The sequence below is a fragment of the Bos grunniens genome, chromosome 4 (genome assembly GCF_055505025.1).
Source record: "Bos grunniens cultivar Pamir isolate PY7600 chromosome 4, Bosgru_T2T1.0, whole genome shotgun sequence".
Taxonomy (NCBI): Eukaryota; Metazoa; Chordata; class Mammalia; order Artiodactyla; family Bovidae; genus Bos; species Bos grunniens.
Window position 1 is genome coordinate 101,052,435 of NC_141168.1, and position 288,358 is coordinate 101,340,792.

The 288,358-nt window shown below is 36.5% G+C and overlaps 2 protein-coding genes, 1 long non-coding RNA gene and 2 pseudogenes across 20 annotated transcripts; 2 read left to right on the forward strand and 3 right to left on the reverse strand.

Moving 5' to 3' along the window:
• Positions 1 to 22,583: 22,583 nt before the first annotated feature.
• PHF14 (PHD finger protein 14) lies at positions 22,584 to 211,119 on the reverse strand. Of its 18 annotated transcripts, XR_015162941.1 has the most exons (21): positions 210,452 to 210,995; positions 209,844 to 209,954; positions 199,949 to 200,724; positions 194,504 to 194,648; positions 182,673 to 182,832; positions 176,190 to 176,301; positions 173,140 to 173,277; positions 153,519 to 153,665; positions 152,461 to 152,731; positions 152,057 to 152,163; positions 150,865 to 150,960; positions 148,941 to 149,044; positions 146,871 to 147,002; positions 142,386 to 142,554; positions 115,404 to 115,454; positions 115,164 to 115,285; positions 69,302 to 69,419; positions 32,843 to 32,996; positions 30,533 to 30,566; positions 23,304 to 23,355; positions 22,584 to 22,785 (listed from the first exon to the last, which is right to left on the reverse strand). XR_015162941.1 is itself a non-coding variant. In XM_086397615.1 (20 exons), coding segments are annotated over exons 1-19 (2,814 nt in total). In that variant the 5' UTR covers positions 210,453 to 210,995; the 3' UTR covers positions 22,584 to 22,785; positions 23,304 to 23,335. The 18 variants fall into 18 exon arrangements, 11 of the variants coding, with proteins under 11 accessions (XP_086253741.1, XP_086253740.1, XP_086253742.1 ...); XR_015162942.1 differs by lacking the exon at positions 23,304 to 23,355; XR_015162945.1 differs by lacking the exons at positions 23,304 to 23,355; positions 32,843 to 32,996 and adding an exon at positions 77,655 to 78,806.
• A 14,449-nt stretch (positions 211,120 to 225,568) lies between these two features.
• On the reverse strand, positions 225,569 to 227,492 carry LOC147374595 (uncharacterized). The gene is made up of 2 exons (XR_015162948.1): positions 227,070 to 227,492; positions 225,569 to 226,864 (listed from the first exon to the last, which is right to left on the reverse strand). It is a non-coding gene; the product is annotated as an uncharacterized LOC147374595 (long non-coding RNA).
• Positions 227,493 to 227,789: 297 nt separating this feature from the next.
• On the forward strand, positions 227,790 to 235,154 carry COXFA4 (cytochrome c oxidase associated subunit FA4). Its single transcript, XM_086397626.1, has 4 exons — positions 227,790 to 227,932; positions 229,325 to 229,413; positions 230,043 to 230,103; positions 234,937 to 235,154. Exons 1-4 carry the CDS (start codon positions 227,891 to 227,893, stop codon positions 234,991 to 234,993), a joined length of 249 nt encoding a protein of 82 aa, XP_086253752.1. The 5' UTR covers positions 227,790 to 227,890; the 3' UTR covers positions 234,994 to 235,154.
• Positions 235,155 to 258,233: 23,079 nt separating this feature from the next.
• LOC147374597 (ribosomal biogenesis factor pseudogene) lies at positions 258,234 to 258,667 on the forward strand (annotated as a pseudogene).
• Positions 258,668 to 267,140: 8,473 nt separating this feature from the next.
• LOC147374598 (small ribosomal subunit protein eS24 pseudogene) lies at positions 267,141 to 267,586 on the reverse strand (annotated as a pseudogene).
• Between the last annotated feature and the right edge of the window lie 20,772 nt (positions 267,587 to 288,358).

Genomic DNA, 288,358 nt, shown 5'->3' on the forward strand with positions numbered 1-288,358 from the left:
TGTTCCTGATTTTACTTATTTATGCTTATTTTCTTCTATTTTACTGCATGCATTTTATAAACCGTGTCTCCTTGTTTAGGGAATAGGCCAGACATAGGATAAGAAATTTATACACATAAATTATACATGTCTCTGTGTACAATCCTGTACAAGAAATTCTTGTGCAGTTCAGTTCAGTTCAGTCACTCAGTCATGTCTGACTTTTTGCAACGCCATGGACTGCAGCACGCCAGGCCTCCCTGTCCATCACCAATCATGGAGCTTACTCAAACTCTTGTCCATTGAGTCAGTGATGCCATCCAACCACCTCATCCTCTGTCATCCTCTTCTCCTCCTGCCCTCAATCTTTCCCAACATCAGGGTCTTTTCAAATGAGTTAGTTCTTTGTATCAGGTGGCCAAAGTATTAGAGTTTCAGCTTCAGCATCAGTCCTTCCAATGAATACTCAGGATTGATCGCTTTCTGGATGGACTGGTTGGATCTCCTTGAGGTCCAAGGGACTCTCAAGAGTCTTCTCCAACACCACAGTTTAAAAGCATCAATTCTTTGGGGCTCCGCTTTCTTTATAGTCCAACTCTCATATCCATATATGACTACTGGGAAAATCATAGCTTTGACTAGATAGACCTTTGTTGGCAAAGTAATGTCTCTGCTTTTTAATATGCTTTCTAGGCTGGTCATAACTTTTCTTCCAAGGAGTAAGCATCTTTTAATTTCATGGGTGCAGTCACCATGTGCAGTGATTTTGGAATCAAAAAAACTGAAGTCTGTCACTGTTTTTATTGTTTCCCCATCTATTTGCCATGAAGTGATGGGACCAGATGCCATGATCTTTGTTTTGAATGTTGAGTTTTAAGCCAGATTTTTCACTCTCCTCTTTCACTTTCATCAAGAGGCTCTTTAGTTCTTCTTCGCTTTCTGCCATAAGTATGGTGTCATCTGCATATTTGAGGTTGTTGATATTTCTCCCACAATCTTGATTCCAACTTGTGCTTCATCCAGCCCGGCATTTCACATGATGTACTCTGCATATAAGTTAAATAAGCAGGGTGACAATATACAGCTTTGATGTACTCCTTTCCAGATTTGAAACCAGTCAGTTGTTCCATGTCCAGTTCTAACTGTCGCTTCCTGACCTGCATACAGATTTCTCAAAAGGCAGGTCAGGTGGTGTGATATTCCCATCTCTTGAATAATTTTCCACAGTTTGTTGTGATCCACACAGTCAAAGTCTTTGGCATAGTCAATAAAGCAGAAGTAGATGTTTTTCTGGGACTCTCTCGCTTTTTCAATGACCAAACAGATGTTGACAATTTGATCTCTGGTTCCTCTGCCTTTTCTAAATCCAACTTGAACATCTGGAAGTTTACTGCTCACATACTGTTGAAGGCTGGCTTGGAGAATTTTGAGCATTACTTTGCTAGTGTGTGAGATGAGTGCAACTTTGAGGACATACCCCACTTCAAAGGGCAAAGGAGAAGCCCCAAAATGGCATTAGAATCAAACCCTATACCTGCCAGAGATGCTCAGAGAGCTCAAACAAACCTTGTGTGCACCAGGACCCAGAGACCCCATAGATTCTGAGCCAGCCTGTGTTTGAGTGTCTCCTGCAGAGGTACAGGTCAGCAGTAGACTGTTGCAGAGACAGGGGCTCTGAGTATAGCAGACCTGGGTATGGCATAAGCCCTCTTGGAGGAAGTCGACTTTAATCCCACCATAGAGCCACTAGAACTTTTACAGGATTGGGGATATAGACTCTTGGAGGGCACAAACAAAACCTTGTGTGCACCAGGCCCCAGGAGAAAGGAGCAGTGACCCCACAAGAGACTGACCCAGACTTGCCCGTGAATGTCCAGGAGTCTCTAGAGGTGTGGATTGGCAGTGGCCTGCTACAGGGTTGGAGGCACTGAGTGTAGCAGTGCCTGCATGGAACCCTTTGAAGGAGGTTGCCATTACCTCCACTATAGTTTGGCCTCAGGGCAAATAGGGAGAGAACACAGCCCCGCCCATCAGAACAAGACCCAGTTTCCCCCTCTGTCAGTCTCTCCCATCAGGAAGCTTCCATAAGCCTCTTATCCTTCTCCATCAGAGGGCAAACAGACTGAAAACCACAATCACAGAAAACTAACCAATCTGATAACATGCACCACAGCCTTGTCTAACTCAATGAAACTGTGAGCCATGTCGTGTAGGGCCACCCAAGGTGGACGAGTAATGGTGGAGAGTTCCGACAAAATGTGGTCCACTGGAGAAGGGACATGACGGAAGAGACTTAGCAGCAGCAGCAGAGAAGGGAATGGCAAACCACTTCAGTATTCTTGCCTTGAGAACCCCATGGACAGTATGAAAAGAAATTTGGGGAAAGTTACAATTTGCCTAGTCATTGTTCTTTCCTGGTGTGTTTCATTCAAAGACGATGAAGCACTTAGCACTTTCTTAACCTGTTCTGAAATGTAATCAGTTGCTCAGTGGTAGTTGACTTTGAGAACCCGATGACTGTAGCTTTCCAGGCTCCTCTGTCTATGGAATTTTCCAGGCAAGGATACTGGAGTGGGTTCCCATTTCCTACTCCAGGAGATCTTCCTGACCCAGGGAGGGCACTCGCTTCTCTTGCAACTCCTACATTGGCAGGTGGATTCTTTACCATTTTGGCACCTGGGAAGCCAACTGTTCATGTGATCTATAACCACAGAAACGGAGAATACAGGATCCCTTAAGTGATGCAAATCATTGTTAGAACTGATGCATACTAATTTGACCTTGTTTGACTTTGTGCATCTATTGCTAAAGTTACATTTAATATGAAAACATACTTTAGTAATAGATACACAAAGTCAAACAGGGTCAAATTCAGTTCAGCTCAGTTGAGTCACTCAGTCGTGTCAGACTCTTTGCGACCCCATGAATCGCAGCACGCCAGGCCTCTCTGTCCATCACCAACTCCCGGAGTTCACTCAGACTCATGTCCATCGAGTCAGTGATGCCATCCAACCATCTCATCTTCTGTCGTCCCCTTCTCCTCCTGCCCCCAATCCCTCCCAGCATCAGAGTCTTTCCCAATGAGTCAACTCTTCACATGAGGTGGCCAAAATACTGGAATTTCAGCTTTAGCATCATTCCTTCCAAAGAAATCCCGGGACTGATCTCCTTCAGAATGGACTAGTTGGATCTCCTTGCAGTCCAAGGGACTCTCCAGAGTCTTCTCCAACACCACAGTTCAAAAGCGTCAATTCTTCAGTGCTCAGCTTTCTTCACAGTCCAACTCTCACATCCATGACCACTGGAAAAACCATAGCCTTGACTAGACGGACCTTTGTTGGCAAAGTAATGTCTCTGCATTTTAATATGCTATCTAGGTTGGTCATAACTTTCCTTCCAAGGAGTAAGCATCTTTAATTTCATGGCTGCAATCACCATCTGCAGTGATTGTGGAGCCCCAAAAATAAAGTCTGACACTGTTTCCACTGTTTCCCCATCTATTTCCCATGAAGTGATGGGACCGGATGCCATGATCTTCATTTTCTGAATGTTGAGCTTTAAGGTAACTTTTTTCACTCTCCTCTTTCACTTTCATCAAGAGGCTTTTCAGTTCCTCTTCACTTTCTGCCATAAGGGTGGTGTCATCTGCATATCTGAGGTTATTGATATTTCTCCTGGCAGTCTTGATTCCAGCTTGTGCTTCTTCCAGCCCAGTGTTTCTCATGATGTACTCTGCATATAAGTTAAATAAGCAGGGTGAAAATATACAGCCTTGACATACTCCTTTTCCTATTTAGAACCAGTCTGTTGTTCCATGGCCAGTTCTAACTGTTGCTTCCTGACCTGCATATAGGTTTCTCAAGAGGCAGGTCAGGTGGTCTGGCATTCCCATCTCTTTCAGAATTTTCCACAGTTTATTGTGATCCACACAGTCAAAAGCTTTGGCATAGTCAATAAAGCAGAAATAGATGTTTTTCTGGAACTCTCTTGCTTTTTTGATGATCCAGCGGATGTTGGAAATTTGATCTCTGGTTCCTCTGCCTTTTCTAAAACCGAGATCAGGGGCGGCAGCCGAGAGAAGCTACCCCACATCCGAGGTCAGGGACGGCGGCTGAGAGGAGCTACCACACACCCGAGGTCAAGGTTAAATTAGTATGCCTCAATCACATCATTTAAATGATAGTGTATTTTCAGTTTCTATAAATATTTGTCAGTCACATCGTTACTTATTAGATAAGTACTATCTGATCACCAGCAACTCACCATTTTCTCTACAGACATTTCAGGAGATAAAAAGTGGCCTGCCATCATGCTTAAGAGTTCAGAATGTATGTTGAATAGCTTGTCTATATCTCTGGGATTTGAGCTTGTCTAAATCATCCTGAAAACTAAGATCATGGCATCTGGTCCCATCACTTCATGGGAAATAGATGGGGAAACAGTGGCAGACTTTAGTTTTGGGGGCTCCAAAATCACTGTAGATGGTGATTGCAGCCATGAAATTAAAAGACGCTTACTCCTTGGAAGGAAAGTTATGACCAACCTAGATAACATAGTCAAAAGCAGAGACATTACTTTGCCAACAAAGATCCATTTAGTCAAGGCTATGGTTTTTCCAGTGGTCATGTATGGATGTGAGAATTGGACTATAAAGAAAGCGGATCCCTGAAGAATTGATGCTTTTGAACTTGTGGTGTTGGAGAAGACTCTTGAGAGTCCCTTGGACTGCAAGGGGATCCAAACAGTCCATTCTAAAGGAGATCAGTCCTGGCTGTTCATTGGAAGGACTGATGCTCAAGCTGAAACTCCAGTACTTTGGCCACCTCATGCGAAGAGCTGACTCATTGGAAAAGACTGATGCTCGGAGGGATTAGGGGCAGGAGGAGAAGGTGACGACAGAGGATGAGATGGCTGGATGGCATCACTGACTCGATGGACATGAGTTTGAGAGAACTCTGGGAGTTGGTGATGGACAGGGAGGCCTGGCGTGCTGCAATTTATGGGGTCGCAGAGTTAGACACGACTGAGCGACTGAATTGAACTGAACTGAACTGAACTGAAATCATCTTGAGATCCAAGTGTTTCCCAGTTCCCATAACAGTGGTGACATCTCCTTAAAGGAACTAAAGAATTGCCTTCAAGGTGGAAACAAAAGTGTCAGTTAGCTACCTTCTCTCTGTAGTGAGGAACATTCACTTGATGGCATGGTAGTAAAAGCACACTGAACTTTGGGCCCCAAATCTGGTTTCAAGTCCTCATTTTACAACTCACTAAAGTGTGGTTTCCTGCACCTGTACAATGTGGGTAATAATTCCCCTTACCTTCAAGTGGTTGTGAGGACTTAATGTGAACACGTTTGGCATTGAACAGGGCTTCCTCATTATCCACTCCCTCTCCGCCTTATGCTAAGAATTGACAGTGCAAATCAATCCCAGGGCTTTTTAAGCCTCTTTCTTTCCTCACTGCCTGCCGTGCTCAGAGAGGCTCAGCTGCAGCTTCTCCTCTGTTGGGTTTTTTTTTTGTCTCAGGGCTGTCCTAGTCTTATCCTTGGGCATTTTTCACTTTGCTTTAATAACCTGAGAGAAGACTTTCATTCATGAATGTATCTGCCCCTTTGTGTCACGTGAAATTTTCCAAAGATGGTCACATCAATGTCTCCCACCCCATTAGCTCTTCTGCAGTGTGATACCCAATCTTACCTGGAGGACGGCTGTGGTTTTTCCATAATCATGTATGGATGTGAGAGTTGGAGTATAAAGAAAGCTGAGCACCAAAGAATTGATGCTTTTGAACTGTGGTGTTAGAGAAGACTCTTGACAGTCCCTTGGACTGCAAGGAGAGTCAACCAGTCCATCCTAAAGGAAATCAGTCCTGAATATTCATTGGAAGGACTGATGCTGAAACTGAAACTCCAATACTTTGGCCACCTGATGCAAAGAACTGACTCATTTTAAGAGACCCTGATGCTGGGAAAGATTGAGAGCAGGAGGAGAAGGGGATGACAGAGGATGAGATGGCTGGATGGCATCACTGACTCTATGGACATGAGTTTGAGTAAGCCCCAGGAGTTTGTGATGCACAGGGAGGCCTGGTATGCTGCAGTCCATGGGGTCACAAAGAGTTGGACACGACTGAGGGACTGAACTGAACTATGAGAATAATGTCCAACTAAACAACACTTTTGAAAGCACTGATGTATTCATACGAACTATCTATTGCTATGTAACAAATTACCTCAAATTTAGCTTAGAATAACACGTTTATTATTCCACAGTTTCTGTGGGTCAGGAGTCTGGGTACAATTTGCTTTGTACCTGAGGTTAAGGGGTTATCCAGGAATGAGTCTCATCTCAATGTTTGACTGTGAAAGGGTTCATTCCAAACAAGTTGTTGGCTGAATTCATTGGCTTGTTACTCCCAAGCTTGAACCTCCTTCCCAGCTCACCAAAGGTTAAATGTAATTCATGGATCAGGACTCACAAACCAGAAGGAAAAAACATTAAACAGGTGTTGAATGAGTACAGAGGAAGAGGGCTTTGTAGGTACTGTGTTCTGTTTTGTTTTTTAAGGGAAGCTCACAGCTTCTTTCACATTTTATAACATAAACTGTGGACACTAAGAGCTGAGATCTCCTTTGACATTCGCCTGTTCAGTGAACTGCAGAAAATGCAAATCTTTACAAGCCAGAGAATGGTACCTTCCCTGTGTGTGCTTGGAATATTTAAAGATCAATCTAACTTTATTGTTCTCAAAGTTTTTGAAATGATGTTCCACTTGATTTTACCCTTTTAAAAAAGAGGGGAGAGTGGCAGTGTTGCAAAGGTCTTTATAGCACCTGCCAAGCTCCTCTGTCTGTGGAATTCTCTAGGCAAGAATTCTGGAGTGAGTTGCCATTTCCTACTCCAGGTAATCTTCCTATCCCAGGGATCAAACCCAATTCTCCCGCACTGGAGGCAGATTCTTTACCAACTGAGCCACCAGGAAAGCCCTTTTAAGAAATGAATTGGTTCCAATTATGTAAGAGTGTTTTAAATCAACAATTATTTCCCTAGTTTTGTATTATCTTTAGTATTCCAAACTATGTCGTTTTCAAACTATGTCATCTTCTGTCATCACAATACCTTTATATAAGTGTCCTTGAAAATGTGATTTTTGGAAAAAGTAGTATTATTCCTAAGCGACAATAGCTGTAAAATGAAATTAAATTCTATATGGATTTTTGCTTCCTCTTTTATATTTCATTTCCATTCCCCTGATATTTAGACCTACTTTTCAATAAAATTTTCTTCTCCTATGAACAGCTTCATTTATACTTTTAATCCATTAATGATTTGGTTCAGAAATCTTCACTTTCATTTTTCTGTGGCCATGTGAAGTAATTTCAGGTCTTGATCTGAGTGTGTGTCATTGAGTTGTAGATTCTGGCCTGGGACCTTGCACCTCAGCTACCTTCTCATTCAAAACTTCTGTAGACAGTTGTATTCTTCCTGATTTGCATTTTCATCACTAAGTGTAGCATCTCTGAGTCACTGGAATACTGTTACTAGCACTCATTTTCTTTTCTTACTAGATTACAATACCTTTTAAGCTTATTTGGAAGTAAAACGGACCTAGAAGGATATTTGATGATAGGGAAAATAAAATTGGTTATTGTAATGGAGGAACAGCTAAATGTCTTAGTCATAGCTAGAGAAAGGCAATCAGGGACATTAAAAATAATTGTGGAAACAAATAACCCAGTAGAAAAATGGGCAAAGTATTTGAACAGACACTTCTGCAGAACTTATATACAGATGGCAAATAAGCACATAAAAAATGTTCAACATAATCAGTCATTAGAGAATTGCTGATTAAAACCCTGAATATTCATTGGAAGGTCTGTTTTTGAAGCTGAAGCACAAATACTTTGGCCACCTGATCTGAAGAGCCAACTCATTGGAAAAGTCCCTGATGATGACAAAGATTGAAGGCAAAAGGAGAAGGGGGTGGCAGAGGATGAGATGGTTATGTAGTATCACTGACTGAACAGACATGAATTTGAGCAAATTCGGGGAGATAGTGGAGGACAGAGGGAGCCTGGCAGGCTGCAGTTCATGGGATTGCAAAGAGTCAGACACGATTAAGCAATTGAACAACAACAAAAATTAAACCACAATGAGATCCCCACTTGTATGGCTAATGCCAAAGCAAAACAAAGCCAAAAACAACAAATACTGATGAGAATGTGATGTGGAACAACTGTGGCTATCATACATTGGTTATGGGAATGTAAAATGTTAAAGTTACTTTGATAAATACTCTGATAGCATCTTATAAAGTTTAGTATATACTTACCACACAACCCAGCAATCCCACTCTTATGCATTTACCCAAGAAAAATGAAAATTATGTCCTCACAAAGATCTGTACCCAGATCTTTATAGTAACTTTATTCATAATTGTCAAAGCCAAAGAAAGTGAAGTTGCTCAGTCGTGTCTGACTTTTTGCAACCCCATGGACTGTAACCCTCCAGGCTCCTCTGTCCATGGGATTTTCCAGGCAAGAATACTGGAGTGGGTTGCCATTTCCTTCTCCAGGAGATCATCCCGACCCAGGGGTTGAACTTGGGTCTCCCGCCTTGTAGACAGATGCTTTACCATCTGAGCCACTCAAATATCTCCTAAGTAGTGAGTAGATAAGCACACTGGGGTCCACCTATTCAAAGAACACTACTCAGCAGTAAAAAGAAATGAAAACTCCGGATATGGGAAATCACATGAATGAACTATGTTAAGTGAGAGAAGCTCCAGTGAATGATATTGTGAAAAAGGCAAAACTGTAGAAACAGAAAGCAGAAGAGTGGCTGCCAGAGCTTGGGTGTGGGGAGGAGACATCGACAGTTGACTACGAATGGGCACACAGGAATTTGGGGATGTGACAGAACTGTTTGTTCTCTGTCTTAATTGTGGTGGTGGTTACAAGGCTGTATGGTTTGTCAAAACACACAGGACTGTACATTAAAAGTGTGAATTTTATAACTCTTAAAAATGAAGGAAAAACCTAAGAGGTCTCTGACTTGAGTGACAATTAGAGAGTGACGTTGCTGAAATTAATAGGAAAGCTGGGCTGGGCAGCAGACAAGCCCGAAAGGAAATAAGGGCAGGTTCTGCCTTGGCAAACAGAGTTGGAGGCAGGCAGCAGAAATACAGAGTTAATATGGACAAGATGGGGGGTTTTTTGTTTTGCTAACTGGTATTCTATTATACTCTGTTGGGTCAGGAAGATCAGCTGAGAAGGAATAGGCTACCCGCTCCAGTATTCTTGGGCTTTCCTTGTGGCTCAGCTGGTAAAGAATCCGCCTGCAATGTGGGAGACCTGGGTTCGATCCCTGGATCAAGAAGATCCCCTGGAGAAGGGAAAGGCTACCCACTCCACTATTCTGACCTAGAGAATTCCATGGACTGTACAGTCCATGGGGTCACAAAGAGTCGGACATGACTGAGCAACTTTCGACTGAATAAAATTAACAGTGTTATATGAATATGCCATAGTTTATCCATTTGCCCGTTGAGGGACATTTGAGTTTTTTCCATGTTTGGGCTTTTATGAATGAAGTCTCTATACACATTTATGTGGCTACTGAAAGATCTGAGCAGAAAAATTAGGGATCTGTGTTCCCTAAATGCAAATCTGATCGTGTTATTCTCCTGATCAAAATTCTTCACTAATCTCTTACTGCCTACAAAATGAAATTTTTGTGATTGTGTATAGTGACTGCACAGTAGAGTCACCTGGACCACTTTTCCAGCTGCTGCTTGCCGGGCCTATCCTGAGAGGTTCTGAATTAATTGATCATCGGATGGGGCTCAAGTGTCAATTTTCTTAAAAGCTCCTCATATGATTTTATTATTTTTTAGGTTTAACGTTTTTAAAACAAAACAGTATTACTGAGATGTAATGTACCTACCATACAGTTCATCCATTTAAACTGTATAAATCAATGGGTTTTGGTACATTCCATTATTAACTTTCTAAGTTGAAGCAAAAAAAATATGTATATATCATAAAATTTACCATTAAATGTATAAGCCAGTGACATCAGTTAACACTCACAGCCATTAGTTACATTACAGCCATCGCCATTAGTGTCTCCTCACCATTTGATATTAATATATGTCCAGTTCTATAAAGCTAAATCTAAGTGCTTTAGCAAAGACCCAGAAAACAAGTATTTTTTTTTAATTTCACTAAAATTATGGCCTGATGTACATGAAGCAGAGTATGCTTTTATCCAATCTTCCATTATCATATTAACCTATTGTCTCACATCATTAAAAAAGCAAAATGTGTATCTGTCATACAAAAATATGTAGACATTAAATACCTCAATCAGAAATGAATTGTTTACAGGAGAGAAATATATGTTAAAAAGTATTGCAGTCTTGGATCAGCTTTAAGACAATTTGATGAGAGAGAGGAAAAAGTATATACATAAAGCAGACATGGCAAAATATTAAGAATTGTTGAATCTCAGTTATGAATATAGGGGGATTCATCTTACTCTGTTCTCCACTCTTGTGTACATCTGAAGTTGTTGATGATAATAAATGATATAGGGATCATAAACTTACAGATAAAATACCTTCTAACATTTGTACAAATTTAAGGATACAACTTAAATAATTAGGTTCTTTAGTCATTGATTTTACTGGGTAATATCAAATAATAACGATATTTTGGAATTAACATGTTAGATTCTTTCTTGAGAGCTCTTTCATATGTGATATTTCATCATGGAACATTGAATGCCAGATTTCTACAGTGGCATTACCTTTTTCTGATATTGTTTAATAAGTGCATTTCTCATTGCCCTTAAATCCAAACATCCTGAAAGAGTTCATTTATCTTGAAAAGCAACAATAATCTTGCATCATCTTTAAAATTACTCAATGTTAAAAATGATAATGTTGAAACTGAACACATCAGGACAATCCACATTTCTTGATCCTTATACGTCAATAAGAAAGGGTATCGTATTCAGACTTACACACACAACATCGGATTCAATCAACTATGTATTGTTTTCTGGAAACCATATCTATTGATTGTGGCTTGAAACATGGATATTAAAATAGCAATATCTTTTACTCCTTTGACAGTTAATAAAAGTAGCGTGTATCTTATATTCTAGAGTGAGATGTTTAGCATGCCAAAGGTATAAATAAAAGACATAAAGTAAGAGACAAAAGTGAACCTTTTAACATTAACGTGATGTTGGCCATTATTATGAGCCTAATGATATCAAATGCACATAAGAACACATAGGTATCATGCTGGGAAACCAATGATCTAGCTCTCATCTTGACTGCAGGCAAAGAATATCTCATTAAAGCCATAAATTTCATGAGTTTGTTCCTAAATTTAAAACCCTTAAGGAAAATGGCTTTCATGGTTCAATAGTTTTAAAGGGTTGTACTTAGTTGGCTTTGTAACGAGGAAATTAATCGTTTTTTTTTTTTAAACAAATCAGAATTATGCCATAGTTGCATGTGTTTTCATGCTGTTGCTGTTAGCACTTAACTTCCTCCCTAGACAACAAAACCCCAGACTCCACATTGAATTCACCATGGGGAGACATTTATTACCTGCTATGGTTGCTCAGGATAGTCTGGGAAAGATGAAATTTGCTCATTCATGGCTACATAAAAATTGTTTTCTTGAGGTAATGTGAAATGGAGAGGGTTTTAATCAACCCTCACCATTCAGAGTAAATATTATTCAGGCTACACTCAGGAGATATAAGTTTCTCCAGTTCCATATGGTGCTAGCACCCAACCAACAGAAATATCTGCAGGTTTCAGGGATCCAAGGCACTGGAAAATGTCAAAGCAAATAATCGAACTTATTTCTTTTTTTCTCAGTGGATTTTGGAATAAATCTTCCATAGCCATGGGAGAGATGCATTTATAGGAAACATTCGCCTTTGTTTCCTGCATGTTCGACTTAAGGAGCAACAATTTGCTGCATCTGGGAGAAACAAGACATTGTAATGGTGTAAGAGAGTATTTCAAACGCCTCCAAATGTTTAAGTTTAGAGGAGAGTCTTAGTGATTGTTTTACAGAAAGAATATATACACATGCAAAAAGAATATAATTATTGATTTCTAAAAATTATCAGGGAAGCAAAAACTACCTAGACTCATCTCATTTCATCTGGATGATTAGAAAGTTACAAATGGGAAATACTATACCTTGGAAAGACCACGTCCTATTTGATGTGTGTGGAAATAAAATTCAAAGAAGTTCATAGACACTTGAAACTCCAAGTAGCTCAGACATTTTCTAAATTAATTTATTTTTAATTGAAGGATAATTGCTAGTTCGCAGGCATTTAAAGTTGGAGCAACTAGGAATACATCTTGCTTCTTCCTCACACAAGCTTTCTTTTTTTAAAATTAATTAATTTATTTTAATTGGAGGCTAATTATTTACAATATTGTAGTGGTTTTTGCCATTCACTGACATGAATCAGCCATGGGTGTACATGTGCCCCCATCCTGAACCCCCCTCCTTCCTCCCTCCCCATCCCATCCCTCAGGGTCTTCCCAGTGCACTGGCCCTGAGAGCCCTGTCTCATGCATCGAAGCAACTGACAAGGAATTAATCTCAAAAACATACAAGCAGCTCATGCAGCTCAATACCAGAAAAATAAATGACCCAATCAAAAAATGGGCCAGAGAACTAAACAGACATTTCTAACTCAAGCTTTCTAATCTCAGGGGAAATGGATAGACTTTATTGAGAAGATAAAGTTAAAATTTAAAATTGTAAATTATGTTTTTAATGTATTTTCTACTGCAGAGGTCATTCAAAAAATCATTTATTAAAACAGAGCTTGAAATCTATTAAAAGGCTTTAACTACATTAAATGTTTTCAAATAAGGCATCACACTTTTTTGAATGCTGAATTAAAAAAAATTATTATTATTTATTTTTAAACTTTCATTAGCGTCTTTTGTAGACAGTGATTACTTTTAACTTTCAAAGTGTTATAAACATTATTGCAGAATACATCCAATTTCCCTGAAGGAAAATTCAAGTATTAGACCCCAATTTAGCCATGCTACACAGCTTAGTGTGGCAGTTTCTGAAAAGAATAACCATTATGAAGTACAATTTCTACTTAAAAGAAAAAAAGTTGCCTCCAGTTTTTGCTTATTACAAAATTATGAATAAAGTTACTTAAAATATTCATATATAATCTTTCTGTAGGCATATCTTTTCATTTCTCTTATGTAAAAGCCTATAGTGGAGTACCTGGTTCATGTATTAAGGGTATGCTTAATTTCATGTGAAATGTCCAAACTCTTTTCCAAAGGGGTGTACCATTTTACATTTGGACCAGTAATTAGGTGGCTGCTGCCAAGTCGCTTCAGTCATGTCCGACTCTGCGCGACCCCATAGATGGCAGCCCCCGTCCCCGGGATTCTCCAGGCAAGAACACTGGAGTGGGGTGCCATTTCCTTCTCCAATGATGAAAGTGAAAAGTGAAAGTGAAGTCACTCAGTCATGTCCAACTCTTAGTGACCTCATGGACTGCAGCCCATCAGGCTCCTCCATCCATGGGATTTTCCAGGCAAGAGTACTGGAGTGGGATGCCATTGTGGACAAGATGACAATTCCCATAGCTGTTAGTCTGCCTCTTTCTATCATTGCTTTTTTTAATAGGCTCTAGATAAAATCGACATTCAGCAGAAAGGAAGGCTGTGTATAGAAAATAACATTAGTGTTTACTCCTGAAGGCTGATTTGGTTACCACTGCTAAATGCCTAACTTTTCTGATAGTAGCGACCCTTCTTTAATCTTTTATAGAATATCTCCATTAGACTTCTAATGCATTCTTGGTGCATAAAAATTACCATTAAATTAGCAGCTCATAACAATACAATTATTATTTCAGAGTTTCTATGGGCCATGAGGCTGGACGTAGCTTTGTTGAATTCTTTGTGAGTTCTGATTGCTTTATAACCTCGCCAACATTTCATTACCAAGAGTTTAAATTATCACTTACACTTGGCCAGTAGAAATACAATAGAATTTATCCACACATATTTCAAGTTGCCTAGGAACCACATTAAAAAAGTGAAACTAGTTGAAGTTTCTTTTAGTAATATATTTTATTTAACCAATCTATCCAAATATTACCATTTCAGCGGATTCATTTTGATATTTGGCAAAACTAATACAATTATGTAAAGTTTAAAAAAAAAAAAGTTAAGAAATTTTATATTTTTTCTCATGCTAAGTCAACAAAATTGTATTTTTATATATTTTGTTCTTTGCTGCTGCTGCTAAGTTGCTTCAGTCATGTCCGACTCTGTGCGACCCCATAGACGGCAGCCCACCAGGCTCCTCCGTCCCTGGGATTCTCCAGGCAAGAACACTGGAGTGGGTTGCCATTTCCTTCTCCAGTGCGTGAAAGTGAAAAGTGAAAGTGAAGTCGCTCAGTCATGTCCGACTCTTAGCGACCCCATGGACTGCAGCCTACCAGGCTCCTCCGTCCATGGGATTTTCCAGGCAAGAGTACTGGAGTGGGGTGCCATTGCCTTCTCCGATTTTGTTCTTTAGCACATCTCAATTCAGACAGGTTGTATTTCAAGGGCTTAGTAGCCAACATGTGGCTAGTGGCTGCTGTATTGGACAGTTAGATGCTTCCATGGGTATAGTCACTCACTGTGGTTTTAACTTGCATTTTTACCAATAACTAAATGATGTTAAACATGTTTTTGTATACTTATTGACCATATGTAGATCTTTTGTATAGTTTTTGTTCAAATGCCTAGCAACATGTGGTATATTCACACAGCAATGATTCATAAATTATGGTATATTGATACATGAAGAAGTACTCAGTAATAAAAAGGAATAAATTACAGAGTCATGAAATAACCTGGATGAATCTTTTTTTTTTTTTGGATGAATCTTAAAATATTATATTGAGTGAAAAAAGCCAGACACAAAAAAATACATGTGAAATGATTCCATTTGCATGAAACTTTAGAACAGGCAAACTAACCAAGAAAAAGAAGCAAGTCCATGGCTATAGCAGGAATGTGTTAAAGACTGCAAAACTGCACAAGAGAACTTTCTGTAGTGATGGAAATGTATCTTGATTGGAGTGATGATTATATAGAAATGTACATTTACCAAAACTTATTAAATTTGCCATTTTAAATTAGGTGCATGCAAATTTAAAATAGGTGCATGCATATATAATTATACTTCAATTTAATTGATTTAGAGAAAAAGCAATATATGTTACACCTGCTATGTAATTTGCAGGCCCAGTGCAAAGTAAAACTGTAGGACCCTATATTCAAAAAGTATTAAGAATTTTAAGATGGTGACAGCAAAGGGATTTTATCTGTTATAAATCCCCAGTGAAAGTGAACAGGCTGTAGTATGTTCTAATAAAGTTCTGTTGGATGAATTTATGACCAACCTAGATAGCATATTCAAAAGCAGAGACATTACTTTGCCAACAAAGTTCCGTCTAGTCAAGGCTATGGTTTTTCCAGTGGTCATGTATGGATGTGAGAGTTGGACTGTGAAGAAAGCTGAGCACCGAAGAATTGATGCTTTTGAACTGTGGTATTGGAGAAGACTCTTGAGAGTCCCTTGGACTGCAAGGAGACCCAACCAGTCCATTCTAAAGGAGATCAGCCCTGGTTGTTCTTTGGAAGGAATGATGCTAAAGCTGAAACTCCAGTACTTTGGCCACCTCATGCGAAGAGTTGATTCATTGGAAAAGACTCTGATGCTGGGAGGGATTGGGGGCAGGAGGAGAAGGGGCCGACAGAGGATGAGATGGCTGGATGGCATCACTGACTCGATGGACGTGAGTCTGAGTGAACTCCAAGAGTTGGTGATGGACAGGGAGGCCTGGCGTGCGGCAATTCATGGGGTCACAAGGAGTTGGACACAACTGAGCAACTGATCTGATCTGATCTGATGTTGCCATAGACATAACATTGGGACTTCACTCTAGTGTTCCCTAATATAACTAGAATTGTTATAACAGAGGTGTTTGAACTTATTTAAATACTGTGTTATGGACTGAATGTGCCCTTCCACCCATCCCCCTCCAAGCTAATAGTCACATGTTGAAGCTCTGGCCCTCATTATGGCTATAATAGCTGTATTTGGAGTAAGGAAATACTTAAGGTTAATGAGGTCATAAAGTTAGGAGTCCTGACCTGATAGGATTAGTATCCTGTTAAGAAGAGATTAGAGAGCTCACCTGCTCCCTTTCTGTGTGTACTCACCTAGGAAAAGACGATGTGAGGATGAAGCAAGGACACCATTTACAAGCCAGGAAGACAGTCCTCACCAGAACCCCAAACCTGAAGAAGCCTAATCTGGGACTTCCAGCCTCCAGAACTGTGGAAAAATACATTTCTGGTTTTGAAGCCAATAAACATGAGGTATGGTTGGCTAAACCAACCTGCCTCCTGTGCAACACTCTATCAGATCTAATCCCTTGAATCTACTGTTACTTCCACAGTATAATCAAAAGGTATTTGATTTAGGTCATACCTGTATGGTCTAGTGGTTTTCCCTACTTTCTTCAATTGAAGTCTGAATTCGGCAATAAGGAGTTCATGATCTGAGCCACAGTCAGCTCCCGCTCTTGTTTTTGCTGACTGTATAGAGCTTCTCCATCTTTGGCTGCAATGAATATAATAATCTGATTTTGGTATTGACCGTCTGGTGATGTCCATGTGTTGAGTCTTCTCTTGAGTTGTTGGAAGAGAGTGTTTGCTATGACCAGTGCGTTCTCTTGGCAAAACTGTTAGCCTTTGACCTGCTTCATTCTGTACTCCAAGGCCAAATTTTCCCATTACTGCAGGTATTTCTTGACTTCCTACTTTTGTATTCCAGTCCCCTATAATGAAAAGGACATCTCTTTTGGGTGTTAGTTCTAGAAGGTCTTGTAGGTCTTCATAGAACTGTTCATCTTCTTCAGCATTACTGGTTGGGGCACAGACTTGGATTGCTGTGATATTGAATGGTTTGCCTTGGAAATGAACAGCGACTATTCTGTTGTTTTTGAGATTGCATTCAAGTACTGCATTTCAGACTCTTTTGTTGAGTATGATGGCTACTCCATTTCTCCTAAGGGATTCTCGCCCACAGTAGTAGATATAATGGTCACATGAGTTAAATTCACCCATTCCAGTACATTTTAGTTTGCTGGTCCCTAAAATGTCAATGTTCAATCTTGCCATCTCCTGTTTGACCATTTCCAATTTGCCTTGATTCATGGACCTAACATTCCAGGTTCCTTTGCAATATTGCTCTTTACATCATCAGACTTTATTTCTATCACCAGTCACATCCACAACTGGGTGTTGTTTTTGCTTTGGCTCCATCTCTTCATTCTTTCTGGAGTTATGTCTCCACTGATCTTCACTAGCATGTGGGGCACCTACTGACCTGGGCAGTTCATCTTTCAGTGTCCTATCCTTTTGCCTTTTCATACTGTTATGGGGTTCTGAAGGCAAGAATACTGAAGTGGTTTGCCATTCCCTTCTCCAGTGGACCACGTTTTGTCAGAACTCTCCACCATGACCCATCCACCTTGGGTAGCCCTACATGGCATGGCTCATAGTTTCATTGAGTTAGAGAAGGCTGTGGTGCATGTGATCAGATTAATTAGTTTTCTGTGATTGTGGTTTTCATTGTTTGCCCTCTGATGGAGAAGGATAAGAGGCTTAGGGAAGCTTCCTGATGGGAGAGACTGACTGAGGGGGAAACTGGGTCTTGTTCTGATTGGTGGGGCCATGCTCAGTAAGCCTTTAATCAATTTTCTGTTGATGGGTGGGGCTGTTATTTGGCTAAACTATGGTGGAGGTAATGAAGATAATGGCAAGCTCCTTCAAAGGGTTCCATGCATGCACTGCTACACTCAGTGCCCCCAACCCTGTGGCAGGCCACTGCCAACCCACACCTCTAGAGACTCCTGGACACTCATGGGCAAGTCTGGGTCAGTCTCTTGTGGGGTCACTGCTCCTTTCTCCTGGGGCCTGGTGCACACAAGTTTCTGTTTGTGCCCTGTCCTGTTTCCCCAGTCCTGTGTAAGTTCTGGCAGCTCTATGGTGGATTAATGGTGAAACCTCCTGTAAGAGGGCTTATGCCATACCCAAGTTTACTACACCCAGAGCCACTGCCCCTGCAGCAGTCCACTGCTGACCCATACCTCCTCAGGAAATACCCAAACACAGTTCTGTCTCAGTCTCTGTGGGGTCTCTGGGTCCTGGTGCACACAATGCATGTTTGAGCCCTCTGAGCATCTCTAGTGGGTATGGGGTTTGATTCTAAACATGATTTTGCCCCTCCTACCATTTTGCTTGGGCTTCTTTCGTGCTGGGGCAGTAATCAAGACCATCCTCAAGAAAAAGAAATGCAAAAAGGCAAAATGGTTGTCTGAGGAGGCCTTACAAACAGCTATGAAGAGAAGAGAAGCAGAAGGCAAAGGAGAAAAGCAAAGATATACCCATTTGAATCCAGAGTTCCAAAGAACAGCAAGGAAAGAAAAGAAAGCCTTCCTCAGTGATCAGTGCAAAGACATAGAGGAAAACAATAGAATGGGAAAGACTAGAGGTCTCTTCAAGAAAACTAGAGATACCAAGGGAACGTTTCATGCTAAGATGGGCACAATAAAGGACAGAAATGGTATTGACCTAACAGAAGCAGAAGATATAAAGAAGAGGTTGTAAGAATACGTAGAAGAACTACACAAAAAAGATCTTCATGGCCCAGATAATCATGATGGTGTGGTCACTCACCATGAGCCAGACATCCTGGAATGTGAAGTGAAGGGGGCCTCAGGAAACATCACTACAAACAAACTTCATGGAGGTAATGAAATTCCAGTTGAGCTATTTCAAATCCTGAAAGATGATGCTGTGAAAGCATTGCACTCAATATACCAGCAAATTTGGAAAACTCAGCAGTGGCCACAGGACTGGAAAAGGTCAGTTTTCATTCCAACCCCAAAGAAAGGCAATGCCAAAGAATGCTCAAACTACTGCACAGTTGCGCTCATCTCACACGGTAGTAAAGTAATGCTCAAAATTCTCCAAGCCAGGCTTCAACAGTACGGGAACTGTGAACTTCCAGATGTTCAAGCTGGATTTAGAAAAGGCAGAGGAACCAGAGATCAAATTGCCAATATCTGCTGGATCACTGAAAAAGCAAGAGAGTTCCAGAAAAACATCTATTTCTGCTTTATTGACTATGCCAAACCTTTGACTGTGTGGATCACAACAAGCTGTGGAAAATTCTTTAAGAGATGGGAATACTAGACCACCTAACCTGCCTCCTAAAAAATCTGTAAGCAGGTCAAGAAGCAACAGTTAGAACTGGACATGGAACAACAGACTGGTTCCAAATTGGGAAAGGAGTACGTCAAGGCTGTATATTGTCACCCTGATTATTTAACTTCTATGCAGAGTACATCATGAGAAACGCTGGGCTGGAGGAAGCACAAGTTGGAATCAAGATTGCCAGGAGAAATATCAATAACCTCAGATATGCAGATGACACTACCCTTATGGCAGAAAACGAAGAAGAACTAAAGAGCCTCCTGATAAAAGTGAAAGAGGAGAGTGAAAATGTTGGCTTAAAACTCAACATTCAGAAAACTAAAGATCATGGCATCTGGTCCCATCACTTCATGGGAAATAGATGGGTAAACAGTGGAAACAGTGACAGACTTTATTTTGGGGGGACTCCAAAATCACTGCAGATTGTGACTGCAGCCCTGAAATTAAAAGACGGTTGCTCCTTAGGAGAAAACTACGATCAACCTGGACAGCATATTAAAAAGCAGAGACATTACTTTGCCAACAAAGATCCATCTTGTCAAAGTTATGGTTTTTCCAGTAGTCATGTATGGATGTGAGAGTTGGATTATAAAGAAAGCTGAGCTCCAAAGAGTTGATGCTTTTGAACTGTGGTGTTGGAGAAGACTTTTGAGAGTCCCTTGGACTGCAAGGAGATCCAACCAGTCCATCCTAAAGGAAATCAGTCTTGAATATTCCTCAAGAATATTCTTGATGCTGAAGCTGAAGCTCCAATCCTTTGGCCACCTGATGGGAAGAACAGACTCATTGGAAAAGACCCTGATTCTGGGAAAGACTGAAGGCAGGAGGAGAAGGGGACGACAGAGGATGAGATGGTAGGATGGCATCACTGACTCTATGGACATGAGTTTGAGTAAGCTCTAGGAATTGGTGATGGACAGGGAAGCCTGGCATGCAGCAGTCAGTCCATGGGGTAGCAAAGAGTCAGACACAACTGAGCGACTGAACTGAATTAAAATGAGCCTGAGGTATGTTATAGCAACCTGAGCTAGTACAAGTTATATGCTCTATAAAACAATACATAATATATAAAATTTGATTTAAATACAATGACCAGCTTAATCAGTCATATAATGTGGGCAGTCTTTTAGCATTATAACAAGATATATGTGTATATATTTATGGCATAAATGTATAAACCCTAAAAATTTTGATAAATTCATGTGGAAAATTTTCCCTTAAGAAATTTATAGTGATTTACTTTATTACACATTGTCCATAAGCCAAGGGGTATACAAATGTTTTAGAATATTTCTATAATGGAAAATTGGAGTTTTAAATGCATAAAGGTTTTACTTAGATATATTTAAAATGTCTGTTGAATAGCTGAGTGTCCCTGAGATTCTCACACTCAACAACTTATTTTAGAAATTTAAGTATTGTGAGATGAGATGACAGTACACTAGTAACTAGTTTACTGAAAAAATATGGCCAAAAAGTTACTGAAAAATTGGTGAGAAGCAGTAAGATGCTTTCATAGTTGTTGTTCCATCATAATTCAGTGTAGAAAATATAAAGCAGGTTTTTCATGTTTTAGGGGAAGTGGGCTGGTAATTATTCCACTTATTTTACTGAAGTCAAAGTTTGCAAATTGAATTAAGCATGGTTAAGAAGAAAAATAATTAAACGGGACATAGCAGGTGGTAAATAAGATTCTAAAAAGAAAGATTGTGTTTTGGGGGAATGATAGTGAATTGAAAGAGATGATGCTAGTAGGTATTTCACAATGATTAAATGTGGTATTCTGGGGTGAGACTGCTTGGGTTTGAAGTTTTGCTCTGCCAATTACAAGTTATATAACCTTGGTTAATTTATTCCCCCTAAGCCTCAAACTTATCATTGGTAAAGCGAAAAAGTAATAATTATCTTTTATGTCAATAGCGTTTATTAGTGGTATAAAAAATACTGTTTAGCAGAGTATCTACAACACAATCAATGTAATAAATGATCATGATGATAAGAATCATGTATTATTGTTTCTTTTCAAAAATGACACCACTAATGTAACTCCAATCTAAGTGAATATGGGTTATTTTGAAATAAACTAATATATATTCCAAAAATAGAGAAAAAAAGGGAGGAGTCAAATTGTATTTGCTTATTCCAAGGGCCCTCTTCAGACTCTGACATGCCTTCTCAGGCTTTTCTTTGGCTCAACGTCTGCTTCAGAATTCACCACCCAGGGAGTCCAGTGTATGGGATAGAGCTGTTTTCCTGATACCCATTATTTGAGGTTATACACATCAGTGAATGTTCTATCTTGCCTACTTGCAGTTTTCCCCACTTTGGTGTGCTATGATCATAGCTGCCAGCCTGTCCCACTGCCACACCTTTATAGGGCTCCTCAGATGCTTGTGATAAAACCATCGCTCCAGGGTAAGTACAATACACAGACCCCATTCTCACAGGGAAGCAGTGTGTGCTGGCATGTTCTTATAAGCTTTCCAAAGTTTTGCTTCTCATTTTAAGAAACTCTGCTTTAAATAATCAAACAAAGGCATCTGCCAAAAAACACTTGGCTCTGCAAATAGCAAGTAGATTTGTTCCTCCTGCTGAGGTTTGCAGATGATAGCTTAGGAATTAGAATCAGGAAAAGTAATATGTCTGGTTACTGAGAACTCTGAGAAAGATAGGAATCAAAGGAATTTTAGAAAACTCCTAAGCCAAAGAAACACAAGTAGGGAACAAATGTCCAGAAAAAATGTGTAAGGCCTAAGCACATACTAGGTCCTTAGTAAATATCATGTGAATTCAAAATCATGGTACTACTTCTGTCACAGAGAATGTTAAGTTACCATTTCTTTTCAGCCTTTACCTGCAATCCCAGAGTATTATGTGATGTATAAGTTGATGAAATCAGAAAATGATATTTCATCCTGTGGCACTTGCTGGTTTTCAATTGCAAACATTTCCTGTTCATTTTTGAACTATGTTGGATTTCTTTATATTAATAATTGGAATTCTATTAAGGTTCCTGAAAAAGACAACACAGACTTGCAAGCAAAAAAAAAAAAAACTTTCAGAGTTTGTTTTTTTTAGGTCATTCACATGTGATAACACTTGGATTACAGATAAGAGGAAATTCTGTCTCTATTCTCAAATTCACTAGAGAATTAAAAAAATATATTTTAAAGGTCTTTTATACAAATGTTTAAATTGCTCTAAAAAAGCATACAAATTCCAAATGCAAAGTCCCATTTCATTTTCAATGACTTTATTGAGAACATTTTGCAAATTAGATTTTACAGTTTAACATTTTACAATTAGAAATTTCATCTGCTACTACATAAGTTGCAAACTTCTCAAAACACTACAGAAAATCCTTTATTTCTTTGAATTTTTCTGTTCCACGCTGAGCTCCTGAGATATATTTTTTCTTTCAGCTTCATTTTCATCTTCCTGTGAAATAAATTTGGGAAAACATTAAAATACAAACCTTAGAGCATTTAATCACTTATACTTCATACACTTTAACTTTATTTCTCTGAAGAATTAACTATCATGATTCCAGTAATACTAGGGAAAAGGCTATAAACAAAATGGCACAATTATGTAACATTTAAATATTTACAGTGCATGCTGTTTTATACTACATGTTAGCTAAATTTTTCTATGTATTTTTAAAAGCAACTTATTTTATCAATGACCTAAAAATTACTTTTGAAAACACTTGCCACTAAAAAAATATCCTTTTTAGGGGTCAATCAGATATTTTTACTTCACTATTTGATAAAAAAAATAGTAAATGTAACTTCTGAGACACTTGATGTACATTGGCATTTTTGTCTCATCCAGCAGACTTTCTTGACAGGTCTGCCAATTTCCCAATTACTTGGACCACCATATGTTATCTGAAAATCAGTCAGCTCTAAAATAGGAAACTCTAAAATGGGCATGTCAGGCAATAGAATGCTTACATCTTCTACAGTTTCGATTCTGAGTGGTGGCTTCATAATTCATAGCAGGGTCCTGTGGAACATGGTGAATAAATAAAGTGACATCATAATGTCTGCTTCCATAGGAATGAAATACATCTTATGTTCAATATTAAATGGTGACCTCCAAAGTATAAATGAATGAGAATCTGGAAAAATATGTCACCTTACACTTTATAATCCAATCTCATCATCTATGTTCTTTCAGTAACACCCAAGTACGAAGCAGTCTTGCTTTCCTAGTATTCCTGAAAGGCCTTTTGTTCTTATTAACTGAAGTAAAACGCATTGTCTAACTCTTCACAAGTTAAAGTATGAGTATCTTAATTTCTTAAGCATCTGTGGACAACAGTAATTATATCAGTATCACCAAACATATAACCCTGTATCTCTTTATCTTCTTATAAAACCAAATTCAATTAAATTAAATAATTACTGAGCTTTGGTTACTAAACTGACTTTATTAAGTAAATGCAAATCAAGATGTGTGTATATATATCTATGTTTTCCATGAAAGACCACATCCTTGCCCATAAATATTAAGGTAGAGAAAGCTTCCTTTATAGACACTGTCTCTAAACTTCAATAGCAACTGTCATTTAGCCTTTGTCAATACCAGAAAAGTAGAAAAGTTATCAATATTATCAGTCAGACTGAATAATTATAGATATGTTGGATAGAGAGGATGGGGTTCTGAATATCAATTTAGGTGATGTAATTTTAATGTATTTTTCTACGTATAACAACCACTGAGTGTTTTTTTTTGTTTTTTCAAATTTTCTCTACTGAATAGAGATAGAATGTTGAATTGACTATTGAAAATCTGTTAATGAACAGGTAGTTTTTGGGTTTCCCTGGTGGCTGGCTTCCCAGTAGTAAAGAATCTGCCTGCAATGCAGGAGCTGCAGGAACTGCAGATTTGATCCCTGGTTGGGAAGATCCCCTGGAGGAGGGCATGGTAACCCACTCCAGTATTCTTGCCTGGAGAATCCCATCGATTGAAGAGCCTGGCAGGCTACAGTCCATAGGGTCACAAAGTCCAAACACGATTGAAGCAACTTAGCACACACGCACGCAGTTTCCACTTTAACACTTTAACTCAAACAGAGATTACATTTTTTTTTTTTTTTTTTTAGACAGTATGGTACTGGCACAAAGACAGAAATATAGATCAATGGAACAAAATAGAAAGCCCAGAGATAAATCCACGCACCTATGGACACCTTATCTTTGACAAAGGAGGCAAGAACATAAAATAGAGAAAAGACAATCTCTTTAACAAGTGGTGCTGGGAAAACTGGTCAGCCACTTGTAAAAGAATGAAACTAGAACATTTTCTAACACCATACACAAAAATAAACTCAAAACGGATTAAAGATTAAATGTAAGACCAGAAACTATAAAACTCCTAGAGGAGAACATAGGGCAAAACACTCTCCGACATACATCACAGCAGGATCCTCTACGACCCACCTCCCAGAATACTGGAAATAAAAGCAAAAATAAACAAATGGGACCTAATTAAAATTAAAAGCTTCTGCACAACAAAGGAAACTCTAAGCAAGGTGAAAAGACAGCCTTCAGAATGGGAGAAAATAATAGCAAATGAAGCAACTGACAAATACTTAGTCTCAAAAATATACAAGCACCTCCTGCAGCTCAATTCCAGAAAAATAAATGACCCAATCAAAAAATGGGCCAAAGAACTAAATAAATATTTCTCCAAAGAAGACATACAGATGGCTAATAAACACATGAAAAGATGCTCAACATCACTCATTATCAGAGAAATGCAAATCAAAACCACAATGAGGTACCATTTCACACCAGTCAGAATGGCTGCTATCCAAGTCTACAAGCAATAAATGCTGGAGAGGGTGTGGAGAAAAGGGAACCCTCTTACACTGTTGGTGGGAATGCAAACTAGTACAGCCACTATGGAGAACAGTGTGGAGATTCCTTAAAAAACTGGAAATAGAATGGCCTTATAACCCAGCAATCCCACTGCTGGGCATACACACCAAGGAAACCAGAACGGAAAGAGACACATATATCCCAGTGTTCATCGCAGCACTGTTTATAATAGCCAGGACGTGGAAGCAACCTAGATGTCCATCAGCAGATGAATGGATAAGAAAGCTGTGGTATATATACATGATGAAGTATTATTCAGCCATTAAAAAGAATACATTTGAATCAGTTCTAATGAGGTGGATGAAACTGGAGCCTATTAAACAGAGTGAAGTAAGCCAGAAAGAAAAACACCAATACAGTATACTAACGCATATATATGGAATTTAGGAAGATGGTAATGATAACCCTGTTATACAAGACAGTAAAAGAGACAGATGTATAGAACAGTCTTTTGGACTCTGTGGGAGAGGGAGAGGGTGGGATGATTTGGGAGAATGGCATTGAAACATGTATAATATCATATAAGAAATGAATCACCAGTCCAGGTTCGATGCAGGATACAGGATGCTTGGGGCTGGTGCACTGGGATGACTCAGAGGTATGGTACAGCGAGGCAGATGGGAGGGGGGTTCAGGATGGGGAACATGTGTACACCCATGGTGGATTCATGTTGATATATGGCAAAACCAGTACAATATTATAAAATAATTAGCCTCAAATTAAAATAAATAAATTTGAAAAAAATCCAAGTTAAAAGTTTTAGAAGTAAAAAAAAAAATTATACTTCAATTAAAAAAAGTTTTTTGCTTAGTCAAGCCCTATAGTTACTATTTACCTAGACTATGTATCAAATCACTGTCAAAGAAGTAGAATTTATATAAATGGAAATATCACAATCTTAAAGTGCTATTTTAGAGAAGAGATAGAAGACATTCAAAAAGTGAAAGGTAACACAAACTCCCATAATGAAAATGATGTTATTTATATAACTTGATGTTTAGACTTGATAACTGTCCTATTATATAAGAAGTTATCAAAAGAAGCTGGGTGCTTCATACTCACCGTACATGTTTTTGCAATGCTTTTAAAATCAAATTTGTCTCAACACAAAAAGAACAGATAAGCAAACAGATAAATGATATTTGTTAGATGATTTAGAAATAAGTATACTTATGTTGTAAATACTGTAAAGTTTCTCACCAAAATAATATATAGAGGTTATCAGTTATGAGTAACAGTTTCAGCATTTCTGTGATATGGACAGCTCATTACAGACTCCATACTGTAAACTAGTAAACTGTATTTACTGCTTGCTAGTAAAATCATAAAATCATTCAGAGATACTGAGTTATGTTTCACACATGAAATTCATTGTAGTGTTTTGAGGATTCATGAAGTTTAATAAGAACCATGAGAATCAAACTCAACTCTTAATGGTAAAATAATCTTCTCATTTTACAAGACTCTTCATCCCTTGACTCATATTAAACATTTTTATCTTTTAAAGATAATATTAAGTATTGAAGTAAGTTCTATTCCTAGAAATCCTTCCTTTCTTTGTCTTGCAAAAATGTATTGAACAATGACTGTGTGTCAGACACTGGGAAAGGTACTGGAAATAACAAGATGAATGAAATGTCTTCTGCCTAGAGGAGCCAGTGTTCCAATGTGTTAGAAAAGTGAAAGTGAAAGTTGCCCAGTTGGGTCTGACTCTTTACAACCATATAGTTCATGGAATTCTCCAGGCCAGAATACTGGAGTGGGTAGCCTTTCCCTTCTCCAAGAGATCTTCCCAACCCAAGGACTGAACCCAAGTCTCCTGCACTGCAGGCGGATTCTTTGCCAACTGAGCTATCAGGGAAGCCCAATGTGGTAGATAGGCAGTCATATAATTACAGTGCAATGCAGAAAGTATAATTTAAAGTCTATCAGGCATAAAATGTAAAGAGAAAAAACTGAACTATGACAATACATAAGGAGAGTTTTTTTTTTTTAAAAAGAATGAGTTATAGTCTAGAGTTGGGGTATGGCATCAGAATAATATATCCTCCTTCATTCTCTATGATTGGTATTCTGCATCTTTGAAACAAACGCTTCTCAATGTAACTTACACTGACTACTCTTTTATTAAGTCAACATTAAAGGACTACCTCTTTGAGAAATAAACTTATGCTTAAAAGTGATTTTTTAAAACTTTACTCCCAAGGGAACAGATTAAGTTGCTGCAAATGTCTCTATTTCAAGTTGAATGCTATTTTCCCTAGAGTGAATCCATTAATCTTCTCAGTTTTATTGGAAATTAATAGCTCATTAGACATCCAAGTAACACATTTCCTATGGCACATTAATTTTTCATGAGTGAAAAAAAGTTTAATTTTGCTTCAAAAAAAATAACATTTTAGAAAATTCCACATAGAAATTTTCTCTAGTTGTGGTACTTCATATCAGACAGAATCAAATATAACAGCCACATTTTCTACATTCTGAATTCAAAATAATTGTATAAACACTATTTTGCTCTTAAAAGAAAAGTGTTCAATGTTTTAAACTCTTTGCTTTAAACTGTTACCATAATGAAAACCAAGTACTGATACCCTTGTAAATGATTGCCAAAAGTAGGCCTTGTGGCAAGTACCAAATCAGTTACAAAGCTTACCTGAAAATGTATTTACTTAACTGATGTTTTCTATGACCAATTAGTTATTCTATAAGTATAAACTATTTCTCAATATTCCATGATCAACACTATAAAACATTAGAAAAAATATTTGATAAAATGACATTTGAAAAGATCATTCAGAGAGCTACAAAAGCCATTCATACACTTTCCCCTGATTATCAACTGTGTGTCCATTATTGTGATAGGTGCTAATAAGAAAAAAATCCCCCAAAACTGATATATAAGGCAGATTCTGAGCCTTGTGAATCTTTTAATCTCTGTCCAAAACAATGATTACTAACTATAATAGCAATTAAGACATGTTCAATGAAAGTACAAGGCTATGAGCATTTCACTAAAACAGCCTAAAAGTTTCAGAGAAGCTTGTCCCCGTCCTAAAAATGACAAATACATTCAGACCTGGAGGATAAGATGGAGAGGTAAACCTAAAGTCCACACACAGATAACATCAGAAGACAAAGAAACATCTTAGATTAATTAACCCTACAACCATCTAATAGTCTTAATTCTGAATATATCAACACAAAGCATGAAATATTAAAATGTTACATTTTCTATTACTTGCAGTTAAAGCATCCTTACCAATACAACACTGGAATGTTTGCTAATTTTCTTCTCTTAGTTCTCTGAATTTTCCCCATATCTTATTTCTTTTAACTTCCTTTTATCAATGTTTTTAGAACTCTGTTACTCTTAACTGGAGATGGCTCTAAAGGGCCTCAAATGCCATCTATTTTATGTTGACTCTCCAATTTATACCTTCAGCCTGGCATATATTCCACGTTGTAAGGTCATATGTCCACTGCTACTTGATATCTTCACTGAACTTTTAAATAAGGACTTCAAACAGACCAGGTACAAAGCCAAACTTGATTGCCTTTCCCCAAGCACTGCCAACCTCCCTCAAAAGCCTTATACCTCTCTTGGTCTGTAATTTACTCAGTTGCTCAAATACAAACTCTAGGAGTCATTCTTTGATTCTTTTCTTTCTCTCATACTCCAGAGCCAACTCCTGTTGTCTCTATTACCACAAATAATACAATTTCAGTATTTCCATTCCATATTTCCTGCCAGGATTACTCTAATACCTTCCTAATCAACTGCTTCCATTTTACTGTTGTACAACCGATTCTCCATATAACAGGCAGCAATTTTTGTAAGGCATGGAGGTTATCACATCCCACCTTTGCTTGAAACCCTCCAGGAGTGCTGTATTTAGACTAGAATCCAAACTCCTGCCATGGCCTATAAAATCCTATAAAATCTGGCCCCTCCCACCTTTCTGGCTTCGTCTTCAACAGTTCTCCAACTTGGTTATGTTAGCTCCAAACATGCTGGTCTTCCTTTTGATCCCTGGACAGATGGCACTAGCTGTTCTCTCTGCCTTTAACTTTATATGCCTAAGTTGTTCTGTTTTTGTTATACAGTCTTAGTGAGTTCTCTGACATCATGCACATGGAACCAGCCTTTCCTCCACCAACCAGACTGTTCTTCATAACTCTTATCACAATGAAATAACCATTTACTTGCTTATTTTATATATTATCTGTCTTCCCTCACTACAGTGTAATCTCCATGACAGCAGATTTTCTCTGTCTTGCTAACCACAGAATCCTCAGAAGCTAGTGTCATTTCTATTATATCACAGTCTCAATATCTCTTTACTGTATGAATAACTACCCTACTATATAACTGCACAGGAAACAAATAGTAGTTTTGACTTTTTCAGTATTTATTAAATACAGAGTTTTCACATATGCTGTATCTAATACTCACAAGTGCCAGGCAATGTAAGTATTATCATTCCTATTTCCCATCCAGAAAATTGAGAATTAAAGACATTAAAGAACTACCATGGGTAACACACCAAAAAGTATAAGAGGACCTGGATTTAAACTCAGCTCTGTCTGACTCCCGGAGAAGGCAATGGCACCCCACTCCAGTACTCTTGCCTGGAAAATCCCATGGATGGAGGAGCCTGGTGGGCTGCAGTCCATGGGGTCGCTAACAGTCGGACACGACTGAGCGACTTCACTTTCACTTTTCACTTTCATGCCTTGGAGAAGGAAATGGCAACCCACTCCAGTGTTCTTGCCTGGAGAATCCCAGGGACGGGGGAGCCTGGTGGGCTGCCGTCTATGGGGTTGCGCAGAGTCTGACACGACTGAAGTGACATAGCAGCAGCAGCAGCAGCTGTCTGACTCCAAAGAATTCTCCTTCCAGTATTCCAGACAAGTAGAATTGCTCATGATCAGTAAATTTAAACCTCACTTATATTTCCAAAATACCAATAATTCATCTTTTGTCCAACAGATACTGATCACATTAATTGCTCAGTCATACAAAAAGATCTTAAATCTGTCTTGCAGAAATGACTGAAAAGCAATCTTTAAATCCAAAACAGTTTAGCCATTGTGCACCTTGAAGATTATTTATAGAAATCCTGATAAACATACCACTTGCCTTTTCATTTTTTCAAGCAATCTGACAATATTAGGATTTATTGTGTTATATTTCCTAAATCTCATGAAGATATAGAAATGGTTGAGAACAAAAAGGGGTACTGGGAAAATGTTGCAAGAAACAGTTTCTGAGAAACATAAAATTCTGCCATTACCTTGGGATGGCTGCTCTTTTGTCTTCAAATAAGCCTGTGTAAAGAAGATTTATTATCAAGGTCCATGGCCTTCTCAATTCTTTGACAGATATCAACACAAAGGCGTACTTTCTCACAAAGAAAAAATAGTCTCTATTTTTAAGAAAAAGGATCACAAGCCTTTACAGAGGTAGGTCTGTGAAGGACTCTTGGAAGTTTTTGGAAATGTTGAGAGTTCAAATTGAAGGGTATCAAAAGAAAATGCTGGTATAATATTAAATTGAATATAAAGCTGACAAAATACAACATTTAAGGAAAATTAAATTATAAAGTTAAATATAAAATAACTTTTTAACATAAAAGTTAATGATCTCATAGCCACATTATGTGGCAACCATATTGTTCAATCAAATTCATTAAACATTTGGAAAGTGCTAATTTTCACAATACAGGTGTTCAACAGTTACCCAGGAAACAAATCTCTAATTCGCCATTGAAATATGAAAGCATTTTTAAAAGACAATTTTACTTTTGTTAACTTTTAAAGATACTATCATGCATTTTATCATAGACAGAAAATACATAAACAGTGTGACCTTTTAATTCCAATTTTCTTTTAAAATTAAAAAATAAGCTGTATATTCTGAATTTCACCACAGTTTGAAGTGTCTTGTTGATATATGATATATCTAATTTCAAAAGAATGATAAAGCAGAATATAACTGAGCAACAGCAGGCATTGGAAACTGTGATACCATTTTGCCTCCTCTGAATGTAGCCTAGCATGAATCATTGTTAGGACTCAGCACACAAGTAGTATACCCCATAATTAATTTGATTATGTATTTTATACATCACAAGCAGCTCAATAAATATGAAGTAATAGGTTGTTTTCTGTAAAGTTATATGGAAAGCTTGATCACATTTTCTACATTCAGAACAAAAAGTGGGCTTCTAATATACAAAATAAATCTACATCGTTATTTAAACTAAGATTTGCTTAAAAAAAATTAACGATGTGTAGGCGCCAGTGGCAAAGAACCTGTCTGCCAATGCAGGAGATATAACAGACACTGGTTCAATCTCCTGGGTCAGGAAGATCCCGTGGAGGAGGGCATGGTAGGCTACAGTCCATAGGGTCATAAATGAGTTGGATGTGACCAAAGTGACTTAGCATGCACGCACAATAAAAGAATAAGAAGAAAGAAGGAACAGGGAAAACTAATGAAAAACGTCCTCCTCTCTTTCTTTCTTCTATTCTTTCAATCAAAAATTATTAAGTGAATACCTACTACATGCTGTGCATATGTTCAGGGTAGAGAGGAGAACAAACAGCTGATCCTTTTTCAGAAAACTTATGGACGTGAATTGTAAAACTGAGTTCAACTTATGCCTCCTACCTTCTCTATTCCTTGTCAACAGACACCTCTATGTTTCTTCAGAAAGTCAAATTATTTTGTTTATAAAATATTGCAAACATAGCAATAATCATAGCTATAACTTTTAGCTATAACTATTGAAACCCCCTGGATATTTCTTCCCCAATACATTCCTCTTCCTTCCTTTTTACCAGACGTGACCAATATGCTGAACTAGACATCACTCATTGGTATGCTTTCATACCATATTTTAACATTTTATATGAGTGGCATCATATTAAACTTCTACAACTTCCAGGTTATTTTCAACACTTATATTTTACTTATTTATTTGTTATACTTTCTTAAAATAACATACATGTTTTCAGCTCAAAAACTAGCACTACAAACTAGAAACAATCCAACCAAGTTAAGGTGGTGACAAATATACCACTATTATTTAATCTTGTTTGCAGATACTGGTCAACACAATTAGAAGAGAATGCCATGAAGTATAAAATTGTAAGATATGATAAAACCACCTCTATTTGTTTATACCTGGAAATATCAAGAGAATCAACTGAAACACATAAACAGAATTCAATGAGCACCTCTGTTTATGAGGAAGATCAACGGTAGGTAACAGACTACAACAATTTAAATAGACAACTATTATGTTCTGTATCCATATTCCTCTAATTACCTCTGTAAATTTTAAGACTGATTAAAGAAAGAATACTGCTTGCTATGTGTATTTCTAAGAAGAGCAAATCAATATATTAAAATAAACAATTCACATTAAATAAGTCAGATGCTAAGTTAAGTAGATTTCATTGGTTTTCCAGACCACTTTTCTCTATAAAGAGCCATAAAATTTTAGAGACAGAAGGGAAGGTATTCTAGAGGATGGATCGTTTGATCCATTCTATTTATTCTACTGATAGAGAAGCCATTCTTAGAGCACATAACTGACCTCCCCAGGATCCCACAGCTACTAAATAGTAGAGCTGGAATCAGAATTCAAGTCTTCTAAGCTGCTGTCTGGAACTGTTTGTCATGATGAGCCAGTATTGACCATAATGAATCAGTATGATTTTAAATTAAATGCTGGTAAAAATATAGCATGCCTAAAAGCAAGACAAAAAATGTTAGTGAGGTTGTGTGTACCTAGGTATTCTAAGAATCAACGTGATCTTACATTGTAAAATAATTGTGTGTTCTTATCCAAAGCATCTACAAGAGCACAGTGGACAATGTATATACCTCTGGCCTCAGACAAAACTATCCCAGTCCTGCTTTGACACCTACTATTGGTGTGACCTTGGGAAAAGCACATGACCTCTCAGTCTCAGCTTCCTTATATGTAAAATATAAAAAAAACTAAAAACTAACCTGAAAAAAACACACTTTGGGGATCAGAAATATGATTATGCATAAAAATTATACTAATAAAATATTTAATTTACTAATAAAATGTGTTAACATAGTAGGTGCTCAAAACAAAGCCAGCAATTATTACTAAAGAAGTTAAAATACATTTCCAAAAACCAGGCTTGAAAGTTGAGAAAGTTGGTTGGAGAAAGTGCTTTTCCTTTTTACCAGAATAAAAATGAACAGTTTTGCTTCCTTTTCTAACTAGAATTTTAGTATTTCAATGCTGGTAGTAACTGCAATGTTAAGAATTACTTAAACCTGTAATATAGAAGTGTTTTCTATTTGTTTATTAACCTGCAAATATGTAAATGTCTATTCACTATCTGCCAGGTTCCTTTCCAGAAGGTGGAGAAACAAGTGGTAAATAACAGTATGTCTTTGTCCTCATAGGTCTTATATTTCAACAGGAAACAGAATAAACTGTTAGCAGATAATTTCACATTTTGATGTAGTAGAAAAAACAAAGGAAAAGAATACAATGTGTGTGAGCACAGGTTTCCTTAGATAATGCAGTCAGGGAATGTTACTATAGACGTAATATTCAGGCTGAGATGCCAGCCAGGTACTAGCCTGTGAAAAGAGAATGTACAGGCATAGGGAACAAGGGCGAGGGCCTAACAGTACAGAAGAGCTCAGCAGGTAGGACACCAGTATTTGTGGCAGGAGATGCAACGTTAGGCTGATTCCCTTTACAGTGAGAAGCCACTGAAGGATTTAATACTAGTAACATAATTTGATTTTGAGCTTTAAGGTTATTTTGGTTGCTATATAGAGAAAGAAGGATAGGGTTATAGCTAAGAATGAAAATAGAAAAATAAGGCAGAAGACAACTGCAACAATACAAATCAGAAATGATGGTGGCTTGGAGCACTGTAGTAGTGGTGGGAATGACTCAGACATGGTTCTGAGTCAGGACAGGCTATGAGGGAGAAATTGAGGAATAAACAAAAGACAATAATTAGAACTGATTGCTGTTTGTGGCACACATAAATGGTAGTAGTGAGTTGGGAAAGAGTAAGAGACAAGTAAGCTATTATGGGAGTGAAGAATGATCTGGAAACAAAAATTGTATTTCAGCAACATTAAACTTGAGACAATCTTTAGCTGTCCAATGGGAATGTCAGGCAAACATCAGGATACATGAATTTAGATTGTGAGGGAAGAGTTCAGGGCTAGTATTCGATATCTGGAAGTCTCCAACTTACAGAGACTATATGCACTCATCAAGGGAATGGCATACAGACAGAAAAGGGTCCTATGGACTAAGCCATGGAAATAAAACTGGGCACAGGTGGAGTACTCAGCTAAGAAGATTGAGAAGGAGTTGCCATTTATGTAGCATGAAAATTAGGGGACTTTGCGGGTCATCAGTTCAGTTCAGTTGCTCAGTTGTATCCAACCGTTGCGACCCCATGGACTGCAGCATGCCAGGCTTCCCTGTCCATCACCAACTCCCTGAGCTTGTTTAAACTCATGTCCATTGAGTTGCTGATACCATTCAACCATCTCATCCTTTGCCATCCTCTTTTCCTCCTGCCTTCAATCTTTCCAGCATCAGAGTCTTTTCAAATGAGTCAGTTCTTCACATCAGGTGGCCAAAGTATTGGAGTTTCAGCTTCAGCATCAGTCCTTCCAATGAATATTCAGGACTGATTTCCTTTAGGATGGACTGGTTGAATCTACCTGCAGTCCAAGGGACTCTCAAGAGTCTTCTCCAACACCATAGTTTGAAAGCATCAATTTTTCAGTGCTCAGCTTTCTTATATATATATATAGTCCAACTCTCACATCCATACATGACTATTGGAAAAACCATAGCCTTGACTAGACGGACCTTTGTTGGCAAAGTAATGTCTCTGCTTTTTAAAATGCTGTCTAGGTTAGTCATAACTTTTCTTCCAAGGAGCAAGCGTCTTTAATTTCATGGGTGCAGTCACCAACTGCAGTGATTTTGGAGCCCCCCAAAATAATGTCTGTCACTGTTTCTATTGTTCCCCCATCTATTTGCCACAAAATGATGAGACCAGATGCCATGATCTTAGTTTTCTGAATGTTGAGTTTTAAGCCAACTTTTACACTTTCCTCACTTTCATCATTTCTTCTTCACTTTCTGCCATAAGGGTGGTGTCATCTGCATATCTGAGGTTATTGGTCTGGAAATCTTGATTGGGAAGTGTTAAAACATTTCAAAGGAAATGAAGAGATTCTTTTTGAAAGAGTTAAGATATTTTCTATTTCATATTCCTCTGGTATTAGTTTCAAAGTCTTCTATCACACAAAAATTATTTGCTTTCAAAATACAATTCTGTAACATATAAATATTCTATTATAGGAATTCTCATATTTAAAAAAATTTATTTTGTGTTGGAGTATAGCTGATTAGCAATATTATGATAGTTTCAGGTGGACAGCAAAGAAACTCAGCCATACATATACATGTATCCATCCACTCTCCCCCAAACTTCCCTCCCATCCAGGCTGCCACATTACACTGAGCAGAGTTCCCAGTGCTAAACAGTAGGACCTTGTTGGTTATCTATTTTAAATATTGCAGTGTATACAAGTTGATCCCAAACTTCCTAACTATCCCTTCTTCCCATCTTTTCCCCTGGCAACCATAAATTTGTTCTCAAAGTCTGTGAGTTTATTTCTGTTTTGTAAATAAGTTCATTTGTAACAATTCTTCTTAGAGGAATACTCATTTTGACTGTAAAGCCCTAGAAACTATGTCATAAACATACTGTCTTAAGCCTAGATTTTCCAGTGAAATATGCTAAAATAATACTAGAAAGCAGGAGACCCAGGTTTGATCCCTGGATCAGGAAGATCGCCTGAAGGGGATGGCTACCCACTCCAGTATTCCTGCCTGGAGAATTCCATGGAGAGAGGAGCCTGGTGAGTTACAGTCCATGTGGTTGCAAAGAGTCAGACACGACTGACGTGACTAACACACTGAGTTCTTTCAAAACTTCTTCTAAAGTTTTCATTTCATTTGTCTATATTCTCTTTTAAACTACAAGTATCAAGAGGACAGGGGTTATATCCTTTCAAGGATGCTCCTAGTAACTATTACTGGGCCCTACACTTTACAACAGGTTCAGTAAATATTTGTAAAAGGAAGGAAAGAAAAACTCTAGAAAGAAATACACCAATATGCCAACAATGATAATCCCTCGGAAATATGGTATGACTTTTGTTTTCTTTATCCATTTCTCTGAATTTTTCAAATTATCTATAATGAACATATATTACCTGCATAATGGGAACAAAATAATTAATATACTTAAAACACAGCTCCTAAAGTAACTGGTCACTTAATTCCTTACACAACAGGTATGTAACAATATGAAAAATGTAGTAGTCAAAATAAATTGATGTTACATAGTTACTTATAGAATGCATTTATGCTAAATGAAATTTATATATTTAATTTATAAATTACTATAGCACATCATCTTCAAAACATTATCTAAGGACGTATTTTAGTATATAGGCCATAGTTCAATAAAACTGTGTTTTTCATTAGGAAAAGGCAATATCAAGTCAAAATCAAGAAATTGCTGAACTCACAAAGGATGTCAAATATTTCTAACATAACACCTTTTAATTTCTAATTTTTAGAATGCAGATCAAGAGTTATATAGCTTGTTCCTCTCCTAGAAAAATATTTAATTACAAAAATATGTAAAGAGTACTAAATTACAGGGCTACATCATGTGCATGAGCAGAAAAGAAAATTATAGATTTTTCAAGCTGATAACTTTTTTGATAGTCAACTAGCCATTAAGTTATTAATACTGTTTTATCACTGTATATTTATGTAGGATAATAATTTGGCTTTGAGATGTCCAAATAGAAAAATATGAACTATTAACATAAGAACTATTTTTTTCACTTTTATTTTATTTCACTTTTTTGTTGTTGCTGTTTTTGAATTTTAGGAGTTTTTTGATGATCTTGTATAGTGAGCATGTGACTAAAACAAAATCTTACTATTATTTTTTCCCCTATCATAACAGGATCTTCTTTAAGGTTTGTGATGATAGGTTGAGCTTCTGATACTATTTTTAATAAAATATTGCTTCCTTACTTTAATATATAGAAGCTACATTTTCAAGAAGGAAAATGCTGATGTTATCTTGGTTATAAGCTTGCTGCTGAAATGATTGAGATGGTTTTCTCTCCCATACAATATCAGTTTAAGGCCTTTCTTTTCAAAAATGAATTATAGCTGATACTTCAAACCTATTTTATCTGTATCTCTTAGCTGAGAAAAATGAGAAAACATAAATATTTATTCTATATAAATGGAACAGACAGAAGATGTAGATAAAAATGATTCATTATGGAGCAGTGAATAATTGCTATTTGTATCATTATTTGAACAGAAAGGGGCATTAAGTATTTGTACCAGCTTTAAATCTGAGGATACCTAAAGTTACTGAGAAAATAAAAAATCTACAGTTTTGTGTGTTTGGGATAGTGTGTTTGTGGTTCATGATTTTGTATTGATAATAAATTTAACACTGTTCTCTGTAGCATACTTTGGAGAAAATTCAATAAAACCTTGCCTTACTTGAGATTCTGTGTATGTAAGACAATCCCTATCCACATCAAAATAAAAAAAGTTTAAGAAACCCTAATGTAAAAATAAACAGTGAAGCTATAAGTAAATTATTCATTTACTTTGCCATTTCTGATATCTCGATATTCAAAAGATAACCACCAAAAATTGTACAGACAAGTAATTCTCATCGTCTGATAACTTGAAGAAAATATGTTGAGTATTTTTTTTCTTTCATGAAGCAGTAGTTTTAACTTTGAGGAGACTACATTGAGAGGAGAAGGAAGTATTACATAGAAACAGCAATATCATTGATAAAGTGATATAAGCATAAAAACTTATGCTTATGTTTGGGTGCTCAGCCGTGTTTGAGTCTTTGCAAACTCAGACTAACCCATCAGGCTCCTCTGTCCATGGGATTCTCCAGGCAAGAATACTGAAGTGGGTTGCTATTCCTCCCCCAGGGCATCGTGGCAACCCAGCAATTGAAACCAAGCCTTTTGCGTCTCCTGCACTGGCAGGCGGGTTCTTTACCACTAGTGCCACCCGGGAGTGCTAGAAATAATTTCAAACTAACCTTTAAAAAAAAGTAACAAAAAATAACCACAATCAGAGGTTCCCTTACTACACTGATACAAAATGAAGCTGATTAATTTTGAAGAATAAAATCTGTACCTAGATTAAATTTACTGAAAGAAACATGCATCAGATTACACTCTTCATAAAATTCAGACTATTATATAACACAGTGCATAGGAAATTTTTACATAACTTAATTTTAAAATGGTAAGAAAATATTTTTATTTTATGTACATACTCCAAACAATAAGCCCAATTAGATAATCATGGAAATTATATAATACTTGGGAATTACATAAGCACCGTAAGACATTTACCATGAATGTATGTAAACAAACACTGGACACTTGGCACTATATATGAGAAAACCGAAGGATCTGAAGACAGAAGGTCAAAGTCCTAACTGATACTTATCATTAAGTCTTCCACAATTCATTCACAAACCTCTTGGAACTCCAGATTTCTTAACTAGTGATAGCCTTAAGGGAAAAGAGATCTAAGAGAATTTACCAGTTTACCTATAACTTTATAAGTCACTTCTAGATTTAAATTCTAAGATTCCATTATTTTACATGAATGAGAAGCAAACTATTATGAATAACACTCAAGGGAAAACTGGTGTTTTCCTCAAGTATCTTGGGAAATCAATTCTTTCCCTGGGTAAATAATTTATAATTCTAACAAACTAAATTTTAAAGGCAGTTTTTACTTGTTTAGGTAAGTCTGAACACATTTCAGTATTTACTGACCTCTTTTATTAGCAATAATTCTATATCAAATGAAATTCAACACTAAGAGCCTGAGTTAAAAATTGAGACACTAAAAAATACAGTATTCATAAAAACCTCTGTTGAAAAACTGTGAAATACTATTTCCATATATGATTCCATATAAATCTAGAAACCATAGGCTGCAAACCTATAACCAAATTAATACGATTCTATTTTTCTCAGTCTTTTTTGACAACTATCATATAAGACCTACTCAAAGTTGTTTGATATCTCTTATCTCTGGGTTATGAAAAATCAAACATGTATGCAACAGGATAATTTTGTTTTACTCACAGAACTGTAAAAAAAAATGAGATTAACAATGGTGTTAATAGCTATAATAATAATTATGAAGGTATGTGTTACCATTTATATGTAATGGGCCAGTAATTATGTTAGGCAGGCTTCATTGGTGGCTCTGTGGTAAAAAAAATCCACCTCCCAATGCAGGAGATGTGGGTTTGATCCCTGGGTCAGTAAGATCCCCTTGAGAGGAAATGGAAACCCATTCCAGTATTCTTGCCTGGGAAATTCCACAGAGGAGCCTGGCAGGCTACAGTCCAGGGGGCTGCAAAGAGTCAGACACAACTTAGCGACTAAACAACAACAACAATTATGCTAGGCATTCTACACACCTATATTAATACTATTCTCTGATCTTCAGAACTTGCCTACACAGTATTACCTTTACTGAAGAGGAAATACAAACTCAGAAGGCTTAAGGAATTTTCCCCGGAGTACCAAAGCTACTAAATGAAGAAGTAGGTATTCAAATCCAGGTCTGACTATAAACCGATGCTTCAGAGGCATATTTTACTCAATTTCAATTTTACAGAAATTGACATATAAAAAAAGAGGCTGACTCCCAGATAATAAACATAAGAGAAAACAGTTATTGGCTTCTTGACATTTATATCACAAGACTGACTGTATACCAGAAATGTTTCCCAGGAATTAGACATTTCTCAGGGTCAGTAAGTAGTTGGAACAACTTCAGATAATGACAAAATTAGTAACCAATTGCTATTCTACTAGCACAAAGTCCTTCATTTTATCATAAAGTAGAGAAATATTGTATGAACCTCTTTCAAATCCTATCATTTAAACTTCTTTGCTTAAACTTCTAGTTTCCTTAAAAACTTCTACATAGAATATTCTTGTAGTTTGTCCATTGCATGGTAAAGAATAAAAGGAAATGTATTAATATATATAGCTCTTCATTGCTGAACAATAAAAGATCACAATACAAAAGTTTGAAAAATATCTACACAAAATTATGAATGTTAGCCAATGTTACTTCCTTTTAGGTTAAATATATTTTCTTTTGAATCTGTATTTATATACATAGACACCTAGCAAAAACATAGGCTGATAAGAGAACTCAGGATCTACTCTAAAAGCAAGCATGCACTAGTCTAGATGACATGTGACTTTAGTGAGTTATTTTAAAGGTGAAATTTAATAGAAAAAAATAAAATAGGGTACATCACACATAGTAAGGATAAGAAAATAAGTTTTGTTTTAGTGTGGAGTGTATATGCATACATACAGGGAGCATGAGTGACACAGTCTTATAAAGGGCTATGCAGGCAGTGTGTGCAGGGCTATGTGTAGAGCTGTGTATGGGAACGTCTGTAGGAATGTATGTGGGGGTTTGAGAAGGTGATGTATATTTAGAATCAAGTATCCCTTACAATTATACAGTGGAAGTGAGAAATAGATTTAAGGGACTAGATCTGATAGAGTGCCTGATGAACTATGGATGGAGGTTCATGATATTGTACAGGGCACAGGGATCAAGACGATCCCCATGGAAAAGAAATGCAAAAAGGCAAAATGGCTCTCTGAGGAGGCCTTACAAATAGCTGTGAAAAGAAGAGAAGCAAAGGAGAAAAGGAAAGATATATCCATTTGAATGCAGAGATCCAAAGATTACCAAGGAGAGATAAGAAAGCCTTCTTCAGCTCTCAGTGCAAAGAAATAGAGGAAAACAATAGAATGCAAAAGACTAGAGAGCTCTTCAAGGAAATTAGAGATACCGAGGGCATATTTCATGCCAAGATGGGCTCGATAAAGGACAGAAATGGCATGGACTTGACAGCAGCAGAAGATATTAAGAAGAGGTGGCAAGAATACACAGAAGAACTGCACAAAAAAGATCTTCATGACCAAGATAATCATGATGGTGTAATCACTCACCTAGAGCCAGACATCCTGGAATGTGAAGTCAAGTGGACCTTAGAAAGCATCACAATGAACAAAGCTAGTGGAGGTGATGGAATCCCAGTTGAGCTATTTCAAATCCTGAAAGATGATGCTGTGAAAGTGCTGCACTCAATATGCCAGCAGATTTGGAAAACTCAGCAGTGGCCACAGGACTGGAAAACATCAGTTTTCATTCCAATCCCAAAGAAAAGCAATGCCAAAGAATGCTCAAACCACCGCACAATTGCACTCAACTCACATGCTAGTAAAGTAATGCTCAAAAGTCTCCAAGGCAGACTTCAGCAATACGTGAACCGTGAACTTCCAGATGTTCAAGCTGGTTTTAGAAAAGGCAGAGCAACTAGAGATCAAATTGCCAACATCCGCTGGATCATTGAAAAAGCAAGAGAGTTCCAGAAAAACATCTACTTCTGCTTTATTGACTATGCCAAAGCCTTTGACTGTGTGGATCACAATAAACTGTGGAAAATTCTGAAAGAGATGGGAATACCAGACCACCTGACCTGCCTCTTGAGAAATATGCAGGTCAGGAAGCAACAGTTAGAAGTGGACATGGAACAACAGACTGGTTCCAAACAGGAAAAGGAGTACATCAAGGCTGTATATTGTCACCCTGCTTATTTAACTTATATGCAGAGTATATAATGAGAAACGCTGGGCTGGAGGAAGCACAAGCTGGAATCAAGATTGCTGGGAGAAATATCAATAACCTCAGATATGCAGATGACACCACCCTTATGGTAGAAAGTGAAGAGGAACTAAAATGCCTCTTCCATGAAAGTTAAAGAGGAGAGTGAAAAAGTAGGCTTAAAACTCAACATTCAGAAAACTAAAGATCATGGCATCTGGTCCCATCACTTCATGGGAAATAGATGGGGAAACAGTGGAAATAGTGGCTGACTTTATTTTTCTGGACTCCAAAATAACTGCAGATTGTGACCGCAGCCATGAAATTAAAAGACGCTTACTCCTTGGAAGGAAAGTTATGACCAACCTAGACAGCATATTCAAAAGCAGGGACATTACTTTGCCAACAAAGGTCCATCTAGTCAAGGCTAGGGTTTTCCCAGTGGTCATGTACGGATGTGAGAGTTGGACTGTGAAGAAAGCGCCAAAGAATTGATGCTTTTGAACTGTGGGGGCTGAGAAGACTCTTGAGAGTCCCTTGGACTGCAAGGAGATCCAACCAGTCCATCCTAAAAGAGATCAGTCCTGTGTGTTCATTGGAAGGACTGATGCTGAAGCTGAAACTCCAATACTTTGGCCACCTCATGCAAAGAGTTGACTCATTGGAAAAGACGCTGATGCTGGGAGGGATTGGGGGCAGGAGGAGAAGGGGATGAGAGGATGATGGCTGGATGGTATCACCGACTCAATGGACATGAGTTTGGGTGAACTCTGGGAGTTGGTGATGGACAGGGAGGCCTGGCGTGCTGTGATTCATGGGGTCACAAAGAGTCGGACATAGCTGAGTGACTGGACTGAACTGAACTGAAAAGATTTAAACATTAAAAAGGAAAACGTAATTCATTTTTCACTTGTGAATGCTAACATGAAATTTCTGAAAACATGGCTTCATTTGTAGTACAGGATAGTGAATAAATATGCTAGAATACAGGGACAAAAACAGCCCATAAAGGCAAAGGCCTAATCCGGAATTTTCAGCTCAAATAAAAATGAAGAGCTCTAACTCTTTTCAGTTTGTCCTTTTAAAAGATGATCTGTAATTAAAATGCTGACAGACAGAACTATTTAGCCGCAGCACTGCCATGTGGCATACAGTAGATCTGACACTGGAAGCTGCAATAGCTGCTACCTGCACTTAGTCTCACACTGACCTTAACATGGGATGAACAATGAAGGACTTTAAGAAATGCAGACAGAACTGATTCTACAAAAAAAAGGACAAGAAGCTAGGTTTGAAATAAGATGATGGGAAATTTAAACTGTTGTCAACAATGTTACTTACGTAAAGCAAAAGATTACCAATAATTTTTTCCCACCATCCTCCCCTGCCCCCCGCTACCTGTGTTTTTTTAATACCGGTTGACTTTAACAAGACAGCTCTGAATGTATTTTAAGTTAATTCTTTATCAGTTTTCATATATCATCCTTTACCTTGGTCGGCCAGCTGAAAATTATGCAAGCTATAAATTAGCTTTAAACAAGCTCTGAATCAGGCTAGAACTGGTTTTCGAATTAAAGAGCCTTCAGTATATTACAATGTGCTGTCATTTTATTACCTCAATCAATTCTGTGTGGCCTGAGGGGGAAGGAAATGAATGCTGCTTTCATTTGCAATGGGTTTATCTCTTACAGCAGGCTCTGGAAACATAACTGCAGCAATGAATTGAAAACTAAAGTTACACTTAACATTACCAATGCAGGAAATTGTTGCTCCTTAACAAAGCTGGAGATTCAAAGGGGGGAAAAAAAAGATGTGTCTATACTGTGAAAAATATACAAAATTTAACATCTGATTAAAATTAAATTTTATAGAATACTAAAGAAATACAGTTAAAGCTTGCATTCTATTAAAATAACTTTAAATGGTCCTCAGATTAAGAGAAAGAAAAAAAACCTACACTGGATGTTCTATTCTCAGTGTTTCAGAAGTACTGGACATAAATGTATATATTTCATCTTTATCTTAGTGAAAAACCATTTCATTTCTTTTTCCTGTGCAACTAAACAGACAAGTGAATTAGGTATTTGATTAGGCTCACTGTCATTGTTACCTGATTCTAAACCACCAACAAAATAGCTTAAAAAAAAAAAAAAAAAACCTCAATGAGTAGGTATTATTTTTTGCCGTCTCCATTTTAAAGTGAGGAAATGAGGTACAGAGACATTAAGTCACACGCCCAAGTTTACACAGTTATCTGGACAATTCGATTTCAAGTCTATTCTTAAGGGAGCCTTTGACTAAGAGTACAGGGACATCCAGTACATGTAAGAGACTAATTTTTCAGAAACTGTTTGTTTCAGAAGAAATAATGAGCAACTACCAGCATGGGAAGGAATAAAATCAAGTTCAAAGGCTTACAAGAGTATGTCAAGTGAAGATGGGGAAGATTCCTGTGACAATACACAAACCAGCTCGCTCACATGCAAGTACTCATATAACACGAGAATGTGTTCAGTCCCTGACAAAGTTTACTCTGAGGACTATGTGTTGCTCTATCTAATCAATCACTGTGGACCCTTCCATAGTTTGAGTTTACTCATGATTCTGCAAAATGAGTTTAGACATCTATTTTTAGCACTAAACTTGTTTTTAATCACTAAGCAGATTTAATGACAATATAAAATTATTTCTGAAGTGCTCAGTGATAGATAAATAAACGACTGGAGAAAAAGTACTAACTGGCACTAACCTGGTCATAGCTCGGCCATTAACTAGCTGAATAACCCTGAGACTCACATGAGATTACTTTTCTGAGTCTCACTTCCCTTAACTGTAAAATAAAGCATTTTAACCAGATCAACATTTTCCAAATTATTTAATAATATAAGTGCTAGTAAAATCAATTTAGTGGAAACTGATCAGCATTTTTAATGTAAAAAGAAAAGAACAAAAATTATCAGCAAGCTTTTTGTAAAATCTTTAGGTTATATGTAACAACCTATATACAATAAATCTCTGAAAAAAAAGCTGGTGAATCACTGGTCTAAATGATATCTCCTCTTCTGATCCTTAACATCCCCTAAAGGACACCAAAGAGAACTTCAGTGGTTACAAATTCATAAGATATTTATAACCTTTTATGTTATGGATCCATCTAAACTCCCAACCACTTGCTTTGTATTAAAAATATATTAGCTGAAAAGACTACATTTTCTCCATTAAACTGCTTTTACTCCTTTGCCAAAGACTGGTTGATTATATATGTGGTGGTGGTGGTCCAGTCACTTAGTTGTGTCCAGCTCTTGCAATCCCATGGACTATAGCCTGCCAGGCTCCTCTGTCCATGGGACTTCCCAGGCATGAATACTGGAATGGGTTGCTATTTCCTTCTTCGTGGAATGAAATCCTGCCACTTGCGAAAATATGGACATATCTTGAAGGTATTATGCTAAGTGAAACAAATCGTATTGAGAAAAACAAATACTCGTATCATTTCATTCATATATGTAATCTGAAAAAAATGAACAAACAAAATAAACTCAGAGACACTGAGATTTGTATCAAATCTGATAAAGGACAAGAATCTAGAATATACAAAGAACTCTAAAACTCAGCAATAAAAACAAAACAAAATTAAGATTCAGGCAAAAGATCTGAAGAGACAGCTCACCAAAAGATATATAGATAGAAAATAAGCACATGAAAGACACTCAACATCTATGTCACAAGGGAACTGCAAATCAAAACAATAATGAGATATCACTACATATTTATTAGGATTGCTAAAAGGTGAAACACTGACAATACTAAATGCTAACAAACATGTGGATCAATAAGAATTCTTATTTATTATTGGTGGGAATGCAGGATGGTACAGTTGCTTTGTAAGACAGTTTGGCAAAGCTTCTTACAAAACTAAAATACTTTTACCACATGATCCAATAACCATGCTCCTTGGTTCTTCCCAAATGAGTTTATGTCCACAGAGAAACCCATACATGTATGTGTATAGCAGCTTTACTCATAAATTGCAACACCTGGAAGCAACCAAGACTGCTGTATATACAACAAACTAATTGTACTCATACACTTTCTCACCTTCAATAGGTGAGTGCATAAATCAACTGTGGTACATCCAAACATATTATATGATTCTGACTATATCACATTCTGGAAAAGGCAAATCTATGGAAATAGTAAAAAGATTTGTGGTTGCCTGAGATTTGGAAAAGGGAGGGAGGAGTAAATAGGTGGAGCATAATGGGTAATAAAACTATTCTGCATGATACTGTGATGATGGATATAATTCATTATACGTATGTCAAAATGTACAGAATGTATAAAATCAAGAGTGAACACTAATGTAAACTATGGACTTGGGGTAGTACTGATGTATCAATGGAGGTTCATCGATGGTAACAAATGTACCACTAGATGCAGGATGTCACAGGCGGGGGAGGATGGTTGCACATCTGTGGAAACAGGGAGTATACAGAAACTCTGTACTCCACTCAATTTTGCTGTGAACCTAAAATGTAAAGGATAAAAAAAGAAGAAAGAAAGAAAGAAGCTATCAAGCCATGAGAAAACATGGAGAAAACTTAAATATATATTACTAAGTGAAAGAAGCCAATGTGAAAAGCTATGTGCTATGTAATTCCAACTATATGACATTCTGGAAAAGGCAAAAGTATGGTGACAGTATGAAGATCTGTGGTTACCAGGATTTTAGGGGGAGGGCAGGAAGGGCAGACAGGTGGAACACAGGGGATTTGCAGGAAGCGGAACTATCCTCTATGATACTGTAATGGTAGATATACCCTATCATACATTTTCCAAAACCCATAGAATATACAACATAAAGAGTGAACCCTAATGTAAACTATGGACTTTAGTTAGTAATAATGTATCAATATTGGCTCATTAATTGTAACAAGTGTACCACCCTAATACCAAATGTTAATAACAGGGGAAACTATTACTACAGTTTTACATATTACAGGTGTAGGGGCAGGAATGAGGGGCATAAAGGGAACTCTGTACTTTTCACTCCATTTTTCTGTAAACCGAAAACAGCTCCAAAAAAGTCTATTTAAAAAAAAAAGCAAAAAGAAAAAAAATTAAACATATTAGCATTTATTAGTAGTACAATTACTGCTTCTCAAATTATTACGCAGTTTCCCTGTACGAACTGTATATATATTCTTTCTTTCCCTGGATTCTCCCTATGCTGCTTCAAATACCAAAAAGGCCTTTGAAGTATGTTAGCACATGGTAGCATCTGGCCTCTTAACATTACGTTTAACTTGAGGAATTTGTGTACCATAAGATGGAGTTCAAGGTGTCAATTTCCAGACAAGATTTGAAAGGTCATTCTATAATCTGCTCTATTTCCTTCTACAGTGCCGTGAAGCACATATGTTGAAATAAACTGCCATCAGCTTGGGTCCTCAAGTAACTATGATATACAGAGTTGCTCTGTCAAACTGTATTGACATGTTATTTCCATGAGAAATCAATTTGTGTTAGGTCAATAAAAATTTTGTATTTTTTCTGTGTGTGCTGCATAACCTTGTCTATCCTGATTTACATTCCTACCTTGGTTTGGTTTAGTCGCTAAGTCGTGTCTGACTCTTGCGGACCCCAAGGACTATAACCTGCCAGGCTCCTTTGTCCATGGGATTCTCCAGGCAAGAATACTGGAGTGGGTTGCCATTTCCTTCTCTAGGGGATCTTCCCAACCCAGGAATCAAACCCAGGTCTCCTGCATTGCAGGCAGATTCTTTACTGACTGAGCTATAACGGAAGCCCATATCCAACCTAATTTTTGTAATTCCATTCATATGACACATTATTCATAATCTTTTTTATTGTGAATCTTAAAAAATTTGTTTTTGAAAGCAATGTTTCTAGTCTTCTAATTCCCAGTAGTTTATCTGTAACTTCTAAAGACATTTAACACTTTAAATCTTATAATTATATTTATACGCGTGTTATCTATCCTACCAGAACATAACTTTTTAAGGGCCACATTTATGTCTGACTATTTTAGTATGTCTCAGGTACCTGGGAGAGCATGTGGCATACCTTCTGAATATTACACAGATTTTTATTCAACAAAATGAGGTTCTTATTGCAGACTTATTGGTAGGTCCATCAAGACAAAGAGCATATCTATATAAATAAAAGAGTTACTGTTTCTTATCAAATGTTACACTTCTTATCAAATATTTATACAAAATACTGAAATGGACATTTTCTTTCAGATTGTCTTTAAAATCTCAGAGAACTCTGGTGTTCTTCATTCTGGAGGAGACAGTTTCTTTTTAACTAAAAACTGTTATCTCTATTTCAAGTCAATTTACCATTATCAATAGGCACTTTAAAATGTTAACAGAAATGTTGACTGACCTAGACAGAAACAATTCTAAGAAAGGACAGTATTTTAAACATGCTGAAGAGACATTCTCTTATGTCTCTTATTCTAGGTCTTTTCTGCATATTTGGGTCATCACTGGAAGAAATTTATGTTTCAGACATCCATTTATTGCTCAAAAAAATAGCCTTGGGCATCTAAGGCAAAACTTAGAATCTGTACCACTTCTGTTGCCATTCAGTAAAATGAAAGTTTAAAAAATAATTTCAATGACAACAAATAGGAAACAAGCTAGCAGTTAAGCACTACCAGGAGTGCTTTTAAATCTATCTTTGGAAAAATCATGTGTAACATTCAGGTTCCGGTCTTAAAAAAATTATGAAAAAAATAGTCTCTAAGAGTTTGCAATGTAGCTGGTAAGGAGAGCCAAGACATAAAAAGATGAATAACAATACAAAGAAACATCTACCAAATGTCAAATCAACAGTTTAGCAAAATGCAAAAGAATTTTAGTTTAGTCCTAAAGACTACTTGGAAAATTAGGATTTAGCTGAATATATCACTAAACAAACAAACAAACATGACACTCTGATGATCTCTGTAAAAGGGAGAGGGAAGGGAGTGGGGAGAGGGGAGAGAGACAGTGAGAGAGGAACAGATGTATCTGGAATATTAGCATGAGGCCAGATTATAGACAGCCTTGAAAGTCCAGGATAAAACTCTGACGTCTGTCAGTTTTCACCGTCCACCACAGAGCAGTGGGCAATGAAGAGCTTCTTTGAGTTTTGCAACTTGGAAGGACAGGTGACAAGTGATCTTTCAAAGGACTGATTGGAAAAACCTTGTAGGGGGCCTTGATGAAAACAGAAACTTAGATTTTGAAGAGAAAGATTTTTGGAATAAAGAACAAAAGTAAGTGACATATGTATTTTTCTTCTGAAAAGAAAAGAAATAAGAGATTGAGGTATTTTGAAAGTAACAAAAGACTTTCTAAGGTTGGGATGTGATAAGATAAGGTTATGGCCCCTTTTTTCCTCAGTAAAGTAAGAGACAGAGTTATCTAGAAAAAAATGAGGGTGCTGTAAATAAAACTGAGACTTAACAAATGTGGCAAATATCGGAAATAACTGCTAAAAGAAATCTGATAAGGAACTCATAAAAAACAGCAATGAGGCTTGGTTTAACTTAGGAACCATAAAATTTGTAGTGAGTCTAAGTCTACAAATTCCTCCAGTTATTTTTAGGCAGAAGAGAGAAGAAAAAAAAACAACACATTTAAGATGAAACAATATAGTGAATGCAGAGAAAGTTAATGAATTATAACAGAGGACTCTGTTTTTTAAAAGTATCCATTAAAATGCCAAATCATAGCTTCAAAAAGGAGAGGTAGATAAAATCAGAAAGAAGATGATGTTCTGGGGGTCTTGAGAAGAAGAAACTGGCAGAAAGTGAAGAAGTGGACAAATTAAGAAAAAAGAATGATGGTTTTGAGTCATGATGATTTGAGAATGATTTGACCTTCTCACACAAAATGACTAAATAAAGGGTAGGTGAAATTTTCTCTCTCAGTCTCTCATAAAAAGTCTAAAATTTCATGTTTTCAAAATATTCACTGATAATATACTTTAGAAAGTATTGTCTTCAAAGACTCATACATACAAAGATTCATCAAAGGAGCAGCTTGAAGAATGAGGAAAAGTGAGATTGGAGAGTAAGGATTTCTTTAAAAGATATACTCCATAGGAAGTCAATATATGAGACAGTCTTTCTGAAAAGTATTCAGAGTGTTTGTTCTTAGGAGTCCCAAGGACACTGAGATTGGTGGGAGATGCTTTTGAAGCGTATTCAGAGACCCTGTCCCTTCGGAGTTTTGAGGGACACTCAGATGAGCATCTATCTAGTTGTAAAGGCAGAGCAGCAAAGATGCAGTGCTGCAGGAGGAATGACTGCTCTTCTTAGCTTACAGGACAAATGAGAAAGACCCACGAAAGAGAGCAAGACTCTGTTGTTTAGAAAGGGATCCAGCCAAACAGGGACAGTCTAGTGGGAGTGTGCCTGTGCCAATCAGGGAGAAGCCAAAAGACTAAAGACTTAAAAACTTCAGAAAATGAGTTCTATGTAGCCCACTGAAGAACACCTCTCTCACTTCAAGGAAACAGCAGTAGGGAAGCCCTAAGCAGTGAGGAACCACTAAAACCTCACAAAAGGAAGCAGGCACAGGAGTCAAAGTCCAGGATGTGCCCTTTTCAAACTGTAGACTTCCCAGCTTAAAGCAGGACGCTGGTGAGAGGAGAAACTCTGAACTGCTTGAGAGTCTGAAACCTTCACATTAAATTGGAGTGGATTTTCTATATTAAAAAAGAAAACTATTATTAATAATACCTCAGAATACTGGAAAAGCTGCAAGTCACCCAAAAGAAGAAAATTCATCAGAGCTTGTTTAAAGGTACTGGAATGAAAAAAAATAAGTTGCTTTCTATGGGGATCTTGTTGAACTCAGGGACAAAATTTACTTGGACTGGACTAAAAAGGAAAATCAGCCTTTTAAAAATAGTAGTCTGGATAGTCCACACATTTAAGATAGAGAACAGATATGACCATTTCTGTTGTCTCCTTTTATATTCTTTATTTAATGTTGTTTAACGGTGTCTGTTTCAGACTGCAGGATTTCCATGCCACAACCCCTCAAATTGCCATGGTGCGTTATTAAAAAAAAAAAAGCAACGAACTCTATTTGGTCTTATTAGGGAGGTTCGCGCTGAGTTTTCCAAGTTTGCTGGCATGTTGAGTGCAGCACTTTCACAGCAAAATCTTTCAGGTTTTGAAATAAATCAACTGGAATTCTACCACTTCCACTAGTTTTGTCCATGGTGATGCTTTCTAAGGCCCACTTGATTTTGCATTCCAGGGTGTCTGGCTCTGGGTGAATGATCACACCATTGTGGTTACCTGGGTCATGAAGATCTTTTCTGTATAGTTCTTCTGTGTATTCTTGCAACCTCTTCTTAATATCTTCTGCTTCTGTTAGGTCCATACCATTTCTGTTCTTTATTGTGTCCATCTTTGCATGAAAAGTTCCCTTGGTATCTCTATTTTTCTTGAAGAGATCTCTAGTCTTTCCCATTCTATTGTTTTCCTCTATTTCCTTGCATTGATCACTGAAGAAGGCTTTCTTATCTCTCCTTGCTATTCTTTGGAACTTGGCATTCAAATGGGTCTATCTTTCCATTTCTCTCTTCTTTTCTCAGCTATTTTTAAGGCTTCCTCAGACAGCCACTTTGCCTTTTTGCATTTCTTTTTCTTGGGGATGGTCTTGATCACTGCCTCTTGTACAATGTCAGGAACCTCCGTCCATAGTCTATCAGATCTAATCCCTTGAATCTATTTGTCACTTGAACTGTATAATCATAAGGGATTTGATTTATGTCATACCTGAATGGTCTAGTGGTTTTCCCTACTTTCTTCAACTTCAGTCTGAATTTGGCAATAAGGAGTTCATGATCTGAGCCACAGTCAGCTCCTGGTCTTCTTTCTGTTGATTATATAGAGCTTCTCTATCTTTGGCTGCAAAGAATATAATCAATCTGATTTTGGTGTTGACCATTTGGTGATGTCCATGTGTAGAGTTTTCTCTTGTGTTGTTGGAAGAGGGTGTTTTTTATGACCAGTGCGTTCTCTTGGCAAAACTCTGTTAGCCTTTGCCCTGCTTCATTAAGTACTCCAAGGTCTAATTTGCCTGTTACTCCAGTTATCTCTTGACTTCCTACTTTTGCATTCCAGTCCCCTATAATGAAAAGGACATCTTTTTTGGGTGTTTGTTCTAGAAGGTCTTCTAGGACTTCATAGAACCATTCAACTTCAGCTTCTTCAGCATTACTGGTTGGAGCATTAACTTGGATTACTGTGCTATTGAAAGGTTTGCCTTGGAAACGAACAAGAGGAAAACTCAGCAGTGGCCACAGGACCAGAAAAGGTCAGTTTTCATTCCAATCCCAAAGAAAGGCAATGCCAAAGAATGTTCAAACTACCGCACAATAGCACTCATATCACATACTAGCAAGGTAATGCTCAAAATTCATCAACTCAGGCCTCAACAGTACGTGAATAGTGAACTTCCAGATGTTCAAGTTGGCTTTAGGAAAGGCAGAGCAACCAGAGAATAAGTTGCCAAAATCTGCTGGATCATCAAAAAAGCAAGAGAGTTCCAGAAAAACATCTACTTCTGCTTTATTGACTATGCCAAAGCCTTTGACTGTGTGGATCAAAACAAACTGTGGAAAATTCTTCAAGAGATGGGAATACCAGACCACCTGACTTGTCTCCTGAGACACTTGTATACAGGTCAAGAAGCGACAGTTAGAACTGGACATGGAACAATAGACTGGTTCAAAATTGGGAAAGGAGTAGGTCAAGACTGTATATTGTCACCCTGCTTATTTAATTATATGCAGAGTACATCATGAGAAATACTGGGCTGGGTGAACCACAAGCTGGAATCAAGATTGTTGGGAGAAATATCAATAACCTCAGATATGCAGATGACACCACCCTTATGGCAGAAAGCGAAGAACTAAAGAGCCTCTTGATGAAAGTGAAAGAGGAGAGTGAAAAAGTTGGTTTAAAACTCAACATTCAGAAAACTAAGATCACAGCATCTGGCCCCTTACTTCATGGCAAATAGATGGGGAAACAATGGAAACAGTGAGAGACTTTATTTTTGGGGAGCTCCAAAATCATTGCAGATGTTGACTGCAGCCATGAAATTAAATGACGCTAGCTGCTTAGGAGAAAAGCTATGATCAACCTGGACAGCATATTAAAAAGCAGAGAGGTTACTTTGCTGACAAAGGTCCATCTAGTCAAAGCTATTGTTTTTCCAGTAGTCATGTACAAATGTGAGAGTTGGACTATAAAGAAAGCTGAGCACTGAGGAATTGATGCTTTTGAACTGTGGTGTTGGAGATGATTCTTGAGAGTCCTTTGGATTACAAGGAGATCAAACCAGTCAATCCTAAAGGAAATCCTGAATATTCTTGGAAGGACTGATGCTGAAGCTGAAGCTGAAGCACCAATACTTTGGCTACCTGATGTGAATGAGAACAGGCTCATTGGAAAAGACCCTGATGCTGGGAAAGAATGAAGGCAGGAGGAGAAGGGGATGACAGAGGATTAGATGGTGGGATGGCATCACTGATTCTATGGACATGAGCTTGAGCAGGCTCCGGGAGTTGGTGATGGACAGTGAAGCCTGGAGTGCTGCAGTCCACAGGGTTGCAAAGAGTTAAGACACAACTGAGTGACTGAACTGACTGAGGGAGGTTTCTATCTTAGGGGAGCTTTTTACTGATGAAGGAACATAATACAGTTGATAAATATATAGAATGTCATGTTTCCAAATGCTGTTCTCACTAAGTCTGGGAAAAACAAGAAGAGGTGAAAGACTACGAAAAAAGAGAAAACTGGAGGATTTGGGAACCGCAGTCATGAATAAACAAAAGTTTATCTCACAGCAAAAATTAGACCATGAGTAGCAGAACTCAAAAGCAGCAGTCAAAGAGAAAAGGAGAATAAGATTATACTTTATATAGTATTTATGGTGTAAACAGGGTAAAGCTTCCACATCTTCACTAAATGTCACAGGGAAAGGGTTGGGAGATGTCTAAATTATATATCACTTTGTCTTCTTCAATAGAGAAAATAAAACTTTCTAAAAATATCTACTTCACTCATAATCCTAAAATGGCATCAAGTGGAGATAAATTGACTTTAATGGTAAGTAAACTAATGACTGGATCCTGGAATAAACTTTGAATTGAGTTATTTAAGTAACAATTTTTTTCTTGAAACAGTTGCATTAAAATAAGAAAATAATGCTGAAACATCTCATGTTCATGATTTGCTTTAGACTATATTATATTATATATATTACTATATATCCTCTTATTATCTATATATCTTATTGACTTCCCTGGTGGCTCATATGGTAAAGTATCTGCCTGCAATGCAGGAAACTCAGGTTCGATCCCTGGATTGGGAAAATCCTTTGGAGAAGGAAATGGCAACCCACTCCAGTATTCCATGGAGAATTCCATGGACAGAGGAGCCTGGCAGGCTAGACAGTCCGTAGGGTCACAAAGAGTCAGATACCACTGAGTGACTAATGTACACACACACACCTTATATATCTATGCTTCAGAAACTGGATCACAGATATCTGCTAATCTATATTTTAAAAACAGAATTTTAGAATACTATTTTTGTCTTTAGAAGTTGAAAAAATAGTCGAGTCCCTCAGGAACACAAAAGTGAACTGAAAAAAATGCTCTGATGCATTTTGAACTTTTCAAAGTGATTCTTAAAAAATTTTAACCTCTATAGGCATACCTTAAAGAGTTTTCAAACCAGCGAAGCAGATAATCATTTGTAGCCATTATCAAAGGTACATTTAACAAAAAACCAACTTAACTTCAATGACAATATAACACTGCAACATAAACCTTTAAGAAACCTTCAGAGAAAACATTAAAATAGATTGCATCTTAGGTGACCAGAGTTTAAATTTAGCATATGAATATGGTCCAAAGGAAAAAAGAGAAAATTTTATTAAAGCTAGCTAAAATAACCTATAGAAGTCTGAAATCACAAAAGAATGTAGATGGCTGAGCTAGATCACAGGTCAAGATACAGTGGAACAAAAAGCTACATAGATGGATCTTTATCTGTCAAGACGAAATGAAACATTTTTAAACATTTTATAGATGAGGTAACAATTTCATACTTTTTGGTTAAAGAACAACAAAAAAATTAACAAAAGAACTAACCCATATGAGTCTAAACTGCATAATAAATAGTTTTGATCTACCGACAAACAAGGTATTTGTTTTTGAATAAGATTTTTTACTGTAAAATTACGTTACCATTGAAAAAATATACAAAACCTTCCAGTTTATGCATAAAGTGGCTTACATGGTACAAATCCAAATATTCGTAAACTATCTTTGCAAAACGATTGCACGTGGTTGGTTTTAGTTTCTCTTTACAGTACAGACTTTCAGACTTTTACAACTCATGACATACATTAGGCAGTAATATTTGACTCAGCTAAAACACAGTGCTTAATGCCTAATAAAACTTTTTTTTCACTTTTAGATCCCTTCCCTCACTTCCCTCCAACTACAGTAGATTAGATTCTGCCAGGACCACATAAATCATCTATGTTGTCAAGCGGCAGCTCCCTAAACATAGACACTTATTTCACTGAATTTTATAAAGAAAGGGCCTTGAGGAATTATAGTCCATCTTTTAATACTTTATAGGGGAAACATCTTTAATTTATTTATTTAAGAATTACCTTAAGTCTCCTATTCATTAAAAAGATCGGAACAGATCCCATTTAACAAACACTTTTCCTTTTCCTATTACTACCAGTGTTTATTTGTAAAAAAAAAAAAAATTAACTGAGTTTCTATATGATGAAAATCTAAAGTGGCTTCAGGACAAAATCTAATTTGAGAACCTCTTGCAACAAGGAATAGAGAATCAAATTTCTAAAACAAGGCTTTGAATCAGGCAGATCTGGGTTTGAATCACTGTTATACCACATATTTGCTGTGTAAAACCCAACTTCTTTGAACCTCATCTTTTTTAATCTACAAAAAGGGGCTGAAAAATAGTAACTACCATAAAACCAGTAATATATCATATAGTGAGGATTAAATGAGATTATACATTTTAAGTGCTTACATAATGCTAGGCACATAGAGGTACTCAATGAATATTAATTACTAATATTACTAGTAGGGTGTTCTTTTTTATTTTTAAAATGTTCATTTTTTTGACTCATAAACTACACTGAGTCTATCTGAGCAAAAAAATACTGTACAGTACTTTAAAAATCTCATTAGAAAAGAGTATTTAACACTATGGGAAATTGTCACATAATGCAGTTACATGCAGGTAATTTTTAGTATTTTTCTTTCTGTTTTTAAAATTTTCCAAATACTCTACAAAAACCATGCATTACATCTGTAAAAAAATTTTTAAAACACACAAAAGATATGTAATTCTTTTTTCTGACTTCAAATTTCTTCAGAAAAGTAGAGCCAGAGAATAAAAAAGGAGAAAAAAAAGAGTAAGAAACATGAATTTTTTAAAGCAAGACTTATATAAAGGATATTAGTTTTATTACACTAAAAATTTGCTATTTTGAATTACTACTCTCTAGCTTTAAAGTTAAACAAAACTCAAATACAGTCTGACACCTCAATTATATTTAATCATATCTTCACACTAATATTTCACCTGGAGATCAAGCTGTTGTGTATTCTTCCAGTTAAGCATATTCTATTCAAGCTTTATAGTAAAGGGAGACTATGCTGCTGCGAAGTCGCTTCAGTCGTGTCCGACTCTGTGCGACCCCATGGACGGCAGCCCACCAGGCTCCCCCGTCCCTGGGATTCTCCAGGCAAGAACACTGGAGTGGGTTGCCATGTCCTTCTCCAATGCATGAAAGTGAAAAGTGAAAGTGAAGTCGCTCAGTCGTATCCGACTCTTAGTGACCCCATGGAGGGCCCACCAGGCTTCTCCATCCATGGGATATTCCAGGCAAGAGTACTGGAGTGGGGTGCCATTGCCTTCTCTGAAATGGAGACTATAAGATAATGGAAATGGCCAAATAACACTTATTTTTTGTAAATGTAATATAAATTTATCATTACATTATGTCCTAATTATTAGATTGAAAGATAATATTTTAAAAGATAGAAACTTTCTCTCTCTTGATTAACATTAACCCAGAGAAAGTAAGTAGATGGATCATTAATCTTAAGTCCCAGGTATTCCTGTAGCAAAACTGGTACTGTAGTGACCCTTAGGTTTGGATGCTATCACCTGCAGAGTGAGAAAAGACAGTGAGAACAGGCAAAAGAAGCTTATCAAAAGGCAAAAAAAAAAGTCTGATAAAAGGGAGAGAAAACCAGAAGAAAACAGGTGCACTGAAGGCAAAGATGTATGTGTTTAGCCGCTCAGTCATGTCCGACTTTGCGACCCCACAGACTGTAGCCCACCAAGTTCTTCTGTCCATGGTGATTCTCTAAGGCAAGAATACCTTGCCTTAGAGAACCCAAAATGGAGTGGGTTTGCCATTGCTTCCTCCCGGGGATCTTCCCAACCCAGGGATCAAACTCAGGGCTCCCACATTGCAGGTGGATTCTTTACTGTCTGAGCTACCAGGGAAACCTAAAGGCAAGGAAGGAGTTTGTAAAAAAGAAGTACAACAGTATCAACAGCTATATAAAAGTAGAAAAAAATATGAAGCTGAGTAACAGGAAGATTGATAGGGACAAAGAGAATCGATAGCTCAGAGAAGATCCTTGAGATACTGCTGGACAATTCCAGAATGAGCAAAGAAGAAAGGGAATATTACAGATACTACAGTACTGAACCTAACTCAGTCTATCTTGAACCTGCTTGTCAGGTTGAAAGAAAGTCCCATTAGAGAAGAATAAAGTCTGAGAATGAATGATATTCTGTAGGTACAATAAGTGAATACTTCAGAGACAAAACTGTGTGTAAGGAATTTAAAAGAAATTAGGGTCAAAGAAGGTTCTTTGACCCGAGGTTCTTAAACGTTAGTAAGTAAGTATAATTATCACCTGTGGTGCTTATAATAATGCTGATTGCTGGGCGTCATTCCAGGAATATTGATTTAGCACATCTGCATGGGCCCTCCACACTGCCTATTTAACAGTACTTTGAAAGTGAAAGTGAAAGTCACTCAGTCATGTCTGACTCTTTGTGACCCCATGCAGTCCACAGAATTCTTCAGGCCAGAATACTGGAGTGGGTAGCCTGTTCCCTTCTTCAGGGGATCTTCCCAACCCAGGGATCCAACCCAGGTCTCCCACATTGCAGGCAGATTCTTTACCAGCTGAGTCACAAGAGAAGCCCAAGAATACTAGAGTAGGTAGCCTATCTCTTCTCCAGCAGATATTCCCAACCCAGGAATCAAACCAGGGTCTCCTGCATTGCAGGAAGATTCTTTACCAACTGAGCTATCAGGGAAGCCCTAACAGTACTTTAGATGACCCTAATGCAGATGTTTGTAGGCTATACTTTGAAGGGAAATCACTGAAATTTGGGCTAGGCAGATTGACAAGTGATGAAAATCTCAAATTATAATATCAAAATCAGAAGTTCAAGAATTTTTTTTTAAGACTAGCATATTTGATATTCCCAGAAGAGATATTCTACTTTTAAAGTTACATGAAGGTAAACAAATACAGACATTTATAAACTATTATTAAGAATGTATATTATTAATGGTTTCTTCCACTGAGAATCAGGGGAGCAGGTGGCAGAGAGAGAGAGAAAGGTATGAGGTGTCAAGTCAGGGTTCTTAGGAATTTACATGTATAAATCACTGCCCTTTAACTTAAACAAATAAAGCATGTATTAAATTCTACCTTTTTGAGAGAAAGGCATTAGTAGCATCTGAGAATGAGTACTAATTTACTTATTTACTTCATGGGAAGCTTTCTTTTGGCACAAATGTTTGTGAGACATATTGAAGGCACATAATCATTTTACGGAATTCTAAATGTATTTACACAGTTGCCCTAAAAGTTAATAACTTTAATTTCCAGGTGCCACAAGGAATGTAAAAATGGTGGCCCAGAACTCCCCACATTTCCATCCTTAAAGGTATGGCAACATTTATGTGAAAAAAGGGTATGTTGCCTGTCCTTGATGCTTCAGATGGTAAAGAATTTCCCTGCAATTTGAGAGATCCAGGTTTGATCCCTGGGTCAGGAAGAGCCAGTGGAGAAGGAAATGGCAACCCACTCCAGTATTCTTGACTGGATAATCCCATGGACAGAGGAGCCTGGTAAGCCACAGTCCATAGGATTGCAAAGAGTCAGACATGACTGAGTGACTAACATTTTTACTTTATTTCTCTAAAAGCTATTTGTTAGGCTTGATGAGTCTTTTGTTACCAAACCACATACACCTTGATAAAGTAAATTCATAAGTTATCTTACAACTATCTTCAGTAGTTTGCTACTTTTAAATTTTATTTACTTTTTACTTTCATCTCAGTTTCAAGTTTATAGCTTTCATGACCTTGACATGGAAATAATATTCCTCCAGTCTATGGGAAATTTCTTTGATATTTCTTCACCTATTAACAAAACATGATTTTGGTTAAAAACACTTTTCCCTAAAAAAGAACTCTTGCCTGTATCAGTTATGTCTTAGACATGACCTTACTCTATTTAGTGTAGAACTCTGAGAAAAGAAAAAATTTTTACTTGGAATGTGTAAAGATAAAATATAAAACACAGCAAACTGCTCTTCAGATTACTTAAAAAAAAATTTACAGTTGAAAAATCAGAACATTATCGCTGATTTTGAACCCTTCTCTCCACAGCTAAAATGACTGCTTATTTTTAAGAAGTCATTAAGAAGACATGTTATTTACTGACCACATACACCTTGATAAAGTAAATTCTAAATATTGCCACTAAACTTTTCACAAATGAGCAACCTGAAACTCACATTAAGTGAAGCAACTTGCTGAAGGTCACAAACATTGTAAATAGTTATTAATAATATCTGAACTCAGTTTGCTTCTTTTCAAAGCGTATAAAGCTCTTACCTCTACATCACACTGCATACTTCAACTTTCTGTACATTTTAAATTACTCTACTTTCTTACTCAACAATGACTCAGTTTATAACTCTGAACCTCATGGCAAATTTTTATGGAAAAAAGAAATATTATCACTTAAAGAAACAAGCTACTTGTAGATACACATTCTAATTTCAGAATGTCAAAAATGAGTGTGTTAACTTTGGTTTCCTCAGGGTATGTGCCTAGTGCATACATAGAGAATCTAGAAAGACGGTACTGATACTTGCAGGGCAGCAACAGAGACACAGACGTAAGACAACAGACTTATGGACATGGGGTAGTGGGGAGGAAGGAGACAGTGGGACACAGGGAGAGAGCAACATGGAACCTTATATACTACCATATGGAAAACAGACAGCCAATGGGAATTTGCTGTATGACTCAAGGAACTCAAACCAGGTATCTGTAACAACCTAGATGTGTGGGATGGGGAGGAAGGTGGGAGGGAAGCTCAAGAGGGAGGAGACATAGGTATGCCTACGGCTGATTCATGCTGATGGTCCACAGAAACCATACAATTATTGTAAAGCAATTATCCTTCAATTAAAAATAAATAAATTTAATTTTTAAAAATGAGTGTTATAATGTAACATAGCCAATGTAACACAGGACACTAACCCTTAATTTTTAGTTTCTTTTTAATCTTGATAGGATTCTAGCAGAAAATCAAGGTTAGAATGCTTAAATATATTTGATATCAGAACTCAATTTCATTAGCTATCAGAGTTCATACATTTAATTCTCTTCAGTCAATTCAGTAGCTCAGTCATGTACGACTCTTTGCGACCCCATGGACTTCAGCATGCCAGGCTTCCCTTAATTCTCTTAGCTTAGATTTAAAGAAGTCTAAGTTTTAGATAGCATATTAAAAAGCAGAGACATTGCTTTGCCAACAAAGGGCCATCTAGTCAAGGCTATGGTTTTTCCAGTGGTCATGTATGGATATGAGAGTTGGACTGTGAAGAAAGCTGAGCACCGAAGAATTGATGCTTTTGAACTGTGGTGTTGGAGAAGACTCTGGAGAGTCCCTTGGACTGCAAGGAGATCCAACCAGTCCATTCTGAAGGAGATCAGCCCTGGGATTTCTTTGGATGGAATGATGCTAAAGCTGAAACTCCACTACTTTGGCCACCTCATGCGAAGAGTTGACTCATTGGAAAAGACTCTGATGCTGGGAGGGATTGGGGGCAGGAGGAGAAGGGGACGACAGAGGATGAGATGGCTGGATGGCACCACTGACTCGATGGACGTGAGTTTGAGTGAACTCCGGGAGATGCTGATGGACAGGGAGGCCTGGCGTGCTGTGACTCATGGGGTCGCAAAGAGTCAGACACAACTTAGCGACTGAACTGAACTGAACTGAAGTTTTATGCAAAAGGTTACTTCTGAAACCACAATACATAGGTTAGAAAGACAATTCTTCAAGAAATAAGTAACTCTATAAAATGATGAAATGGTAAAACTAAATGTTTAAATTAGAAGAAAGTAACTATATAAATATAACTGTATGTACATCTAGAATACATGATCTCTCTGTTTTTTGAAGCTAGAATTTAAGCCTTTCCTATTATTCAGGTGTTCCTTTCACAACTCTGAGAATGGGCTTGCTTAATTCAATTAAGACCATCAGTTTGCAATGAACAATGTCTTTCACACTCACATTATACATGAATACTAGAATAGTAAGTTTACATAATTAATATATTCTTCATTCCTCCTTGGTATATTACATAACCCCAAATTAATGTTTCAAATGCTGGGCTAGTAAGGTAAAAATATTCTTACTAACTTGTTAAAAGTTGTAATGAAATATCCTTCAGCTTAGCCACCAGATTTTTAGTAGGTAACTTTTCCTCCAAAATAAAAACAAAATTTTTTGAAACCAAAGGATAGAATGAAGTTAGTGATCTCTAAATGATATTCCTATATATGGCACCCTACTGCACTTTATTTATCTTGGTTGATTCAGTTTCTCATCATACAGTATTCCATTAGAGGGTTCACAGCATGTTATTTAAACATATCAAACCCACATACCATCTGAATTAGAAAATGGCTTGGTTTTCCAAGTTTGTAGAACGTGTAACTTAAAAGGTGATTTAGTTTTTCCAATTTTTCAAAATATTGAGAGAAAACATTTGTGTATTTTAGAGGTCCTAATCATTTTCTTTTTCTGTAAATATGATGCTGAGATATATAAAAATGTATGTCATAAAAACTAACAAACTTTACCAGAGGAAAGAAATCCTATTTTTGAAAAGGTTCTTAAGGATTACCCGACCATACTTATTGGGATATGCCAGTGTGATTCATGTGTACTGCAGAGTTCACATGAAAATTATCCTAGATTACAGAATTAACAGATCAGTGTAGATTCCAATTCTGTTACAAAGAATAACCATAAACAATCTGTTTTGGTGCAAATTGTTACTTGATAAAAATATTATCTGGAGATAGGGTTCAGAAACATGTCTAAGACAGTCAAGTAAACAATTTTTTTGAGCAGGCAATAATGACCAATAAAATGTTCAGTTCAGTACATAAATGTTCAATTTAAACAAATAAAGCACACTACTATAGTTGGTATTGCGCTTAAAAAAAATTACTGTGTTTTATTTGTTTAAATTGAATGTTGATATAATAAACTGAACTTTTTATTGATCATTACTGCAGGCTCAAAAAGCAGTTTACTTGATTGTCCTAGACATGCTTATGAACCCTATCTTCAAGTAATATTTTTACCAAGTAACAATTTTCAGCAAAACAAAGATTGTTAATGCCCTGGTGGCTCAGATAGTAAAGAATTTGCCTGTAATACAGGAGACCCGGGTTTGATCCCTGCATCTGGAAGATCCCCTGGAGAAGGGATTGGCTACCCATTCCCAGTATTCTTGCCTGGAAAATTCCATGGACAGAGGAATCTGGCAGGCTACAGTTCAGGGGGTAGTAAATAGTCGGAGATGACTGACTGAACAACTTTCACTTTCACTTTTTACCAACTATAGTTAGAATTATTAATGGTTATTACTTTTTATCGAAATCACAAAACACTGCTACGAGTCTCAAAGTACTTGATAAAAATATTATCTGAAGCACTCTATTACAAATTAAGACTTAAAAGACATTTATACAATTATGCCTGCCAGGGAAAATTCTAGAGTAACCAGCAACTGCCTGAATTTAGCCTAGGTTAAGGTATAAGATCTACTGGAAGTGTGTGGAAATCTAGCAAAGAGGAAATCTGAAGTTTAAATATTTAACTCTAGCTATCATGAAGGATAACCAGTTTTAATTCTCAGACTTTTAGTAAGTCTACAAACTACCAGAATTGTTCTATGGGATTCTAATTTAGGATACTATGTAAACAACTTTTCTCTAGACTTTACATAACTGTATCAGTAAAAAGGAAAATAAAAACTCAGGAAAGTTTGAAAAAACATATTGTTATAACCACTAACATCATACAAGTTCTAGAAGAATACTGAATTAAGATGGTTAAGCGGTATAAGTTTTACCTGAAAATGACTTCTCTGTCAACCATGCTAAATTTAGAAACTTAAAATCTAACCTAATGCCAGATAAAATCCCAGAGGTCAAATGAATAGCAAAAATATTAAAAAGTCCTCTTTTATGGGTCAGTTATACAATTCAAATTTAGAAGAACTTTAAAGGATAACTCATTTTAATTTTATATTTTTCATAAATCTTCATAATACATAAAGCTCAGACATTCAATTTTCAATATCACCAGGTTCAATTAAATGTGCTTGTTTAATGTATTGTGGCAAGATACTCCTTGGAGAGATTGTTCTGTGCAGTTCTTAAAGAATCAAAATTCTCAATGACTATTTTATTTGCTAATAAATATTCAACATGTCATTTTGACACAAGAATTTCAGTTATAGAATTCTAGCTGCTCAATGCAAAAAAAAAAGTGAAAAATGAAACAAAAATTGAAAAAAAAAAAAAGCATACTTCCCTACTCAGGGATTTCTAACACAAATGATTATCAAAAAGTACCGCATTTGCCTGAGCTAGTGTGTCATAAGTTTGCAGTTCCAGAAAATCTTACATATGGATTTAGATGAGATTTTCATGCATATGAATTCAACTTATTACCACTAAAAAGAGTACTAGAAAGATGAAATAAGAGTGAACCAAATGGAAGTCTCAAGCTAAGGCAGCTCATTTTGTAGTACTCAGGTAATGATCTGTCATGTATACCCTTTGGCTTTTCACAAAACACAGCATGAACAGGGATGAAAAGCTAGAATCATAACTGGCACAGTCACTGTAAAATATAAGATGTGTATTTAAATCCTCAGTGGCACTGGTGAATATATATATTCTTTCAAAAGGATTTTATTCATGTTCATTTAACCCTATCAAAATATCCTCATTTGGGGTGTTTTAGTACAAAGCAGTTGTTGAGATCTATATCAAGTATACCCTAAAAAAGAGAGACTAGTGAATTGTGCCCTATATTAACGTGGAATAAGAGGGAGAGGGCTCAAATAAATACAATTAGAAATGAAAAAGGAGAAGTTACAATGGACACCACTGAAATACAAAGGATTGTAAGAGACTACAATAAGCAACTATATGCTAATAAAATGGACAACCTAGCAGAAATAGACAAATCCTCATAAAGGTACAATCTCTTAAGACTAAACCAGAAAGAAATAGAAAAGAAAATATGAACAGGCCCATCATAAATACTGATACTGAAGTTGCCATTAAAAAACTCCCAACAGACAAAGTCTTAGACCTGATGGCTTCACGGATGAATTCTATCAAACATTTAAAGAAGAATTAACCTATCCTTCTGAAACTCTTTTGGAAAATTGCAGAGGAAGGAACACTCCCAAACTCATTCTAGGAGGCCAACATTACCCTGATATCAAAATTGGACAGAGATATCACAAAAAAATAAAATTACAGACCAATATCACTGATGAACATAGATGCAAAACTCCTCAACAAAATACTAGCAAACCAAATCCAACAATACATTAAAAGGATCATACACCATAATCAAGTGGGATTTATCCCTGGGATGCAAGGATTTTTCAATATCTGCAAATCAATCCGTGTGAATACCACATCAACAAATCTAAGAATAAAAGCAATAACAGTAGAGAAAAGGAGCAAAGAAAAACTGGAGATATATTTAAGGAAACACCTGTACAAGATTCTGTGACTAGCAAATGTACAAGCTAGTCCTTGTACAAGCAAGTGACTGACTGTCTATTTGGGACAGGATGAAGAAAACCTGAAGATGAATTCAGGTATTTGGCTAGGGAGAATGGATGAAAGTAAGGATGGAAGAAAAAATAAAAGATGGGTGAGGCAGAGGAGTAAGAACAAAATGCACTGATTTTCCAGGTATACAGCATTCAATGGCAACAGTATTTTCACAACATAGCAAAGCACAAGGGGAAAAACCTAATGCAGGTAACTGGTAGGAATGAACTAGCCCCACTGAATACAAACACGTCACATTGTCCTGGGTAGCTACTGCCTTAGTTAAGTATCTTTGAAGCATAATCTGTAGAAGAAAATGTTTTGTGCATGTGTTTGTATGTATGTGTATAGATTTGTCTCTCCATGTGTGTTACATGTAACGTTTATATCTGAGCCCGTGTAGATGGTCATTTTTAATGAAACCTAGTGATTACCTATGGGCTTCCCTGGTGGCACAGACAGTAAGGAATCTGCCTGCATGGAGGGAAACCTGGGTTGGATCCCTGGGTCGGGAAGACCCCCTGGAGAAGGAAAGGCACCCTATTCCAGTATTCTTGCCTGGAGAATCCCATGGACAGAGGAGCCTGGCAGGTTATAGTCCATGGGGTCGCAAAGAGTTGGACATGACTGAAGCGACTATCAGCAGCAGTGACCTAGATATGAAGGACTGATAAGGCAGAGACAGTCTTATATCATACTTTGTGGGTTTGGATAGAATAAAAGTAATTTTATATACAAATATTGAATCATTATGTTGTATATCTGAAACTAACATAATGTAAGTCAATTATATCTCAGTTAAAAAATCATTCTGTTAGGTAAATTGTTATTAAATCAATATCATTAATTATATATTATTATTAATTTAATATACTTGGGTATATTTTATCTTTCATGAGCTAGAACTTTATATCATGGATTGAGATATGATGAATCTTGTTAGACTTTTGTGTTTACATAATTTCATTTCTGTGAAAGTGAAATTAAAAGCAATAGGCAGGACTAGTGACAGAAGATTTTTGCTCTCATAAAGCTTACGGAAAAAGAAAACCCATTACTTCAAAGACAAAGTCATATATAAATACATTATGTTGCTCAGAGTATGCATGGCAGTATTTTAGAACTTCCACTAGTAGGCAAAAATTTAGAGACAATGTTTTAACAGTTAAATAATGTATAAGTGCAATGCATTTTCAAGCACATTTTCAACTACACACCCATACCTTATACAATAATTTACTACACTGGAGTCAAATGTTTATAATAAAGTTAAGACTTCTTGGATTAATAATCCTATCATATATACGTATTTATGGCTATTAACAATTTTATACTCACTTGCCCCCACCTAAATTTATTGGCAACTGATTCCTTTCTCCTGGCAATAACTATTTCTACCTTAGCTTTTCATATCATTATAATATATGAACATGGCAAATATACCTAGTATTAACTAAAAAATATCATTCCACCAAAGCCAGAGGAGAATAAAGGACAAGCAAAACATATTAACTTTTATTCTGGATTTCTTTTAGGCCCCCAAATGATACTAATTTTTTGACAGATGTTAATATACTGCTTTCTTAGTTTGAGAGTTTCTGCAGCAATTTACTGAATTGTAAACCCGACATTATCAATGTTTTCTTCTTGGAACCCAATACTAGTCAACACCTCACAAGAGAAAATGTAAACAGAAATTTACTACCTGCTGGTCAGGAATGAAAGTTTTCAAAGTGAGCAAAACAGAGTTGATTTAACACAAGTATCCAAAGGAATGAATTCGGCTTCCCTGGAGGTGCTAGTGGTAAAGAACCCTCCTGTCAGTGCAGGAGACATAAGAGATGCAGGTTCAATCCCTGGGTTGGGTAGATCCCCTGGAGAAGGGTAATGCAACCCACTCCAGTATTCTTGGCAGGTGAATTCCATGGACAGAGGCTAAAGTCCATGAGATTCCCATAGAGTTGGATACGACTGAGCAACTAACGCTAACACAACTTTCAGCTTAACTATTATATTGCTTAATTTTTCATAGGAAAAAAGTAGAAGTATATAATATTCATCTTGATATGATAAAAATATAAATCCATTTCACTGCTGTAAATCTTACAATAAACTGCTGTGACATTCAGCAGTGAGATACCATATTTAGATGAAAGTTTGGAAATGCTGGCTGTTTACATCTGGTGTTCATTCAATCACAGGTCAAAGTACAGCAAGTGCAATGCAACTTTTCAACAACGTATCTTACTAAGAGATTTCCATTCAGAGTTCAAAGATCTTATTCTCTCAAAGAGAGGGAAAAACAAGATACGGGAACAACTCAATGGCTACTGGCATGCGCCTATTGCATTTACAAAATATTCATTTTATATATTCCTAACATATGAGAAATACATCCCCTTGCATTTTCAATGTTCATTAATGAAGTTACTACATAACTTAACAAAGGCACTCTGGATTTAATACAATGCTACATAATTAGAGTAGTATAAAACATTTTTAAAAGAATGTACACAAAAAGACTTATTTATAAAATGCAATAAATGTTTTTTCTTTTCTTTTTTTTTTAATGTTTTTTCAAAAATTGCTTTCCTAATTACTTTTTGAGGGTAGAAGAAAATCCCAAACAAAAAACACACTTAGAAAAATTAAATCACAAAGAGTCCCATAAGATGATTATTTAAAATCTATAGTACACTATTATTTTTTCACTTAAATATAATTTCTAGAAAGCATTTTAAAATTATGTAATAAACTACTGATATTAAATATGCTCCATCTTAAATATGGGTCTTAATAGCTGGAAAATTATTTTTGATATCATATAGTTGAAAAACCTTGAGTAAAAAAGCTTGATTATTAAATAAAATGCATAATATTCTATTTTAATAACCATTATATAAAATATGTAAAATTTTAATAAATTTCATTATTTGAGAAAACAATAAAGAGTTTTTTTTCCCTATAGCTAAGTGCTTTTCTGTAATTTTTAATACAAAAGCTTTTACAGATGGCATCTGTGGTAAGCTTGAGTAAATCATTTTAACTGATAAAATGAGTATTTTTGATTCCATAATCAGACAGTAATTCAGTGTCAATTTTAATTCGCCCTAAGAAAAACAAATGCACTGAAGTGGCATTTAGGAAAGATGGCTTGAAGTTCATATTACAACAGACAGTCAGCTTTTGTTGTCTATTTAAAGAAGAATAATTTGTTTAACCTAATTGTATTGTCTTAGTTCAAATATATTCAATATATCTGTCAAGTGAGTCAAAGCATCAGGAGTCCAGCTATTCACTCACACATTTTAAATAAAACACATAGTAATCTTAAAATGCTGATCACCACAATTAAAGGTTTGAGCTACCAGAGAAGTCTAAGATTATAATATTGATATTCAAAAGATATAATTTCAATAATTTATTTTCGGAGATAAACTATGAAACAAATTTTTAGGTATTTCATCCTTTCTACTTATCTAAAATAATTATCATACAAAATTTTAGTATATAAAAACAGTTTTCTCAAAGAACACTCATTATAAAAATTCATAATATATTGATTATATATTAAGATGAGTCATGTATAAAATTAAATTGGGTTTTATTGGTTATTCCCTAGGGGTGATAAATAAGAAGAAGATGACAAGTTTTGGTTACTAGATGACTATTTAACATGCTACACAACACAGCTAAAATATTTCATAGAGAAAATTTATATACTTCAGTAGAGTTCTTTACTCTTTAATTTAAGGGCAATAAAATCACCAAAGCAATATTTTCTTCAAGTGCATCAGATTAAAATGTTGGTCCTTCATATTCCAATTATTTTTAAACTGAGGAAGCTGATGGTGAGATGTAGAAAAGCTATCAAAATAAACAGAAACAAGACTTTTTCTTACAGGTTTTCCCCTCTTACCTTAGAAGATGAAGAATCACACTCCTGACATATCCATCCATAGCCTGTTTGTTTAGGAGATTTTTTCAAAGGAGGATCCAAACAACCAAAATGGTAGCACAGTCTGCATTCATCACACCTGCAGGGTAAACAGATTTATGGTGTATCTAAATAATATTAAAAAACATCTTTTCAGAAAACAAAAAACCAGTAAACTACTATATATTTCAATTGTAACACTGTTAATTCTATCCTTAGCTAATAAGATTATTGAATTAATGTTTATGAAAAAGACAATCCAAACCTGAAATAAATGTTTTAGGAAAAACAAAATACCAAAACAACAAAATTAACAAACAAAACAAATATCATTTAGAACACATTGATGGTAGAAATGTTAAGACCATAGGAATAAATTGATGTGTATAGCCATGTGTTCAAAACTAATATTAACATTTTCAATTTTGAACTTAATAATCACTTGCCTGTTAGTTTTAAAATATTTAATAATACAAGATACATATAATTAAAGACTGAATTCAATCTAATACATTATGAGTATTTTTAAAAAATTTTAAATGTAATGAATTCTACTATGCCACACTAAGCTTAATTCTATACGATTTGTGTATCTTATCACTCACTCTCTAAGTTAAGGTCGATTCTAAAAACAATTTCTAATGTTTGCAGCATGCTAACATAATCTATAGCAAATAAAAACCATACTCGGAATTTTATGTTATTTTCTAAAATACAAATTTTCTCAAAAATTTACCTGCTACTTTCAGTGCATGTGGGTTTTCAAAGTACCTCCTAAGTACATTTTAAAGCTTATTAACAAATGTTTTGATAGTGTCTTTGCCACCTATGAGGTACAAAATCTAAGAAAACTACCATACCTATTCTTCGTTTCAGACAATCTCATCCTGCTGACAATGAAGAAAGATCTGTATTATTTCAGTGTTTTTCAAAATGAATTTTGCATCAGTTGGAATAACAAGATGAAAATTTAACAACAAATAACAAAGTTGTATATATTTTATAGAAAGGATTATATTCCTCATTTTGTGTTCCTTTAAGTTAAAAAAATAATATTTTCTCCAAACCAATCTGTCATATTCTCAATGACTTATACATTATAAACTTATAAATCAATAAGTTACCCTTATTGATTTAAAACATAAAAAGTTGAGGAATTTATAACTAGGAAAGCAAAGAGGATATTTTACAGACAACATATTTAAGTAATTATGTTACTTAAATAAAGTACAAAATAACTATTCAATAACTTTTGTTAGAAAAAAAAGGGGAAGGAGTTACTGTGATAACAACATGCAAAGAAAAGCAATTTATTTTCACAATAAAGGGAACTATAAATTTATATTTATAGTAAAAATTTCATATCATTCTACAAAACCCTATCTCCCATTTCAGGAATCAAGAGTTTCAAAAAATTTAGCAAATTAGCTAAGCTATTCAGGTATAAAGAAGTCTAAAACAAAATTCTATGTCTGAAGTTTATGTATGCATTCCTCTACAACTTTCTTCTTATAAACCTAACAAACTTCAGTACTTTTCCAAAAACTTTTGCTTAGACTCAAGAGATGGACTTGAATAAAAATGTTTATTATAATAATTCTAGCTATACAAAAAAATCAAATCAAATGGAATAATAAATGGTACTTTATTTGTTGTGCCAGTATTATACAACTATCCAAAATATATTTAAAAGTAGTTAAAATGTTTAAGTACCTATTTTTCTATTATTAAGAAAATATAATAGATAATAAATAGCTAACATCAAACATTACATAAAACTAAATAGCAAGCCTGTACACTTTTATGTTCTTCTCAATTGAGCTTATTTACCTTTCAGTAGTTAAGGTTCCAGTTACATTAAACACATACAGGACCCTTCAGAGTATAAGCATTTCTGAGTTATGAGAAGCTAGAGATTTCTAGATGGCTAAGAGTGCAACTCCTTCAAGCACGGAAACTAGTATTTCAGTCATCTTCAATGCGAAATTCAAGGAGAATCACATTCTTTGCTTCATCAAGAAAAATCTGTTAGATATGGTTTACTCTATCTTTGTCATCCCCGGGTCACAAACACGAGTAACAGATACTGCTACATGTCTAACAGTTGTGCCAGACTTGTGTGTCTGGAAATGAGTATCATCAGTCTGCCATACTGTCTAAATTGTTGTATTCAACTATTTTAGGTCCTCACTTGCTTGAAAAATATCAGTCACTACTTTCTGATATTGTCAGTGTTATTTAAGTAGCATCTCCCCAACAATAATTCATTGTGGATTCAGAAAACAGATCACTCAAATCTGTGCAAATTGACAGTTAAAAGAACATGGAAATGAGAGCTGCTAAGTACATGGGCTCAATTTTGGTTAACTATAGTCTTTTTTGCTTAATTTAGGTTTTTTTAAAGCAAGTTTAGATTGCCAATAATCTAGGCTTTTGATAGTGAAGAGTTATAGTATTGTTTTCCTAGTTCATATTAAATTACAACCTAACTACTGTATCTTTACAAGTCCATGCCACAGTAAACTTGCAAATTATGACTTCTAGTGTACAACTAGAATCAAACACTATATGAATATAGAGGTAAATCATAATTCATTACCTTTTACCTTCATGGTATATGAATATAAAGATGTGTATATACACAGATATTTCAATCTAATAATTGCTTCCCGGGTGGCTCAGACGGTAAAGCGTCCACCTGCAATGTGGGAGACATGGGCTTGATCCCTGGGTCGGGAAGATCCCTGGGAGAAGGAAATGGCAACCCATTCCAGTACTCTTGCCTGGAAAATTCTATGGACTGAGGAGCCTGGTAGGCTACAGTCCATGGGGTAGCAAAGAGTCGGACACGACTGAGCAACTTCACTTTCAGTTTCTTTCTTTCAATCTAATAAATTAAGAACAAGTTTGTGACACTGAAGTAGTTCAGATTTGTAGCTGATTTCAATTAACTGTAAACTCAAGCTATCTTTCAGCTCAATAAAAAATGCAAAAGGAAAAGATTTTATATGTTAGATTTGTTAGAAGATAATATTGAGTAGATGCTATTTGGAAATTACCCAATCCTTATTGACTCCTTCATTAATTATACTTTTTAGAATGACTTAGTTTACATATAGAACACATGTATTAGTGTTGGGTTCAAGAGGAAAGGAGGAACTTACTTGTTAGAATCAGGGAGTGATATAGGAATTCTCTGAAGTTATAGCTCACTCACTAGTAAATAAAAACTGCAATTCCAAGACTAAGTATTAATAGCAAAAAGAAGCAGTTAATACACTTAGGAACTGCCAAAATCCAGGAGAGGCAAACAGAAAAAGAAATAACCCAAATCTTGAAATCGTAACTATTACTAAATAAGTATAAGTGCTTTCTAAAAATGACTAAAATTATTTCCATGTAGAAAAAAATATATTTGTTCTATACTAAACTATTTAATTGAAAATATCTATAGCTTCATGTGGTGGTAACAAAAATATCCTGAGTGATACAAGTGAACTCCAGTAGAATTTGCAAGAATTACTTCACTATAAACTAATGTAAGAGATACCATTAAGAATCCTAGAAATCAAAGAACAGTTTAGATGGTAAAAATAGTGAATTACTTATTTCACGCACACACATACCACTTTTTTAACTTTGGCAAATTTTGTCAGCCAACAAATTATGGCTTAGGTTACAAATTTAGATCATTTTAAAAACTCAAAAATCAGAAACTCGTAAGGATCTGTGATCATTCCGCTACCAAAAAACTGAAACAGTTGAAGTAATTACTGATTCAATTATTATGACTGCTACATCTAATTCTGACATATACTTGGAAATATATAACTGCAACACATAATATGGAACATATTTATCAAAATAATAAATACTGTGAAAAAAGCAGTCATTGACCCACAAAAGCATACTGATATAACACAATATACTTTATTAAATAACACAAATGTCTATGCTAAAAAAACAGACTATTATACCAATGGCACATATATTAAATGCAAAGACAATGTCTTAAAATAGCAAAAGATAATATAAAACTAATGTATAAAGAAACACAAAGTTTTTTTTAATAAAATGCAAACTGGATACCTAAAGAATATCCTCGAAACATCTAATAAACTTGTACACATTAACATATTATAGGACATTCTAAAATTACAATTTTAAGTGAGATAAAATAAATCCCATTTATAATAAAAGGAAACCTGATTAATTAGATTCTTACTAAATACAACTTTCTACTCATCAGATTTATAATTGATACAGATTTAAACAGTAAAGCAGCTATATGTATATAGTCTTTTACACATTCATCTAACAAAATACAGTGACCAAATAAACATAGTTCTATATGTATTTAAAATACTTACTTAGCATACGGTTAAGTATAGCACCCTAGACAAAGAAGAGGAAGAAAATGATTTATGTTCATATGTCCTGTGATCCATAGAAGCAATCAATCATGTGTTTGTCTGATTACTGAGAATATGCATATAAGTAAAAAGAAACATTTCCATCTACACCTAAGAGACAGGCTAGTGTTCCAAAGGGTTTCTTAAACTCCCTTAATTTCCAATTGATAATTTTATTGGGAAAGTACACTAAGTAACTACTTTCAAAAACTAACCAAAATAAGTTAAGTGTACCTCCTATATATATATATATATATATATAATTTATAGCTAGATGATCAGCTAAATTTCAGGAAGAACAGAAATCTACAACATGGGACTTGAAAAGTGATGTACATGTATTATAACTAGGATGATCCATAATCATAGCTATTTTTTATGTCAATGAACATTTGATTTAGATCCCTTTCAAGTCTATATGGAGTAAAACAAAACTGACTCTGAAAATGTACACTATTACATTGGTTCACTTAAAAAAAGGAACACACACAATTAAGTATCAAGAGAACTGTGGGTTGGATTTTCTTCCTTTTTCATCACTTCTATGTAAAAATTCTATATAAGAATGATCAAAAGAATTGTATTTGAATATAAGATTACTTACATAAAATCTTACTAGCAGTTAGAACACCTACACAAAGATATTAACCAGTAGTGATAGACTCTTTTATTGAACGGTGGCCAATTATTTCTTTTATTCATTTTAACAGATGGAGAAAATGCAGGTTTGTGTCCCATGAGTTAAATCACCTCTAAAATAATACAAGCTTGCACAAAATGATGCATTCTACCAATATTAGAATAACACTTAATATCAATAAAGGCAAAGGCAAACTTTATTCCTTTTTACAACCCTTTTAGTGCAAATAACCTATATGAGCATTTTCTAAATAATTAGAAAATGCCTATTATAACATATTACACATATAATGACTAATATGGAGTTCTTGAACATATTTTTATTAATGCTACTATAGATTTCCATCACATGCAATAATGAATGAATGAGTGGTAGGAAACACAAAAATATCCTTTACACATTAAGTATATTAATTGGAAAAAACATTTGGATAATTATTGAAATCCAAATTCATTTTTAATTTCTCTTAAATAATGGAGTTAATTCAGCTTGCTACATCTGCAGCAGCCAAGTTATAAGATTAAAAGTGAAAGGAAAAAAATAAAACATGAAACAAAAGAATTCACATGAAAATGCACAATAAGGTCAAGTTCCTCTTCACAGCACAAGAGAACGATGAGACATTTTCATACCTGAAACACGTCTGCTTCGTTCTTTAATAAACTGATCTCCATCTGCTCATGCCCTTGGAAATCTTTCAGCAGTACAACCTGCTATGCTCAAGTCCCATATAACTTTGTATTTCTCTGCTCATAATTAACTAATTATTCTCTAATCAATAGTGTAGATCTTGATTTTACAACATAAATTAGGTAAATGACATAATGGCTGGGGGTCAATCTCATTTTATTTACAAAGCCCAGCATGAGCATCCAACTTCATTGTATCTTATGTACCTGAACAGCAATGAATCTTACTAGCAGACCTACAGAAAGTCTTAAGACTGAGTACTGGGAGAAAGATGCCTACATGTTTATTAAATTAAAAAAAAAAAAAAAGTAGTATTTGCAAAGCATGTCCAGATCAGAAATATTTTAAATCACAATCCTTAGTGTTATGTAAACTGACAAAGTGCTGACTCAGACAAGTAGGAAAAAATTTCTGCCTTCATATATCATGCAACTCTAAAGCTGAGTCTCTTAAACAAGTTTTAATTGTTGAAATGATTTCAGAAAACTTAAAGAAAAATTAATGACGTCAATATATCATTCTGCTGCAGAGTCCTTCTGAATTTCTTGAAAAGATTTTGGTGAAATATTAATAAAAATATTCCCATACTGAGAAACAAGTGAAACAGTGGTAAGTTTTGTCAAATAAAGAATATTAAGTATTTAAAAATAATGATCTCTTTAAGTGTATGGGAGAAGGCGATGGCACCCCACTCCAGTACTCTTGCCTGGAAAATCCCATGGACGGAGGAGCCTGGTGGGCTGCAGTCCATGGGGTCGCTAAGAGTCGGACACGATTGAGCGACTTCACTTTCACTTTTCACTTTCATGCACTGGAGAAGGAAATGGCAACCCACTCCAGTGTTCTTCCTGGAGAATCCCAGGGATGGGGGAGCCTGGTGGGCTGCAGTCCATGGGGTCGCTAAGAGTCGGACACAACTGAGTGACTTCACTTTCACTTTTAAGTGTATGATGTAAAAACAGGGAAATAGGATAGTGAGTGTGAATATTCTTATTATTTATCATCAATATATTTTTACTATTAAAAACGCAAAATCAGATAAACAAACACATGAATAACGATATATAAATGATAAAAAAATTTCATTTACAAACTTAAAATGGATTAAGGTTAAGGCTAATCTCTGCTTTCATGTTAAACATAATCCTAATTTCAAATTTTAACAAAGTTACTATGGACAAAGGCTATGCGCCTTGATTCATTTCTGTGCCTAAAATACGGCTATCTCTGTAACAGGTATAAAATAAACACCTATTTAATTGAACTTACGTATAATAAAGAAGTTATACTGCATGTGTTGTAAATAGAATTACCACAATCCCTTTTACCTAGAAATAAATATTTTTGCAAATTTAAGGGCCTTTTAATGAGATTAAAGCCACATTCAATCAATCGATGTCAAGCACAACACCATGATTCTTTTAAAAAATATTATATACAAATGGTTGTCAAAGGATGTCCCTGGCCAGCAGCAGCAGCATCACTTGGGAACTTGTTAGAAAAGCAAAATTTCTGGCCTCATCCCAGAGCCACTTATTCAGGAACTGCAGGGAGGAGGAGGAGGGAGTAAAATGTAGAGGACTAAAAGAAGACTGGTGGTATGTGAGCAGTCTGCTTTTAAACAAATTCTTCCTGTGATTCTGATACACTACAAAGTTTCAGAACCACTGCTATATACTGTCATGTTATTCTTCTTGTATCTCCGAGTTATTTATTTTACCCCTTGATATTTCAGTGTTTTCTTTCCTTTCCCTATTATGTGACAATGAACCATCATTCACTTGTTTGGCTGTTTTCTCTTATATATGTCTGTAAAATATGAACAGTTTAGTGTATATCCCCTTAAGTATACACTAATATCTCCTTTGAATAACAACTGGACCAATTTCAGAAAAGGGTTAATTCTGTTCCCTGGAAATATAAGAGTGTCTAGGAGATTATTAGGAAAAAGTGTTTTATTTGTGATCTATGACCAAGATTCTTAGGGCTAGCACCAAATATGGAACAGGATATCTACCACAGAAGTATTAAAGTAAGACAGAGAATGAAGACAGTATGTTATTACAAACAGAAAAAGGTGGAAAGGATTTTGATTGACAGTGACATCAAAAGCATAAGACTTAATTATTTTTTCAAAATGAAAAGTCTAAAATAAAATGACCACTGGTAATTTCTCATCATGTATCAAAGGAGGATCAGGTCCCAATGAATTAGCCATTTCTTTTTTAAGGAAATGGAAATCTGCCATTTTTCTTAAATTCAGCAACAGTAATCATTACCAACTTTTTCTTAAGATTATACAGCAATAAACAGTGAGTCCTTCTCCTAAGGAAAAAAAAAGCCTACTGGTTTTGCTACAGGTTATTAATATTTTTCCTCCAATGTTACAAGGTCTTTCAATAAGTTGATGATCTCAGTTTATACATATTTTATATACATTCTACTTTTACTACAGATCCAATAAATTATGGTTCCTTAGTATAACTATAGATTACTAGCATATAGCAACTTTATATTGACACTTGCTTTTGATTATCTGTAACATTTCCTACTCTATTTCTAATGTTTAAACTATTTTCAATTGCCACTATACCTGAAAAGATGTCCCAAACCACATCTATAAATCAGGTAATTCCATGAGACGTGTTGACAATTTACATGTAAATATGCATTTCAATTTCAGCAAAGAGTCTCTTCTAAATCAGTTCAAGATGAAGTGATGAAATATTCAACATATTTCTGTCGTTGACTTAAAACAGGATCATTAAAGCTTGAAGATCAAATTTTAATTCTGCAAACCTTTGGAAAGATACAGATGTTGATGAAGATCTTTCATTTGGCAGGTTGTATAGTCAATAAGCTTTGTATCTCTCTCCTTATTTTGTAACCTCATATTTATGGTTGAGAAAAGTAAAATTAAACCAAACAGAGAAAGTTTGTATTAAGTCAATGAAGACTCGGTAAGTTTGGTTACTAAAAATATCTAGAGATCAACACAGATATATCTTATTTATTTAAAATCTGAAGTTGTAAAAACTGCATGCTAATAATACTAGTGCTTTCACACTAGAACTAATGAGTCAAAACTAGAATGGCATATTCTTTCACAAGTTTTCATTTTTGCTGAATTATTATAAGTAAAAGTAACATTTAATATAGTCTACAGTTGTTTCCCAATGTAGCGTTTCATATATGAATATGTGTATTAGCTGGATGAAACAGAACAGCAGACTAGTGGAATGCATTGTCTTTCTTATTTGTTACTTGATTTGTTCAACAACAATGAGTAGCACATTGCATGTAAGTCCGGCTTCCACAACTCTTTAGTAAGTCCAAACACTATATCATTTGCCAAAGAAGCAAGAGGGGAAGACATTACTTAATGGACAATTCTGACAAGACATTATCTAGTATTTTTCAACAATGTACATATCAAATGTTTCTGATTAAAAAAAAAGTTAAAGAAGGGAAAAAAAAAAGAGAAAAAAAAAAATCCATAGAGGCAAATTAACTGCCTTGTCAGTCCAAGTAACAAACCAATCAATTACATTCTATTCAAACCTGACAAGCAAAGGCAACTTTTTGCAGTGATAAGCTTATGGGAAGGACAAGAGAGCTGTTCTCCTTTACTTTATGTACTCTATTGAGAGGGTTATCCACATTTAAAAAATCACACTTATAAAAGAGGTTTCCAGGATTGCCTCCGAGGATGAGCTGTGGCAGAGTTGGGTCTCATGAAGGGTATCTACACAGTAAAGTGATAAGAAAAGAACATTAACATTTAAAGATCACAGCAGATCTGCACTATGTCTTATGAAACACACTAAAAATAACCATGGTAGATTCAAATAACATATGATCTGGTTCAAACAGACAGATGCCCTGAATCTAAATGCCATGATCTTGCAAAGGTTTTTACTAGTTAAACTGGAACTATTCTATCATTAGAAACACTGAGTAGCCTCTTGTATTACTCTTATTGCTTTTAGTTGTCAAAATAAACCTTACTAAACAAAAAGAGAAAGCATAAAAATGATGAGGGGCTTGCATTTATACAAGCAAATATGTAGTTCAATCAACAAATGTTTTAAAAATAGCAGTTTGCTATCTTCTCATCAAATATAGCAATTTAATAATGTTTGAGAAAGCATGCAACTATGCTAAAACCAAGTACACGTAATCAGTACAGTACAGGACTGGTTCTACTCAAGTAGAGAGTCTCAGGGAGGAAATTTTCAGATTCTTACTCCCTGGGCCTCCACTGCCTTCTTTTATTAAAGACTATATTGGAAATGCTTTGTTACAATTATGAAAAGTATATCCCTAACTAGCTATTTGAGTAGATCTGTGCAACAAGTGACACAATACATGTCATTGTAAAGACCTGGTCATTGATTATAAATACACTAATTTTGACCAAATTTTCAAAAGTCATTCATTTGTATTTATTTTCAAAACTTTCATCAATGTTTCTTGTATTTATTTCCCTATCAATAAACTTTCTGAGTGATTTTAGATGCCTAGCAATTTGAGGTAACTTTTTTGATTGTGGTAAACAAAATTTTATCATTCTCTTCAGATATTTACATCTGTGTATATGAGGTGAAATTGCCAACTAGTCACAAATCACAGAAAAAGTTCATTTCAATATTTATTAGAGAGATGTGTTTAATGCTTCTAAGTTCTACTGAGAAAAAGAAAGTGAAAAGTGGCACAATCACAGACAAAGTGCTACTGAAGAACTCCCATGCCAAACTGAATACTTCCAAAGCAAGGAAAAACAAAATTGTACAAGAAAAAAAGAATATAACATGAAACATAGTTTTCAGAGAAATATACTTATCAACATATGAGAAGTAAACAGAATGAACAGAAGTCCCTCACTGAATAACAAGGAAACAGACAGGAAGAGCTGAATTCCCTTGTTGAATAGTCACATGTGCTAACTTTTCTCAGCATTTCAGTCTGCAAGTGATGAGCTTTAAGCACATTCTAAACCTGTTATTCTGAGAAACGCTTTGTCAGCAGGTTAAGCACTACTAGATAAGCATAATGCAAGAGGAAGCAACCACATCATTTATCACAGAAGCACATTTAACTTGAACCTACATGTAAATACAATGGAGACTAGCAGACAACCCAAAGATGTATTTGTATTCGACACTGATAGGAATTTGAGTATAGAAACACTAGATACCATAAACATCTGCTTTAAATTCTAATTAAACTAGATTTAACTTTGAAAACACTAAAAAGCTATCACTAATATTCTTCCATTCTAAGACTTCACTTAATTTCCAGAATAAGTAATATGACTTATCCTGTGTGCTACCTTCCTAGGACAGAAGACTACTATATGGTCTTTTATATCAGAGGTTAAGCCTTGACTTTGTATTTATTCCATGTGCTTCTAATAAGCTTACTTACAAATTAATGTAGGAAAAAAGGGAATTAAATATTTTCAAAGGGCTTCCCTGAAGCAAGCTTCTTGTATAGTTGGAATTGCTGACCAAGAAGAAACATCTACTTTTGCCCCAATGAAGGCAAATACGCTAAAGAAGCATTTGTCTGGTCTGCAGGATGCCTAACGATTAGAGCATTCACAACACATTCAAGACTGCCTAAACTCCAAACTGAATTCTACTACTTCCTGTTCTACCTATTTTGTGGTCTTGAACAAGTTAAAACTTCTCAGTTTCCTCAGTCATAAACTAGGGGGTAAAATGAATATCTGTCTAATTTGGAGTTGCCTTGAGGATTACATGAGATCAACTATGGAAAACACTAGCACATTGGCCCTTAATAAATACTCTATAAACTAATATAAAACTAAACACTCAGCAATTAACATGAACAATATTAGATTTATCAAACACTACAGTAGTATGTGTATTGGAAAGGAAGAAACTATATTCTAATAACAATTTATATAACACAGTTTCAATATATCTTTGGAATAGTTATCTAATCTCCAAAATGGAGATGTCCACACCTCATACGACTGCTGTTAAAAACTGAATGAGATAATACATTCAGAGAGCAGAGAAGAGGATCTGGGATATAGGAAGCATTATTTTAACACTAGCATTATTTTGATCTCTAGTTCATAAAGACTTTAAGGGTTCAATTATTAATAAAATGTTAAAATATGATTTTCTTATATTTTATTATCTAGACTTCAAAATCCATCAACTCCAACATTCATATCCTATCTACAAATTCTAATTCCAATTACTATGTCTATTCCATATGTCCAAAACTATACAAATCTATACAAACACCACAAATCAAAACCTTGTTACAGGAGAACAGATAAAACGGGATGTTTGATTTAAAAAAAGAAAAAGAAAAATCAGAAAACAATATTGTTGGTTTCTAACACTAGAAGTTAGATAATGTTTGTTTTATATGATTCTAATGATTGAAACTGTCTAGAAGAGATACCTTAGCTGACTTGGAGAAGGAAACTGCCAGTGATCAGAGCAGCCTCTAGAGGGAATGGGTGACTCACACACTTCTTTCCTGGCAGGGGCTCTTTGCCTGTTACTTAAGTAGTGATACTGAGCAGATGACTCAAGTGCCAAATTGACAGTGAGATCCTTTTCAGAACTGTATAGGATTTGTTTTGAAATTACTATGAGTTACAAAATCTGAGAAAACATGAGGCTGAGACCTTCATTTTATAGATGAGAAAATGACTATAATGGTAACGTAATTCAAGGTCATTCATCTAACCAGTAGCAGAGCTGTGGGTGTAATACCAGTCTTTCTAAATAACTGAGTAACCCCTTTGATGTATAAGTTAACAATATTAACACATTGCAATAAATAATGAGTATAAAATTACAAAAAATAAATTTTACTGAAAAATAAATGTGTGAAGTGAGAAATATTTCACTGCTATATATGATAAAAATTATAACATTTACTACTCTAAAATTGCATACTCCAGAAATACCACACTTCACTATGTAATTAATGGTTACCATGTTCAGGCTTCTGTTTTTTTTACAATTTACTAGTCTATAATGCATTTATTTTAGAAAGAAAATTTAAAAATTCAAACACAGATAACAAAAATATTTATAAATCATACTAAGTTATTTGAAGGTTTAATATAGATTTGAAAAATCAATAAATGTCATCATTGAATACTAAATGTGTGAGGCAAGTTAGCCACTCCACATGTCTAATCAAATCATCACATCAGCTTAGTTATAAAGGAAAAAATATATACTGAATAAACATTTTCTTTTCAACCCAAATTTTATCAGAATACTATTCTAATAAGAAAGATTCAGTGGCAGCTGGTCTACCTGCATTATCCAATTACATATATTTTGAACATTAAACATCCCTTTCCCAATTTTTACTAACAGAAGACCATTCTTAAAAAAAAAATTTCAAGTATAGCTTCCTTCACAAGACTCAGTTTATTTTTGAATTTCCTCCTTAAAATCCAATCTCTTCGTGATGTATTATACAGCATCAGTTTGGTTCTAAAGACATTAACTTAAACCACTGACATTAACTTAAACCACTGTTTTTTATAAAGCTAGGTCTAAGGCACAAAGGCAATATCCTTAGTGTTAGGGATGACTAAGTAACTCCCAAGAACAGTAGTATAAAGCATTCAATTTTAAATTTTAGACCCTTTTACCCTAAATGATTCAGCAAATATTCAAGACAACCTTGGAGTGGTGCTATTCGGAAAACAAAGAACAGCTGGGTTCAGGAGAAAATGAAGAAGCAGGAGAACATGTGGCCTGCTCAGACAGGGAGGATTCTGGTGGACTTCCTTTAGTGACTGGAGTTCAGGTTTAGGTCATTTAATCAGGCAAGGAATAAACCAGAAAGTTGGAGGAATCAACATATATTAGAGCTAAAGAATGCAGTTATACCAGTTTTACTAGCAATAAAAAAAAGTGGACAGCCAAGGCAAACAGATTGGAATCCAAGGAGGCCTCATTGGAACTGAGAAACACGGCCAGGGAAAAAGAGGAAACAATGAAGAAGCTCAAGTGTACAGAATAACATAGTAGAGAACAGTGTAGACATCGTAAGTCAGCCAAAAAAATGGGAAAGGAAAGAAAAGGAGAGTTTGGTTTAATACACCCCTTTCTTCCTTGCCTCCTCATTTTTGGCTAATTATCTGCTGTAAACACTGGTGTGGAGTTACGTCCCCTGCATGTACTGAATCCTTTCCATTTATTTGTCCATCAGTCTAAGTTCGAGGCCCCCAAACTGGTCATTCATCACACAGGTCACCACAATATCAACCTCATAAAAGTACTATTCTCCCTGTTATCTCTGACCTTCAGTGAATCCCCACTGTGTGTACTTAAGTGCTTAGTCGCCTCAGTAGTGTCTGACTCTTTTGGACCCCATGGGGTGCTCCCCACCAGGCTCCTCTGTCCATGGGATTCTCCAGCAAGAATACTGGAGTGAGTTGCCATGCCCTCCTCCAGGGGATCTTCCCAACCCAGGGATCAAACCCACATCTCTTACGTCTCTTGCATGGGCAGGCAGCTTCTTTACCCTACTCTCCAAGTCTTTAGCATGAATCCAGGCCCCAATCTACCTTCAATCTACATCACAAATGACTCACAGGATCCCACTCTATGTCTTTCAGTTCAGTTCAGTTGCATCTGACTCTTTGCGACCCATGGACTGTGGCATGCCAGGCCTCGCTGTCCATCACCAACTCCCTGAGTTTACTCAAACTCATGTCCATCGAGTAGGTGATGCCATCCAACCATCTCATCCTCTGTCATCCCCTTCTCCTCCCACTTCCAATCTTTACCAGCATCACAGTCTTTTCAAATGAGTCTGTTCTTCATATCAGGTGGCCAAAGTATTGGAGTTTCAGCTTCAACATGAGTCCTTCCAATGAACACTCAGGACTGATTTCCTTTAGGATGGACTAGTTGGATCTCTTTGGACTCTCAAGAGTCTTCTCCAACACCACAGTTCAAAATCATCAATCCTTCGGTGCTCAGCTTTCATGCATTAGAGAAGGAAATGGCAACCCACTCCAGTGTTCTTGCCTGGAGAATCCCAGGGATGAGGGAGTCTGGTGGGCTGCCATCTATGGGGTCACACAGCGTCTGACATGACTGCAGCGACTTAGCAGCAGCTTTCTTTAGAGTCCAACTCTCACATCCATACATGACTACTGGAAAAAACCACAGCTTTGACTAGATGGACCTTTGTTGGCAAAGTAATCTCTCTGCTTTTTAATATGCCGTCTAGGTTGGTCATGGCAACCCACTCCAGTACTCATGCCTGGAAAATTCCATGGATGGAGAAGCCTGGTGGGCTACAGTCCATGGGGTCGCAAAGAGTCAGACATGACTGAGTGACTTCACTTTCACTAGGTTGGTCATAACTTTCTTCCAAGGAGTAAGAGTCTTTTAATTTCATGGCTGCAATCACCATCTGCAGTGATTTTGGAGCCCCTCAAAATAAAGTCTGCCACTGTTTCTACTGTTTCCCCATCTATTTGCCATGAAGTGCTAGGACCAGATGCCATGATCTTAGTTTTCTGAACGTTGAGTTTTATGCCAACTTTTTCACTCTCCTCTTTCACTTTCATCAAGAGGCTCTTTGGTTCTTCTTTGCTTTCTGCCATAAGTGTGGTGTCATCTGTATATCTGCAGTTATTGATATTTCTCCTGCCAATCTTGATTCCAACTTGTGCTTCATCCAGTCCAGCATTTCTCATGATGTGCTCTATGTCTTTAATCATATTCATTCTCTTCAAGGATCTGGTACCTCTTATCACAATCTTCTGAAACCTACTCATACTTCAAGATCCAAGTCAAATGTCACCTTCGTTTATATGGAAATTTCTCCCTCATCCTTTTACAAACATCCCCATTCCCATATAAAGTCTTATGCCTTTATATATCTTCCAAATGACAATTTGATGAATAAATAAATGGATTTTAATTTCCTTAATATTAAATAGTTTAGAAAATGAATTTGATGAGACTAAACATAAGAATCTTATTATTAAAAGAACTGGAGGGAAATAGATCCCATAATTTCTTTACAAATGAAAGCTTCAAAAGCACAATCAAAAAATTTTTTTGGTCAGAGTGCTTAATATACTCACTATAAGAAACTCAACTTTCCTTTTTAAATGATCTACATTTAAAGGCCACGTCACAACAAGGCAATTTTTAAAATTCTTTAATTATTGACTCAAATGAGTAACTGACAAACGAAATGGGTCTGGAAGATTTCAGTCACTTAAAAAGCAAGTTACTGACATGTAATTTCTCTTGGATGTGACTGAATCCCATTGATTTAGTCTTTCCTAGGCCTATTTTCCTTGTGTAGCAGGGCCTGTGTCCATCTGATTTACTAAGCATCTACAGAGACGACCTAACAAGTTTTATTCAAGCAGAATTCTTCCTCCACTTGCTATTATCTGGAGAGAATACACTTAAAAAGTTACTTTCATGTAGTTCAGTCTATCAATTCTCACAGTATTCAACTGGCTAGATCACACTTAGGACACTTAAGATCATGGGCTTCATTTATTATCTATGTACTGAAAAATGACACACACACACACACATACACACACAGAATGCATGAACAATTTTATACTAAAGTTAAGTCATAATCACTTTTTTAATAGTATAGTTAGAAGGTAATAATTACCTTCACTTTTCTCAAACTTGCCAAAGTATTTTAGGAAAACAGACAAACATTAAGTACCTCATTAAAAATTGTTTGTGGAGTTCTTATATTCAACTTTTAAAGAAACCATGGAATATTCAGATAAGGGTCAAAGGAAAGTCATAAGGAATTATATAACTGATACAGTATATCTGAGAGAAAGGCTGAGGAAACGAGTTATTCACTTCTTTTTTTTCCTAAAATTTTCACTTTAATTCACCAAAGAATTAAAATAACAGTATAATAAAACAAACTTTGATTAAATAACAACATGCCCTTGCCTAACATAAATTAAATATCAAAACAAGCAATTTGGGCAAATGCAAGTAGGTACTGAACCCAGTGGTTCAATCTTAGGTAAAGAATTCCCCTGACAAGCAGGAGATGCAGGTTTGATTCCTGAGTTGGGAAGAGACCCTGGAGAAGGAAATGGCAACCCACTCCAATATTCTTGCTAAGAAATCCCACTGTTTTAGAAACAGGTAATAAACTCTGGAATTGACAGTTTAATTTTCAGATAATTATAATACATGTAAGGGAACAAAGAGCACAAGAAATTTTTCTCTGTCTCTTTAATATGCAGGGCTTTAAAGGAAAAAAATCCAATTTAACAGTAAACGAATCTTTTGAACACTTATTGTGTTCTAGTTTCTAACTCTGCTGCTGCTGCTGCTAAGTCACTTCAGTCGTGTCAGACTCTGTGCAACCCCATAGACAGCAGCCTACCAGGCTTCCCCGTCCCTGGGATTCTCCAGGCAAGAACACTGGAGTGGGTTGCCATTTCCTTCTCCAATGCATGAAAGTGAAAAGTGAAAGTGAAGTCGCTCAGTCGTGTCCGACTGTAGAGACCCCATGGACTGCAGCCCACTAGGCTCCTCCGCCCATGGGGTTTTCCAGGCAAGAGTACTGGAGTGGGGTCCCACTGCCTTCTCCGTTCTAACTCTAGATCTACTAACTAATAAAGTTAATGTATACCGAAATTGTAATTGATAAAAATAAAAACTCAAGAAGAAAACAATCTAATTGCAAATCAAACTCTCTGGTTTTTTGTTTGTTTTTTTTTTGGCCAAGCTGCATGGCTTGCAGGATTTTAGTTTCCTGGCCAAGGATTAAACCTGGGCCAAAGCCAGGAAAGCACCAAGTGCTAATCACTGGACTGCCAGGGAATTTCCCAAACTTTAATTCTAAGAGTACTACAGGGTAAGCAATGAGGTGTAAAGGAAGCAATGTTATGCATATTTCATGCACATATGTGCTTATATTTATTTATATAGAAAGTTATTACTTACCAGTTAAAAAAAAAAAAAGAGGTTTAATTAGACTTAAAAGTTTGCCCACTGATAACATGTCTATCTGATATTAATAAATCACACATAGTTACCAAAAATTGTTTTCAGGGATTTCTACGATGGCTAAACAAACATCAGAACAAGAAGATCTAAGAAGTTTTCAAAGTGAGCAATTTTATATATGGGACATAACACTTCTTTTATAATGGGTGCCGAATTTAAAAAGATGTGACTGCGAAGATTAAAGCTCAAGAAATGTATGAAGAATTAAACTTTTTGTACCATTTACATTCAAGTGACCAGACTAAATCAATAAAATGTCATAAAATAAAGTAGCTATTGTCACAAAAGGGAAATATGGAAACTCAACGATGTACAGTGACACAACACTGCAAAAGATTTATTTCCAGTAAGTACTTAAACAATGAAAAGATTTGTGCAGTTAATCCAGATGGAGTTATATTCTCCAAAATTAAAATGAACCTAAAATGATCAACAGTCCAGATACTAGAATAAAAGTGTTAAAAAGTATAAACATTTTATTAAAACTAATAATATTGTTTGTAGGGCATGTAAAAACACAACTGTGCACTATCATAGTGTCTTTATAAAGAGTAGGATTATTATAAGAAGTTAATAATAGAACCTGTAGAAACAGTGTGATAATGAACACTGAAGTCAAGAAGTCTGGGTCCTAAGCCTAACTCACACTAACCAAATGATCTTTTAAAAGCTGTCTGTCCAAATAATCACAAAAAGATTACAGCATGCCAAGTTTTATTCTGGCACTTGAGATAAAAGTATAACTCTTTCATTAAATTCACAGTCTGATGGAGGGTCAAGACTCTATACAGGAGAGATTTAATACAAAGTAACAAGCATTATTAGCATGTAGGCCTGCAATAAACGGTCAATAAAACATATAGGCAGACAGACTATCTTTGCTTGATTAGTAGGAGAGAGCAGGCTAAGGAAAGGATTAACAAGAGTAAACACTAACAAGATTAAAGCAAGTGTTACAAGGTAGTAGGAATTTATCAGGGAGAGAATACGTGGAATAAAATTTGAAGAAGTACAGAGGAGATTTTTAAAAGAGTATATCAGAAAAATGTTTTGCTGGCATTTGGCTATACCAATCAGAAATTAAGTGGAGAGTCTGGCTAGAATTAAAAATTTGGGAGTATTCTGAATTAAAAGAAAGAAGACATCAAAGATGAGATCACCAAGGACTGTGTAGAATGGAAAAAAAAAAAAAAAAGAAACTTGGACAGAGGTTTAGGAAGAGCAACAAGTGCAAAGGTAGAGATGTCCACAAAAGGACTCTCTAGAGAGATGGACATGAACTTGGGCAAACTGCAGAAGATGGTGAGTGACAGGGAGGCCTGGCGTGCTGCTGTCCATGGGGCTGCAAAGAGTCAGACATAACTCAGCGACTGAACAACAGCAACAATCCAGAGAGATAGAATATCTAAGAGAATGCCATGAATTGAAAGCTAAAGGAAAGGAATCAACTGAGAAATTGAAGATAATTACAGAAGAGTAGGAAATAATCAGAGTCATGATGATTGGGATCCAGGGGGCACTGATGGTAGTCATGATAGTTTCAGAAGGAAAAGGGAACACCTCTTCTACTAAACTGTTATGAAAAGAGAGCAAAGGGTGGTGGAAGACAGAAGCCTACGGATGTAAGTAAGTTATAGCTTCCGTGTCAGAAAGTTTAGGGATTTCTGTCTGATGGTTTCTGTTTTGTATGTGAAGCAGGAGACAAGGTCATTTGATAAATATGAAGGAAGAGAAAAGATGATGAGATAAGGAGCATGAGAAGAATGGACACAGGCACTCTCAGAAATGAAAGTTCAAGCTGACTAGGAAAATATGGAAGGACTGCCAGATAACACTGAGGACCTGATTTATAATAATCAGGTACGTTAAAAAAAATATACATATGAACCAATTAGTGAATTATTTATATCCTAGTAGACATATACTTTCACTCTGTTTATAATTTTGTTTCTTAACTAACTAAAGTTAAAATGTGCACAAAAAACTTACTTGAGCCACTTTTAGTATCTTCTTTGAGGAAGAATTATTATATTTATTATATTTCACTTAAATATGTTTTCCCTAGAATTAGCAGTTTCTCAGTAAAAGTTTGCACAAGATTTTTATTGGCTTAGGCCAACTAATCATAGTCATGTTTTTTTTTAATATTTAATTAGCCTTTTTGTGTGTGTAGTCAATTAGGACTGTATTTTAAAGTGTAAGTAACTTAAAACTTTGTAAAAATTTTTTAATGTTTTACTCACAATCCTACCATACTAAAAAAAAATAGCATGCTTATTTCTTGCTCCCTTCCAATCTCTAGGTATCTGTTATGTAACAACTGAGGAGCATACACTTATATTCTAAAATACTTTTCTTCATTCCCATGTAATTATCTTGTAATCTACAAAAGATACATATTTTTTGTTCTACTAATTTGCTATACTTATCATTCCCCTCCCATACCATGTTTAAGCTGCTTTTATTCTGGGATTTGTGTATTTTGAGTATGGATAATTTTACTACTATTAATATGGCTATAAATATTCTTTAAATACTTTTCTTTGAATATTTCCTTGTGATAAAATCCAAAGAGGAAGGTTATCATAAAAATAAGAGCACATGTAAAGCCAGCACAACTGAAATAGGACAAAATTAAATTTTTCCTCACCTCAAAACAAAAAACGTAGAATTACATATAAAATATACAATATTTACAAATCAGACACTTTCAAATGTCTGAAAATAACAAATATTGTTATTCTTATTAATTGTCAGTGTTTGAATCACTTGACAATTTGTAAAACAGTCAAGTTAGAAAATAGACTATTGTGTGTATTCATCTGTGTGTTTGTGTAACCAATACAAATTTCTTTCTCAAGTTAATAACAATGATAATTTTACAAAGTTAAGTGTTATACTGAAGGAAACAAGCAGTATTCTACCAGAAGTTAAAACTTAAAGAATTATGTTCTACAAACAGTAATTACCCTGAATGACTTTAAAGATGTATATTTTATTTTTTTACTTTTGCTTTTGTTTCCATTCAACTTTCAGAAATCATAATTTTCCTAAATTATTCATAGTTGCTTTTTAAATTACATATTTAAAATTCTTACCCAACACAGAAAAGAGTGCTAGAGCTAGTCTTATAAACGTAACTATGCACATCACACAGGCACACACAGACAAATGAAGATATTAACAGGAATGAAATAATCTAGAGATTAATTACCAAGTGAGGAGAGTAAAAAGGGCCAGAGAGGTAGCTCATAGGCATAATCCAAGTCAGCAAGAGCCACTGAAAGGATTAACTGCACGGGGAAAGACGCCTGGGACGCCAGTCACTGGCGCAAAACAAAGAACTATGTACTATACCCAAGTACCGATACAGAAACAGCAAACAAAACCAAAAAAAAATAAAAAGGAAAGAAAGAACCAGTGTCTTTTATTGCCATGGAATTACCCCAGGAAGCCAAATTAGAAATTCTCAAACTGTTACTAATTTTCTTCCAGATTAAAATGGAAAGAAAATCCAGACTGTTACAAATTACAAAATAAAGTACAGTTTTATTTCCTCTACTCTGACTAAAATTGTATTATGACCTAATCTGATTTAACTTAACTGACTCTGTATTGCCCAAGCAGTTAAAATTAGCAAAAATTAACAATACACATATTTTCAGATTAAAGAAAATTCAGATGTCAATGAAGTAGGAACTATCCTTAGAAACACCAGAGGAATGTGAGGGTAATAAAACTCATTTAAGAATTTAAAAGTATCTTAACTCATAGAACAATACAGCCATGAAGGAAAAAATGAATGGAATTACTATAAGTTACATTAAAGTATGATGAAAACTACCATCCCAATCTAAATAAGGTTTGAACATTTTGTATATAAAAATGACATTAACTAAGCCAAGTTCCCAGTAATATATGATGAATATTACTCTTAAAATATTAAATATGAATGACTTTAATTAAAATCTATAGATTCTCTATTCTCTTCATCTATGTAAAGGGCATACTATGTGATAAGCATGGAGAGAGCCTGGGACTGGAATAATTAAAATTAACTTAAATATCAATATATGGTACTGGGAGATGGGAGGGAGGTTCAAGAGGGGTGGATATAAGTACACTTACAGCTGATTCATGTTGATGTATAGCAGAAACAAACACAATAATATAAAATAATTATCTTCCAATTAAAATTAAATGAATTTTAAAATGATACAATTATTGAGGTTTTTTAATGTGCATAAGCCTTTTTCTGGAATTTTTATTCCTTTCTGTTGGTTGTTTTGTCTAGCCCTACACTAATAAAATAAAACCAACACAACATTGTAAAGCAATTATCTCCCAATTAAAAATTTAAAAATATTTTTTAAAGATATGGTACTTACACACTAAGAATCATGAATTGACCAAGACATACAGACTAAATATAAATGATTGAGAAGTCCTCATTCCAGAGAAAAACAGGAGATCATTTTAGATAAGAGCAAGTTAAAGTTGGGGCTTCCCTGGTGGCTCAGATGGTAAAGAATCTGCCTGCAATGTGGAAGACCTAGGTTCGATCCCTAGGTTGGGAAGATCCCTTGGAGAACGAAATGGCAATCCACTCCAATATTCTTGCCTGGAGAATCCCATGGACAGAGGAGCCCGGAAGGCTACAATCCATGAGGTCACAAAGAGTTGGACACGACTGAATGACTAATGTAACATAAATTAAAGGTGAAGCAAGATGGCATGAAACTAAGTGAAAGTTTTAGGAAGGAGAACTAGGTTATTCCAAACTGTGAATAACTGAAATGAAGACTAAAAAGACCGAGGTCAGGTGTGGAAGACCTTAGACCATGTTTTAGACTCTGGATTTACCTTGTAACAAACAAGAAGCTTCTGGACAAATTTAAGTACAATGTGAACAAATTCTTTAGACAACTAGATGGAGACTGGAGACATTCAAACTATTGATGGTGCTGGTTACTATAACAGACTAAGAGGGAGTTAATGAAGGCATATAACCTCCTTCTATTCATTTAATCCTCACAGCAATTCTATGAGGTAGAAACAATTACTATTCTCAGTTTATAAATGAAGAAACTAAGGCACAGAGATCGCTGCAGATGGTGACTGCAGCCATGAAATTAAAAGATGTCTGTGCCTTGGAAGAAAAGCTATGACCAACCTAGATAGCATATTAAAAAGCAGAGACATTACTTTGCCAACAAAGGTCCATCTTGTCAAAGCTATGGTTTTTCCAGTAGTCATGTATGGATGTGACAGTTGAACTATAAAGAAAGCTGAGTGCCAAAGAATTGATGCTTTTGAACTGTGGTGTTGGAGAAGACTCTTGAGAGTCCCTTGGACAGAAAGGAGATCCAACCAGTCCATCCTGAAGGAAATCAGTCCTGAATATTCATTGGAAGGATTGAAGCTCCAAAACTTTGGCCACCTGATGCAAAAAACTGACTCATTAGAAAAGATTGATGCTGGGAAAGATTGAAGGCAGGAGGAGAAGGGGATGACAGAGGACGAGATGGTTGGATGGCATCACTGACTCGATGGACATAAGTTTGAGCAAACTCTCGGAGATGGTGGAGGACACGGAAGTCTGGTGTGCTGCAGTCCATGGGGTTGCAAAGAGTTGGACACAACTGAGGGACTGAAATGAACTGAAGGCACAGAGATTATATAACTTACTCAGAGTCAAAACTAATAACTGTTGGCGGAGAATTTGAACCCAAATAATTTGGGCCCCAGACATAAGCATTTTAACCACTGTTCTGCCACTGATAGGAACTAGAGTAAAACACTGAAATAGGAAAAACAAAAGCTTTAAGAAGGAATGTTCGTCACCAATGTTATTAAATGCTGAAACAAGAACAAAAATGAAGAGTACTTAGAAAATTAAAATGTCTTTGAATTTAGCAATTCAGAATTTATCAGTGACTTCTTCAATTAAAACTATAATTTTGCCTTTGTAATCAACCACCAAACACAAATTCAATTTCCTCAAGGTCCAATCACCAAACACTATTAATAAGGTCCAAAACATTATATAAAAAGTTACAAAATTGAAAAGAAGCTTTAAGGAGCTTGAAAATATGCATTCTCAATATTTAAAAAGTTACAAAATAGTCTCTGAAAACAAATTGTTTTTAAATCAAAAGAATTTGACATATACTAGTAAAGCAAACTAACATTTTATATTATGCTATACAAAAATATAAAATAAAACTATTTTTAAATGACATAGTATCTCTGCAGGTCTTTAAAAATATTTCAAGCAAAACTGCACATAGATCATCCAAAGGGCAAAGACAAATATATGCACTGTCTGACTAGGTAATGTATGAGATATTAGTTGGTTATGTCATAATAACACATATTGGTTTCTTCAGACATAAATATCATAACATATAAAAAGTAAAACTTGTTTTGCCAAAAGTATCATTAGCAAGCGAAACACACACACACAAAATACCTGAAAGAAAAGGCCTGTAATCTACACTAAAAATATGTGATAAACTCATCTTTAAAAAAAGAGAAAATATCTCAATAAGGAGGCACAGGATATGGAAAGACAACACATGGATGAGAAAATCCAGATGGCTAATCAATATATGAATAAATAACTCAACAACACAGTCACAAAATAAAATAAAACTGTCAATTTCTATCAACCAAATTGTAAAAAACTTACACAATAACATCCTCGAACAATTACGTATATTGGGAAAGATACAATAATATATATTAAAATGTAATACATACATACAGTTTGGTCTAGCAAACTCAATTTGAGATAGAAATCAAAAAAAACATGAATTTCCATTTATAGATAAGTATTAATAAATTATGGTTTATTTTATTATTTTATTGCTATTTAAAAGACTGGTTTAGTTCTATATTTACTGAAAAAGTCCACTATGTGTTTTCAAGTTTAAAAAAAAAAAGGGACATTTCAGAGTAAAGCCTACAATAGCTTTAAAAGGGAGAGAGGGAGGAAGCCAGCCAATACGCCCTGAATATTGGGGCATATTTCGTTTGCACTTAGAAGAAAGAAGTATGGCTGATTATACACCAATTGACTATGTCTGTTACCTCAAATGGAAAGGGTTTTGAGGAAACAAAGTGAAAATAACGTTTCTTTGTACACTTATTAAGCAATTAAAAACAACATATATTGCATTAATACTTAAAAAACAATCTGTTAACAAATATGCTCTAATCCAGTATGCCAGTATCTCCAAAATAAAAGGCTATCTGTATATGCCAAACATTTATTATACTGATGTTTTTTGTTTTTCCCAGAATTGTATGTATATGTATGTATAATGTATGTATACAGTTTCTTCATGAACATGTTTAAATTTTGTAACTATTTTTAACTACAATGTTAGAAAATATTATGGTAATAGTTATGCAAAATAGCACATTATAAAGTATCTTTTTTTTTTTAATCTTACTTTTATGTAATGTTACAATCCCCCAATCATAAATTGTGGTATTTTAGGTCAAATAATTCTGCCCAGAACTCTGTCACAAAAGGACTTCCCATCTTCTTGAGAATGCTCACAAAGCATCTCTTCTCTTCTGGAAAGCCTTGCTCTATTTTTCCCTACTTGCTTAAACCTACCCATTCTTTTACAAATCCATTGACTTTACTGGCTACCACTGTTTCTTTTTTTTACAATTATCTTATTGGGTAATCCTATACTACCAGTTCCTATTATCTGAGAATTTTCAGAAAACTGATTATTTCTACATAAGAAATTTCTGTGGCTTTCCAGTCATAATGATGGAGAGTTGGCAGGAAGAAAGGAGGAAGGAAGAGGGGAAAGTGAAGGAGGGTAAGAGGGAGGGAAAAAAGAAAAAAAGGAAGGAAGAAAGTGAAAAAAAAAAAGGAAAGCAAAAGAAAGGTACTTGTTCAGTAAGGCATACTTTAATTATATCACTAACAAAATGCCAAATCATTTTTAGTTGAAAACATAGGGATTTATATCCACACTGCATATTATTCTAATTAGTTCTTTTGATCTATATAATCATCTGAAGACAAAGAACTGTTGAACTCAATGTAAATCCTCCCATTCTGAGACATTTGCAAGAAAGAGCAGCAGAATTAAAGTCCGTCAGGCAACTAAATACAATCGACAATAGAGTTCATAAAGAGTGATGGTCTCATACTAAAGCCAGCTAGGAAAACGGGCAGATTGAGAAATTTCAAGTTAAATTTCCATTTCTTTAGTTGAAATTGCACCTTTTATGAATATTCCTATTATCCCGGGGATTCAGGGGAACCAAAGTAGTGTTTAGTCAAATACTATCTGATGTATCTTTTTTCAAAAGTGAGCTATTAAGAGATATGTATGTGCAAAATACACTTCCAAGGTTTTCGGTTTTGTTTTTTAAATTATTGTGTGATGGGGCCCATATCCAGGCACTCCATATCAACTCTAAAACAGAGTCCAATGCTGTACAAGTGTTACAAACTATATTTTAGTAAATTACTTTCCTTTTCTCAGCATGTTTCCACAGGGCAAAAAAGTTTTACGTGGGACAACTTTATGACTTCATTCCCAACAGAAATGTGCCCTCTCAAAGTTAACAGGCATTGATCTTTAGACCAGTGAGCCTATAAAATCAGCTCTAATAATACACATTTAAGTGACAATAAAAAGTAGGATACTTTCTGGTTACACGTAATAGGTAAGGTCTATGTAATTACTAAACAAAGCTGCCCTGATTTACTGACGTGTCATTTCTGACCAAGAGTTACTAGGAAGAAAAAAGGAGAGGGGAGGACAAATGGACAAAAAAAATTAACTTGAAAGAATAAAAACACTGCTTTAAAGATATAATAGAACTAAATGATTTGTGTATCACAGTTAACATAAAATGTAAAGGGGTAATAGTCATGTTACTAAAAAAAATTTAACTTATTTATTTTGAAAACAGATTCCTATAATAGAATTCAGTGCTTGGTCACTCTTCCCCTACATTCCCATCCTAAACTTTGGTTTCTTTTTAATGAAAAAAAGGAGTCAGCAAAACAAAATGCCACCATTAAATCATTCTGCAACATTTTGTGTCAAAAATGTAATGGGAAATGCACACATCAAGGGAAAGGTTACTGTTCTTCCAGAACATCTTTTCACTTGGTTCACGGCTCATCCTTCTACATAACCGTGCAGGCACTGCTGACGGTTTTCTCTCTCGGTTTAATGTGGCATTTGAAGGATTATGGCATTTTCAGAAACCACAGTGCAGTGATTTTAGTGGTTATCTGACTGAAAGTGATACTGCGACTCAGAATAACTGCGCTGTTTATGTGCAGTGGTAAAAGTCAGCTACCAACTCTTTTCACATTATCAACCTAGTTCCTGATTGCGTATTTTCTTAATAATACACGAGTTCAGTCTAGAAACTAACGCCAGAATTAGAGAAAACTCCATTTAAATGGGAGCCTGCTGTACACAGGCATACTATATTTAATTTTAAATATTATTAACTGCATTGTTATAGAAAGAGTTAACTCAGCAGTTGGTTAATCTTAACTCATTTCAGTTTAGGATAAATGTAACTGAAACTGTTTCACAAAAAGGGTTAAAATAAACAATTAAAAGGAATATTCTTAGAAATTAAAATGAAAAGAAATCATATATCATACATGTAAATCAATTAAGAACTATAAAGATACAGTAAATGAGATATGCTATAAATACCCAGGTAATATTTTAATCTACTAATATTTGAATAGATTACTTATATTAATATATTTAAAGTATATTTTAAAAGCTCAATCTATAAAATTTTATTTTATAGAATTAAGAAAATAAAAAACTTTCCAAAGTGAAAGAAAACAGTTTCTACTATAAACTATTTCTCACAAACCTACATCTCAATTAGTAAAAAATGAAAAGTGGCTGCCTTAAAATTAATTCATATGCTCTGGTAAGCTATGAGCTATAAAATATATAATTGACAACAAAATTAGAAAAATAATATGGATTAATACGATAAAAAAATAGCATTGTTGGTAGGAGGTTTGTGCTGTAAATTGTTCAAAATCGCAGACTGCGGGGTATTTTTCATTTCTGAATTTCCTTCTCTTATCCTTTAGTCTATGATATAATGAAATCACAGAACGTGAAAATTAAAAGCTATCTTCAAATATATCTAACACATTGCTTAATTTATAAATGAGATAGATGGTTTCCAGAAAAGCTGTCTGCATCCTCAAGGTGACACAGTCTTCAAACTCTCAGTTTTAGTCCTATACCCTCCACCATCATTTTGCCTGGTTAGTTATCTAATGAAGTTTTCAAGTGAGGTTCATTTTTTGAGCCTATTAAGATAAACATTCAATGTACTATCACTGCCAGAGAGAGACTGTCCTTAATAAGCAAGAAAATTATATTCCTGGCTTTCCTAATCAATAATTTCTTCATATATGTTAACAGTATTATGTGGAAAATTAGAGCTGTAATAATGACATATACCACATCTAAATAATAAGTGAATAGGGTGAAATAAGGGAAAAATGAGGTTTGATAACTTACTTTTATCCTTATTCAAAAAACAGAGATATAAATATGAAAACATTTGTTCAAATACAACAATGTTATAGCTAATACACACACATTCACATATGTACATTTTAAAACCTGAACAAGATCACCCTAAGGTTAAAGAATTCTGAGGTTATGTATTTCTGAGATTTAAGTCTCAGTTTTATGTATGCTAAAGAATCAACTAAATGATGCAAAACTTCCCAAGTGGGGAACAAATTAACATTTATTTTACAAAGATTCTGAAATGACAACGTTCTTATTTGCTCACTGAATTTCAAGGGACCACAATTCTTCATCTACTAACTTGTATTGTTCTATTCATTTAAATAATCTCTCTTCTCAAAAACAAAACCCTCAGATCACAGGTAATTAAAAGGCTGACTACAACAGAGGTAAATCTGTTTTTCAAATTTAATCTACCAAATGCAAATATACTGCACTTGTGATCTTTTTTTTTTTTTTCCACAACTGGTGGTTAATACAAATACTCACCTCTCTAAAATTTCACATCATTGTGCCTATAAACTCAAGATTTCTTCAGTCTATTGTTAGAATGATGCTGTTGTATTCTTCAAGACAACACAGAGGGACTACAAAAGCATTTAGTAAACAGATGACCACAATTAAAATGACGAGTGACCAAAATGGTAAAGATAAGATGCATCACACATTTTCACAAACAGCAGCTTCAATTAATATATGCAACATTATGTATGCGATTTAAGTATGTACACATATACCATTTTAATGTGTATACATATAACATAAATACAATGTAAATACATTCATATACCCTTCAACCTGAAAGTTATTTGTAAAAGATGTAACTTGCCCCTGAAAAAAGGATAGAGCATATTTCCTTAAAAACAAAAGTCCCAGAGATAAACATCTACAAAGGTCACATTTATTGAGTCCTATGCCTCTCATTTAATATAAAGTACAAATGAAGAATATGACATCTAAAGTTAAAAACAAAAAGTAGTAATTTTAATAAATCCTTTTAATATCAAAGAAAATCAAATAGTATAGTTGGAAGAATAAAGATTGCAGCACTAGTCTCAAAGAACATCAAATTTAATTAAAAAAAAAAAACCAAAATTTGAAACATCAGATATGATCCCAAAAGGGATGTCATCATTTAGCCTGAAACAAATACATTTATCAAAGACAAGTTTTATTCTACCAGGGAGCTGAAATGTAAATTTATGTTGAGTCTGTATGAGCTAAGAGCACAGGCTGTTTGAATCTGAGTGTCAGTTTCACTACTTTCTTTTGGGAAGTTATTTATGCCTTAGTTGCCCCAACAATTCAATGGAAGCAATAGTACTGCTCACCTTATAGGGTAGCTTTAAGGATTGAATGATTCAACATGTACATATATATATATGGTATCTGGTCCATATAAGCATTATATAAATGGTTTATTACAGTTGTTTGCATATATAGGGTATTTACAATTCCCTAATTATTGTGCCAAGCCATTTACTTCTATTTATCTCAATTAATCCTCCAACAACCTCTGGGTTAGGTACTATTGACTATGGTTATTTTACAGATAAAGAAACCAAACCACAGAGAACATAAAGGCAGAATTCCCAAATAACAGAAACAAGTTTTAAATCAGGTGGCTGGCTATAAATACCCATTTTTAATTGGTCATTATACTGAAGTGGGTTGCCATTGCCTTCTCCAATATAAAACTGTTTCCCAAAATGTAGAAAGACTCTGAAATTTAATAACATTTAGGCTTTTCACATAAATTTATCAGGTTTGCTTTAAAAATATCCAATGTAAAATATCATGCTGAAGAAGGAATAAAATGGGATAAGTTTTTCACATACAAGATTCACTTTAATTAGAAGTATCTATTTCATTAAATTCTTTTGTTAAAGAAGAAACATATTCAATGACAGGTGTTCAAGATGGTATGGCAGGCTTTATTTAGGACCATCATGACAGATTTAGGAACCACTGAATTGGGATTTTATACTGGGGCAGAAAGACTGGGCCAAACTCTGAATACAGTATGGCCAAGATGGAATTTATAGAAAAAGTACATGGTGGGGATCAATAGATAGAAAATTAATAAGTGGAAATATCAGTGCTAAGGGGGTTTTGGCTAAACTGACCTGAAAGAATTTTTTCTTAAGATATGCCTGGGTGATCAGAATGGTAGAGACTGAGGAACCGGATCAGATACCTAGGGTGATTAGACATCAAGGGTGAGAGGTTCTGCTTAAACTGACTGAGCAGGGTTCCTGCTAAAACTGGACATTATAAGGAAACATACAGATGAACTTCGGAGAAAGTACAGTAACCTGACTAAAGTTTGTTCCAGCAAAGAATCTTTATTGCCTTTAGCACATTAAAAAAATTTTTTTGCAGAAAAAACAACAAAAACTAATCTTATCTAATCAAACACATGTAAAAATAATATTAAGATTAAAAAATGGATTAGGAAAGGAATAGGCTATGCAGAACAAGTGACAAGAGAATATTTGCAGTGGTTTTCTGAGGGTGAGGGTGAGCGTGGGATATGGGATACATGGCATATGGAATCTTCTTCCAACCAGGGATCAAACCCATGACACCTGCATTTGGAGTACAGAGTCTTAACCACTGGACCACTGGGGAAGCCCGTAAGAGTAATATGAAGATGAAAAAAATGGATCAGGAAAGTAACAGGCTATGAAGAACCAGTGACAAGAGAATATTTGCAGGAGTTGTCTGAGGGCAGGGTGGGAGCTAGGATTGACAGTAAATAAGCAGAGCACTTTTTGAGGTAATGGAAAATTTTCTAAAATGGCACTCTATTGATAGCTGAACAGTTCTATACATTTATTAAAAATTGTAACAGTCTACATATAAAATGGCTGAATTTGTACAGTATGAAAATTAAATCTCAATATAGTTATTTTTAAAAAGAAAAAATATTTGCTCTTTATCAAAGGAAGTAGGCTGTACCAAGGGAACTGACTTATTTTCCAGTCTCTTTAGCTAAATGAGAGAAAAGTCAACAAGAATGACTTCCACTCTAAGAGACTTACTCAAAAAATATATATATATTCTACATAGTTACAGGATAGTCTAGAAAGAGATTCTGAAAGTATGTGTTTACAGGACAGCCTGTGAGGGAATGTAATTTAGTATAGGTTTGGGAACTTGTAACATCACATATGATTATCAGAGGTAGTCTGTTAGAGCTCAGAGATGATATAGCCTGACATCTTTTCTATTCAAATAAAAAAACAGAGACCCTCTGAGATTCAGCAACTTGCTAGAATTGGTAAGAGACAAGCTTGGACTAACTGAGGTCTAATTCTCAGTGAAGTAATCATAGTCAATCAGAAATCCTTATTTACCTATGCTTTTTGTTGTTTGCTACAAGTATATACTATTTTAAAGTTTGTTTTTAATAAGTAAAAATGAAAAAACAAATCAATTAAGACCTAAAGAAAAGTCTTTGTTCTCAAAGAGATGACAGTATTTCAGTGTATAAGGCTGAAATGCATACAGACTTAGCAGTGTATCAGTAAATAATTTAACAAAAATTTACTCTGATTAATTTTCTGTGCCATATTGTAGAAGACTATGAGAATCATCATGAATAAATGGAAGGCCTCACTTAATCTAGTGAAAAAGTAATTCATAGATAATTTCCAAGGAATTGGATAATAGCATGATGTGGGATTTTATGTGGATCCCAAGGTCAATCAAAGTAAGAAAAACATCATTATGGGATCATATACGTCTGGAAGGATACACGAAAGAAGTAAATACCGAGACCTAGTCTTAGAAGAAAGAGAATATGATCTGAAATTGTATAGGAAGCAGGGAAGTCTCAAGCAAACAGTTGTAGTGCCCATCCAAAAGATCAGCATACTCAAGAAAAGAAGCACTGACAATGGAAATAAAATCAATAAATTGCTTGAAAAACACAGCTTACCATAACTAAGGTAAGACAAAAGAAAAAGTTTTCAATAGCTCTATTATCTAAATATTTTAAAAATCGAGGGACTTCCCTGGTGGTCTAGTGGTTAAGACTCTGTCCTTCCAATGGAGTGGGTGTGGGTTCAATCTCTAGTTGGGTTACTAAGACCCCCACAAGCTGCATGGGGCAGTCAAGAAATAAAAAGTAATGATAAATAAGTAAAGATTTTTTAATATGAAATTAATTACCAAAAACATCCCAACAAAGAAAATTCTAGTCCAGAATGGGAGAAAATAATAGCAAATGAAACAACTGACAAAGGATTAATCTCCAAAATACACAAGCAGCTCATTCAACTCAATACCAGAAAAACAAACAACCCAATTAAAAAGTGGGCAGAAGACCTAAACAGACATTTCTCCAAGGAAGATATACAGATGGCCAATAAACACATGAAAAGATACTTAACGCTGCTCATTATAGAAATGCAAATCAATATACAATGAGGTATATCACCTCCTACCAATCAGAATGGCCACCATCAAAAAAATCTACAAACAATAAATGCTAGGGAGGGTGTATAGAAAACGGAACCTTCTTGTACTGTTGGTGGGAATGTAAATTGATACAGCCATATCAATGTAAATTGATATGAATACAGTATAGAGATTCCCTAAAAAACTAGGAATAAACTACCATATGACCCAACAATCACACTACTGGGCATATACCCTGAGGAAACCATAACTGGAAAAGGCACACACACTCCAATGTTCACTGCAGCACTATTTACAATAACTAGGACATGGAAGCAAACTAGATGTCCATCAACAGATGAATGGATAAATAAGCTGTAGTACATATATACAATAGAGTATTAGTCATAAAAAGGAACACATCAGTTCTAAAGCAAAGGATGAACCTAGAGCCTATTATAAAGAGTGAAATAAGTCAGAAAAACAAATATTGTGTATTAGCATATATATATGGAATCTAGACAGAGAGTACTGATGAACCTATCTGCAACTCAGCAATGGAGACACAGACCTAGACAACGGACGTGTGGCCACAGCTGAGGAAGGAGAGGGGGGATGAACGGAGAGAGTAGCCTGGAAAATCCCATGGACAGAGGAGCCTGGTGGGCTGCCGTCTATGGGGTCGCACAGAGTCGGATACGACTGAAGTGACTTGGCAGCAGCGGCACCAAAACATGTACCTTACCATATGCAAAACAGATAGCCAGTGGGAATTTGCTGCATGACACAGGGCACTCAAACCCAGTGTTCTGTGACAATGAAGCTGGTAAGATGGGATGGAAGGTGGCAGGGAGGCTCAAGAAGGAGGGGACGTGGGACATATGTACACCTATCGTTGATTCATGTTGATGTATGGCAGAAACCAACACAATACTGTAAAAGCAATTATTCTCCAATTAAAATTAAATTTAAAAAGAAAGAAAGAAAGAAAACTCTGGTCCAGATGGTTACATTTGAGGAATTCAATGAAAATTCAATGAAGAAATAAAAATCAATCAATAAATACTTAAAAAAAAAATAGAAAACTTTCTAACATCTTCTAGAAGGCCAGTATAACCTGAAAAACAAAATCTGATAAAGACTTAGGAAAAGAAATTGTAAGAATAATATTTACATGAATGAATAGAGACACAAAACCCTTATCAAAATACTAGCAAATGAAATCCAAATATATAGCCCAGGAGGGCCTTATCCCAGGATTGTAAAGTTGATACAACTTTTGAGGTCTCCATCTGTGAAGGATGGAAAAGCTAGACGGAAACACTGCTTGTACACCTACTTGTGCCAAGATCTCCTTATTGAGAGGTCTTAACACTTCTCGCCACTGACTCTCTATTTTCCAATTTCCTAGCCCTTTCCCTTCTTCTTCACTCCAGTCCCTGGGTCCATTAAACAGCAAAAGCCTTCTGTTTTTAACCATAATGATCAGCTTGGCTTCTGATCCTGACTGACTACCTCAACACCAGGCAACTCTCAACACCTGCATAAACAGGTTTTTTTTTTTTAATCTTATTTAATAATTTCTTATACAATAGCATCAAAAACATTAAATACTTAGGAATACATTTAATAATAAACATGTAAGACTTCTACAATGCAAATTATAAAAACATTGATGAAAAAATAATGGATATCTGAAAATCTGAACAAATGTAAAGACATACCTAGTTCATGCATCAGGAAACAATTCTGTTAATGCTTCCCAATATCAATGCTCCCCAAATTCATCCACATATTCAACACAAAACTAATCAAAATCCCAGCAGGCTTCTTTTGAAACACTGTGGTTAAATATATGTAAGATTTACCATTTTAACCGTTTTTAAGTGTACATTTCAGACACACTAAGTACATTCACACTGTTGTGCAAGCATCACTACCATTTATCACTTTACACAACTTAAACTCAGTACCTATTCAAACACTAACTCCCCAGTCACCCTGCTCCTGGCAACCATGACCCCACTTTCTGTCTCTATGAATTGGACTACTCTTAAGCATCCCGTATTAAGTAGAATCATACATTTGTCCTTTTTTGACTGGCTTATTTCAGTCAGCATGAAAGTCTTCAGTGTTCATTCATGTTATAGCATGTATCAGAATTTCCTTCCTTTTTATAGTTGAAATATATCCTGAGGGCTTCCCTGGTGGCTCAGTGGTAAAGAATCCACCAGCCAATGCAGGAGACGTAGGTTCGATCCCTGGATCAGGAAGATCCCCTGGAGAAGGAAATGGCAACCCACTTCAGTATTCTTGCCTGGGAAACACCATGAACAGAGAAGCCTGGTGGGCTAGAGTCTGTGGCATCGCAAATAGTGACTTGACTTAGTGACTAAACAATAACAACATGTATATATCATATTTTGTTTATCCATTCATCTATTAATAGACACTTGGTTTGTTTCCACCATTTGACTACTACTACTAATGCTGCCAGGCTTCCGTGGTAGCTCAGCTGGTGAAGAAGCTGCCTGCAATGCAGGAGACTCTCGTTCAATTTCTGGGTCAGGAAGATACCCTAGAGAAGGCATAGACTGCCCACTCTGGTATTCTTGGGCTTTGCTGGTGGCTCAGTCGGTAAAGAATCTACCTGCAACGCAGACCTGGGTTGGGAAGATCCCCTGGAGGAAGGCACTGCAACACACTCCAGTATTCTTGCCTGGAGAATCCCCACGGACAGAGGAGCCTGTTGGGCTGCAGTCCATGGGGTCACAAAGAGTCAGACACGACTGAGCGACTAAGCACACAGCAATAATGCTGCCATGAATATGAATGTATAATATCTCTTTAAGCTCCTGCTTTCAATTCTTTGGGGTATACACTCTCTAGAAGTGAAATTTCTTTTTCTCCACATCCTCCTCCAAACTTGTTATCTTCTATTTTTGTTTGTTTGATAATAGTCATTCTAATGGGTTTGAAGCAGTATCTCATTGTGGTTTTGCTTTGAATTTCACTAATGATTAATGTATAGCATCTTTTCATATGCTTAATAACTGGAGAATTTCTTTGGAGAAATGTCTGTTCAAGTCTTTTGCTCATTTTTAATCAGTTTTTTTCATTGTTGTAAATGATTTGTTGTTCTTTTTACACTCTTGATATCAATCTCTCATTGGATGCATGATTTGCAAATATTTTCTCACGCTTTGTTGGTTGCCTTTTTATTCTGTTGGTAATTTCCTTTGACACAGACATTTCTAATTTTCAATGAAGTCTAAAATGTATATTTTTTTTGTTGTTGCTGGCCTGTGCTTTTTTTGGTATCATATCCAGGCTTTCTTCCTTTTAATAAAAATGGAAAGCTCTTTCTGACACTCATATGAAAATGCAAAGGATCCCAAATAACAAATAAGCTTACGATAAGACCTCAATAATCCAGACATTAGTACTGGCCTAGAAATATGTACATAGCTTGATGGAACAGAATACAAAGTCTAGAAACTGACCCTCATTTAAAAAGTCAATTAATATTTAACAATGAAACCAAAGCAACTTAATGCAGAAAGGAAATGCTTGCTAGAAATTTCTTAGAAAATTGGTGCTAGAAAACTAGAAATCCACATGGGATAATAAACAAACCTTCCTTAACTATACCTGAAGTTAAACAAAAATTAACTTCAGATGAACCACACAATCTCAGTATAAAAGATAAATCATAAAGCTTTTAGAAGAACACAAAGATAATTTTTGTGACCTGGACCTAAGCAAAGACTTCTGAGATAGGACACAAAGGCATTAATCATAAAATAAAAAGTTGCTAAACTGAACTTAGTAAAATTAGTAATTTCTGTTCTCTAATACCATTAAAAAATGAATAAGCAGGCCATAGATAAAGATTGTATGTCTGAAAAACATGTATTTGCAAAATAGAGTATATTAAAAACTCATATAAACTCAATACTAAACATACAACCCAATTTTTTTTTTAATGAGCAAAATAATTAGCTCACAAAGGAAGATATACAAACAGCCAGTGAGCATATAAAAATGTGCTCAACATTATTATACATCAGAGTAATGCAAACTAAAACCACAGTGCCATTCCCTCACACATTCATTAAAAAGGCTGAAATCAAATAAAACTAAACATGCCATTTATATGTTCTACAAGAGGTAACTTCTAGGGGAAAGAAATGCAATGGTTGCCTTTGAGAAGAGGGAATGACTAGGAAAGGGCACAGCTCTTGAGAGTGAAAAAAACTGTTCTACATCTTAATAGAAATGGGGGTTACATAAGCGCATCATAAAAATTTTTATTACATGCTTTTCTTAAAATTCACCAATTTATTCATTTAACATTTATGCATTTCACTGTTTGTAACTTTAACCACACACACACACACATACACAAGCAACTACTGAACTTAATAGATTTATTTTTGCAGTGGTTGGGGCTGGCAATTCTGAAACTACTTCCTATATATTCTAAGCTTGAGCAAATAGGAAAATATATTGTCCTGAAACCTAAACTAGATAAGACAATTTATGAATACATTTTTATATTTCTATGAAATATTTCTGTGAAATATTTCAATTTTTATAGAAATGTTCCTATGAAACTGTTTCATCTCGTTTCATCATTAATTCAGAATTTACAACCTTTGGGCAGCTTAATTATTGTTTCTCTAAGTAGTTTACAGAGTCTGGATTTAAAAACACTGAACAAATCACATGTAACTAGACTTCTATAAGATACAGCCATTTTTCCTACTTGAATTTTAATGTCTGTTGTTTACATCAAAATTATTAAGATCATATTTTGTCAAAATATCTATTTTTAAAAATATATCAGATAGGGTGACACATAATGAAACTTTAAATAGTTGCAATGTTTGCATTTTTCCTACTTATCTTTGATTAAAGTGAAAGTTGCCCAGTCGTGTCCGACTCTTTGCGACCCCATGGACTATAGCCTGCTAGGCTCCTCTGTCCATGGAATTTTCCAGGCAAGAATACTGGGGGGGTTGCCATTTCCTTCTCCAATCTTTGATTACAAATAGAAAGAAAAATATCTTTGTTAATCAGTGCTCAGGCTAATTTCTTTATACATTCTAGCATTATTCATATATTAAATGCTGGCATTCTTATAGAGTTTTAATTCTGGTATTAAGCTGATTGCATTTTTTTAAGTTAAAAATAAGTAACCAATCTTCAAAAATTATAATAAACTTTCAAAACTAAAGTAGACCTCACTAGGTTTTTTTTTAATACAAAAAGCTTAAAAATCAATTGTTAAACAAAATGAAAATTTAGAAATATTTTCTCAAAATATGGATATAATGATGTTAAACTCTCCAGAATATGACAGAAGTTTCTGAATTCTATTCAATTTTAATTTTACTTATGCATTAGGTGATGTTGTTTGGTATTCATATCAGAATTCCTTGAAAATCTGTTTCTATAAACTATTTCTTATTATGGTTATTCAAAAAGTAAAAGTTTTTTAAGCAGTTAAAAAACCTAAGAAAAGGAAATTTCAAGTCATAATTGTACTCCTCTGTTTAAATTTTCAAATAATTGCAAGTGCTTCATTAGTTTGTATTTAGAATGCTACACTTACCTTCCCTTTTGATGAGAATCTTGTTAAAGAATTAGCACATTTCCTCAGGCTATGAGTTATAGGAAGTCTATATGTCTTTCAACATCTTGATATGCTACTTTATCCTTGCCTTTTATGTAAAATTAGATTTTTATATCAGATTTTTGATAATATTTTAAGCCTATTTTATATTAAAAATAAAAATTAGAAAGATTTAATATCTGGCCAATGATTCTGTAACGCAACCTCCTATAAAGTGTGTAAGCCATCAACTACCACAGGGAGGCGCTCTTTGCTCAGTGACTTGGAGTAAGAAGAGGGGAGCTATAAGGATATGTAAAACAGAGACTCTGCCTTCTAGATGGCCATACTTGCAAGAGAGCAAAGTCAAGTAATATTACAGCACTAACAGCAGTGAACTTCAAGAAGAGATATATCACACAGGACATCAGGGTGACATGAGGGAATACATTTTACTACATATAATTGAAAGAAATATTAGATCTCCAAGCTTTGGAAACAATCCTTTAGAACACAGCAATTTGTACTACACCAATCACTGACTCAGGGTTATAAAACAAAACAAAACATTAAAACCTATCCTTGAAACTGTTGGTAAAAATAAGGAATAGAAACAGAAGATTAACCAGAAATGTCTTTGTGCAGGAAATGTTTTTAATAATTTGAAATTTATTAGAAGAAAAATCATTTTACAATTTGTTTCTAATTTATAAATATCCAAATAATATACATTTGCACCATCACTTGACATTCCTACATAAATATGCAAATTTTATCATTAAGACTGATCACTGTGTGATAAACTACATAAGAAATAATAAATTAGAAAGTGTATAATCAAAATAAATCATGCTGAATATTTTAGTCAGTCAGTTTAGTCGCTCAGTAGTGTCCGACTCTTTGTGACCCCAAGGACTGCAGCACGCCAGGCTTCCCCCATCAACAACTCCTGGAGTTTCCTCAAACTCATGTCCATTGAGTCAGTGATGCCATCCAACCATCTCATCCTCTGTCGTCCCCTTCACCTCCCACCTTCAATCTTTCCCAGCATGAAGGTCTTTTCAAATGAGTCAGCTATTCACATCAGGTGGCCAAAGTACTGGAGTTTCAGCTTCAGCATCAGTCCTTCCAAAGAATACTCAGGACTGATTTCCAATAGGATGGACTGGTTGGATCTCCTTGCAGTCCAAGGGACTCTCAAGAGTCTTCTCCAACACCACAGTTCAAAAGTATCAATTCTTCGGCGCTCAGCCTTCTTCACAGTCCAACTCTCACATCCATACATGACTACTGGAAAAACCATAGCCTTGACTAGACGACCTTTGTTGGCAAAGTAATGTTTCTGCTTTTTAATATGCTGTCTAGGCTGCTCATAACTTTTCTCCCAAGGAGTAAGCATCTTTTAATTTCATGGCTGCAGTCACCATCTGCAGTGATTTTGGAGCCCAAGAAAGTAAAGTCTGTCACTGTTTCCACTATTTCTCCATCTATTTGCCGTGAAGTGATGGGACCAGATGCCATGATCTTCATTTTCTGAATGTTGAGTTTTAAGCCAACTTTTTCACTATCCTCTTTCACTTTCATCAAGAGGCTCTTTAGTTCTTCTTCACTTTCTGTCATAAGGGTGGTGTCACCTGCATATCTGAGGTTATTCATATTTCTCCCAGCAATCTTGATCCCAGCTTGTGCTTCTTCCAGCCCAGAGTTTCTCATGATGTACTCTGCATATAACTTAAATAAGCAAGGTGACAATATACAGCCTTTACATACTCCTTTTCCTATTTGGAACCAGTCTGTTATTCCATGTCCAGTTCTAACTGTTGCTTCCTGTCTTGCATACAGATTTCTCAAGAGGCAGGTCAGGTGGTCTGATATTCCCATCTCTTTCAGAATTTTCCACAGTTTACTGTGATCCACACAGTCAACGGCTTGGCACAGTCAATAAAGCAGAAATAGATAGGAGATACCCCACGCCCAAGGTCAGGAGGGGCGGCTGCACTTGCTGGACCAGCAGTGAGGAGATACCCCACATCCAAGGGCAAAGCAGAAGCCCCAGCAAGATGGTAGGAGGGGTGAATATGCATTTAGAATCAAACCCCATTCCCACCAGTGACACTCAGAGGGCTCAAACAAACCATATGTGCACTAGGACCCAGGGACCCCACAGAGACTGAGACAGAACTGTGTTTGAGCGTCTGCTGTGGAGGTACCGGTCAGTGGTGGTCTGCTGCAGGGACAGGGGCTCTGGGTGCAGCAGACTTGGGTATGGCATAAGCCCTCTTGGAGGAGGTTGTCATTAACCCCACCATAGAGCTGCCAGGACTGGGAAATAGACTCTCGGAGGGCACAACAGAAACCTGTGCACCAGGACTCAGAAGAAAGGAGCAGTGACCCCACAGGAGACTGCCCCGGACTTGCCCGTGGGTGTCTGGGTATCTCTGGCAGAGGCGTGGGTCAGGTGGCCTGCTGCGGGGTTGGGGGCACTGAGTGTCGCTGTACATGCAATGGACCTGTTGAGGGAGGTCAACTCTACCTTCACTGCCTCCATCACAGTTTGGCCCCAGGTAAACAGCAGGGAGGGAACAGAGTTCCACCCATCAACAGAAAATTGGTTTAAAGATTTACTGAGCCCTGCCAATCAGAACAAGACCCAGTTTCCCCCTCAGTCAGTCTCTCCCATCAGGAAGCTTCCCTAAGCCTCTTATCCTTATTGAGGGCAGACAGACTGAAAACCACAATCACAGAAAACTAACCAATCTAATCACATGGACCACAGCCTTGTCTAACTCAATGAAACTATGAGCCAGGCCATGTAGGGCCACCCAAGACAGACAGGTCGTGGGGGGGAGTTCTAACAAAATGTGGTCCACTGCAGAAGGGAATGGCAAACCACTTCAGCATTCTTGCCTTGAGAACCCCATGAACAGTATGAAATATTTTAGGCAATCTATCAAATGTAATCAATTATTCTTAAGAGAAATGAAACTTAGTTTTATTTTTTTTAAGTACTTTAAAACAATCTATTAGTATTTAAAGTGATCTTACATTCTGTGAACATAAGAGTTATAAATAAGATCTGCTCTTAGTCTAACCGAATCTCTGGGGAATAAAACACCCCTTACTATGACCCAGGCAATCTATAAACCTCCAACAAGCTAAAACAGGAAAGGTAATTATAAATTGAAAAATCTGAATTATCACAGAGACCAATATTTGAAATAATTGATAAATATGAATTTGTGTTTGTGTTCCTAGTAACTTATGATGACATCAAATTGTTTTGAGGATGGCACTCAGAAGCTAGATGTTTAAAATGCCAAATAAATAAAAGTACTAATAACAGTGTTAACAGACCAAATAAACATCCTAACCTTGTAACCAAAATGGTTCAATACCTATATAATTTGCCATATACTCAAATAAGGAAGAGCATATAGTAAACAGTTAATGGTATAGACTTAGCTATAAAAATAAAACACCTGCACAGTTCACTTCCTACCCTCAATGCTTCTAAGTAATGGCCACAATACAAGATAAAACTAAAGATGTTATTTAAGAGGACTAATGGATTTTAAGGATCTTAGTTTTAGGAGACCTTTTTCCTCTCTCCTATCTCCCATTAAGCAATAAAATGTGTCCCACTGAGTTTAAAATTTGAAGCCTAAAATTTTGGTCTTATTCCTAACTTGATAGTTTGATAAAGATGTGTAGAGAACAAAAGCCAACCTACCTCTAAAATCTATCTTTTGAAAATAAAATATGTTCAAGAAGAATAATCACTTTATTTCTACTTTTACATTAATATATCAACTAACATTTCAAATTTGTGATTCCTAGTCCTTTACCTAAAGCACAGAAAAAAACCACTGCTCTTTAGCGACATGAAAGTAATCCTCCTTTATTAAGTCTTTTAAACATTTTATCATATACTGAGTGAACAATTTGTTCTAGGAACAAATTAGAATACTAAATGTTTTTAAATTAATTCAGCAAAGAATAATCAGTCACTACTCATATGGCAAAGTCACTCATTTGCCACGCATTTACTGAGAATTAAATGTCCCAGGAACTGAGGAAGCAAAACCAAGTAAGATATCACTAAGAGCTCAAAAGTACCTCCAACAAGGAACATTCAGAGCAAAAAGATAAATATCCCCAAAGACCTCATAATTTGAAGACAGTTTCAATTTGCCCTTTAGCATTTAACTGCACTAAATAACACAGAGAAATATATTTTCAATAGGAAACTTTTCAGTTAAATTTTAATTAAGTTTAAAAAGCAGATGGCAAAAAAGGAAGAACTATTTTTTTTAATCAATATAATAATGTAAACCCATTTTTCATCCTTAAGACACTGATAACTTTCATATTTCCCATGTTTAGAAGAAACAGTTGGTCAAATCATTTTAGGGACCATGTTTCAACAAATTCAAATTTTTTGTCTCCCTTATTGCAAGAATAATCATACACAAAAACAGGACAAGCACACTCTCTAAAAGGTAAAAAAATATGCATTAGTATTATTAATGTAATATATTTACCAACTAGAACCCTTATTTCAGAGCACACATACATGTATTCTTTGAATTACTAAGTATTAATAATACCACTTCCCTACTATCTTATACAGAATAACTCATAAAGCTTATAAAGCATGATTGTGATCATGTACAAGAGAGGAAAAAACCAAGACAAAGAAATTCTAAATTACTTGTCAAAGACCTGAGAAAACTTAAAAGGCAAAACAGAAAATCACATTTGGAACCTACTATTACAGGTAACTGACAAATTGAATGCAACTTCCTCATGATATTAAAAAAAAATACATGTAAATTAACATATACATATTTACAAATAATTGAAAAAGCCAGGAACATCATAAGAATTTTTTATATAGCCTGAATTACATAGAGAAGTGTGGTTTCAAAATCAAAGCTGCTAAACAGCCGATTCCAGTGAGTCATGTACATTAGTTCAGAGGAACCTGAGAAAATACAGTATATTCAATATAATATTAATAATTAAATTATGACCCAAGAAGTTTGATTTTATAAGAAGACTTAATAAACATATATAATAAGTATTATGATCAAGCACTGAAATATATCTTCAGGGAAAAAAAGGTTAATTAAAATGTCTTAAAAGTAAAGTTAAAAAAATAGCATGTGTACATAATATTTAAGATGCAACTTAATCATAAAAGTGTGGGTTTTGGGGAGAGGGGTTTGCAAACAATAATGGTACCATTACAAAATAAAAGAGATCTTAGGGGAAATGGTAGATATTGGCTTATAAGCATACCTCTTGAAACACATGAAATTCTACATAAAATTCTTCTTTAACCCAAGAGCAATGTGTTTAAACTAAATGTGTGTGTGTGTGTGTGTGTGTGTGTATAAAATGTAGATAAAATATATATGTATTTTTAAAGAACAATCACATCATAACTATAAAACATTTTATGGTGAGGCTTTATATCCAGCTTATTTTGTTCTCAGAACATTATTAATATATAATGTTTATAAAACATTTAATTCCCTCTTCATTACCTCTAAAATCTTTGCAGAAAATCTGATATTATCTTGTTAACAAGGCAAAACTAGGGAGGAAGATTTGTATATCCATCATTTCTCGAGTAACAAAAATATCTTTACCTTCCAGAAGACTTTCACAAAAATCCGACACTGGAATGTTATAATAATGCAAGTGAGGATGAAAATTTTATAATAGGAACTGATTAAATAAATGAGAGGAAAGGCTAATAATAGATAAAAATGTTTATCAAGAACCAAAGAAAGGTGATACCTATTTTTTCTTTTTTAAGACAACTATAAAACAATGTCCTGGAGACACTCTTGTTATAAAGTGGTTTTTAAGATGAAAATTGTATTTACTTCTTAGGTTCTTTTTTTTCAAATGTATCACCAAATAATTTAAAATAAAAACCTGACAAAAACATGTAGAGTCTATACAAGAAGTCCTGCATCAGCCTACTATTTTAAGAAAATAAATAGGAGGTAGATATTTACATAGATTTTAATAGTTATAAAAAGAATAACCAGCTCTCTTTAACTATTGCTTCAAAATGATCATGCCCCACAATGCCACTCTCAATTCTAGACTGAATTTTTGTTCATTATGTAAGAGTGCTTTTATGTTTTTTCTTTTATTTATTTGTTGTTTTATGCATTCCAGTATGTTATGCTTATGCTTGGGATTTCTTTTTTTATATAAAACAGAAGATCATGTTGTGATGAGAATTACTCATGGGTCTCTTCTGATACTAGAACTAATTTACCCCAAACTTAAATAAGCTTAATCTCCAGGAAAGCTCTCATGATATTCTACATAAACTATTTCAAAAAACAGTTGTTTAATATTACAGACTTTTTCAAGTTTGCTGAAGCACTCTGTATTTCTTCACTGGAATTTATACTTTTTCTTTTTCTACCTCAATGACGGCATAAAGTCGTGAAATTTAAAACCACATGCCTCTAATTTAAGAAATTAAAACAAGCAAATTATACTTCTAATGACAAACAAATGACATCATTTTGGAAGCAAATATTTAAAATCTTATAAAGGTATTAATACACATTAATAATTTTTGAATCATTTAATTTCTATGCCATGAGTTAGTCAGGGGTTTATCAAAAGACAATTTTTGAAGGAAACCAGAAAGTGTTCCCATAACATACTAAAAAATTCTTTGTGTCACTGTCCTTTGAAAGAGGATACCTCTTTTTAGATAAGGTCTCCTTTTTCTCACCCACCCACTGCTTCATCTCACTGAAAGCTTTGCGCATTTCATCATCTCAGCAAGAGAGGCAGCAAATGGCTAAAATTAGCAGTCTCTGGACCCTCAGGAATAGCCACTATGCCATATCACCTGAGATTCCTGATTAGAATCATGTCTGATTTAAAAAAAAAAAAAAGTAACAAAACAAAACAAAGAAACAAGAAAACAAAACAGAAAACAAAAAATGTCTAACTAGGCCATCTTTTCACCTTTCTTTATTTCATAAGAGAGAAGCATTTAACACATTTTTTTTGAAAAATGATAAAGTACTAACAAAGCTCGTGTCAACATTACTGCTAAAAAACTTATCAACTTTTATATGCTAACAAAACTCAGTAATTTTATTGCTTTATGAGATAAAACATAATAACCTTAGCGCAAAGAGTTTAGATCAAATTATTTTTGTGGCCTCTATCTATAGGACACAGTCAACTTCTCATGTCAAGGGAAAATTAATTCTCTTGTTCAAAATCCAGATTATCACTCTTAACTAAATCTAAATCCAGAGAATAACCATGTGTAGCACATTGGATGAAATTTGTTTCTGAAGTACTTTTTTCACTCAAGATTTTAAGAAAGGTCCTATACTGTGATTTTCCCCCCCATTTTATCTGCGATGAGAAAATGATTAGGATGGAACCTTAATCCCCTAAAGTCTCAGCATCCAGCTTACCTGACAAGATTTTCATTGTCTCCAGTTCCCTTGCAAGTTGCACATTCAGTTCGTAAATCTTCAGCCTTGGGCTTCTTTTGTAACACAGACTGCCTCTGTCTTCTCTCTCTAGGAACTCTTTCCTGTCATACAAGGAAGAAACAAAATATAAAATCAAGATACAAGGAAAACAGAAATAATTTTAAGCAAGGAAGTTTCTCAAAGTTTAGACTATGCAAAATATGCTTAACTTATTCCAACCTCATGTTTTTCTTCCTCAGGAATGAAGCTTCGTTTTCGTCCTCTGGTTCTCTAAAAAAAGAAAGAAAGAAAGAAAGAAAAATCCACAAAAATATCCAATATTTAATTAACAGTAAAAATAAATTTTTACTGCTTAGGTTAAGCACTTGGAAAGTTAGCAGCATTTCTAATTAATGCCGTACTGCTCTATTACACTTTGTTACAATTTATATAAGAAAATAAAAATATGACAAATTAAGTACAGCCTATAGTAACAGTGCTTTACTTTTAAATAACAGATATCTGATAAGAAAAATAAGCTACAAAATTAGCTTGAAGATTTATGAACACCATAGATGTCATACTATGATGATTTATGAAGAACATTTAAACTTTCATAACTTATCAAGTATGACTGCTAGAGCTAACCCTGGACTTACAATACATCTATTGCATGCCTCTGTGTGTGTGTGTGTGTGCGTGTGTGCTGCACAAACACGTCAGAGTAACAAGAATCAACTTTTAACAGCTATGCAACAAGGGAGGCAAAGGGTTCAGATGTCTCCCAATCCTGGTTAAAATAAAATGAACTAAAACATGGTACAGGTGGCTTGAGCTTATTTACTTAAAACTCTTGAAACTTATATCCTGTATTTCAGAACACATTTACCATGTGAAAGACAACATTTGTATGTTTTAAAGTAATACAAGTACAACAGTATTTGCAGTCCATATGTTAAAAATCTCGACCCATGTAGCACAGACTCTGGAGATCTATAATTCTCACGTGAAGATCACTGTTCTTAAGAGAGAATGAAGAGAAAGGAGGCACCACTTTCAAAACTTGCTTCGTCTGACTACTGAGATCAAGGAACATTATTCTCAAGTTACAGTAGGGACCAAACAATTCTAAATTACTGTCATTTCAATTTGCCACAGTACTAAGTCACTTGTTATTTAGAACCCACATCCTGTTTAATCTGCTTCTCGAGGAGAAGGGGGCAACAGAGGATGAAATGGTTGAATGGTATCATCAACTCAATGGGTATAAGTTTGAGCAAACTCAGGGACACAGTAAATGACAGGGAAGCCTGGCCAGCTGCAGTCCATGGGGTCACAAAGTCATCAGACACACCTGAGCAACTGAACAACAACAGATGACCAAGAGTTAAATAATCAGTCATTCAAAATAAGCAAATTTAAAGACAACATATTCATTTACACTTACACTCTCAATCAGTCTATTTTGATTATATTATAGAAGAAATTAGGAAGAAAAAGGAAACTGTACCCAGGGAAAGGTTTCAAATGCAATCCACACTGGACATGACTGAGTGACTGAGCACACATACATCTATTTTTAATTCCAAAGAATTAGTACTATGCCTTGCTTCTCAAAATACGAATCATGGTTCATAAGCACTGGCATCCACTGGGAGTTAGAAATGAAGAATCTCATGCCCACAACAACATACTGAATTAGAACTTGTCTTTTCACAAGATCCTCAAGTAAGTCATATACACATTAAAGTTTGAAAACAGCCTTTAATACTGACAACACTTACCCAAGTCCTAATTAAAACCTTATGGCTAGCTCTTTGTATAGTCATCTTTCCCCTCTATGACATTCCTTCCTTTTATGCTTCAAATTCTGCCCCCCTACACAATTTTTTCCAAAACTGGTAAGGACCATGTCATATTCATCTTTTCAGACCCAATTAAACTTAATATAATGCATATTATATAGAAATTCAATAAATTTGTTTAAATAAAATAAGTATTTGGATTGAAACTACAAATGAATATACCAGATAATACAAATGATAACACTGACAAAAAGGGTAAGTTATTGTTCCTTCTCTAATAATCTATTTTCAATTTGCAAAAATTATGCATAGAGCCATTTCAATAAGGTGATCAAAATTAATAACCACTATTAAAGGAAAAATATTCAAATTACTTATTTTAGTTCTGCTGCTACTGCTAAGTCGCTTCAGTCGTGTCTGACTCTGTACGACCCCATAGACGGCAGCCCACCAGGCTCGGCCGTCCCTGGGATTCCCCAGGCAAAAACACTGGAGTGGGTTGCCATTTCCTTCTCCAATGCATGAAAGTGAAAAGTGAAAGTGAAGTCGCTCAATCGTGTCTGACTCTTCACGACCCCATGGACTGCAGCCTACCAGGCTCCTCCGTCCATGGGATTTTCCAGGAAAGAGTACTGAAGTGGGTTGCCATTGCCTTCTCTGAACATCTAAAGAATGTTCAAACGGCCTTCACACATCTCTATATTTCTCTTCATTCAACCCATCTTTTGTTGAGTCATCTAGTTTTTGAATCATCTACTCACTGAATTAATTTTTAAAGTATATATGTCAATGCTCCAAGTTCATATTCTCAGTTCTTTTAAAAATATATAATTTTTACCATTTCTGATTAATACTTCAAATTTTCAAACATCTGGTTTGATTCCATCAATTGGAAGCTTTACATACCCATGGAAGAGCTAATCTTTAGGTAGGTTGGTAAGGAGTCCAGGGCCCTCAAGGAGGAAGGGGTCCAGAGCCCTCAAAGAGAAAGGGGTCCAGGGCTCTCAAGGAGGAGAAAAGGACAAAGGTTTTTTTCCTACATAGCTTTGTCTTAGTCAATATAACAATCTATCTTGCTGAAGGCCAAGTTTCTCCTTAACAAGAACATCCTGACTAATCTTGTTATCTTAAGACATATATTGTGGGAGTGGGTCTGTTAAGACCTTTCTAGTGTTAGTTCTAATCTTGTTAATTTAAGATGTATGTTGTGGGAGCAGGTCTAGTAAAAGTATATAAGGCCTTGATAAGACTAGTGAGTTTCTGGCACTATCCTTCCCCCTTCTGATGTCTATGTCAGAAACTTTCTCTCACTTTTTATACTTTAATAAAACTCTGCTACACAAAAGCTATTGAGTGATCAAGCCTGGTCCCTGGTCCTGAAGCTAAATCTTCTTTGGAGATAACAAGTCTGACCTCATTCACTGTAAGCTATCACCCATACTGCAATTACCATCATAAAGTATAAATAATGTCACACTGATCCTATCTCATAACTACAGTTACGTATCTCTACGTTTATAAATTGTTTTATATTTTATGAAAGCAGTATTTTTAAATGACTAAACATTTGTAATTATCTAAGTGATTTTAACTTAAGTGCACATATTACAAGAAGGTAATCATTTACGTATTCCTGCAGTAATTTTAAATAACTAAATACAAGAAACCAACATAAACAATTTCTAGCCAGAAAAACAAGGTTGTTACTAGCAACATGAAATTATAGCATCTTAGAGTTTTGAGAAAACAGGTCACGGAAGTAACTTGATCAGCTGTGATCACACAGCTGATAACTGACCGAAGGTGAACTTCAAACCCAGGTCTCACAACTCTCAATTCAGTGATTTTTCTTGCATGATAAATCCAAGATTAATAATTTAATTCCACATAGAGTTGAGTAAAACTATCAAAAGAAAGCAAATGTCTTATTCTCCCTTGATAGTTAAATAAACTGTAACACTCTTATGTCTAAATGAAAAGTTCTTACATTTTGAAAAAAGTGAATGAGACAAAGGAGACAAGTCTACCCAAAGGAGTGGAGACCTCAATACCTCAAGCTGACTCTATATTCTACTCAATTTGGTACCCTATACATACAATGACTAACATGATCCATTACCAAAGTGATTTATAGCAAGCTTCTTTAGCAAATATGATATAAACTAGCATTTCCAAAAATTAAGAATAAGAGGATTTAATCCAAACAGAATGCATCACAATATCAAGTCCCTAAACCAAGAAAATACTGAGAGTAGTGGGTTTTTGCCCCCTAGTTTTAATGAAGTGTCAGCAACTGTTGCAATTCACACCAGTCTACAAACAAAACAGACAAAATATGTTAAACATGGTATCTCTAGTGAATCAAAAACATAAGGGGAGTTAAAAAGAAGGAGAAATGACAGGAAAAGAAAAAAGGTTGCCTCATCCAACAAGTTTCAATAATCAAAGATCTTGCCCCATCTTAGATGTACATAAGTATTCATAACCAGGTGGTCATTTCATGGTATACATTGAGCCTGACACTACTTTAGAAACAAGATAAAGCAGAAGGGAGAACATAGTGCACGGAAAAAGGAAAAAAAAATATTTAAGAAGGTGCTTTAGAACTTAGAACAAATATATTATCTAGACATTCCAAACGATTCAAACTTTATTTCCAAATTGAGGTTCCTTTTCAATTATTACACTCTTAAAAGTAAATGGAAGTCTGAAAATCATTCCACATCTTAACACATTCCTATTTTTTTCTTTGTTATTTTTTTAAGAACTTTACTTGCTCAGGGAAAACTGACAATCTGAGCTGCTTAGATCACCTGGCTCTACCTGTCTTTGACACATTTACTTGAAAACAGGAGGTGATAAAAACACCCACAAAGAGTGGCATAATATTAGAGACAATGTATCTAAGTTAGGAAAGAATAAAACACTTGTAACTATAGGCATCATTTTAAAAGCACATCATCTGAAATAAATAAATATTTCAATAACTTCACTTGTTTAGACCAATAAACTTAACAAATTTTAATTCTGGGTTATTTTAATTTATAATTAAGTCAGATGTATGATTATTTTCCCAAGGTTAGAATGATTCATTTCACAAATGAACTAAATTTAAAACTAAAAGACAGTGTCTCAACATCTTTGATATCATTAAGATGGATTTCACATAGTCATTTGCACACTGATTTCTCTAAGTCTGACACACCTTTTTGATGACAAATGACAATAAAGAAGCCACAAGTGTTTAGACAAAACGAAGAATGCCTTCCTATGTAATTTATATATAAAAAGATAAAATGCTATTTATTAACAAAATTCAAAATTCAATGTTAATTAGGACAATTAAACCTTGAAAACCTCTGTCAGGCTAAAATAGCTTCAGATTTATGCTGAGGAATAAATGTCAGGGCTGTCTTGCAGCTGTTCAAAATGCTTCAATGAAATATATATACAGCATATATTTTTTTTTCCTTAAAAATAAGTATTTGTTTTCCAATTAAAAAATACATTAAAAACAATCATATATTAAAACTCATAAAATATTCAAAAGAAAAACGTTATATACATAAACAATGTGTGAACAAAGCACCATCTGTTTCTGTTGGCTACAGGCATACAACAGATGGAATGGTGATCACCAAAAATGAGTGTTTTCCCTTCTTGTCAACTGACTACAGTTTATTTTTACCTAATTTATATTAACTGGGTTTGGAAAACAGGTGAAAAATAATAAGAATATCGTGACCTGTTTCACTTAACACTATAAATTAAAATAACCACAAGCCTAAAAAGGTAAAATAAAAGCTACATTTTACATGACAAATGTTTCTGTAACACCCTTCTCATAGGTAATGGCAGATTCAAAATAAGGAAAATCCTGAAGCTCTGCCTAGACCTTGTTCTCTTTATTTCATACACCTGGAAATAAACAAAAATGATGCCTTTCCAAAAGGCAAAAGCACAGAAGCAGCCCGTGGCTTCTGAATAAGATTAGCTGACTGAAGGACACCCACCGTGGCTCTCTTCCAAGTGAGTCAAGGTGAGTTAAGCATGGTTTAGTTCGCCAAAAAATTTTTTGCCTAGGTTTCTTCTAAGGATCTATGATAGACACACAGGTTATTATTATCTCTTTAGTACTTCAGAGGTCCCCTTGGGTCTGATAATAAACTCAAAAATAACTCTGATATCTAAAGCCCCCCATACAAAATCCTTTCTTCCCAGAACTATATTAATTAATCAAAATGAAAAACATCTATTTCTGCTTTATTGACTATGCCAAAGCCTTTGACTATGTGGATCACAATAAACTGTGGAAAATTCTGAAAGAGATGGGAATACCAGACCACCTGATCTGCCTCTTTAGAAATCTGTATGCAGGTCAGGAAGCAACGGTTAGAACTGGACATGGAACAACAGACTGGTTCCAAATAGGAAAAGGAGTACGTCAAGGCTGTATATTGTCACCCTGTTTATTTAACTTATATGCAGAGTACATCATGAGAAAAACTGGACTGGAAGAAACACAAGCTGGAATCAAGATTGCCGGGAGAAATATCAATAACCTCAGATATGCAGATGACACCACCCTTATGGCAGAAAGTGAAGAGGAACTCAAAAGCCTCTTGATGAAAGTGAAAGTGGAGAGTGAAAAAGTTGGCTTAAAGCTCAACATTCACAAAACGAAGATCGTGGCATCTGGTCCCATCACTTCATGGGAAATAGATGGGGAAACAGTGGGAAAAACAGTGGGAAAAAATAAACAGACTTTATTTTTTGGGGCTCCAAAATCACTGCAGATGGTGATGCAGCCATGAAATAAAAAGACGCTTACTCCTTGGAAGGAAAGTTATGACCAACCTAGATAGCATAGTAAAAAGCAGAGACATTACTTTGCCAACAAAGGTTCATCTAGTCAAGGCTATGGTTTTTCCTGTGGTCATGTATGGATGTGAGATTTGGACTGTGAAGAAGGCTGAGCGCTGAAGAATTGATGCTTTTGAACTGTGGTGTTGGAGAAGACTCTTGAGAGTCCCTTGGACTGCAAGGAGATCCAACCAGTCCATTCTGAAAGAGATCAGCCCTGGGATTTCTTTGGAAGGAATGATGCTAAAGCTGAAACTCCAGTACTTTGGCCACCTCATGCGAAGAGTTGACTCATTGGAAAAGACTCTGATGCTGGGAGGGACTGGGGGCAAGAGGAGAAGGGGACGCCAGAGGATGAGATGGCTGGATGGCATCACTGACTCGATGGACGTGAGTCTGAGTGAACTCCGGGAGTTGGTGATGGACAGGGAGGCCTAGAGTGCTGCGATTCATGGGATCGCAAAGAGACACGACTGAGCGACTGATCTGATCTGATCTGATTAGCATAAAGATAACAAATAAATTAAGACCTGGGCAATGAATGCCTAGTTGCCTTTAGTCATTTCAATAGGGCTGAATCCAACGCTTCTATTATTTCTACTAAACTAGCATCTAAAAATTGTATGTATGAAAAACACATTCCAGATTTTAAAAGTTTCTCTGTTAAATAGACTATACCACAGATGTAAAACATATGTGTATGTGTAAAACTATTTTAAAATCAAACGAAAGCAAACTCTCAGATATTTGATTATCTTTCAAATGAAGCTCACCACTTAGACTACTGATTTGTGAAGTAAAATGGAAAACAGATTAATAACGTGTTTAAGTCTATTTCTAGAATAATGATCTATAAGAAAAGGTGAATTCTGAAAAAAATATGGCTTCAGTCAAAGCTGCTAAAAAGTACTTTGACATTTTACTGCATTTATCTTTCCAAAAAAGGAGATACATAAAACAATATAAAAATGTATGAGACAGAAAAAAAGATCTGACAACTTCAAAGAGAGTAGAAGATGATACATTGTGTATAAGAGTATGGAAAGATAGTCCCTACAAGTCCCTTTGGCACTTGTATAAAAGATGAAAAGTCACTAGATGACACAGAGTGTAAAGAAAACGAAAAGAAAATATGAAAGCTTTCAAGTTACATTAAAGCTATTAGAAAATATGCCAAAAAGTACAAACATCAATTTTAAAGTAACTTCAAAAGGAACACGGGTAAGCTAATTTATATTTTCTTCAAAAGTAATTTCCTTGCCTAAAAGCAAGTGAAAAGTTTCTACATTAAAAAAAAAAATGCAGAGAAAATGTCTAAATAACAAGATACTTAAAGGGAAGGCTGTCTTTCGAGTAATTCTATAGTTTCACCAATGAAATATGATTAATACATACAAGCAGAAACAAACTAATTTCCTTCTTAACCATAAAAGGCTAGGGAAAAGACTCTTTCAAAGTATACTAAGCTTCTGATACATAGCAACAGTGGAAAAGAACTCATTGGTGAAATATCCACCAAGTACCTACCGTAGTAGGTAACCAGCACATAGTGGTGAACGGGACAGCCTCTGTCCATTTGGGTTCAGAACAAATAATTAAATGTATAACTATTTATAAATTTGGAAAGGGCAACTAAGGTGAAGCATAAAAATAAAGTCACATACTGCTCAAAACTTTAATCAAAACTAGTGTTCTAAAACTCAAAGTATGCCTATGTATCAGTCATAATTTATACTCTTAATAATGATCAAAGTTGATGTAAAACTACATTCACCTTAAAGATGGGTATGGAGAAAATGCCTAACAAAACTGGAAAACACAATTCTCAAAGGAACACACTTACATGTGACACTGGTGACCCTCAGGAAGGAATGGAAAAAGAAAGAGTTCAGATGGGCGAGAAGATAAAAGAATCAAGGACAGTAGCAAACACATTACTAAAATAACAAAGGAGGTAGGAAAGATACTGGAATTGTAATGAAAGCATGATACCTAGATATCCAGGCTGCTAAGTAACTGTGAGGATAAAGACGGCAATTGGATTTGAAATGTAGAAAAGAAACCCCACAACATACTGAGGGCACATGAATCTACTTTTAATCATGATTATTTCACACACATGAATCTTAAAATTAAAATCAAATATTATCTCATATAATCTCTACTCAATGCAGAAAAGCCATAATTATTCCAGATAACAAGGCAGAATGTTCCATATAAGACAGTTCTAATTATCAGTTCCAGTTTTACTCTCCAAACATCCTAGCATTCAGGTAATAGAAGTTTAAATATTTAAAGATAAATGAACAGGTCTTTACTATGTTAAGAGTCTCTGTTCATTCATCTGTTAAGCTAATAAACATACCAAAAAAATAATCATAAAGTAACAAGGGCAGCAAAATCAAGTAACTATGTGAATATTCTTTCAATTAATTACTCCTCAGAGTACTTTTCCAGAACTTCATCATACTATCACATTAGGTTTTACTTTCTTAGATCATAAGAGCTAAAATTGAGGGATGATGGCAATAATGACACAGATTAATAATTACAACAGATCTATAATCTGTCACTTTTCCTTTGTTTAAGAGTCCAACTACAACATCATTTTTGCACTATGTAATACAGGACAGATAACAGAAAGGTAGAAGGGGCTGCATCATTTCTTTTTGTTTTAAAATATCAACAGTGTCATTGGCCAACAAAGAAATGTGTATCAAAACCACAATGATATACCCTAAGTGTTCCTGGGCTAAAATCAAGGTGTTGGCAGGCTGCATTCCTTTCTGGAGGTTCTAGGAAGAGAATCACTTTGCTTGCTTTTCCATCTCCTAGAGACTGCCAGCATTCCTTGGATCCCTTCCTCCATCTACAAAGGGCTCATATCTCTGACTCATAATCCATAGTCACATCTCCCTCTTACTTTCAGTTCAGTTGTGTCCAACTCTTTACTACCCCATGGACTGCAGCACACCAGGCTTCCCTGTCCAGCACCAACTCCCGGAGCTTGCTCAAACTCACATCCATCAAGTTGGTGATGACTTCCAACCATCTCATCCTCTCTTGTCCCCTTCTCCTCCTGTCTTCAATCTTTCCTAGTAGCAGGGTCTTTTCCAATGAGTCAGTTCTTTGCATCAGGTGGCCAAAGTATTGGAGTTTCAGCTTCAGCATCAGTCCTTCCAATGAATATTCAGGATTTCCTTTAGGATTGACTGGTTTAATCTCCTTGCAGTCCAAGGGACTCAAGACTATCCTACAACACCACAGTTCAAAAGCATCAATTCTTCAGCGCTCAGCTTTCTTTATAGTCCATCTCTCATATTCATACATGATTACTGGAAAAACCATAGATTTGACTAGACGGACCTTTGTTGGCAAAGTAATGTCTCTGCTTTTTAATATGCTGTCTAGGTTGGTCGTAACTTTTCTTCCAAGGAGCAAGCGTCTTTTAATTTCATGGCTACAGTCACCATCCACAGTGATTGTGGAGCCCAGGAAAATAAAAGTCTCTCACTGTTTTCATTGTTTTCCCATCTATTTGCCATGAAATGATGGGACCAGATGCCATGATCTCCCACAAGAGAATGACCAAGACTTACCTGTAAGTGTCCAGGATTCTCTGGCGGAGGCATGGGTCGGTGGTCTGCTGCAGGGATGGGGGAACTGAGTGCAGCAGCGTGTGCATGGGACCTTCTGAAGGAGGTCACCTTTATCTTCATTACCTCCACCATAGTTTGGTCTCAGGTCAAACAACAGGAAGGGAACATGGCCCCCGCCTGCCCATCAGAACAAGACCCAGTTTCCCCCTCAGTTAGTCTCTCCCATCAGGAACCCTCCATAAGCCGCTTATCCTTCTCTATCGAGGGAAGACAGAATGAAAACCACATTCACAGAAAACTAACCAATCTGATCACATGGATCACAGCCTTGTCTAACTCAATGAAACTATGAGCCATGCCACGTAGGGCCACCCAAGACGGACGGGTCATGGTGAAGAGTTCTGACAAAACGTGGTCCACTGGAGGAGGGAATGGCAACCACTTCAATACTCTTGGCTTGAGAACTTCATGAACAGTATGAAAAGGAAAAAGAAAGGACGCTGCAAGATGAACTCCCCAGGTCAGTAGGTGCCCAATATGCTATAGGAGAACAGTAGAGAAATAACTGCAGAAAGAATGAAGGGACAGAGCCAAACCAAAACCAACACCCAGTTGTGGATGTGACTGACGATGGAAGTAAAGTCCAATGCTGTAAAGAGCAATATTGCACAGGAACCTGGACTGTTAGGTCCACGAATCAAGGCAAATTAGAAGTGATCAAACAGGAGATGGCAAGAGTGAACGTCGACATTTTAGGAATCAGTGAACTAAAATGGACTGCATTAGGTGAATTTAACTCAGATGACCATTATGACTACTACTATTGCGGGCAAGAGCCCCTTAGAAGAAATGGAGTAGCCATCATAGTCAACAAAAAATTGAGCCCATATAATACTGTTTAATCTTCCCATCTCATGATCCATAACTTTAATCGTATCTGCAAAGCCCCTTTTGCCAAGGTAACACATAAAAATGCTCTGGGGATGGACATCTTTGTGGGGATAGGGGTAGTATTCCACCTACAACATTGTGGAAATCAAATGTACACACTTACTGAGCTTACGAAAGCTATCATTCTACAGGTGGAAATGGGGCATTTAACAGTGATAACGCTTGAAAAATAAAATCCCTAACTATATTACAATCACATAAACTCACATACGATTATTCTCAATGGTGAAAAACTAAAGCATTTCCTCTAAGATCAGGAACAAAACAAGGATGCTCCCTCTCAACATTCTTACTCATCAAAGTTTTGGAAGTCCTAGCTAAGGGAATCAGAGAAGAAATAAAAGGAATCCAGATCAGAAATGAAGAAGTAAAACTCTATTTGTAGACAACATTATATTATACATAGAAAACCCAAAAGATACAATCAGGAAATTGCTAGAGCTAATCAATGAACTTTAAGTAAAGTCACAGGATATAAAATCAATATACAGAAATCACTTGCTTTCCTACATACTAACAATGAAAAATCTGAAAGTGAGGAAACCAGAAGGGAAAGAGACACGTGTACCCCAATGTTCATCGCAGCACTGTTTATAATAGCCAGGACATGGAAGCAACCTAGATGTCCATCAGCAGATGAATGGATAAGAAAGCTGTGGTACATATACACAATGGAGTATTACTCAGCCATTAAAAAGAATACATTTGAATCAGTTCTAATGAGGTGGATGAAACTGGAGCTTATTATACAGAGTGAAGTAAGCCAGAAGGAAAAACACCAATACAGTATACTAACGCATATATATGGAATATAGAAAGATGGTAACAATAACCCTGTGTACGAGACAGCAAAAGAGACACTGATGTATAGAACAGTCTTATGGACTCTGTGGGAGAGGGAGAGGGTGGGAAGATTTGGGAGAATAGCATTGAAACATGTAAAATATCATGTATGAAACAAGATGCCAGTCCAGGTTCGATGCACGATACTGGATGCTTGGGGCTGATGCACTGGGACGACCCAGAGGGATGGTATGGGGAGGGAGGAGGAAGGAGGGTTCAGGATGGGGAACACATGTATACCTGTGGCGGATTCATTTTGATATTTGGCAAAACTAATACAATTATGTAAAGTTTAAAAATAAAATAAAATTAAAAAAAAAAGAAATTAATGAATCAGTCCCATTTATCACTGCAACAAAAAGAATAAAATGCCAAGGAATAAACCTACCTAAGAGACAAAAGAGCTTATATACAGAAACTGTAAGACACTAACGAAGGAAATCAAAGATGACATAAACAGATGGAGAGATAGTCCATGTTCCTGGGTTGGACGAATCAATACTGTGAAAATGACTATACTACCAAATGCAATCTTTGGATTCAATGCAATCCCTATCAAATAACCAATGGCACTTTTCACAATTAGAACAAAATATTTCACAATTCATATGGAAACACATAAGACCCCGAATAGCCAAAGCAATTTTGAGAAAGAAGAATGTTGCTGGAGGAATCAGCCTTACTGACTTCAAACTATACGACAAAACTAAAGTCATCAAGACAGTATGGTACTGGCACAAAAACAGAACTATAGACCAATGGAATGAGATAGAAGTCCAGAGATAAACCCATGCACCTATGGGTACCTTATCTTTGACAAAGGAAGTAAGAATATACAATGGAGAAAAGATAATCTCTTCAATCAGTGGTGCTGTGAAAACCAGACAGCTACACTTAAAACAATGCAATTAGAACACTTCCTAATACCATACACAAAGATAAACTCAAAATGGATTAAAGATCTAAATGAAAGATCAGAAAGTATATAACACTTAGAGGAAAACACAGGCAGAACACTCTATGACATAAATCACAGCAAGATCCCCTATGACCCACCTCCTAGAGTAATGGAAATAAAAACAAACAAGTGGGACCTCATTAAACTTTTAAGCTTTTGCACAGCAAACTACAAACAAGATGAAAAGACAACTCCCAGAATGGGAGAAAATAACAGCAAATGAAACAACTGAGAAAAGATTAATTTCCAAAATATAAAAGCCGCTCATGCAACTCAATACCAGAAAAACAAACAACCCAATCAAAAAGTGGGCAGAAGATCTAAATTGACATTTCTCCAAAGAAACTACAGATGGCTAATAAACACATGAAAAGATGCTCAACATCACTCATTATTAGATAAACTACAGTAAGATATCATCTCACACCAATCACAATGGCCATCATAAAAAAATCTACAAACAATAAATGCTGGAGAGGGTGTAGAGAAAAGGGAACCCTCTTGCACTGTTGGTGGGAACATAAATTGATACAGTCACTATTAAAGACAGTATGGAGATTCCTTAAAAAACTAGGAATAAACTACCGTATCACCCAACAGTCACACTACTGATCAGATCAGATCAGATCAGATCAGTTGCTCAGTCGTGTCCGACTCTTTGCGACCCCACAAATCACAGCACACCAGGCCTCCCTGTCCATCACCAACTCCCGGAGTTCACTCAGACTCACGTCCATCGAGTCAGTGATGCCATCCAGCCATCTCATCCTCTGTCGTCCCCTTCTCCTCCTGCCCCCAATCCCTCCCAGCATCAGAGTCTTTTCCAATGAGTCAACTCTTCCCATGAGGTGGCCAAAGGACTGGAGTTTCAGCTTCAGCATCATTCCTTCCAAAGAAATCCCAGGGCTGATCTCCTTCAGAATGGACTGGTTGGATCTCCTTGCAGTCCAAGGAACTCTCAAGAGTCTTCTCCAACACCACAGTTCAAAAGCATCAATTCTTCGGTGCTCAGCCTTCTTCACAGTCCAACTCTCACATCCATACATGACCACAGGAAAAACCATAGCCTTGACTAGATGGACCTTTGTTGGCAAAGTAATGTCTCTGCTTTTGAATATGCTATCTAGGTTGGTCATAACTTTCCTTCCAAGGAGTAAGCGTCTTTTAATTTCATGGCTGCAGTCACCATCTGTAGTGATTTTGGAGCCCAGAAAAATAAAGTCTGACACTGTTTCCACTGTTTCCCCATCTATTTCCCATGAAGTGGTGGGACCAGATGCCATGATCTCCATTTTCTGAACGTTGAGCTTTAAGCCAACTTTTTCACTCTCCTCTTTCACTTTCATCAAGAGGCTTTTGAGTTCCTCTTCACTTTCTGCCATAAGGGTGGTGTCATCTGCATATCTGAGGTTATTGATATTTCTCCCGGCAATCTTGATTCCAGCTTGTGTTTCTTCCAGTCCAGCGTTTCTCATGATGTACTCTGCATATAAGTTAAATAAACAGGGTGACAATATACAGCCTTGACGTACTCCTTTTCCTATTTGGAACCAGTCTGTTGTTCCATGGCCAGTTCTAACTGTTGCTTCCTGACCTGCATACAAATTTCTCAAGAGGCAGGTCAAGTGGTCTGGTATTCCCATCTCTTTCAGAATTTTCCACAGTTTCTTGTAATCCACACAGTCAAAGGCTTTGGCATAGTCAATAAAGCAGAAATAGATGTTTTTCTGGAACTCTCTTGCTTTTTCCATGATCCAGCGGATGTTGGCAATTTCATCGCTGGTTCCTCTGCCTTTTCTAAAACCAGCTTGAACATTAGGAAGTTCACAGTTCACATATTGCTGAAGCCTGGCTTGGAGAATTTTGAGCATTACTTTACTAGCATGTGAGATGAGTGCAATTGTGTGGTAGTTTGAGCATTCTTTGGCATTGCCTTTCTTTGGGATTGGAATGAAAACTGACCTTTTCCAGTCCTGTGGCTACTGCTGAGTTTTCCAAATTTGCTGGCATATTGAGTGCAGCACTTTCACAGCATCATCTTTCAGGATTTGGAATGGCTCAACTGGAATTCCATCACCTCCACTAGCTTTGTTCATAGTTGCAAGAGGGCATCAGAGGGCAAACACACTGAGACCATACTCACACTACTGAGGAAACCATAATTTAAAAAGACACCTTTACCCCAGTGTTCACTGCAGCACCATTCACAATAGCTAGGACATAGAAGCAACCTAGATGTCCATCAACAGATGAATGGATAAAGAAGCTGTGGTGAATACATACAATGGAATAGTACTCAGCCATAGAAAGGAACACATTTGAGTCAGTTCTAATAAGGTGGATGAACCTAGAGCCTATTATACAGAGTGAAGTAAGTCAGAAAGAGAAAAACAAATATCAAATATTAATGCATATATATGGAATCTAGAAAGATGGTACCAACGAACCCATTTGCAGGGCAGCAATGGAGATGCAGACACAGAGAACAGACTTGTGGACACAGGGCAGGTAAGAGAGAGTGGGACAAATGGAGAGTGTAGCACGGAAACATATACACTATCATATGTAAAATAGATGCCCGTGGGAATTTGCTGTATGACTCAGGGAACTCAAACCAGGGTTCTATGATAACCTAAAGGGGGGAGATGGGGTCAGAGGCAGGAGGGAAATTCAAGAGACAGGGGACATACATATAATAATGGCTGATTCACTTTGATGTATGGCAGAAACCAACACCACATTGTAAAGCAATTATCCTTCAATTAAAAATAAATGCATTTTTTTTAAATATTAAGAAATAAAATGCTACTTTGGATGAAACTTCAGTAACATGAAGATATAGGATTTCATTTCCTTTCTATGCAGTTAAGAGACTACCCCTCTCCCATAGGACACAGGAGGTATATTCTCTGGAGAAAAAGAACCAGAGAGACTCTGTACAAGGGGTTTTCAGGCACAGAGAAGGAAGCAATGAGGTAACAAACAGAAACCAGGAAGCATTAATGCATTCTACTTTCTAAACCATGAGAGCCTTAGCCCCTTTCTCCTCACCTGTCCAGGATCCTGACAGTCAAAATTATACCTATCATTTAGGAGAAGAGAGACTACTTCTACTGAATTAATGTGGAAAAAACCTATAGATACTGACATTTAGGGAGTTTCCAAAGAAAAAGCTCTGTGATCATAAAATCAACCTTTGGGGGAAACACTGGGCTAACCAGCCCTGCTGCTGCTGCTGCTGCTAAGTCGCTTCAGTCATATCCGACTCTGTGCGACCCCATGGACTGCAGCCCACCAGGCTCCCCTGTCCCTGGGATTCTCCAGGCAAGAACACTGGAGTGGGTTGTCATTTCCTTCTCCAGTGCATGAAAGTGAAAAGTGAAAGTGAAGTTCCTCAGTCATGTCCGACTTAGTGACCCCATGGCCTGCAGCCTACCAGGCTCCTCTGTCCATGGGATTTTCCAGGCAAGAGTACTGGAGTGGGGTGGCATTGCCTTCTCCGAACCAGCCCTGTAGGAACTTAATTACCTTTTTTAAAACAAAATATGAGTGGATGACTCCAAAGATTCCTAGGCATCTGAAAGCTTCAACGTGAAAAAGATGAACATGAATAGAAATAAGGAAACCAAATGCAGAATACAGAAAAAATAAATAAAAATTATAATATTCATAAGGATGTAAAAGAAGTTTTTGTAATCATGAAATAAGAATACTTGCTGTTTTTTAAGGAAATTTGCTATTAAAAGAAACAATGAAAGTACACGGTCATCTTAAATGAGAAAGAGAAAATCTTAAGAGTTTCAAGAGAAGGAAAAAAAGAAATGCAGAAAGCAATACTGGGAGCCAGGAGCCAGTCAAGTAATACTTAAAAAAATATGTGGTATTTTATACACAGCCAAATAAGTAATGAAATTATAAAACTTATTTTTTAGACATATAAGATCTCAAAAAACTTATCTCTTATTAATCTTTACTTGATAAGTCATTGAAAGAGTTGCCCCAACAAGATAAGGGACTAAGTGAAAAAAAAAAAAGAAACTGAAATGCAAGCAACAGGAAATACCATCTTTCAAAGGTTAAAAGGAATTCCCAGGATGATGATGAAACAGAGTTCAAGGGTAACATTAAAAAAAAAAAAATTCACATTAGAACTGGAGGAGAGAGGTCTCAGAGAAAATATTTAAGAAATTATACGACATATGTGACTATATGTAAGACAGTGTATCAGAAATATTTTATAAGGTAGCTGAAGGTTGTGAGCAGACAGTCTTAGATTTAGAGATAAATTACAAATACAAGAAAGGCAAATAGCTTATTTTTAAACTATTCATTCCTTTCTTTAAAAATAAACTGAATAAGAATTCTCAAAATTTAATTAGTGACATAATCTGACTGTATTCTTTCCTTCGGCACCCACCTCACTCTTGCCTACCCAGCCTTAGACCAGTAATAGGGCAAAAAGTGTGTCAATGTTTACAAGTTCATAAAGTGTTTAGAGAGTTATTCTGTTGTTCTTCATATTTTATCTCTGGAAAGTTACTATCATGAAGAAGTCAATATAAACCTGGCTAAGTAAAATAATCAAATGTTACCTTGGAAACGAAACAAAAGGAGAACTTAAAAATTTCTTTTAAATAAAATCATGAAAATAAGTTATCCTACACATCTGCTGACCCACTTTCTTGGAATCATTCACACAATTTTTTCAGAAGGAGACAATGATTATAACAAAGGTATAATCCAGAAAGGGAAAAGATAAAGGTTACCAACAAATGTGATCTCTAAAAATAAAACAAAACTAAAAACTCTAAAATATAATTACAAAATATTACCAAAATTTCCAGATTATTTGAATGTCAATGTGTATATTTTAACCCTCCTAGACAGTCTTAGGGATAGAAAATAAATACAATTCCAAAATTTAGAAAGAGACCTTTGGTTCTAGAAAAGATTGCAGATCATCTACTTTATAAATGAGGATACTGAATGCAAACAAGATAAGTAAATTACTTATTCAAGGTCACACAAAGGGTTACTGGCAGAGTATGGACTAAAATTCTAATCTACCATGTGCTAGTCCAGGAACTTTCCACCACGTACCATGCTATCTTATAGGTTTTGAGGCTATCTAAAACACTCAAGAATTTGATTTTCTACCATTTATCTTTTAAAGGGAATAATGCTACAAAGAAATTGTCCTAGAGAGGAAAATACCATTACAGTTACAATGGTTCATTATTTTCTCAAGCATAATTAGAAGTCATATCTATATATAAGATATTTTCAACTAAATAAATATAAGAAAGTTATTTAAGTTCAAAAAAAAAAAAAACACCTCTTCAATCAATACACTAATGATCAAAATTTCCTTAACACAGGAATAATTTAAAGAGAAATGAGCTATCCTAAAAAAATGTTCACATCTATTTATATGAAAAAATTAAATAACTGAAATATTAAGAGGCTTTTTGCTGAAGGTGCTTTAACTCATTAATCATCAATAATTTTAATTGATAAGTAAATCTGTACTAACATTAGCTATTAAGATTTGATCCAATTAACTTATTTAAAATTTTACAGTTACTAATGCAAGGAGCTGTTGCCAGCCATCAAGATGCTCATAAAAACATGTAAGAAAGATAAGACACAGGTGTTAAATGATAACTGTATGTGGTTCAAAATTTATACACTAAATTTTATGCTAAAGTATCCAAAGCTTTTACACGTGTTCAGCTTGCTGTTACTTTAAAAATGTCAACTTCTTTAATAACAAGGTTTTCAGCAGTGGAAAGTAAGGACTTTCTCAGGAGAATACTTTCCTACTATTGACAGCAATAATAGTCAAGTTGTCGTCTTTGTTGCTTATCTCAATCTTCTGTCTTTCCTCTTCCATTTCAGTTAGCATGTTATCTGCTAGTGTAATTTAATGTCCCCCTCATATGGACACTTTACCTTCTAATTTATAAAATATTACATTATTTGAGAGTCAACTTTCTATCAGTAAACTTCTTTGAGGACACAGACCATGTCTTCATTTTAGTGTTCTACTCAACATCTATTGCCCAGTGCCTTACCTCATTAGTTGCTCAATGGATATATGTTGAAAAATTAATCTGATCATGGTTCAAGAGTAGGACAAGGAGTCACAAAGACCACAAAACATGGAAAGACTGAGATATCCATGTAGCCAATTTTTACTGCTTAATATAAAGAACTATTCAACTCAGGAATAAATACGACCAAAGCACTCACGTAAAAGGTAATTCCCTACAATTTTGACAACTGTGAAGAAAACGTAACTTCAATTCATGTTCTTATATACTGCAAACAAAAGTTCATCTTTACTGCACTCTGAAAGCTTACCTAAGAGGACAAAATTAATTAAAGATCAAACCACTGAGGCTGAGAATTGTGTTGTATGCATTACAAGTCACTATCTACCTTCTACATGATGTGAGATAAAGCTGAAAATAAGCAAAATCAAAGAAGATAAAATAACTACAGAATTACTGGGATCTCTAAAGGTGTGAGAAAGCACTTAAGTGTTAAAACTAGAATATTATTAAATCGTAAAACAGTCTGTCTGATCAGTTCAGTTCAGTCACTCAGTAGTGTCTGACTCTTTGCCACCCCATGAACCGCGCAACACGCCAGGCCTCCCTGTCCATCACCAACTCCCAGAGCTGACCCAAACTCATGTCCATTGAGTCGGTGATGCCATCCAACCATCTCATCCTCTGTCATCCCCTTCTCCTCCTGCCCTCAATCTTTCCCAGCATCAAGGTCTTTTCAAATGAGTCAGCTTTTCGCATTAGGTGGCCAAAGTACTGGAATTTCAGCTTCAACATCAGTCCTTCCAATGAACACCCAGGACTGATCTCCTTTAGGATGGACTGGTTGGATCTTCTTGCAGTCCAAAGGACTGAAAGTAAATGTATCACTTATCAGTAAAACAGCAACCCACAAGGTCAACAGTATTACAAGTTGTTCTGGCTCAATGACAGAGACACAAACTTGAAAGGTGGAAGAAAGAAAAAGAAACTATTTGAAATTAGTAAAAAAAAAAAGTACTATAATAAAAAGTCATAGTTGAAAGATATTACATTGTCTTATGTAATGTAAGAATCAAAGGGAAAACAATATATGAAGTATGGTCATTTTACATTTAAAGGTGGAAAGAAAAGGGAGTAAGGAGTGGGGTGGGGGAAGGAGTCTGGAAGTGTTACTTTCTATGGCATGTACCACATGCGAAGTATCACTACATTAAGCTGCAGTAGGTTATTATGCTAGATCGTCTGTGGTCAATTTGGCAGACACACCACCAACACTACCACCTCCTTGTTTATGCAGTCTAAGGCTGGAAACCACACTTCCCACAATATCCTGGTCTGTACAGTTTCATGACAGCACCTCATATTTGAAGCAGATAAGTAAAGTGAAGGCCAGTTTTCCTCAAGAAGTAACAGGGCTCAGGTGCTTGGTTTTTTCAGATGCAGCAGCCCTGCAGACCTTTACATCAGCTCCCACTTCACAGTCCTGACAGGTTTTGCAGACCTTCCCACAAATACTAACTTTTCTACCCACTTACTACCAGTGGTGTTCAGGCTGAGGTCTTCACCAAAGTTCTCTGATCTAATGTCAGCTCCTACCCTCTGCTCAGTGCTTCAGGATGATTTCACTGACAGTCTTTGATGTTCAGCAGAGCTCCTTCAATCTATGGTGATCTTTTCTTGACATTTAGGCCCTCAACTGTGGTATAAGGCCAAAATTCTTTATAGAATGCCTTCCATTCTCCGGACCAAATCCTTAGTTACTAAGCTGCTGGAACCATGAAGGTCCTGTGATTCTAGCCCAGCAAAGTCCAGGAAAGGATCTTGTCTAGAAAGGCAGCCTAATAAAGTAATTAAAGGGCTCAGGACCTAGTAGTTAAATCTGATTCTTGGTTCTACCACTTTGAAGCTGTATGTTCTTAGGTAACTTAAATTCTTTGCCTCGGTTTCTCCTTTGGCAGTGATATTAGCAATGGCAATGATATTAGTAACTAATTCATAGAATAGCTATGACAAATGAATAAATATTAAATACATACTAAAGAATAGTAAAGTTTATTAAAATATGCTTTTCAACCCTCTTCCTTCTTTAAACTTACTCCTCCTATTTGTACCCAGTAATAATAGAGAATAATGGTTACTAAGACACTGAAATACTGGAGATGGGATATTTATGAGCCAATGGAAGAAGTGTTACAAAGTCTTATCTCTGGAGCAGGAAACCATATGTGAAGAATTTTATAAAATCAGATCATTCCTGTTTTATTTATTAATACTTGAATTATATGCTATGTGTCTTGAACCATCTCCATACTACTTTTCTGTATGACTCATTCATCATTTTTTTTCTTGTTCTCTGACAGATACACCTATAGAAATGTCAAATAATCAAAGTTCAAAATATATACTCTTCTAATAAAGATAGATTCAAGGCATGTGAATTAGGTTGGAGAAAGAGAATGCTGGGAAAAGAGTTATAACAGACTTTGGATTTTTAAACTTCTTACAACAAAAAAAAGTATTCATATTACATTTATAGTTAAAACTCAATTAAAAAATTATTCTTTCAGAATGATGAATTTCAGAAACACTGATAATTTAGCAATTAAATATGCGATAACATTAAAATACAAAACAGAATCTCCATGTTTTATAGGAAGGATATTTTCTGAAAGTATACTATCTCCATTCTTATACAAATACCTCTTTTAACCCATTAAAAAAAAAAAAACACTAAATCTTTACCGCTATAATTTTTTTCAAGTAACTTTTCTGGTTAATCTTTTTATGATCTTTGGGTAGAAAATATTTCTAATAGAAAAAAATTGTACTGAGACTACTTGCTTTGAAAAGCGTCTAGATCTTATTAAATCTACTGTCTCAAAACATGATACATCCTTTCAGATTTCTATATATTCTTATTAAGGAAATCAGAGTAGAATGAAATAAAAAATTACTTTCTTCAGTATCCGAATAATAAAAATAAAGTAAGGTTTAGCAAAGTGTTCTACTCCCTGTTGCACCCTTTGGTCATGACAAATGGCAACTGCCTGTCAGCAGGAAAAGTGGATGCCATTTTTCTAGTAGTAGCTTTGTTTTGCACCAAAGAGGCACTGGAGCACAAAGACTGAGTCTATGGGCTCATCTTTCTTAACAGTGATCAAACCAAGTGAACAAATCAAAAAGATATTCATTGCTTAATCAAAAAAGTTGAGATGCAATAAGCCAAATGTTTTAGGTTCAATTTGGGATAACTAGTTAGGAAAGGGAAAAAAATGTAAAAAAAACCGCCATGCACTTCTCCAATTTCACTCAATACTCCTTTTTTCCCACAGCAGGTTGCACAGTACTCAATGCGGTAGAAAAAATACAAACCAAAATAGAGAACAGTAAAATAAACATATACTGGTAGCTCACATATACACACGCCATCAGTGTACTTATTGCTTTGCTGCTTCTAATTTTTTCTTTTCTGATTTTTTAAAATATCAATTTCCTGAAGGTAAAATAATCTGCAAATGTTTTATTAACTTCTACAGCATTATACTGTGATTGACAAGAGGGCTGCCAACACTCCTGCACAAGCTTGAAAAGGAAAACAGTTCACACCCAATTGAAAGTACAAAGAAAAACAGTGTTAAATGTAATATTTAATGTGAAGGAACTCAGTTTTGAGAGTCAGTAAGTGGATATGTGTCTGGCTGCTCATAGGTTAACACTATACTGTGGAAAGACACATGACCATTCTGGTACCAGATGAGAGTACCACATTCCCAACTATGTTATCTAATGATCAAATGTTTTTACAACTATTTCATTTGCACCACAACTAAATGCTCTTCTACAGACCTCAGAAAAGACACTACTTCTTAATTTAGTTGCTGCTGCTGCTGCTAAGCCGCTTCAGTCGTGTCCGACTCTGTGCGACCCCATAGACGGCAGCCCACCAGGCTCCCCCGTCCCTGGGATTCTCCAGGCAAGAACACTGGAGTGGGTTGCCATTTCCTTCTCCAATGCAGGAAAGTGAAAAGTGAAAGTGAAGTCGCTCAGTCCTGTCCGACCCTCAGCGACCCCATGGACTGCAGCCTTCCAGGCTCCTCCGTCCATGGGATTTTCCAGGCAAGAGTGCTGGAGTGGGGTGCCAGCTATCTGGGTTCAATTCCTATTCTTCTTACTATCTGTAAGATCACAGGTAAATTACTGCAGGTTTCTGTGCCTGAGTAATAAAGAAGTTATAATACCTAAATACTAATTTTTTTAAGGGGGAGTAGGATGGAGGATTACTACAGTGTCTGGTATATGATCAATCCTCAGAAAAAGTTAGGTATTATTACTATTAAACTATTTTATGTAAGAGTAAACATACTCACATCCACTTCTGATTTACCTACCTTTGAAAAATAGGAAGAAATATAAAATAATAAAGTAGTTGGATTCGTTAGCAGTATAGATAAAAAGACGTTAAATTATTACCAGAAACACACTAGTATTTACAAACACTCCAACACATGAAGGCCTTCCTTCTCCCTTTTACTCCCTTACTACCATGATGCTATTTTTAAACATAAAGATATAAAGTATATTTATAAAGTATGTTTATAAAGTATAAAAGGAGAGAAATTAATAACAGAAGATAAGGAAACTAATCAATAAAAATGGAACTTCAATCTATAGCAGCTCTGATCATTTTTTATTTTCGATGGTTCTTGGACAATTCCACAGAGACAGACATCAAAATAAGAGATTAAAGTTCTGTCCACTTAATTATACTATAAAGTCTTAATTTTTAAAAAATAAAATCATTCTAACAGAATATCAATTCATACACCCCACAATATGGGTTTCTGAAAGAAGATGAAATCATTTCAACTAGCATGAAAGAACCCCAAACTACTTTCTAAAAATTGTGCTATCACTATAATCCAATGGAACATAATAAATTTAACAGAAATGGAAACTTGGAGAACAAATGATCATTTGAACTGTTTTACTGAGTGAGATACTATTTTGAAATGAGAAACTGAAGTTTAAGGTCTGTCATGAATCCTCTATGTCACAAGGGTAAAATTTTCTTCAAAATTTTGACAGAATAATATGACTACTGTAAAATGAACTTTTACACAAAGAAACTAGAGACAAAGAATTTCATGAAAGGCACTGGACTAAACTGGAAAACTCAAAAACATTCTTGTAATTCTAGGCTAAAAAGCAGACAGGTAAATCAGAAAAAAATGGAATCTTGTTTTATCTTAAATAATGGACACACAAATATCACTATAATATGTACAAAATTTCCCTCTATATGATAACTCCAAAGTTAATGGTAATATCATTCCTAAAGATTTCTTCAAACAATAAAGAAACTAGAAAAAGTGTTTCCTAAGAAGATAATCTATGCAAACACAGACATAAGAAGTAATAACAGCTTTTTCTCTAAGATCTTAAGAACAGCTGCAGATAATAGCATCAAAAGTTACAGAAGAATATTTTAGAAATAGAAATAAAATGGCTTATTTAAAGAAATAAAATTCTCTCTAGTTCATCTGTAAACAAAACATATTTGTGAAATCTAAAAAATGTTTTAAACTAGAGGAAATTATAAGAAAAACTATTTCAAGTTGATCAATTTAGAGCACCCAAAACTACATATTTCAATTATCTAAAATATAACAATTCCCAGATTCGCCTCATCAATTTCAAATGAATCTATAACACAAAACTGAATGAAATAATCTAGGTTATTTCTCTTAAAATCTTTTAAGTGATTATAATATAGATGGATACTACAGATTAAAAAAAAAAAACTTTTCAAAAAACTATTACCGTAAGGGAAAGAAAAAATTAAGACTAAAACCAAACAGACAACAAAACAGATGAATTTGACAACTATCCCTAAAAGTATATTTACATCTCCTTTAGGGATAGGCAGATTTGTAAAATGTGCCTGCCTTGGCTCAAGGTAAGAAAGTGAAAAATGTCTCCCCTAAGAATTCATAACTGCAAGCCATTGTTCATGGCTTTGGAGTAGAAATTAACGATATTCATGTAGTGGAAGAGACACACAGGACAAACTTTTATTAAAATGGCCTTAGGCTGGTAGAGCTCCCAGGCACCTGGTAATAACTAACATAAATGTTTTCTGGAAAAACTTTTTAAAACTCTGACCTGAGAGAATTTTTTATAAGAATAGGCTAACAACCTGATAGAAAAGCTGAATAAGATTTGTACATACAACCAACCAAAAATATATAGATGCTCTAAGTCAACTAAGTATTGAGAGAAATGCAAAATAAAATGCCTCTACTATTTACATATATCACACTGGAAAGCATTATAACACTGGACAAACCAAGTTTGGCAGAAAAAGTAACATTACTCATTGCTAGTGTAAGTGTAACCTGGTTTGGAAAATATTGCACTTACCCAGCAAAACTGGGTGCCAATATCCTGTAACTAAGCAAATCCATGCTTTGCTATATACCCTAACTCCTTGTTACCAAGCTGCAGAAGAGATTTAGAATAATATTTAAAGTGAGGTTGTTTATAAAAGCGAAAAGATGGAGGGCTTCCCTGGTGGCTCAGAATTCACCTGCAAATGCAGGAGACACATGTTTGGTCTTTCATCTGGGAAGATCCACATTCCATGGAGCAACAAAGCTTGTGCATCACAACTATTGAGTACGACTGAGCGACTTCACTCACTCACTCACTCTAGAGCCCGGGAACCACAAGCCCAGCCAAAAACTGAAGCCCGTGAACTCTAGAGCATGTGCTCTGCAACACAAAAGCCAGCAGAATGAGAAGGCCTCACACCACAACTAGAGAGTAGCCCCTGCTTGCCACAACTAGAGAAAAGCCCACATAGCAATAAATACCCACAGAGCTAAAAATAAATAAATAAAATTACTATAAGTAAAAAAGTGGAAACAAAACTGCCAAACTATTACTTTGCCAACAAAGGTACGTCTAGTCAAGGCTATGGTTTCTCCAGTAGTCATGTATGGATGTGAGAGTTTAACTATAAAGAAAGCTAAGCACCGAAGAATTGATGCTTTTGAACTGTGGTGTTGGAGAAGACTCTTGAGAGTCCCTTAGACTGCAAGGAGATCTAACCAGTCCATCCTAAAGGAGATCAGTCCTGGGTGTTCACTGGAGGGACTAATGTTGAAGCTGAAACTCCAATACTTTGGCCACTTGATGTGGAGAGCTGACTCATTTGAAAAGACCCTGATGCTGGGAAAGATTGAGGGCAGGAGGAGAAAGGGATGACAGAGAATGAGATGGTTGGATGGCATCACCGACTCAATGGACATGAGTTTGGGTTGGCTCTGGGAGTTGGTGATGGACAGGGAGGCCTGGCGTGTTGCAGTTCATGGGGTCCCAAAGAGTCGAACATGATTGAGCAACTGAACTGAACTGAACTGTTAATGATCTATTTTCAATAAAAAAATGACATACTGGTGAAAATAAATGAGCTACAATTACACATATCAGCATGTATGAATCAATCAAGGTAAAGTTGGTCAAAGTATCAAATAATGGGGAAAAAACAGTTTGACTCAATTTACACAAAATTCACACTGTGCAAAACTATGTATTACTTATGAATACACACACACACACGATGGTGGTAGTTTAGTCACTAAGTCCAGTCTGACCCTTGTGACCCCACCACACTGTAGCCCACCAGGCTCCTCTGTCCATGGCATTTCCCAGGCAAGAATACTGGAGTGGGTTGCCATTTCCTTCTCCAATATACATACATAAATACATATAAAAAATGGAGTGAATAAAAGACACAAACTTGAGAAAGGAGGTTATCTCTAGACTACATGGATGGTGAAGTGAGTCCTCAGGGATTCAAAGGTGACTTCATAGGTTTTGGTAATGTTCTATCTTTAAAGTGGGTTTGTGAACACAATAGATCTTCATTATTATTGTACTTTGCATTGAATATGTAAACTATACATTCTCAGGTGTAACTAGTATAGTATATTTCATAATATAAAACAGTAAACTGTTAAGAAAAACCAAAAGCAATATATTTCTTTCATTGGCTACTGAGTATACGCTTGCCCTTTGTCTTTCTCACCCTTTAAATTTTGACCTCAGAGTTTTGTAAGGGTTATTATGACTACTAGGGAATAAATTACCGTGTTTCTTATTGGAATCTTCTTGGGTTCTGGAGGCATATCCTGTGGAACAAATTTCACTGGTTCCTTAATCTGCCTCCTTGATCGTTTGGTCCCATCTGGTAAGGTTTCCATGGCCATCTCTGCTTCCATGTCACTGCTCCCTGCCTGGTCACATTCAGAACACTGCCTACATAAAGAAAAAAATATTATTTCATACATTTATTTTTACCTTCCAGCATTAGCCATGGTTTCTCTAAATACAAAATGCAGGTATATGTTTAGAATATATGAAAATGTACACAGGAACATGTGACCATAGTCATATAATGACCATACATACAGAAAAGCACATACATTCCTTTAAGAGACACAACAATATATGTAAAATGTCCAAAGCAATTTCATGTATCCCTAATAAGTATCATAAAAACACATGTAATACTGCCATATATTTATGTGAATGAATGTAAGAGGCCCAGTACTGATTAAAAAGATAGTTTTCCTTAGGAAATCATGATTTTTCCTCAAATGATATACATTGTGACACCAGAAAATCAAAGTCATTCTTTGACCAACTCTATTTGTCACAGCTATAATATCCTTGCATCTTAATTAATGGCAAGCTGTGCTGAATATACCAACTGAGAAAATTCTGTAAAAATTCATACCTCTCACTCATTAGCACTGTATTTATACCAAATTAGTATTTATTTTAACAGCTTTAAATTTTGAACTCCAATAACAGAATTAAATACAAAGTATCATGTGTGGCTAATACAAATGCACTATTCAGTTCAGTTCAGTTCAGTCGCTCAGTCGTGTCTGACTCTTTGCGACCCCATGAATCGCAGCACGCCAGGCCTCCCTGTCCATCACCAACTCCTAGAGTTCACTCAGACTCATGTCCATCGACTCAGTGATGCCATCCAGCCATCTCATCCTCTGTCGTCCCCTTCTTCTCCTGCCTCCAATCCCCCCCAGCATCAGAGTCTTTTCCAATGAGTCAACTCTTCGCATGAGGTGGCCAAAGTACTGGAGTTTCAGCTTTAGCATCATTCCTTCCAAAGAACACCCAGGACTGATCTCCTTTAGAATGGACTGGTTGGATCTCCTTGCAGTCCAAGGGATTCTCAAGAGTCTTCTCCAACACCACAGTTCAAAAGCATCAATTCTTCGGCGCTCAGCCTTCTTCACAGTCCAACTCTCACATGCATACATGACCACTGGAAAAACCATAGCCTTGACTAGACAGACCTTTGTTGGCAAAGTAATGTCTCTGCTTTTAAATATGCTATCTAGGTTGGTCATAACTTTCCTTCCAAGGAGTAAGCATCTTTTAATTTCATGGCTGCAATCACCATCTGCAGTGATTTTGGAGACCAAAAAATATAGTTTGACACTGTTTCCACTGTTTCCCCATCTATTTCCGATGAAGTGGTGGGACCAGATGCCATGATCTTTGTTTTCTGAATGTTGAGCTTTAAGCCAACTTTTTCACTCTCCTCTTTCACTTTCATCAAGAGGCTTTTGAGTTTCTCTTCACTTTCTGCCATAAGGGTGGTGTCATCTGCATATCTGAGGTTATTGATATTTCTCCTGGCAATCTTGATTCCAGCTTGTGCTTCTTCCAGCCCAGCGTTTCTCATGATGTACTCTCTGCATATAAGTTAAATAAGCAGGGTAACAATATACAGCCTTGACGTACTCCTTTTCCTATTTGGAACCAGTCTGTTGTTCCACGTCCAGTTCTAACCATTGCTTCCTGACCTGCATATAGGTTTCTCAAGAGGCAGGTCAGGTGGTCTGGTATTCCCATCTCTTTCAGAATTTTCTATTGGTAACATGCAATTAAAATTTAAGGTATTACTTTTAATATCTTAAAATTTCCATTTAAGCAAAAATTTTAACACTAAAAAATTTGACCAGTAGGAGTCAATTATCACTAGTTACTAAAGATTTTTATATAACTGTTGTTAAAAACCAAGCACTTTATTCTTTGGATTCATAGATTAACATCAAATAAAAATATTTTTAACATACACGCATTTCTGTGATATGGAAACAAGTATCTTTTTAGAATGAATCACTGTAGGGACTTTTTTGTTTGTTTTTTAAGTGACTTGTTTCCTCTTTTGTTTCTCAGTTTGTAACTATATTCCTTGTCAGGATAGTCTCTAGCTTCTCAAGCTCATCCCCACCAAAGGTTAATACATTTAGGTGACAAAGAAACTTGCTTTAGAGCACTCAGATAAACAAAAATGTTATGCTCTGAAAACCACAAAACACTGAACAACTCAGAAAAATCTAAAAAATATCTAACTGCTAAGGCAGAAATTTATTTCTATTTCAAGGCAACTGCCACACGATACTTGTAGTACATAAACTCAATACAGATGAAAACACTATTTGCAGCTCTTTCAACAATCTGTTAAACACTATAGTCCTCATTTTATAAATAGCCTTTAAAATATGAAAAAGCAGCTCTGCTACCATAACTGGTACACAAGATCCTAAGAAATAGGATGTTTAAAGTAATAATAATGAAAATTCATGTTAGGAATTTATGCCAAAGGACTACCTTCATACTGAAATACTAAGAGATTTTTCTCAGTTTGCTATATATTCTTGATCCTTAGCACGATACACTCCAACTTATGTTAGGGAGGTTTTTAAATCTTTATTATTAAAGGGAAACAATTTCATTGTTTATGTGTGCTGTGTGCTTAGGCACTCAGTCACGTGCGACTCTTTGCGACCCCATGGACAGTAGTCCACCAGGCTCCTCTGTCCATGGGGATTCTCCAGGTAAGAATACTGGAGTGGGTTGCCATTTCCTTCTCCAATATACCTAAATAAATACATATAAAAAATGGAGTGAAGCCCTTTTAAAAATCTTTATTATTAAAGAAAAACAACGTCATTGTACAATAATGCTAAAACACATCCATGATTATGACAAAGTTCCCTGGCCCTGAAGACTACCAAACTGGTTTTCAACTTAGAAACGCACATAGGATACTTATTAACACTGCTGATATTCTAATACATGACAGCAGTTTCTCTTAAATTCTGGTTTCAAAAGCACTCACAAATCAGAAGTAATACATCCCACTATATTTGAAAAGAGTTGACCAGTATGACTGTCTCCAGGCAAATTGATAAAAGAGCACTATGAAAAAGAAGGGCTTCTCTCATAGCTCAGCTGGTGAAGAGTCCACCTGCAATGCAGGAGACCCCAGTTTGATTCCTGGGTCGGGAAGATCCACTAGAGAAGGGATAGACTACCCACTCCAGTATTCTTGGGCTTCCCTCGTGGCTCAGCTGGTAAAGAATCCACCTGCAATGCAGGAGACCTGGGTTCAATCCCTGGGTTGGGAAGATCCCCTGGACAAGGGAAAGGCTACAGACATCAGTATTCTGGACTGGAGAATTCCATAGACTATATAGTCCATGGGGTCGCAAAGAGTCGGACATGACTGAGAGACTTCCGCTTCACTTCATGAAAAAGTAATCATGTGAAAATGGTGAAAGAATGTGAGATTCTTAATAAAATGGACAGACGTAGGTTTATGCAATAAAACAATGAGGTCAGAAAATATGCTTTAATGTATTTGATAAATAAACACCTTTTTGTACAGATTATCATTTAAGATTGGGGTCTAGTCATGTAAAATTTGTATAAAAAGAATAGTCATGTGCCTTCCAAAGCTCTCCGTGACCTATATTCTTCCTATACAGAATCAATCTGTTAGAATTTGAACATCTGTCTTTCCCTTGGATTAAAATTAAGGAAAGAATAAAACTTATAAGTATCATAAACTTTTATCAAACATCTGTAGTGATTCCACATGCCTAAGTTAATGAAAAAATTCAAAAACGTAAGTCAAATGTTTCTAGATTTACAAAGAATGGTTGAATTTTAATACACAACTAGCCACAAGTAAAGCCTTTGGTGACACTAATTTGAAAACAAAATACTAAACTACGTTTAAAGCATGAATATGGAGGCAAATTCTTAATAAAGAACAAAAATAAAGAATTTGAAAAAATGTTATAATAAAGAGAATTATAAACACACTAAACAGAATTCACGCCTTAAGAAACCACTGCTAAGATATTAAAATAGCCTCAATTAACTTAAATTCATTTATCAAAAAATTTGCTACATCTCTATACATATAATACTGTAATAAACATTTATGTCTGAAGTATTCTTACCACAAAAAATGATAACTATGTGAGGTGACAAATATGCTAATTAGCTTGATTGTGGTGATTATTTCACAGTGTATACATATATTAAATCATTATGTTGCAAACCTTAATATACACAACTTTTAAATGCCAATATGTCAATATTATTGGAAAACATTATAAAATTTTCAATTAAAAATATACTGAAAACTTTATTATGCATCAAATATGTTCTAATACTTCATCTAATACTGTTGAAACTAAGAGCAACACCAGTTCTAACATGTACATGCTCTTCAGTTTACTTACCAATAACTGTTTTTGGTCTTTCTTGGCATCCTCGTAAGAGGAGGGTCCAGACATCCAAGATGGTAATGCAGTTTACAGGTATCACACAATAAAAGAAGATGCTGATCATGGTTCTTCTTACAAATTCCACAACTTTGATAAAGGCAGCAGCAATAAAGGATTAGAATAATAATTATCATAGTGAATAGTTAATTTATGGCATATTTTTAAATTTTCAAAATTTCATTGTGATTTAACTTAATATATTTCTTCAACTGAAATCAAATACTTTTTTTAATAACACATATCTTTTTATAATGGCAAGAATCTAAATACTTTTGAGAATGTAGAATAGTTTAGATCTATTATAAATTTAAATTTTGCTGGAGTCAAACTATTCAGAGAAGGGCATATGTTAGGTATTTATTCTAACATCATCTTAATCTTCTTTATTACTTAAAGCCCATGTAACATCAGACCAAATTTTCTCTAGGAACAAATATTAAACAAAAATAGTTTTCAATTTTCTACCTCTCTAAAACTACAAAGAAGTTACTTTACAAACGAAATTCTGTTTATTTTCTACCATTAACTGTAAATCTTTCAAAGAACCTTCAACGTGTAAATAAGCTACATATGTTAAGTCTTTTTACAGAATCAGACTTTGAGTCTTAAAAATATACCAATTGATATTTATTATAAAGAACTGGAAGTTTTATTATTATTGTTGCTGTTGTTTTAGATTTTTGATTGTTCTTAAGAAATCTAACTTTTCTTGTGCAAAAGGTCAACTACTCCTGAGAGCACAAACACCATGATCTACAAATCCAGGGTGTACTTATATTAGGAATGTGAAGGGTGAGGAAAAAGTTGAGATCCTAAAAAATCCATAAGTATACAGAAAAAGTAATGATGTTTGAATTTTAAATAACCTTAGAAAAAAAATCAAATATATACATATACAACAAAGACCAATCAATACTTGGTCTCAAAGTTGCTCAAAGTAAAAATGAAAAATTACTAAACTGTATCCTGAAACAAAAATGAGCTGTTAGTGATGAAAAGTCAGAAGCATAAGTAATAAGCCTGACGGTTTCAAATGAAACAGTTTTATCTGGAAAAGCTAGACTGTGACAGTGCTAGTCTTTATAAAGTACAGTATAGATACTAGTGAGCTTGTCCCACATTTCAAGGAAGTTAATTGCTATTACCTATGGAGAAAGCCTCCAAGCTAGAAGAGAAAGTAGTTATTGAGACAGATACTGTTGTTGCTATTTCTGAGAAAGAAAGAAATTGTGGGGAGAATATGTATACACTTACATAAGCATATTTACTTGTGTGTGTGAACAGATTTGTGTGTGTATGGATACACACAAACATACTTGCATCTTCTAAACTTTTCTCAATGAGTTTCATCAGCTACATGGAAAAAAAGTAAGATCCAAACCTACTGGTATGGAAAGAAATCTTAATAACTATATAAAACTGTTACAATGGTGAAGACTGTAAAATACTGAGCCAAAAAAAAAAAAAGAACAAAAATATTTGGGGAAATGAAATTACTACAACTGAGCACAGAGAGAAAAAAAAATGTAGACAGATTCAAATCTAAAACTTATCTTCATTATCCACCCCTACCACTGTACAAAGGCAGTAATTCAAACTATAATATCCAACACTACCTAAAAACACATGTAAACCTCTAAAACTCACTCCAGCAAAATAAAATATAAATGTCCATTTATCTAACACACTGTTTTAACTATTTAAGAAAATAATCACGTACCTTACTTAAAACTCACTTTCTAATTCTCTAAAGAGGGGTTTCCATGGAGTTTGTGCACATATAACCCCAGTTACTTAAAGTATACAAAAAGTGATTTTTCATTAAAAGAGGAGCGACTCTATCCTATCATCATTCAGTCTGGGAAGTATTTTTGATGAAGGTATTAATAAAATGAACTTCAAACACATTTGACTTTAAATTCTGATATAAACATAATTCATTCACAAATATTTAAAGCATCTTGCTACTAAAAAGTATTCATTTAAAAATATACTGTATTAATCTGTCAAAATTTCATTACTTGCCTATAAAGTACTGCAGGAAGAGTAGACGCCTTTTGTGTGCCCCCTTCTTTTTTACTTGGTTTTCTCTCCTTGGGTGCTCGCAAAATTGCCGGTATGTTCAACTTCTATTGATTTGAACAAATGCAGTTTATTTTGTTTTCAGAGAAAAAATATAAAGCAACATTTTTCTTTATGTGCCGTTCAAGTCAACTAATATGCTAGGATCTTGAGGGGGAAATGTTTTAAAGCTTTTACACTGGCAAAAAGGACTAAAATGAGTTTTTGTCTCATAGTCACTGCTGTGAGAAGCCTATAATTACATACTTTCACCAATTTTCTCTGGACCACTAAAACATTGTGAAAATTAAACTCCTACTTTAGCTTTAAAAGTGAAAGACAAGGACAAGAATTCAAGAACTTGAAAAAAAAAAAAAAAAAAAAACCACACGACAAAAAGAGTATTGAGGCCGTTTATTTTCTTAAACACCACAGCTACACTGGTGCTCCAAAGGTTAATTAGAAAAATTATCTTATTGGACCAAACTCTTCACAAAGTGAATTAGATTCTCTTTGGGTCTCTACTAATCTGTAGTATACTAGCTTCTCAGACAGCAACCATCTATCAAAGTCATTTCTCAGTGGCCCAGTGGGCCCGCATCAGTTCAACCAACCGGAAAAAAAGTGTCCTGCAAGTGGTACAAACGAATTCTACTTCTCCTGTGTATTTTACATTTGCACACAGAAATGCACGTGCTTCTGTTTCAAGTGATTTAATAAATTAAATTGCTCTTTCATAACTTATACTAAATAGATTCTTATGAGACAAACTTGCAAATCTGGCCAAAAGATAATGCTAGCTTGCCAAATAAACTAATAGGCTTGTATTCAATATTAATTTCACTAAATATAAAATATAAAACACTATAATCTTCCAAATATTCACCAACAGCCTATCAATAGAAACAAAGGTCAACTGTGCATACATAACTACTCATCCTCACCTCTTATGTTATTCATTATACTATATGCCACATACACCCTTTTCACAAAAGAAGCATCTTCAAAGCTAGCATGGCATAATACATATCAGTATGTATTACTTTCTAAAATAATGTGTCCACACAAGCTATATAATGAATTTGGCTCTTTATAAACCTTTAAAATAAGTACCACAAAAAATATCTGTTCTTTAAAAACCTTCCTTCACAAATAAAACTATTTCCATGGTGAAAAGACCACAGCGAGTCTCCATTATCCTTAAAAAAATAACTTAAATTATTCAAATGAATTATTAATTTAAGAATTAAATACACAGTACTAAAAAAAGCATTCAAAGAAATCCATTTGGCAATGATTGTTCTTTACAATACCAAGAACTTTAATAGGCTCAATATGTTCAAGGATAAAGTAATTTCTTTCATAATTAAAATAAAACTAATGAAGGGAAAAACTACACTTTAACATTAAATTTCAAAAACCATTCCTTATAAGTTCAAAACCCATCAACATGAAAAAAAATTCCAGTTTTCCTTTTACATTTCCCCCATTAAAAAAAACAACAACTACTTATAGCACAAGAATAGGACAGAAGAAATGTGGCAAGGAATCTAAAACCGCTGCATAGAGGCAGAAGAATATGGTAGGAGTAACTCATGCTTCAAATCTTAGCTTCATCACAAATGACAGGTCAATCAGTTAGAGCAAATGAAAAAATTTTGCAAACAAGATAGCTGTTAAAACAACCATATTAAGCTACAAGTTCTCAGTAGGCAGCTTGCAAAGCTCTAGATGCATTTCAGGCAGACACCATTATCCCAGAGGATTAGTTGGCCCTGATTAAACAGAATTCTTCAGTTAGTGAAGTGACAGTTGTATTAGAGATCCAATCTTTGAAATCATACAGAAAGCAAGAAGAGAAAGAGAGAGCAATTGGAAAGAAACTAACCTGCCCTGTGATTCTGCCTAGTAAGGCCCATATTCCTTGTCCTTCACTTCGAAGTTTTCCATTCATGTTTTGTAGTTCTTCCAAAGATTCACAGAGCTATAATGTGAACAATTCAAATTAGTAGACCATTACAATATTCAGTAACATATTTGAAAATGTAAATAATTTATCAATGTCCAAAATATCTACATTTCTATTCCACATACATTTAACACATTCAAGTCACAATACACTGAAAAATGAAAGTCTCCAACTACTTAAGAAGCACCAACAAAAAGTAAACATTTTATGTTAGCATTTTACTAATAATGATACTTACATATTCTATAATAGTTTACTATATAATTTCACAGACACACTAATTAACCCTTATGAGTGTATCAAAGTGCACTCCCACCATTTTTCCAACAAGAAAATGATATATATCAATAAGTCAATCCTGGGGACCTCCCTGCGGTCCAGTGGTTAAGAATCTGCCTTTCAATGAAGGGGACGCAGATTTGATCTCTGGTTGGAGAATTAAGATCTTACATGCCTCAGGTCAAGTGAGCCTGAGCTCTGCAACTAGAGAAGCCTACATGCCGCATTACTGAGCCCTCGTACCCAAAGATGACCCAGCACAGCCAAAAGAAACAAAAGTCAATCCAGATTTTTCTTATGTTACTTATTATCTCACATTTAGTCACAACTTGCTTTTATACATTTCTTCATGAACTTCTTCATCTTTAGAATGAAGATATAGAAGAGAAATTTTAATCAGGAGATTTTTTTATCAAAAGTAACAAAACAATTTAAGAAAAACAGTAATTCAAAAGTAAGTTTTAAAGTTTTCTATAACTTAGAAAGATAAATGGAGTCAGACTTGGGCCTCAAACCCCAACTCTATGCCTTGACTACCTTTGCGAACCTGGGCAAATTACTTCACCTGTTTAGGATTCAGTTTACGCTTCTGAAAAAGGGAGCAGAAATCATAAGCCACATTATAAAGCTGAAGTGAGAATGAGATGAGTTAACACAAGTAAAAATGCTCAAAACTGTGCCTGGCACATAGAAAGTACTCAGTGTTAGTGACGGTAATGAAGATAACGAGGGGTCAGAATTACAGACAAGTCGTAGAAACTCCAGAGGAATTTCAAAATGAAACATAAGGAATCATCAGTAAGATGTAATTACATTACGTTGTTTGTTTTACCTTATTATATTCCACATGAAGCTTTTCTTGTTCATTCTCTAATTTATCCTTTATATTCTTTTGTTCAGCCATATTCTCCTGAATTTGAATCATGCGCATATTTCTCTCTAGTTAAATTAAATATCCAATTTTAGTTTAGAAGAAAATAAAAGCTGATATACAAAATACACAAAGGAAGAAGCTAGCCATAGAGAGGACCACATGGATAAACCTAGACACTTTTAACTCTACTCACAAATACATTAAATTAGCATTTTACAACAATCCACAATTTATTAGGAAAATAAACATACTTGATATATGTAGCAAGACTAGTAAATTTCTAAACATTGACAGTGTATCAAATATTTCTATCAGCAAACTGTTCTCAATGAAAACGTGCATGCATCAGGGCCTATACTGACCGAAATAATAATTCACAAAATCAGCAGTGAGAGCAGGTTGCTTATGCTTTCTCCTTCCATCCACACTAGAACTAGTATCTGAATTGTCCACTGGGAAGATATCTGTACTGATTCCCATGAGTTCTGCTTTCCGCATAAGTTTGCGAATGGCTGAAGCACTGCTAGTGAGTGGTCTGGGCAATTTTTCCCTCGGAACCCAGGCCTGGGGTCTGGTGGATCGAGCTAGTTCTGCTTTGGCACGATACTGCTGAAGCCGGGCATTGATCCTTGCCTATAAAAGAAACGTACACAAATTTTAAAAGATATTAAAGTGGAACATACTTATGATTTTTATTTCCATACTTAGCAAGAGTAAGGATGATCAGAAGTTCCTCTATTGAGGCAAATTATATCTATCCACAGTCCTTAATATCCACAGCATAATTCTTGGCTTATGATAAATTAGGTCTACCCCTAGTTAACAACTGCCCTAGCCTATGATTAGTTGTCAAAAACTAGTATAATTAAGCTGAGGTTTCTCAACTAGCCTTGTACTAGCCTTCATAAATTTACTTAATTTACATACAAATATATTTCATGACAGGCAAACTAATCAAAGTCTTTGCACATATGAATCTTAGAACAGACTGAAAAAAAGATGTGGTCAACATATTGCACTGACAGAATAATTTCCACTAAGCCACATTCTTTAATGGATTAGAAACATGTTTTATAAATGACTGCTTTGTTGAGACTAGATGATGAGTAATGTATTCAACCACAAACTATACTCTCCGTTTACCTTAATGACAGTCCACTTTCTAGATAATTTCACAATTACACTAACCAAATTTCACAATTATACATCATATATCAAAGATGCATGAGATCTTAAATTTCTAACTTCTTTTTTTTGGCCAGGCTATACAGCTTGTGGGATCTTAGCTCTGTTACCAGGGATCAAACTGGAGCCCTCAGCAGTAAGAACACAGAGTCCTAACCACAGAACCACCAGGGAATTCCCTGAAATCCATACCCTTGCAAGAAAAAAAACACAAGTTTTGGAATGAGTCTCATACCTGTGCTTCTGGTGATAACTGCTTCTCTCTCTCTTGTAAAGACATTTTACAATAGGATTGTAGAGCCAAGTAGTTTTTTCTCTTCCACTTTCTGTCTAACCTATCTGCATGTTGCTTACAATAAGCAAAAAATGGATCTGCTATATCCTATATAAAAAAACAGAGAGGGGGAAATGAACACTTTTACTCCAAAGGGCCATTTTAAAAAAAGCCGTAAGAGATAATATTTCCTTTCTGAAGAATATACCACAGTGCTGGTTATTCCTAAAAATAAATTACAAAATTAAGTTTTATATATAATGATAAAAATCGCTGCTTTAGGAACTTAATCTATATACCAAATTCAAATTAACAATTTTTTTTCTTTATACAGCCTTGTGGATTTAAAAAATACTGAAATCAAAACTTAGGCATTACATTAAGTTATACTTGTTACCTAAAAAAAAATCACTGTTTAAAACAAATAAGATATTAATAGGCATAGGTAGAAACCATCATTAAAGTTATTAATACATAGATTAATATTATAAAACAACAACATATCTAGAAAATATAAGACTAGTCAACAATAGGGCATTTCTAACTGACGGGAAATGCACAGGCAAACTCTTCCTGGGAAAAAACTAGATTAAGAAGGCCAGGCCTTATGGAAGGGGAGTTTAGGGGAGAATGGATACACATATATGTATGGCTGAGTCCCTTCACTGTTTACCAGAAATTATCACAGTATTGTTTGTTTATCAGCTATACCCTAATACAAAATAAGATGTTTAAAAAAAAAGGCCAGGCCTTGTCAATAAAACACTTCAGATATTCTCTTTAACTCTTTACAAAATTCTAAAACCTCAAATGGAAACACAGCCGTCTCACAGTCTCATTTTATGGTACTACCTTAATGGGTACATATTCATAAATAATAGGATACAAAAACATAAAAGGAAATCTACTATCAAAAATAGGAAAAAATTGTAAATATGTAGGCAAAAAAAAAGCATTCTGCAATGTGACTAGCCAGCAAAGTAACAAGTAGTTCATTCTTCAGGTCTGTCCCAAAGAGAAAAACAGATAAGCTGCTCATACGGTTTTTACCTGAGTTACGTTAGAGTCTCTTAGTAAGGTGGGGTTTTACAACCCAAAGAGAACTGATGATGCTAACAAAAGTAGAAACAAATGAGAAGTACAAAAAGAAAAATCATCATATAGTAAAACCAAAGTGTCCTTAACATTAAAAACATCAAAGTATATAACGCAACTTTTTAGTATGATATCCACAGATGTTACAATATAGCACTGTGAATATTGTAATTAGAGAATCTGGATATATAAAAACTTGGACAATAAAACCTGGCCCCACCAATTAAAGATTTTTGTGGCTTTAAACAAGTTGCTAATTATCTCTGGGTCTCTGTTAACTCATTAACAAAACAGCTTTAATAATAATTACTTCATATAGGTACAGAAATAAATTTTAAAAATGTAGAAAGGAGACTGGATTCTCTCTCTCTCTCTCTCTCTCTCTCTCTCTCTCTCATTCACACTCATACACAGCTGCTTTCTCACAACGTGCTCTACACATGCTGGCAATAGAAGAGACTAAGTGGAAATAAAGAATATATTGAACTATAGTCAAAATGATCTCAAGAACCATTCTACTGTCTTAAAGTAGTAGGTAATGTTGAAATTGAGATATCAGAGATAGGATTCATGCTTGCATAGGTCAGTTAAGCATTAGAACCAAGACTCTGACCTAATGAAAAGACCAGTCATTTCTGGTCAAAAAGACACATGAAAAGGATGAAGTAGCCCAAGTAATTTTTCTTTTGTTTCATGACTGGGGATTGGGGACAATAAATCCTAAATCTAAGGCTATCAAGACCAAGGGATTAATTTTTTTTAGAGAATGAAACAGATACACCAAGCAACCACTATCCATTAACATCTATCCTCATCTTTTTCCCCTTAGTAGTAGAATCTTTCTGAGTTTCTGGATATATGATGACCTTGCTAGAAAATTTCTATCCAGACCCTCAGCAGCTGAGTATGGCCATATGATAAGTTCCAGCCAATGAAGTTTATGAAATTTCTTAACCAGACCCTTGATAGGAAATGTCCACTCTTCACCTTCTCTTCCTTCCTACCAATGGGGTACAACCCAGGCAAGGTGGTGATAAACCATCTCTGACCACGCGAGAAAGTACAACAAACTAAAGGAATATGAAGCAATAAGTAAGAGGCACCTGGTCCCTGGAACCAAACTCCCCTGAACATAAAATCAATCTGGAATCATAGAAAGACCATAACGTCTTCCTTGTTCAAGTTACTGGCTATTCAATTCTATTAAACCATTCAAAATAGTGTGCTAATTAATAATCTGGTTGACTTGGACTATCCCCTCAACTTGCCTAGAGAAACTTTCAAGATCCTATTCCCAGTAGAAAATGGAAAGGGAAAAAAATTTTCTAAACATTTACCATGTACCAGGCTTAGTGCCTGTTTTCATACTGTCTCATTTATCTCTCATCACTACCACATGAGGTAAGTTCTATTATTTTAATATCAACTTTATGGATAGAAAACTGAAAACAAGAGAGGTTAAGTTGCTGACCAAGATCCACTGCTAGTAAGTAAAAGCTGTCTTTTTCAACCACTGTCTGTCATCAGATTTACTTAAGGACATTTCCAAATAGAAACAACAAAATCCCAGCTCTGGAGATTGCGTTTCAGTAGGTCTAAGGCAAAGAGTTCTAAATGTGAATGCCTTGAGAAACAGTTAACAGTAAACATAAATGAGTAAAAGGATGTAAAGATGCTGGGAAGTTATAAGACAAAAATAATGATGGAAGTAGGGGGAAAAGCGGAATGTGGGGTAAATGGTGGGGACCCGTGACAAACTGGAATGCCCCATCAACTCAAGTTATCTTTTTATTGCACTATTCTTATCATACAAAATGTATCTACAGGTCACATTTAGCTTGTGGACCTCTGAATTTCACGATTTGTTCTAGAATCTTAAAACCAAAACAATTTATTCCAAACAAAGCTCCCTGACTAATACTGATTCAACAGTTCAAAGGACTATAAGCTGAAAGAAACTATTAGGAATCTTGTACATTGAGACCCAACTGGCACTTGTAAAAATGAAGTATTTTTAAGAAAAGTAGAGAGGTTTTATTGGTATCTGCATAAAACTGTTTATTGAAATAAGAAAAGTGTAAATACTATCATGAGTTAGGAGCATAACATGTTTATCTTCTCAGTTACAACACCATCTGTTTCCACCTCACCTCAGCCATTTAATTCCTATGACTGTACCTAGATTCTGAACTCTTTCCATAATGCAATTTCTCAAGTATTCTCTGAGCATTATCTTTTATCTTTCCTGATCACTTCTTTTCAGACTCAAACAAGTTTTTAATACCTTTCAGATCTCCAATGTACAGACTTTTATCCTCTGACTGCCCCAGAGTCCCATACACATGATTGCCCTCTTTACCTGATTATTTCATGGCCCATCAATTAACTCCTTGTTTGCAGTCCTCTCTTCACTTGTTCCTCTCTTCCTCATCTAGCTTCACTTGACAAAACCTAAAGCAAGGTAAACCCAACTCTTCCCCTATTTTAACCTACATCAGAGCATCTGAACACATTCCCAGATTAATTTCCATTCCATTTTTATAGATAATCACTGAACAGCTTCATCTCTCAAACTTTCAGTATCTCCTCTCTATTCTTAACTTGCAGATGATGGCCTTATTTATTCCACTGGAGAGGTTTTGAAGAGAGGAGAAAAGCAATTAAATGAGAACTTCCACAACCTCCAGTCACTGCATACCTCAACCTATCTGCATGTCTACACATATCCTCTGACTAATCTCCTGTTACCGGAGATAAACTGCCCAATGTTCCTATCTAAGGCTGACCTTCAGTTGCAATTAATTCCACCCCATCTTCCCTACAGCAATTCTACCTCCTGCACATTTTTTTCTCTCTACTGGCATACTAAAAACACTGTAATATCCTTTAAAAATACTTAAAAGACATTCCCTGGGCTCTCATTTGTAGGTCACTTCAAAGTCCCCCTTAAAAGGAAAAATCTAAAGCCCTGCCCATATAGCTGTCTTAACTCTGTTCCACTCCTAAGTTTTCAACTAGTCTCAACTTCTCTAGTAGCTCCTCTCAAGTCAAAACTGACCTTCATTTTGACAAACCCAATGGTCACTTCTCAGTCTTAACCTTATTCCTTTGACACAACTTGTTTACTCTCTCTTTGAAACACTTGTCTTTGTTTTTTTTTTTTTTTTTAACCTCACTAATAACTCTGCCTCAGACTCCTTGGTAGATTTCGCCTTACTTTCCCAAATTTCAATTTGGGATTGTTGAATGCCGAGGTAGCCCTATGACTGTCATCAGAACTCTTCCCATCTCCTTCTCCTCTTATACTCTAAGTAATTTCACCTAGTCATCTCACCATAAATACTATCTATACCCTGACACTCCCAAATCTGTATCTTTAGCCTTGATTGCTTCCCTAAACTTCAGATTCTGATAGTCACCTACCTACCTGATGTCTCCACTTACAGGCCTAATAGGCGTTTTGAACTCAACATGTCCAAAACTGTCCTCAATTTCCTTCTCTCCTGCAATAAATCTGCTCTTCCTGCAGATTTAATAATCTTTCAATAAATCTTTTCTACCTCAGTAAACCATAACTCCACTCTACTAGAAGCTCCACAAGAGCCTCCTGATGAAAGTGAAAAAGGAAAGTGAAAAAGCTGACTTAAAACTCAACATTTGAAAATCATCATGGCATCCTGTCCCATCACTTTGTGGCAAATAGATGGGAAAACAATGAAAATAGTGACAGACTTTATATTCTTGGGCTCCAAAATCACTGCAGATGGTGACTGCAGCCATGAAATTAAAAGATGCTTGCTTCTTGGAAGGAAAGCTATGACCAACCTAGACAGCATATTAAAAAGCAGAGAGTACTTTACTGACAAAGGTCCGTCTAGTCAAAGCTATTGTTTTTCCAGTAGTCATGTACGGATGTGAGAGTTGGACTATAAAGAAAGCTGAGCGACAAAGAATTGATGCTTTTGAACTGTGGTGTTGGCAAAGACTTTTGAGAGTCCCTTGGACAGCAAGGAGATCAAAACAGTCAAACCTAAAGGAAACCAGTCCTGATTATTCATTGGAAGGACTGATGCTGAAGTTGAAGCTCCAATACTGTGGCCACCTGACGCGAAGAACTGACTCACTGGAAAAGACTCTGATGCTGGGAAAGATTGAAAGCAGGAGAAGAAGGGGATGACAGAAGACGAGATGGTTGGATTGTATCACCGACTCGATGGACACGAGTTTGAGCAAGCTCCGGGAGTTGGTGACGGACAGGGAAGCATGGTGTGCTGCATTCTCTGGTGTCAGAGTCAGACATGACTGAGCGACTGAACTAGAAGTTCAGGCTAAAGAGAAATCACCCTTTTCCTCTCTCTCTCTCTGTTTACTCAACAATCTCTCAACAGATATCTACAAAATCTGTCATTTCTTATTACCTCTATCCTTAAAACCTTAAACCATTTTATTTGTTCTCTCTACTTTCACCTTCGCCTCTCTATAGTCTATACTGAACACAACCATCAGGGTGGTCCTTCTAAACATCAGTTGACTCACATGTTCTCTATGCAAATCTGATGGCTTTCCATCTCACTCAAGAGTGTAAATCCAAAGTCATTCTCATGTTCTTCCAGTCCCTACATGATGTAGCTGCCTCTATGACCTCCTTCCTCTCCTCTTACCACACACCAGCCCCCACCTCTGTATCAGCCATACCAGTTCTTCTTGGTCCTCAAACCAAGCATGTTTCTACCTCAGAGCCTCTATATTCTGTTCCCCCTGCCTGTAACGCTCTCCTCTCAAATAAACATAAGCTCCCTACCATTTTCCTTACATTTTTTCCACAAAATGTCGCCTTCTTAGAGAGCCCACCTCTGATCTCCCCATATAAAACAGTACTGTCCTACTTCCCTTAGTCCGTACGTACTTTACCCTGCTTTGTATTTCTTCATAATACGTATCACAATATAGCAGTGAGTTGAGGATAAACCCTTAAGTCTGGGAGACAGAGAAGTGATTACTCGTTTGTCTCAAAAGTATTGGTATTTTCTGGTAAACTTTTTCACTATCTGTCCTCTCCCAACCTGCCACTCAAATGTAAGCTACCTTAAGAACAGTTTATTTTGTTCAATGTTAATCTCTATAGGCTCCACAGCAAAGCCTAATACACAGTAGCTCAATATACCTGTTGAATAAATATGCTGAATGAATGACAGTAAAAAGCATTAATCTGTAATCCTTAAATAGTTCAAAGGGACAGGGAGCCTGGTGGGCTGCTATCTCTGGGGTCACACAGAGTCAGACACGACTGAAGCGACTTAGCAGCAGCAGCAGCAGCAGCAAGAGATATATAGGCCAAGAAGGTCCACTGAAGTTTCTGATTCTTCTAGGCAATCTTCTTATTTCTGTATTTACAGCACTTCTTGTCCATCAGAGGCACCTGTGACATCTTTTAATGTTGTCTTGTAAGACTTTTTAACATTTCATTGTGTTTACTATCTAACCCCATCCACATGACTTAAAGCTATTTTTATGCTCCCTGACAAACTCCTCCACCCCCAAACCTAGAGTTTATAGTGTCTGTTGCACATATGAATAGGCCCTCAATCATGACTGACTGATGTGAACTGAGTACTATGAAGTTATGTTTGAATATAAATTTCACTGTTTGTAAACAAAGTTTAGGTCACTCCTAACAAAACAACTCAGTTTTAGAACATGAATTTGATAAAGACTTACTCCTGACAGTCACGTTCCACAAATGCTTGCTGAGTTATATAATTCAGCCCTCAACTGTGATGCCTTTGCAAACACTATATGATTAACTATTTAACACACAGTTTTAGTTTACTTTTTAAGGAGTCTTGTACTCAAGTCTGAAACTCCCAGAAGATGAAGACCAAAGGATAAAAACAATAAATCTAAGCAAGATTTCTTAATTTCTTGAATCTAGTACTTGAAATTTCTAGAACCTTTTACAGATGAAAACTTTTCATGCAAATTCAATGCCCAAATGCTTGAGAAGGAAATGGTAACCCACTGCAGTGTTCTTGCCTGAAGAATTCCATAGACGGAGGAGACTGTGGGCCATGGTCCATGGGGTCGCAAAGAGTTGGACACAACTGAGCAACTAACACTACACTAATACACTAATGCACAAATGACTCGCGTCTAGATACCAAAAAAGAAAAATTTCACAATGTACATATTTTCTGAACCATAAACAAAACCATATGTACAGCTGTTTAGTACCCTTTCCTATAAAAACTGAAAGTAACCAACTTAACTTTATTGAGATCTTATTCTAAGAATCTGTATTCAATTTGATCTCATTTTTAAAGGTCTCTTTTTCCCCCATTTTTAGCATTTATCACTTGTTCACTTTTCACTTTTATGACAATTCTTAAAACTCATACATATTATATACAAAATATGGTGGTCTAAAACCAATCTAATAAGAATTTTATGTGAATTATATTTATTAAAAAAATAAAGCAGTTTCTTTACCCATCATTAGAATATTATCCTTATCTATATCTTTTATATAAAAAATTAATACTAATCTAGCTAACAGAAAAATAACACTTTATGAAAGTAAAATTATCCTTTGGCATCAGATTCTACAAAAACATTAGGTATTAACTATTTACATTAAGCTCATTAAAATCTGACATTAATATTTCTTTCTGGCAGGAAAATACATATGATTTAATGATTATATAATACTTTAAAGTATTCAATTCTACTTTTCATTTTTTAACCATATCTGTTAAAACAAAAAGAAAACCTATGTTAATTTATTTGGCAGCCTAAAGTTCAACTTATGCAATATATGTTTATATAGGAAAAGTCCTAATAATCAGCTCTGCACATAGGAATTATCCATTTGCATTTATTATATTTTATTATTTCCTTACATATAGTCACACCATCCCAAATTCATTATTTTTAATTGCGGTTTATAAGCAGATAAAAATACGGTCTTATGGTAGACATCAAATTTAGACACTGACACAAAACTCACAAAGTTAACTGAAAAATAATGATATAAACTCTTTATTAAAAACAGAACTGGTAAAAATAAATAAATAAAAAATAAAAACAGAACTGGTGTGTTTTTATCCTACAGGTTATTTTTTATTTATTCAAAAAAGATTTGAGGTGGCTTATTAAAATATGCAAAGCGTAAGATAATTTAATTAAGCTTTAATTATTAATTTTAAAAACTAAGTAAGGACTGTAGTGTGTGTGTGTTTAGAAGGTGAGAGTGAATAATGAAACAAAGGGAAAAACGAAGTAGAAAAAAATAAGATGAAACCCAGACATACAGAATATTCCTTAAAGTTCTCTGTGTAAGATTATAAAACTAAAGCCAATATTAATGTCAAAAAAAAACAATCAGAAAAAAAGTCTTGAAAAGGAAGGACTACTGAGAAGCCAATTCCACTATGATGAGGCAGGCTGGAAGGAAAGGGGATGACACTCTTAAAAAGCAAAGATCAGGTAACAGATCAAACCCAGGGAAAAGAAAGGCCAGAACATCAGAATTCTACTGTGAAGCAAGGAAGGGAAAAATGGAAATGGTGAAATTTTCATTTGTTTCTTTCTTTTATTCAAAATAACTGATTCTTCTTTTCCTTCTTTTAATACGTGATAAAAACACTACTTCATTTGATCTAAGTATATGGCTGAGCTACAGTGAAAGGAAATAAACTGCCAACTTCTTAGGCTGGTTGTAGCAAACTGTTTGTTAGCTGCTGACTCCCCAAGCCATTCCCTTCCAACATATTCCCTTTTTGTAAAATTCATTTTCTCTGACAGAAACGGAAAATGTCAGGTTTCACCAATTCACGCACTGCTAACAATAGCCATAATGACTATTTTGACACATGAGATAATGGGACAATCTACTGGAGTGAACATATGAGAAAATTTTTCAGTCCTAATGATAAGAGAACCCTCTCCCCTCCTCCTCTGTTTTGAATTATATAATGAAAGAACACAGTGCTTATTTAGAGCTATTCCAGCAATATTGAGACCATGAGACAACAAGGTTAGGAACCAAAAAGAAAAGCATATTGATGTTGGTAGAATAGAAGAATAAAATAAGACTTAATCATTGAGCTTCTGAAACAACCCCAGAACTACTATTGTTTAGGTCTCCTGTCATGAGATAGTTAACACATGGCTACCACAGCTAAGTATTCTATTACTTGCTTCCAAAAGCCTAGATAAGGTACAACGTCAAAAAGTTGAACAAACAAAATACTTATCATAAAAGTCACATGCACATTGGTAGTAGACTCCACATGTGGCTCTGAAATTGCCAGAAAATTAAAGAAGTTATTGCAATCAGTAACATAATTCACAATATCAGAAACCAGTTAATAAGCAAACACACAGCTACACCTACTATTAAGAATTAAGAGAAAGAACACTACATAATGTACTGAGAAACAGGCTCATCAACATTCTCAGTTTAAACAAAAAAAAAAAATCAATAACGCTTTCAACACCAACAAAAGTATAAAAAGTACACATCAACTAAATGAATAATAGTTAAGAATCAAAATAATTTTATCCAAGAACATAAACATCTAATAATATGGCTCATGTAAATGTTTGGAGCAGTTGATTATCTGTATAAATTCCAAGTAAATTATATTTCTTACAGTCAGTCATACTTCAAAAAAAGTTAAATGATTCTTAGAGAAGTACCAAAGTGAAAATGATCTATCTGCTAACAAGTAACCAAGCTGGAGGAAGTAGTGAGCAACTTATGCAAACCAAAGAGACAGAGACACATGTATGAATAGTTAGTTATTCTAATACCACAAGAAAAGGTACCAAGGAAATACCCTCAGACAATGCCTGTAGATAAATAGGAAATCAAATAAAAATAAATGGGAAACCAAATTGCAATTCACTATACACAAAATGGGAGAAGGCAATGGCACCCCACTCCAGTACTCTTGCCTGGAAAATCCCATGGACGGAAGAGCCTAGTAGGCTGCAGTCCGTGAGGTCGCTAAGAGTAGGACACGACTGAGCGACTTCACTTTCACTTTTCACTTTCATGCATTTGAGAAGGCAACGGCAAGCCCCTCCAGTGTTCTTGCCTGGAGAATCCCAGGGACGGGGGAGCCTGGTGGGCTGCCATCTATGGGGTCGCACAGAGTCAGACACGACTGAAGCGACTTAGCAGCAGCAGCAGCAGCATACACAAAATGATGATCTGAAAACTAATTTTATTCTAGAACTCTTCTTAATGAAAACTTCAGTTCAGTTCAGTCGCTCAGTCGTTTCCGACTCTTTGAGACCCCATGAACCACAGTACGCCAGGCCTCCCTGTCCATCACTAACTCCCAGAGTTTACTCAGACTCACGTCCATCGAGTCAGTGATGCCATCCAGCCATCTCATCCTCTGTCGTCCCCTTCTCCTCCTGCCCCAATCCTTCCCAGCATCAGAGTCTTTTCCAATGAGTCAACTCTTCCCATGAGGTGGCCAAAGTACTGGAGTTTCAGCTTTAGCATCATTCCTTCCAAACAAATTCCATGGCTGATCTCCTTCAGATTGGACTGGTTGGATCTCCTTGCAGTCCAAGGGACTCTCTTCTCCAACACCACAGCTCAAAAGCATCAATTCTTCGGCGCTCAGCCTTCTTCACAGTCCAACTCTCACATCCATACATGACCACTGGAAAAACCAGAGCCTTGACTAGACAGACCTTTGTTGGCAAAGTAATGTCTCTGCGGACTGCAGCCATGAAATTAAAAGATGCTCACTCCTTGGAAGGAAAGTTATGACCAACCTAGATAGCATATTCAAAAGCAGAGACATTACTTTGCCAACAAAGGTTCGTCTAGTCAAGGCTATGGTTTTTCCTGTGGTCATGTATGGATGTGAGAGTTGGACTGTGAAGAAGGCTGAGCGCCGAAGAATTGATGCTTTTGAACTGTGGTGCTGGAGAAGACTCTTGCGAGTCCCTTGGACTGCAAGGAGATCCAACCAGTCCATTCTGAAGGAGATCAGCCCTGGGATTTCTTTGGAAGGAATGATGCTAAAGCTGAAACTCCAGTACTTTGGCCACCTCATGCGAAGAGTTGACTCACTGGAAAAGACTCTGATGCTGGGAGGGATTGGGGGCAGGAGGAGAAGGGGACGACAGAGGATGAGATGGCTGGATGGCATCACTGACTCGATGGACGTGAGTCTGAGTGAACTCCGGGAGTTGGTGATGGACAGGGAGGCCTGGTGTGCTGCGATTCATGGGGTTGCAAAGAGTCGGACACGACTGAGCAACTGATCTGATCTGATCTGACCTAGGTTGGTCATAACTTTCCTTCCAAGGAGTAAGTGTCTTTTAATTTCATGGCTGCAATCACCATCTGCAGTGATTTTGGAGCCCCAAAAAATAAAGTCTGACACTCTGTCCACTGTTTCTCCGTCTATTTCCCATGAAGTGATGGGACCAGATGCCATGATCTTCGTTTTCTGAATGTTGAGTTTTAAGCCAACTTTTTCACTCTCCTCTTTCACCTTCATCAAGAGGCTTTTTAGTTCCTCTTCACTTTCTGCCATAAGGGTGGTGTCATCTGCGTATATGAGGTTACTGATACTTCTCCTGGCAATCCTGATTCCAGCTTGTGCTTCTTCCAGCCCAGCGTTTCTCATGATGTACTCTGCATATAAGTTAAATAAGCAGGGTGACAATATACAGCCTTGACGAACTCCTTTTCCTATTTGGAACCAGTCTGTTGTTCCCTGTCCAGTTCTAACTGTTGCTTCCTGACTTGCATACAAATTTCTCAAGAGGCAGGTCAGGTGGTCTGGTATTCCCATCTCTTTCAGAATTTTCCACAGTTTATTGTGATCTACACAGTCAAAGGCTTTGGCATAGTCAATAAAGCAGAAATAGATATTTTTCTGGAATTCTCTTGCTTTTCCGATGATCCAGCAGATGTTGGCAATTTGGTCTCTGGTTCCTCGACCTTTTCTAAAACCAGCTTGAACAACTGGAAGTTCACAGTTCATGTATTGCTGAAGCCTGGCTTGGAGAATTTTGAGCATTACTTTACTAGCGTGTGAGATGAGTGCAATTGTGCGGTAGTTTGAGCATTCTTTGACATTGCCTTTCTTTGGGATTGGAATAAAAACTGACCTTTTTTTTATGAATTTTTTTTAATGAAATCTTAAAAGAAAAAAAAAAAAAAGACCTTAAATGCTAAACAGCTGATCACATACAAGGTGAATGATAAAAGGGATTGGTCCCTCAACTTGTATTCTAATCATTGAGAACACAGTGAAAAATAATAACAAAAAATCCCTGTCCTCATGAATCTATGTCCTAATGAAAGTGACAGACAATAAACAAAATAAAAAGAATCATACATATTATCAAGTGGGACTTATTCCAGGGATGCAAAGATTTTTCAGCATCCATATGCCAATCAATGTGATATACCATAATAACAAATTGAAAAATAAAAACCATATGATCATCTTTATAGATGCAGAAAAATCTTCTGACATAATTCAACATCTATTTATGATTTCTCTTCAGAAAGTGGACATAGAAGGAACATTCCTCAACATAAAAAAAGGCCATTTACGATAAATCCACAGTTAACATCATAATCAAGGGTGAAAAGCTGAAAGCATTTTTCTATAAGATCAGGAACAAGATAAGGATGGCAACTTGTACCACTTTTATCCAACATAGTTATTTTGGAAGTCTTCGACACAGCAATCACAGAAGAAAAAGAAAAGGAATTCAAATTGGAAAAGAAGTGAAACTGTCACTGTTTGCATATGATATCGGTGCTATACCTAGAAATTCCTAAAGATGCTACCAGAAAACTACTAGAGCTATACTGGACAGTGGTTAGGTTAGTTAAAAAGGGAAGAAAGCAGCAGAAAAGAGAATAGAAACTGTTACGGGAGTGGGAGGATTGCAACATTAGACAGGGCGACCAAGAGAAGCCACAGTGAGCAGTAGATATAGAATGAGGACCTGAAAAAAAAGTGAGGGAATGAGCCATGTGGGGGAAAGGCAGCCCATGCAAGGAAACAAATACAGAGGCCCAGAGCAGGAGCTCACCTGGCCATCCATTCAAGGAGCAACAAGTGAGCCAATGAGGCTGAACGAGGGGAAATGATAAACTCAGAGAGGTAATGTGAAGCCAGATCACACAGACCCTTATAGACCAGCAGAGAAACTGGCCTCTAATTTGAATCAGATGGAAAGCCATTGAAGGGTTTTAAGCAAAGGAGTGACCAGATCCAACTTAGATTTTAATGGGATAATACTAGCCACAACTGAAAATGTCCTTTGTTCTCTATGAAAAGGCTTGACACCAAAGCAGGACCTAAAAGCCAAATCTGGCACTGCCTGTTTTTGGAAATACAGTTTTATTTGAACACAGCCATGTTCATTTGTTTATATATTGTCTATGGATTTTTCATAATCAGTGGCAAAGTTAAATAGTTACACACAAGCCATAGGCCCACAAAGCCTAAAATATTTACTATCTGGCTCTTTATAGTAAAAAGAAAAAATTGCCACCCTCTGCTCTAGCAAGACAAGGCCAGAAAGAGCTGGGAGGTTATTAATCCAGTTGACAAAAAAAGACTTGGACTAGGGCACAGCAATGAACTTAGCAAGATAACACTGAACATGTCCTAGATACACTTTGAAGACAGGATATGCTAATAGATTAGATATGGAGTGTGAGAGAAAGTGATCTGAGTAACTGTCAGAATTCATCCAGAATAATTTTTAAAATAATGCCTAAAACAGCCATATAAAAATATTACTGAAGATCTCATACAAAATACCTACTTTTAAGGAATGTAACTTCTTCATTAATTCATTTAAAAATATTTTATCCAACAAGAGCTATTCTTACCAATCCTGGTTCTTCTAGCAATATTAAGGCATCAGTTCAGTGCCAAATATCTAATTTGAGCCTTTGAAATTTAATTCATGAATGATTTCAATGCATTAAACCAAAGGTTGTAGGAAAAAAAATTGATACATAATTTCACATTATTTCAAAGAGAATTTTTTACATGGTAACAGATTATAACAATGTTCACAGTACCAAAATCATACTTTATCATAGAAGAAACTACCAGATGGTTTAAGTGAAAGATAAGGAATCTTAAGGCTAACTATATGATATGAAACATAAGTTGCAATCAGCATAACTGGGCCTGTTTTATAGTGTGGTTTTAACAATAAGACATATTTTGTCATGAAGTGAAGTGAAGTCACTCAGTTGTGTCCAACTCTTTGCGACCCCATGGACTGTAGCCTACCAGGCTCCTCCATCCATGGGATTTTCCAGGCAAGAGTACTGGAGTGGGGTGCCATTGACTTCTCCAGGGGATCTTCCCGACCCAGGGATCAAACCTAGGTCTCCCTCATTGTAGGCAGATGCTTTACCGTCTGAGCAAGCAGGGTCATAACATGGTTAAATATTCTAAATAATCTAGAATTTTCACAAAATGGGTCAAAAGCAATAGAATAGATGTCACTAATAGGATAAAGTACTATGGCAGACGGCTATAAAAAGACGTAAAAAGTATGCTAGGGTTATGATGTCACTGGATGAAACCAAAGTACTCACTCTCTTTTTCAACCTTTCTTTGACTGCCTGTATAAAACACCCATCAAGAAGTAAGATATCCAACTTAATAAAACAGTCTTTAAAAAAGACAAAAAAAAAGTGCTTTCTCTAATGTCACAAAACTGAAACAGAAGACAAGACATACCTACAAACAGCACATCTATTTTGATTTAAAATTTATTTTTTCATCAAATATGCATTACATAAATCTTAATCTACACAAGTACAACCAGGAGAAGTAGCCAAGAAGTTCATTTTAACAAGACGTTTACTGACAAGAGCAAAGTTCATTGATATTGATTCAAGCCAAGTCTTGTATTTTAAAACCCTATTCAAAATTCTTTATATGGTTTCTTTATATATTCTTTATATAGTTGATTTTTCAACTATATAACTGTTTACAAGAAGAAACCACAAATACCTGCAAATATGCTTTAAATCATTTCCCCAAAGAAGAGTTCATTTAACAAGATGGGGAGAGAAAAATCACACTTCATTATTCCAAAATCCAGAATTCCTACCTAATCAATCAAAGGAGGGAGCAAGGCAAGGAAAAAAACCTGTTTCCACATCATGATTTATCTAACTTTCTCTGTAAATTTCCCCAGATTAGCTCACAGATATATAGATATTCAGACCACAAACTGTAAACTATTTATTCAGTGTAATACTGTATTTTGTTTGTTTTAATTTGAATGCCTTTATGTGGAGATGCAATCTCTAAATCACTATGGACCCCATTATACCTGCCGTCCCATACATGGCTGCTTCACACATTTTCATTAATTAAATGGCTGCTGCTGCTGCTGCTAAGTCGTTTCAGTCACGTCTGACTCTGTGTGACCCCACAGACAGCAGCCCACCCGGCTGCCCCATCCCTGGGATTCTCCAGGCAAGAACACTGGAGTGAGTTGCCATTTCCTTCTCCAATGCATGAAAGTGAAAAGGGAAAGTGAAGTCGCTCAGTCATGTCTGACTCTTAGCGACTGTCTACCAAAAATAATGATGGATGGCACTATACAAAGAGACCCAAACTATCACAGTATAAAAGGCAAAGTCCTCTCAAGTTCTAAAAGAAATGGCTACAAAAAAACCATCCTGCCTACGAAGTTCAAAGTTTCCAGAAGTAAAGTCATAACCTTAACCTACAGATTCCCTGATGCAGATATTCACTGAGATTTATCTGATCTGCTGAGTCTTACTTCTTTTATCTCTCTGGATTTCTGCCAACCATCTTGAGTGATTTGTTGTTGTTCAGTAGTCGCTAATTCATGTCCAACTCTTGTGACCCCATGGACTGCAACACGCCAGGCTTCCCTGTCCTCTACCATCTCCCAGAGCTTGCTCAAACTCATGTCCATTGAGTCAGTGATGCCATCCACCATTTTGTCTTCTGTCATTCCCTTCTCCTCCTGCCTTTGATCTTTCCCAGCATCTGAGTCTTTTCTAATGAGTGGGCTCTTCACATCAGGTGGCCAAAGTATTGGAGCTTTAGCATCAGTCCTTCCAATGAATATTTAGGACTGATTTCCTTTAGGATTGACTGGTTTGATCTCCTTGCAGTCCAAGGGACTCTCAAGAATCTTCTCCAACATCACAGTTCAAAAGCATAAATTCTTCGGTGCTCACCTTTCTTTATGGTCCAACTCTCAAATCCATACATGACCACTTGAAAAACCACAGCTTTGCCTTGTTGGCAAAGTAATGTCTCTGTTTTTTAATAAGCTGTCTAGGTTGGTCATAGCTTTTCTTCTAAGGACCAGGCATCTTTTAATTTCACGGCTGCAGTTACCATTGCAGTGATTTTGGAGACCAAGAAAATAAAGTCTGTCACTGTTGCCATTGTTTCCCCAACTATTCGTCATAAAGTGATGGGACGGGATGCCATGATCTTAGTTGTTTGAATGTTGAGTTTTAGGCAAGCTTTTTCACTCTCCTCTTTCACTTTCATCAAGAGGCTCTTTAGTTCCTCTTCACTTTCTGCCATAAGGGTGATACAAACTGCGTATCTGAGGTTATTGATATTTCTCATGGCAATCTTGATTCTAGCTTGTGCTTCAGCCAGCCCGGCATTTTGCATGATATACTCTTCATATAAGTTAAATAAGCAGGGTGACACTATACAGATTTGACAATTTTCAACCAGTCTGTTGTTCCATGTCCAATTCTAACTGTTGCTTCTTGACCTGCATACAGGTTTTGCAGGAGGCAGGTAAAGTGGTCTGGTATTCCCACCTCTTGAAGTATTTTCCACACGGTCAAAGGCTTTGGGGTAGTCAAAGAAGCAGAAGTAGATGTTTTTCTGGAATTCTCTTGCTTTTTCTATGATCGAACAGATGTTGGCAATTGAATTTCTGGTTCCTCTGCCTTTTCTAAATCCAGCTTAAACATCTGGAAGTTCTCAGTTCACGTACTGCTGAAGCTTGGCTTGGAGAATTTTGAGAATTCCTTTGCTAACATGTGAAATGAGTGCAAATGTGTAGTAGTTTGAAGATTCTGTGGCATTGCCCTTCTTTGGGACTGGAATGAAAACTGACCTTTTCCAGTCCTGTGGCTACTGCTGAGTTTTCCATATTTGCTGGCATACTGAGTGCAGCACTTGTACACCATCATCTTTTAGGATTTGAAAGAGCTCAACTGAAATTCCATCACCTCCACTAGCTTTGTTCATAGTGATGCTTCCTAAGGCCCACTTGTCTTCACACTCTAAGATGTTTGGTTCTAGGTAAATGATCACACCATTGTAGTTATCTGGGTGATGAAGATCTTTTTTGTATAGTTCTTCTGTGTACTTTTGCCATCTCTATCTTTTGCTTCTGCTAGGTCCATACCATTTCTGTCCTTTATTATACCCATCTTTGCATGAAATGTTCCCTTGGTATCTCTAATTTTCTTGAAGAGATCTCTAGTCTTTCCCATTCTATTGTTTTCCTGTATTTCTTTGCATTGATCACTGAGGAAGGCTTTCTTATCTCTCCTTGCTATTCTGTGGAACTCTTCATTCAGATGGATATATCTTTCCTTTTCTCCCTTGCCTTTTGCTTCTCTTCTTTTCTCAGGTATTTGTAAGGACTCCTCAGACAACTATTTTGCTTTTCTGCATTTCTCTTTCTTGGGGATAGTTTTGATCACTGCCTCCTATACAATGTCATGATTCTTCATCCATAGCTTTCCAGATTAGATCTGTCTATCATATCTAATCCCTTGAATCTATTTGTCACTTCCACTGTATAATAGTAAGGGATTTGACCTAAAGGTCATATCTGAATGGCCTAGTGGTTTTCCCTACTTTGTTCAATTTAAGTCAGAATTTTGCAATAAGGAGCCACTTATTCATGATCTGAGCCACTATAAGCTCCCAGTCTTGTTTTTGCTGACTGCAAACAGCTTCTCCATCTTTGGTTACAAAGAATATAATCAGAACCAATCTGATTTTGGTTCTGGCCATTTGATGTCCATGTGTAGAGTCGTCTCTTGTGTCATTGGAGGAGGGTGTTTGCTATGACCAGTGAGTAATCTACATGACCCCATTATACAACTGCTCCTCTATATAGGTCTACCAAATAGCTGTGAAAATGCACAATGTCCCTTTAGTACTCTTCTTCAATTAATCAAAATACAACTCATCATAATCAGAGACTGGCACAAAACCAGATACATGTGCCCAAATTATAATCTAAATAGGATCAATTCATTGGTAAAATATGTCCCTTAAAATTGGCTCAAAAATTTTTCTTCATGAGATTATCTTTGTCACTTGTTTCTTGCCTATGAAATAAAATGGAGTAAGATGAAAGCCCAACATAAAAAATATATTTTTACATGACACTGAAAATTCACCCAATAAAGTAGCATAACAACAGAGGCTTAGATATTCCATAAATCTATTCCAAATATAAAGTAAGAATTATAGAACACTCAATTACCTACTTATATAAAAAGCTTAAAAAAAAAACAAAGAAAACAAAACTTGGTCTCAGGATCCCTTACAGTAGTAAAAGGTTTTGAAGACCTGCAAAGAGTTTATGTGAGTTACAGTTACCATATTAGAATTTAAAATTGAGAAATTTTTAAAATATTCATTTATTTTAAAATAACAATAAGCCCAGTACATGTTAATAAAAATAACACTTTAATGAAAAATACTAAGATTTACATACATAAAAATTTTTAGTGAGAAGATTGACACTGTTTTACATTTTTGCAAGTCTCTTAATACCTAGATTTAAAGAAGACAGCTGGATTTTCAAAACTGCTTCCACATTCAAATGCTTATATTGTTATATGCTATACAATCTCTGGAAATCTCCACTATTACTTGTGAGAAAATTAAGAGCAAAAAAAGTACGTATTATTTTCATACTATTATGAAGACAGTTTTAACCTCACAGACCTTGAGAGAATACTGAAGAGTTCCAAAAATGTACTTTGAAAATGACTGATTGCTTAAATTTCTAGTAGGAAAATTTTAGAATTAGAAACAATTGTAAAGAAATAGAAATGCAGGTACTGAAGACAGGGTAGTGATTTTACTTAAAGAGAAACAGAGCAAGGTTATTACTAAAATATAATTTTAGATTCTTATACAAGATACGCAGACATTATAATCCTTTAAAACACCTTGAATTATGTTTCATTTTATCTGTCAGATTTCATTATAAAATTTGTAACATGTTTTCCAAAGGTATGGCTGGCTTTAAGACTGAAAAAATTCATATATATTGCTTACTCAAAGTTTCAGACCAGTGATCTAGACAAACACTTAAAGAATAAACTCACAAATTTATTTTAAGATGCACACCTGTTAGAGAATATAATGGAGTCATGATAAGTCTTATGAACATATTCACCAACCATGGATATAAATAAACCTACCTCTTCTGCTGCTGCCTCTGAAAGCAGACCTTCCTTCTGAGCACAGGTCACATGGAAATAGGCTCTGCACATCCCTGCATCACAGCTAATGCAAACTCCAGTTCGAGCAAAACGAGGGTCTTCACAGAAGCTACACTCCTACAGTGGAATAATAGGAAAAGTCTCGGAGGGAAAACATTCCCAGAACAGAAACTGTATTCTCATTCAAAGCTTCTACAAAATACAAATAGTGAACCAATAGTACCAGTAGTATATCAATATAAACAAAAACCTTAGGTAAGCCAAATATTTATAAGAAAAAAAGTAATTCTCTATATAGTTCTACAAAACCAAAATTCCACTTATATAATAATGATTATAACAATAAGTAGTTGAGGGCTTACCATGCACTACGCACTATTCTAAGCACGTTACATGAATTAATATACATAATTATTTATAGTGTCATCTGACACTATTTCATAATAATATGTGGAAGAAGTACTACAGTCATTCTCATCTTACACATGAGAAAACTGAGGTTAGTGCAGTCTTTAACCAGATAATCTTAAAGACCATGCTCTTAACCATTAAACTACACTTATTTCAACAATATACTATTTGAAAAAATTAAAGAAAACGAATAAGAAGCCAGAGAAAATTCACCAAAAGATCTAGACGTTGAAATCAAAGAAATAACACATTTTAAAAATATATTTAAGAGAAGCAGAAGCAATCTTAAGTAAACAATTTTGTGAAATTAATACTAATACATAATATAACCAATTATTTATATTCTTCCTGTATATAAAAGGAAAAACTGCAAAACTAAAGGTATAAACTGTTGAAATTACCCCAAATTCCAGCACCCTGACTTATTTTTGTAATACTTTAACTAAACCATGGAGAGGAAGAAAAGGAAAAAAAAAAAACCTACTATCAAAATATACTCTATAAATATGAACCTTTACAAAAAAACTTGCTAAATTATGAAAGACCGTCAGCAGACAGTTAAGGAAGAACTGCTTAATAAATGCAGTCTATATAAATTAAATATGAGGGAAACATTTAAAAAGAAAAATGAAAAAGTTTCAATAGATGCTAAAAAGATCATTGTAATACTGTAACAGTTAGTACCTACTGGCTAGACAGTACCAAACTGATATATTAGCACTGTTATCCAAGAACTGTGTTCTGGGCACCGGTGTGAAAATACTGCCAACTCCTGACATTCTGCTGCCTAGTTAAAGGTCTTTTTATTAACAGTAGTATATATATGGTATAAAATATCAACAAGTAGTAATATAAACATGAAACCAAAAAACCCAACTGAAATTGGGTAAGGGACTTTTGAGAGAACACAAAGAAAAAATGTCTGACACTGAAGTCTTAAAAGACTATAGAACAATCAACAAAGAAAATAGAATCTTCCTCAATTGCCTGAATCATTTACAACGCTAGGGAACGAAGCAACTGAGAACATAAGGAAGAAAGTAATCAGGATTAGGAAATGGATAGACAATGTGGTCTAGAGAGCTGTCTAAGATAAAACTCACAACATTGGGTTTGATTTTGCAGATGAGCTAGACAGTACATACTTTTTTTACTCCTTTTCCTAGTAATACTTCAACACAAAAGCAGGTGATAAAAAAAAATCAGCTGATAATTATACATTTAATGACTCGTTTTTAATCCAGAGGTCACTGCTAGCCTCAGTTTTATGAAGCAGTATCTGCTTACTGGTTTTTTTTAATTGCTCTGAGATTTATATTTATGGTAACAACATATGCCTATTGAAAATGATGGAAGTCAGTTCCTTTTATGCTTGATGGAAGCTGCTATCAAAAAGTAGGAACTTCCATTTCCAAAACTGGAGGACTAGGTAATCTGTATTGCTTCTACTCAACTAGAAAATGTAGACAAATTAGTATTTATTTACTATAGTTTAAAGGCATTAGAGAAGCAACAAGACAGTGTACAGTTACCTGAGGAAAGTAAATTCAATACTAGGGCCTAGAAGCTTTAGCTAATTCTGGAGAGGGGAGCTGCATACCCAAACCAAAGCAAAAGATTACTGGAGTGATTGTTAAAGTCCAAGGAGGATATTCTGGATATAATAGCAGAAACTATCAAAGTTTAAAATCAGAATCTTCCAACAATATCTAAGTTTTTCACCTTACCTTTAATATGTTACTAATGCTCTTCAAGAGACTCCCTTCCCAAATGCCCAACAGACAGTAATGGAAAGAGAATATGTATCAGTGCCTAATTAGTTCTACCATTCTAAAGATGTCTGCAGTAATTATATACTTAAGTTTAAATTAATAAGTGTGTAATCTTATCACTCATAATCTAAAAGTCATAGTGAAAAACCAATTTATAACCTACGGAGACTCATTTGCTAGGGCAGGTTATGTAGGCATAAAATCAGTCCTTGAAATCTGAGAAAATAATGGGTTTTTCATGTACTCTTTTCATAATTTCATAAATTTCATTTCAAAAGTAAAGTTAGAAATTAAGCTCGTATTCAGTCCAACTGGTTAAAAATAAGGATTTAATCTGAGAATTCACTATACACTAAGCAGTGTGCCAAATGCCAGGGAAACAACAGTGATATCAACTATCATTTTTCCCCACAGGTTAAACTAAATTACAAACACATGGAAGAATTTATATATTACTGGCTTTCTGGGAAAATTACTGTCAATTATAAATGATTTAGTACTCTCCAATAGCATAATTGGGCTTCCCTGGTGGCTCAGACAGTAAAGAATCTGCCTGCAATTCTGGAGACCCTGGGTTCAATCTCTGGGTCGGGAGATCCCATGGAGAAGGAAATGGCAACTCATTCCAGTATTCTTTCCTGGAAAATTCCATGGACAGAGAAACTTGACAAGCTACAGCCCAAACAGGTTACAAAGAGTCAGACACAACAGACTGACTAAGCACACACACAAGCAATAGCATAATTAGTAATAAGCATTTCTGTAGTTAATAATGATATTAGCAAAAAGCCATATAAACTAACAAGTAAAACTTTCTCTTAGACAACCAAATACAGTTTGTCTCACCTTGGCACCGTATTTGGAATAGTTCATTTCTGTTAGTGTTACTGGTCGTAATTTGTCAATATCTCCAAAGGCTACGCCAGGAACGTACAGGGCACACACGATGTGAACCCATCTACAAGGAGAAAAAATACGATTTTGTTATCAAACCTTCTGATAAAATGCCCACGTGGAAAATAAACATAAAATATATCTGCCATATCAAATAACTACTGCAAGAATTTTATGGCCAGGTCTCAAAACCTCAGACATACAACTAAAGAATATTAAATACTCATATAATTATATCATTTAATTACAGAAAAGGGGACTGCGATAAGCACTACTTTTCCAGCAGCTTAGCCAAAGCTGAGAGATAACAACTATAATTGCCTTTCACTTAATATTCACCGCACTTTGCACTTATCTGTTATTCTTAAATATTTGCACAAAACCACTATTCAAATGAAACAAAACATTTTCATGTGCATGGAAAGGTATGCACAATATTTTAAGCACTCTGAGAATTAAGGATCCTAATTTAAGAACTGTGACGTTAGTTACTCTGCATAAATTATATAACATTGATCTTTCCTGCTACTTTTTTCTAAAAGCTATTGGATAATCCTTAAGGACATATTAAAAAAAAAAAATTCTTGGTGTGCATCTTAACTTTCTTTCTTCCTAGGTTGAAACTGATTGATAGGAGACTGGACAGAAGAGTTGTGATAATATAAGGAAGTCACAGTTCATTCAGCTCATCAGATCACCATACAACCTATGTACTATGTATGTGCCCCACAAATAAATAATTTTTAAAGTCTGGATGATTTTACAACACTAAACAACAGCAACAACAAAATGTTCAGAGTTTCAGTGTACTAAAAAAAAAGTAGGAATTGATTCTAATTACATTTTTTAAAAACTGTTCTGAACCTCCATAAAATATATCAGGAACTCTTTCTGTTTGCTTACAACCATGCAAAATACAGGACCACTAGATTTTGAAATGTAAACAGATCTCCCTCATCTCTGCAAGAAAGAAGGTAAAAATGAGATGGCAAATATCTCTTAACCTTGTGAAAATATTAACAACAAATTTTACTTTATCATAGCTTGAGAGGCTATGATTGCTACCTGGTTCTGTTTTGTGAAGCACTATGAGTCTTAAAGAAATAAGACTAAGAATCATTTTATAGAGGTACTGGGGAAAATAGTTACAAATCTTTAAAATTTATCCTTTTTTACTGGGAAGAAAATTCAAAGTTTTGAGATTTTCTTGATAAAATGTTGTAATCCAACTTCCTAAATGCATCCTGTGGAGTTCAATATAAAGATACACATCTTCAACGAGCAGCTGCTTTCTCAATTTAATTTGTGCAGTTTTTTCATGCTCCACTGATGTATTAAATGCCGCTGTACTCTGTAGGAGTTTATCTTTGATAAACCCAACAGCTGACTGCTTGCTTCATACTGACCTTCTTAAAATCTTTTAGAACTAGTCACACAAGTACTACAGATTGAAACTGCCATTTTAGTGTGACTGGCACAAAAGTGTATCATTTTCCACAACCACACTTATGAGGACGCCAACTTAAGTCTTTATTAAAATACATACCAAACAGCTGAGATAATTTTGGTCCTTTTTAATATCTGTTGTATATAGATTTTTGTTCGTTTGTTTAACTAAATGTACTTTAGAACCTTGTAATTAAGACAAATTGAGAAATCAAAAAGGAATAAACTTCCTTGTTACTTTATCATTCATTTTTCTTGGAGCTTTGAAGGCAGATGTTGATCAGGAAAGGGAACAAAAAACAAGCATCCCATAAGACCACCAAAAAAACAAGAGTCAGAATTGTCATTCTAGCACAGAAGCTATTAATACATTCTTTTAAATTTACATATTTTAATAAAGCAAACTAAGTAGAAAAATACTTCACAAAAACTCATTTCACATAAGAACTACATTCATCGATCAAACTTGATTTTGAAATGCTTTGTACTTGCGGTGTCTTTATAACACATTAAAAAAACTCATTTCAGGAGTTATTTTCATTCCTGCATTTATTCATTCAGTAATTAATTACTGAGCGACTGAACTGAACTGAAGAACACAGCACCAGGCAGGCAGTGGGGAAGTGACAAAGAAGTATGTGAAATGCTTGCAGCATAAGGTGTGATATGCTATTAAAGTATGTGTAATATTTCCTATATTCAGGTTTATAATACCACTAAGGCAGGATGCTGGGAGGGATTGGGGGCAGGAGGAGAAGGGGAAGGCAGAGGATGAGATGGCTGGATGGCATCACTGACTCGATGGACATGAGTCTGGGTGAACTCCGGGAGTTGGTGACGGACAGGGAGGCCTGGCGTGCTGCAATTCATGGGGTCACAAAGAGTCGGACATGACTGAGCGACAGAACCGAACTGAACTGAAGGCAGGATAAAATACTCTTTAAGAAAAAAATAAAATAAAAATTCAATGATAAGAATGTATTGATGGTCTTCTCACATTAAACTGCATAATTTTCTATTGTAGTATATGTGGCTCCCATCAGACACAGAAGGGAAAGCAGTCTAAATGGCCTATGTAATAGAAGAAAATTTCAAAAATTTTTCATTCTTTCCATACATAGTTCTTTCTTTTCATCTGTTTTCCATTTGAAGCTAGAGTACTAAATACCTTGTCAAATCTTCATGGCTTTTTTGCTCTTGATTCAAGCTAGTATTACATCCTTCAAACTGTATCAAGACCTGTAATTCCCACAGTACTCTACAGGTAAGTATGGGCATCAACACAAATAAAATGTTCAAAGAGCATAAAGAATTTTCCAGGCTACACCAACAAGGGAGGTGTCTACATATATGAAAGATCCACAGAAGTCAATATAAATATATCTGAGTAAAACTCAATGGTTAAAGAAGCCTCCCTTTTCTTCAATCAGAGACAATTTTACAAGTTAGTTTGTGGATTGTGTATTAGTATATATTACATATTAGTGTAGTAACAGAGCTACTTTATAGTTTCTCAATAGAAATTTCAAATTATTGACAAGAGAAAAGGTAAAATAAATACTCTTCCCTAAAAGGAAATTGTGTTTCTCAAAGCTGCCGTACTTTTTCACAACCATTTATTACCATAAATTTCAAATTGCAGGACCGAAAAGTTATTAAGAAAGGATTTATGCAGTTTCTTTTCTAAGATTACCTTAAATAAATGGAATAGTATCAAAAAAGCACTAGCAGTAGACGTAGCAGCAGCAGAGGAACTAAGGAGATATTTATTAAACACTTAAGTTTCAGAAACTACACTGTTTACAGAAATCATCTCATTTCAGTTCAGTTCAGTGACTCAGTCGTGTCCGACTCTTTGCGACCCCATGGACTGCAGCACACCAGGCTTCCCTATCCATCACCAACTCCCAGAGCCTACTCAAACTCATGTCTATTGAGTCAGTGATGCCATCTGACCATCTCATCCTGTCGTCCCCTGTGCCTCCTGCCTTCTATCTTTCCAGCTACAGGGTCTTTTCACATGAGTCAGTTCTTTGCATCAGGTGGCCAAAGTATTAGAGTTTCAGCTTCAGCATCAGTCCTGCCAATGAGTATTCAGGACTGATTTCCTTTAGGATGGACTGGTTGGATCTCCTTGCACTCCAAGGGACTCTCAAGAGTCTTCTCCAACACCACAATTCAAAAGCATCAATTCGTCAGCACTCAGCTTTCTTTATAGTCCAACTCTCACATCCATACATGACTACTGAAAAAACCATAGCTTTGACTAGATGGACCTTTGTTGGCAAAGTAATGTCTCTGCTTTTTAATATGCTATCTAGGTTGGTCATAACTTTTCTTCCAAGGAGCAAGCGTCTTTTAATTTCATGGCTGCAGTCACCATTTGCAGTGAATTTGGAGCCTAAAAAAATAAAGTCTGTCACTGTTTCCACTGTTTCCCCATCTATCTGCCATGAAGTGATGGGACCAGATGCCATGATCTTAGTTTTCTGAATGCTGAGTTTTAAGCCAGCTTTTTCACTCTTTCATCAAGAGACTCTTTAGTTCTTCGCTTTCTGTCATATGGGTGGTGTCATCTGCATAACTGAGCTAATTGCTATTTCTCCTGGCAATCTTGATTCCAGTTTGTGCTTCATCCAGCCCAGAATTTCTCATGATGTACTCTGCATATAAGTTAAATAAGCAGGGTGACAATATACAGCCTTGATGTACTCCTTTCCCTATTTGGAACTAGACTGTTGTTCCATTTCCAGTTCTAACTGTTGCTTCCTGACCTGCACACAGATTTCTCAAGAGACAAGTCAGGTGGTCTGGTATTCCCATCTCAGGAAGAATTCTCTACAGTTTGTTGTGATCCACACAGTCAAAGGTTTTGACGTAGTCAGTAAAGCAGAAATAGATGATTTTATGGAACTCTCTTGCTTTTTCGATAATCAATGGGTGTTGGCAATTTGATCTCTGGTTCCTCTGCCTTTTCTAAAACCAGCTTGAACATTTGGAATTTCACAGTTTACGTACTGTTGAAGCCTGGCTTGGAGAATCTTGAGCTTTACTTTACTAGCGTGTGAGATGAGTGCAATTGTGCGGTAGTTTGAGCATTCTTTGGCATTGCCTTTCTTTGGGATTGGAATGAAAACTGTCCTTTTCCAGTCCTGTGGCCACTGCTGAGTTTCCCAAATTTGCTGGCATATTCAGTGCAGCAGTTTCATCATCTCATTTAATCCTCTCAAAAGTGCTAGGAAACTGAGGCATAAAATGGTTAAATTACTTGCCTAAAATCACAGTAAGAAAAAACCAGAATACAAATATAGGCAGTCTAACTTGAAAGCACACACTTTTAATGTTGTAGTAAATTTCCTAATTCTAGGTCAAAGTGAGTCCAGGCATAAAATAATGGCATTGTCTGTGACACAAACCACAGACTCAATTCAATACATCAAATAATGTGTTAAATGTTTATTTTGAGGATAAGCAATGAGGGACAAGAAGTAAACTTTTTGGTCATTTTCCTAGACATCAATATACAAGGTAGTCATTTCTCCTAGATACCCTCAATATACAGTCTCCAAGATTCCATGATAGACTCTGTGCTATCCCAACTGTATGGCAATATTTTCAAGGGCCTACCCACCAATTAAGGTAAAAATGAAAAAAATAGCTTTTACTTTACTAAAATAAAATTTATTAAGTTAAAAAAAAACATTTTTGGCATATAATGCATCCTATCATTTCAAAATTTTAAATATGAAAAATGATCGTGATAATTTGTCTAGGTTATTTCACTGTTCTTATTAAAATATTAAACATTTAGTAAAATACTGAACTATCCATATCTGGTAAAATAAAAAATTGAGTACCCCCTCTTACATGGGGGAAGAGGGTAAGTAGTGATATATAATACATAAAAGGTTGGGAACTAATCTTATATTAGTCACCCATCCCAACTGGTAGTCTCCTGGGGAAAAACAAGAAAGATGCCAACACTGTAACAATGACAACTGTTCAAATGTGATACTAAAAACGAGTGTGAATCTAGTGAAAAGAACATAGTTCTCTGGACCAGTTATCATTTTAGTGCCTCTCAGCTCAAATCCACTCTTCAGTATCTGCTTTGAAATAATGAACAGAATCCCAACAGCACTTCCCATCTACACGATCCTCGGCTCTGTCTCAGTAGAGTGGCAGAAGGCACGGTAAGAGGAAGGGGCTTCTTTTTAGGATGGGAAAAGGACACCCACCAGTGCTCTGCCCTCAGTGACCTTGCAGACATGGCCTGAAGATCACTTTTTTGTGGCCCTCTCAACCTAGACACCACACACTCCTGGCTTGAAACCACTGCCCAGTTACCCACTTGCCAAGAACAGGCCAGGTACTGGACCAGGCAAACCAGCCAACTTCCCTGCCATCCAGCAGGTTCAAACTACACTTTCTCTAACAAGGCCTGAACCATAGTCTTGGGGAAGGTGTCTCCCTTCCAAGTTTGTCTTTCCCTGGAAACTCTCTCTCAGCTCTACAGTATTATTCTTCAGAGTTCTTTTATATCTTTATGGTTACTGTTTATTATAGCTTAGTACTTCTTTAAGTTAAATATCCCCTTTTATAATCATTGTATAGGTTCTATTTACTAATATACTCTTGAAGTCAAAAAGATCTGAGTTCAAATTTAACTATGAACTTGTTCAAAATTATGTAAAGATCTGAGCCTCAGCTTCTACCTATAAAATAGGCAACTTTACCATCTCTCTGATCATACAGTCATTCCTAAGATTAAATGGCATTATAGGCTATAAAGGCAAATGCAGATACTCAGTAAATGATCTTTCTTCCTCTTTGCCCTGATATGTAGCCTCCTGTCCACTTACTCTATGTCAAAAAGACACAAAGAAGCAATCAAATGAAAATGTCTAACTCAGAAAATCATAAATACAAAAATAGAAGCATAGGCATTATAAAGCAGATATATTAACACAAAAGAATTATGACATCAACCTTCCAGCATCTGTCTCCTTGAAAATTCCATCCTGATTGGGACACAGTTCACAGCTAGGGGAAACACCACATTTACAGGCATCACAAAACCAAGGTTCAGTGGAGTTTTCAGAAGCTGAACTCATAATAGAGTCACTCTCTCCATCAACTCCATAACAACCTAAAAAAAAAAAAGACGTATGATTAGTTTACTTTTTAAACTCACATTTATAAAGTTACAAAAGAAAAAGGGAAAGGAAGCAGAGAATAATTCTGAAAATTAACGGTTTAGAAGAATGATATTAAAGTCAAAACACAGAACTGAAATCATTTTATAAAAATGTTTTCACCATTTCATAGTGTATGCAATGACATAACTCTTTACGACAAGTTTAGGTCTACTGGAAAGCATTACAGAAGGGGAAAATTTTACAGTTCTTTAGAATTTTTTTACAAAAAACACATTAAAATATGAGTTTTCACTATACAGAAATCAGAACTATTGAGTCTAGGAACTATTAATTAGTAAATATTTTCAAGCTACCTTTGTACTGAGCATTTAAATATATCTAAAAGACCATGATCATGTAAAACATACAAACAAAAACCTCTGATTTAATTTTGTATGAATTTGGTTAAAACACAAATTCATACAACCATAAATGCAAAGTAAGTACTAGTAAAAGGAAAATAATAGGCATACACATACATAAATTAAGGCTACTGAGCAATCTGAATAGTTTAGAGATAAACAAGCGAGTTCCATTCACAATTGAGCCAGTCTAGAGCTATACAAGGTATCTGATCTATTTAACATTTATAATTCTACTATCTTCTGTAAAAATGTATCCAGAACTGAAATAATGAAAAGAAGGGTAGCATAATCCTTCATATTTTAGAGTAGGACATCAACCCTTATTGTGGCTTATAATAAACAGTACTTCCCTGGTTAATTACAATAGTCATGACTCCTAAATAGTTTTTGTTTTTTTACCTAAATGGTGCTTGATGTACCACAAACTTCATATTATCTCTCATATTCTAGAAAGGAAGATACTGCTCTCATGACAAACTGTACTTTAGAAAAATAATACACATTAAAAATTAAATAGATAACAACCTAATTCTATTAATAGTTCCAATTATGCCCATTATCTTTAGGTTGGGCATTTCTCTGATCTCCTAAGACACATTTATTACTCTCAAGGTAGGTCACTTCTACAAACAGCCTACTATTAACCATCCCAGGATAATTCTGACCAGGTTTATCCTAATAGGGTGGTCTTATTGCCAAATTCTAAGGAGCACTCAAAGTACCCTCCAATAAACTGAAGCCACTAAAAATACCACTATGAGAAACATATGTAAGTAACAATTCTCTCTCAAAAGGTTTCACCATGGAGGTGAGTTTCCATGCATCCATGTAAGATCATGTGACTACTGGAACTGATTGAACACTCCACAGACAACAGGAGCCTGATGAAAACTGTCTTCTCACAACCACCAAAGATACCCAAAGTGAAACAAATAAGTATGTAATCCCATCACTTCATGGCAAATAGATGGGGAAACACTGGAAACACAGATTTTATCTTCCTGGGCTTCAAAATCACTGCAATGGTGACTGCAGCCATGAAATTCAAAGACGCTTACTCCTTGGGAAAAAAGTTATGAGCAACCTAGACAGCATATTAAAAAGCAGAGACATTACTTTGTCAACAAAGGTCCATCTAGTCAAAGCTATGGTTTTTCCAGTAGTCATGTATGGATGTGAGAGTTGGACTATAAAGAAGGCTGACTGCTGAAGAACTGATGTTTTTGAACTGTGGTGTTGGAGAAGATTCTTGAGAGTCTCCTGGACCTCAAAGAGATCAAACCAGTCAATCCTAAAGGAAATCAGTCCTGAATATTCATTGGAAGGACTGATGCTGAAGCTGAAACTCTAATACTTTGGCCACCTGATGGGAAGAACAGACTCATTGGAAAAGACCCTGATGCTGGGAAAGATTGAAGGCTAGAGGAGAAGGGGACGACAGAGGATAAGATGGTTGGATGGCATCACCAACTCAATGGACATGAGTTTGAGCAAGCTATGGGAGCTGGTGAAGAACAAGGCAAGCCTGGCGTGCTGCATCCCATGGGGTCACAAAGAGTTGGACGTGAATGGAGCGACTGAACAACAAATGTTATTCAAAGGTTTTACAACAGTGAACCTCAACATAATCCAAATGTCATACAGAAGAATGTTAAAAATTTTAAAGGAGCTAGACTATCATGTACAAGAAAAGATTCAAAATATTAATTTCTTTAAATCATCTAATTGTGGATAGTAATAATTATTACCTTTATCACTTCTGTCTGGATATACATTTTTAAAATGATAAACCATAAAATGAAAAAGAAATAAAATTTTCCTCTTGGGAGTAGTTATTATTGATTATCAGCAAGATAAGAACATTTTTCAGTAAAAATAACAGTAAGCAAATAGTTTATTTGAAGAAAAATCACAAAATAATAAAAAATAGTGAATCTGATTTCTCAGTTATGTAATACCACAAGGAAAAAAACTATTTTCTTTACAAAATAATATTTTTCAGGCAATTTTTTTCATTAGTATTCACATGAAGTCCCAAGTTAAAAAACCCTCCAAATGACTATCCATTTTACTCATCTCATTCACCAATATCAAGGTAAATCATAGCAGCTCACTCTTTTAAAATAAAGCAAAGTTTCAATTTTAATTTTTAAAGAATACACCACACATTTGACAAACATCTGATTAAACAATGATTTTAAACAATGATTAAATCACCTACAAAAACCTCAGAAGTGATTTCTAAGAGTCCCTTTAAACATTGGTATCACATAAGCTTAAAAAACAATGAACAAGTGGATAAGTATTTCTTCTTCAGCTTCACTGCCCTTGAAAAATGATCTACACTGTGTTACTGCCTTTACAGTCTTCAACTTGCCACTTTTCCATATTTCTCTGCCATATCTGTTGTGTCTACTGAGCTGTAGACTGAAATTCTAACATTTATATCCACTCTAATCCATTTAAATTAAAGACTAAATACATTTTAACATCTTTTTCTTTCTTTCATACACAACAATTTAAACTATCATAAAATGAGGTTTATTCTCTTCAACCTAATTTTGAGTAAAAGATACAAAAAGTACATCTTCAATATGATTATGGAAAAAAGGTTTTTTATATGATGATATATAGAAAATTAAAAATTTATAGATATATAAAACCTATTTCATATAGGTTTTTCATGTTTTAAAATGGGTAAACAGGAAAACCATGTTTGCTATTATTTTAGCAAAATCTCAACTTAAGAATCTCTCTAAATTATAATTATTTAAGCTTTTTTTTTTAAGGGAAAAATATAAAGGAAATACATCAAAGCACTAACTATGGTTGTCTGGATATTAGGACTGTTAGAAATGTTTTATTTCTTGAAATTATGATCAAGGCTTCCCTGGTGGCCCAGTGGTTAAAAAAAAAAAAAAAATACACCTGCCAGTGCAGAAGGCACATATTCAGTCCCTGGGTTGGGAAGATCCCCTGGAGGAGGAAATAGCAACCCACTCCAGTGTTCTTGCCTGGAAACCCACAGAGGAGCCTGGAGGCCTATAGTCCATGGGGTCACAAAAGAGTCGGACATGACTCAACAATTAATATCAACCTCTGAGTAGCACAACCTATGTGAATCTTATTTAATGAAAAATAATATAAAATGTGTCTATAATTGTTTTGAATTATTCAAGAAATATGTACAGTCCAAAAAAAAAAAAGAAATATGTACAGTCCAAATCAGAGGAAACTTTCCCCATTCAACTTGTCACTGGGGACCAAAAGACCTACAGTCTTCTACTTTCTAGCTGTGTAACTTTGACCAACCACATCACTGAGGCTGAGTTACCTGACCTTCATTAAGTATTTAATATTTATCCTATCTCTCAGTACAAAAAAAAACAGGAACACAAAATTTGCTATTTAAAACATTTTTTTCTGTACTTAACATCCTATCACTAGAACTCTGATTATAAAACCTACTAAAAGTTTTTAAGTAAACTGAGTAATATTGCTGATGATGAGAAAAGAACTTATAATATGCATGATACCTATCACAAATATATCCTAAGGCACAAAAGAGACAAAATGCAGTTGACACATAAAGTCCAAATGGTGATTACTTGAACATCTGCTACTCCGTGGACACTGCTAAGGATACATTTTTTCGTATGCTAAGGAAAAAAAAAAAAGTCTAGGGCTAGGCTAATAGCAGACTGGAAAATAAATAAAATGGGGGGGGGAGTGGGAGGAATATCTCTTAGAGACCTTATTTAAAACATTGTTGGCAAGTATACTACCTAATGCTCTGTCATGTACTATGACATGCAGGTGACATTTTTCTTCAGACACAGTGCAATCAATATATCAGGATAACTGACATCACAGTCAGGGGTACCCTACTATTACAAGTCAGTTACAAGATCTTGTCACAAAGGTGTTTATACTAAGTGACAAGTTGCAACCTCAAAAGAAAAGATATTTATCTACATTTAGATGAAGTACTCCAAAAAGAATTAGACAGTTATACATTTAAAAAGCACATTTGGAAAACTATCTTTTAGCAAAATCTCAGCTTAAAGATCTCTCTAAATTATAATTATTTAAGCATTTCTTTTAAGGGAAAAAGATAAAGGAAATACATCAAAGCAATAACTATGGTTGTCTGGATATTAGGACTGTTAGAAATGTTTTATCGTCTCTCTGTTCTATACTTCCCTCATTTTTATTTACTATTCATCTGTGGTTCAGCTGGTAAAAAATCCACCTGCAAAGCAGGAGACCTGGGTTCGATCCCTGGGTTGGGAAGATCCCCTGCAGAAGAGAAAGGCTACCCACTCCAGTATTCTGGCCTGGAGAATTCCATGGACTGTATAGTTCATGGGGTCTCAAACAGTCAGACATGACAGCAACTTTCACTTACCCACTTACCCAATACATTATGATGGACAATTAGCTTTTTATAAAATAAAACATTTAAGAAGTTCATATTTAACCATGAAAATATTTAAGGAAAAGTGACCTGGTTAATTTACAATATGGAAGTCTGTCACTTAGGCACCTGATTAAAAATCAAAACCAAAAACACAAAACCTAGCAAGACTAGCTTCCCATTACGCCTTAGAAAATTTCCCTTCTTCTGGATTCATTAATTTTAGACAAAAATTCATTTTGGAACTTGTAGAAAGATCTACATATGTGACTATAAAAAAAAATGAACATTCTAAACAGTGAAAAATACCACAAAGTTAAAATGTACAGGACAAGGTGGAAAAGTATTTGCAAGGATACAAACTATTTGTAACACACATAACAGACAAAGGATTAACATTACTAAAAAAGAAAATTCCAATAAGTTAATAAGAAAAATGACAGGTTAAGAAATGACAAAGAGGGCTTCCCTGGTGGTCCAGTGATTGAGAGTCCACCTGCCAACGCAGGGGATACGGGATTCAATCCCTGGTCAGGGGAGTCCCCATGTGCAGTGCGGCAGCTGAGCCCAAGACCACGACTACTGAAGCTCCTGTACCCCAGACCCTGTGCTCTGCAGGAAGAGATGACACAGCAATGAGAAGCTCGCACTCTGCAACTAAAGAGTAGCCCCCACTCACCATAGAGAAAAACCTGCACACAGCAGTGAAGACCCAGCACAGGCAAAAATAAAATACCTTTTTTTAAAAATAAAAAATAAAGAAATGACATGAGAACTGTACAGCAAGCAATAGGAAAAAGGAAAAAAAAAAACAAAACTGGCCACATATATTACTACCAACCTTCAATACTAATAAGAGGAACACATATTTTAATTAAGAGATAGTCTCCAAAAGGATTTTTAAAACTTACTAATATGCAATGTTGCAGAGTGATCAAATAGTATACTGTTGGAAGAATACTAATAAATACAGTCTTTTTGAAGGGCAATCTGGCAAAGTTTGTTAGAAAATTTAAATGTACTTATATTTTGATTCATTCTAGAAATCTATCCTGTACAAATTATGACATTAATATATGTCACACATATTTGTTAACATGTCAGTGGAAAACTAGAAACAAAAAAAAAGTAAAGACATTATGGTTGATCCATTCTATAGCTATTAATATATACCATTTTAAAAAGTAGTAACATATCCCATACGTAACTCATATGAAAAGAATCTCAAGATTAAGAAATGAGTAAAATAAAGTAAGTCATGGGAGGGGAATCTCATGGAATTTATCTTATTTATTTATTGCAAGGTGGGGACTGTGCAAACATGCAAATGCATGTTGCATACTTGTGTGTATGTTAAGAGCCTGACAGAAGGGGCTCTCACTGGTAAAATTTGGACAATTTAAGTATCAGAGTAATCAGGTTATAGATGATAATGAGACCACAGTAATACTGAAAAAGGATAAAAAGGGAGAGGTTCTTTACAAAACAAGAGTTGCCTAATAAATGTAGAAAGAATGATAGAAAATCCCCATTCTGCAGCCACATGCATAACTGGCTCTGTCAATGATGCTAAAACCACTAAGTATAAGGCTGTTAGGCAACAGGATATTATAAAGTCTCAAGGTCATTACCCTATAGGTATTCATTAACTATAAAGAGAAAAGTATAGCTTTAAAATGGAGAGGCTTGGATGACACTACCTTAGCACATCACCAACAATGTAATAAATTGGCATTAAATGCTCTGGATGTGAAATGTCATCATAGCACTCTTACCAAAAAAAAAAAAGTTTAAACTGAATCTAATCCAAAGGAAACAATAAAACAAATCCAGATTGAGGGATACTCTGCTGCTGCTGCTGCTGCTAAGTCACTTCAGTCGTGTCCAACTCTGTGCGACCCCATAGACGGCAGCCCACCAGGCTCTGCCATCCCTGGGATTCTCCAGGCAAGAACACTGGAGTGGGGTGCCATTTCCTTCTCCAACGCATGAAAGTGAAAAGTGAAAGTGAAGTCACTCAGTCATGTCAGACTCGTAGCGACCCCATGGACTGCAGCCCACCAGGCTCCTCCATCCATGGGATTTTCCAGGCAACAGTACTGGAGTGGGTGCCATTGCCTTCTCCGGAGGGATACTCTACACAACATTTTAAAAACACTTTGATCTTTCAACAAGTTAACATAAATGATACAAAAGACAGAAACTTGTGATTAAGACACTGACAGGACCCAAAATGCAGTGCATGGTACATGAATGTATCCTGGATGGTAGGAGGGGAGAGCTGTGCTAACAGAGGCATAGAGGGTACAAGGGGCGTTTGCATATTACTGACCATTGATCTTTTTGAAAAATATGTTTCTGTATGTGTACTCACATAAGATGTTACCTCCCACTATGTGAGCTGTTTGCTTTAGGGACGACTACAAATTAGACTCAAATGAGAAAAGCATGAGGCTGCTTTATTGGCAAGCTGTGTTTTCCCTCCTCGATCCTTCTGAATAAGCTGGTGTTAAATGTAACCAATGGTAGTCTTGAAAATAACAAAGTGTAGATACCCTGGTAAGCCTTACTGAGCCACTCCTTCATATTATCAATGGAGCTAATGGTTTACTGTTCACATGAAACACCCTGGGATCCATTTAAAGTGGGAGGGGCCAGATAAGCATAGGGGAATAAGACATACAAGCTACTATATATAAAATAAATAAGTAACAAGGATACATTGTACAGTTCAGCCACTAAATATAGCCACTATTTTGTAATAACTTTAAATGGATTATAGTCTATAAAAATACTGAATCAATACTTTATACATCTGAAATTAATATAATATTATAAAGCAACTTTACTTCAATAAATAAATAACAGGTCAGAAGGGAGAGTTCATTGTGATTTGTACAGGGTAGTAGTCCCCAGGAGATGCAGACTTGAGTCCAAAAGTAAGCAGCTAGAGTAAAAGAGCTGCTTTACTATCACAGCTGCGGGACATTGAGACCACAAGGCTGTAGCAGACTGACTCCCAGCAGCAAGACATCACCCTCAAATACATTCAAACATTTCTAAGGACCAGGCAACTATCAAATATGAGTGAGGGATTGAACAGAAGAGAGTGGCAAACCGAAGATTATAGGCTTCAGCAGCCCTATTCCACTCCAGATTGTTACCATAAAAGTGAAAACCAACTGCTGTCAGAACTTCAAGAGAAGTTCAAATTCCTAAATATGTAAAATAAAATCTTCAGTTTTTAAATGTTAACAATCAATTCAATTTCTTAAAACCACTGTGCTAGCCTTAAATATCACATCCATGGTCAAAACCATGGCCTATGAAGTAGAGGCAGTACCCTCAGCATGATGAATAGTAACACGAACAGCACTAGTCAGGCCTGCATCTCACATCAGCGCTGACGGTCATGCATACAAGCAGCGGTAACACATCTGTGACCAGCAGTGGTGATCAGCACGACAAACAAGGGCAGCACAGCTGCTACTTGTGATGTTCACCTATTCTGCAACTTCTCCAAGAAATCTGAACCACTCTCTTGGAGAACAAAAAGAACTCATACACACAACCATGTTGACTGGTCCAAGGTTATAATCAATCTCAAGTAGTCCCTTACTGCTGTCTGGTAATATATACACACATATATTATATACACACAACATATAACATGGGTGAATATGTAAGCATACACACACACACAATATTACATACGTTATTTCCCTAATCCATTTATTCCCCCAAATAACTATTTTATACCAACCTCTCACTCCTCAAATCTCCAACATTTCCCCACCTCTACACTCTGCTAATGGCTGCTTCCCATTTCACTGAGAAAATAAGCATTCAATTCCACATGTTCTAACCACCACATCCAACATCATACCTACCTCTGTACCCATATATTCTCTTTTCCCTCTAGTTACTATGCCAACTTTTATCTATTAAATCTCTTCCCTTGTGTTGGATCCTATCCTTTACAGCCTTGTACTCAAAGGACTTGCTCCAGCAACCGTTCCCCTTTCTTTCCTGACATCATCAACTGTTAACTTTCCATTTCCACTGGTCCCTTCCATCCATACACTAGCATCTCTGTCTCTGTGGCAGGCAGCCTCTAAGATGGCCCCCAGTATTAATATTCTTGGTATGTCCGCTCCTACATTTGACTAAGGTTGGTTCTATGTGAACAATGTAGCAGAATTGACAGTACATACCACGTTAACTAATCCCATATTTTCCCCCTTGCTTCTATGTATTTTACATTTATTTAATAAACCATGTGACATAAGCATTTTGTCTGTAAGCCTTGTTTCCCATACTCTTTGGGATGATTGCTGGGTAATGACTTGGAGTTTTTCTGCATTAGGGTCATTTCCCATAAGACAGGTTTCATCTTACTCTAAAAACGGTATTTGACAATTACAATCTATTCTGAAAACTTTTCATTACTCCTCGTCACTACTCAAGGCTGTTCTCCAATCTCACTGGCCCTCTGCTCCTCAACTGCTCTTGAAGTGCTCAAAGCACTATGCTATTTCCTAGAAAGCACATTTAGGCTCACAGTTTTAAATAACATCTGCGGGCTGATCAGTCCTAAATTTATCTCACCAGCCCCTATATCTTACCTCAACTCTAAAAGTTTAAAACCAAACTTTTACTATCTACCTGTAAACCTATTTCTCTCTTGGATCACTGCTATGGTCTCCAAAATGGTCTCCCTGATTCCCACTTTAGACACACTTCAGTCTGCTCTCAACCCAGCAGTGATTCTTCCAAAACATAAATCATATCATACTGATTCTCTGCTTAAAGTTCACCTGGGCCTTCCCATATTCATCTCAGTATAATCTGAAATCTATGATCTACAAGGCTCCACCTGGTTTGCCCCTCTCTCTGCCTCTACCACTAAGCAGCTCACTCCCTCAGTTCTAGCCACACTAACCTCCACGTCATCATACAAACACTCCAGACACGTTCCTATTTCAACATCTTTACACTCACTACTCCCTCATTCTGGAGTGCTCTTTCCCCAGATACTCACATGGCTTGCTTACTCACATGCTTCAGGTCACTGCTCAGAGATCACATTATCAAAGAGGGTTTTCCTTATAAGCTTTTATAAATAGAAACTTCCACCTGCCCACTCAACAACCCCCATTCATAGCATTCCTAATATTCCTTTTCCTGCTTTATTTTTCCCCACAGTCCAGACCACCACCTGATATATACTACTGTATTATATTTTCATTCCTGTCTCTTACTATACATTAAGCTCCATAAGGTCAGCACTGTCTATATTGTTTATTTTACATGCCTGAAACCTACAGAATGCCTAGCACTCAGAAAATTCTAAACAAACACTACTGGAAAAAAAAAAAAAGAATAAATTACAGCAACAGGAGACATTCCCACAGTGAGTCTTAGCGGCAAGGGCGGGGAGCTTCATATGAAGGCAAGAGGACTGGTTAAAGAAGTCCAAGCCCCACAAGTCTCAGAAGTCTCACCAGACACCCAAAACTATTTGGGAGGAGGTGGCAATACCAGAAAGGCAGGTAAGGGCAAGGCCACAGAAACACTGTTTTGTAGTAGTCATGACTCTGATAAGAAAAAATTGACAGGGAAAAAAAAAAAAAAAACTTTACTACAGAGGGAAGACACCCTCCTCAACCAAGTGATCAAAATAACATCATCCATAACTGGACAAATAAACATGACATGCTTCCTAATATAATACATTGAGAGCACAAGATAACTTCTGAGGTACTTCTGCCAAAAGCATCAGGTTAGCACCTGAACCTAATCAGGAGAAAACAAGAAAATCCCAATACTGAGGACATCCTATCAAAGAACTGGCCTGTATTCTTCAAAAATGTCAAAGGCAAGAAACACAAAGACTCAAAATATGTTCTAGATTAAAGGAAACTAAATAGATATGACAACTGAATGCAACTCATAATCCTGGATTTTATTTTGCTAGAATCAATATCATTGGGATGAGTGGCAAAATGTGAATATAGTCATAGACTAGATAACAGTTTTCTACCAATGGTGATTTCCTGACTTTGATAATTATGTGACTTTGTAAGAGAATGAATGTCCTTGATCTTTGTTCTTAAGAAATACATAATAAGGTACTTGAGGTAGAGCTGAACATTTTGTCTACAGTTTACTCACAGAGAGGTGAGGGAAAAATTTTTATATGAGAGAAAAAACATACATAGCAAGATATCACCATCTGGCAAATCTTAGTGAAAAGCATACAAATTCACAAGTCAGAAATTAGGTCAAAATAAAAAATTTTAAATAAAATACAACAAAAATTACATTAAAAAGGTTCAAAATTCATAATCAGGAAAAATACTTTCAATGTATTACAATGGATCCTATTTCAGATTCTAAAAGATGATCTCTACAAATTCCCCTTTCAACTTAAAAATTATAACTATGTAAGAAGAAACTATACCACTAGACTCTACTGTACCTTTTTCAAAAATGCACTCTACTGAACAAACATACTAGATTTTTTCCTATACCTAAATTTCAGTTAAAAACTAGAAATAATGCCACGAAAGAAAATATAATACTGACCTTCAAAGAAATCATGATTTATATACAGTAATAATCTACTCTGATTATTTTAAAACACATTTTAAATGAACCTAATCTGAAAAAATAATACCCATCATAATTTGAAAATTCAGTATGTCTTATTTCAGGTTAAATATCATAAAATATTATAGAAAAATTAGCATAGTACATATGTAAAATAGCTGATATTACTTATACAAATGCAGTGTCAACCAGTCATTTCTAAAAGGAAACAAAACAAAGCAACATTACCTTCATGAACTGTAATGCCACAATTGTCACACTGAATTATTTCATCAGCATCCTCACTATTATCTCCAAGACAAACACAGCAAATCAGAATATGGTCCATTTTTTGAGAACTCCAGTTTTGACTCTTCTCAAGAATCAGCGAGTCCTAATAATAAAATATCAGAAAATCACATATTTAAAAGGTAAGTTTAATAAAATTCTCACCTTAAATCATTTAGTACATTTCCAAAATTATGCTGCATACTCCATTACTTTAGTCATTCCCAAGTGCACCACATTTGAGAAGTATATCTCTTTGTTAAAGGACCCTATAAGAACCCTCTCTCTAATTTTTCACTTCTCTCCAAGTTTCATATTCTCTCTTCTCAAGTAAATATAAAACCAAGCTTATAACCAACTCTTCATCTGCTTTGCCATGCTGGATATAGCCTGACCCCTGAAACTTGGAAAAAGGTAAAATTAATCCACAAGTAATCACTAATTTTATATGAGTATTAAAAATGTAAGAATGGTTCCCACACTTAGCAAGCTTATAATCCTATCTAGGGGAGACAAGACATACACATATTAAACAATTAAAAAAAATCAATTCAAGATAACATATAGGCAAATATGTATGTGATGGCATAGTTACAGACTAAATTCCTTTAGTGCTGGGGAATCTAGAATTTCCAGAGTCATCAAACTGCTGGATGATAGACCCACGAAAGTCTGCATTGGAAACTGGTGTATACAGGCACAGAAAATCATCTAAAAAAGAATCCAGACTGACTGCCAGAAGAGTCAGACTCTCTATTAGCCTTTTGTCAAGAAACACCTAGTGAACACCTAGTTAACTGCAATATAAAAGGAGACAGGAAAATGCATTCAGGAATTAAAAAAAAGGAAGAGGGTGCTCCATTTAATTTAAACCTTCTGCACTATGAATTTCAACTTTAAATGCAAATTAACAAGATAATGATGTCTGCCATTTAATGCACTGGGCTTAGCATTACATGTAATAAACAATGACATCTGAGTCTATACATTTTCATTTAAGAAACTAACCATATTCGGAAACAAAATTAATTGTTCCATATCACACATTCATTAAATATATTATTTCATGTTAACATTTTTATGTTTCTATATTCTTTTAAACTGACCAATATCCACAGGTAACATTTAGAGTAATTTCCACAGCAATTTGTAAATAACATCTGAATGACATGACTGTCACAATTAATAACATTCTTTCAAGATATTTTCTGTGTAATTAATCTAAACTTGCAGTTGACCTAGATAAAAAATCAGTAAATAATGCAAAAGTTAACAAGGAGGCAGTGTCATTTCTCTTGAGAATTCTAGCACTGTAAAATTCTATACTTCACTCCTTTCGTTATAAAACCAAAGTAGTGTGGGGTGTTGCACGTGGCTAGCAAATAAGGTTAAAATTTCCTAAAAAGAAAACTCATGTTTTAAAGTACTTTAGTACAGTGATCAAAACAAAAATCTGCCCAGATTTTCATCCCAAAACTTCAAAGCTGAACCTTTCTCATCTGTAAAATGGGATGACAAAAATAATACCTACCTCATCAGGTTCTTGTAAGAATTAACAAGAAAACATATGACAAAAATGTTTCTGATACGTACTAGGTATTCAATAAAAGATCATTCCCATTCTCCTTTCTTCTGTACTTTGAAGATGGTCCAAAAAGAGATATATGAGCTGACCATTTACTACACTGGGAATCTTCCTTGGAATCCCAAAAGGAAAGTTATAAATCTCAATAAGCACTGCTAGTTTAAATATTTTCCTATGGTAAATCCATTTTTTTTAAGAATACCACATCCAGATTAAAAAAGTAACAGATCAAAAAAAGAGTGAGCAAATGACCAGAGTTTGATGACTGAGAAGCTACTCATGTTAATGCACTCTGCCTGTATTTCTCCCGTGGAATTACAACAACTAATTAGCCCTTGAAAAAAAGATTTACCCATGTGGGAAATAAGTAAATGTCTATGGATCAGAAAAAGGAGCATCAATAGGTGGCTCTAATTCTATTATTTTCCTGTTTGTCCATTTTGCTCAGAAAAACAGTACATGTCTTAATTGTATCTCTATTCCATTTTCTCTCTACACATATTATCATTTAGAGGCAGAGAAAACAAAACTAACTGGCAATTTTGGTTGATACCCATCACTGCAGACTCTTTCTTACTAAAAATTAAATACAAAGAGACAAAAATAGGGAAAATTAGGAAAATTCAGATGACAACTGCTATTTCTTCACAGGGCAAGACATCTAATCCATTTAACATAACAGACCCTTTTACCAGGAAAAAAAAAAAAAAAAAACTTCCACCTGAAAATTTCTACTAAGATGATGTTCTATCGTATATTAACTCTCACCCAAAGTGCCTGTTTCAAAGTCCGGGAACCATTATCTGAAAATACTATACAGCCCTCCCCCAAAAAAACTTACTTCAGAAAACTAAAAGGTAAAACCTTAGTGAATCTCAGAAACTTCAAAATAAAATGATGAAAAAGACATGCAACCATATTCCAAGAGTCCTGTTCAGATTGCACTTAAATTCACAAAAATGCCATAATGCCACTGACAAACATATGCCCACGTGAAGAAAATGCAGGTTATTAAATGCCCAATTCTTGAACAGTAGTTCTAAAATTGTGGTCTAGGGAACTCTCTTTCAAGGGTTCTAAAAGGTAAATACAATGGATATTTGCCTTTTCACTCTCTCTCATGGGTATATGATGAATATTTCCAGAAGTTACATGACATGGGATGGTGTCACCAATCCAACAACTTCTATGCTTCTATACATTTCGTTTTTTAAAATTTCTGAGTTTTAATTGCAAATGGAAATATCAAAAGATATAACTTATATAAATAATAATTATGGTCCTCAATTTTTAAGAGTATCCTGAACCAAAAAGCTTGAGAATCACTGCTCTAGAGCATTTCAAGGCCTACAGCATGCACATGGTAAGACCATTAAGAGCCAAATAATTATAAAATGCCTCCAAAAAGAATGTCAAATTCCCCTAAACATTTTCAAAATTATAAAAGTTCCTGGGCATCATTTACATAATACCCAATATCACAGCCCTAAAAAAAGCACCTGACAGAAGCCAAGGGAAAAAAAAATCTGCCTGCTTATAGGCTAAATACAATTCTATTATGTATTCTAAAACTATATTTTCAGCTATCTCTACTACAAAGTAGTATTTGAAACAAAGTAAAAGCATAGAAAAATAAAACTTCAAATATATAAGTATAATACCTATACAGATATATAGGTATTAACTAATGAATACTTGGCAAGGTATCACTACCTAAATTAACCAGGAAGATTAAAATTCAAACACTGGTCAGACAACAAGGATTATTTTTGGTCATCTTTTTACAAAATCAAGATTATACAAATAGGAAATTTAAAAATATATAATAAACTGAATTTATTAGTTTTCTATTAAAATTTAACATTAATTTGAATGACATTTATGTAGAACCAGAATCATCAAAAATAATTGAGGAGTTTGAAAAACAGTCTTGGAAAAAAGCAGTTATCAAGCTTTCAGGTAGAATATTATTGAGGGAAAATTAATCTTCCATAAGTTCTCCTACATTTCTATACAGAGTGGAGCAAAAGGAAAATTAACATAAATTAACACAAAGGATTAATTTAGTTACTCTAAGAACTTTCTTTACAACTTTATCAAAGCACTTATCCAAGAAATGCTCTGGAATCTCATTCCTTAGGGACTGTTAACCTAAATAAAGCCCCATTATTTACCAAAATCTCTTCTGTTTAGTAGAAAAAAATTAAACAGCACGTCACCTTTACATGTATCAAAAAATATAGTCTACAATCTCTCAAGCAATTTGTTACGTAGTACAGATTATTAACAACTGAATAATTTACATAGATTTTGCATGGCAAATTTCTAGACATTCCCTCACACCTTAGCATAAATCCAATTTATACTGCCCCTATCACTAGCCAGCCTCTTGTGTGATTGTTATGCTAAGAAAAATGAAGAAAGTGATACTGCCAAAGGTAAACTTAGTCAGGAGATACAGATTAGCATAAAGTGCTATAAAATAAATTGGATACATGCTTAAATCAATTACGAACAACTGGATTTTCCATACTTCTGTTTCCTTAAACTGGAAATACAGACTGTCTTGCTACATCATTATGAATAGTATACTATATTCCAAATGACGATTTTCCTTTACCTAAAGATAGGAATTAGGAAAGCACTGGAACCAGGTAACATTCTTCTTAGGAAAATGGGCAACCTAGAAGTTAACCAATGTTATAATCTAAAACATCAACTACTGCTTCATCTCTGCTGACATTTAACACCTCCTAATCTGCTACATATTATTTTGGTTAAACATCAAATTTTCAAATGAAACTTAAAATAGAAAATCACTGTTATGTAAAACTTGTAAAAAGAAGAAATGTAAAAGAACAAATAAAGCACAAAAGGAAAATCTTTCTACCAGTTTAATCTACTTCAATAACATGAAAAAACAAAAACTAAGTGCTTGTTAAAGTGAATTTTCATGACCATCAACATATTAATGGAATGACAGACAATCATTATAGTTCTTTCATGTGATGTAACAGGTACATCTACATGTAAGACAACAATTCAGTCTTTCTTTTGAAGAAAAACATATACATAAACACACAGACAACGAGATACAAATGTGTTTGAAGAGTCTTGAATGTTGCATCTTGGGCCCAATGGATAAACCTAACTTTCAGTAGTAGAACTTCAAGTGGAAGAACTGAGTCATAATTGTAGTTTTATGATAGTAATGTTTGTTTAGCATAGAATGTTTGTTTTCATTTCTTTGTAGAGAGACCTTATTCGCTAAACATATGTAAATATATAATTTGTATTTACTTCCACACACTTAAAGCAATGATCTGGTGACTATTCAGGTGGGTGCTACAACTGAAAAAGGAATTACCTTTAAAATGAATCTCTAAAAGCCTGAGACAATTAAATTCTTTGTTGCTCTACTTGAAAGTACTCTTAGAAGTACTCTACATTTTTATGCAGATATGGATACAACTAAGTTGAAAGGAAGGTGATCTTGTTTTCATAACCCACTCAGAACCATTTAGCAGTCCAAAAAAACTCTACCATTTCCCAAGGGTATGGACATAAAAATATTTCTTTAAGTATAGACTGAGCTCCTTGAGAACGGTGATTATGAGCTCCTTGAGGACGGTGACAAATAGGAGATACTCAATAAAAGTGGGCTGACCAAATGAATAAATGCTACAGTTAGGGTGCTCATTCACTCCCATAGCTAAGAACAGGCTTTCAAGGAAGCCACTTAATATAATGGGTAGAACGGTTTAGAGAAGAATTCCCTTTTCCCCAGACAGACAGATATCATAAAAATTGGGTTGATCTACCTCATTACTCTTGCTCTGAGATAGTGTCAGGCTATCATTGGTCAGTTCCTCATCATCAGCACTGTTTCTGCTAAGAACTTTACTCTTCTTCTTCTTGCAGCCCCCTTCACTGGCAGGACTGCTATGCTCTTCATCGTTGCCTTCATCGTTCTCGTCCTCATCACTCCCGCTTCCCTCATCTTCATCGTCCTCATTGTCCCCGTCACTTCCTTCCTTCTGAGATGCAGATCGTCCCTTTCTTTTTACTACAGTGGGTCGCCAATCATTGTCATCTTCACTGTCATAGTCATCCATGTCATTCAGCTCTTCCATGGATACGAAATCCAAAAGTGGTCGGTTCCGACGAAGGTTCCACTTTTTTGGCTCGCTGACCTGCTCCTCTGCAGCTGTGGCCGTGGGGCCTGAAGGACACGTGTGAGCAGCAGGAGGGCTTGTGGCTGGCGTGGTGGAGGCAGCAGCAGCCACGTTATCAGATACTGTTGCTTTCTCTTTCTCCTTCTCTCTCTCCTTCTCTTTCTCTTTCTCTCTCTCCTTCTCTTTTTCCTTTTTCTTCCTAGGTCTTTCTCCATTCTCTTCTTCCTCTTTCTTTTCCACCTTAATTAACTGTTTTTCTGATGACAGTACTTCTTCCTCTGCAGAATTTTTAAGTTGTTCTTCTTTTACTTTAACGTCTTCATTCAGTTCTTCCTCTAAAATATTTTCTTCAGAATCACTACAGGAACCTTCTCCACTGTCCTTTGAAGGATCTTCGCTTCCATTACCACTCCCTTCAGAATCTGTTGAAAATATGAGAAAAAAAACCACACATATGTATATACATACACACACACACACACAACGCTGACACAAATGAAACCACCAAAATTTGTGAATAACTCGCAAAACAATATAAACAAATTTAAGTCAAAGAATGGTAGACATTCCCAACCTGATTAAATAATAAATCAATGAAGTTGATATAATGATTCTAGTTTAGTATAGCACCAATGAAGATGAATATATGTATCTCTAAATTAAAACATGCTTTAAAACGAGGACCACTATTTTGTGTCATACGTCACACTATACTTGGTACTTTAAAGGCATTTTTTTTTTCTAAAAGTAAATGTGTTTTTTTTAAATTGAGCACTTGATTTTAACTTTATAATACAGATTACATTCTTCTTCTCTTACATCTTTCTTTCATAAATTACACTGACTGGCAAGGATGGAGTCACATTCAGAGCAAGAAAAATCTGACCCAGAAAAAAAAAAAAAAAAACTGTTTCATTTATCTCACTCTTTACCTAGCAAAAGTGAACCCAGGTATTTATGACCGTCAACTTGTACCACATCTCTAATCTATCAATCAAATTTAGGAGCACCAAATACACAAGGGAAAAACAGACAATAACAATGGCACAGAAAATAGAGGTTGCAAGATTTAAGTTATCAATTTTTTTGTTTATTAGGATACTGTTCATATCAACAAAAGAGTCACCTGACTTTCCTAAGGTTCTAGGCATTAACTACTAGAGCCCCTAGATTGAAAGAAATTAGTGCATTTTAAAAAAACTAATCCGTCTTAGACAACAGCAAGCACAGTTGTCACTAAAAAGATAGGCTGAGGATATTAAGAGTTCATGCAGGACCACAAGCTTCCTAGCAAGTGCTATCCATTCCTGCCTAGGGCAGTCCACACCCGGTTAGACCAACACTATTCAGTAGCATTCCAAGCCTCTTTTCATATAATCAAATAAATAAGAATCTAAAATATTTGTGGAAGGAGAGCAGGAAGAAGTAGGAAACAAACCAGTCAATAATCAGGTTGTAGCCAACATCAATAGTAAAATCTGTGGGGTGATGAATATTTTGTACCTATAACCAAGAAAAGGGTAATCATAAAATCATCGAAAAAATGCATATTTTCGCACCATTTTTATTTCTGTTAACTCAACCAGCATTAGCCTCTATAATTACCTGGCCATTCAAAGTAAAGAAAGTTGTCTGTTATTAGTATCTGGTTTCTAAAATATCTCAGAAATCCTTTACAAACAGCTGATGAAGAAAAATCCTGAAAGTTAAATCACATAAAAAACACAGACTAACATTTAATCGATGCTGATGGAGCCTGTAAAAGTACTGTCAATCTCAGGATTATCATACATTGCCTATATCTCATTCAGGACTGCAGTGAAAAAAGCATTCTCAACCTGAACAATCTTGCAAAGGCCACAAGAGTAATATAATGTAAGCCAACAATCCTTTGTTTGAAACTTTTGGAGCCAGATGTGTTTCAGAATTTAGATTTTTTTTTTCCCCAGATTTTGCAAACGTAGCATGGTGCATGCACAATATATTACACTAACACCGCCAGTGGGGTCTATGGTACTACAGTATAATCAAATACACTCTTTCTGCAGTGAAAAGTATGAAGATTTATAAGTATGATAAGTAAACACTACAAATAAACCCCTATCAGTTCCAGTCAGATTTTATCATCAAATAAGTTTATGTCAAACACAGGAAACATCTTTGAATTTGCAAGCAAATTTTAAGAAGAGTGTAGACCCAGTATCACTTACAAACAGGGGAAGTCCAACAGCTCTACAAATCATTAAAGAAAAATACTAATTAAATAATTTTCTATTAAAGAAAAAAAAAGAAAAAGAAAAAAAAAAAACCCTTAGAAACAGATAAGGCATGAAGGTTCCCCACTGGGCTCCCAGCACAGAGGCCAGGGCCACTGACTTCCCTCCTCCAATCCCTAGGGTCTCAGGATGGGCGGTAGAAAGAATGGGGAGCCCTGAAGGGCAAGCTGGGGATCTGGGCCTCTCTTATGGGGAGCCCTGAAGGGCAAGCTGGGGATCTGGGCCTCTCTTAGCTGAAGCTGGATCTTCTGAAGCCTTAACATAAGATAAAGTCCCTGACCCTCCTGGGTCCTCAAAAGCCCCCCACAAAGCTGAGTGGTTACAAGCAGGCATTTTATGGGGAGGAGGAGACGTGCTCCCCATCTGGTAAAAAAAAAAGAAAAAAAATGGTGAAAAAAAAAAAAAAGAAAAAAATGGTGATCTTTCCAAACCACTCATAACTCTTAGACTCAAACTACCAAGAAAAAATACCTCTGATTAAAAAAAAAAAAAATAGTTCCTAGGTAATTTTAGATAAAAGTGAAAGTAAAGTGAAAGCTGCTCAGTAGCTTCCAACTCTGCGACCCCATGGATTGTAGCCCGCCAGGTTCCTCTCTCCATGAGATTCTCCAAGCAAGAATACTAGCCATTCCCTTCTTCAGAGATCTTCCTGATCCAGGGATCAAACCCAGGTCTCCTGCATTTCAGACAGATTCTTGACCTTCTGAGCCACCAGTGAAGCTCATTTTCAGGTAAAGATATAATAAAAAATAAGAAGAGTTAACCAAATGCTTCAGAGGCAAAGACGGATCTTTGTGCATACTGACTGAAGAAAACTGGAACATCCTGCAAGCAATGCAGATTAATTATAATTAATTATAAGTAGATATAATTAATTATAATTAAGAGAGCTGGGAAATGGAGAAAAGGTACTTTTCTTCTGGATTAACCTTGTAGAATTTTTTCTTAATTAAAAAGTACTCCTAATAATTTTTACCAGTAAAAACATAATAGTAGATAGAAAAAAAAAATGATCAAGTGAGGCACAAATGTGGACTCCTGATCAAAACCAAGACCAATCCAACTGTGGTAAACATTACTTGGAAATTTTTCAAAATGTCAAGAATTTCTGCAATTTTGTTTTGGTTGTTTTTGCCAATGCCAATAAATTCTTTTTAAAAGTACTCTTTGAATCTGTTTTTGTTTTCTTATCATGCCTGAATAGAAAGCAAAATCTTAAATAGATTAATTAAATGTTTTACATTTGCTAACATTATTAGAAGAATCTGAGATTTTCCCACAAATTTCAATCCTAGTAGCTTACCCAACCCTCCATTCTCCAAATATGACACATTAGCCATACTCCAACTGCAGAGGATCAGGAATTTTCAAATTTTACTTTTCTCTGATTTCTGAAAAATAACTCAACTGATTAGTCATAACTTCTTTTTGGTACATATGCACTTGGGGGATGGAGACAAACAATGTTTAGTCACAGGCATTATTTAGTAATAATGACGAGAAAAATCAGAGTCCTGGGCTATCTATAATTGTATTTTATAGACTGCAATGAAAATTTTCCTATTCCTACAAATTCAAACAATGTTCCAAGTCCATCCCTCTTACAACCATTAAAAAAAAAGAAAAAATCAATAATGACTAGAGAAATAAACCAGATATCTCAAATACAGCTATTGTGAACATAAGAATAGAATAAATTCTAATTCTACAATAAAAAAATTTTAATTAGAAAAAAAATCTTTAAAATTGAAATCCCTATCTCCTAGTCAGTTAAATTAATGGTGAGGTGAAGTGAAGTCAAGTCGCTCAGTCATGTCTGACTATTTTGAGACCCCGTGGACTGTAGCCCACCAGGCTCCTCCGTCCATGGGATTCTCCAGGTAAGAATACTGGAGTAGGTTGCCATTGCCTTCTCAAGGGCATCTTCCCGACCCAGGGATCAAACCCAGGTCTCCTGCATTGCAGGCAGACACTTTAACCTCTGAGCCACCAGGGAAGCCCTAAATTAATGGTAACCTTTCTCAAATACAATATACCAAAACCTCTCCAAGCAACAGTTATTTCCACTAACAGACAGTTAAATGTTTTACAGATAAAGAAATTAGAAATCAACCTTAAAGAATCCCTTCACAATATTCAATGCTTAAGTTTTCCCCATGATAAATATTAAATAATAGAATCAGTTAATAAATATTAATAATTAAATCAGAATGATTTGATTCAGTTTTATGGTAGCTTTGCAATATAAAGAATCATCTTTGCTCATCAATCTTAATTATTTAACTATTCTGTTTATTGAGCTGATGTAACAATAATTAGGATTATACACATATACAACAGATAACAGACACATCACCAGTCTAGTAGTCATTCAGTTACCATCCTGGGGACACTGTAAGCTAATCTAGTATATCTCTTTTTAAAAAGCCAGTCAACACAACTCATCTTCTACTGCTTGCTGTAGTTCTAGTTGTGTCACTTTATATTTTCTGGGTAAATCTAGACCGGTGGTTCTCAAGTGGGTACAATTTTGTCCCACAGAAAACATGTGGCAATGACTAGACATAATGGTTGCCACAAAAGGGCAGGGCTGGGGTAGAGTTAGGTAGGGTAGATGTTGAAGGCAGTTAGTAGAAGCCAGAGAGGCTGCTAAATATCCTCCAATACAAAGGGCAAGCCTCCACAACAAAGAATTAACCAAAACAAAACGCCAATGTTACTGAGATTAAGTAACATGTTACTTACATGTTACTTGTTACATGTTACTGACATGTAAGACCTCAATTTGACCTCATTCTATTTTCTCAGGCTCGTCTCTTCCACTGTTCTTTTATTCAAATTCTGATCTCCATATATAAATAATATTTACCATCCTCAACACTCTTTAACACCTAATGTTTCCCTCAGGTTGGGACTCTTTCACTTCCTAGTTCAACTCTCATCTCCTCAATGAATCGTTCTAAATCAAGCCAGTCTAAAGTCATCCCATCTCCTTTGAAAGACTGGAACTAGATCATGCTTTATAACATCTATCTGCTTTTGTATTTAATTATTCCAGTATTCATTATTTCTTTGTGAATTCACCATAACATCCAGCAAAGAGCTTTTAAGCAAAACAACAGTCGCCTAATGAAAAACCAGATCTACTCATTATTAGCCAAAGTCAATTAAGCAGAAAATACTACCAAGGCAAAATCTAGTCTCAATCTTTCGGTTAAACTGCTTTCTGGCAATTTGGACCAACCAAACTAACGATGGGCTTCCCTGGTGGATCAGTGGTAAAGCATCTGCCTGCCAATGCAGAGGATGCAGGTTCAATCCCTGGGTAGGGAAGATCCCCTAGAGAAGTAAACAGCAACTCACTCCAGTATTCTTGCCTGGAAAATCCCACGGGCAGAGGAGCCTGGCAGGTTACAGTCATGGGGTCACAAAGTCAAACACAACTGAACAACTAAACAACAAAACTAACTATGGCTCAAGAGCTAAAGTTAACCATCTTACTTTGGCTAAGGGTTGGGGAGACACAGCACTGCTATTTCACCTTGTTTAATAAAAGTAGTACATGCATTTATCTTCAACATCATTCCAGTTACATGTGGTAGTTTAGTCACTAAGTTGTGTCCGACTCTTGCTACCCCATTGATTGTAGCCCACCAGGCTCTTCTGTCCATGAGATTTTCCAGGCAAGAATATTGGAGTGGGTTGCCATTTCCTTCTCCTGGGGATCTTCCCAACCCAGGGATCAAACCCAGGTCTCCTGCACTGCAGGCAGATTCAATCCTATTTTAAATGTCTCCTATCCCCTGTCTTAAGTCACAGTCTCAGATATAATCACTTTAAGCCAAACTATGAAACTGCCAATAATCAACTGCCTTTAGTCCTATAAAGCGGATTAATTTCATAGGGTACCAGCTAACATTTCTATATATGGTTCTTCTGGTGGTAACCACCATAAATCTGATACGCTTACACATTATTTTAGGATTAACTTAAACATGTATTTAGTATTGTCCTCAATCAAAAATGATAGATTCAGTCCTACTTTTACATCAGAGATAAAATAAAAGATGGTCTCTTTTCAGTTCATACTTTTCTAAAGGTAGAAGCTAGTAACACTTAACTGTTGATAATAACTTGCCAAGTTTATTGGCAGGTCTTTTCTGAATTTTACCTTTTTCTATTTTATCTGAGAAGCATAAAAATTATGTCTATCTGCAAGGGTAGTCAGTTTTCAGAAATTTCAATATTTATTCTTAAAGCCAGACAGAAACACAAAGTTTTGTAGTCAATACCAGAAGAAATTGAGGCATAGAATCCAATTAAAAAACTGAGGCCCACCACTCTAACCATTGTAACATTAAGTCTTTAACTCAATAAACTCAACAGTTCATTGAGTTAGTCACTTTTAACAAGTTTGTGGGGGTCTTTTTTTGGCCACGAAACATATGGGATCTTAGTTCCCCAATCAAAGACTGAAACAGCAACCCCTGCATTGAAAGGGCAGAGTCTTCACCACTGGACCACCAAGGAAGTCCAGAGTTAGTGATTTCTAAAGACTGCTTTGAAAGAAGCTATGATCAGAAAGACTATTATTAAAGATTATTACTATTCAGTTACTATTTTTCCACTTCCAGGTTAATCACCTATTACTAAGTAGGGTTGGGATTCCACAACTTCAACATGTTTGAAAAACAGTGATAACTCAAATGTCTTTAAGAGTCCAACTATCTTACAAAGAGAAGAGAAAGGATTCAAACAGGAAGCACTGGTAGTCTAGATAAGCCAGTATGTCAGCAATGGGAGACAATACACCTTAACCAAGACTGGAAAATACAATTCAATTTCTACTATTACCCATTAAAAAAAAAAATTATTTTCTACTAAACTCTCAGTTATGACAACAAGAGCTGCACAAATAAATTTGTGACCTTTGGGGCCCAGGAAGGAAATTACAAGTATAGCAGACTAGACAACTGAAAGTATATATTTTTAAGTGTTTCAGAAGACTAAAAAAATTATCATCCTAACAAAACTCATTCTACCACTTTCACAAATAACAGATAATTCACATCAACCATGATTAAAATTTAACAAGGTGAGGGGTTCTCTATTTAGCTTGATACCAAGAGTTATTTTGAGAAAGCAATTTGTATCATTAGATTATTTTAACCCTTGTAAAGAGAAGTGCTACATCTCAATAAATAAAATGAGAAAAATTATATGCAAAGTCAGAATTTACTGTCATAAAACTAATTATGGAATACGTAAAAGAAATTAAGCTTTGGAGTTTTTCCCTAACGGTATTCTAGTAAGTCATAATTTGTAAGACCCAACCATTTTTGTCAGTTTACAATCTCAACACGACAAACCAAAGTTGCATTCTAGCAAAGAATATTCCTTTCTGCACAGTTTTCAACAAGAGCACTGACATAGGTTTAGATTTTACTTCTTTCCCTTCCTTTTTTTCCCCTTTGGAAATACCAAACAACAGTAAACCAAGTGAGAGATGAAAGAGCTGAGAAATAAAGGGGCAAAAAAATTAAACAACATACACTTTACAATTTTTGATTGCTGGGAGTAATCTCAATTAGTCACCTTGATAAGTAAGTACAGTAGTTTCAATTTAAGACTACATTTATTTACTTTCAGGGCCTAAGCAGTGAAAGCATTAAAAATGCTGAGAATCGTTAAGAACTGGATTAGATCCATTTAGGCTAAGTGGCTTCATGCAAATTCTTTAAACTCAGTGTCCCTGTTATCTGTAAAGTAGTATCTCTTCCAAAGTTATTGTAAAAATTAAATGAGATTATGGAAACAAAAAGTCGTTGGTAAATCACAATGCAAACTGTGCCTGTTGATGCTATTAAAAGTAAAATAGTAACACAATACAACCAAATTTCATCCCTTCCTACCACATCTGGCAGAAAAAAAAATCAGGAGAGAAATAGGACTAAGCACTGAAAATTCTCTAGAAGAATAATTTAAAACTGTTAAAAGGATAAAATCAAAAGGGCTTTAATTTGTTACTTGATTTAAATTTCTGTCAAAAGGGGTAGAATTAAGTAATTTTTATTGTTCATGTGTACTTGTATTTTTCATATAAAATATTTAAACATAATTTGTATTTCTCAGATTCCTGCAATGAAAATTTTTTATGTAGATATGTCTGTTGAATTACAATGAACAAAAGATAAAAGGAAAAACATATGTTTCCATTTTTCAATTGTGTACAATGTTACTATATGATTTCAGTTGTGTATATTACCGTTGGACTTTTATTAAAAGTTTATTTTTAAAATCACAAAATAAAATGAGCAAGCATTCATGCTTTGTAGCTCAGATTTTTAAAGACCCAATCCACAAGGTCCAGCACCTACCAAAGTACAACTTTTTACTTTTGTCAATTTTGCGCTGGTAAGGGAGTTAATAGACAAAAAGCAAAACTCCTTTCAGAGGGTGCCGAACAATCTGAAAAGACAAAATCTTCCTGGGTGGTTCAAGGCTCCTATTACTCTCAGAACGGTACTCTACTTTAAGATTACCTCTAGATTTTTCCCTATTCTGTCCATCAAAGAAACGTAAATGTATCTTTAAGTAAACAACAGAGAAAACACTTCTGTATCTTGTGTCTTTTTGTTTTCCATTGTGTCTTTTTGTTTGGTGTTTATTGAGGTATGAAAGTGAAAGTTGCTCAGTCCTGTCCACTCTTTGTGACCCCATGGACTATACAGCCTATGGAATTCTCTAGGCCAGAACACTGGAGTGGGTAGCCTTTCCCTTCTCCAGTAGATCTTCCCAGCCCAGGGATCGAAGCCAGGTCTCCCACATTGCAGGCAGATTCTTTACCAGCTGAGCCACAAGGGAAGCCCAAGGATACTGGAGTGGGTAGCCTGTCTCTTCTGCAGCGGATCTTCTCCACCCAGGAATGGAATCGGGGTCTCCTGCTTTGCAGGCGGATTCTTTACCAACTGAGCTATCATGGAAGCCTTTATTGAGGTATAGGTGATTTACAATATTACTGCATCTTTGAAGAAAATCCTTCTCTGACAGTTATCTGATAAATAGCAACAAAAACAGAAGTAGTGATAGTATTATCCAGTGACACGCTCTAAGGGAAATGTAGGAAATCAAATCGACAAAATAAAGTTTATGTGCTTTAACTTTATATTGACATTTTAATTAAAATCCATTCTTTTTAAGCAACGTCTGAAAATCAGCCCAACTCCAAAGAGCTGGGAAAAGGGAAGCAAGAAATAAACATTTACCTGAAGCATCTCCAACTTTAAAATCACTGTCATCTGAACTATCATAATCGAGAGCTTCTAGCAGAGAAGCTGCCAAAGGCTTCACCTGCCTCCTCTTGGAGCTGCGATCCACTGTTAAAAGAAAAACATTACATTGTCATTCATAATCACACCAAGCGCGAGGGAGAGCTGTGGCGCTGAAAGAAGGTACAGATGACCTCCTGCAGGTGGTGCAAATCTTTGTCTTAATTCAGTTCTTAGCAAATGGTGTGGTGGAAGGTTGGGTGGGAATATTGGGGCTGGCCGGCCAGCTCCATGGGCAGGTTCAGCCGCAAGGCACAGCAAGTACGAGCCCAGGGCGACTAAAATCAAAACAGGCCTTCTTGAACATCTTGCTTCTGAGACTTGCTCTCTCTAATCCCTAAGACATCGTTAACAATCAATAAAAAATTCAAAGCCCAGGGAATATAAAAAGCTATGTCCATTCCGACGGATCGTGGAGGGGGAGCGTCCGCGGAGGGTACATCTTCCCACAGGATTCTCCCACCCCAGCCCTGCCCCCGCCGGCCCCGACTTCTTGAAGGGCTGAAATGGACCTGTCTCCCCGCGGACGCCTCCGACACACTTACTAAGGAATCCGAGGTGGTCGTTTGGAGGAGACCTAGGGAGAGGCTGCGATAGCACAGGCAGCGCCGAGGTCGAGGACTGAGACCAAGGAAATAAGTCCAAAAGATGCTATTAAAAATGGGCGGCGCCGCGGACCTGCCCGGGGCGCCCCAGGTGCAGCCCCGCCGCTCCCCTCCCGCCCCCCGGCCCCCCGGTCCTAGCAGAACAGACCCCGGCCGCTCGGGCGCCTTCCTTTGGCGCTCCCCGGCCAAAGGCGCCCTTCGGCCCAGGCAGCTCGGCCAACCCGGCAGCCCTGAGTTAATTTACCCCGTTAAAACGCTTAGATAAAAAAATAAAGGAAAGAAAAACTTTATTATCTCGCAAACAAAAGCAACAAAAGACCCAGAATCTGCACAGTCCGAGGCCGGTAGCCTAAGACAATAGAGAAAACAACGACCCGGATACAGCTCTGAAGAGAAGGAAGTAAAAACAAGAGCTAGAGAGCGGCCCTAAGAGCAGCAGAAGCTGAGAGCGCGTGCGCGCGAGTCGCCTCGGCTGTGTCTCCGAGAGGAGGAGCCGAAAGAAGACGAACGCAAAGCCGTGGGAGAGCCGAGAGGAGGCGAGTAATGCCGAGCGGGAACAGAGAGCCCTCCCAAACCCTCTGCCTGCCAATCCCTGATGCTGGGCCCTCAGTCCAAATAAATAGGTCAGTTTTTGTTTCTGAGAAGACAGAGCAGTGTGTGTGTCTCCATGAATGTGGAATAGTGCTTTGCATACACTTAGATAATATATTTTTTAAGATGAACTTTTAAATCCATAAAAATATGAGGAGGGTATATACAATTGGATTTCAGTCCTTCAGCAGTTTCAAATGCAACGTTTATTCGAATACAGGTTAGCTATTTTTTAAAAACAATGTTAAAATGTTAGAATCTGAGCAGTATTAATACTTTTTACATGTTTCTATATCAAGGAGAAAGTAAGATTAGAATAAAGCTGATTCAGTTTATGTATTCCCCAGATACATATTGAGTGGTAATGTTTGTAACATGGGAAAATATAGAGTTAGGAAGGACTGTAAATGAAATATATAAGAAGCAAATCATGCAATACAGTAGGGGCGCTTATTCCTTAAAGAAAACATGTTGAATTCTTTTGTGAACTGTAATTGAATTTTATAATACTAAATTTGAAGAACTGATAAATACTTACCTAGTGCAGTTTAGGGGATGATTACATAGAGGCTGTACCTTCAGCAAGAAAGTTATCTTTTCCCTGCCAGAGCTTAAGATATAGTTGAGGATACAAATAAGTTGATGAGGAGCTGCTGCTGCTGCTGCCGCTGCTGCTAAGTCCAGTCAGTCGTGTCCGACTCTGTGCGACCCCAGAGACAGCAGCCCACCAGGCTCCCCCGTCCCTGGGACTCTCCAGGCAAGAACACTGGAGTGGGTTGCCATTTCCTTCTCCAATGCATGAAAGTGAAAAGTGAAAGTGAAGTCGCTCAGTCGTGTTCAACTCTTAGTGACCCCATGAACTGCAGCCCACCAGGCTCCTCCGTCCATGGGGTTTTCAGGCAAGAGTACTGGAGTGGGTTGCCATTGCTCTCTCCGAAGTCAGTGAGTAATTACTACCTATTGTGAAAAGGCTGCCAGAGAAAAAGTACACATGCTAAGGGAAGTCTTCCTAAAGAAAGCTTTTTTTTTTCTTTTTGATTTTTAAAATTTTATTGATCTATGGCTGTGCCGGGTCTTCATTGTTGTGCAGCTTTCTCTAGTTGCAGCAAGCAGGCCACTCTCTCGTTGTGGTCTGTGGGCTTCTCATTGCAGTGGCTTCTCTTGCTGAGGTTTGCAGGCTCTAGAGCTTGGTCTCAGTAGTTGTGACACATGGGCTTAGTTGCATGTGGAATCTCCCAAGACTAGGGATAAAATCTGTGTCTCCTGCATTGGCAAATGAATTCTTAACCACTGGACCACCAGATTAAGGCCAAAAGTCTCATTTAGCTCCAGACATGGTATCTGAACTGGGCTGGAGAAGAGAGAAAAAGAGACGCCAATTCCAGACCAAAGAAAGGACATAAGCAAATGACCAGGATAAATAGAGGAATAGAGATGACTAGTCAGATTCCATGAAAGCTGGGCTACCTCGAATGCCTCAAGACATTCCACCACAACCGTAGTTATTGCAACCTCATATTTCTGTGTTCCACGTCACTGCTAAAAATGCAATGTCTCTGACCCTCTGATCTCTCTAAACCTTTAGTTCCCTGACCCAAACCACCACTGCTATGTACCCACTCAAACCTTTCTATCATACTGAGGAAACTTCCATTCCAAAATTGTAAAATATTAGTAAACTCTTTCCCGTTTCAGTATCTTTCTTGTACCTCCTTGTATAAAGTAAAAATGTATAAAGTTTGTATGAAGTTATCATGCTGCTGCTGCTGCTAAGTCGCTTCAGTTGTGTCCAACTCTGTGCGACCCCAGAGACGGCAACCCACCAGGCTCCCCCATCCCTGGGATTCTCCAGGCAAGAACACTGGAGTGGGTTGCCATTTCCTTCTCCAATGCATGAAAGTGAAAAGTGAAAGTGAAATCACTCAGTCACGTCCGACTCTTCGAGACCACATGGGCTGCAGCCCACCAGGCTCCTCTGTCCACGGGATTTGCCTGGCAAGAGTACTGGAGTGGGGTGCCATCACCTTCTCTGGAAGTTATCATGAAACCCCCTCAAGTGGAAGCCACTTGTTTTCTCAATATCCAAAGATGGCATCTGGTCCTTAGTTGGCTTTCAGGAAGTGTCATAATTCAAAATGATTTGTAACCAAATTCAAGATACTTGGAGATAAAAAGATGGAGTGTGTGGGGAAAGTAAAATAAGAAATGAAAAAAGTTGAATTGTATTATCTGGTTTGAGAGAAAAGCTGTAGGTCCTGATTAGTATTTTAAGAAACCAGAAAAGTGGAAATCAGTTTGTTATAAACCTAAGGATAACATACATCACCAACTCAATGGATATGAGTTTGAGCAAGGTCTGGCAGTTGTGATGGACAGGGAAGCCTGGCGTTTTGCATTCCATGGAGTCACAAAGAGTCATACGACTGAGCAACTGAACTGACAGACTGAAAGATAACAGATCTGGCTCACAAAACATAATGGAACATGTCAGTTACATTTCTACTCTCCCCAGATTTCACTGAAATCACAAGAAAAAAAATGAATATAAATAAAGCCAAAAAGCCATAACTCTGCCATAAATCTTAGCAGAGTGTCACAAGCAAACTTTTGAGGGTAGAAGAAATGTTAACAGTTATGGAGGTAGGCTCAGATTGCCAACAAAACCCACCAGACTAAAAAGCACTTAATCTCATCTGGGTGAAAGATATGAGTCACTGAAATGAGTTTTTTCAGAAGTCCTTGTATAACCCTCAAATGACAGATAATGAGGCCTGTGAGAAGAGCTAAGACTTGGATAATAGGCTGGCTAATTCATAAGAAGGAAAAAAAAGTTTCCTAGAAATCTATTTGCAGAGGGCCTGAAAACAGTGTTTCTCCCCAGAATATAACTTCAAGTATATTTTTATTAAGTAAGAAGTCTGATTCCAGAAATTACCAGAACGGGCATCAGGTTTACAGAAGAAAGAAGGATAATAAACCCAGTGCCATGAGCTGTCATAAGATATAGGAAGATCCAGCATACAAATCACTCATAAATCATGAAAAAGAGCCTACTCACATGTACTCTCCCTACATCACTGATCTTCTTCCTGCCCACCATAATGAGCACAGTGAGGACATCTATAAACAGAACTTGCATTCTTTGATCTGCCAGGTGAATAGGACTTCTTATTTAGACAACATATAAAAATTCGGGCTACCAAATCCTCCTATTCTATGTATATAGACATAGAGGCAACCAAGAATCAATGAATATTTTAGTAAAACTAACAAAATGAGAGGATTTAGATTTTAAAAAATCTTTAAGACAATTATATAATTCATATATATCAGGTCTCATGTACATCATAGATTTAGAAGATGAAAGGAGACAGAGGCCACCTTCTTTCAGCGGTAGCAGTAGCAAAACAAGATCCGTTATCTGTGAAAGTAGAATCTACGTTCTGGCATTTACTCACCATTTTCAAATGCATAACGTCATGGTGGAGAACGAGCTCTGGAAAAGATTAGCAACAATAGCTCCACTTTGTTTTCTGACTTTTAGATCATAGCTACAGTTGTACGATTGTGAAACTCACAGCCTCTTTGGATTACTGACTTTCACTCTTTCAGCCCTTCTAATGATTTTGCATGTACCAATTTTTTTTTCAGTATAAAATACTTATAGTGGTTTCCATTTCTTCTACTAAAATCTTCTTTGAAATGAATGCTTGCTAGAGAAAGGTGTTCAGAAAATAAATAAATAAAACTCAACCATGAGAATTAAAGATTTATTATTTGACTTGGTGTTTGTCAAAAGGCAGTGATGCCTTCATTTGTTGTTGTGGTTTAGTCCTTAAGTCAAGTCTGACTGTTTTACAGCCCTGTGTACTGTAGTCCGCCAGGCTCCTCCGTCCATGGGACTTCCCAGGCAAGAACCCTGGAGTGGTTTGCCATTTCCTTCTCCAGGGGATCTTCCCAACCCAGGGATTGAACCCAAGTCTCCTGCATTAGCAAGGACATTCTTTTCCACTGAGCCACCAAGGAAGCACAGGCAATTTATTAACAGTGGAAAATAGATACAGATGCAGTGATAAAAATGTTATTTACAGTATTAAATGTAGTAGCCAGGAATAAGGTGCCTATTGAAGGCAAACCTTTGGTGACAATGTTTGCTATGGCAGAATGAAAATTATTATTTTATCACTATTAGGATGAAATAAGAAATACTGAGTTGGGCTGGAGCCAGCAGCTAGCCAAACAGCTGTCATTTGTGATCACTTAATTCATTGTAGAGTCTATGGCTCATGTTATCTCACAATACTTAATGTTTTCAGAGATATTCAGGAGAAAACAATATTGAAGAAATATAAAAAGATGGTGCTGAAATATCTGAGCTTCAAGAGAATACTAAATGCTTCTAAAGAGAAAAGACAGAATATCTACAAAGGAATAGAAATCAAGTTAGAATCAGAATTTTCAACTGCAACTCTAGATGACTGGAAACTTCTAAAACCACCTCAATGTTTTCTAACAAAGGGTTCATTGATAACCACCGTTTTCAAATTATGTAAAATATACTGACTACAGAATTTTCTCCAAGGCAACAAGGATCTGCTCTAGTATTACAGAGTAAAAACTTTCCACATATATAAAAAATGAATAATACTGACATTTTAAAATTAATTGTTCTAGATAATATGTACACACAGTAAAAAAATGTTTAATGCACAAAAAATTTTTATGAAAATAAATTTTCACTTTATCTTTGTGCCCTAGCCAGTCATCTCTCTAGACATAACAGGATTAACTTTTTTTAAAAAGACGTTTAGCTCAGGGCTGAGTTTTTATATCTTTATTGAGATACAGTTTACATACCATAATATCCACACTTCCATGGTGTAAAATTCATGGCTTTTAGCATACTCAAAAGTTGTACAATCATCACCACTATCTAACTGTAGAACATATATAACATCATCACAGAAAGATAGCCCAAACCCATTAGTAGGGACTCCCTGTTTTCTTATTTCTAGACTGTGGCAGTCATTAATCCACTTTCTATCTCTTGGAATTTGCCTATTCTGGATCTGTATACAAATGAAATAAAAAATGTATGGTCTTCTGTGTCTGGCTTCTTTTATCTAGCATAGGGTTTTCATGGTTCATCCACACTGTAACACAGCTTGTTTGTAAACTAACCTGATACTGTGAAATGTTATCAGTATTTGTTCTGCCTGGAGAGAAGATGAAAGAGGTATTTCAATATTTGCTAAGTAGCTGTGTATTAGATCTCTTAGACAAGCTGAGATATTTAATTATGTTTCAGTGCATATGAATGGCACTCTTAGGGGCTGAGTTTTACAAGGGGCAAGTCCCAAGAAAGCAAAGCAGATGGGCAAAGACAGCATCACTGATGCAACATCACAAAGTGTACAACATTGTTTGTTAGACAGACAAATAAGGTTAGTTAGAGACAGGAGGTTTCGTGTCATCAACTCAAAAGGTGGCAAAGCTTTCAAACAAACAAGAATGCATAAATAATACCTTCTGTTCTTTTTAATCCATCAAGTCTTCAAGTGACAGAACATAAGCAAACCCCCAATATTGTTCTAAATCTACACAACTCAGTTAAAAAAAAGCAACTCTTATTGGAAAATATCAGAGGACAGTGAAAAATAAATGAACATACAGATGAAAGGCTCAAGGAACAAAACACCCTTTTAAACATCATCCATGCCAAGGCCAAAAAAGTCTCTCTTGAGCCCCCTCAATTAGTACCCTCTGTGGCCTATAAATATAGTCATTATCTTGAATCTAGAACTATTTTTTTTTCACATTTTATGTACATGAACCCATACAGTGTATGTTATTTTGTTTCTGATTTCTTTGACTAATATTTTTTCTGAGGATAATCTATGTTGTTGTAATTGTAGTTCATTTGCATTGTGGAATATACCAGAATTGTGTGCTTGAATATACCACAATTCACTTTTCATTTACCCTTGATAAACACTTTGGCTCTTTTCAGTTTATGCTATTATAGATAATAGTTTGATATGTATTCTTGTTCATGTCTTGGCATACATAAGCACACATTTCTGTTAGGTTTACATCAGAGTAAATTATTGGACCATATTGTATTCAAGTATTAACTTTAGTAGATTTTCAAAGCGTAGTCCCAATTTATACTCTAATCAGCAATGTGTTCAGGTAATGTATTTAGCAGGGTAACAGGATACAAGATTAATATACAGAAATCTGTTGCATTTCTTTAAATAAACAATGAAATAATAGAAAGTTTTAAAGAGTCCCTTCTAAAATACCATAAAAAAATACTTAGGAGTAACCCTGACCAAGGAGGTGAAAAATGTATATGCAGACTACAAAACATTAATAAAGGAAAGTGAAGATGATTAAAATAAATGGAAAGATATCCCATGCTCTTAGATTGGAAGAATTAATATAATTAAAATAGCCATACTATCCAAAGCAATCTGCACATTAAGTGTAATCCCTATCAATCATCCATGACATTTTTCACAGAACTAGAGCAAATAATCCTAAAATGTATATCGAACCACAAAAGACCCAGAATTACCAAAACAATCCTGAAGAGAAAGAACAAAGCTGGAGATATAACCCTCCCGGACTTTAGAAAATACTGCAAAGCTACAGTAATCATAATAGCATGGTGTTGGCACGAAAATAGATATATAGATCAATGGAACAGAACAGAGAGCCTAGAAATAAACCCACAGCCTACACTCAATTAACCTTTGAAAATGGAGGCAAGAATATACAATGGAGAAAAGACAATCTCTTCTGCAAGTGGTATTGGTAAAGTTGGATGGCTACATGTAAATAAATGAAGTTAGAACACTCCCTCGTGCCACACACAAAAATAAACTCAAATGGATTTTCATCTTTAGACAAATACAAGACATGGCACCACAAAACTCAGAGAATAGAAAGAACACAGGCAAAGCATTCTCTTACATAAACCATACAAATGTTTTTGTGGGTCAGTCTCCCAAGGCAAAAAGAGAAAGACAAGTTTCACCACTTATATGTGACATCTAAAAATATATATACAAATAAACTTATTTACAAAACAGAAACAGACTCACATAGAGAAAACAAACTTACGGTTACCAAAGAGGAAAGGGGGGAGGGATAAATTAGGAGTTTGGGGTTAACAAACTCATGCTACTGCTGCTGCTGTTGCTGCTGCTAAGTCGCTTCAGTCGTGTCCAACTCTGTGCGACCCAGCGAATGGCAGCCCACCAGGCTCCCCCGTCCCTGGGATTCTCCAGGCAAGAACACTGGAGTGGGTTGCCATTTCCTTCTCCAATGCATGAACGTGAAAAGGGAAAGTGAAGTTGCTCAGTCGTGTCCGACTCTTAATACTACATATAAAATAGATAAATAAGAAGGTCCTACTGTATAACACAGGAAACTATATTCAATATCTTTTAATAACCTATAATGGAAAAGAATCTGCAAAAGAATATATATATATTTCAGTTATATACATATATAACTGAATCACTCTTACTCTAGAAACTAACACTGCATTGTGAAACAAACTATACTTCAACAACAAAAACAAAAAATAACCTAGCAGATCTGTCAGTCCTTGAAGCAAATTACCATGCAAACTAAGTTATCCATCATGAACTGGGTTTTGTCTGATCAACAAAGCCATAAGACTGAATATGCAGAGCAGCATTCTATCACCAATGGAAACCAGATGAGTCCGAGCTGGTCCTGAAGGTATAAGTAAATTGCATGAGTAAGTGTTACAGATGCCTGTGTTCTATACTCCTGCAATAATACCTGATCCCCTTTCAACCAACCAGCACCTATGGTTACATGGAACACACTCTTTGATTTGTTAATTGAGGAAGAAATATTTCAGCCCAGTAAACAGATGTTTCTGTATGAAATACTGTCAATATTAAACAGCTGTAGTATTTTAGTTCAACTCTGCATTGACCCTGAAGGACACTAGTGAAAGATGATATGGAAGTGGCTCTTATTATTTTCCCTAAAAATCCACTAGTGAAATTCCTATCACTTCTGCAACTGGAGCCTTGCTAATCTAGAAGCCCTAGCTTCAAGAAAAGTTTTCTATCAGGACATAGAGCAATGATTCAATTAAAGTGGAAGTTGAGACTGCTACCTAATCACTTGGGGCTCTTCAATCAACAACCATATGGGAGGTTATTCTATTAACTTCGGTAATTAACTTTGATTATCAAGAGGAAATTAGGAAGCTACAACTCAGTGAGGGTAAGGAGGAGTATGTCAGAAATGCAGATCTCCCAGGGCACCTCTTAGTATTCCTGTTCTTGACAAATCCCTCCTTTAGTTTCTATATTCCTAAACTAGGTTTATGTCCAGTTCTGTGACAAAGGGCTCCAGTGTCTTTGGCAGGACACCCATATCATTAAGCCTGAGAGTTTGGAGGTAATGAGAGACCATTGTGGTCGCTCTGTTCTCATGGGTTCCACCCATCCCCAGAGATTCTAATATGCCTTTGCTTCTGTTCCTCATGTCCTCTTCCTTTCCTGACTACCCTTCCTGTTGACTTCAAGATGCAATTAGAAACAGTACTCCCACAATTGCATAATGTCAATTCCTTATAATAAAACTCTTATTATACATGCATATATCCTAGAAGCTCTGTTTCTCTGATTGAACCCTGATGGATATATCAGCCTACATTTCTGACTCATTCTACTTTTTCTGTTCTAACTCCTCCTGCTTGGCCTGGTCCTCATTTTGTGCATATTCTCTAGAATCACAGCACTGACCCTCTTCTCTCCTTACACTTTCCTTCTTACACATTCTTTGTAGCCAAGCTCATCAATTTCCATAAATCTCACATGCACGCCCTTTCCTTTTATATTGTACTTGTAGACCAAACTTCTCTTGAACTCTAGTGGTATTTCTGCCAGCGTTCAAAACATCTCTGATTGGATATTTCGTAGAAATTGCTAGACTCAACATTTCCAGAAATGAATTCATACACCAAGTAACCTACGCTATATATCAGTATTTACTGTGGCACTTACCATACAGCTTTGTAATAATTATACTCCCATCCCACTAGATTATAAGATGTTAAGGAAAGACAGCATTGTGTTATTCATCTTGTCCTAAGCATTTAGCATGATGAACAGTACGCAGTAGGTACTTAACATATGTTTAAGAATGAATATATGAATGAACAAATGACTGAATGAGTGGATTCATAGAAGAGATAGAAACTGCAGAGAAATAACAAGTGGCAACACAGAAGAATAGAGCATAGTTATTCTCAAAAAGATATAATTTAAAGATATATGTGTATGGCATAATTTTCCAAAAGTTTTAATAAATACTGTTTTCCTAAAATTAATATTTAACCAGAAGTTTTCAGTGAAAAGAAGTACCATGATTTTAAATTGCTAGCATTTCTTTACTTTTTAGTATTCATTGAATTTTGTACATAAAATGCTTCAAAAAATGCTTCAAGTATTTAATTTAAACTGATGACTGTATGTGAGGCTTTCAGATTTATAAGAGTGGAAGTAAACTTTCACAGAACAAAATATGTTTTCATTTTTCCAATAGAAGTTGTATAATTAAATACAGTTTATGCTAAGCAACCACAATACTATTACAAGAACATTTATTTTTAGATTAAGGATAACTGCAGAATCTTAATATAATTTGTATTTGTGTTTTCAGAAAAACAACTCTGGTTGTCAACTTATCTGCTAGAAAAATAATTAAACGCTAAATGCAAACAGAGTAAAAAATATAAGATTCTGCTTTCAATTTGCATTAATATAGTTGTACTCCATGGTTCACTTATCAAATTATTCTTCTCTAAAGAAGCTATTTCTTTACTGTCACACATTTAATAACAACACATAATTACTATACTTTCCAGAATTTTCTGGGCTTGAATCTTCAGAGAAACCATGCAAAAGAAATACTTTTGGGGTATGCTATTGATATACTGCCTATAATTATTCACTGAACAACTTGCATTTAGTTTGAATAATATTTTGGTATTTTAAAATTGTTCACAAAATTAAATAGAACAAAGGAACAGGAAATCTAGAGGACACATGTCTCAGAGTGGAATGGTTTTAATGAAAAACAGCTTTATTAATATATTAATAGTATCCTGCCATTGTTTTATCCCATTTATATATAAAACTTACAAATCTTTACCGTCTAAAAGATAAAGTTCCAAATCTCAACTTCTCAAAAATCTGTTAATCTTTTCCACTTCATTTCCAATAACTCCTCCTTAGGAAACCTAAGCTCCCACCACACTGAATTCATTTCAATTCCTTCTGCACATTATACACTTTGTGAACTTTCCTTCCTTCTGCCTTTTCCATGCTATATCATCTGCACGGAAGCAAATCTCCCCTCCTTTTTTCTCTGACTTTCTAGATGCTACATTCTCTAACATTATAGCTTGCAAACTGATCAATTACTTTCTGAGTCCTTCTTTTTGTTGTACTACAAGTGTGTCAATTGTTGCCAATAGTAACTGACGCACGTTGCTACAAGCCCTTTGCCTGCCATTTCACTGAAAGCTCTGAGTTCACTAGGGACATTGCTGCTGCTGCTGCTGCTGCTAAGTCACTTCAGTCGTGTCCAACTCTGTGCGACCCCATAGACAGCAGCCCACCAGGCTCCCCCGTCCCTGGGATTCTCCAGGCAAGAACACTGGAGTAGGTTGCCATTTCCTTCTCCAATGCATGAAAGTGAAAAGTGAAAGTGAAGTCGCTCAGTCGTGTCCGACTCCTAGTGACCCCATGGACTGCAGCCTACCAGGCTCCTCCGTCCATGGGATTTTCCAGGCAAGAGTACTGGAGTGGGGTGCCACTGCCTTCTCCAAGGGACATTAACTGCCTTCTAATTAATTGCGAACTATTTCACCAAACCTTCTGGCATTGCATAACATAGACTGCCATCCTTCTAGCCTCTAGTAATAATTACCTTGTCACCTGTTGCTGAGTCCTGAATCCAATGGCTCATATTTTAGGGTTTTTATCGTAACACGCCTCCACAGTTTTGGAACCAAATTCTGTACTAATCTCAGTAGATTAGGTTATGCTACAGTAACAGGCTACTCTCAAACCTGGTGACTTGTTTCTTTTTCATTTTCAATGCACGTCCACCATAGCTCAGCAACATATCAGCTGCGGGTAGTTTTCAGCATGACAGGAAAGGCTCTGTCTACAACACTGCTGATCTTGTGGCAGAATGAAAAGACAGAACATAGCACATGCTAGCTCTTAAAGCTTCTGCCTGTGCATGACAAATACTACTTGTCACATCTCATTGGCAAATAATGCAAGTCATCTTATCAAGCCTGACATTAGTGAGGCAAGTAGGTGATACCCCTTCCAGGGAGAAGCAGCAAGAATTTGTACATAATATAATCTGCCACACACACCAATCCTACTTATAAAGCTGAAGTTTGTTTTTACATCATGTATATTCTACTATGGCTTCTTTTCCCAGACTGTCATCTCTAATCTTCCCATCTCTGCTTAAATATTGGTCACTGACTCTTTCCTCTAACTTTATTGTGAAAAATATAGATTTTTACAATTAGACATTTTGCTTAATATTTAATGAAATTTAGAAAATTCTCTGGTGTTCCATTGTTTAGGACCCCATGCTTCCATTGCCAGGTGCCTGGGTTCAACCCCTGGCCAAGAAACTAATAACTCCCAAGACAAATGCCCCTCCCCCCCCAAAAAAAAACTTTTAAAAATGAAATTTAACTTCCCTGGTAGCTCAGTTAGTAAAGAATCCGCCTGCAATGCAGGAGACCCCAGTTCAATTCCTGGGTCAGGGAGATCCCCTGAAGAAGGGATAGGCTACCCACTCCAGTATTCTTGGGCTTCCCTTGGAGCTCAGTTAATACAGAATCCGTCTGCAATTCTGTTGAAGACCTGGGCTCAATCCCTGGGTTGGGAAGATTCCCCTGGAGGAAGACATGGCAAGCTACTCCAGTATTCTTGCCTGGAGAATCCCCATAGACAGAGGTGCCTGGTGGGCTACAGTCCATAGGGAAGCAGAGTTGGACACGACTAAGAGACTAATAAAAATTTGGCTTAAAGCTCAACATTCAGAAAACTAAGATCATGGCATCCGGTACCATCACTTCATGGGAAATAGATGCGGAAACAGTGTCAGACTTTATTTTGGGGGACTCCAAAATCACTGCAGATGGTGACTGCAGCCATGATATTAAAAGACGCTTACTCCTTGGAAAGAAAGTTATGACCAACCTAGATAGCATATTCAAAAGCAGAGACATTACTTTGCCAACAAAGGTCTGTCTAGTCAAGGCTATGGTTTTTCCAGTGGTCATGTATGGATGTGAAAGTTGGACTGTGAAGAAAGCTGAGCGCCGAAGAATTGATGCTTTTGAACTGTGGTGTTGGAGAAGACTCTTGAGAGTTCCTTGGACTGCAAGGAGTTCCAACCAGTCCATCCTAAAGGAGATCAGTTCTGGGTGTTCATTGGAAGGACTGATGCTAAAGCTGAAACTCCAATACCTTGGCCACCTCATGCAAAGAGTTGACTCACTGGAAAAGACCCTGATGCTGGGAGGGATTGGGGGCAGGAGGAGAAGGGGATGACAAGAGGATGAGACGGCTGGATGGCATCACTGACTCAATCGACATGAGTTTGGGTGAACTCCAGGAGTTGGTGATGGACAGGGAGGCCTGGCTCGCTGCGATTCATATGGTCACAAAGAGTCGGACATGACTGAGCGAATGAACTGAACTGAACTGAAGAGACTAAGCACAGCACAACCCTGCTTTGTTAATGATTCCAAAGGCATCACTTGACTACCTATATTATTGTTACTTCTAGAAACTAAATCATTGAAAAGAGTCACCCGATTTTGCTTATTAGCAATGGCATTCCTGTATGCCTACTTACTTATTACCAATTGTTATCATTAAAAATAAAATATTGCAAGAAGAGATCTTCCCCTTCTAATTTCTTTACTGAAAGCCTACCTACACTTACTAATCTTGGGCTTCTGTGTTCACATCTAAGTATCTTCCATGATTTTTGTGCCGATCTTTTCTTTTAACGTAATCATACTCCTTACCATAATTTATAAAGTAAATGTCAGAGACACCTTTATAACCTCTCTGATCTCATTTTTTTATGGGCCAGCCATACTGGCCTCCCTTGAGCATTTTATTATTTTTTTAAACCTCAAAACTGTTTTTTATTGACAATCGGAATGTTTTTCCCCCAATCTTCAGCAGGTTATCTTCTTTTCATTTAGGTTTCAGCTCAAATATTACCTCCTCAGAGGAATCTTCCACATTCATTTTTACTAAAATAAACTTCTTTCCTCCATGCCTCCATGTCCTCCTCTACTCATTATTCTTTTTGTTTGTTTGTCTTATTAGTCTCTAAAATGGGCTTCCCTGGTGGCTTACACGGTAAAGAATCCACCTGCAATGCAGGAAACTCAGGAGATGAGGGTTCGATCCTTGGGTCAGGAAGATCCTCCCTGGAGAGGGGAACAGCTACCCACTCTGGTATTCTTGCCTGGGAAATCTCATGCATAGAGGAGCCTGGCGTGCTACAGTCCATAGGGTAACAAAGGGTCAGACACAACTGAGTTACTAACAGGAAGTCTCTAAAATTATCTTAATTGTTTATTTATGGTTTTGAAACCATTCACCTCAGATTAGGCTTTGAACCCATGTGCAAGAATTAAACCCGGCCAAGACCCACAGCTTCCAACTGAGATCACACACCTGTTTTTAGGACCTAATGAAGCTCAGTCAGTCAGTCAGTTCAGTTGCTCAGTCATGTCCGACCGACTCTTTGCAACCCCATGGACTGCGGCATGCCAGGCCTCCCTGTCCATCACCAACTCCTGGAGTTTAGTCAAACTTATGCCCATTGAGTCAGTGATGCCATCCAACCATCTCATCCTCTGTCGTCCCCTTCTCCTCCCGCCTTCAATCTTTCCCAGCATCAGGGTCTTTTCAAATGAGTCAGCTCTTTGCATCAGGTGGCCAAAGTACTGGAGTTTCAGCTTCAACATCAGTCCTTCCAAGGAATACCCAGGACTGATCTCCTTTAGGATGGACTGGTTGGATCTCTTTGCAGTCCAGGGGACTCTGAAGAGTCTTCTCCAACACCACAGTTCAAAAGTATCAATTCTTCTGTGCTCAGCTTTCTTTATAGTCCAACTCTCACATCTATATATGACTGCTGGAAAAACCATAGCCTTGACTAGACAGACCTTTGTTGGCAAAGTAAAATCTCTGCTTTTTAATACGCTGTCTAGGTTGGTCATAACTTTTCTTCCATGGAGTCAGCGTCTTTTAATTTCATGGCTGCACTCATTATCTGGAGTGACTCAGATGAAGCTCAGGTTCTTGATATTTCATCACAGAAAGAATTCAATGAGTGACAAAGTGATAAGTAAGAGGCGGATTTATTTAGAGAGAAACACACTCCATAGACAGAGCGTGGGCCATCTCAGAAGGCAAGAGCAGTCGCAAAATGTGATGTGGTTAGCTTCTACAGGCGGAGTAATTTCATGGGCTTGAATAGGAGGATTACTTCAACTATTTTAGGGAAAGGGTGGAGAATTCCAGGAATTGGGCTGCTGCTCATTTTTTGATCTTTTATTGTCAGCCTTTGAACCATCTTGGTGCCGGTGGATGTGTCTTTCAGCTTGCTGATGTGTTACAACCAGCATATACTGAGGCTCAAATTCTAGTGGAAGTCCACTAGTCTGCCATCTTGGACCTATTTGATTCTAATCAATTTATGTCATGTCTTCAGGCTATACCATTCTTTTAAAGGTTGTGCCCTGCCCCTCTTCCCTCCTGTTTGTCTTCCCAACCAGTCTGTAAACGCCATTAGTGAGGAACAAGTTTTTCTTTCAGCTGCCATAGTTAAAACAGTGCCAGATTCAGAGTAGGTACTTAATAAAGATTTACTGAATGAATGAAAAAGATACCAGTCTTCATAAGCTTCATGTCATTTTAATAATCACCACCTCTTCTCCAGCACCACAATTTGAAAGCATCAATTCTCCAGAGCTCAGCCTTCTTTATGGTCCAATTCTCATAATCTCAATAATTGGCATCAAAATCCAGAGTTAGAATGGAACCTCTGAAACTATCCTGGATTCCCTCTTCTTCCTACTCCCATGTTTGACCAATCACAGTGTCTTGGTGCTACCTCCTAAATATCTCTGCAATCTCTTCTTCATCATCACATTTCCTACACTAGTAGAAGCTACCATTTTCTAACATGGACTATTGCAATGGCCCTTTAACCATTCCCCCATTTTTCATGTTTATCTCCAGTAATTCAATTTTCATAGACAAAGCAATAACTTAAAGTCACATCTTGCTTTTGCCTAACTCCCTAACGCTCTCAGCATAAAACCCATGCTGTGTAAATGACCACTGGTGCAACAGATCTGATCCTCCCACCACCCGCTTCCTCTACTATTCAAGTTCCAACCAAACCAGACCTCCCTTCTTAAAAAGTCTCTTTAGTTTCTGACAGTCACAACTATTACCTCTGTCTATACATCTACCTCCATTTCGTTTGGTTAATGTCTTCTCCTTCAGGTCTCCCATTACTTTTTTGGAGGAGACTTTCTTTCCAGGTCCAATTACTGGTGTGATCATTTGATTAATGCTTTAAGCTACATATGAGGTTGGGGTTCAGAGTGTTCTTGAATGCCTGGGAAGACTTCTGGGTTAAAAAAAAGAAAAAGAAAAAACAGGTAAATGAGAATTCCAGTATTGGGATACCGGAAAAAATTATTTGTAGTGACAAGACCGATAGAAACATATTTTTAGAATGCAGTTTCAGACCCAGGCAGAGGAGAGAGTGGCAATGTCGCAAAGGTCTTTGTAGCCAGGCTCCTCTGTCCGTGGGAATCTCCAGGCAAGAATACCTGGAGTGGGTTGCCATTTCCTGCTTCAGGGAATCTTCCTGTTTCAGGGATCGAACCTGTCTTCCGCATTGGAGCCACCACGGAAGCCCTGAACACTTAAGCGACGACCAGGAACTGTTTCCAGATCATATTAACAAGACTACAGCCATCTTTAAGTCATTTACTAATTTCTAACTTCTGCTCTTCAATGACAGTCAAGGACAGGAAGCAGCTGCAGTAGTTTTAAACCGCAGTCGCTGACCTCAGCGGCTAGAGACTCGACCTGCCCTCCAGCCGGCCGGCGCCCAGCAGCCAGAGGCGCCGCGCAGCTCCCCGAGCGGCTGTCAGGGCGGCCGGCGCGCAGCCGGCACACGCGCCCCCAGCGTCTCGGCGCGCGGACCAGGCTCGTGGACGTCTAGCTAAAGGACACGGCTCTCTGAGCTCAAGGCGCTAGCGTCCGCCTGCCCGCCCCCTCTTCAAACACGAGGCCTCCCGAGAAAGTGCCCGTGTAGTCAATCGTAGGTTCTAGTTTTGACGCAAAAAAAATTACCCATTTAAAGTATGCAAGGCATAGTAATGAGACTGTTTTGCTTTGCAGTCGAACGCTGTTGATTTAGCCAGGTTAGAGCAGACGCGAGAGGGTCTGAGCCAAACAGGCATTATCCAGGACAGCTGCATCCGGGCCCTCCTGCCGCAGGCCGCCCTCTGAGCCAGGGGTCCTTCAGGTAGGAGGTCCTGAGTGACTTTGGACGTCCGCTCCTCCCAGGTGCGGTGAGTGCTTAACCTCCGGTCTTGCGGCTTAGCTTTTCTCTCGGTTTGGACTCGAGGCCTCTGTTGCAACCATGCTCCGCCAGATCATCGGTCAGGCCAAGAGGCATCCTAGCGTGAGTTCTTAAACCCTCTTCCAGTGTTCCCTTGTCTATCTTGTGGGGGTAGGCGGCTGCGTCAGTCCCCTAGGAGCTTCCTCCTTCAGCCCCTTACGGTTTCTCGGGGCTGGACCTTGCCTCACTCTGTCCTGTTCTTCTAGTTGCCCCAGGACCTTGAGTTCTGACCTTGCACGCCTTGCATTGTGGGGGTTTGGCCTCGCACGGGGGAGGTGAGGGATACTCTCGGGGAAAAGAAAATGTTGGAACAGTGAGGTGGGCGCGCGTCCTTTTGCAGGTCGGTGGTACCAGGACGGATAGTTGGGCGCTGTGTGGGTTAGACAGCAGGAAAGGTCAGTTACACTGTTTGTTGTGCTGTTAAAAGCCTTGTTTTCACTTCATTGCACCACCAGGCCTTCAGGAAAATGTGAAGGTCTCTGAGTTTGGAATCCTCAGTTTCTCTTGACGTCTTGATATTTTATGATATTTTAGGAGTGCGGAGTTTAATTGCGTTGAGAAATATATATAGAAATATAAAAGAAATATTTCACGTATTTTCCCCTTGCACGTCAACGTCCGGTGGTCCTAAAACTCAATTACGCAATCTTTTAATTTGTATTTTTAAATCTGATTGCCTAACTGCGTTAAGTGTGCTAGCAGTTCGTTTCCAGAAATTATGTGCAATAGCGGTATTTATAGTAGGTGTGCTTCTATATGCTCATTCAGACTTTATTTAACAGAATTTTTGTTTTTCATAACGTCTGTATAGAAGCAAGCTTAAATAATTTGCCAAGAGCTTGTGTTTCAAGCATGCGAGAAGCTGGAATTTAATGAGAGTGATGTATGACTATTAGGTAAAAAAGATGATATAGTTTCTTAGAAAATTTAAAATTGCAGTATAACGTTTTCCACGTTAAATCAGAATTATCTTCACATCCTTTAGAAATTCCTTTTTTTTTTTTAAACTGTTGAATATAGTTAAAAGTAATCTTCCTTAAAAATGAAGTCTTTTTTTTCAAACTTCAAGACCAGATAAAAAAGGTGGTTTGAAGAGAAGGTTAATCTAGAGTTAGAACGCAGATTAGTGGTTGCCTGGGGCTGAAGATGGGGGTGTGAGTGGCAGCAGTGGCCCTGAGAGAGATTCTTGGGGTGATGGGGATGTTCTAAAACTGTATTGTGGGACGGTTGCACAACTTTATACATTTCCTGGAAATCGTTGGTTGTTGAAGTTAATGAATTTTACGGCATGTAAATCCCAATAAAGCTGTTAGAATTTTTTTAAAAAATAAAAAGATGGTTAGAGATTTGGGAATCCGTGAAGAAACTACTGTAGTCTTTTTTTGTTTACTTTTATCAGTATGTAGGTATTTGAAGATGACTGTTAATTCTCATGTATTTTGTTTTGGCTTCCAGTTGATCCCCCTCTTCATATTTATTGGAGCAGGAGGGACTGGAGCAGCACTGTATGTCACGCGCCTGGCATTGTTCAATCCCGATGTCAGGTAAGTGTTTAAAAATTTTTAGAACTTTGATGGTTTACCAAACTGATTTAGGAGCCTCAATCTTTCTAGAGAGGCAGCGTCAAGTAGTAGAAAGAAGCTGAAATTGGCTGTCGTAGATTCAGATCCCAGTTCAGATCCCAGTTCTACTGTTGTTGTTGTTGTTTTTTTTTTTTTTTCTGGTTCATGAAATTATTTCTAGATTTCTCTGACTTGCATTTTCTCGTTGGTTGAATAGAACTGCCAGTACCCGTTTTGTAATGTTGTGAGGATTGAGATAATAGTAACTTTATAAAACACTTAGGGTTGCTAGTATGTTTGAGTGTTTTTTGGGGGCTGTTTTTCTACAGTAGGGAATGCTTTTTTTTAAAATAAAGTTTTCTGTGACAGGGTTAGGAACAGGGATAACTGCCCCAAGGGGCTCTCTGTGTTGTACCTTTTTCTAACTTGTTCCATGGGTTTGCTTATTAGGGGTCTTTTCTCTATTTCAACTCTATAATGAAAATAACACTACTTCATCTGATAGGAAATGGAATTTGATCTATTCAAAATGATAGCTTCTTGAATATAAAACTATTTTAAATAGTATTTTGTAACTTTAATAATTATAATGTTTTATATATTTCTTCTAGTTGGGACAGAAAGAATAACCCAGAACCCTGGAACAAACTAGGTCCTAATGATCAGTACAAGGTAAGCTAAAAATTGTTTCAGAATTGCTGGAAAGTGTATTTTAATAAATTTTGTCATGGACTAGGTCTTTTTTTGAAATAGGAGATGCAAGTAAAACTCTATTATAAATGAACTTTGAGAAATTGCTAGATTGTTCTGTGAAATTAAAATGGTATATTTTTCTAATAAATATCTTTTTAAGAACTTTATTCACAAGCTTTAGAGTCTGTGTAGGAAATGAAGATAATGTCTCAATTCTGCTAATTTGACTAAGGAAAGAAAGAGATAGTATGGTTAACATTTTCTCCAGTCTTGTTTAGTGTAGTGCAGTGATTCTCAGACCTCGGCATACATTGGCATCTCTGGAGAGGTTGTTAAAAATAGATTCTTCAACTCCACCCCCAGCGGTTCTGATTCACTTGATCTGTTGTGGAAACTGAACATTTGCATTTCTGATAAAGTTTCAGATGATATTGATGGTCTTGGTCCATGGGCCACACTTTGAGTAACGAATCTAGTGGCTGGTTTGGTTGGTGGTTTTTTCTTTTTGGTATGGTTGACATATTTCAGGTGAGAATTAGTAGAAAGATGTGAAAATCAGTTGAAACTTATATTTTACCATAAACTTTCTGGGTACACCTTTTTGACATCTTTCTGCAAAACTAGTTTGTGAAACTACTCCAAAGAATGATTTCATGGACTGAGGCTATTTGCCTCTATTTATGTAATTGATACATAATTGACGTGTAATATTGTGTAAGTTGAAGGTGTACAGCTTGTTGGTTGGGTGCATTTATGTATTACACTATGATTACTACAGTAGTGTTAGCTAACACCTTTATCATGTCACATAATTATCACATTTTTGTGTTGAGAATAATTAAGAGCTAGTCTCTTAGCAACTCTGAAATTTGTGATACTGTTGATGATCATCACTATATTGTACATTAAGCCTCCAGAACTTGTTGAGGTACTAGTCGCAAGTTTCTGCCTTTAATAAAATCTTCCCAATTTCCCCATCTTCCATCCCCTGGTAGTCACCAGTCTACTTTCTCTTTTTACAAATTCAGACTCTTTAGATTCTATTTAAGTGATGATCATACAGTATATTTGTCTTTCTCTGTCTCAGTTACCTCACTTAGCATGATGCCCATAAGGTCTATCCTTGTTGAAAATCTAAGACCATTTATTCCTCAGATGCTATGCTTCCATGTAAAATTTTTGCATATACAAATAAAAAATCCTTGCAGTGTCATAAAGAATGTAAATTTTTGCATATACAAAGAAAAAACCCATGGCATGTCAAAGTTTTATTAGGATATGATTCATGTACTAAGTCACTTCAGTTGAGTCCAACTCTTTGTGACCCTATGGACTGTCAGAGAGTCAAAGGGTGAGACAGAGGATGAGATGGTTGGATGGCATCACCAATTCAATGGACATGAGTTTGTGCAAGCTCCAGGAGTTGATGATGGACAGGGAAGCCTGGCGTACTGCAGTTCATGGGGTCTCAAAGAGTTGGACACGACTGAGTGACTTAACTGATGGACTGTAGCCCACAAGTCTATTCTGTCCATGGGGTTCTCCAGGCAAGAATACTGGAGTGAGTTGCCATGTCCTCCTCCAGGGATCTTCTCAATCCAGGGATCAAACCCTCATCTCTTATGTCTCCTGCATTGGCAGGTGGGTTCTTTACCACTAGGGCCACCTGGGAAGCCCTTTATATACCATACAGTTTACCCACTTAAAGTATATAACTTGCTGTGAATTTTCCACTATGCCAGGCTCTTTCATCAAAAACTAGCAGTTTCTTTGAGCACTGTTAGGGAGAAGTATCCAGAGCAAGGAGTGTTTAGGACCTTTTGGCAGATATAGCTCCTTATTACAGAAATATGCTGTCATTACTGATGACAGCAGCTTTTAAATAATTACCACCTTTTGCAGACTCCAAGCCTTATGTTCAACCTTCTGATTATAATTGGGCTTCCAAATCTTCAACAGATTTCTCTACAAGAAACAAAAATGTACTGGTGAACCTGAAGTGAGCCATCTTAATTTGTGTCACATTTTGCCTCAAAAAATGACACACAAGCATCCTGTTTTTTTCTCTTCTGTAAATTTAAGTCCATTCTGGAGAAAATGATTCCACATCCAATAAACTTTGAAAAAGGAAATAGCAGCAACCAAAAAACCCCAGGCCTTTGTCCCCTCACCCCAAGAGCATATTGGAATCTCTGGTATGTAGTTCAGAAAACTCCCCAGGTGATTATGATAATGAAACTGATTACCAGTGTTTTAAAATACAATGTTCATGGGGTCACAAAGAATCGGACACGACTTAGTGACTGAACAGCAGCAACAAGAATATGGTAACACATGCCAGGATAAGGCCATGTGAGCTGGAAATGGAACGTTGCCTCAGCAGAAATCTAATGTGTGTGGCATAGATTGGGCTGTAAATAGCTAACATACTGGTATTAGCCTGGAAAAAGGAATCATATAATGGCAAAATATCTGAAGTGTCACCTGCTATAACTTGGAAAGCAGACCTTGTGCCTAAAGAGTTCATTATAAAAGATTTTGGAAAACAGGATGTTAGTAGACTATTGCTGGCTCTACTTGCCAAGAGATGAGTTTAGAAGGATTGGGACATTTGCAAGCAGAAATAGAAGGGAGCCAAGTCCAAAAACTTGGGAGCTTGGCATGGATGATGTCTACTACTGCTCTTAAACCCAAACGCTGAGGTAGGCTAGGTTATTCTTTCTCTGTCATTCACTTCCTCTCACCTAAGAGAATTTTTTTCTGGCCCTTTTAACACCAGGTTTGGTTATGTGACTTGCTCTGGCAAATCAAAGAAAGTGGTATCTGCCACTTCTAATCAAGCGTGTGGTTCGTCCATTGTTCTTTTCCATTTCCCTCCTGAGACCAAATTGACAGTTAGGGCTTCTCATTCAGCCCAGATTAAAATGAAAAGAACAGAGCAGTGAGCTTAGAAAGGCAGATAATGTGAATGAAAAATAAACCTTTCTTGAAAGCCGCTATGATTTGGTGGTTATTTTTTGCTATTTCACATTCTAGCAAAAGCTAACTAATACAAGAGAGTAGGCTGAGATAGCATTTAAGCATTGAAGGTCTAGCAGCATTTCTCAACTGGATAAAATACCCTGAAGCCAAGATCAGAATATGCTGTGCCTTCCCAGCTGTTGTTTCAGAAACTGCCGAGGTAGCTACCATTAAATTGAGAAAAGGATTGGGGACATGGAAGCTGAAAAATAAAGCAGATTTGAAAATTACTTTGACAGAGAACTCTGATACTGGTACATGGAGCTGAATAAAGCAAACATATCAGAAGTCTGCTTAGTTTTGAGAAAATTAGCAAAAATACTGTCAACTTTCCACTCTGCTTGGGTGTAGGAGCTTGATCCTGCTTCTGACAACTTGATAACTTGATCCCAGTGGCTTCTTTTCTAAAGAATGAGTAAGGTTGTGATAATTAAGATAAATGATTCTGCCGATAGTGCCTGGGATCTTTTAAAACAGCCCATAAATATTTCTTAAAATACAACCTGCAGTTCCTTTTATAAATACTCTGTTTAACATTTTGTTAGTGTGTTACAGATGAACAGTTGGTTTCTTTCAAGTCTCTGTCTTATTTCAGTTACTTCATAGGAGAATACTGTCAGAAGAAAAAATACTACTTTATGACTGATTCATACCTTAATGTTTATAAAGTGTATAAACGTCTACATATGTATCTCAAGGATAAGCTTCACAACCTGGGAATTTTTTTAAAAGTCAAATTAAGAATTTTTCAATTAGAGATCAAGAAGTTAGGGTATGTTTCAAGAAATAAAAGGGTTTGAAGAAACAATGGACACAGATCTATGAGCTTCTTGTTTAAAAACTGAAGAAAATGATGATGAATTCTGCACTTCGGATACTTCTGGAGTTAAATAATACAGTTTTCAAGTAATTATAGCATAGCCTCTTCAGTATTCTTTGGCATAAGATTATAGCCTTGTCTGGGCTTATTACGAATCCTGTTTCCTTAGTAGGATTGTTAGAGCAGTTACAAGTATAAATCATTTTTTTTAATTATTGGGAGTTAGAGGCAGTTTTTAAAGAAATGATAGTAAAATATATTTCAAATTAAGTTGAATATAGGCACATTTTTGAAAATTTAAAAGTTTCCAAAATACATTTAAATATATTTAAAAGCTTTTGTACCAAAGGTGGTAAAGTATAAATTTGATTTTGATGCATTCTGGGTTAGGAAATTAAGGAAACCCCTAAGTGAAAGAGAGGGAAAAATGGAAAGAAAAGCCATCAAAGCAGGCCAGTTTGTATCTAAAAACTAACAGAAACAAACATGCAACAAAGCATGACTTTATATTATTAGCTGATCTTTATTGCTTTAAACCTTTCCCATCTAAATTATAGCACTTTGCTGACCAAATAAGGATAATAATTGATACTCATTCTGTTGGAGATTCACTCCTGTACCTAATGGAAATGAAAGGAAAAATGTAACAATTGGAAGTATATGTCAGAAGAATTCATAATTATTCACCTTGAAAAGAAGAATTTTTTATAAGTTCCAACAGATCATACTGACTCTGCTTTTCTGAGGAAGACTGAATATTTTTACCGAAGACTGAATATTTTTACCTTACGAAAACCATTATTAAGGACTGGAATTTTAACGTCTTTGTTTGAATGACTTTTATATTGTTAAATATTTTTAATAATTCATGTCTATAATTGTTACTATATAAAGCTGAATAAAAATGATCTTAAACTTCTATATCATCTTTGTGTATATGATTATCTAAAATATCTTTTTTCTTTTCCAAGTTCTACTCTGTGAATGTAGATTACAGCAAACTGAAGAAAGAAGGTCCAGACTTCTAAATGAAATATTTCACTGTAAAGCTGATTTGAATGAAGGTCTTCCAGAAGCCATCCGCACAATTTTCCACTTAACCAGGAAATATTTCCCCTCTAAATGCACGAAATCACGTTGGTGTATTGTGGTGGGGTTTACACTGATGAATAAATAGTCTGAAACTTGATATGTGTCATTATTTAATGCTGAAACTCTACTCTGAACTTCATAACTTAGGAGATGGGAAATAAACTATTGGAATTTAAGGAATTTCTTGAGTTTCTGTGTATTCATGTAACTTGAAAATAAGACTTTAAGCAGCTCTAATAAGACACTTTCATTTTGCGTACAGGCCGTTGTTAGTGCTGGGGCATATTTAAGAACTGGAATTATAAATGAAAGGTAGATTTGGAAGATTATTCAAGCCTCTTTGGGATTGGTGAGATGAAAACCTCTGAATTTCTGTTACTGGCTGATATTGAAGTATGTGCTGTTGTTAATACTGGTTTTTACTGTGTCATTCATTCTCTCTACTGAAAATTTTATAGGTTGTCAGTTGCCATGGTCTGGCTGGGGATTGTAGTTGGATCTGACTCCATCACTACTCACCGAGTGAGTGGCCAAGAAGAGCTCTTGAGAACTTCTGAGTTTTGGCAGGTTTTCAAAGGCTAGGAAGTATGCTAGCAATTTTGATCCAATGAGCAGAACATTTCAGTGGTGGCTAATCAAGAATTAGCCATGTCATATATCAGTTTTCCACGTGGTGTGTGTAGATCATGACATTGTAGGAGCTTCAGGAATTTAGTGAGACAATTTTAGATTTTAATATATAGGTCTATGTTATACATAGTTTGTGTTTACAAAGTAATGGTACATTTTACTTGTCAGGAACTGAATTAAATGTTCATGTGAATTATCTCAAATACTTAACAAATATTTTTTTAAATAGTAAGGAAACCAAGACCAATTAAATCAAGATTAAATTATTCAAGTTCATTCCATTAGTCACATGTGAATCAGTTACCCCTTGGTGTCTGGGAGATTTGTTTCGGGAACACTGTTCCTCCCATTTCCCGCAGATACCAAAATTCACAGACGCTCAGGTTCCTTATATAAAATGGCGCAGTGCAGTCGACCCTCTGTATCCATGAAAGCAGAACACATGAATGCATTTGAATGCATCTTTTTGTGTTTGAACCCAGGTAGTCTTGAATGTAGAATTGACCACTTCAAGCTCCTTGTCTTTCAATAATGTTTATCCTCAGAGTTTCTCAGCCTTGCCATTGATGACCTTCTGAGTCAGCTGTCAGATTGTTGTAGTAGGGTGGGTTTTTATTTTATATTAGCGTGGTTAGTAGTGTGCTTGTCCTCTGCCATATATGCCAGTGACATTCTCTCTCCGCGTTGTAAAACTAAAAATGCTTGCAGACATTGCCAAATGTTACTTGGTGCACAAAATTGCCCCATTCCCACCCGTGTCAGGAACCACTCTGGATGCTTTGGTACAAATCACCTCAAGTTTTAAAATTATGAAAAGATACAGGGATTTAGTCAAAATTCCTAAATAATTGAAAGACAAAGATTTTATGAAGTATTTCCAAATAAATGCCTTACATTTTTTAGTACTAGAAAATTGTCTTTTAAGACTCTTTAATCAGTATTTAATCAGTATTTCTGGACTTGCCCACACAAAAATGTAAAATTTGGCATGAGACATGTCTTGAAGAAACTACATCCAATTACTGCTGTTACAGACACTGAAGTGGCAATGGAAGTTGACTGTTGCTGCATCAGATACAAATGCTGCCAGGAAAAATAACATGCCATTTTTTTTACCCTTGAATGAATTTGTTTAGAATTATACTTTTACTGTACTGCTTATTTAAATATACAGCAGATTACTTTGTCATTTCCTCATCTTAATGAGGTCACCAGGCAAAACTGTGTTTCAGGATAGGTGTTGCCTTGGGTAGCATATTTGTATATTTGAAAAATTGCCATTTTCAGAATTGACAGATGCTTCCCAGGAGGTACTTGAATCAACCGTTAATATTCACTGGGAGGACTGATGCTGAAGCTGAAGCTCCAATACTTTGGCCATCTGATGTGAAGAGCTGACTCACTGGGAAAGACCCTGATGCTGGGAAAGATTGAAGGCAGGAGAAGGGGATGACAGAGGACGAGATGGTTGTATGGCATCACGGTGGATATGAGTTGGAGCAAGCTCTGGGAGATGGTGAAGGACAGGGAAGCCTGGTGTGCTGCAGTCCATGGGGTCAGAGTCACACAACTTTGCAACTGAACAACAGGGTATGTGAAACAAGAAGCAAGCAAAAATTATACTGAATTTTGCTTTTTTCAAGTCTGTTAACCCACCCTGATCAGGTTTTACCTTTAGCACTTAACTAAAAATGCTTCAGTTTTGGGCATCACTGACTTCCACGTTTCTAAATTTAAAAGTCGATTATCATTGCTCACTTTGACCTAATAGAGTTTACCCAACTCCTTGAAATATTCCTTCACTGTCTAGAACGACATGCTGTGCTTGTTTTTCTGTACGACTTTGGCTTTTCTACTCAGTCTGTTGGTGATACACTTTCGTTTCCATGAGCTTTTAATATTGGAGTGCACCAAAGAAAAAAAACACTGGACTTTTTCACTATCTGAACTCTTCATCCAGTTTCATGTTTTCAAGTACCATCCTTTGGCTGTTAAAAGTAATTTTTCAGACCAGGTCTCTTTTCATGTGTGTTTGTGTATGTGTATCTCTATTCACTTGACCTCTCCATGTGGGTTCTTAGAGGCATCTTTAAGATGTCTGATATGAACTTGTAAACATCTCAATTTCTGCCTCCACAGTCCTCAGTCCCACTGTTTTCAATATTGTCAGTTTATAGGAATGCCATCCTTAGTAGTTCAGTCCAAGATCCTCAGAGTCTTCATTAACTCTTCAACACTCAGTATCTACTATATTTGAGTATGTTTACTATACCTTCAAAATAATACCCAGAATCTCACTATTTTCAGCACATAATTTCCCCACTGTCACCTTGGCCTTAAGCCATCATCTAACATGAAGTAATAAATAACCTCTCAACTGGGTCTCCCTGTCTACAATCTGTTCTTAACAACAGCAGCCAAAGTGATCTTTAATATATTCCTTTGTTCAATATTCACCAACATTTTCCTGTTTTACTCAGTAAAAGCTAGATTGTTTTGTTGCTAAGTCGTGTCTGACTTTTGCGACCACATGGACTGTAGCCTGCCAGGCTCCTCTGTCTATGGGATTTCCCAGGCAAGAATACTAGAATGGGTTGCCATTTCTTTCTCCAGGGACTCTTCCCAACCCAGGGATCAAACCCGAGTCTCCTGAATTGCAGGTAGATTCTTTACCGCAGTAAAACTTTATGACTACTTTTTAAATATCTTCCTCTACTAAAATGTAAGCTCTATGAGTACAAGAATATTTGGCCATTTTGTTTGTTGAAATATCCTCAGCACCTGGAATGGTACCTGGCATATAGTTGGTGTTCAAGAAATATTTGGTAAGTGAATGAATAAAGGACCAATTCATCAGGTGTCTAGACTGGCTAACCTTAAGTTGCTACAGGTGATTTTTGACAGAGGCAGAGAACCAGAATTAGAAATATTGAACACTTTTAGTGAAAGGGCTCTGAGCTATACGTCATCAACCCCAGTGGATACGTTTTTAATAGGTCTTTTAAAATTTCCAACTAAAGCATCGTCTTTATACTGAAAAACATCTATCCTGACATTTCAAGCTTATTTTCTTATTTCACAACATTTTAATTAGGATGAATCTGAATGAAGGAAAAGTTAGGTACAAGCACAAATAAAACTAGGTGAGTCCTCCTTTCATTAAAAAAAAAAAATTCCCCAAAGTCCATATACCATATTCACCATTTCCAAAAGATATCCATTTTCTTTTCTTCCCATTTTTCTCCTTTCCAGTTATAAAAGCAATGCATGCTCAGCATAACTAAAATAATTCACAGAAAGCATTTTTTATATATCCAAGGCTTTCCTTCAATGGTATCAGAGAATATGTTGGAATGCTACTCTGTTACCACTTTCTCAAAAATGCTCAAATAGGGCACGCAGGAACTTTGTTATCTGAACAAATAGCAGTTACTGTAGAGCAAAACAGAACCTCTAAATTTGAAATTTAAACTTCAAGTAAAAATATACATAGAAATTATATATATATTTATTACACATAAGTGTTTCTCATTGTAGCAGCTTGTCCCTTTCCTCTAGGGTGATTGATAGAATTCATCTTTGGAGGAAATCTCCACTTTTCTTGAGTAGGTAGAAGGTAAAAAAAGACAAGAGAAAGGGTTACAAGAAGGCATCTCATATCAAGATGAAACTGATAACACCAGTGGATAACATCATTGAGCCAGGGACAATATATATTACTTCATTTACTAATTATAACATTGTAAGGCTATGGTTTTTCCTGTGGTCATGTATGGATGTGAGAGTTGGACTGTGAAGAAGGCTGAGTGCCGAAGAATTGATGCTTTTCAACTGTAGTGTTGGAGAAGACTCTTGAGGGTCCCTTGGACTGCAAGGAGATCCAACCAGTCCATTCTGAAGAGATCAGCCCTGGGATTTCTTTGGAAGGAATGATGCTAAAGCTGAAACTCCAGTACTTGGGGCACCTCATGCGAAGAGTTGGCTCATTGGAAAAGACTGATGCTGGGAGGGATTGGGGGCAGGAGGAGAAGGGGGCGACAGAGGGTGAGATGGCTGGATGGCATCACTGACTCGATGGATGTGAGTCTGAGTGAACTCCGGGAGTTGGTGATGGACAGGAAGGCTTGGCGTGCTGCGATTCATGGGGTCGCAAAGAGTCGGACACGACTGAGTGACTGAACTGAACTGAAGGCTGACTTACTACTCAACCCCCTCCCCCACCAACTTTTTTAGACAAGTAGAGAGAACAAGACAGAAAAATATGCCCAGGGCTGTATTTAACTAGGGAGTGGTATAGAGTCAAGCTTTGAATCCAGATAGTGTGACTTCACGTTCATTTCCCTGAACCTGCTAGACATGTCTCATAGGGTTGTCTTTAGAATTAAATAAGATAATATATGTAAGAGGCTTAATATATCTCCTGGCAAAATAAGTATTACTTAAATATTATATAATTTGTATTATAAGGCCTAGAGTTCATTTCTTTCTCTCCTTCCATCAGAAATTTAATGGGAAACTTAAAAGCCATATTATAAAAAGCTTAAAGGAAAGAAAAGAACTGTTCAGTAAAAGCTTATCCAACTACCGACAATCTGATCCAGTAATTTTTTATTGTAAATATCACTGATTTCAAGGTGACTCCCCTTTTATACCAGAGCTATAAGTCTAAGAAGTGTGATTTATGTTTCTCCCTAGGTTTGCTCAAGCAATGCTTGCCCACATAGCATGCCATAATAATGTTCCACCCTCTCTGATTTGCATTATGACTCCGTGAATTAAAATCTTGTTATGTAGGTCATTTCTCCAGTTGAAAATGATACTGAGTTAATCCATGCCTGATATTGAAAGAATTTTTTGATGCTGTTTGAATGATAAATAGCACTGGAAAAATTTATCTCAGGTCTTTTTTCCTGCTGTTGTTTTTTTAATCTTAAAAGGCAGCAGCTTGTATATTCTATACAAAGCTTTTCTGTTTGTTTCTAACCAAAGATTTTCTAGGAAAAGAGTTAATACTATATAATATTTTCAGACTCCATAATGATCCATCCTAAATAAAGATACTCTACAAACTTAATTTGTTTTAGACTGGTCAAAAAGTAATTTATCCTTTCTTGTTATATAGTATATTTCAATATCTTAAATTACAAAGCAACTTTGTTAGGAGAATCTTGGCAAATTGCTAAATTGTTAAATCCTATTGTTTTCATAAGGAGTTTGCCTCATGTTCCCTCTTGAAGCAGTGGTGTGCAGGTAAATGTTTAACAACCAGCTCTCCAGAGGGGAAAATCCTGATTTGTAGCGTTTGCAGATTTCTGTGGTTGGCAGATGAATGCCTTCCCCTAAATTAATTCCTGGAACCTAAGAATAAATGTGTTTATATGGCAAAGGAGAAGTGAAATTGTACATGAAATTACTGTTGGTAATCAGCTGACTTTAAAATAGGGACATTATCCTGGATTATTCAGAGCCCAGTGTAATTGAAGAATCCTTAAAAGTGAAAGAGGGAGTCTGACGGGGAAAGTCAGAGGGAAACGTGACTATAAAAGAATGATAAAATAAATGCAATGTTGCTGGCTTCAAAGATGGAGAAAGGAGATCATGAGCCAAGAAATGTGGGAAGCTTCAAAGAAGCTGGAAAACCTATGGAAATGAATTCTCTTAGTGCTTCCAAAAAGGAATTCAGTCCAGTGAATTCTAATTAATATAACTGTGAGATAGCAATTTGTGTTTTAAGCCATTAAATTCATGATAAATTGTTATAGGAGCAATGGGAAAACTAATACATCTACTGTGGCAGAGTTTAAGGTACCATCTTGTATTTTCAATCGAAGGTTGGAAAAATGCGAGAAGAATTAGCTCTTGAGAGCTGATGTTGAACTCATTCTAAAACGGCACTGAGTGGACTCAAATAGGAAAAGATTTGTTCATTTTCTCCTTATATTTCCTAGTAGAATAAAAAACTCAATAAAAAGTGACTAATTGAAAACCTCTTACTATTATTAAGCTGTTTGCTAGTATTTTCTTTTTTGTTTTGTTTTTCCTTAGAGTCTAAGGCAACTGGAAGGAAGGAAATGGACATCTAGGGAGGGGAAAGAGAATGGGAGGAGGTGATCACGTTGAACAACTCTTGAGGGTGACGACAGTACAAATGATGTCCCGTTTAGCTGAACAGAATCAAGTCCCCAACATGCTTTCAGATTTTTATACATAGTGCTTTTTAAAAAATTGTTCACTAGAAACTAAAAAATCAGTATTATATACAGAAAAGAGAACAGGGTTTGAATAACATAGAACTTTAGTCCCTATCCAGCCAAAAAAAACAAAAATAAACTCAAGAGATGAAAAACACCATAATGGAAACGAAGAGGGCCTTTGATGGGCCAAATGTAAACTGGACAGAACTGAGGGAAAAAAATCTGAGCTAGAGGATATATCAATAGGATCCTTGGAAACTGGAAAGCAAAGAGAACAAAGACTAACAAACAAAAGAATATGCAAGTTGTGTGGAACAACTTCACACATAAGTGTAACGGAAATAGAAGGAGAAAAAGAGAGACAGGAGCAGAAGAAATACTTGAATAATAATGACTGAGGATTTGCCAAAATTAATGTCATAAGCTAGCTCACAGATCCATGAGGACACTGAGCAGGTAAATGCCAAAAAAACTATCCCTAGGCATATTAATTTTAACCTACTGAAAGTCAAGGATAAAAAAAAAAAAATCCTAAAAGAAGCCAGAGGAAAAACAATTACTTGTAGAGGAACAGAGGTGAGAATTACATTTAGGTTCCCTCAGAAACAATGCAAGCAAGAAGAGAGTGGAGTGAAGTATTTTAAATGTTCTGAGAAAGAAAATGCACCTCCCTAGAATTCTGTGCCCTGCAAAATTGTTCAAAAGTGAAGTAGAAATAATGACTCTCAAACAAAAGCTGATGGAATTCGTTGCCAATAGATCTGCCTTGCAAGAAATGTTAAAAGAAGTTCTTTAAGAGAAGAGAAATAATGTAGGTCAGAAACTTGGATTTGCTTGAAGGAAAGGGAGTACATGGAAGAAGGAATAAATGAAGGTAAAATAAAAATTTTAATTTTCCTTCATAATTTAATACTAACAATGCATTTATATGCTGTGGATTCAATGCAGCCATGTATTTACGTCCTTTAGATTCAGTGTATCCCCAAAGTCTTGGTAAGTTATTTTTGTGGATATTGACAAATTGATTCGAAAACTTTTATGGAGATACAAAAGAGTCAGAATCACCAACACAATATTGAAGGAGAATAAAGTTGGAAAACTGACAGTACCCATCTTCAAGGCTTACTAGAAAGCCATAGTAATCAAGATTGTCTCATGCTGGAAAAGAAAACATAGATTAATGAAACAGAATCAAGAATCCAGAAAGAATGGTACATCTACTTTGGAAAACAGACTGTGTGTGTGTGTGGGGGGGGGGCAGTTTCTTATATAACTGAACATACTATAGGAGCCAGATATTTCTCTCCTTGATATTTACCCAGAAGAGTTGTAAACTTGTGCCCACAGAAAAACTGTACGTGGATATTTATAGCAGCTGTCAAATAATAATTGTCAAAAGTTGAAAGAAGCCAAGATGTCCTTCAGTAGGTACAAGGATTGAACTGTGGTATATCCGATAACAATTGAATATTATTCAGCACTAAAAAGATATGAGCTATCAACCCATGAAAAGACATGGAAGAATCTTGAATACATATTACTGAATGAAAGAAGCCGTCCTGAAAGGCTCCATTACTGTATGAGTCCAACTATATGATACTGTGAAAAAGACAGCTGTAGAGACAGTTCAAAGTTCAGCAGTTGCCAGGGGTTGAGGTAAGAATACATAAATGGAATACAAAGGATTTTTAAGGTACTGAAAATACTCTGCTTGGTACCATAATGATGGATATGTGTCATCATACGCGTGTCCAGACCCATAGGATAAATAGCAAGGCTGAACCATAATGTAAACTGTGGACTTGGGATGATTGTGATGTGTCAGTTTAGGTTCATCAGTTGTAACAAATGTACCATTTTGGTGGAGGGTGTTGATAATGGGGGTGGGGGTTCATGCATATGTAGGGCAAGGGCTATGTGGGAAATCTTTGTATCTTCCCCTCAAGTTTTCTGTGAACCTAAATCTGCTCTACCTGTGGCGGATTCATTTTGATATTTGGCAAAACTAATACAATTATGTAAAGTTTAAAAATAAAATAAAATTAGAGGAAAAAAAAAAAAATACCGATGCTGCTACTAAAAAAAAAAAAAAAAACAAATTTTTAAAAAAAAATAAAATAAAATAAAATCTTTTAAATCTTAAAATCTTTTAAATCTTAAAATCTTAAAATGAAGAGAAGAAAGGAAGGTTAAAAAAATCCACTGTGACTTTCAATAAATCTGCAATTCTTTTCCCCTTTGCGTCTCTCGTAACACATGGCCACGGACTATATTTATGATGGTTACAAAAACTTTATAAGTAAATCTACTTCCCATTTCACACATCTTGATTGTTGCACCGAGGTTTTCTTTGTATCCCCGAGAAGAGTGTCTGTGTCTGTTTTGTTTATCCTTGTATCTCCAGGGCCTGACAGTGTCTGCACTTAATATACCTGCAAGTATTCATTGATTGAATATATAGAACATAATGTGATTGCAGAGGCTTTTGATTTATAGACATTTTCAGAGTGATAGTACAACTTAATTTGTAGATGGTAGTTGAATTTTGAATGAATGTTTAAAAGTGGAAACTCAAGTGCTTATATGTTATTAAAATGAAAATAAAATGCAATAGAATGTTTTTTATAAATACCCAAGGGCTTATATATGAAACATCAATAAACTAGCTATTGAAAAACCCTAATTACTGGCAGTTTACCATGTAGATACCTTATATGATGTTTCTACGTGGAAGTTACTAATTTGAATTTCTCTAGAAAAATAATGTATATAGGCGTTTTTAGTTTATCACTATAATATGGTGATGTACCCCCTCTTACTAGAATCCCACAGTGCCTAATAGTCATGAATAAATTTATAGACATGTTTTTCATATTGAAGCAAAATGACTATGAGCATGAAATATCCTCTTCTTTTAGTTTCCTTACTGCAGGCGAATATAACAAAGGACCTAATGGATAGTGAGAATAAATTACTATATGGAGAAATAAGAACTGTATGCCTATTACTAGTTTTTAGGTCCATAGACAAGGAAACAAAACTAGATCATACTGCTGGTCCATATTGGTATAAAATATAATTTTAATTCTAGTTTTAAAGTTGATTTTCAAATAAGTGTAATTTTTGAATTCAGCTAAATGTTGCCAGGAGAAGAAAATGAGTTTGGTATTTGCTGGCATATCAATTTGTAAACATGATCACAGATCATAAATTGCAAGAAATACAGTGCTGTTTATTTTTTAGATTGCAGTGAGAATTAGTTCACTGGAAAGAAAACAGAAAGGCATTTTAGCTAATTTGTATTGCTTCTTAAAAGCACAAACCTAATAAAATAGTATGTTAGGAAAGAAAAGCTTAGAAAACAAAGAACATGGAGAAACATTGAATAATCAGACTGCTAGGGATAAAAAGTAAAGCTTAAGGTATTAGCAGGATTAATTTTGCTCTGCTTTCTGTAATGGATAGGGAGGGGAGAGAAGGGAGCTCTTGTTTAAATGTGCAAGGCTGTTTACATGGGTTATCTCACTTTTTATCCTCACATCAGTCCTTTTGGGCTGCTGTTGTTTTACTAATTTCAATATCAAAAAAATAAAGTTCAAGGAGGCTGGTTAAGTAAGTCGCACTACCATCTTATAAAAGCAGGCATTTGAATCTAGATCTACATAGCTCCAAAGTCCTTCCTCTTGCCACTATTTTCAGCTGTGCTCATCAAGGGGTGCCAGTAATTTGAGTCCTGACGCCACAGGCACAATGATCTGGTATTAAGAATCTACAGCCTGGTGGGAATGACTTAAATTTGCCTTAACTGTAGCTTAACTTTGCCTTTGAGTATTTTTATTCCTATATTAACAGATGAAGAAATTGGAGTAGAGAAGTTAAAGGAAATTATGGTTACACAGGACACAAATTGCTGAAATGGAATTTGAAATCAGAAATGGTAACTCCAGAGCACACAAACTTAACTACTGTGCTAAAATGTCAGGCCTTATGGAAGAGGAAATATAATCCTTTCTCCCTACCACAGCTTTCATTATCTCCTGGTGATTTATGGGAAGGTGGCTGAGGATAAGGGGGCGAAGTGGGGAGGGGAGTGTAGAGGGAAGAGAACTCAAATGCAGTTCTTTAATTAATTACTTTGGTGTTTGTTTCATGCCTCTTACCTGCTTTTGATATATGTTGTGGGAGACAGGAAAACAAAAGGTATATTTGGATAGTGATAAATAGGAATATAAGGTATAAGGCTTTTAGCATGAGGTATGCAAGCTGGTAGTCAGAGATAAGACTGAAATGTGTGTTGAGGACAGATCAAGAAAGGAAGAAAAGATAAGAGTGGATTTTATATGGTGGTTGAAGAGAAACATTTATGATGGATACAATTAGAGATTTGCTTTTGGAAGATTAATCTGGCATAACTGTACATGTGAATTTGAGAGAGGAGACATTGGGATCAAAGTCCAACTGAAAAGCTATTTAAAAAATAATTTAGACTACATGAATTTATTAGGGAAATAATACTTGTTAAAACAGAAAAATCCCCCTATGTTAGTCATCTCAGGCTGCCATAACAAAACCATACACATAATGGTTTAAACAAAGGAAATGTATTTTCTTGCAGTTCGTTCTGGAAGCTGGAAGACTGAGATTAGGGTGCCTGCAAGGGTTGGTTTCTGGTGAGAACACTTCCTGGGAGGTAACCTTCTCTATGTTATGACATGGCCGAGGGAGAGACAGCAAATTCCCTGGTGTCTCTTTATGAGGCCACTAACGCCATCATGAGGGCTTCCCTGGTAGCTCAATGGTAAAGAATCCACTTGCCAATGTAAGAGACACAGGGGACGCAGGTTTGATCCTTGGCTTGAGGAGATTCCCTGGAGAAGGAAATGCAACCCACTCCAGTATTTTTGCCTGGAGAATCCCATTGACAGAGATGCCTGGCGGGCTCCAGTCCATGGAGTCACAAAAGAGTCAGACGTGACTTAGCGACTAAACAACAACAATGCCATCATGAGCCCCACTCCTAACCTCTTCTAACCCTAATCACTTCCCAAAGGCCCCATATCAAATACTATCATACTGGAGTTTAGGGCTTCAACATATACATTATGGGGGAATATAAACATTCACTCCATTATACCCTACATCTTCATGGCTTAACTGAATAGAATTTAATGAAGTTTGACATGTTTTCCTTGGTGGGAAGTTTTCAATATGGGTCATGTTCAAAGTTGAGATTGATCCCTGCATGATGCATAATAGTTTCTACAGCAAGGAGTGAGTGTAGTTTTTTCTATGCTAGGTCTGAACATATCTCCTATTAGAGACTTAAGAATTATGAGATGAACTCTCTGCCTCCCACATACTCAATAATATAATATATAATCGTGTATGATACCAGATAATCCCAGGAAACATACCCATTCAGAAAGAAGAGTAGGAACACACATCAGTCTCTGGTCCATTATGGCTCTGAAATCTCTCCATGGTATGAGAGTCCCCTTCCCTAGGGATAGGGAGTGTCCCTTGATTGGGTAATTCTAGTTTCTGGGAGATGCATCTCAGTCCATTGTTCTCTGTGTTTCTTAGGTCTTTTCTTTTAAAGAGTACTTTTCAGTATTCCCCTTGGTCTCACCTAAAATAAATACTGGAGAATATGCCCTCCCTGGGTACTTAGTAAATTTTTTTGAACCTGCTTTTTGTCTGAGGAAAGTTAGAGGCCAGGGGTTGTTCTAAGACTCTAATGGTCTCACATATTTCTAGTCTAGGTTCATGATTTATCTGACAGAAAAATGCTCTTGTAAACTTAATAGGCATTTAATCTGATTCCAGTGACTTTTACATGCCTATCACACACCTGCAGCTCTTTTAAAGACGTAGATAGGTTTACTACATATCTTTTTTTTCTAACCACCTTCTTCTCTCTATTACTCTCACTCTCATCTCATTATGATCTCTTAGTATTTCACCTTAATTGGAGTACCTTGGACTTATCAGACTCCAACAGCAGAAACATACCCTTAATTTATTTACCTTGGGGCATTTTGTCCAACTGAAAGTATTTACTGGGTGCCAACTCAATTTATGCACAAACCTTAGCTTTGATATTTGCCAGAGGCTCAGTTTTAATCAGTTTTAATTCTCTGTTTTACTATTTGAGTTTGAAGAGAGTTACCTCTTTCAACACTACAAATCACTGAATTTCTGCATTCTCTCTAAATCATATATTTCTGTTTCTTACCAGCCAATTCTTTTCACGAGCTTCTCATTTTCCTGTGATATCTCACTGAATGTAGGCAATGCCAACAAGAACGTGTTGCTAAACTTCATTTTCCAAACTTTTCCTTTAGGATCACAGTTTGTTAGGTATGTAATCTTCTATATAAGTTATTTCAGGGAACAGGTCTGCCAGATGTTTTGCCATGGCATAGTTTTTAGACAAACATATTTTCAGACTCTGAAAAGACTTTCCTCTTCACCTATTGCCTGAACCCAGTGCCACATTTGTAGATCAAATTGCCAACATTCACTGGATTATAGAGAAAGCAAGAGAATTCCAGAAAACAATCTACCTCTGTTTCATTGACTATGCTAAACCCTTTGACTGTGTGGATCATAACAAACTGTGGAAAGCTCTTAAAGAGATGGGAATACCAGACCATCTTACCCATCTCCTGAGAAACCTGTATGCGGGTCAAGTACCAACAGTTAGAATCCTGTATGGAGCAACTGATTGGTTCATGATTGAGAAAGGAGTACAATAGGGCTGTCTCCTGTAATCCTGTTTGTTTAACCTATATACTTAGCCCATCATGAGAAATGCTGGGCTAGATGATTTACAAGCCACAGTCAAGAATGGCGGGAGAAACATCAACAACCTCAGATAGGTGGATGCTACCACTCTAATGGCAGAAAGTGAAGAGGAACTAAAGTGCCTCTTGATGAGGGTGAAGGAGGAGAGTGAAAGAGTTGGCTTAAAGCTAAATATTAAAAAAAAACTAAGATCGTGGCATTCAGCCCCATTATTTCAAGACAAATAGAAGGAGAAAAGGTGGAAGTAGTGACAGTTTCTTCTTGGGCTCTAAAATCACTGCGGATGGTGACTGCAGCCATGCAATCAGAAGACGATTGCTTCTCAGCAGGAAAGTGGTGACAAACCCAGACAGTGTGTCAAAAAACAGACATTACTCTGCCAACAAAGGTCCATGTAGCCAAGGCTGTGGTCTTCCCAGTGGTCATGTACAGTTGTGAGAGCTTGACTACAAAAAAGGCAGAATGCCAAAGAATTGATGCCTTCGAACTGTGGTGCTGGAAAAGACTCCTGAAAGTCCCTTGGACAGCAAGGAGATCAAACCAGTCAATCTTAAGGGAAATCAACCCTGAATATTCACTGGAAGGACTGATGCTGAAGCCCAGTCTCCAGTATTTTAGTTGTCTTATGCGAACAGCTGCCTCATTGGAAAAGTCCTTGATGCTGGGAAAGATTGAGGGTTGAGATGGCTGGATGGCATCACCAATGCAATGGAAATGAACTTGGGCAAACTGCGGGAGAAGGTGAGGGACAGGGAGGCCTGGCGTGCGGCAATCTGTGGCATCGAAAAGAGTTGGACACGACTGGGCAACTGAACAACAACAACAATTGTTTTGGCAGCACCTGACTGGAAGGTACTAATTTTTACATTTTTCAGGATAGGCTAGATTATGACATAGAAACGAAACTCCTAAATATCAGTGGCTTACTAAACCAAATTTGTTTTTCTTTTATGCTACATGCTTACTGTGAGTTGGGTAAGAGGTTCTGTTCATGGTAGTCACTAAGGAATCAAGGCTAGTGGAAATTTCAACCAAATATTTTCTTCCAAAACCATAGGGTAGCCCACCTGTTCTCATTTTTTTGGATATTTCCCAGTCTTAGCACTGAAAACCCTGCTTCCAATGAACCCAGTCAAACCAGAACAGTGTTTCTGGTATTGTTCTGGTCTTTCGTCCAGAACTCCTGTGTCCTAGGAATCGCTCAGTTCTGGGGAAATTGAGGTAACTGGTCACCTGACACAATCAGTGCAGCAGTGGGAAGGAAACATTATTCTTAGGCCATCAGACCAAAAATGACACCTGCCACTGTTCCTTCCTCTCATTAGTCAGCGTGAGTCGGATGGCATTGTCTCAGATCAAAGTGGGCAGAGAAGAGCAACTGACCATGTGTTTACAAGGCAGAGTCAGAAATGTTTGGTGAACAGCGCAAACTACCACAGGAAGAAGACAAAGTAGTTTAATAAGCAGCTGGTTAGATCATAACATATAAAAGAAATTGGTGGCAGTTTAAGATATTAAATCATATGAAAAGTTATACACATAAAATCAATATAAATATGATAAAAGCTGGTATTTAAAAAGGAACCTAGAAAATAAATTAGATCCCAAAGATAACAGATCTGCTTATGAACTATAAATTTAGCAACAAATACTTTCTTGGTTCTAGTTAGTATGTATACATGTACATGTGGTGGTGGATATAATACATGTAGAATTTTAAGCTCAGTTACTCTCTGAGAACTTTGTAGAATATATGAGCAATGAATGCAAATCAGTCACTTGTAAAAGTTTCTCTTTCTGAGCTCTGCCAATGTGAGAATGAACTAAGAATTTCCAAATTTACCAGTTACTAGAGTATAGGTGCAGAATAGTGTCTAATCATTTATTCATCTATCAACTTATTCAGTAAGTATTTATTTAGTGACATAAACTGTGGATATAGGGAGAGAACATGTAAGGAGGTAGACAGAAAATGCCCCTCTTCTCATTGGAGGAGACAGATAAACAGGTAAATATGTTAGATTGTGATAATTACTGTGAGGGGAATGAACAGGATGACTAGATAGAGAACAAAGAGAGAGGGCACAGAACGGGTAGGAAGTATTTTGATTCGAATCATAGGGAAATTTCTCTGTGAGGAATTATATAGTAGGAATAAGCTGCCAAGGGAATAGCTGGAATAGCTTTATAGCCACAAGTGTTACCAAGTACAAAGACGCTGAGGTTGCAGTAGTGCAGTAGTAGTGTTAATCGCTCAGTCATGTCCTACTCTTCGCTTCCCCATGGACTGTAGCCCACCAGGCTCCTCTGTCCATGGAATTCTCCAGGCAAGAATACTGGAGTGGGTTGCCATTCCTTTCTCCAGGGGATCTTCCCAACCCAGGGATCGAACCTGGGTCTCCTACATTGCAGGCAGATTCTTTATTGTCTGAACCACCATGGAAGCCCTGAGGCTTCAAAGAGGAACCAAATAAAGCCAATATGGTCAGAGTATAGCCTTGGGAAAATTGATACAAAAAGAAGTGGAAGAAGAGGTAAGAGCCAGGCCAGGGTAAAGAGTTTGGACTTTATTTTGATCATAGATTTTTATTCAGTAAGTGAGATGATCTACTTTTTGTTTTACAAAGAATAATCTGATTGCTGTTTGGAGTATGGATGGAAGAAGGCAAGAAAAAAAGCAAGGAGACTAGTTACAAGACACTTTAAACAATCTTGGTGAGACATAGTGGACTTTGAATTAAGGGGGTGGCAATGGGTATGGTGGGGCTTCCCTGGTGGCTCAGCAGTTAAGAATCACCTGCCAATGCAGGAGACACAGTTTGATCCCTGATCTGGGAAGATGCCCTGGAGAAGGAAATGGCAATCCACTCCAGTATTCTTGCCTGGGAAATCCCATAGACAGAGGGGCCTCATGGGCTATAGTCCATGGTGTCATGAAGATTCAGACACGACTTAGTGAACAAACAGCAACAACAACAAAAATGGGTATGGAGAGAAAAGGATAGATTTTAGATACAATGTGGAGGTAGTAGCAGTGGGATCTGATGATGAATGTGATGGTAAAGAATCTGCCTGCCATATAGGCGACCTAGGTTTAATTCTTGAATTGGGAAGATCCACTGAAGAATAGAATGGCTACCACTCCAGTGTTCTCACCAGGAGAATCCCATGAACAGAGGAGCCTGTTGAGCTACAGTCCATGGGGTTGCAGAGTCAGACACGACTGAGCAACTAACACTGACTGATTGACTGAAGAAGGAAAAGAAAGAATAGGATCAAAGATTACTCTTTAGTTTTTGGGCTTTAGCCATCTACTGTGTGGATATACCCTTTACTGATCTATCAGAAACCTGGAAAGAAACAAGATCTGTGGGAAAATCAAGAATTCTGCTTAGATAGACAGTTTGATTTACTTGGACATCCAAGTGGAAATATCAAGTAAGCACTTAGATACGTGGTTCTGGAGACCTGGAGAGATATACGTAATGACACTTATGAGACATCAACGTATTGGTGTATTGTAAGGTAAGGTAGTGGTTAAGGAAACATAGGGAGAATGTGCAGATATGAAAGAAAATAAGTCCTGTGCTGATTTGGAGGCACTCCAAGATTTAGAGACTTTGTAGAGAAGATAGAACAGAAAAGGAGACTGAGAAGATCCAGCTGTAACACAGAGTGTAGTGTACTGAACATGGATAGAGGAGACTGTTTTAAGGGAGTGGTGGTGGTGGTAGTGAATTGTGCTATTGCTGCTGAAAAGTTCAATAAAGAAAAAAAACAACCATCAAATTTGTCAACATGAGAACTGCAACAAGAGCAATCTCTATGGAATAGGTTGAGGGATGAGTGTAAAATGAGGAAATGGAGACAGTGGGTGTAGATAAAATCTCCAGGCATAAAGTAATCATATCAAATATAAACAGCAGTAATATAATTAAATTGTTAACTTAATATACCCCAGTAAACAAAAATATTACCAATTCATAATTATATCACTTATCTCTAGATGGAAATTAATTACAGAAGGTGATAGTGTAATTGGCCCTAAAAATGGGAGGCCCAAGTCCAGAAATCTACCAGTTATTCCAATAGTCTCAGAGGGAGGGTGACAATGAACCTAGAGAGAACTGCTGTCATCACCATAGAGACGGCTTTGGTGAAGAGCAAGGAGAATTCTTCATAGTTCACTATTGTCTGAGTGAAAATTACCTTCATTAGGTTAAATTTTATTTCTCTTTACTTTGATTTCTTGCCTCCCAAACAACCATCTGACTAATAAAATTCTGTGTCCCAAAGTAACTGATACCAGAGAGAAGGGAAAGAAAAACAAAGAGGAGTTTTGATGGAAGGCAGAATGAATGGAAGGATTCATTTTGGAGATGAGATGTTTCTGGTTTCCATTTTTGTTTTTTCTCCCTAAGAAGAAAATAAAGAAGATAGTATGCAATCACACAGCGAAATATGTAGTAACAGACCAAGTGTGGAGCTTGGGTTGCCATAACAGCGTACCACACACTGGATGGTTTAGACAACAGAAATTTATTTTCTCACACTTCTGGAGGTTGGAAATCCAAGATCAAGGTGCCAGGAAATTCAGTTTCTGGTAATATGTCTTTCCCTGGCTTGCAGATTGCCTTCTCCCTGTTCCCTTTCATGAACTTTATTTTGTGTGTGTGTGTGTGTGACGAGAAATCTCTGATGTCTTTTCCTATTCTTATAAGAACACTAGTCCTACCAGATAAGGGTTCTACCCTTATGATCTCATTTAACCTTCATTACCTAAAGGCCCTATCTCCATATACAGTCACTTTGAGGGTTTGGGCATATGAATTTGAGGGGAACACTATTCAGTTCATAACAAATGGTTTTACTCTTAAAAAAGGAGGATGCATTTTCTATTGACTAGATAATAATCAATAGAAATTATTGAAAAATATGAAAGGATTGTGTAGCCATATTACAGTTTGACTACATTTCAAAGCAAGACAGCAGCATGGGAGTGGGAATTCATATAAAGGCCAGAGGTTAAATAGATTTGAAAATTGGAATAGTAGACATAAACAAGAATGTCCAGGAGTATGGGGGAGATGTGGGCAGGAGAAAATATTGTTAATGTGGGCTTCTTCAAAATGGTTGGCCATTGGATTTAAACTAACGCTTTCCTAAATTTTTTCATGTCAATGGCAGGAAAATGACAAAGCAATGACAATTTTTGTAGCATTTTGAGGCATCTATATGGGTCTTGGTGGAAAAAATTTATATTATCAATTTTACATTTTAGTAACATATACTTAGGGAGAATAATGAATAGAAAATTCTACAGAAGATATTACTTTTGAATTTGTTTGCAATTCTAAATAAAATCCTTTAAAATGTCTTAATGAAAAATTTCAGTTTGTTTTCTGAGCATATCATTTTTAATATCAGAATTTTTTCCCTTTAGAATAGCCATATGCCATTATTGATTAAGACTTTTAAGTGGTGATACATTTAAATTCTTGATAGTCATTATTGATATAATAAGTAAGTATATAATAAAAATTAAAATAGAATTTTTAGGACATTTGTAGGAATTGAAATCAGTTTCAAAAATGATTTTAAGAAGTTTTTTTTCACTGGCAAATGTAATATTGGACTTTCTCTAAAATAGTAAAGAGATTGAAATCCAGTTAAACTTTTCCAGACCAAGAATTTAAATGCATTTGCATTGTTAGAAGAATCTTCCTGTCACTAGCTTGGTGGCTGCAGAAGGGACAAATTAACCATGACTTATTTAGGAGGACATTTTGGGATGTAGTCTCCATCTGTGCCTGCCCAGGGTTCTGCCTGACCTCTTCACTCCAAATCCTGGAGCATGGGCTGTATTACCTGATTGACTGGAACACAAACTCCTTCAACAGCTTCCTAAGCCACTTGTGGGGAATGGGCAGTGACTGAGTGCTGAAACACTTGAGGATGTCCAAGTGATAGAACACATCCTTGTCCATGCTCATCATTGTGTGACAGAATGGGAGGCACCAAGGGTTACTCATTTTTTGTGGGCAGCACTTGAGTTGCCTCCTGAGGAGCCCCAGAGAAGGCTGCTATCTGCCAGGGTTTACCAAATGGAATAGTGGTCGATCCAGACCCCACCATACTTCTTGAAGATTAAATAGAACATCATTTTAGGTAGCTCTAAGTTTTGCAAAGAGACAATTATAATAAAATCAGAAGAGGGATGATGGTTTCAAGAACTAGGAGAAGTTGTAATGAGGAAAAAGAATAGGTTCATTCTACTCAGAGCTTACATTCTAAAAATTCTGTCCATGTCCCCCGCTTTGTGCTTAAAATATAAAAAACACAAAATGATGTGTTTATTCAGACCAGTGGATCATCCAACTCAATCCTTTTATATACTAGCACCAAGAAATATTTTATAGGAAAACATAATTCTTTCCAAGCAAGGAATAATACCAAATTTGCTTAGTTAAAAAAAAAAAACAGCAAGCTATCTATTGTAGATAAGTCATCTGTGTATTTGTGTCAGTCTTCTTGAATATAATGTAGTACTCGTCTGGTAGTAGCCAATATACATTTTAAACAGCTTTATTGAGATATTATTTGCATACTATGCAATTCATCCTTATAAAGTGTATAATTCCATGATTTTTCATATGTTCACAGAGATGTGCAACTGTCACCACATTCAATTTTAGAGCATTTTCTTCACCTCAGGAAATAACTCTGTAACCTTTAGCTATTATCATCCTACTGCCCCATAACTTTCTTAGCTCTAAGCAACCAGTAATTTACCTTCTGCCTGTAGATATTGCCTATTCTGGCCTTTCAAATGAATGGAATCATATAATATGGAGGCTTTTGTGACTAACTTTTTTCACTTAGCATAATGTTTTTTTTAAGATTCATCTGCTGCTGCTGGTAAGTCGCTTCCGTCGTGTCCAACTCTGTGCGACCCCATAGACGGCAGCCCACCAGGCTCCACCCTCCCTGGGATTCTCCAGGCAAGAACACTGAAGTGGGTTGCCATTTCCTTCTCCAATGCAGGAAAGTGAAAAGTGAAAGTGAAGCCGCTCAGTCCTGCCCGACTCTTAGCGATCCCATGGACTGCAGCCTACCAGGCTCCTCCGTCCATGAGATTTTCCAGGCAAGAGTACCGGAGTGGGTTGCCATTGCCTTCTCCATAAGATTCATCTAAGTTGTACCAAAAGGCTTCCCTGGTGGTTCAGACAGTAAAGAATCTGCCTGCAATACATGAGTGAAAGTCGCTCAGACGAGTCTGACTCTTTGCGACCCCATGGACTGTAGTCTGTGGAATTCTCCAGGTCAGAATACTGGAGTGGGTAGCCTTTCTCTTCTCCAGGGGATCTTCCCAACCCAGGGACGGAACCTAGGTCTCCCACATAGCAGGCAGATTCTTTACCAGCTGAGCCACTAGGGAAGCTCAAGAATACTGGAGTGGGTTACCTATCCCTTCTCCAGCGGATCTTCCCGACACAGGAATCGAACCAGTGTCTCCTGCATTGCAGGCTGATTCTTTATCAGCTGAGCTACCAGTGAATCACACAGTACAGGAGACCCTTGTTCAGTCTTGGGTTGGGAAGATCCCCTGGAGAAGGGAATGGCAACCCACTCCAAAATTCTTGCCTGGGAAATCTCATGAACAGAAGAACCTGGCGGGCTACAGTCCAGGCAGTCACAAAGAGTTGGAGACAACTGGGCGACTAACACTTTTCAAACTGTACCCCAAAATGTACAAACTACCATACACTTGTGCTCATTTCACATGCTGGCAAGGTTATGCTGTAAATCCTTCAAGCTAGACTTCAGCAGTACTTAAATGGAGAATTTCAAGATGTATAAGCTAGGTTTAGAAAAGGCAGAGGAACCAGAGATCAAATTGTCAACATTCCTTGGAACATGGAGACAGCAAGGGAGTTCCAGAAAAACATCTACTTCTGCTTCACTGACTATGCTAAAGCCTTTGTGTAGATCACAGCAAACTGGGGAAAAATTCTTGAGAAGATGGGAGTACCAGACTACCTTACCCCTCTTCTGAAAAACCTGTAAGTGGGTCAAGAAGCAACAGTTAGAACTGAACATGGAACAACTGACTGCTTCAAAATTGGAAAAGGAGTCCAACAAGGCTGTATATGTCACCCTGCTTGTTTAACTTCTATGCAGAGTACATCATGTGAAATATGAGGCTGGATGACTCACAAGCTGGAATAAAGATTGCCAGGATAAATATTAACAGACTCAGATATGCAGATGAAACCACTCTAATGGCAGAAAGTGAAGAGTAGCTAAAGAGCCACTCGATGAGGGTGAAAGAGCAAAGTGAAAAAGCTGGTGTGAAAATAACATTCAAAACACTAAGATCATGGCATCTTGTCCCATCACTTTATGACAAATAGAAGGTGAAAAAGTGGAAGCAGTGACAGGTTTTATTTTCTTGGGCTCCAAAATTGCTCAAGATGGTAACTGCAGCCATGAAATGGAAAGACTCTTGCTCCTTGGATGAAAAACTATGACAAACCTAGGCAGTGTATTCAAAAGCAGAGATTGCTTTCTGACAAAGGTCCATATAGTCAAAGCTATGGTTTTTCCAGTAGTCACGTACAAGTATGAGAGCTGGACCATACAGAAGACGGAGAGCTGAAGAATCAATGCTTTTGAATTGTGGTATTGGAGAAGACTCCCGAGTGTCACTTGGACTGCAAGGAGATCAAACCAGTCAATCCTAAAGGAAATCAACCTTGAATATTCATCGCAAGGATTGTTGCTGAACAATCAGTTTGGCCACCTGATTTGACTCATTGGAAAAGACCCTGATGTTGGGAAGGATTGAGGGCAGAAGGAGAAGGGAATAGCAGAGGATGATATGGTTAGATAGCATCACTGACTCAATGGACATGAATCTGAGCAAATTCTGGGAGATAATGGAGGACAGAGGAGCTGGCTTGCTTCAGTCTGTGAGGTTGCAAAGAGCCAGACATGACTTAGCAACTTAGCAACAACAGCTGTACTATTTATCAATACTTCTTCTTTTTATGGCCAAATAATATTTCATTATATGAATATACTACATTTTATTTTTGCATTTGTCCACTGACTGATATTTGGGTGTCCCCCCGACATTTTGTCTACTATGATGAATGCTGCTATAAGTATTCCTACACAAGTTTTTGTGTTGGCATATATTTTATTGCTCTGGGGTGTATATCTAAAAGTTGAATTGCTGGGTCATGTGGTAGCTCTGTGTTTAATCATTTGAGAAACTACAAGAATGTTTTCTAAAGTGACTGAAGTATTTTATATTCTCATCAACAGTGTGTGGGTGCTCTGATTTCTCTACATCCTCATCAGCTCCTATTATTATCTGACCTATTAATTCTTGCCATCTCAGTGGGTGTGAAGTGGTATTTCATTTTGTTTTCGATTTGCAAACTTTCTGTTGACTAATGATATTGAGAATCTTTCCATATGCTTATTGGCTATTTGTATATCTTCTTTAGAGAAATGCTCATTTAAAAAACCAGGTTCTGGCAGATGGCGTTACCTGGAACCTGAGAGGCTATACAAGGGTGTCGGAGGCCTGGTGAGAGACAATGGCCAAGAACAAACTAAGAGGGCAGAAGTCCAGGAATGTATTCCACATAGCCAGCCAAAAAAGCTTTAAGGTTAAAAATAAAGCAAAACCAGTTACCACTAATCTTAAGAAGATAAACATTGTGAATGATGAAAAAGTTAACAGAGTGAATAAAGCTTTTATGGATATACAGAAGGAACTGGCAAACTTCTCAAAAGGCCTTTCCCTTGAACCTCTGCAGAAACAACTGATACCTCAGCAGTGTCATGAAAATGTACCAGTTAATGTTGATGAAGCTACCAGATTAATGGCTCAGTTGTAATATACCAATGATGCATCAAATTCCCCAAAAAGACCAATAAATTTAATCTTTTATAAAAAAAAAAATAAATAAAAAACCAGGTTCTCTCTCTTTTTTTTTTTTAAATGAGCTGTAATAATTCTTTACATAACCTAGATGTAAGGTCCTTATCACATATGTGATTTAAAAGTATTTTCTTTTGTTGTATTATATATGTTGTGTTTTTTATTTTTTTTAATGGTGTCTTAGAGAAGGAAATGGCAACCCCCTCCAGTACTCTTGCCTGGAAAATCCTGTGGACGGAGAAGCCGGGTAGGCTATAGTCCATGGGGTCTCAAGGAGCGACACGACTGAGCGACTTCACTTTCACTTTGAAGCACAAAAATTTTAAATTTTGGGCTTCCCTGGTGGTCCAGTGGCTAAGACTCCACACTCTCAATGCAGGAGGCCCCAGTTTGATCCCTGGTCGGGAACTAGATCCCCCATGCTGCAACTAGGAGCTCGAATGACACAACTAAAGATCCCCTGTGCCACCCCATGCCATAACGGAGATTGAAAATCCCATGTGCCACAACTAAGAGCGGGTGCAGCCAAGTAAATAAATAAATATTTAAAAATCCTTTGAATTTTAATGAAGTTATTTTTTTTCTTCTGTTGCTCATGATTTTAGTGTCATATTTAAGAATTCTTTGTCAAATACTGTGTTTTCTATGAATTTTATAGTTTCAGCTTTTACATTTAGGGACTTTGATCCAGTTTGAATTGTTTGGTATCTGTTGTTAGGTAAAGATGTTTTGATTACCTACTATTTATCTAGTTGGTGAGGGAGGTATCCTCTATCATAAATAGTATGAGATGGCTGAACACATAATATCTAGCACTGGACAGATGAAATCCAATAGAAGATTATCAATCAATCATGCTTGCAGCCCCAGAGAGGACACAGCATATCATACAGAGCCACATGGGGGCTGCACTTGAGAATAGTAAGGATAAGCAGAGGCTGTGGGAGCCAGACTTTGGAATATCCAGAGGATGAGGTGATCACTGGCTCCCACGGGAGATCATTGGCTTGTTTGTGGTTGGCTTGTTTAAATTTCATGGACTGGCAAGGAGATAAAGCCCATTAGACTGAGGATGGAGTGTGTTGTACCTGGTGCAGCTGACAGAGGAACTAGTCAGATGGGAAACCTTTCCTGTGGGGTGGGGGGCATATCTCACAAGAACAAGGAATCTTATGCTTAAGACTTTGGGGCCCTGCAAGGCTCAAAGAAGTCAACGCAGCACAGGAAATGTTAGACTTTGTAATGTGCTGTGCTTAGTCACTCAGTCGTGTCTGACCCTTTGCAACCCCATGGACTGTAACCCGTCAGGCTCCTCTGTCTGGGGGTGGGTTGCCATGCCCTCCGCTAGGGGATCTTCACAACCCAGGGTTGGAACCCAAGTCTCCTGCACTGCATGTGGGATTCTTTACCATCTGAGCCACTAGGCAAGCCCAAGAATACTGGAGTGGGTAGCTTATCCCTTCTTCAGGGGGTCTTCCTGACGCAGGAATCAAACCAGGGTCCCCTGCATTGAAGGCAGATTCTTTACCAGGTGAGCTATCAGGGAAGCCCAGATTTTGTAATACCAGAAAACAATTCTTTTGTATGTGGCCATCCAGTTGTCCCAACACCATTTGTTGAAAAAATTATTCCTTCCCCATTGAATGGTCTTGGCAACCTTGTTGAAAATCAGTTGTCCCACAGATGTATGTGTTCAGTTCTGGATTCTCAGATCTATTCCAGTGATCTGTCAGTATATATCTTTTTCTAGTACCACACTGTCTTGATTAAAAAGCAGAGACATTTGTCAACAAAGGTCCATCTAGTCAAGGCTATGGTTTTTCCAGTGGTCATGTATGGATGTGAGAGAGTTGGACTATAAAGAAAGCTGAGGACAGAAGAATTGATGCTTTTGAACTGGGGTGTTGGAGAAGACTCTTGAGAGTCCCTTGGACTGCAAGGAGATCCAACTGGTCCATCCTAAAGATCAGTCCTGGGTGTTCCTTGGAAGGACTGATGTTGAAGCTAAAACTCCAATACTTTGGCCACCTCATGTGAAGAGCTGACTCATTTGAAAAGACACTGATTCTGGGAGGGATTGGGGGCAGGAGGAGAAGGGGACGACAGAGGATGAGATGGCTGGATGGCATCACTGACTTGATGGACGTGAGTCTGAGTGAACTCCGGGAGTTGGTGATGGACAGGGAGGCCTGGCGTGCTGCGGTTCATGCGGTCGCAAAGAGTTGGACACAACTGAGTGAGTGAACTGACTGACTGTCTTGATTTCCATTGCTTTGTAGTCAGATCAGATTCAGATCAGTCGCTCAGTCGTGTCCGACTCTAACCCATGGAAAAGAAATGCAAAAAAGCAAAATGGCTGTCTGGGGAGGCCTTACAAATAGCTGTGAAAAGAAGAGAAGCGAAAAGCAAAGGAGAAAAGGAAAGATATAAACATCTGAATACAGAGTTCCAAAGAATAGCAAGAAGACGCAAGAAGAGCAAATAGCAATAGCAAATAGCAAGAAGAGATAAGAAAGCCTTCCTCAGTGATCAATGCAAAGAAATAGAGGAAAACAACAGAATGGGAAAGACAAGGGATCTCTTCAAGAAAATCAGAGATACCAAAGGAACATTTCATGCAAAGATGGGCTCGATAAAGGACAGAAATGGTACGGACTTAACAGAAGCAGAAGATATTAAGAGATGGCAAGAATACACAGAAGAACTGTACAAAAAAGATCTTCACAAACCAGATAATCACGATGGTGTGATCACTCACCTAGAGCCAGACATCCTGGAATGTGAAGTCAAGTGGGCCTTAGAAAGCATCACTACGAACAAAGCTAGTGGAGGTGATGGAATTCCAGTTGAGCTATTCCAAATACTGAAAGATGATGCTGTGAAAGTGCTGCACTCAAAATGCCAGCAAATTTGGAAAACTCAGCAGTGGCCACAGGACTGGAAAAGGTCAGTTTTCATTCCAATCCCAAAGAAAGGCAATGCCAAAGAATGCTCAAACTACCGCACAATTGTTTTGTAGTACATATGGAAATTGGAAAGTGTGAGTTTTCTACTTTTTCTTATTTTCCAGGATTGGAAATATTTTCTTCATCCAACTTTAGAGTTAAGTGATTTTGGAAAAACTGGTGCTAGCTTTATGAAACCAGAGATATTATAAGACTAGTTAACCATGTTACCTGAAAAAGAGAAAAAAGCAGCCCATGTAACACTTGTTTTTTTTTTTAAATTATTTTTACATTTTAATGAGATTTGAATACAAATATACATAGATCATATAGTTAAGTTACATTATTAACTTCTTTAGCATTTTGTCAAAATAATGTTTATACCTGATATTTTATATAAAATAAAAATTTCACTATACTTACTATGTAAATTAGCCCCAAACAATTTGGCTGTTACCTTTAGCTATAAACAGATATGACAAATTCAAGCTGATTTGGGAAATTATTTAATCAGTTAGAGACAAAATGTGTGCAAATGAAAATGAAATGTCATGTCTTACAAATCAATTTCAAGCTGAAATAATTTAATTTCTACATACAATTGGAGTTTTCCATACATATTAACAATGTAGTCAAAGCTACATTTTTACCTTTATATCACTATGATGTTTTTCAAGGATGTGTTATGAGTTACAGGAAATGAGACTGCATGTATAAAGTTTACCAGAATGAAACTTAGAAGGAAAAAACACAAATTATATATATTTTTATTAGGTTTATTGCATATTTATATTTAATATATGGACTTTACATTTAAATGACATTTACAAAAAATAAAAGCTAACGTTTCTATGTTCCTCACAATGGTCTGGCCTTGTGCTTTATGTACTTTTTAATCTTTAAATTAGCCTATAAGGTAGGCACTCTCATTATCATACCAGTTTTATAATAAAGAAACAGATGCTTAGAAAATTTAAATAACCTGCTTGTGATTATGCTGCTAATGATTGGTAAAGCTGAAATGAATCTCTGTCTTTCTGACTATAAAACTCATATTCTTATAAGACATGCTGTAATACTCCTGCTGCCTCTCATAATATTCTCATATTTAACGAAATTCTGGAGAACTGTATGACTAATAAAGAAAATACGAATAAAGCAAAAAACATTTCAGATTAATACTGCTCTTTCAAATAGAAATTTTATATGACTTTTCCCAGTGTACACTTCAAAGTCTCAACAGATGTTTGAACAAGATGTCTTGACTTAAATTTGCTCTAAGAATGTTGAGAAGTTTGATGGGATTAGTAGAAAACAGTTAATTGTCCATTTAAGTGCAGAAACTTTTTTTTTTATAAAAATCTGGCTTAAAAAAGGGATAGCTTGAATTGACTTAGAAGAAGACTTCAGGCTTTCTTTTTAAAATTAATTCTTTATTTCATTGAAGTACAGTTGATTTACAATAGTTCCAGGTGTACAACATAGTGATGTTGAATATTTTTGTAGATTACACTCCATTTAAAGTTGGTGTAAAGTACAGCCTACATTCCCTATGCTGTACAATATATCCATGTAGTTTATTTTTATCCACACTAGTTTGTACCTCTTTATCCCCTACCCTTATCTTGCCCATTCCCCCTTCCCTCTCCCACTGATATCCATTAGTTAGATCTCTATATCTGTGAGTCAGAAGCAGACTCTTTCTTTGTTCTGGAAAAAAACTGCCATGGGCCATTTTGTTACACAAAACTACCAAGGAAATTGGAGGAGTTTGGGAATCTGTGGCTCTAAGGGGCTAAACTGTCCTTTATGGTGCATCAAGGTTTGTCTAGGAATAGGTGTATCTGCATTTCTGCAGAAAGTGTTTCCTTTGGAGAAGAGTTTCTTTTTCTATATATGTCATCAAGCAGATCTATGCCTGCTAACTGGTGTGCTGCGATTATGTACTTGCTTTAGCAACAGCTCACAGGCAATCTGCTCCTGTGGACAGGAAAAGTCAATTCATTGAACACATACCTATAGAACATCATTTGTGGATCAGATACTGTGGAAGGTGCTAGAATACAGAAGGAAAAGTGATACAAAAATCCATGTAGCCTCTATTCTAGTAGAGGAAGGCAGATAACAGTGGTAAGTAAAATGTGTTGTGTATCAGATGTTGAGAAGTGCTCTGGAGAAAAATAAATGCAACAGAGAGTGGGGAATGTGTTAGATGGATTCCCAATGCTGTTTACATGGAACACACACGGATGCTCAGTCACATCGACTCTTTGCAACCATGAGCTGTAGCCCACTTGGCTCCTCTGTGCATGTTGATTTCCCAGGCAAGAATACTGGAGTGGGTTGCCATTTTCTACTTCCGGACACAGGGATCCAACCCATGTCTCTTGCGTCTCCTGCATTGACAGGTGAATTCTTTACAACTGAATCACCTGGGAAGCCATTGTTTACATATTTATTTAGAAATTACTTTAAACTTACAGGAAAAAAGGGTTCAAGAAACTACTGTTTATATGAACCATAGAGGAAGTAGCTATCACTCCTGAACAACTTTGTCCTACACAACCATAACAGAGCAATAAGAATTAGGATATTAGCATCGATCCTTTACTGCCATCTCATTTTGTTTCATCAGTTGTTCTTGTAATGTTCTTTATGCAATAGGACTCTAACTAGGATCACGTATTACATTTGGTTGTCATGTCCTTTTTGTGTCCTTCAATCAAAAACAGTTTTTCATTGATGGGGGAATCCTTACACAATGTATACGTGTATCAAATTATTATGTTGCACACTTTAAATATCTTAGAATTTTATTTGTCAAGTATATTTCAATAAAGCTGGGAAAAAGCACAGTTTTTCGATGTTTCTTTGACTTTCAACCTTGACACTTGTGAAGAGTTCTGGCTGAACATTTTGTAAAGTGTCCCTGTATATGGATTTATCTGATGATTCCTGATGATTAGATTCCAATTATACATTTTTGGTAAAATGCAACATAAGTAAAGTTGTGTTCTTATTTTATCCTGTCAAGTGATAGGCGATTTCAGTTTGTCTCATAATTGATAACGTTAACTTTGATCACTTCATTAAGAAGTAGGCATCACCACTGTAAAATTACTCTTTTTCCTTTTGTAATTAAAAAAGCATTTTATGAGCAGGTATTTTGAGAGTATGTAAATGTCCCATTTTGCATTGACTTTCATCCACTAGATATAGCATCTATCTATATTTCTTGCTTGATTACTACTATGATGGTCCATTAGTTTCACTACATTTATTAGTCATCATTCTACTACAGAGAAAATCTTTCCCTTCTCTCCATTTATTTGTTATTTTAAATCTTTATATCAAGGTGAATTCATGAATTTTGTTTTATTCAGCAGGTTATATTTTTTTAGCATTGTTATTTAATTTTTTGTTCAAATTTTCCCAGATTTGGCCAGTGGGGTCCCTTTCAAGCTGACATCTATGTCATTTTGACAAAACCTCATCTTTGTGCACTTTCTTTCTCTCTAGCATGTTAGATGCTTCGGGTTTATCTTGTAATTTCTCTGCCCTGCCCTGTAATCAATCACTTTAAAAGATCCCTGGAAGTGGAAGTTTAGTTCAGTTCAGTTCAGTTGCTCAGTCGTGTCCGACTCTTTGCGACCCCATGAATTGCAGCATGCCAGGCCTCCCTGTCCATCACCAACTCCCGGAGTTCACCCAGACTCATGTCCATTGAGTCAGTGATGCCATCCAGCCATCTCATCCTCTGTCGTCCCCTTCTCCTCCTGCCCCCAATCCCTCCCAGCATCAGTCTTTTCCAATGAGTCAACTCTTCGCATGAGGTGGCCAAAGTACTGTAAGTGGAAAATAACACTGAATATTTGGAAACTAAGATCTGAGTGCTAGATATGCTTGTGGCTAATAAGAGTTTGCTGCCCCTAGATCTTTTTAATGGACAGAGCTGGGATTATATGTATGATTATACACACATATACATATACACATTTACATACATGTTTATTTCTATATCTAATATACTGAAAGCATGAGTTAATATTAGCTTCCAGCTCCAGTCCAACACCACAGTTCATTTTAATTTTCTCCTTTTCCACATTTGTAAATCCCTTCTCCCCCAGTAGAAACTTGGCTGCCATTACCTTTAACATATTTTTGTATTAGATCACTTCTTGCTGAATATAACCAGTTTCCTGATGCTGCTACCAGCCCTCACTTCCTCATGGCTGAACTCTTCACTCTCTACTCATCTTTTCCTTTTTAGATCTTGACATCTGACTTTAAGCTTCCTCTGACCGTGGTCCATTCATTGATGTCTTCCTCATCCCATCGATTCTTATGTATTGCACAGGTTTGCTGCCCCTTAACTCTACCCTGCATGAATGTTTAATTTTCTGGGCTTCGGAGTAAATTATTTAGGAAGGCAGGAAGAATACTAGGTTGCCATTTTTAATGGAATGGTCAGGAAACACCTTGCTAAGAAGATTAAATTTGAGGGATGGTTTGAAGTTGGTGAGGGAGTGAATCCTGCGGGTATTTGGAGAAGAGTATTCCAGGCAGCGGTAGTAACATGTGCAAAGGCCCTGAGGCACAAAGATATCCTGTGAGTTAAAGGCAAGGAGGCCACCATCACTGAAGCAAATGAGCAAAGGAGAGAGTGATAAATCAGGTCAGAGAGGTATCAGGAGGCCAGATTCTGTAGGACTTTGTGGACCAATGCACAGTTTTGGCTCTTCTCTAAGTAAGCTGGAGTGCCATAGGAGGGCTTTGAGCAACAGAGCAATGAATTTCACTTTGGGTTTAAAAGGTGACATTGGTTCCTATGTTGAGAATAAACTCTGTATGTGAGTGGTGATGAGGGGATGGAGGGAGATGGAAGTTGAAAGCAAGTAAAACAGCCAAAAATACTCTTAGAGTGATGAGAAGAGAAATTAGCTATGGAGGTCATGCAAAGTGGTCAGGATCTGGATATATTTTGAAGGGAAAGCTGATGGGATTTGTGGTGGGTTAGATATAGAGCTTTGTATAAAAGATATATAGATAACACATACTTAATCACTGAAATGTAAGCTTAAGGGAGTCAGAGATGAGAGTTGGACTGTAAAGAAAGCTGAGCACAGAAGAATTGATGCTTTTGAACTATGGTGTTTGAGGGGACTCTTGAGAGTCCTTTGGACTGCAAGGAGATACAACCAGTCCATCCTAAAGGAGATCAGTCCTGGGTGTTCCTTGGAAGGACTGATGTTGAAGCTGAAACTCCAGTACTTTGGCTACCTAATGCGAAGAGCTGACTCATTTGAAAAGACCCTGATGCTGGGAAAGATTGAAGGCGGGAGAAGGAGACGACAGAGGATGAGATGGTTGGATGGCATCACCGACTCAATGGGCATAAGTTTGAGTAAACTCCGGGAGTTGGTGATGGACAGGGAGGCCTGGAGTGCTGTAGTCCATGGGTTCGCAAAGAGTCGGACATGACTGAGCAACTGAACTGAACTGAACTGTACTGAAAATGTTTTAGTTTATTTTCTTTTTCATGAAAAATCTGCACAATCACCACAGATACAGTCTGTTGTCCAATCTCCAGCTCACTTTTTGCCAGCACCAACATTGGCCTTTACATTCCCCCTGACTTTCTGCATTCTGTTCTTGCATTTCTTTTACTGTTTTCTTGAGGTCTTTTTCTTCTCATATAGGCCACGTCTTGCAAGCCTGTGTTTGCGCTCATTCTTCTTTGCATAATCCAGGGAATGGTAAATCATGCCAAAGCCAATTGTCTTGCCACCACCAAAATGGGTTCTGAATCCAAATACAAAGATGACATCTGGTGTGGTCTTGTACATTTGGCCAGTTTTTCCCGAATTTCTGTTTTACGTACTGTTGCCTTTCCAGGGTGAAGAACATCGATGACCATTTGTTTCCGCTGAAGCAGTCGGTTGGTCATGAACTTCCTGGTCTGGATAGTTACTGTGTCTTTCACGATGGCAGCTGATCTTTAAGCAGCCAGGGAGGAAAAGAGCGGAGTCAGAGATTTTTGTTTTTGATCAGTTTTTCTTACTGTTATAGCCCCAGCTCCTAGAATTATACTTGGCATGTATCAAATATTCAACAAATAATCGTTGAATGAAAAAAAAAGAAATAGGAATCCTAGTCTTTGTACTTTTTGAGGAATTTGCATTTTTTCCTTTAATGGGGTGTGTGGAAATTACCACTAAAAAATATTGGGAAGCCTGTATTTAGTCAACTGATAAAATGTGACATGAGTACAATGAAAAGGACTCAAAAGGGCCAATGAAATTATACTTTCAAATACTTACTGTTACTAAAAATATCTTCTAGAAACCAAAACAAGGGAAACTGAAATGTTCTGATTGTGTTCAGTAGTTCACTTCAGGGTAGCAGTTCTCACTATGCATATGTGAATTATGGTGCACATGGATGAGTGGTAAGAAATTTACTACCTACAGTGAGGAAGAGCCAAAATTTGAGTAGGATTTGCTTGAAGTAATAAAATAAGAGCACATATGATGATCATTTTTATTATAATAGATCGTCCCTTTTTTTGAACCAAAGAAAGCAGAACATTTGCAGCAAGCATGCTGGAAAATGTACATTAACTACAGTGTCTCATTTATCCCACACCCACAGTGTAGATTGGTACAAACTTTCTAGAAAGATATTGACAGTAAATACTGTCAATATATACTTAAGAGAAATCTTAAGGATATATATATATATAGGAAATATATATACTTAATTGGAAATCTTAAACATCTGTGATAGTTGACACCATGATTCCTACTCCATATCCCCCTTAGGGTTTTTTACATACATGGATTGGCCTATTTCACCAACCTAGCTACACAAAAGGTCACATTTAGTTTAAAAAATTTACATAATTCATGTAAATTTGTCAAGCTTCCGCAGACTCAAAGTAGTGGAACATCTGGTCACTCACTTTTGAAGTTGTTCCCATGTACATTGTTGAAAAATTTAGTGGGCTTAATTGGCCAAAATGATTGTCTTTCCCAGAGATACTCTAGGCAGAAGGGCAACCAAAGAATGTGACTGACCCTCTGGTTTATCTTGCCACTAACATTTTATTCCACCCACATTCCTACTATCCATGTCGTTGGCTATGATAATGGCATTATCATCACTATGATGACTGGCACAGGCCACAAAAGTTCTATTTGCAGATCTAACTCTCTTAGTCTTATAGTCAGGCATGAGTGACCCACTATTTAGTTACCCACAGATGCAGCTTTTATGATTACAAAATGTTACATATGTTTATAGATAATACAAAAACTAACCACCAATTAACGTTTCAGACCATTTCTCTCTCTGTTTTGGGGTTCTTGCTGTAGTTCTTTTTTTAATGTTTAGCTATTGCACTTAATATTGTATTTTTTTGTACTTTTGATTTTTATAAAATGTAATTTTAAATAGTCGCAATATATAACATTATATTACCAAATTTATCTAAGTAATCCCTGAAGAAGTGGGACTGATTGAATTTAAGTTGCTTTTTGGTCACTTTTTCCTTTTTCTGTGTTCCTAATGCTAGGATTTCAGTTGAACAGGTGAGGGGATTAAAGAGTTGGACTTTTAAAAGGAACCATCGATGGAAATCAGATTGGGGCAAATAAACTGACATATAAAAGAATTTATTGCATGTATAGGTAACTAGCCCCATTATAGCTCTCACTTTAAACCGTGTTCTGACTCAGGCCTGGAGGGGGAGGAATCACAGGGCGGTGGCTCCAGCTACACATCATTTGTTTTTTTCCCGGGTTGTATTTGCATGATACTGAAACAACCCCACTGAGAAATTAAATTCAACAAAAATATGCCTTTCTTGTTTCAAATCCTGTCATGCTACTAATGGCTACTAGAGGGCAGCAGAAACCAGGAACTGGCAGGAAAAGCAGTAACTTGAATAGACTGAAGAGGCTCTGCCCAGACCTGAGAACCATCTGTTCAGGGTTGAGACAGAAGATTGGGTTCAAAGAGTCTGTCTTAAAGGCCGCTTCAGTTACTTGAGAAGAAAACAAAATAAAGCAATAACAAGAGTGGCAAACCTTAAACGTTTTGGAGGATTGAAACAAACAGATGGGGACTAGCGGGAATCACCAAGGGTAAGCCAAAAGCCACAGGTGACCAGGTTACGCATTCGAAGGAGAGAGTAGAGGTGAAGCTGTGGTAAGGTCTCAAGTGCCTGGATCAGGGAAGCAAGACATCTGAACGAAACTGGGGGTGTCAGAGGGCTATGACCACATGCCATCATCCGAGCAGACCCTCCACTGAAGAGCCCACAGGCGAGGGCAGCAGCTGAGCAAATGTTAAGGCATAACAATCTCAAGAGGTTATCTCCTGAGAGATAACATGTTAATAAGATGGTTTCTAATTTATGGTAGTAGAAAGAACATTGGGCAGGAATTGAGATCTGGATTTAAAATCTAGCCATCAACTAGTTGTAGGACTATAAAAAAGTGTCTTACATTTCTTTGGCTTCTGGGTTATCATGGACAAATTGGGGGGTTGGATTGGATGAATTCTATGATACCTAAGGTACTTGAAATTCTAGGGATGAACTGATTGGTCACCAAAGCCATCGCCCAGTTGCACTGTGTAGGTAGGCTGAGATGACAGTCCAGCATTCATCTTCCCGTAGTCTACACACTGTCCTCACGCAGCTAGCCAGACGGTTACAGTCCCACCGTTTTTCATTTGTACTTCTGTGAAGATAGAAGCCAGACTACTTGATGTTTCATACTGTGTACTTGTGAAAAAGAAAGAAGGACCAAGCTTTCCCAGGATTTGATGATCCTGTTTCAAATACACTGGTGTGTGTCTTTGGGAAATCTTAAAAACAAAACAAACTGCAAAAGAAAGCACATAAACTCACTGTTGCAGTTCAGACTATAGTTGCTGATACTTTGTGTTTGAGTTAGGGCGACTTTTAGGATCTTTAAGATATTTTAGACTTTTCTAATCAGAGCTTATATTTTGAATTCTAAAGTACTAGAAAATGATAAGCCCATTGTCAAAATGTTCATCATTTCCTTAACTATCACTGTAGGATTACAAACAACATTTTTAGTTTTAAATCTCTTAAATTTATTTGTAATCTTATTTAAAATGGGCATTATTGCTGTTTGAACTTTATACCTTTATGGAAGAATTTAGTAAGTAGATAATTCTAAAGAGGCTGGTTTATAGTTGTTAGACTATAAGCATTTTTGAAAACATACTCTTGTGAATAGACATGGAAGAATGTGGACATTTAAAATCTTCAAACAACTTTAAGTCTGCTTTAAATAAAATTTGACCTGCTTTTTCATCTAATTTATATAAAGAATTAAAAAATATTAAAAGTGATGCATAGTTGTATTGATTTTTGAAGCAGGCAGATATCATAGACATTGTCTGGAACAAGTGGTTCTTGACCTTTTCACTGCTAAAGGCTCTTTTAATTAATTTTTCTCCAGTGATTCAACATTTTGAAATATTTTGTCTATTTTTCCTCACCAAGAGCACTCCTTAAATGATAATTAGGTTTTTCATTTTAAATTAATCTGAACACATAACTACTGATCTCTTTAGCATGAGTTCAGCAATGACACCATCCTGAGATAATGAAATTCTACCATGTAAAAAAATTCTAGTATTTAGTGCAGACTTACTGTGAAAAAATACATTAATTCTATTATAGTTTTGAAATTTTGAAAATAGTTTCAGAACTCTGGGGAACTACTTCTTTTCCCTACCTCTCCCAGTTTACAGATATGTAACTCAGTCAGTTGTTTAGTCAACCTGATACAAGTCCAGGGCTCTATCTACAATACTGAGTGTTCCCTCTTCTATAGGATTAATCATTACAGTTTATGGTAATGAATGTAGTTAAGTTCATACTTCTCACAAAAAAGTGAATCTAGAAATTTGGATTGGTTGATATTCTTTCTTTCTTTTTTTTTCATAGATGGCAAACTGAACAAATTTAAATTTAGGAGGCATCCCAGGTAGCAGATTTAAGGAACTAAATTCTAGACATTTCTTGGAATGTAAGTTCTTCCTTTTGGAATCCTTCAAGAGTTGAGATATTATTTAGTTTTGACAGCATGTTGATGTGACTAATTTCATTACTTAAAATTTACTGCATACTAACTTAGTTGCAAAAAGAAAAATTTTAAATCCTGACCCCATAGAAGCCAAACAATGACACTGTATTTGCGAGTGTGTGTCTTTGTGTTTGGTGATTACAGAATCAGCCTTCCTTTTCCTGTCCATAAACATGTAACATATGTATAGTTTTCTAGAAGTAAGAATGAAGACTGAGTACTCCTGAAATATCAAAGTATAGGTTACCTATACTTTCTACTTAAGGAACTAGCTTGAGCTCTTCCTCTCTCCCTCTCTCTATATATGGCCAAAGCTATCGCTTGACATTTGCTTCTGTGATGCCTTCAGTTCAGTTCACTTCAGTTCAGTTGCTCAGTCATGTCTGACTCTTTGTGACCCCATGAATCACAGCACGCCAGGCCTCTCTGTCCATCACCAACTCGCAGAGTTCACTCAAATTCATGTCCATCAAATCGGTGATGCCATCCAGCCATCTTATCCTCTGTCATCCCCTTCTCCTCCTGCCCCCAATCCCTCCCGGCATCAGAGTCTTTTCCAATGAGTCAACTCTTTGCATGAGGTGGCCAAAGTACTGGAGTTTCAGCTTTAGCATCAGTCCTTCCAATGAACACCCAGGACTGATCTCCTTTAGAATGGACTGATTGGATCTCCTTGCAGTCCAAGGGACCCTCAAGAGTCTTCTCCAACACCACAGTTCAAAAGCATCAATTCTTACGCGCTCAGCCTTCTTCACAGTCCAACTTTCACATACATACATGACTACTGGAAAAACCATAGCCTTGACTAGATGGACCTTTGTTGGCAAAGTAATGTCTCTGCTTTTTACTATGCTATCTAGGTTGGTCATAACTTTCATTCCAAGGAGTAAGCGTCTTTTAATTTCATGGCTGCAATCACTATCTGCAGTGATTTTGGAGCCCCCCAAAATAAAGTCTGACATTATTTCCACTGTTTCCCCATCTATTTCCCATGAAGTGATGGGACCAGATGCCATTATCTTCATTTTCTGAATGTTGAGCTTTAAGCCAACTTTTTATCTCTCCACTTTCACTTTCATCAGAGGCTTTTTACTTCCTCTTCACTTTCTGCCATAAGGGTGGTGTCATCTGCATATCTGAGGTTATTGAGATTTCTCCTGGCAATCTTGATTCCAGCTTGTGCTTCTTCCAGCCCAGTGTTTCTCATGATGTACTCTGCATATAAGTTAAATAAGCAGGGTGACAATATACAGCCTTGACGTACTCCTTTTCCTATTTGGAACCAGTCTGTTGTTCCATGGCCAGTTCTAACTGTTGCTTCCTGACCTGCATATAGGTTTCTCAAGAGGCAGATCAGGTGGTCTGATATTCCCATCTCTTTCAGAATTTTCCACAGTTTATTGTGATCCACACAGTCAAAGTCTTTGACATAGTCAATAAAGCAGAAGTAGATGTTTTTTCTGGAACTCTCTTCCTTTTTCCATGATCCAGCAGATGCTGGCAATTTGATCTCTGGTTCCTCTGCCTTTTCTAAAACCAGCTTGAACATCTGAAAGTTCATGGCTCATGTATTGCTGAAGTCTGGCTTGGAGAATTTTGAGCATTACTTTACTAGCGTGTGAGACGAGTGTAATTGTGTGGTAGTTTGAGCATTCTTTGGCATTGCCTTTCTTTGGGATTGGAATGAAAACTGACCTTTTCCAGTCCTGTGGCCACTGCTGAGTTTTCCAAATTTGCTGGCATATTGAGTGCAGCACTTTCACAGCATCATCTTTCAGGATTTGAAATAGCTCAACTGGAACTCCATCATCTCCACTAGCTTTGTTTGTAGTGATGCTTTATAAGGCCCACTTGACTTCACATTCCAGGATGTCTGGCTCTAGGTGAGGATCACACCATCGTGATTATCTAGGTCGTGAAGCTCTTTTTTGTACAGTTCTTCTGTGTATTCTTGCCATCTCTTCTTAATATCTTCTGCTTCTGTTAGGTCCATACCATTTCTGTCCTTTATCGAGCCCATCTTTGCATGAAATGTTCCCTTGGTATCTGTAATTTTCTTGAAGAGATCTCTAGTCTTTCCTATTGTGTTGTTTTCCTTTCTTTCTTTGCATTGATTGCTGAGAAAGGCTTTCTTATCTCTCCTTGCTAGTCTTTGGAACTCTGCATTCAGATGCTTATATCTTTCCTTTTCTCCTTTGCTTTTCATTTCTCTTCTTTTCACAACTATTTTTAAGGCCTCCCTAGACAGCCATTTTGCTTTTTTGCATTTCTTTTCCATGGGGATGGTCTTGATCCCTGTCTTCTGTATAATGTCATGAACCTCCTTCCATAGTTCATCAGGCACTCTATCTATCAGATCTAGTCCCTTAAATCTATTTCTCACTTCCACTGTATAATCATAAGGGATTTGATTTAGGTCATACCTGAATGGTCTAGTGGTTTTCCCTACTTTCTTCAATTTAAGTCTGAATTTGGCAATAAGGAGTTCATGATCTGAGCCACAGTCACCTCCTGGTCTTGTTTTTGCTGACTGTATAGAGCTTCTCCATCTTTGGCTGCAAAGAATATAATCAATCTGATTTTGGTGTTGACCATGTGGTGATGTCCATGTGTAGAGTCTTCTCTTGTGTTGTTGGAAAAGGGTGTTTGCTATGACCAGTGCGTTCTCTTGGCAGAACTTTATTAGCCTTTGTGCTGCTTCACTCTGTACTCCAAGGCCAAATTTGCCTGTTATCCCAGGTTCTTGACTTCCTACTTTTGCATTCCAATCCCCTATAATGAAAAAGACATCTTTTTTGGGTGTTAGTTTTAAAACGTCTTGTAGGTCTTCATAGAACCATTCAACTTCAGCTTCTTCAGTGTTACCAGTTGGGGCATAGTCTTGGATTACTGTGATATTGAATGGTTTACCTTGGAATTGAATAGAGATCTTTTTGTTGTTTTTGAGATTGCATCCAAGTACTGCATTTCGGACTCTTTTGTTGACTGTGATGGCTACTCCATTTCTTCTAAGGATTCCTGCCCACACTAGTAGATATAATGGTCTTCTGAGTTAAATTCACCCATTCCAGTCCATTTTAGTTCACTGATTCCTAGAATGTTGATGTTCACTCTTGCCATCTCCTGTTTACCACTTCCAATTTGCCTTGATTCATGGACCTAACATTCCAGGTTCCTATGCAATATTGCTCTTTACAGCACTGGATCTTGCTTCTATCACCAGTCACATCCACAACTGGGTATTGTTTTTGCTTTGGTTCCATCCCTTCATTCTTTCTGGAGTTATTTCTCCACTGATCTCCAGTAGTATATTGGGCACCTACCGGCCTGGGGAGTTCAACTTTCAGTGTCGTATCTTTTTGCCTTTTCATACTGTTCATGGGGTTCTCAAGGCAAGAATACTGAAGTGGTTTGCCATTCCCTTCTCCAGTGGACCACATTCTGTCAGACCTCTCCACCATGACCCGCCCATCTTGGGTGGCCCCACATGGCATGGTTTAGTTTCATTGAGTTAGACAAGGCTGTGGTCCATGTGATCAGATTGACTAATTTTCTGTGATTATGGTTTCAGTGTGTCTGCCCTCTGATGCCCTCCCACAACACCTACTGTCTTACTTGGGTTTCTCTTACCTTGGACGTGGGGTATCTCTTCACAGATGCTCCAGCAAAGCGCAGCTGCCGCTCCTTACCTTGGATGAGGGGTATCTCCTCATTGCCGGCCCTCCTGACCTTGAACGTGGAGTAGCTCCTCTCAGCCCTCCTGTGCCCACGCAGCCACCAGCTCCTTGGACTGGGGTAGCTCCTCTCGGCCACCGCCTCTGACCTCGGGCGTGGGGTAGCTCCTCTAGGCCATGCTTCTGCATGGTCCAGCATGTCAGAAGTCCTCTATTAATCTTTTTTTCTTAATGAAAATATGCAAATATGTCATCTTGGAGGGTTAAGACAATGGTTTATTATCAGTAAACCAAATCAACCTGAACTATTTTGTTAACTAATAGAGAATAAGGATGAGAAATAGGAAAAATTAAATTTGGAAGAGTGGTAAGATAAAGGACAATGGACTTTAGAATGTTCTAGTGACAGACAATAAAAGCCAGAGTTACTATGAATGCACCAGGGGCCTGGAGTTGAAATCAAAGAATAAGTGAATTTTGTCTTATTCTTAATTTTAAGTTAGTAATATACACAAAATTTTGTTTAGAGGAAAATCAAGCTTTTAAGAATATATTTGAAAAATGCCATATTTTTGTACCTATTTCTGACACTAGTATAGCATTGGGACCCTCACTGCCAGACTTTACATTTAATATGCAGTCACCAATAGAGTAAAATGAAAACTGTATGTGTATATATATTTAAAGATAATTTAAAAAATGACTCCAGTCTTATGCATAAAAAATGCATTATATTTGTATTTTTACTTGCCTCCAGAGAACACTTAGAGAAGGGCATTTCTAGAAACAGGATTAAATATTTTGAGTCAAACAATTAGAACTCTTCAATGGCAACTGTTAAAAAAAACACTCAGAACTCCTTGGGGACAGACCATTGTATGGTTTTATAAAGTCTTGTGGCTCATACTTGCATGGTGTGTTAGTGACAAAATCTGGCCTAGAGTCAGATTTCCTGCTCCTCTTGATATGCTCAGTCCACAAAGTAGGACCTTCTGTGCAACTGAAAGTAAACCTAAATTAAGAATGTTTTAGTTTCTCTGTTTAATAATAAGAGGTACCACTTTTCATGAAAGTTTTGTCATGAGCCAGGTGTTTACATGAATCGGCTGCAGTCTTCACAGCCATCCTGTAAGGTGGTGATAACTAACACTGAGAGGTGGAATAGTACAGAGTTTAGGAGTGCTGGTTATGGATCGCAAGGAATAGTGCCTGTCACCTATCTGGATTTGAATTCCACACTCTTGCTTAATGGTCAGGTAAACTTCATTTCTTCGTCTTCACAATCTAGATAAGTAGTTGTTGTTTTTGTTGTTCAATCACTAAGTCGTGTCCGACTCCTTGCGACCTCATGGCCTGCACCACGCCAGGCTTCTCTGACCTCCACTCTCTCCCAGAGTTTGCTCAAATTCATGTCCATTGAGTTGGTGATGCTATCTAACCATCTCATCCTCTGCTGCCCCCTTCTCCATTTGCCTTCACTCTTTCCACCATCAGGGTCTCTTCCAGTGATAAGTAGTACCTATCCTATAATGTTGCTGTAAATGAGAAAGAGGAGAGCAGCACCTGAGAATCAGAAGCTGGCCCAGCTCTATCAGCTAGGGCTTGGCATTCTAGATGCTAGCTTGACACTGGCAGCTCGGTTGTGGCATTTTGCCTGATGAACATAAACAGGTTTGTGTGTGCGTGCTCACTTGCTTAGTCATGTTTGATTCTTTGTGACCCCATGGAAAATCATGGGGTCAAATACAAAGCTATTTTCCACTCTTTTGAACTTTCCCTAAATTACTAATACAGTCCTGAATCCTAGTCCTTTCTAACACCCACCTACTGAGATGCCTCACAGTTCTCCCTAATATATGGTCTCCCTCATTGTCACAAGTCAATAAACCCAACCTCATTTGACCAAAGGTATGTTCTTGGTGGTCCTGGGCTAGAGGGCATTGACATGAGGAATGAATGAGTTAATCCACATAAAGAACTTAAAATAGTGCCTGGCTCCAAGTAATTGTTCAATGAATATTATCTGTATAGTGTTTTATAATTTTGTAGATAGTGATATGGAAACTCAGAGAGGGCCGAAAGCTGGGAGGATGTGGTGCTGTATTTCCAGTTCAGGCTTATTATGCTCCAGAGCCCATGTTTTTACTACACCATACTACTACGCTTTGACTCATCACCATTGCTTCCCTGTCAGGGGGTGCCTGTATTGGCCCTTGGGATTCTAATTTTTTCTTGATCTATGGCTTCCCTGGTGGCTCAGAGGGTAAAGCGTCTGCATGCAATGCGGGAGACCCGGGCTCCATCCCTGGGTCGGGAAGATCCCCTGGAGAAGGCAATGGTAACCCACTCCAGTACTCTTGCCTGAAGAATCCCATGACGGAGGAGCCTGGTCGGCTACAGTCCATGGGGTTGCAAAGAGTCGGACATGACTGAGCGACTTCACTTTCACGTGTTTAAATAAAAATTCTTTTCCTTTAAACAGCATTAAAAATCAACTGTTAATCTTTTTCATTTATGTAGCAGCTTGTTAGGTGAAAGACCTTCAGATTTTCTTTTACTACAACTTTACTCTTTTGATCATGGTAAAATTCTCTTTTATCCTTTGAAGTCTCATTGACTGAAAAGACTGTGGTAAAGAATGTTAACTTAGATCTTTTGCAAAATAAGGTAGCTGGGAGACAAGAATGGCAACAGTCCCAAGCTAGCACCAGGGTGCAGAAGACTGAAGATGAGAGCCCAAGCATTAAGCTTCAATGAAACCATCCAGCCAACTGCTAACATGATAAGGGAATAATGTCAGCGAGCTTCAGGAAAAGACAACACTGACAGCCAGAGCATGTTTGACTTCCATAGCGTAAGGTAAAAGATTAATAATAAATTGGACCATGGATCTAGGTGCCTTTCGCATCCACTCATTTTCTAATTTATCATTCTTGGGAATTTCTATGTGTTCTGAGGTGGATGGAGTGAGGTCTTATGTATGTATTTGCTTTATGGAAAGACTTCTAATTGAGTTCTTCCTAAACTGTGTGTTTTGGAAATGCTGGTATTTTAGGAGGTATTCGTATGTTTTCTATAAAAGACAACCTAAGGGTCAATTTTTGGTATTGTTCTAATTGAGTCTACTTGAAGATTCACAGATGCATATTAAAAGATGTTAAAAATGAAATAAAATATGTTTAATTTTATGTCAGGCATTTCCCAAATTCATTTAAATTTAAGACTTTTTCCTTAGAACATATTACCACCACCATCACCACCACCACCATCACCATCACAGTTAACGCTTACGGAGGGCTTACCATACAGTAGACACTGTTCTAAGTACTTTGTATATGTTAACTCATTGCCACAACAGTGTTGTTATTGCCAGGGAGGCTGAGGTGTAGAGCAGTGACATGACCTGTTCAAGGTGACACATCTAGTAAAACAAAGCAGAAATTCCTTTAACTGCTCCTGTCTTAGGAGAAAAAGTGAGAAGTCCTTTTTTGACTTGAAGGAACAAAGAGAAAAGTACTAGATTTATTCAAGTATTCTGTCAACATTTGTTGAGAAACTAGTATGTGCCCTGAGAAACTGGTATAAACAACAGCTATTCAAAGTGCTGGAGATACAGCACTGAGTAAGACAGACAGGATCCCAATTCTTATGGCGTTTACATTGTAGTGGGAATAAATAGATAATAACAAATAAGCACATAAATAAACAAACAAAAAAAGGGTAGTGATAAATGTTATGTTGTAAATAAAAGAGTGGTCTACGTATGGATTAACATTAGGTTAATTATTCTTGAAAGTTCATTGCAATGTCTTATTTAATAACTTCATCTGACTAACTAAAGCAGAATAATCAGTTTAATCATAGCCTTTTACTAATAGTCTTTCTGGTTTATTGATAAGGTATGTGTTTGCTTATTGGGAAGTCATCAAAGAAGTGCTTTTATATTCTTTATATTCTTAAAGAAGTGTTTCCCAAAATGGGATAAATGAAGTACTAATTCCCAGGAATTTTAATAGTTGTGTATGTATGAAAATATTTTTGTGGTCAAAGGAGTTTGAAACAAGTTTCTAGCAACATCAGTCACCCGGAGTTTCCAATACATCAGTGATTTTTTTTTCTGGCAAAAAATGTAGTGTACAATATTTTAAACTTATTTGACCATGGAACTTTCTCTTGTGACAACTTCTCATGAGAGTTGTATTATGCGGACCCCACTTTGAAATGTATTCCATTAGAGCTATCTCTGTTTCTTTTTTAGCACAGCACATTTGCGGCGCTACTGGGTTGCCATAATTATTAGCTCATTTAAAAGAAGTTTTGATCTTTTGCATTGACTTAGAGTAATTCCTTATTAAATTCTCCTTTGTTGTTAGAATTCAGATCTAAGAGAAATAACATTTCATAGAAAAGTGCTATTCTTTCATATTCTGAAGTCTTGTTAATTCTGTTTGCTGGAGTTTGGGTTAGTGGGACTAAATGTTCTGATTTTTTTCCCATGCTTGTTTTATTTTTATGGTTCAGTCTTTCTTGATCAACCTGTGCTACTGTTGGGATCTGTTGGGCACTATGTGTTATGTATTCTTTCTCTATCAATAAGAAAAAGAGAGTCCACCTTTCTATCTCTGCCATATCACATGGATAGAACATAAAGAGACATAAAGTGAAGTGAAGTCGCTCAGTCGTGTCTGACTCTTCTCGATCCCATGGACTGCAGCCTACCAGGCTCCTCCGTCCATGGGATTTCCAGGCAAGAGCACTGGAGTGGGTGCCATCGCCTTCTCTGTGAGGATAAAGACTGTGCCTTTTTTCCTGTTTCCCTGGTTCACAATAACAACATCATTCTGGTGGGGAAAGCAGACCAGTTTTGGCAGCCCTGGTGGGAAAGGTGGATCTTGCATTTACCTAGGTTGGGGGCGGGAGGGCCCTCTCTGGAGGGAATGCTAAATGGGTATATATGAGTGAGACAGGAGGCTCTGGGTTCACACACCCCTGTGACAACAGGGCAGGCTGGGCTGGGGGCCCTGCCCTTGAGTTTCTGAAGTTTTGCATAAATGTACAGTGAAAAATGTCACTGATACATACAATTATCAAGGGCAAAAATTACTACCAGTTCCTTGTACATTCTTCTAGAGATACTATATATAATATATCACACATATTTATAGTATTTACACTCAGATACATTTGCACTTATATTAAAGGAGATCAGCCCTGGGTGTTCTTTGGAAGGAACGATGCTAAAGCTAAAACTCCAGTACTTTGGCCACCTCATGCGAAGAGTTGACTCATTAGAAAAGACTGATGCTGGGAGGGATTGGGGGCAGGAGGAGAAGGGGACGACAGAGGATGAGATGGCTGGATGGCATCACTGACTCGATGGGCGTGAGTCTGAGTGAACTCCGGGAGTTGGTGATGGACAGGGAGGCCTGGCGTGCTGTGATTCATGGGGTCGCAAAGAGTCGGACACGACTGAGCGACTGAACTGAACTGAACTGAACACATATAAAACTTCCTTTTGTGAACACAATGTAAAAAATGTAATAGCAAACTATTCTACCGCACCACACTTTATTCACTTTGCAATTTATTTTGGGAATCTTTCTATATCAGTTTATAGAGATCTACATAATTAACAAAAAAGAAAAAAGGAATTAAAGCTATTGCAATGTATTCCATTATATATATTGTTAAATTTATCTGTTTATATTCCACTGTATAGATTATTATAGTTTAGTCTCCATTTCATAGACACTTAGGTGATGTTTAAATAATTGTGTAAAACAAAATAACTCCTTAAATATTAGTCTTGTTATGGGGTAAATTTTGCCTTGATGTTATTATATTGATAAATTTGAGGTTTCTATACTAATGTTTTACCATTTAAAAAGATTTTCTACTTGTTATTTGATTTAGTATAAAAAAGTTTGCAGATTTCCAGAATACTGAAATTTGAAAACTCGTGCTGAAAACAGTAGGCTTTTAAAAACCTAACTGGTTTCCTGTATTAAAATTCTTTATCCTTGCCAATATCGTATGTTTTCACATTCATTACGTCATAATACTAGCTACATATTTCCTCTCCAAAATTCTATTTTAAAAGCTTTTAAGCTTTTCCTTTTTGGATTTAAGACCCAGGACTCATCTGCATGGATTATTGTTCTGAAGTGCAGTACCACTGCGTGTTTGGTTGAATTCTTTCTATATAAACAAGTCACGAATAATATAAATGAGCTTAGATTGGATCAGATACAATGAGGGTCGAAGAGTGATGGTTGATGCAAACAAGTGAAGTGATTAGTATTGTTCCTGCTGCAAGATGAATTATATTATGTCATGCATTAAAACAATGGCTTGTCCTTCAGGATATCAAAGACTTTTTAGCAAACCATATAATGGGAAGTATGCAGTCCTTTATCATTTCAAAAAAAAAAGTGAGCTTATAAATAACAGTTTTGAGAATTATTTTCAAGTTTCACAGACCAGTGTAGTGCCAGCACTGATGAGAATGGACACACCTTGTCTTTGCTAATGGACAGCACAGTGTATTTATTGTCCTTTTTGCTCCGCGGTGCTGTTCTGTGATGCCACATAAGCTGTTTTGATCTCTGGGTACTTTAGCTTAAAGTGGACCAAGAGCTCTTCTACCCTTGGGGGTGTTAGTAGGATTCTAATGATTCTGTTTGATCTCCCATGCTAAACGCAAATGAAATAAATCAGTAGAAATACACATAGTGAGTATATCAAAGAGTTATTTCAACTTCTGGGCATAAGGAGTTGCTAAGCAACCTGTGTCAGACTTCATGGTCATCTGTTAGAAAGGACACAAAGCCAATGCTCACTCCAGACACATTAGATCGTAAATGAAAAAAAACTATTTTGTTGGATTCAAGAAAAAGCTCCTTGGATGAACGTATAATGGTTTCAGGATATGATGTATCTTTTTGCAGATGTGCTTAGGGGAACAATTAAATAGGTAAAAAAAAATCAACATTCAATCCCAGCAGACAGGAAGGACAAAGAAAATAAATGACATTTTCTTTGAATTATTCTCACTTCCCAGGATCTACCTTCAGAACACCGTGACTATCTATAGGATGTAATAACCTTAACAGTACGTGCCGTGAGCCTTCCAACAGCAGGGGAGTCTGCAGTGTACCTTTGGAATGTGGAATTTTATTGATAATAAGAAAATTACTTATAATCCTCTTTTACATCTTTCTTCAATACGACATTTTACGATATGAACTTTGTAACGTAGAAAAGAGCTTTGTCAAAGCAGAGAGGCATGGGATAGGTTTTGGGCTAAGTGTAATAAAGCTATCCAAGGCACAGAGTGTGGAAAAATTATGATATTCACTTTGCAGAAATTATATGTTCAGTATCTAAAAATCGCTGATGATTTTTCTTCAGTATTTTGTGTAGATAAATATTTTTCTTCTGATATGAGATTATTGTTTGGCCCATCACAGCATTTCATTATGTGCTAGTTTTTCTTTTTTTAATCGGAATGCCTCTATAGTACCATTTACTGGCAACTTGACCTTAGAAAGTTTTTTTAAACTCATTTCAGCCTCCAATTTTCTTGACTGTAAAACAGAGCTATAAATAATCCTCTCATAGAATTGTGATAATTTTATGAATTAATAGTTATATAAAATACCTAGTGGATAGTATGTTTTAAGTTGCATGCATGTGTGCTCAGTTGCTTCAGTCATGTCTGACTCTTTGTGACCCCATGGACTGGAGCCCACCAGGCTTCTCTGTCTACAGGACTCTCCAGGCAAGAATACTGGAGTGAGTTGCCATGCTCTTCTCCAGGGGTCTTCCTGAGCCAGGAATTATACCTGCAGCTCCTGTGTCTCCTGTATTGCAAGCAGATTCTTTACCCACTGAGCCACCTAGGAAGCCGATAATTATTATTATTTATGGCATAGACTATTAGAACAAAGTATTCTAAGTAGGATTATTGCATTTTGTCTATAAGGGCACAATGATTTTTAAATGGGAAAGTACATTAACTCATGTTTTTTGTGAAGTTTTTTTTTTAATTAAACACATTTAACTGAAACTGAAATAGTCATTACACTGAAGTTTAAAAAAAATATTGTTCATTTGCTAAGTCGTGTCTGACTGTTTGTGACCCCGTGGACTGCAGCTCGCCAGGTTCCTCTAACCTCCACTGTCTCCCGCAGTTTGCTCAAATTCATGTACATTGAGTCGGTGATGCTAGGTAACCATCTCATCCTCTGCTGCCCCCTTACTCTTTTGCCTTCAATCTTTCTTAGCATCAGAGTCTTTTCTAAGTCAGTTCTTCACATCAGGTGACCAAAGTATTGGAGCTTCAGCTTTATCATCAGTCCTTCCAACGAATATTCAGGGTTACTTTCCTTTATTTTTTATTCTATTTTTTTAACTTTAAACATTTTTTGTATTGGGAGTATAAGCCAATTAATAATGTTGTGAAGGGACTCAGCTGTACATATGCATGTATCCATTCTCCCCCAAACCTCCCTGCCATCCAGGTTGGCACATAACATTGAGCAGTGTTCCAATAAGTCTATGTTGGTTACCCATTTTAAATATAGCAAGGTGTACATGACCTTCCAAAAATCCCTAACTTTCCCCTTTTCCCTGCATCTCTAAGTTTGTTCTCTGAGTCTCTTTCTGTTATGTAGGTAAGTTCCTTTGTATCAATTTTTTATTTTTTTTTAAGATTCCACTTATGAGGAATGTGATATATTTCTCCTTCTGTTTGACTTACTTCACTCAGTATGACACTCTCTGTGTCAATATGTATTGCAGCAAATGGCATTATTTTATTCTTTTTAATGGTTGAATAATATTCCACTGTATATATGTACCACATCTTTATCCATTCCTCTGTCAATGGACATTTAAGTTGCTTCTATGTCTTGGCCATTGTAAACAGTGCTGCAATAAAAGTGGGTTGCATGTATCATTTTGGATCATGTTTTTCTCAGGGTATGATTGCCTTTAGGATTGACTGGTTTGATCTTCCTTTGCAGTCCAAGGGACTCTCAAGAGTCTTCTCCAGCACCACAGTTCAAAAGCATCAGTTCTTTGGTGCTCAGGCTTCTTTATGGTCCAACTCTCACACCTATACATGACTGCTGGAAAAACCATAGGTTTGACTAGATAGACCTTTGCTGGCAAAGTAATGTCTCTGATTTTTAATATGCTGTCTTGGTTGGTCATAGCTTTTCTTCCAAGGAGCAAGCATCTTTTAATTTCATGGCTGCAGTCACCATCTGCAGTGATTTTGGAGCCCAAGGAAATAAAGTCTGTCACTGTTTCCATTGTTTCCCCATCTATTTGCCATGAAGTGATGGGACCAGATTCCATGATCTTAGTTTTTTGAATGTTGAGTTTTAAGCCAACTTTTTCACTCTCCACTTTCATCAAGAGGCTCTTTAGTTCCTCCTCACTTTCTGCCATTAGAGTGGTATCATCTGCATATCTGATGTTGTTGACATTGATCCCCGCAATCTTGATTCCAGCTTGTGAGTCATCCAGCCTGGTATTTCACATGATGTACTCTTCGTGTGTGCTCAGCTGCTCAGTTGTATCTGACTCTTTGCGACCCCATGGACTGACAGGTTCCTCTGTTCATGGGATTTTCCAGGCAAGAATACTGGAGAGGTTTGCCATTTCCTCCTCCTGGGGACTTTCCTGACCCAGGTGTTGAACCTGAATCTCCTGCATCTTCTGCATTGGCAGGTGGATTCTCTATTACTGAGCCACTTTGGAAGCCCTGAGGTACTCTGCATATAAGTTAAATAAACAGGGTGACAATAAACAGCCTTGATGGACTCCTTTCCCTATTTCAACCAGTTAGTTGTTCCATGTCTGGTTTGAACTGTTTACCTGCATACAGGTTTCTCAGGAGACAGGGAAGGTGGTCTGTTACTCCCATATTGTCAGGAATTTCCCACATTTTTTTTGTGATCCACACAGTCAAAGGCTTTAGCGTAGTCAGTGAAGCAGAAGTATGTTTTTCTGGAACTCCCTTGCTTTCTCCATGATCCAATGAATGTGGGTAATTTGGTCTCTGGTTCCGCTGCCTCTTTGAAACCCAGATTGTACATCTGGAAGTTCTTGGTTCACATACTACTGAAACCAGTTTGAAGGATTTTAAGTTTAACCTTGCTGGGATGGAAATGAACACAGTTGTACAGTAGTTTGAACATTCTTTGGCTTTGCTCTTTTTTGGGACTGGAATGAAAGCTAATCTTTTCCAGTCCTGTGGTCAGTGCTGAGTTTTCCAAATTTGCTGACTTATTGAGTACAGCACTTTCACAGCATCATCTTTTAGGATTTGAAAGAGCTTAGCTGGAATTCTATCACCTCCACTACCATTGTTTATAGTAATACTTCCTAAGATCCAATTGACTTCACACTCCTGGATGTCTGGCTGTAGGTGAGTGACCACACTATCGTGGTTATCTGGGTTGTTAATACCTTTTTTGTACAGTTCTTCTGTGTATTCTTGCCACCTCTTAATCTCTTCTGCTTCTTTTAGGTCTTTACCATTTCTGTCCCTTATTGTGTCCATCCTTGCATGAAATGTTCCTTTGATATCTTCAATTTTCTTGAAGAGATCTCTAGTCTTTCCCATTCTATTGTTTTATTTTATTTCTTTGCACTGTTAATTTAAGAAGGCTTTCTTATCTCTCCTTGCTGTTCTCTGGGAACTCTGCATTCAGTTGGAAATATCTTTCTCTTTCTCCTTTGCCTTTTGCTTCTCTTCTTTCCTCAGCTATTTATAAGGCCTCTGCAGACAACCACTTTGCCTTCTTGCATTTCTTTTTCTTTGGGATGGTTGTGATCACTGCCTCTTGTACAATGTTATGAAGCACTGTCCATAGTTCTTCAGGTACTTTGTCTACCAGATCTAATCCCTTGAATCTATTTGTCACCTCTACTGTATAATTATAAGGGATTTGATTTAGTTCATACCTGAATGGCCTAGTATTTTCCCAACTTTCTTCAAGTCAAGCCTGAATTTTCCAATATGAATCTTGTAGTCTGAGCCACAGTCAGCTCCAGGTTTTGCTTTTACTGTCTGTATAGAGTTTCTCCATCTTTGGCTGCAAAGAATATAATCAGTCTTACTTCAGTACTGACCATTGGGTGATGTTCATGTGAGAAGTCATCTCTTGTGTTGTTGGAAAAGGGTGTTTGCTATGACCAGCATGAAAAGAAAAATTATGTCTATCTTTGAAGTGTAGTTCACAGCACATTTTCTTTTTGGTTCTGCAATAAGTATAAAGTATCTAAATTTTGTGAGTAAATGAATATTTCTTTCTATAACAAATTATAATATCTTTAGCATACAGACAATACAAAAAAAACTAGTACCCATAGTTCCAAACTCTCTTACAGGTTCATAGAGTCTCCTTGGAGGCATAGACCAGCACTTTAGTTTTGGAGAAGAATTTTTGTGTTGAATTTTGTGAGTCTGTTAAAAAATCTGTTAACATTTTTTACAATGATGAGTTCAGTGTAACTAAGAAGTCAGTTAGGAAGAGAGATAGAAGATCCAGAATCCATCTTTAGGGAGTCACAGCTCATCTTTTTTAGGACTAGTTGGGCCTTGGTATTCTCTCTGTTGCAGTGGAACATTTGTTGATTTATTCAATGACTGTTTTTTTGCGTGCCTACTATGTGTACTAGGCACTGTGTGAGAGATGCTGCGCATATAGTGGTGGACAAATTCTAAGTGAAGCCTGCCCTGTTGGAGCAGTGGGAAAAATAGTAAAGTACTAAGTGCCTTGAAGGAAATGAACAGGGTGAGGGATAAATAATAGTGCTGCTGGGCTGGTTGAATGAGTTGCGACTAAATAAGGGAGGGTGGCTGGGAAAGATCTCTGAGCAGTTGGCATTTAGACTGAAACCACTCAGAGCAAGGTTGACCCCCTGGACCTCAGCGTTCAGCGTGAGTAGTTCTACCACAGCTGATGTGCCCGTCAATGACTGACCTTTCTTTGTCTTCAGGACTCTTGAGTTCGAATGAGATAGCATGGTTTCCCTCTCCTTTTCCTTGTGGAAGTCTTCCACTTTTATCTTTGTTTTTGGAGACAGCTGTTTCATTTTACTGATAGATGCTGTGTCATCCTTAAGCAAGCCAGCACTTCTTTCATTTTATGAGGCTTGTTTTCTTCCACACATTTTCATTTCAACCCGTGTCTTTTCATATAAATTATGAGCTTTAAAAAAATAAACTAAACTAAACTGTTGGTAGAGATCAGGGAGGAGCTGTAATCAACGTGTTAGAGTGGGGTGTTCCATTTTTCCATATTTTGATTACCAGTTTCTCATAAACAATTGAGCGTGGCTTAAAAAGAGATTTAGAAGGTCATTTATGTGTTACTAATCTACATTTTCATAGGATTTTAAGTCTTTCAAATTGTTGTGTTATATATATTTAGAAACAAGACTCTGGTTTAACAGCAATAGCAAAAGCATCCTCGCATTGTCAGGAGTGGTGTTTTCAATTTGGTTAGCTTTCAAAACACCCATGAGTTATAACATTAGGAGCATGTTAATCTGTACAATTTGAACATTAATAGATTAGCATTCATGTTTATACATTTATATGATTAAAGCTTAAAGAGCACAATTTCTATTTTAATACAAATCAGTGTCTACATGTCTGTTTGGATGATTGGGAGTTCTTCGAATTTATAATTAGCATCTAACAACTGCTAAACAGGTATTATAAGAAAGAAAGTCAAACAATATGAAACATGAAACAGAATGCCACATTGTAATAACATCGGTAACCCAAGTTTTATCTGCTTTGTGTTAAATGCACTATGCTGCCGCTGCTGCTGCTAAGTTGCTTCAGTTGTGTCTAACTTTGTGACCCCCATGAATTGTATAGTCTGCCAGGCACCTCTGTCCATGGGGATTGTCCAGGCAAGGATACTGGAGTGGATTGCCTTGCCC

Excerpts from the sequence above, each read along its gene's own strand:
- COXFA4 (XM_086397626.1), top strand. The coding sequence starts at position 227,891 with ATGCTCCGCCAGATCATCGGTCAGGCCAAGAGGCATCCTAGC. Across the intron at positions 229,414-230,042 it reads TTGTTCAATCCCGATGTCAG|TTGGGACAGAAAGAATAACC; the intron begins GTAAGTGTTTAA and ends TATTTCTTCTAG. Across the intron at positions 230,104-234,936 it reads GTCCTAATGATCAGTACAAG|TTCTACTCTGTGAATGTAGA; the intron begins GTAAGCTAAAAA and ends TTCTTTTCCAAG.
- PHF14 (XM_086397613.1), bottom strand. Across the intron at positions 200,725-209,843 it reads TAAAGTTGGAGATGCTTCAG|ATTCTGAAGGGAGTGGTAAT; the intron begins GTAAATGTTTAT and ends TATTTTCAACAG. Across the intron at positions 149,045-150,864 it reads TAGGCAGAATCACAGGGCAG|AAGTTGAACATACCGGCAAT; the intron begins GTTAGTTTCTTT and ends TCAAATCAATAG.